This window comes from Rhyacophila brunnea, unplaced genomic scaffold, assembly GCF_057557595.1.
Source record: "Rhyacophila brunnea isolate RB1 unplaced genomic scaffold, BYU_Rbru_1.0 scaffold_21, whole genome shotgun sequence".
In the NCBI taxonomy this organism is placed as follows: domain Eukaryota; kingdom Metazoa; phylum Arthropoda; class Insecta; order Trichoptera; family Rhyacophilidae; genus Rhyacophila; species Rhyacophila brunnea.
The window spans coordinates 23,824,196-24,079,044 of NW_028232871.1; the positions used below are offsets into that span (position 1 = coordinate 23,824,196).

Genomic DNA, 254,849 nt, shown 5'->3' on the forward strand with positions numbered 1-254,849 from the left:
TCGACACTGTTTAAAATGTCCAAATGTCTAGCTCAAGCAGTGTTGCCAACCGTACTATAATTATAATACCTCTATGATAATTATAGTACAATACTATAATTTTGATTCTGCAAAAAATGTAAAATACTATAATTTTACGCCAAATATGCCAAAATACTATAATTTTAAAGGATTTAAGCCGAAAAATGTTCCTGTACTATATTTTTTACAGACATACTATCATTTTTACGCATTTGTACTATAATCAGCATAGAAAAAGATGGCAACCATGAGCTCAAGTAAAACTTTCGCTCATTTAATAAGGCTTCAAAATATTGGGTAAGTATGTATATGCATTATTAGCAAGTATTTTAATAAAAAATCGAGCAAGTATTTTATTAAAAAGGTGGGAACTATTTAATATGAACAGCAAGTAAAAAATGATTATTGGTAAGTATTATAATATAACAATGGAAGTATTTAAATTATGATAGGGAATTATTTAAACAATTTCTGGGAATTATTTAAATAATTAATGGTAAGTATAAATATCAATTTGTCAGTATAAAATCTATTTTGGACAGATTTTTTCTTTTACAGAAATAACTTATTTAGTAGCTTCTTTATTATGTTAAATTTAGTAGGATAGTATTGTTCTTTCTATCTGACTCTCCAGAACAGATTGTACTATTAGAATGGTATTTCTCTATTATTTCATCCCTTACGCCCATTTAGTGTAGCAGCATTTGTGTATCTATAAAATGGCTCAATGATGCAATGCAAGTCTCCTGAGCAAGCTTCTAGTGCCTTTAAGATACTATTTCATTTTAACTATCAGCTGTAGCTTAACTTAACTGCACATTCCGAACCATCAGTTGTAGGTAGCTGTTAGGCATACACTCTTGATCTAAGCGCACTTCAAAGATATATGTAACCTTACCTTATGAGATTCAAACCCTTAATCTCTACTTCATTGCGGAGTTAAATAAATTGTAGTGTCTATTATATACATTTTCAAATTTGCAATAATAACAAGACATACTTCAGACTTGTATAGTGCTTATTACATATTATTTTCAGTATCAGAATTAAATAATAAGACAGACTTCAGTTGTTTACAATAAATGTATTTCTTGTGTTCAAAAATTCACAATAATAATCAATGGTAACAAACATATGACAGAATAAGACGTTTCCTTCAATGACATATCAATTACATACAACCTATTACTAAAGACGACCGATGTCGATCAATGTGAATGATTGAAAATGATAATCTAGAATACACACCCAGTCAAACGATAACATAAAAATCTTTTCCTTCAATTACGTACAACCTATTACTAAAAACGTTTATGAAATTCATAAAAGAAAACATAAAATTTGTGTTGTTTTTACTGTTATATTATTTTATGCAAGTCTACATTTAAATAACACAACATTTTAGGATTATCGGAAAACATTCCGATAATCGCAACTTTTGACAGCTCGATTTTTTTATTCGTTCGTTGATCAGTATCAGAACATAGACAAATCGGACGACTTATTAATTGTCCTCGGACTTTTGGCTCGCCAATGGCAATACGTTTCACGGTCTTGTTTACATTACATACTGTAATAAATTAACAATATTAAATTATTATCTGATTCGGCATTAACACTAATAGTAAAAATAATAATAAGTATACATATTATATAAATAATTAAGATACTTACTTAAATTAGTAATTTTAAAAGACGTTGATAAAAACCTTTTTTGTAGTGATGAGTAAAAAATTAAAAATTTTAATTGAGATAAATTTAATATCATACTATTACTATTAATTATACAATAATAACAATAATAGGTAATAAAAATGTACTTAGTTTAAAAAAATGATTTCTGTAATATTTGTAGTACCTACCTAGAGAACCTATATTTTTGATCAATTATTAATTTAATCTTTGAGGTTATTCGCATTTATTCTGTGAAATGTCCATCTAGCTCTTTTTTCTGCACCTCTGCGACTTCTTATTTGATCTTCTTTTAATAATAATATAATCATAAATAGTTTGTTCTTACCGATATTCATGAATGCATAGACTAATATACTTTATATGCGATAATGGTAACCCTAAAATGCCGTGCGCCTCATTGAATGTTTTTTACTTTTCATACGATCAAAATAATAATGGATATTGATTTTATCTATTGGCACATGTCATTTTAATAAGGCGTGTATTTTTGAAGGAAGTATTAATAGACAATTTTGAAAAGTTTTTAAATCTTAAGTGTCAGAATTTTTAATCATTGGTAAGTATTTATTTCGAAGTGTCAGAATAAGGACGCCAGTTTTAGTGTGGAGGGTAAAATAATATTTGAGGAAGTAATAATATTAAAAAATCGGTTGTAAAACTAAATAATCATTATTTAAATTACGCGTGTCAGTAGTTAAAACATATATCCATTATTATTATCATAATTTGACAAGTAAACAATTTTATATGGGACGCATAGCAATTTAGGGTTACCATCTCGCACGTAAGGGATATTTGTCTATGCTCGCACACCAAATTTATGAATATTCGGTACAAATAACCATTATTGTGATTATTAAAAGAACGCCAACTAAGAAGTAATCGAAGGTGCACCAAAAGAGCGATAATTATATGAGCACATCACACAGATGACAGAAGATAACCTCAATTCCGTAACTTTAAACCCAAATTATAATAATTTAGTGGTATTTGACGGTTTATAAATATTATGGAAATTAAAAATATAACTATTAAACTATTATTATCTAATTGAAATAACCTGTTTCATAAATTAATTCTATTGAAACGATTATGAATAATTTGTCTTCAATTGAAATTACGTGCAAAATAACTAAGTAGCTTAAAGTTAAGTGATAGTTAATGGACTATTTCAACCTATATCTAATATACTTACTTAAATATTTTTAAAGAAAGTAATAATGAAAAATAATACCTCATTTTAAGGTTAAATTTGATTAAAAATGTTATATTGTGAAATATTATTAATTCAACCAAATTTTTCATACATTTTGAATGGAATTAAAATACCTAATATGATTGATCGAACTAATAAATCGATAATCGAATGAGTTTATGTGATATTAGTATTAATTCAAATAAAATAGCTACTTACTTTCTGGTTTGCATGTCGATTATAAAACAATCTATATTAGTATAAATCTTTTAGATAACGAACCTTTTAATGTCGAGACTATTGAAATATACCTATTACTTATTCCATATATCAAAATTATGCATATCGATAAATTATACTAAATAATTTTATTTATAAAATAAAAGGAATGTTCATTGATCAACAATGGCTAGGCATTTTTTGCTGTGGGGAAAATATTGATATATTTTTATAAAATTTACAATAACCTGGTCACACCGTTCACCGTTGACATGACAAACCAAGCGACCCTTCAAGTTGCCATGTATTTTTTTTTGTAAACAACTTGCCTGCCTTATCCTTCATTTTTATGTAAAAAATAAACCTATAATAGACACATCTGGTTTACCTACCTACCTGTCTTCTTATTTTTTTTAAATGTTAAAAATATATTATAATACACACTAGGCATACAACATAATTCTATAAAGGAGCATGTATTTTCAATGGTCATTAGCCCAGTGTAGATACCTACTGAAAACAGTTTTTAATAAACATTAATAATTGATTACAAACTAATTCTGTTGTACCCAGAGCATAGAACCAACAGTTACAGCTGATGGCTAGAACGAATTTCTTAAGGAACCTGCTCAGAAGATCCACATTGAATTGTGAAGCCATTTTTTTAGATACATTCATTATAATAGAAAGAAAAAATACTATTCTGGATTTCTAGTGCTGAGAAGTCAACTGTCATCTGTCAAGGTACAGCATAACCATAGACGATTATGGTATTAGTCTATGATACAACTAACTCGAATATTAGTCTATGTTATAACCCTGGTTGGAATGACAGAGAAGAATACTATCCTAGAAAATTTAAAAAAGCGGCCAATTAAATTATTACTGCCAAAATTTTAATCTATTCTGACACACAAATATCTATACTTGTCATTAAAGATTTTAATAATTCCCTGTGCTTATTTAAATACTTTCTCATATATTATTTGAATACTTACCATTGAGCATTTTATACTTCCTGCTGATTTTAAATTATTCCCAAAGATTAATAAAATACTTTTATTAAGATACTTCCTATTTTTGAATATTTATACTTACCGAATAATTAGAAGCCTTTTAATAATGATTATTTATTTTTACTACTGATTTTTGAATATTATTTCTTGCTGTACCATTATTTTACATTCAACATTAAAACTGGCGGGCTTATACCGATACTTTGAAATAAATACTTACCATTCATTTAAAATTCTGACAGTTGTTATTTAAAAACTTTTCAAATTTGTCTATTAATACTTGCTTCAAAAATGCACGCCATTTAATAATAACTACACCGTAATAAACCAAAAAGGTTTCAAGTTGTTTTATTGAAAGATTCTACAGATTTTCGCAGACCGGTTGAGAATCACCGGCACAAAGTTTAACCACCTACACCTATTTGTAGATAGGTACTATAACTTAATGCATACATCATTATCTATTCACCCCACGAATGTATTTTAGCTTGTTTTGACCTATATTCTTTTCAAGGTGAACCTGTTGCTATACCTACTCTCTCCGGTTCTCCATCGAATGCAATAATTCAATATTGATTCGTAAAATGGATTCACATTTAGAACACGCACTTCAGTATAGAAATATAATATCAAATACAATACACAGGTACAGTGACGTCCCGTGGGGGTAGGCAGATTGAGCGTCGCTTGGGGGCGGCAGTTACCCGAAGGGCGGCAAATTGAGGTGAATCATTATTTATATAGCAATAACTACCTAAACTTAGTAATAACGAAAATATCCTTCCATTAAAAAGTCATTGGTGAACAGCAATAACACGTGCAGATTTGCAAATAATATTTGAATTATAGGTAGGTACATACTTACATAATTTAAAATTTATCCAAATTTAATATGTTTGTTAGTTATTCGCGAGTTTTGGAAGTTGTCAGGCGTATTTTTAAAAGTACCTATCTGAAATCGTGGACATTATCTATTGAAGTAGATATGGCATTTAAATTAGATTTAGTAGTATAGGTATATTATTATGTTAGTACCTAATGTATCCACCATACAACACATTTCTTAGATATTGGAGTCATGAAAGGATGATAAAAAGTACGGTACCTAAGTATAAAAAATGTGGAGGCATTTTGGCACTGCCTAGGGGCGGCATTTTATCTAGGGACGTCACTGCACAGGTAGGTACTTATTACCTCTGCAACTTTTTGCGCCACTTTAGGTAAATTAATGTATTTAAAATATTTATTTTCTATGGGGGGGGGCAATCGGTGTTCGTGCTGTGAGTAGGGTTAAATCCGCTATGGTACGTTGCTGCTCAGAAGATCCACATTGAATTGTGAAGCCATTTTTTTAGATACATTCATTATAATAGAAAGAAAAAATACTATTCTGGATTTCTAGTGCTGAGAAGTCAACTGTCATCTGTCAAGGTACAGCATAACCATAGACGATTATGGTATTAGTCTATGATACAACTAACTCGAATATTAGTCTATGTTATAACCCTGGTTGGAATGACAGAGAAGAATACTATCCTAGAAAATTTAAAAAAGCGGCCAATTAAATTATTACTGCCAAAATTTTAATCTATTCTGACACACAAATATCTATACTTGTCATTAAAGATTTTAATAATTCCCTGTGCTTATTTAAATACTTTCTCATATATTATTTGAATACTTACCATTGAGCATTTTATACTTCCTGCTGATTTTAAATTATTCCCAAAGATTAATAAAATACTTTTATTAAGATACTTCCTATTTTTGAATATTTATACTTACCGAATAATTAGAAGCCTTTTAATAATGATTATTTATTTTTACTACTGATTTTTGAATATTATTTCTTGCTGTACCATTATTTTACATTCAACATTAAAACTGGCGGGCTTATACCGATACTTTGAAATAAATACTTACCATTCATTTAAAATTCTGACAGTTGTTATTTAAAAACTTTTCAAATTTGTCTATTAATACTTGCTTCAAAAATGCACGCCATTTAATAATAACTACACCGTAATAAACCAAAAAGGTTTCAAGTTGTTTTATTGAAAGATTCTACAGATTTTCGCAGACCGGTTGAGAATCACCGGCACAAAGTTTAACCACCTACACCTATTTGTAGATAGGTACTATAACTTAATGCATACATCATTATCTATTCACCCCACGAATGTATTTTAGCTTGTTTTGACCTATATTCTTTTCAAGGTGAACCTGTTGCTATACCTACTCTCTCCGGTTCTCCATCGAATGCAATAATTCAATATTGATTCGTAAAATGGATTCACATTTAGAACACGCACTTCAGTATAGAAATATAATATCAAATACAATACACAGGTACAGTGACGTCCCGTGGGGGTAGGCAGATTGAGCGTCGCTTGGGGGCGGCAGTTACCCGAAGGGCGGCAAATTGAGGTGAATCATTATTTATATAGCAATAACTACCTAAACTTAGTAATAACGAAAATATCCTTCCATTAAAAAGTCATTGGTGAACAGCAATAACACGTGCAGATTTGCAAATAATATTTGAATTATAGGTAGGTACATACTTACATAATTTAAAATTTATCCAAATTTAATATGTTTGTTAGTTATTCGCGAGTTTTGGAAGTTGTCAGGCGTATTTTTAAAAGTACCTATCTGAAATCGTGGACATTATCTATTGAAGTAGATATGGCATTTAAATTAGATTTAGTAGTATAGGTATATTATTATGTTAGTACCTAATGTATCCACCATACAACACATTTCTTAGATATTGGAGTCATGAAAGGATGATAAAAAGTACGGTACCTAAGTATAAAAAATGTGGAGGCATTTTGGCACTGCCTAGGGGCGGCATTTTATCTAGGGACGTCACTGCACAGGTAGGTACTTATTACCTCTGCAACTTTTTGCGCCACTTTAGGTAAATTAATGTATTTAAAATATTTATTTTCTATGGGGGGGGGCAATCGGTGTTCGTGCTGTGAGTAGGGTTAAATCCGCTATGGTACGTAGATACCTACCTAAATACTAGCATTCCTCACATTTAAAATGTCTTCATAATATATTATGTAAGTAAGTATTTTATGTTAGATGTGTACTATCAATTGCTTCAATTTTCCCATTATTTTAGTTTACAATTAGAATCAAATTAAAATACACACTGGTTGTCACAAGTATTTTATTAGAAATTCATCGCAGACTAAAAACACAATAGGTACTAGGTAGGTACCTATTCGAACTTTCAAACAAGTGGGCACACAATTATTTAGATTTTATGTAGCAAACAAGACGTGACCTGTAGGTAGGCAAACGGTAAAATATCGTTATCAGTGGATTAATAAAACATAAGCACGCTTAACCTTTCAAAGGCAACATAAAATAATTCACCAATCACCGTAAACAATTTACTTATCAGCGAAATACGGCTTGGTTTTTAATACCTTTAAGCCGGTATCATGCCAGGTTATAAGGTCGTAAACAATATTATCAAAATATTTCACGCGTACACGGAATAATCAAAGGTCAAAATATTTTATCAATAATGTAAAAACAGAATAATAATCTAGAATGAAATTAAGTACCTAATAGGTGACATGCTATTATAATTGAATAACAATTGTTCAAATAATAATAAATTGACATCAGTCATAAATGACGTAAAATACCTTGGTGTATTGTTTTTTTAATGTAATTAATTGGAATATAGCAAGAAACATAATAAGCTATGTTTCTTGACTTTTGAATTAGAAAACTAAGAACATTCTCTTCTGACCTCTTAAATGTATTTCATCCAAAATATATTGTATCGTTTTTTCATGCCGGGTTTCTATTTATGGATATTTAAGAATAACATGTATGGAAGGTGCAATAATTTGAATTAGCAAAATTTTAATTGATTATAACTTACGTTATTTAGAGACAGTGTTTCACATTATCCGATCATGTTGTTAAAAAATAAATATAAAACACACGCACAAAATTCACACGTTACACCGCACGTCAACCTATCACAACAGACCGACACGAAGTTGGTCACTAGTTGGTGAAGGACGAAAAATGTGAATTTGAATTTATTCTTGCCAGAAAAATTATTTATTTTACCATAAATAAGTAGCCATCTAAAAGTAAATAAATTCCCTATTTTGTGAATTGATTTTAGACTGAATCAATGACTCATAATTTTATTATTCTCTGATGATAACTATTTGGTTTTTAGCAATTTTAGTATAATTTTAGAATAGAAAAATATATTACCTGTCTTCAAAATATAACAACCTTCTATAAAATTAGGTTCTTGGTAAATCAGTATTATTATTTTTTTTTCATTTATCATTGCAGTCGTACCATGGTCGTACCCATGTCGTACCACCGCGAACGTCTCTGAATGCGTGTGTCGCGGCTGGTAAAATTCATGTTTTTATTAATGTATATTATTTCGAAACAGTGCAAGAGCTCAATGATTTATACAAATTTCTTGTTGGACAATTGGGGAGAGAAAAAAGACAACGGAAGGAAGAGGGTGTAACTTCATTTATGGATAACCCCTTACATTCAATGCTGCCTACTCTCGTTAACAAAAACATAATATTGGTAGAGATAAGAACAGAAGTTATTTGGTAAGAAAAAACGCTAGATTTCCAGAAAAAAAAAACAAAACTTCAATACTTTTGTTTGTCGTCGAATAATAATAATATGTAGAGAAAGACAACCCTTTTTTAGGTCCTCAACAAAAAAAAAAAATCATGAAATTAAAAATGTGAGAGCTTTTTTTCTTAGGCTGAATGCTTTTTGCCACAATCAATAATCTTTTTTTTCAATTTACATGAGATTCATCAAAAGAATCCAGCGATTTTATATAAACTGTATAGCTAGTCATATGAGGCGTAGAGTTACAAAATCCGCTTTAAAAAAAAAAATCGGTTAGGTACATGTTCAAACACGCGCGTTAACATCATTTTACTCCCTACTTCAATTATAGTTTGTCAATTTATGGCTACGGCCGTATGTTGTAGCTTAACCACTGGGGAATGCCAAAAGAAATGGCGTATTTCAAAAAAACACTACCTTATTCTTAGGTCAATAATTATTATAAAGCAATCATTATTCGTAGAATGTTTATCACACTAGAATGGTCAAAGACATAGCTTATAATTAGTATCTTTAGAATTATCTTCAAATGTGTTAATCTTGCCCATTTTTTGAATAATAAAATGCCTAATTCTTGTCAAATTTGGGATCACAGAGTTTATCAATATAATTTTTTATCGTAAATATTTGACTATAATAATGTCGACATAAATTATACTGATGGTTTTATAAATGCGTTTAAAAATTAATAAATGTAAAAAATCTTAACACCACTGCACATTTATGTAACTGAAATATGACTATATTCTAAAACATTAGAGCGAGAGGTTTAAAAGAATACTATTTTATCTAATAAAAATACTTTATGCAGTCATCAAATGTTTAAAAGGATAATAAGGCTTCAAAAGTATATAAATAGATTATCTACAACGTTTAAGGTATGTCCAGGATCATGCTTTGAAAATAGAACAAAACCTCCATTTTGACCTACGCTGAGCATGTCCCCCCTTAAGTCAAGAAACGTATTTAAAAATTGACTGTATTTTGCTGTATTGTTATGAATAATGTGGATAACAGTGGTACCATCTCATATTATTTTGTAGTTTCACGTGTTTTTTTGTTGTTGTCATTTATATTATTTAATATTCTGTGTGGTATAAAAAAACTATCGTAAGAATCTCAAGTACTTACCTACACGTTTATAGCATTATTTGGTTTGTGTCAAAAATATAATTAAAGGAAAACTATTTTCTGTCGGGGAGATGCTTTTTGTTTGATAATTTTTACTATACAAATGATAGATTTAGTAGGTAGGTTATGTTACGTTAGGTTATTTTTTTCATCTCCCCTGACAAAAAATGATATTCTTGAAAATGAATGATACTGAATTTTAACTCAATTACCTATGTTTATTAATATATCGTACTTGTAGATTAGCTTAGTTGTAATAACGATACATAGTTAACAATGCTGTGCTATCTTGTGGAAATACCAAAGAGATTGGACTCCAATCCAAAGGACTTCAATCTCTTTGGGAAATACCGTTATTTTTATAATACGTTTTATTTTTAATTATTTATTTTTATAATAAGTTAGGTTAAGGCCCGTAGGTACTTAATTCCGCTGGGTTTTTTCATTTATGCTATTGATAATATTAAATGTGTTATTGTTATTATAAATAAATATTAATGCTTTGTAGCAACAAAAAGAATTTTATTTTCAAGACAAGTACATACCACTATTTAAAAAAAATATTACATACCAATATAATAGATAAGTACCTATGTAGGTGCAATGCGAAAATTATACAGCCGCCAGTAGGTAAGAATGGCTACAAAATATTTTCTAGACAAAGTAAATTCGAAAATATATCACATAATTAAAATAAATACAGTCCGCTACTGAACTATCATCTCCTGTCGACAATGTACCACTGTGCATCAAACACCGCTCTTTTTAAAGATTCCGCGTCGAACGCCGCTCTGTGGCGACTGTCAAAGACCACTCTTGGGATAATTTAAATGCATTTATTTGAATAAATACGGCTTATACATTGGATTTGACATTTTATTATACTTATGTAATGGAAGAAATATATAACATCTAAAATTACACTTAAATCATCATAATATGCCCAAAACAGTTTTTCGTGGTTTACTCATTAACTCAAAAAAGTCTCTAGAGCGGGTTTGGTAACTCTACGCCTCATATGTAAGAATGTTATGTATTCATGATATGTAACAGTACATATCAAATTAGACTTTTGCAAGCCAGATCATTATCAACGACACTACAACCTAACATGGGTCTTGGTGACCTCCAGGAATCGTCTACACCAGTGGTTTCCAAACTTTATGTTACTACGCCTCCCTTTTAAAAAAATCTAATCTTGGCGCCTCCCCCTTTATTTCATTAAACAATACAGACACCTTTTTAACTAGTCAAAAATGTACTACCTAATACAGAAATGAAAAAAAATGGAAAAATACACGGGAGTTATCATTTAAGTATATCAATCATCATATAGGTATCACATCAAATTGCAACGCACAATCACATATTTAAAATATTCAATAGCCCTGAAATAAAGCAGCGCCTTTTTTTTACCATTATTAAATAATGTGAAAAGTGCATTAGCAAACTAACCAAGAACTCAGTAAATATATTTTTATTTGCTTCAATATAATATCTGGCGCAAAAATCATTTAAAAGTGGAAACATGGCGAACTTATTTTTATTGTAATTTTGATTTGCAAAGCTCCAATTTCTTATGAATGCCTTCACTTTGTCTTTTTAAATCAGTGAATGCATTAGTGGTCCTTGCATTGTTTTATTCACTTTTTTTTTTTTTTAAATTTCAACCAAATAGACAAGTTTATCAACAAAATTATCGTTCCTAAACAAATTTGCCTCAAATTTCAACATTATGATTTGACCATTTTATTTCATTTTTTCACGAGATAGCTAGCGCGCTTCACAATAGTATAGAAGTGAGGTATTATAAAATTCGACTCTATATATTCACACAGGTTTGCAAACAACCTTTTATAGGACTGTTTTTTCTAACTAGGGGCCGTTTTATAAACTATGCATTTGCAAACTGCAAACCTGTGGCTGCATTAATTGTGTTAAACTTTTTGCGCCTCCCTTTGCAACACTTCGTGCCTCCCAGTTTGGAAATCGCTGGTCTACACTCTCCCGTCTGCTGCAAGCTCTCCACCGCCATAGCTTCAGGGATGCTGACACTATCAACACAGTCCAACCACAGTAGTCTAGGTCTCCCCCATCTTTTAAGGTCTCTTGAAGAGTAGCCTTTGATGGTTCGGTGTCTTCCATTCTTGAGACATGACCAGCAGGCCAGCTCAACACGAGACTCACCACTTCCATGTGTGAGATGACATGGGGATCATCATTCAACACATATAGTTCATGATTGTACCTTTCTCATAGTGGCGCCACCCATACTATAATTTCGATTCCACGAAAAATAAGTTACACTATATTTCGACTTCAAATATACAAAAAAAACTTTTTATAATATAATAAAAATTTATTTTTGAAGAATTCAATATGAAAAATTTTCCTGTACCAGTTTTTTCAAAAATATTAATAAGAGAAAAATGAGTTATTTCGCAATGTGACAAAAATACTAGATCTGGCAAGAAAGATGGTAAATTCGCAACACTGTTTACGTCCACCAAATGATGTATATTTTTAACCTCTCTTAATGCTTTTTTACGTATATTATTTATGCTTGTACACCCACGGTGGTCGCGCGGCTTGAGCGTTGGACTATCACGCCGTGGGTCTCAGGTTCGAATCCTGGGTCTGGCAAGTACACATATTGTTTTTCAATTTGTGTGTGAAACAAAAGTGAGAACAAAAATAATAAAAATATTATATTATAAGTATAAGGTTTATTAATCAATCAGAATTATTACAATATTACATATATTTTATTTATAAAACTCATGTTCACTCTCATCTTTTTTAATATTATTCTTGTAGCCCTTTTCAAAATCTTTCGGAAGTACGATGTACCTGCAAAATAAAACGAAACATTTCAGTACAGCATAAGAAAAAATGAGAATAATTCTATGGGCCCATTAAATATGACTTAGTTAAAAAGACAGCTTATGCGATAGTCAACCAATTTTTGCAAGCGAGGAAACATTGAAAAAAGAACAACAGCTGTCATATAATTACTTTATATTCTAAACAAATAACTATAATTTTGAATGTTGTTTACATGATTCCGACAAAGACAAATTGTTTTGATTATCTATTATCAATGCAAACGTGAAAGACTAACATTAACCGTTGATTAATTCAAACTGTCAATTTAAAAATTGTTTAATAATAATATACAGGACTTGGAATTTGAAAAATAGCAACACTTTTAATCACATGACCATGTTGATCATTTTGCTATCAGTTATCTACACAGCATTTGTAATATGTTTGATTAATTCATGGTCATTATTAACTGATACAAAATATACAATCTTATTGCTGTGTATACCAGGGCTTCGACCAGAAAAACTGTTATTTTGACGGAACGAAAACCGAAACGAAAAAAAATAACGGTCTGAAGCCCTGACTTATAAAAACAAATTCATGTAAACGGCCCGCGACTTTTGCACAATTCACTATTTCGTACATTTCTTAAAATTTAGATTTCTGTTGATAATGCCAAAACTGTGCGTGTCCATGCAGTCGTTCCTCTCTCCTCCGCTCCCTGTCACTTTCTCAAATACATAAAAGGGTGGTATTCAACTATCTCTTGACAAGTTTATAAAGAAAACACCTGATTGCTAACACGCCTCGTTAACTTTATTACATATACCCATTGATAAATAAATATTTTAAAGCACACTTTTTGATGATTTTTTTCATCCCTCTACTTTCGAACATTCAACATTCGAACACATTTTCAGGTACCAATTACATGCGAAAGTTAAGGGCCACCTGTATATTACAATATTATTCTTCACAAAGATGAGAGAGAAATGAATGTTGCTACATGCTCAACCTATTAGGTCCAAACACACATTAGAAAAATGACATCTGAATTTGCTAAACCTGGGATTCCCACGAAGACATACGACTTCATAAAGGGACATGTTACCTGTTGTCCATCGCGGGGCAACACAAACTCTACATACGTTTAAATATGGGTGAATTTACAGACTTTTGTGTTGACATTTTGTATCAGTGGCAAGGGGTGGAAGTAGGCGGTTAAGATTCAATATAAATAGTGCACACTAAACTTTGTCAGTCACACTTATTTGTTTTCATTGAACTAAGGTGACAACTTGCAGATGGTACTGGTTAGTTTTTCATAAACCCTGCCTAAACCAAACCATAATAGTTTAGGTATGCTATGGACGATCCGATAAAATTGTGCACACTTTTTCGGTCATCCTTATTTATTTTCGTTGAATTAAGAATACATACCACAGATGGTTATGGTTAGTTTTTTAAAATTCATTATGCCCTGCCTATCAAACCATAATCGATAAAAAATATTCTTCCACCTATTAAATATATTTTTGATTATTACCTACTATGGATAGGATTAGGCAGGGTTTAATTGAATTTTAATAACTAACAAACACTATCTACACATTGTAGACATAGTTCAATGAAAACAAAACATTTGACTGATAGTTTAGTATGCACTATTTTTGTCAGATCATAATAGCCTATCTCCACCCTTTGCTACTGTTTTGTATCCCGTGAGCATCAATGATTTAGGATGAGAATTTTTACCTGTTCTCCCTTACGGCATGCATACCCGCCTCCTGGCAGATAGCGTTGATATCAGCTCCGGAAATACGATCAGGACGAGCGACATAATCCTCTAGGTCCACTTCCTCAGACAGATTCATCTTGCCTGTGATGGTTGAGAAAACGAGACGTTTCTGGCGCCTGGAACGAAGGAAAATAATTTTCAAATTGTTACAAATAATAAATATTCTCTATTCGACTGTTCGTAATTAATATTTCTTTCTTTCATTGGTCTTTCAAAGTAGTCGGTTTAAAAAGCATCCAACTTTTGTTTTTTCCCACAGAAATGAATGAATCACGAGAGATCTCCTCTGTTGTGCAGATGGAGGGTATCTTCATGCAGATGCATGAATTTTTTCCCGCCCACAAAAGAGTGTCAGTCAGTTGCAGTGATTGAGGGAGTATACTCAGCACCTGTCATATTTTCATTTCACACGAAATGATGATTTAAACAGAGGTATTCCATTAAATTTTACTCCAAGCTTGGCTATAGCCAAACGGAAACTATTAGGAAGATTCAGTGGGCTTTAGGCACCGATGGCATGTCACATTCAAGAGAAATGAGGGACTTAAATTTGAACATAAATTAACATTAACATTGAACATAAATTAGAAGTCTTTCTGTCAATTTTATATCTCGTTCATATTGATTAGGTCATTAGAGTAAAGAATGACAAAAATCGTCATCTAACGCATTCACCGAGAACACTCTGACTTGTTTCTGACCTCATAGTGTTCATGAAGTACCCTATGACTCACTCCTAACTTCAGAGTGTTCACGAAAGATGTTGGCTGGATGGAAACATAGTCATGGCATCTGAATCAGTCATGATGCTCGTGCATAAAAATTGGTATACAACTATTTCACAGGCAGCCTCGGACTCACGTGCCTCTACTCAGTTGTACATGAACGACGACGCGTGTTTACATAGCATCACACAAATTAAGAAGAGGTATAACCTCTATGAGGAAGAAACATTCTGCAGCGTATAATTTTCTTATTGACAATTTAATGGCCAAAGTATATTTTTTTTTTATATACAATATAAAAAAAAATCATGTCAGCGTTCTGTAATCATCTGATAACAATCATGAAAGTTCTAATCGATAATGTCCAGAATAAATAAATGGCTACCTGTCGGGCAGTGGGAACTCTATTTTCCTGTCAAGTCTGCCAGGTCTCAGAAGGGCAGGATCCAAAGTGTCTGCACGGTTAGTAGCCATTATTACCTGAAATTACAAATTTTTATTAATCACTAGCTGAAGTATCCGGCTTCGCACAGGGTCGCTTCGTGGTTATATTTATCTTAGATATTTGAAAAATAATAAGAGGTAATTATTTTTTTAATATTAAAATATCTGTGTAATACAATATGGCAATATGAAAATAATTCTAATAGGAGTAAAGGTCAAACATAAGAACACTAAATTAAAATCGAATCCAAAATATGCAAACGATATTAATGTCATTAATATGTAGTAAAAAAAAAAAATCAAAATTGGATGGAACAAACAAAAAACAAACTTTGTAATGTATATAATAATAATTTAGAAACCTTCGCAGGTGTGCGCACAACAACTGACAAAAGTTTCATCGCAATCGGATGAATGGTATAGGAACGCATACGAATAGTAGAAGAAGATGATTTTCTAATTCAGAAATCTTCGTTGGCATGCGCATGACAACCCACCAAAGTTTCATTGAAATCGGATTAATGGTATAGGAACGCATACGAATAGAAGAAGAAGAAGATGGTTGTACTAATTCAAAAGCCTTCGCGGGCGTGCGCACAACAACTGGTCAAAATTTCATCACAATCGGATGAATGGCATAAGAACGCATACAAATAGAAGAAGAAAAAGATGGTTGAACTAATTCAGAAACCTTTGCGGGCGTGCGCACAACAACTAGTCAAAATTGCATCACAATCGGATGAATGGCATAAGAACGCATACAAATAGAAGAAGAAAAAGATGATTGTACTAATTCAGAAACCTTTGCGGGCAAGGGCACAACACTTGATCAAAATGTCATTGCAATCGGATGAATGGTATAGGAACGCATACGAATAGAAGTAGAAGATGATTTTCTAATTCAGAAATCTTTGTCAACTCACCAAAGTTTCATTGCAATCGGATGAATGGTGTAGGTACGCATTCGAATATAAGAAGAAGATGATGGTTGTACTAATTCAGAAACCTTCGCAGGCGTGCGGACGACAACTCACCAAAGTTTCATTGCAATCGGATGAATGGTATAGGAACGCATACGAATAGAAGAAGAAGAAGATGGCTGTACTAATTCAGAAACCTTCGCGGGCTTGCGCAAAACAACTGGTCAAAATTTCATCGCAATTGGATGAATGGTATAAGAACGCACACGAATAGAAGAAGATAGAATAGAAGAAAATGGTTGTATCAATTCAGAAACCTTTGCGGGCGTGAACACAACACTTGATCAAATTTTCATTGCAATCGGATTAATGGTATAGAAACGCATACGAATAGAAGAAGATGGTTGTACTAATTCAGAACCCTTCGCGGGCGTGCTCACAACAACTGGTTAAAATTTCATCGCAATCGGATGAATGGTATAAGAACGCATACAAATAGAAGAAGATAGAATAGAAGAAAAAGAAAATAGTTGTATCAATTCAGAAACCTTTGCGGCGTGAGCACAACACTTGATCAAAATTTCATTGCAATCGGATGAATGGTATAGGAACGCATACGAATAGAAGAAGATAGAATAGAAGAAGAAGATGGTTGTACTAATTCAGAAACCTTCGCGGGTGTTGGCACAATTACTGACGAAAATTTTATTGCAATCGGATGAATGGAATAGAAATGCATACGAAAAGAAGAATATAGAATAGAAGAAGAAGAAGATAGTTGTACTAATTCAAAAACCATTGCGGGTGTTACCACAACAACTGACGAAGGTTTCATCGGAATCGGATGAATGGTATAAGGACCATACAAATAAAAGAAGAAGATGGTTGTACTAATTCAGAAACCTTCGCGGGTGTTGGCACAATTACTGACGAAAATTTTATTGCAATCGGATGAATGGAATAGGAACGCATACGAATAGAAGAATATAGAATAGAAGAAGAAGATGGTTGTACTAATTCAAAAACCATTACGGGTGTTACCACAACAACTGACCAAGGTTTCATTGCAATCGGATGAATGGTATAGGGACCATACGAATAAATGAAGATAGAATGAAGAAGAAAAAGAAAATGATGATTTTTCTAATTCAGAAACCTTCATGGGTGTGCATACAACCACTTACTAAAATTTCATCGCAATCGGATGAATGGTATAGGAACGCATACGGGAGAGACACACAGACAGACAGACATACAGACATTCATTTTTATATATTAGTATAGCCTATACTCTTCCCGCAAGTGCAAGCAATAAGTTTACAAAGTTTTATCGCAATCGGATGAACGGTATGGCTGCGCATTAAATACGAACAAACAAACACACAAACACACAAATATTAATTTTTATATATTAAGATTAAGTACAATATTGATCGATAGTATTAAGTTTCTCAATATGTAGATTCATATTGTAGTTTTGTTATTATTTTCGCACTGGGATTGACAAAATCATTACTTCACCTGGATTGACAGTTGTGTTTGATGCTTTGTTTCTATGTGCACCATCGGGAATGCAATTTTCTTCGCTTTTCTGAATCTAGATGAAGTTGGAGTCGTTTTGAATGTCTGTGTACAAAGTCTTAAGAAAAAAATTCATGACTCACTTTAACGCATGTCGTCTGATCGAATCCGTCCATCTGATTGAGTAACTCCAGCAGGATTCTTTGGACTTCCCTGTCGGCACCGGTTTGGGCATCAAATCTGTAACAGATCAATCATGTCAAACTCTGCAACCACTTGAAACAATGCACATACTACCGTAATGGTCACTTGTGGAATTAAACATTCGATGTTATCTCTACAGACATTTACATGATGTGTCTTGCTAACTTAACAGTTCCTACCAACTGTCTGTTCCGATTGAGAAATGTCATTGTCAATCTTTTCATGGAAATGAAAACATTTCGATTACAGCTCGAATTCGAATCCATTCGAATCCAACACTGTGAAAAGCTGTTAGATTAATGTTTCCTTTTGTAATTATAGTCGCCCAACTTTCTGTTATAATTGATAATTCAGACACTATTTTAAAGGTACAGACATTTACATGATGTGTCTTACTAACTCAACAGTTCCTACCAACTGTCTGTTCCGATTGAGAAATGTCATTGTCAATCTTTTCATGGAAATGAAAACATTTCGATTACAGCTCGAATTCGAATCCATTCGAATCCAACACTGAAAAGCTGTTAGATTAATGTTTCCTTTTGTAATTATAGTCGCCCAACTTTCTGTTATAATTGATAATTCAGACACTATTTTAAAGGTAACCTAACATAGGTTACAAAACGAGCGGTGCAGGGTCAGGTCAGGTGTAATTACTAGCCGACATATTTTTCTATATTATGAACAACAGTTTCATGTTATGTAATTAATATGGAATAAGATAAAAAATGTAAATGTTATTTTGAATGTCCAAACCTTTTAGTTGCAATAGCGTCGATCTCATCAATAAAAATAATAGCGGGTGAGTTTTCCTTAGCGAGTCTGAACACATCTCGCACCATCCGAGGCCCTTCACCCAAGTATTTCTGCACAAACTCTGAGCCCACCACTCTTATGAAGGCAGCTGCAAAAGAGAAACAAATTAAAATTATACACTGCGTGATTGGTATTTTCGTCATCCAGGATACCAGAATTAGCTCTAGACAATAACAATATGTAAGGTGTTTAATTACCGGTTGTGTGATGTGCGACTGCCTTGGCCAGCATCGTTTTGCCGCATCCAGGGGGACCGTACATGAGGACACCTCGCGGCGGATCGATACCGATCTGTTTGTACAACTCAAAGTGGGTCAGCGGCAGCTCTACGGCCTCTCGGATCTCCTGTTTCTGCATGTCCATGCCACCAATGTCACAGTATTGGACGTCGGGTTTTTCATCTGGTAATAAAAAGACAATTGACTATTATAGTTTTTAAATATTACAGAAACAGAACCAGTTATATTCATAACGATTGACAAAAGGATGCCCTATAGACATTTGATGTGACACCAACTTAATCTGAATTCTAAAAACCAAATAATATTGAATTCCAATAGTGTACACAGAATTGTTTTATTCCATCAACATAAAACATTAAAATCAACTGTAGAACCGGCTAAATGCCATAAAGAAACATAATATATGTCATCATACGAAGAAGCAGTGATTTTACATTGGCGCTTATGTAAAATAATAAATAAAAACAATTATGTAGTGTATTTTATATTTCTCAAACTCCTGTATGAAAAATATGTTATTACACTAAACGACCATTGACATTGCATAAATAATTTATAGTTGAAAGTGACACACACATCAGGTCATTGCGAATTTAAAGTATTGACAGGTCAATGGCAACAAGCGACAATCCTACTGAATGCATATAATATTTTGAATTAATAATATGAATTGTTTTTCTCTCCACCACCCGCCACAGTCGTTATGCAGGCGTATACCGTGGTGTAACAAATGTTAGGCGCTCTTCAAATTTGTGCCGAAAGTGTCTTAGGAGCAACTTCCCAAGACCTTAGCTGGAGTGCATGAGATAATAATAGTATGACTAAAAATATTATCAGTAAACTAAAAATACTATATTATTTAAGGCTGTACATTAATCACCAAGTGATCTGGCTGTGCTAACGTACGAACTGTAAAAAATATAGAAATTATGTGATGGATATCTTTATTTTTCATTGACTATATAGATTCAAATTCCATCAAGTATTTTCAAAACTATTTTCGCTCAGGGATAAATATTGGATTGATCTATTTTCCAAAGAAAAAAATACAGTTTTCAAGTCGTATTTTAATAATTCTGTGTTTAAAATTACTATCCGGCGATTGGAATCAACATTATGTCACCCATCTGAAACTGACACACGTCCCGCAGAATAATAAATCTGTACTATAATTTGAAGAATATGTTTGGATGTTTGTTTGTACCGTCCTTCGGTTTTTCTTTATACAAATCCACACTCGCAGTCGAATTTCCACAAAATTTGGACAGTAGATGGAGGCCAACGAGTCTCGAATTTTAGATTTAACCTGTTGCACCCCGGTGACAGTTTTACGGTTTTTGCGGGAAAAAAGCCGCCGTGTACAGGGCCTTGAAACGCGGAAGTTAATGCTGCAACCCCCATTTACTGATGTAGCGGTATCAGAGCCGGAGTGCGTGGTCGGGGTCTCGAAATTCAGTTTTAACCTGTTGCACCCCGGGGACGCATCAGAGCCGGAGTGCGTGGTCAGGGTCTCGAATTTCAGTTTTAACCCGTTTCACCCCGGGGACAGTTTTACAATAATAAATTGAATAAATGTATTATTTTTTAAGATATTTAAATGCAATAAATGTATAAAAAAATAAAAATCCCTAATTTTAAATAATTACTTTTTAAATTAAATTTTTTTTACTTTTTAAATTCAATCCTTTGCACTGCCGGGTGATACAGTTAGTGTAGTGTAGTTAATAAATAGCTTTATCAATAGTTAAATAGTATTAAGGCATAGTATGTATGGAAAACCAGACGATTACTGCTTTTGTTTCTTCGATATTTCAATGCAAATTTTTTTTGTTTTGTTTGCATTGGATAAATAAACAAATAGGTAGAGGAAGAACAGAGTTTTCTGACAATGCGGCCACGACAAAATCACTTGAAAGTAATGATACCAACACCTAAATGAGTCGCCTGCGCTGCAACAGAAATCTGACACCATTCTACATACATATTATACAAAAAATTAAATTCACATAAACATGTATATGGCATGGCGATATGCGTATTGATCTTACCGGCTTGCAGCATGGAGATAGAGCTGTCCGCTTCGGGTGGCAGGACATCCACTAAGGCATTGGAGTGCTTATGAAGTGCGACTGATGCCGACGGTTTCAACAACTCACGGTCGATCGTTGACAAAATGCGAACATAGTAATTAGATCCAGTCGTACTGCCCACTGTAAGCAAACAATAATTACAATTTAAACCAAAGAGCTTTATACTCATTCTGTATTAGGAACTTTGAAAGCACATCCGATCTTCTAATTGAACTATTGTACATGTGGTTATATTGGTAACAAGTTCATTGTTTTCTTTTTATATTGACACCTCAAAATCAAAATGACGGATCACATTTTGGTTTGAAGTATGTTGCTTTGACTAGATAAACTATGAAAGCATTTTTCAGTGTTTTACCTGATTATTCATCTTAAAAATAAAGATCAATATATTGCTTTTGGCTGCCCACATAAAATTGACATGGTTCATTCCGTAAGTATTATGTAACAACTAAATTTTATGTTCAAGTATCTACTTTGATACGGCAATATGTGAGATTTGTGAAATTGAAGTTGAATTTAATCAATAAAGCAACCGTATTCTAAGCTTCGAGAACAGGTGCTTGTGGTGGATACGGGGTAAGTGGGTGATATGGCTTTAGGATTAACCAGGAGATAAGAGGCGTACCACGTAGCCTTTTTTGGCATCAAAAGTGAAGAAGCAACGTTGGATCCGGCCCAGCCGTGTGTAACCTGCAGGCTGTTAACCATTCACTTATCGGCCACAGGTTCCCAACCCATGAATTGCGAGACGTTTTCTAAAGTGTCACTAACTAAATGGGTAGTAAGCTAAAAATATTAACCATGATGTACATTTCAATATCAAAATTTATTTATAATCAGTGTCTCGGTATTTCTTATATCTATGGCAGCTGAATATGGATCCACTTCAGACAGAATTTTAGTATACATTTATTCTTTGTGTAATTTTTTTGATGACTATGTGTGAAGTGGTGCTACAAAAGCGATATATGTGCTACAGGATTCACATGGCGGGAGATGCGATATATGGCACAACTCTAGTTGCTTGTTGTTTCAATTACATTTTAATTCGGCACTACGTACAACTACCAATTTGACTTTTCATATGGATACATATTTTATTAACAAACACAGAACTGTTTTTTTATAGCTATTTATGTATTTGAAGGGATCATCATTTGTTGTTATTCTATAATATATAATTGTTTGATGTTATTTAGTTTTACATCACTTTCTGATTGACATGTTATTTTATGACGTTTATGTCAACTGTCTTGTAACGGGTGCTTCACCATTGACCTAGAGTTAGTTCTCTTATGTGTCGATGATAGATGTTACTATACAACCTTGCGCTTGCCCTATGCTCCAAAGCAGGATGTAACAGGGTGAAGTATGTTAGTATGTCTGTAATTTTTATGGCGACTTTCTTCTATAATTTTACTGAGGTTTTCTGTGATATCGCCTCTATAATTAATTTGAATGCGTTGTTTACTCACTATTGCTCGGTTAAGGCTAGATTAAAAGGAGGTTACAACACATTTCTATTTGAGCAAACCGTTGCAATATGCAAATCACCAAATAAGGAAACGGGGATCCTAGCAACTGTTTTATAATTGAATAATTATTTAACCGTAAAATAAATATACATCCACTGTCTAATGTTTTATACTTCGAAAGTCTACAATGTATGAAAAATTGAATGTCATTGTACTAAAAAGACAAAGAAATTTGATGAGTCATTGTGAAAATAAGAAATAAAAGAAAATTCACCCGACAAACAAAAATGTCATAACGCTGATCTAGCTCGACTATTTCTTTATAAAATAACCTAAAATATTTGTAGGGCGTTTCAATTAAGTGTATTTTACATGTATTAATAGGTAACTGAGGCCTGAACAAAAAAAACTAACCATAAGTGCGAATGAGAAAGCATTCAGTACGCAATACGCGTTAGAGTAAGATAAAAGACAAGAATAATCCTAGCCGGTAAATATTGGTCTGACTTAGGTATGTGCTTAGAGCAAAACCGAAAATACATGTTGCCGATATAATATATATTTTTTTGAATGCGATATTGATATATAATTTAGTAGAAATTTTGGTTAACTATGTTGTTTAAATTTGGTAGCCGTACTGAGAAGCAACACGATGGTACAACGTTTTATAGGTAAGTTAATAATAATAAAATTGAAGTTCTACTGTGCGTAATGCGTAAAGTAATGGCTTCATATAACTGGAGCATACCGTCATTCTTTAGTATTATTGCTCTGACAATAACATATTATGGTAATGATATGCAATATGTGTAGTGCTTCATGTAGTCTGTTAATTAATGATAGTTGCCATTGTTGTATTTTTTTTGATTTACGATTTGTAGTGTAATAGAATTTTTAATAGTGTTACATTGCATAAATTCATTTTGACGTACAGATTCAGTACTGAAATACTCGAAAAACAGTATAAATCAAAATGGATGTATGCTACACCTATTTATTAAAAATTATTTTATGGTTTTATCCATAAATGAACTTGCTCCAGTGTCCTAACATAACCTACTGAAGAAACCAGAAATAGCAGTCGATTCATCAGAAGATTTAAAGGGAAACAGTTCAACTCAGTCATGTAAATTATTAAATTAAACCAAATTATTAAATTTGACACTACTCTTTCTTTCTGGATGCTACACAATGCATTACTGATATCTATTTTCTTTTAAAACGTAATATAGTTAGTACAAACCAATGCCAGTATTTTTATCGACAGCTTCCAAGAATTGTCCAATAACTAGCGGGACAGATTGTATTCTTTTAACTTCTTCCTGAGCGTGCAGATATTCCTTTTTGAGATTACGCTGCTCATCTTTGATATATTCTTCCTGTACTTCAATAAACTTCAGCATTCTCTGAAGTTTCTATAAATGAAAATAACAATCAATGACACATGAATGGATTTATATTTTCGCTATTAAATTGACCAAAAATTAGGTACGTAAACAAAGAAAATATATTGTCCTGATCAAAAACAATACTTAAATAGTGATTTAAATCTATAAACATACGAATATGATGCTTTTTAGACTAGTAAAAGGTTATTGCCACTTACCTTAAATTCTCTATAAAGGTCTTCTAAGTCCATGCCAACGTACCCGCAAGCGGGTGTAATAAATCCATCCTGAAAATATTAAATTATTGTAATTAAATGTTGATTTGAATGGTTACATTTTAAAGGAATAGGTTAATATTATACTTTTTCAGATGGAACAACGCAAGGCCCCTCCATATTAGAATAATAGATGACTTGTAATAATGCCGCAAGTAAGCAAGTTTGAAGTATGAAATATCAGTATTGCCAGTTGCCACATTGAATATTATCTATGGTTCTGAGCATGTTCTGAGTTACGTCTAATATTATCTATGATTCTGAGTTCATGACGTTCATGTTAATATTTGGGTGGGAATTAATCGCACAATGCAATAATCAAAATTCACAAAAAAAAAAATAACTTTAACATTTGGAAAGTGGTTTTCACATATATTAAATGATTTCACAAATAAATAGATGAAATCACATAAAATAGTTTGTTTCACAAAACAAAAATCATAAATCACTCATTGTAAATATAAGTTCACTCAATTTTGACAACTGCACACATTTGTAAAATTGTTCATCACAAAGAAAAGGTAGAAATTCACAAATGTCAAACTAATAATTGTAGCAGCAATACAATTTATTGGAAGGCAATCGCAAAAATGATGCTTAGGTGTCAATATAATTAATGTTTAACGCAGTAATATAATTATGTGTATATTCGTGCTGCTATCGTTCATATATTATTTGATGTAAATTTACAACCAAATAACACCACCTAGGTATATCTTTTTCGGTTCATCGATATAAATTTTGGTAAATGTGGCGCAGATGCCGTCATGAGATTGTATAAGTATCATTTTTTAACTAAACCTAACCTAACCTATTCTAACGTAATCTAACCTAATATAACTTAACCTAACCTAACCTAACCCAACTTAACCTAACCTAACCCAACCTAACCTGACCTGACCTAAACTAAACTAACCTAACCTAACCTAACCTAACCTAACCTAACCTAACCTAACCTAACCTAACCTAACCTAACCTAACCTAACCTAACCTAACCTACCCCAACCTAATATTAGGTACTGATACACCCCTGTTACAGGCGGGCTTCTCCCGGTGTAAAATAATCATTTAGTAGCTTAAGTCGAAACGTAACCCTGACCTCTAGAAACGGCTTCATGAAACATCTAATCTGATTCCTTGCTCAACCACGTAAGTATTTCTTTTTAATTTAAAAAGTAAAAATGATGATGGATGAAAGAGATAATTTTAAGACTAAATATAAGGATTTAAATATAATAAATTTTGCCGCGCATTGTGCGTGAAATCCTCGCGCGCCGGCGCCAGGGTCAAGCTCGTGATTCGCCGAATCAAAGATCACGCGATAAAATTTGGCCAATCACGAGAGTCCTTTTTTGCTGGATGGCGTCGGTACGAGGAATTTAAAAAGAAAGAAAAAAGGATGTTAGTAAGCGTCCCCTTTCCGATAGGTACGGACCTGACGACTACAACTGTAAAAATCCCAAATATAATTTGTAAAACTAAGAAAATGTAAAATATAAACAATATCACGTTACGAGCACGAAGGACTGTGTTTTATTTACACTCCAACCGTTTGAATTTTTTTTTTTTTTTGTGAATCCGGGGTTCGATGGACACCTGAGCTAGCCGCTGGAACCCCGGGTATCTCAAATGGCGCTCCAACTAAAAGGGCTAAGTACATTGTATGGATGTACCGCACCCATACCCTCTTCATCATAAAATAATAATAATAATAAAATAAAATAATACTTTAGTGAATACAAAGTATGTGGCGAAATAGTGATAATGCCGAACAATATCGAAGAGTTCGTAGCTACGCCGCCAGAAACTAGTTCGTGCCAGAAAATGTCAGACCTCTAGTGTTTGAAGACAGCTCACGTACGGAGCTGACCGCGCCTAGCGTCGTGCTGGAGACCGTAGCACCAGCACGTCTCCAGTACGACGAACGGCTGCACAAATCCCACCTATGGAGACCAGACACATCATCGACGGTATCCAGCGAGGAGGGCTCGTAGAGGCCACGGCCCACTCACGACGAAAAACGGCGAGCAAAATGCCGATTTTCCTAGGGTATCACTAACATGTGTACCCTAGTCGACCACGGGATGTTCGGTGAGGAGAGAAAAAGGAAACGCGAGGCTAGGGAGCCTCACAAGAGGGCTGAGAAGGCGCGCAAGCTGAGATGAATCGAAGAAGCTGTACGGGCGCAGGCTCGACCACGAGGAGATGAAGCAGGACCAGTCGCCAACCCTCTAGTCAAGGGTGAACGCCGAGTTGCTGTTGGAAGTTTCAGTGTAAACAGTGTAGTTAAAAGTGAAGATAATAATCGTAAATATCCGGAAATTCTTCTAATTACGGATAAAAAGTTAATTAAGGACCCACTTTCTGAGCCCTATAATCTTAAGTTCGTTAGTAAGAAAAATGTACATTCTAGTTTTAAAAATAACGCTCCGCAAAGTGACGCCAATTCTTTCCGTTCAAATAAAGTAAATATGAATGAATTCGAAAACATTAACATTGAAAATCGCAAACAATTTTATAAACGGGAAAGACGATATTCTACAGTAGCGCGAAACCTGTTTCAAAGTTACGCCGTGTTAATAATTTGAATCCAAAGAGAAACGAGGAAAATAGTATACGACCGTCACTATTATTTCTTTACAAATTACCAATCGTAAATTTAACACAGCGAAAACGGAACGGGAATAATAAGGCATCATTCGACGAAGTGTTAGTTGTTATGTTAAATTTTAATAATAAGTTAAAATTAGGTATAAAAGGATGAAAGTAGAGATTGTATGCTTGTGATAAAAAAAAAAAAAAAAAAATGAGTCAATAAGCCGTAAATTTCTCAACGGGGTTTCAATAATAATAAAAAAAAACAATAATAATAAAACGTGAGAGGCACCGCAAATCGGCGCGGCGCGCCTTTGGAACAGGATGTCGGGCGCGTAAAACGAAACAACAATTTTTTTTAAATAAAATGGGTTTCACTAAAAATAAAGTTAATTACACAGTTTTAAGTGTACTGATTCAGAAATAAATATAATGAGAGGGTGGAATATTTCAATTTTTAATATCAATGTGATTTATACAGTCAATACAATGTTGCAAAATAATTATGGGTATTAGGGTAAAATATTAAATGTGATAGTAAGTACCATAAGTACAATGGGAAGATTTTATATAAAATTAGTAGCTATTTAATGTATGGGGTAGGAGTAATTAATAAAGTAAATTCGAATAAATTTTAAGTACAGGAAGTCTAATGAACGAATAAATTACTAAAGAAAGAAAAAGAATAAATACAGATGAAGACAATTTGGAAGCACAAAGGGAGCCACCTCTCGAAGTAAGCGCATCCAAAGGCAGCGTAGCCGAAAATTCATGATACCAAAGCTTGATGGTGTGGAGAGTGCGCACTCTCCTTTCTCGCGCAGGTTCATGGAGAGACTAGGGACGTGACGCCTGAAAGATCGTGAAACAACAAGAGGTACTTCCGAAGTGTAACCATCTATAAAAAAAAAAAGAAAGGGAAAAGGATACTTATTGTAAACATCCATCCTATTACCTGTGGGAGAGCCGTGCCGCCGTCAACGAGCCTGGCCGTTGTACCGCTATACGATGCCTTGCCCGCAGTAATAGGAACAGATGGAGACACAGTACCTGTCCATCTATGAGGTGATACTCCAGAGACCAGCAGATCAGTGGAAAACTTTCCACAGAAAGATATCCGCTGCTCGGAACGAGCCTGGCTCAATAGTAACGCCACTACCACGCCCTGGTTGCAAAGGCAGACGACGCCAAACGAGGTACGCTCCTATTGCACCAGAAGAAGAAAAACGTAACACGAAACTATAATTCCGAACGAGGGCTAAACGTCGACAAATGTAGCCTCTCGGAATACAAAAAACTGGACAGCCCAAGAGTCAAAGACTATAGCTCCGCGACCCCTCCGCTGACTAATAAAAACGAATAAAATAACAAGAAAACCTAATTAAAACAAAGTAACACAAAATAAATGTACTACACTGAAATTAAATCAAACTCTGACCTATTCAAAAGTATCGCGAAAGCATTGCTTTGAGCTGAAAATAATAATCCAAAATAAATATAGAAAATAATAAAAATAGAGCTAAAGTATAGAGTTTTATGTTAGAATAGTTAGATTGTAGTTGAATTCTTTTATAAACTGTTTATCATGCCATGTACTTAACGGATGAACAAGGAATTGGATGGGTGGCTGATGAGATCAGGGCGTACCTTTCGACTTTAATCCAGATGGGGCGAATTGATACACCCCTGTTACAGGCGGGCTTCTCCCGGTGTAAAATAATCATTTAGTAGCTTAAGTCGAAACGTAACCCTGACCTCTAGAAACGGCTTCATGAAACATCTAATCTGATTCCTTGCTCAACCACGTAAGTATTTCTTTTTAATTTAAAAAGTAAAAATGATGATGGATGAAAGAGATAATTTTAAGACTAAATATAAGGATTTAAATATAATAAATTTTGCCGCGCATTGTGCGTGAAATCCTCGCGCGCCGGCGCCAGGGTCAAGCTCGTGATTCGCCGAATCAAAGATCACGCGATAAAATTTGGCCAATCACGAGAGTCCTTTTTTGCTGGATGGCGTCGGTACGAGGAATTTAAAAAGAAAGAAAAAAGGATGTTAGTAAGCGTCCCCTTTCCGATAGGTACGGACCTGACGACTACAACTGTAAAAATCCCAAATATAATTTGTAAAACTAAGAAAATGTAAAATATAAACAATATCACGTTACGAGCACGAAGGACTGTGTTTTATTTACACTCCAACCGTTTGAATTTTTTTTTTTTTTTGTGAATCCGGGGTTCGATGGACACCTGAGCTAGCCGCTGGAACCCCGGGTATCTCAAATGGCGCTCCAACTAAAAGGGCTAAGTACATTGTATGGATGTACCGCACCCATACCCTCTTCATCATAAAATAATAATAATAATAAAATAAAATAATACTTTAGTGAATACAAAGTATGTGGCGAAATAGTGATAATGCCGAACAATATCGAAGAGTTCGTAGCTACGCCGCCAGAAACTAGTTCGTGCCAGAAAATGTCAGACCTCTAGTGTTTGAAGACAGCTCACGTACGGAGCTGACCGCGCCTAGCGTCGTGCTGGAGACCGTAGCACCAGCACGTCTCCAGTACGACGAACGGCTGCACAAATCCCACCTATGGAGACCAGACACATCATCGACGGTATCCAGCGAGGAGGGCTCGTAGAGGCCACGGCCCACTCACGACGAAAAACGGCGAGCAAAATGCCGATTTTCCTAGGGTATCACTAACATGTGTACCCTAGTCGACCACGGGATGTTCGGTGAGGAGAGAAAAAGGAAACGCGAGGCTAGGGAGCCTCACAAGAGGGCTGAGAAGGCGCGCAAGCTGAGATGAATCGAAGAAGCTGTACGGGCGCAGGCTCGACCACGAGGAGATGAAGCAGGACCAGTCGCCAACCCTCTAGTCAAGGGTGAACGCCGAGTTGCTGTTGGAAGTTTCAGTGTAAACAGTGTAGTTAAAAGTGAAGATAATAATCGTAAATATCCGGAAATTCTTCTAATTACGGATAAAAAGTTAATTAAGGACCCACTTTCTGAGCCCTATAATCTTAAGTTCGTTAGTAAGAAAAATGTACATTCTAGTTTTAAAAATAACGCTCCGCAAAGTGACGCCAATTCTTTCCGTTCAAATAAAGTAAATATGAATGAATTCGAAAACATTAACATTGAAAATCGCAAACAATTTTATAAACGGGAAAGACGATATTCTACAGTAGCGCGAAACCTGTTTCAAAGTTACGCCGTGTTAATAATTTGAATCCAAAGAGAAACGAGGAAAATAGTATACGACCGTCACTATTATTTCTTTACAAATTACCAATCGTAAATTTAACACAGCGAAAACGGAACGGGAATAATAAGGCATCATTCGACGAAGTGTTAGTTGTTATGTTAAATTTTAATAATAAGTTAAAATTAGGTATAAAAGGATGAAAGTAGAGATTGTATGCTTGTGATAAAAAAAAAAAAAAAAAAATGAGTCAATAAGCCGTAAATTTCTCAACGGGGTTTCAATAATAATAAAAAAAAACAATAATAATAAAACGTGAGAGGCACCGCAAATCGGCGCGGCGCGCCTTTGGAACAGGATGTCGGGCGCGTAAAACGAAACAACAATTTTTTTTAAATAAAATGGGTTTCACTAAAAATAAAGTTAATTACACAGTTTTAAGTGTACTGATTCAGAAATAAATATAATGAGAGGGTGGAATATTTCAATTTTTAATATCAATGTGATTTATACAGTCAATACAATGTTGCAAAATAATTATGGGTATTAGGGTAAAATATTAAATGTGATAGTAAGTACCATAAGTACAATGGGAAGATTTTATATAAAATTAGTAGCTATTTAATGTATGGGGTAGGAGTAATTAATAAAGTAAATTCGAATAAATTTTAAGTACAGGAAGTCTAATGAACGAATAAATTACTAAAGAAAGAAAAAGAATAAATACAGATGAAGACAATTTGGAAGCACAAAGGGAGCCACCTCTCGAAGTAAGCGCATCCAAAGGCAGCGTAGCCGAAAATTCATGATACCAAAGCTTGATGGTGTGGAGAGTGCGCACTCTCCTTTCTCGCGCAGGTTCATGGAGAGACTAGGGACGTGACGCCTGAAAGATCGTGAAACAACAAGAGGTACTTCCGAAGTGTAACCATCTATAAAAAAAAAAAGAAAGGGAAAAGGATACTTATTGTAAACATCCATCCTATTACCTGTGGGAGAGCCGTGCCGCCGTCAACGAGCCTGGCCGTTGTACCGCTATACGATGCCTTGCCCGCAGTAATAGGAACAGATGGAGACACAGTACCTGTCCATCTATGAGGTGATACTCCAGAGACCAGCAGATCAGTGGAAAACTTTCCACAGAAAGATATCCGCTGCTCGGAACGAGCCTGGCTCAATAGTAACGCCACTACCACGCCCTGGTTGCAAAGGCAGACGACGCCAAACGAGGTACGCTCCTATTGCACCAGAAGAAGAAAAACGTAACACGAAACTATAATTCCGAACGAGGGCTAAACGTCGACAAATGTAGCCTCTCGGAATACAAAAAACTGGACAGCCCAAGAGTCAAAGACTATAGCTCCGCGACCCCTCCGCTGACTAATAAAAACGAATAAAATAACAAGAAAACCTAATTAAAACAAAGTAACACAAAATAAATGTACTACACTGAAATTAAATCAAACTCTGACCTATTCAAAAGTATCGCGAAAGCATTGCTTTGAGCTGAAAATAATAATCCAAAATAAATATAGAAAATAATAAAAATAGAGCTAAAGTATAGAGTTTTATGTTAGAATAGTTAGATTGTAGTTGAATTCTTTTATAAACTGTTTATCATGCCATGTACTTAACGGATGAACAAGGAATTGGATGGGTGGCTGATGAGATCAGGGCGTACCTTTCGACTTTAATCCAGATGGGGCGAATTGATACACCCCTGTTACAGGCGGGCTTCTCCCGGTGTAAAATAATCATTTAGTAGCTTAAGTCGAAACGTAACCCTGACCTCTAGAAACGGCTTCATGAAACATCTAATCTGATTCCTTGCTCAACCACGTAAGTATTTCTTTTTAATTTAAAAAGTAAAAATGATGATGGATGAAAGAGATAATTTTAAGACTAAATATAAGGATTTAAATATAATAAATTTTGCCGCGCATTGTGCGTGAAATCCTCGCGCGCCGGCGCCAGGGTCAAGCTCGTGATTCGCCGAATCAAAGATCACGCGATAAAATTTGGCCAATCACGAGAGTCCTTTTTTTGCTGGATGGCGTCGGTACGAGGAATTTAAAAAGAAAGAAAAAAGGATGTTAGTAAGCGTCCCCTTTCCGATAGGTACGGACCTGACGACTACAACTGTAAAAATCCCAAATATAATTTGTAAAACTAAGAAAATGTAAAATATAAACAATATCACGTTACGAGCACGAAGGACTGTGTTTTATTTACACTCCAACCGTTTGAATTTTTTTTTTTTTTTGTGAATCCGGGGTTCGATGGACACCTGAGCTAGCCGCTGGAACCCCGGGTATCTCAGTACCTAATAATATAATCTTAGATTGTGATAATGAAGTATCAAAATCTATGAGCATTTCAAATTTTAAATTAACAATTATGTGCCGACAGAAAAAGGTATTTATTATAATTGTCTACTGGAATAAACTGTTTTCGTAAAAAAAATCATAAAAGCTCATGAAGGCATCTGCGGCACAATTATCTAACTTTTAATTAACGTCACTTTCTAAATAGGTATTTATAGTATTATTTGAATCTGAAAGTAGGTGCCTAATACATACTTATGTTTTGCCAAAATATTGTTTAAAATCATTAAACCTAATTTTCATAGTGTTTGTATTCTTTTACGATTAATTGGTTACAATAGTATATTGATACGTGAAGACTTCTTTTTCCTTAGTGCAAATCGATCATTTGAGTGTTGTAGTTGATTTGTGAATATCATCCATTTCCGATGTGACGAACATCTTTTTAAATGTTGTCAGCGCTTTGTGAAAACAGTCTATTCAATTGTGCGAATATATATTCCCCTTAATATTTTCCCATACCATAGAGCTTTTATTTTTCTTTTCATTTTAATATAATTAAAATAATGGTACTGTTCGGTTATCAGTAATACAGCGGAAACACATTTTGAAAATAGCCGATAAACTGGATTATTTGTTAAGTTAACCTAACCAAACCTAACCTAAACTAACCTAACCTAACCAAACCTAACCTAAACTAACCCAAACTAACAAATAATCCAGTATATCGGGTATTTTCAAAATGTGTTTTCCGCTGTATTCCTGATAACCGAACAGTACCAAAATAATTTAATAATATTTCTATGAAATAATAGATTAATTCTATGTGGCATAAACTTGCTCAGAAAGATTAATTTGAAATAATAGCGGCCTTTACACACACATTCTTTACCGCATGCTCAGGGGCCTTATGTTATAACTTGCTAGTTGAAGTCGCTCGGTCGACATGACGTCATATGACATCATTGTGACGTACTACCGGAGTGATAATAGCATTCGAGAAATTAACGCTACTCAAACACTGGCGTTATCCATTGTCCCCATACACAAATAGGTGTTTCAGCATAATAATATCTACGGTGAGCCGTGTGCGTTGGGTGGCTTGCCTCGAGCGTGTATTGGCTTACGTCACAATTACGTCATGTCATCGGGTGACACACGAGTCGATAGTTAGGAAATCGCAGGCCATGAGCGTACGCGCCGGAACCCGGTATTGAGCGCGTAATATCACACATGTCAGATGTCTGCTGCTACAATTTACATGTCAACTATATCTTGCGCGACAGCGCAATGTTTTGAGGAACACGCGCCGGGATTGAGCGTCTAAAGGCATATCGCGCGTTCATTACGGCGTGATCGTGGAAGTCGTTGGAGCGTACAACGATTCAACGGTTTAAGAAAGGTTTTAGTAAGAGTGTGTTATTTTGACACACTGCATTTTGACATTTAGCTCAAACGGTTTCGTAAACAAACCATTCTTGAGATAAAACAATTCAATCAAATCCTTCCGCACACAACATAACCAAAATATAACGCGTGAAAATGTTTACCTTTATTTTTATACAAGAAGGCATCAGCTGTACACACTTAATTTGTACATTATAAATGGATACACAAAGAAGAAATATTATACTAGCCTAGCTTGTGCAGGCGCAAGTATAAGTTTAAGTCAAAACAAAATACGAAAAGTCTAGGTTAAAGACTATAGACGGTGTTTTGATCACCTACTCTTAATTCTTGAATTACGTCAAAACTATCCCGATGATTTAAAAAAACTATTTAAGAATGAACAGCAGTTCATCATTTGATTACAGATTCATCCTCAATATCCCCGATCTCCTAATCCATATTTGACATGTTTGCCGTTGGAAGCTCTTGGTCCTTCGTGAAGAGCAGCAGATCGTAATACCACAATGATGGCTCATATACATACTTTATCTCTTCCGCAACCGCCACGTCGACTTTCCTCTACTTTTTTTTAAAACTCTTTCCGAAAAGAACCCCTAAGGCTTTGAATTTTTTTTACTACAAAGTCTCTATTAGCCTCGGGAAATCCTCTCTCTTTGAAGAAATTATTTTTTTTGCATACGCCACATCGCGTAAATTTTTATTTTCATATGCCGCCGATTTCATGATTCTCCACAAACATGGGAATATTTTATACATGTCCATATGGTCTGTAATAAATTGGCGAGAGAAATTGCGAACTTCCATTTGTGATGAACGTAGTAAAACGATTTGACGTACGGCACACGTGAAAGATTGGACGCGACCAACCCCACTCTTTCTGCTGTTCGCTACACGACTTTAGACACTATGATCATTCCCGTGCGACATCGCGCACACGAGGCTTTCACGCAGGCAAGATTGTGTGTGTGCAGGCCGCTAATATGTTGGCTTTTTGGATTTTTGTAAGAAAATATTCGTAGGTATGAAAAAGATTTCGGTTTTAAAAAATTAACGTTTCAATATCGCAATCGGCTGCATCGTCGTTTATTATTTTTTTCATAAAAAATACCATAATGATTTTCGCGGCCATGAATATTGTATAATAAATTATTATATTGGTATATTTTTTGTTGTCTATTTTTTCAGTATTGCAAGGTTAAAACCATGGACAACCTTTAATAATATAGAAATTCTACGTTGGTAAAGTGTCAATATGGCAGCTTGCAAAGCATTTTTCTTTAAAATTTTAATGGCGGTGATAACTCTGTAGTGTAAAATTTCCGTCAATCATCCCACAAAACATTTGCAATTATAGATTGCATTTTAAAACTGTTTTGGACAATAAACTTTTATCCGTGTGGCCTAAAAAGGATCGATCTGACCGAGGAATGAAATGGAAACTTCGAAACGTCGATTGAACAATGATATAATTGGAAAATAGAAACTGTGCACGTTAAGTGGAATTAAAAAAATAAAAAAAAACAATATTAACTTTCAGGAATAATTTTCGCACTGTGGAAAACAGATTCATTTTGACTATTGCTCCGTTTCCGGTTACAGCGTGAATCGAAGCCGTCCAACTTTCGCTTTGGTTTTGGTTAAATTCGTTTTAAACGTATGTGCAATTGAACGGATAGTGCGGATTCACTCGAAAGAATAATGTTAAATGACAATACAGTGGTAGCAGCGCGTATAATAAAAATTTGTGCAAACAAGAAACATTTTCGCTTTCAAGGGTGATTGATACGGGGACAATGTGAACGGTTTTTATCCCGCAATAGACTCGACCGACGAATTCAGTGAACCCTCAGCGAAAGAGACGCTCTCGTAACGAAATCGAAACGTTCGCGATCTCCGCGATTGTGATGGTGGCGTCGGCGCGTCCGGATTCTCCGCCGACACAGATTCGCAAGTACGTCAGCCCCCGCGAAGCCGCCGGTGCACCAGAGGGGGTTTTTAAACTTTTCGAGTTCCGCGAAACTCGGGAAGTTTAAACTTGTTAGATGGAACTATGAACCTGGACCCTCTGTCCTTCAGCCTGTCGCAGATCGACTGCCTGGTCGCGAACCTCACGAAGAAGAACTGCAAGGCGAGCACCCGCGAGCTCGACTGTTTGGTGGGCGCGCACGGCTCGGAGGCGGACAAGCGACTGCTGAGGCGCATAGTCGACGAGGCGTGCCGAGGCGCCGCAGGCGGACCGCAGAGCGCCCAGGCGCAGGCCGGCCAAGGCCCGCTGCTCGCCAGCCAGCCCGCGGCGCTACTCAATCGCCCCGCCCGCGTCTCCGTCCTCTGCCATGCCGTGGACCGGCCCCTGCCCCCGCAGCCCTCCCTCAAGGCCTACAAGTCCGCAGTAGCGCCTTTCGCGCACCTGACGCGCTTTCTCAAGCTCACCACCGTGCAGGAGGTGGCGCTGTGCCTGGCGTTGCAAAATTCGCCAAAGGCGGAGGTGGCCGGCGCGGCCAAGCAGCACCTCAAGAAGCGCCTGCTCGACCTAGTCCAGTGTTACCTGGATACTGACACCGGCCGCCAGGCAGAAGGGGGAGGCCTGCAGGACTGCAGCCCCGAGATCCTTCAGCTCGTCCTCGCCAGTCTGGTCAGGGACGGCTTCGGCCTGGCCCCCGTCACCAGGGAGCTCTTCCTCGAGAGGCTGAGGCGAGACTTCCCCCGGGAGCTGGTGCCCGTCATCCTCGCGCCCCTCCTTTACCCCGACGACACCGAGACCCCCCTCGAGGAGATGACGTCGGCGGACGACGCGGCCAGCGCCGTCATGGACAACTCCATCGCCGACCTCGTCCTCGAGCTGGGTTACTCTTTCACGGCCTCCATTGATGAATGCAAGATGGACCTCGTTAACCTGGGTGGTCGCGAGCCGACGCCTGCTGATGTGGCGAGGATCGCTGCCGCCATGGCCCGTACACCTATTGGCTTGCCTGCTGGCCCCCCCCTACAGACGGCCGGCGATTTCTGGTTGGCTGGCCGCGACCTCAAGAAGGATGGCCCCGCCCGCGCGTCCCCTGACTCATGGGACGTTGAGGTGTTCGTCCAGACTATCAAGGAGCTCGCACCCAACCTTAACTGGAAGGATGCGGTCGCCCAGCTCGACCATCCCGAGTTTGTCATCAAGGACCGCCAAGGCCTTCTAGTTCTGTTCTCCATCCTGCGGCTGGGCCTACAGACTGTATCGGGCTACCCCGCATACGTGTTCCCAGTCGAGTTTATCTATAGGCATTGGATTAACGCAGAGGGCCAGATGAGCCTCGTCACCCACATCCTTAATAACCCTGACATATTCTGCTTCGCCGACCACGTGTGCCACCCCGTGTCAGTGGATATCTTAAAGTCCCTGCCCGAATCGGACAACAAAGAGATTGCCAATTGGAGGTCGCTTCATCTGGTGGAGCTCTTGTTGCACCTGGGTGAGAGGGGTTTCCGTACCGAGGTGAAAGAGCTTTTCAGGATCGCTGTCCAGCATTGCCCGGACGTGCTCCTGTTAGCGCTGCTTCAAAGCGGGCTCAAGGACTCGGTCATGCGCCACGACCTCATGCTCAATCTCATCCCTGTGTTTCTCGGCAACCATCCCAACTCAGCCATCATCTTACACCATGCGTGGCATAACCAGACGCCTGGTGTGAAGCAGATAATCATGAATGTCATGTCTGAGTGGTACGCACACGGGGAGAACGACCAGTCAAGACTGTCCCGGATCCTGGACGTTGCCCAGGACCTGAAAGCACTGTCCATGCTTCTCAATGTCAAGTCATTTTTGTTCGTCATAGACTTGGCTTGCTTAGCATCTAGGAGGGAGTACCTGAAGCTTGATAAGTGGCTGTCGGACAAAGTAAGGGAACACGGCGAGAATTTCCTGGCCGGCATGGTGAAGTTCCTGCAGCTGCGCTGTCCACAGGTCATCGGAGGCAAACTAGTGGACGAACAGTTGCCCAAGGCGGCACAGTTGCCGCCTGAGACTGTCACCGCTATGCTCGCATGCCTGCAGATGTACATGAATAGTGTAGAGCCACGCCTCTCTGCCATGATCGTGGAGCTGCATAACGCCTGCAATTCTCTCCTCGTTAAGCCCAGACAGGGCCCGGCCAATGTTGCCCGACCCCACCGAGTCATTGAGACGCCGTTCAACCCTTCTGCCGGACAGATGTTTGGTGCGCCCGCTGTCGATGCCGTCTCGTCCCTGGGCCCCAATTTTGCCGGCCTCACCCTTGGCCCACAGTCTAGCGGGGCATTCGCGCTGCCACCCACATTGGGGCCATTGCTCGCTGCCCCTGGTTCCCCCTCCTGCCTTATTGCCGGCCCTTCAGGCAGCCCCTTCACCCTGCTGACGATGCAGCACCCCGCCAACCTGCCTGTCATGAGAATGGGTCTCGCGTCCGCAGACAAGCGTGTCCCTCAAGACAACATGGCGTCTGCCATCCCGGAGATTAACCTGAACGTAGCTAAAGACATCGAGGATGAGGCCAATGGTTACTTCCAGAGGATCTATAACCATCCCCCTCACCCTACTCTCTCCATCGATGAGGTCCTTGACATGCTCAAAAAGTTCCAAGACTCCCCCGTCAAGAGGGAGAGGGAGGTGTATAGCTGCATGCTCCGCAACCTCTTCGAGGAGTACAGGTTCTTCCCTCAGTACCCCGACAAAGAGCTACACATAACAGCGCAACTCTTCGGGGGTCTCATCGAAAGAAGTTTGGTGACAAGCTACAAAGCTCTGGGCCTGGCCTTCAGGTTTGTCTTGGATGCTCTTAAGAAACCGGCCGGAACCAAGATGTACTATTTTGGAATTGCCGCACTGGATAGGTTCAAGTCACGGCTCAAAGATTACCATCAGTACTGCGAGCATATCAAGACGGTGGATCACTTTTACGATTTCCCCGTTCACCTTAGGGAGTATGTAGAGTACGGTCTGCAGAAGCAAGAGCCACCCACCAAGCCCCAAGGGACCGCATATCCTGCCGCTCCGCCTGCCACGGCGGCAGCTGCTCCCACTGCCGGTGCCCCCATGTCTCTTTACAAACCTGAAATGGCCGCTTCTTCATCAGCTGTCTGCTTCATTCCGAAGATGTCGACAGCCCACGCCAACTCGAGGCCCTCGATCGCCAATGCCACCAACATCGATACCCTCCTGGTAGCGACTGACCGTGACGAGAAGATAACGTCCCCGCCTGACTCGGTGCAGGACAAATCGGCTTTCATATTCAACAATCTGAGCCAGCTCAATCTGCAGTCCAAGTGTGACGAGCTGAGGGACATTATTACCGAGGAGTACTGGCCCTGGCTGTCCCAGTATCTTGTCCTGAAGAGGGCTTCCATTGAACTCAACTTTCACACTCTCTACTCGAATTTTCTTGACGTATTAAAGGTGAAGGAGGTGAACGAGATGGTCACGAGGGAGACATTCCGCAATATCAAAGTGCTGCTGCGGTCCGACAAGGGCATCGCCAACTTCTCTGACAGGTCTTTACTCAAGAACCTCGGCCACTGGTTGGGTATGCTCACCCTCGGTAGGAATAGGCCCATCCTTCAGATAGATATTGACCTAAAGAGCCTCATCCTAGAGGCCTATCACAAGGGCCAGCAGGAGCTCCTGTACGTTGTGCCCTTCGTAGCCAAGGTCCTCGAATCATGCGAGAAGAGCAAGGTGTTCAAACCGCCCAACCCCTGGACTATGAGCATCATGAATGTCCTGGCCGAGCTGCACCAGGAGCCAGACCTTAAGCTCAACCTCAAGTTTGAGATAGAAGTCCTATGCAAGAATCTGAACATTGACGTGGCCGAGCTCAAGCCCGCGCACTATCTTAGAGATCCGGAGAGAGCTCACAAAATAGAGTACCAGCTCTCCCATGCGGGAAAGAAGAACGGTACTCCAGCGCCCACGTCACAAAGTACTAGCATTGCAACACCCTCGGCCGCTGTCCCGTCTTCAGTGCCGCCCCCAGAGGAGGCAAGCGGGGCATCTATTACCCCCACAGGTGGAGCCGCACCATCAGAAGCTGGTCCGCCGGCTGTTCCCGGACCTCCGAAGTTTAACTACACGGACGTCAATGTCTCCTCCAATGCTGCGTTTGGTCAAAACATAACCATCAGCCCCAACGTGATCCACACCCTGTTCAATTCGAACCCACACCTGAGCCATTTCATCAAGTCCGCTATTGAGCGCTCAATCCAGGAATGGATCCATCCGGTAGTGGATCGGTCGATAAAGTACGCTCTGACAACCTGCGAGCAGATCGTCAGGAAGGACTTCGCTCTTGACCCCGACGAGATTCGGATGAGGACCTCGGCTCACCACATGATGAGAAATTTGACAGCTGGAATGGCCATGATAACCTGCCGGGAGCAGCTGCTCAACACCATTGCCGCCAATGTCAAGTCCGCCTTCCTCTCGTCTATGATTGGAGCAAATCCTCAGCAGAAAGAGGTGATCGAATCGGCCGCAGGAATTATCGCCGCCGACAACATGGAGTTGGCCTGTACCATCATCCAGAAGAAGGCCGTGGAGAAAGCGCTGCCGGAGCTTGACAAGCGGCTCATGAAAGATTTTGAGATGAGGAAGATCGCCAGGCAAGAGGGGAGGGTATACTATGACCCTGCCGCGCTCAACTACCAGAATGAGAGGATGCACGACCGGGTAAAGCGGAAGGTAGGCGTCATCAGTGAGGCTCAGATCTCTGTCTACGAGGAGTTTGCCCGTAGCATTCCTGGCTTTGCCCCCGTCAAGGAGCGGGACGCGGCACTAATTGCGCCCAAGCCTGTCGTCCAGGATGCGGCACCCCTTGCCGGCTTCAGCGACAGCTTAAATCCCAATCGCCTTGTATACTACGGCAATGATGAACTGGGTCTGCTGATAAATGACACCGAGCAGTTCTTGGGAAATGTCAAGAGCAATCCTGTGTTTCTCGTGCAGGCCGGCCATGCGCACGGCCTCCTGGAGTGCCTACTTCTGATCCGCCGTGCCCAGGACCATAACACCGCCTACAACTTGCTGCAGAAGGCAGTGGAGGGGGTGCTCGACGGGGTGACTGCCATCCCTGCAGGTGATGTCGGTGACCTTGCTGAAGCAATGGACCGGTACAAGGAGATCCACATCAGGGGCCTCAAACTGCTACAAGAGACCCCCGCATATGGCCACATGTGGACCAACAAGCAGGTGGCCAGATGCCTCGCTGAGTGCAGGGAGGATCTCAAGTATAATCTGGAGGCCGTCGACTGCCTGATCCGCTCGGACCTAGTCAATATTCAGCTGTATGATGCGGCCCTCGTTCAGTTCATGGACAATGGGAATAACCATGCAGCTGTCTCTTACGCCATGAGAGTGGTTCAGCTTTACTTGGTGGACGAACGCGATTCCCTTCTGATGACAGACTCAGACCTGTACAACACCGTCGAAGCCCTCGTGCGTATTGTCTCACATTCCCGCCAACCGCCACCCGATGGCCTGGCCTCACTTGTCGAGATCCTACGCATCAATCAGGACCCGTCCAACGTTTTGGGCGATCGGCCTCAGATCGGCCCCACTTCCTATATCCACTCAGGGATTCACCTGGTCAGGGTGCGAGACTTCGATGACGACCCGCCTGGCCTTAGCGGGAAGACCGAGTACCTGCTCCGCGAGTGGGTCACCCTCTACCACAACCCGCCTGCCAGCTCTGAACCCATGAAGAACTTCAATCTTTTCGTGCAGCAGATGAACGTGCAGGGCATCTTGAAGACAGACGATCTCATCACCAGGTTCTTCCGCATCGCCACCCGGATATGTATTAACAACATTTATGCTATCTTTGAGGATGAGAGGATGAACCCTCCGGAGACCATGTCCCGAAACAGGTACTACCACATGACCGACGCCTATGTCAGGTTGGTCGCTCTCCTGATTAAGAATTCAGGCGAAACTGGCAATACATCCCCAAAGATAAATCTGCTCAACAAGGTACTGGGTATAACGGCCGGTTGCCTCCTGCAGGACCACGATGACCATGGCGCCGCATTCCAACAGCTGCCTTACATTAGGATCCTTTTGATCCTATTCCTAGAGCTAAATCAGCCTGAACCGGTCCTGGAATCAATCAATTTCCAGGTGCTGACAGCCTTTTGTCACACCCTCCACATGATCCGGCCAAGCACGGCTCCGGCCTTTACATACGCGTGGATTGATTTTGTGTCTCACCGCGCCTTTATCAGTCGAATGCTGGCCGTCACCCCCCAGCAGAAGGGGTGGAGCATGTATTCTCAACTGTTGGTCGCTCTCTTCAAATACATTGGCCCCTTCCTTCGGAACACTGAGCTAGCCAAGCCGGTGACCCTGACCTATAAAGGCATCCTGAAGGTTCTTCTGGTTTTGCTTCACGATTTCCCTGAATTCTTGTGCGACTACCATTATGCTTTCTGCGACGAGATCCCACCCAACTGCATTCAGATGCGCAATCTCATCCTGTCGGCTTTCCCGCGCAATATGCGCCTACCCGACCCGTTCACTCCCAATCTGAAAGTGGACCTACTGTCGGAGATCACCCACGCTCCCAGGGTGCTCACCAACTACACGGCCGTGATTCAGCCGATCTCTTTCAAGAAAGACCTGGATTCGTATCTAAAAGCTAGAGCTCCGGTGACGTTCTTAGCGGAGTTGAGAACGATAATGCAGATCTCCAACGAACCTGGCAAGAGGTACAACACACAACTGATGAATGCCGTCGTTCTGTACGTCGGGACTCAGGCCATCGTCTACATCAGAGGCAAGGGACTGACCCCCAACATGTCTACCATAGCCCATTCGGCGCACATGGACATCTTCCAGAACTTTGCAGTGGATTTGGATCACGAAGGGAGATATATCTTCCTGAACGCAATCGCCAACCAACTGCGCTATCCCAACAGCCACACCCACTATTTCAGCTGCGCCCTCCTGTATCTCTTCGCCGAAGCGAACACGGAGGCCATCCAAGAGCAGATAACGAGGATGCTACTGGAGAGGCTGATCGTAAACCGCCCCCACCCTTGGGGTCTCCTGATCACCTTCATAGAGCTAATCAAGAACCCCATTTATAAATTCTGGGACCACGAGTTTGTGCACTGCGCTCCCGAGATTGCTAAGCTTTTCGAATCGGTGGCTCGCTCTTGTTTGGTGGAGAAAAACTCGAGTAAACATGAAATTGAGGCGCCCGAATGATATTAGATCGTCGACGGAGTGGCGTGTGAGAGTTATGTCGTGAAATGAATCAGACAAATGGTGAGATTTAATTCAACAGATGCAATTCAAAAGTTTCCTGACTCGGAGTTCAATAATATAAGCATATCGTTGTAGATTCTGCGATACCAGCTATGTGCATGAAACCATATTATTCACAGGGCAGATGTGGCTTATATAGGTTGACTGTTATAAAATTAATTAAACTACTATTGAAATGTTTACAGTTAGAAGTATGAAAGTATGCAATAATTAGTCATATTTTATATTATCTATTTATGCACATTGAAGAAGGTATTGATTGTTATTGACAGATTTAATTTAAAACTATGTAATCTCCCATGAAACAAAACACCTTCATTAAATCAGTAATGCACTGCCAGTAAAATTCAATAAGCAATGCACACTGCTAACTGTTAACTTTCTAAGAATCAACTGATATGTCTTATTGATTACTGAATTTTAATTATAGCATATATAAATAATATATAATATATCTACTTTAGACACTCAAAAGTAAATATATACTAAGTGCTGGACACAATATGTAAATAGATATTATGAGTGTCATGTCATCTTTGACTTATCATTTATACATTATAGTAATGTAGATTTTATATTCTTGAATGTATAAGGTATTTCAGTATTTGTCCTAGGCAATAAACTGTTGAATTGTTATCTGCGTGTTAGGGTTTATCTCACGTATATGTTAAGAATTTTTTTTATTATTCTATGGGTTTTTGTAGTAGAATGTAAGCATTAATTTTGGTTTGTAAATTAGCTTTTAAGTAGACATTTTAATGTGTGATTTAATATTTTTTTTAAATGAAAGGTAAATACGAAGCGATGTTTGCAAATATTAGAGTAAGGTGAATTTTTTTTGTGAATAATGAGTATTGATTTTATGATGATTTTCGTAAAAAAAAATGTTGATTATGTCTATTCCTGAAATGTTTATTGTACGTATGGAAAACATGCCTAATCGGAATTTTGTAATAATAATATGTAAAAATATTAATCATGGTGGTCATCAATTGATTTAATTACTAGAAAATAATGAGATACATGGTAACGTAAGCTGTAAAGTTAATTTATCTTGTTTTTTTTCTCTTCGGTTTTTAGGTTATAAGATTGAAAACGTATTTTGCGTTTTTTTTTTCATACACAATTTTATGTATAAAAAAATAATAATGGAACTTCAATTTTATTTGTGGATTTTGTATCTATGGATACAGATGGATGGAAGAATAATTATCTATTACCATTTTATTCATCGAATACCTGAAATAAAAATAACTACATGCCAAAAAAATTTAACGTATGCACAATCGCGAATACACTTTGAAAAAAATTCCCTGTATCACCTATCCCATACCCCGTAATCGAGGAAGGTTTTTCTTCCTTTATTTTCAAATATAATGTACACTATATCTCAATTTTACATTTTTAGGCAGTTGCTGCTTTATTCATCTCAGGTATTCTATCAATCTTGAAATGGCTTTATAAAATTGTTATAATAAAATAATTAACTTAGGTTGCATTCACAGTATGGTAAAGAAGTGAAAGAAGGTCAAAATTGTGTTTTGGTTGCCGTGGATACAGCCAGAGTTGTTTCCGCTGTAAAAGTTTTTCTCTCACGTTGCAAAATTCAAGAAACTAAATGGGTACAAAAAAAAAACAATTAAATTTGTAAAATATATTTCATTTATCACCATAGTATGCATACAATAATGTGTCTCAAGGCAATGCAAACTTACAATGTTGTTCCTATCATTTGATTTCTGTCCAATATAATATCTCACTGTGGAAACAACACTATATAAAAATGTTATACCCTGTTATATGATACACTTCAATATCGAATTACCTTATCTCCACAGGCATGCAATTTTCTTTGTTGGCTCTAAGCTGAACAAAGAATGCTATCATTTCTTTTGCTCCATTGTGGATGCAACCTGAGTTCTTAGTAAAGCATAATTTGCAACAATGTGAATGAGTAGATTGTTATGTAAATAAAAGATTATTATAATATTGATATTAAAAGATATTGTAAAAATGTCCTGCAAGGCATTTTGAATCGAAGGCTTAACTACCTAAAATTGGCTGCTACGGAATTGTACAACTAATCGGTAATAATTGTGATCCATCCATCCTACTCCATAGGTTACGTAGTAATTTTCTTGGTTTCTTTTTAAATTTTCTTGAATAAACTTTACTGAAATATAAATCTTTGCATTTCTTTTTTGCTACCCAATAATTTACACCAGCGACAGGAGTTTAAAAAAACTGCTTATTAGTTTGTCATAAGGGGTCGTCTATACATGACTCGACGTTCTAGGGGGGGTCTAATATTGAGGTGAAGGGGATAGGGATAAAAAAAACGTATGTGACATCACAAAATCAACAAAATATACTCTTAATCTTTTTTAGAATAAAATATATCAAAATTGATCATTTCAATGATTTTTTTTTTCGCTGTTTAAAACAAACGTCCTATTTTTCCTCGATTTACAATTTTAACGCAATACTGTTTTAGTAAGTGCTCATTTTCAATTTGTTTTTTAACGAATGGGGGGGGTTCTAAAATGTGACATAATTTAGACATGGCAAAAAAAAAAATTGTGGTTATAAGGGAGGAAAAAAATAACAAAAATCGTGGCGTCATTTATGTTCAACCTATGAGTAAATCACCATTTGTTTGGTTAAACTCGCAGACTGCTTATCTCCAAACTACGTGTTGCCAGTAGAACGAGAATAATTTGATCCAAACGTTTTTGAGGTACGGTTAAAATTGTTGTTAAATCTTGAATGTCAAATAAATATTTACATAACGTATGTAAAATTCATTAGAAAATATTGCTCAACACCAAATTTATTCAGTTTTTATGCTCAACTGAACAATTTTAATACTTAGATAAGCAGTTTGCAAGTTAAGTAGACGATTTCCACATCTTAAGGCTTTCTCCTGTATGAGCATAAGGCTTATTGGAAATTGTTGTTGCTGCGTAATTATCTACTATCCATATTATGAATATTTTTATCATTCTATTAATATTCTACTTTTCTTGCTAATTAACATAGATTGCATTGGTACCGATTTTTTTACATGATCCATGATTCTACAATTGGGCCGTTGGATTATTTATTAAAATTTAAGCAATCATAAAAACTTAAAGATTAAATTTTTTAAATAAAAACAATTATAAAAAGATAGTCACAGTACGGGAAATGCCAACAGTCTCAGGTCCGGACCCCCCATATAAATAGTATTTCTTATTCTGTATTGATGGTCCGCAAAATGTTTCTCCTATGTTCAGTGGTCCACAGGTGTAAAAAGGTTGAGAAATACTGCTACCTAGCAGTTAAGTGACTAATGAAAAATGATAGATCTGGCAAGAAAATCAGTTAGTTGGCAGGTAACAGAAAATAACAACACCCATTCATAATAAAAATAAATATGTTTTATTAGTGGTCTTTGTTTACATTATAATAATTAATGTAATATACAATAAATTTACATTTCTTATAATAATTCTATGCTTTCGAATAGCATTGATAAAATTAATGTCCACCTTGCTCTCCGAAGAGTTCGATAATTTTCTGATTGTGTGGATTCTCGTCTCCCAATACTCCGATGTTCTTCAGCGACTCCCACAATTCTGCAGCTATCAACGGTTGCGCCAACTGAAAAAATAAATCAATATATCCATGTCAAGAGTGTGGTTACTGTAAGACAGTTTGCTGATAGATAATCCATGCAACATCAGCCCAATACAAAGTCTCCCACATTAATTTTTTTTACTTTACATATCTATTTAATCAATCTTACAGATGCCCACTTTATGAAACTGAATTTTGATCGTAGTGCTTGTTATTGCTTATACTTTAACCTTTTCTATGCCTCGCGATATTACTATAGCAATATCTGACAGGACGCAGATTTTTAACGACACGTTGAATGTAGAGCGAAGCTAATAATACCGATAATTTGTGGCTTAATATTTCATTTAATTATTATTCAAACAGATGTCACTGTGGTTTATTTTTTTAGATTATGCCAATCGACAGTGGCTAGTAATTTGAGTTTAAAGTCAAACAAGATAACTCGCGAAATTTGTATGTGTGGCCTGTCGATCACGGCCTCATAGAGTGAGAAAACTTGCCGAAGGCATAGAATCGGTTAAATGGAATATGATTGGCAATACATTAAATTAATATGAACAAAATGTGCAGTTGAAAATCTTCATATACTGCAAACATGATACCACACTGCATTAGAAGTTAAGCAATAACTAGCACTACCGTCAGAGCTCACAATTTAGTGCCGCTACCTGACTATAAACGGCCTTGGCCAAATGCCTTCAACTGCATCATAAGTACGATGTCATCTGAGATAACATTTCTCCTCAAAACCACATCAGTCAGAAGATATAAGAATTACACTCGCCTATTATGGTTTACACTTAACAGAGACACTTCAGATTGAGATTCCTCGAGTTTCAACCCCACCTAAAGATTTCTCTAACGATTTGGCGCCACCAATTGGACACAAGGACGAAACGCGCGAAGAAATACACTGATACCGCCTAAACCATGGCATCCTCAGAGGATCCAAGGCCATGAGGCCTGAATCATCATTGGGCTGATTCATGCAAACATGAACAGATCGACTGCGAGGCAAATTTCTAGCCCGTAAGCTTAGATGTATGAAAATTTATAGTTGCCCTTTTGCAAGTTCTACAAAATTTAATGAAATCATTCTAGCCCTTAATGTATGTAAAATCCTGCATTTTCTTTATACCTACATTAATTCTAGAAGCAAGCAAAGTAAAACCTAGCGTCATTATAAATTTTATACTTATTCAATTTTAAACATACAAGCAAGCTGTAATTTAGTGCAGTAATGATAATCCCAGCAAATGCAGTCCCTTTCAAAGCATGTACCTGGAAAAGGTCTGCTTGAATATTTCTGTGGTTAGCAAAAATTCTCAGAAATATGACACCCAATGTACCTACCAGCCCGGCTAGCTCAGTCAGTAGAGCATGACTCATTCATCATCAGGGGGGTCCAGCGCATCATCAATACCTACCCCCCCCCCCCTTTCGGAGGTGACAACACTTATGTTATGACTAAAACCAGCAAGTGGACAAGCAACTCTAAATAGCACATTAGTGGACTATCAACCAATATTAGTGCACAATATCACTGCAGTTCAGTGCAAGATTGAAATGTGAAAGCATACCTTGGACACTTGTCTTTGCAAAAACCATAAACCCTGCTTTATTATTATAGGCAGATGATACATATTAGACTTGCTTGTTTAAGTCATAACGTACAATAATATGTACTGTGCGGTGCCCAGATGCCCGTTGTCCAAGCATCCAGTTGGCAGCGCCGAATTGTTCTAGACGCTATTTTCTACAATCTGGATGTGAAAAATCAAGCAACAAAAAAAATCCTGGTACGAGGGTGGGTCAATAATTCCTTAGAAAAAAGCATTAAAACAGGTTTTATTTTTGTATTTTTTTTTTATTTCTCAACATAATTTCCTTGGAGCTCAATACACTTGGTTAGACGTTTCTCAATTTTTTTTAAACCGTCAGAAAAATAAGTTTTCGGAAGGTCCTCAAAATAAGCATTTGTCCGATCGATGACTTCTTCATTTGAAAAAAAACGTTGTCCACTTAGCCATTTTTTTAAGTTTGGGAAAAGGAAAAAGTCACTGGGGGCTAAATCTGGCGAATACGGTGGGTGGTCGACCAATTCGAACTTCAATTCTTCAATTTTAGCCATTGATCGTAAACATGTGTGAACACGGGCATTGTCCTGATGAAAGAGGATTTTTTTCCTGTTTAAATGAGGCCGTTTTTCTTCAATTTTGTTTTTTAGCTGGTCCAATAAAGATGCATAATAATCCCCTGTTATTGTTTTTCCTTTTTCCAAATAGTCAACGAAAATAATTTCACGTGCATCCCAAAATACAGTAGCCATAACCTTACCAGCTGATTTAACGGTTTTCGCCTTCTTTGGACATGGTTTGCCTTCGCAATCCACTGCTTTGACTGTTCTTTCGTCTCGGGAGTATAGTGGTGTATCCATGTTTCATCTGCAGTCACAAAGCGACGAAAAAATTCATCCGGATTGCGTTGCATGAGCGACAACAGGGCTTTAGAGGCCACCACCCTACTGCGTTTATTGTCGACTGTGAGCAAACGCGGCACCCATCTTGCAAAAATATTTTTCATGCCCAATTTGTCATGTAAAATAGAAATGACGCTACCTTTTGAGATCCCTGTAACCTCAATTATCTCACTCAACTTTAATCTTCGGTCACTTAACACCATATCGTGGATTTTATTGATCATTTCTGGTGTAGTCACCTCTACAGGACGTCCTGAGCGTGGTTCATCCTTTGTTGATGTACGACCACGTTTAAATTCATTTAACCAGTTATAAATAGTTGCAAGTGAAGGAGCAGATATGCCGTGAACTAAATCCAACTCATTTTTTATTTCCTTTGCTGTTAACCCTTTTATATTAAAATGTTTAATAACAACTCTAAGCTCAATTTTCTCCATTTTCCATTTTTCCATTTTCCACAAGCAAATTTTTTTTTTAAATGTACGAGAAACACACAACAACCCGACCAATCTGATTGAAACTTCGCAGCATACTGAATCGGTAGTGCCGCTGCATGAAAACAAACCGCTTGCAGTACTAGTCGCGCCACCTGTCGGCTTTTCTAAGGACTTATTGACCCACCCTCGTAACATACTATATTTTTAACACGCAGTGATAGTAAGGGACCTTTCAAACCTATCGGTGCCTGTTCAAAATCATATATACACAAAAAATGTTCTATGTTGTCCAGGCTAATAATTCCTAGGCTTTTATTAGCCATTCATGGCAGAAAAGATCTTACATTATTTACAAGAGAACAAAACACGCCAATTATTTGAATTATTGTGTTCAATCAGAGATACATAGAAGTAAGTTTTTATCTCCGAGGTTTGCTTACCTGATTTGGATGGAGGCTGTCAATATTGTCGATGAGTTCATACACTTGGCCTCCAGCATCTACCCACGACTTGAGGATGACGTTGAACGGATTCTGCAGGTAATGGACTTTAAACGATTCGAAGGAGCTATTTTTCGCTATATCCTTCAATATTAATGACAGTTCGGCAGCTTTCTGAAATGAAATGGATGCTTGTATCATATTTTAATTCTAGGATGGTTAAAACCACTATTTCAAAAAAGAAAATAATGCATACAGTGTTCATGAAGGAAAAATGAATTCAAGGCTTTATGCTTAGTCATACTCATGTAAATAAGTGGGTTTATATGTTACCAGTGGCGAATGGTGGAGGTAGGCTATTAAGATCAGATATAAATAGTACACACTAAACTTTGTCAGTCACACACAGAATCTTAACAACCTACCCCCATCCTTCGCCACTGTGTTACATGGAATGGGAATTATTTTCCGTAGATGTGTTCCCATTGCAAGTAACACATAAGCCTACTTAACTATACAAATATGACTATGCATAGGGTCATAAGATAATACTGACTGAGCACTGAGTATAGTTTGCAATCCTGGAATTTTCATTGATTTATTGATTTCAAAATTGAGAATCCTGGAATCATGAAATTTATTAGTTAATATTATATGAATTTTGAAAAAATATTACATTCAAAGTAAATAAGTGGGATAATATGGGATCACTGCATCGGAGTTCAGCTGTCTAGTATATACAACAAAAACCAAATAATGGACTTTTAAAATTTTAAATCTCTGCCTGTTGATGTGTTTACATTATTATTATGCAGTTGGCACTAATGTAAATTTAATTACTTACCTGCGTTGTAATATTTCTGAGAGTGGCATTACTGTTCATCCATCCGGTGCATGGTCCTATCTGCATGCAGTTGAACCAGGAGTACATGTCCTCGTATCGAATATTGTTGAGCACAGATCCTGGAATCAAAATATCAACCCTCTGAAATTGTTTCAAAAGCACAAAAACTTCATCAGATTTCGGGGCAATTTTAAGGAAAAAACATGCATATTATAATTATCTATTAACAAATGTCATGTACACAAATAACCATCAATATCAGGGGCGCGACAACCCGGTGTGGGTCCTGGCCTCCTCCAACAGCTCCCTCCACCTGTCCCTATCCAGTGTGGCCGCTTTCCAATATGGTACCCCCAGAATACGGCAGTCACTGGCAGCTCCATCCAACCAGCGAATCTTTGGCCTCCCTCTTCTTCTACGTCCTATTGGATTGCTGGACATCACTCTCTTTGCCGGTTCATTGTTATTCATACGGTGCACATGACCTAGCCATCGCAGTCTCACAATCTTAATTGATTGAACTGCGCTGCAATCTTCGTACAGCCCAGCCCGTAGAGCTCAGCATTATATCTTCTCCTCCAATTGGTGCCATGTGCATGTACACAAATAACCAGAGTATAGAAAATGGTAGAACCACTTGCAACTGGCTATCAAAACTGAATTGTTACGTCACCAACATAGAATAATCAGTACATATTAGTATAATGTTATATTAGTATAACTTACCAAGTGGATGAATCCGATTGGCCATGGCAGGATAAATAAAACTGGCGTCCACCAGAGAAATAAGGACCACATGGCTGTACCGAGGTAACTTCCGATCCAGTGCCCTGAGGACTTCCATCACTTTATCATGGAATGTTTTCGGTGTTGTCATATTATCGATAGTGTCTTTGAAGCTGCAATGAAAAATAAAGTATTTTTGTCTCGTTTCTTTCTAGCATTTCTACTCTCTAAATGGAGCATATAATCACAGCCTCATACATAATATGTATGACAATAATTGAGGCGTCTAATTACAAAAAGCGACAAGTCCACAATTCAATATTTTCGGGAAATGACGTTTTTATGTTTCAAGCTTCAATTATTTGTTTTAACGTGAGATTATTTTTTCTGTTGTATTCTATGTCGAAATTAGAATCAAATGGCAATTTGTTTCAGCCGATAAACTCTTAAATATAATAAATATAGGCAAAATAAAATTGGACGTAGCGCTATTTGTAGTTCACTTTTTAAATTAACTCCGCATAAGGCACATATTTCCGTGGCACTGTCATGAGTTTACCAGATGCTACAGCATGGGAGACACCCTTTTCAATATTAAACGTTCCCTTATTGGTTGACTTAAACAGGCGCGAAATCAACCAAGCTTTAAATAATATGAAACACGGACTTGGCGCTTTTTGTAATAAATCGAGACTTAAAATATTTTTTTTCGTAGGGTTATGTCGCGTTTTGGAATTTACAGATCACATAGATACAAAATTATACAAAGAATATGTGCGTATTTTTTTCTCGATTTTGACCAAATGTAGACTTATCGCTTTTTGGAATTAGACGCCTCAATTATGACATAATCATCACCGTTGGTTCTACAATAAGGCGTGGTGCTTGGCTGCCTTCTAAAGGAGTTTATTAAGAAATAATTCTTAAAAGAGATAATTGTTAGTCAATCGCCTGACTTATCAAGTTCATTTTTGGGATCCAATAAAAAAACAACTTGTGAATTTATCAGAATTGAGATTCGATTCCACGACCTACGGTGTCAGAAGCAAACATTTTGCCATATTATATCCAATACTTAATTATACCTTCGCAGTTAATCTAATAATTGTAATATATATATAATTCTTGTTTTAACACTACTACAAACCATGAGGCCCAGACAGTAGTACAGTAGTATACTTACGTGAAACATTCTAGCTTTGAGAAAATCACATAATCTATTGTGACCTCACTGGGAAACGAAACCTGCAGCCCCCAGATGCTAAGGAAGTGCCTTACACCATTATGACATTAAAACCTGACGCGTAACTGCTAGACCATCGTGGGCATTAAATAGTATTATTGTCTAAGTAAGAATTACTCAATATAGTACAGATAGGCAAATTTTGAATTGTTTCTATAATTTTGACCCATGTTTATCTATTTTTTATTGTTATTACCGATTACAAACGTCGTTTCCCATCATGCCATAGATGAGGATGGCAGGCTTATCGGAGGGGATGCGGGAGATGGCGTTGACCTGTGGCATGGCGCAAGTAGAGTTAGCGCCGTTCTGCGCCATGTTCTGGTAGTCGCGGTGCATGCAGCGATTGTGCTCTCGGAGACGGAGATATATCGAGTCTGTTGTGCCCTGAACCAAAGATATAACATTCCTTAGCTCAAGGCATTTTAAACTATTTTGCATGAAAGATGTCAAGGCAAGTATGTTTTGAATAATATTACGAATATAGACGAAGCCAAAAGCCTAATGTAGATCTACCAATGATGAAGGGTGGAGGTAGGCTGTTAAGATCCGACATAAATAGTGCGCTCTAAACTTTGTCAGTTATACGTTTTTGTTTTCATTGAACTAAGACTACACATTGTGGATGGTGCTGGTTAATTTTTAAAATTCAATTAAACCCTGCCTAATTGACAACAAGGCTATTTTTACTTCTTCTGTCTGTTCATCTGTCATTGACTTCAAAATAATGTTTTTACAATAATTGGAACTTCACAGAAGACTCGTGCCATGCTTTCAATTTTGGAAAATGTAAAATTATATAGGTACAGGCGGTCCTCTACTATTGTACATAATTGGTTGAATTATCAAAAGTAGAGTACCTACATAATGTAAAATATATCTAAAAGTGTACCTATTTAAAAATATTTTGGACAATGAGGAAATAAATTCATTTGCAGTATCTTTATCTGCACCGGCAGTTTCTCCAGTGAATTTAATAAATTGTAAAGAATACATCCGTTTAAGATTGTCGAAACAAGCCGCCTTTATTCGCTTGAAATTCCATGTTAGAATCTTTGAATAATTGAGGGACATGTGTTGATCATATATTCATGATAATAAAGATCTCTCCATTTCATCCATCAGAGTGGGGTGTCTTTTGGAGACAATCTTTGAACGTATTCCTTAATTATACTTTCAAATTTAAACATATCGTAGGCTACAGCCGACTAAAGCAAAGATTCACCGCTTTCAGAACGCCTAATTGTTTTCATCTTTGTCTCGATCGTATGAAGTTTGAGTCCTCAGTTTATTTTTGTCCGTACACTGCCGTTCCTCCATTTCTCACTCAAGTTTATAAATTTAAAAAGGCAAAATGTTTACAAATACATAAACGAATAAACTGGAAAAAAATGAATCGATTAGTGTTATTATACTGAAAATTCATAACTGCCCCTCAGTTCAAGCTCTCTGGCAGGCTCAATCGAAGTTTCAAAGACTACTGGTGATGTCAGAAGATGTGGTTTCAAGTTTTTGATGATTGTAGGAACGCAGAATAATGACATAGATATAATATGATGTTATTTGGTTAGCAGTTACCTGAATCAGATCGGGATGAGTCGAGTTCTCATAGCCACTGACGAAGCCCAGCTCCGGCCAGTCCATGCTGTTCAGTAGAGTATCAAGGATCGTTCCAAAGCTACTCTGAAACAAATCAGTCATAATGAAATGGTACATTAAAAAATTGCTTTCCTAAATGCCTGTTGCGCTATATGTGATGCCGCTTTTTCGTGAAGATAATATTATGTATGTGGCTAAAAAATTAACTCGACTTACATTGTAATAAAGGTGCATATTGCAAATTCGTATTCGACTCTTTATAACGGGTCTAAGACGATTCGGCGCCGGGACAACTGGGCGCCACGCAACCAGATGAAATTCGAAAGTAAATATACGTTTGTGAATTATATGTACTTTTAAAATATATATTTAATATTATGAATTATATTTAAATTATTATTTAATACTTGGTAGGAATTTAAATATGAACAAGTAAATAATGATTTAATTGTGCATATTATTATGTTTAAGTTCCAACGAGAAGAGAGTTGTTTTACTTTTATATAAATCCTCAGGCATGATAATTCTCAACCCGCAATAAAAAACATTATGTCAAAAGCAAAATGAATTAAAACTTCTAAGTAGTAGATATAAACTAATTAAAATTCCTCGTCTACTTTCTGTATAAAATCGTAACGAACATCTATTTATTTCATTCGACAGTGCGGCACCCAATTGTCCTGGCGCCCAGTTGTCCCATTCCCTATATAACATTGATTAATTGTGCTAACATGCTTGCACATGTTCTTTTAAATATTGCAATAAGCAAAATAAATACAATGCACATCATTGCAATAAGACTGCATACCTACCGCGTATGTCTCAATTGTCTTATTTACGTCTCATTTCAGATTTGTATCTAAGGCAGTATCCATAAGTTAGTCAATGATCTGCAAGTACAGCTTACCAACAATCTTACCTTTGACTGTTTATTTGGATTCATCCAGACTTCGGGGAAGTGGAAGTGAGCACCCACTGAGTCACCAATGTAGATGAGGCCTTTGGAGTTAGTTCCTCCGCATAAGATGTCCTCCCAGGGCCGGCCTGTTTCAGCGTCAACTCCGCTGATTCCATTGCAGTCGGCTAAAAAAGAATTCGTAACATTATATTATCACCGGCCTTCTTCGCGCTTAGGCGAAGATGGCAGACTGTGATTGTCATGACATGACCAAAAAAGCGGATGCGGAAGACCTTCATCTGGTATCAATATGTTGACACTGATGAAATGAGCAGATAACCAACCCTCATTTATAACAATGACATATTTACAATGATTATGGGGGGACATGCTCGTCGAAGGTCAAAATTGAGTTTTTATTGTATTTTCAAACCATGATCCTGGACATTCCTTAAACGTTGTAGATAATCTATTTATATAATTTTGAAGCCTTATTATCCTTTATAGTTATTGTAAACATTTGATGACTGCATAAAGTATTTTTGTTACATAAAATAGTATTCTTTTAAACCTCTCGCTCTAATGTTTTAGAATATAGTCATATTTCGGTACATAACTGTGCAGTGGTGTTAAGATTTTTTACATTTATTAATTTTTAAACGCATTTATAAAACCATTAGCATAATTTATTACGAGATAATTTTTGTAAAATATTCACGATAAAAAATTATATTGATAATCTCTGTGATCCCAAATTTGACAAGAATTAGGCATTTTAGTATTCAAAAAATCGGCAAGATTAACACATTTGAAGATGATTCTAAAGGTATTTATTATAAGCTATGTCCTTGACCATTCAAGTGTGATAAACATCTTATGAATAATGATTGCTTTATAATAATTATTGACCTAAGAATAAGGTAGTGTTTTTTTGAAATACGCTATTTCTGTTGTCATTCCCCAGTAGTTAAGCTACAACATACGGCCGTAGCCATAAATTGACAAACTATAATTGAAGTAGGGAGTAAAATGATATTGACGCGCGTGTTTGAACATGTACCGTTTAAAAAAAAATAAAAAAAAATTCGGTTAGGTACATGTTCAAACACGCGCGTCAATATCATTTTACTCCCTACTTCAATTATAGTTTGTCAATTTATGGCTACGGCCGTATGTTGTAGCTTAACCACTGGGGAATGACAAAAGAAATGGCGTATTTCAAAAAAACACTACCTTATTCTTAGGTCAATAATTATTATAAAGCAATCATTATTCATAAGATGTTTATCACACTTGAATGGTCAAGGACATAGCTTATAATAAATATCTTTAAAATCATCTTCAAATGTGTTAATCTTGCCGATTTTTTGAATAATAAAATGCCTAATTCTTGTCAAATTTGGGATCACAGAGATTATCAATATAATTTTTTATCGTGAATATTTTACAAAAATTATCTCGCAATAAATTATGCTAATGGTTTTATAAATGCGTTTAAAAATTAATAAATGTAAAAAATCTTAACACCACTGCACAGTTATGTACCGAAATATGACTATATTCTAAAACATTATAGCGAGAGGTTTAAAAGAATACTATTTTATGTAACAAAAATACTTTATGCAGTCATCAAATGTTTAAAATAACTATAAAGGATAATAAAGCTTCAAAATTATATAAATAGATTATCTACAACGTTTAAGGAGTGTCCAGGATCATGGTTTGAAAATACAATAAAAACTCAATTTTGACCTTCGACGAGCATGTCCCCCCTTATATCGCAGGTATACGTGAATGCCACTTACAGTCCAACTTGGAGTCGAGAAAATGTGTTTGGGCTCCGGGATAAATGTTTGAAACCACATCATTGCAGTCTTTGCCTCGCCAATTTGACCCTCTGCAAACAAAAGTATTTAATACTCATTAAATTATTCCCCAAATAAAGAAATATGTAAATATATTTCATATTTAAGAAATACGGTGCAAAATATAAAATATTATTATTAGCGACTGCTACGAGAGCGATATACACGCTGCAGGTATGACATGGCAGGAGGGGCCAGACCGAAGGAAAAGCCATGAACTTGTGCTTGCCTTATACTCTGACACTAAAGCGTAACAGGGTGTAACTTAAATTCGTTAAGTTGTCACTAGAAAATGGAGCACTTCCACAGAGCAGGGAAATTTTTTCAGGAGGAATGGTAATTAGACAACCGCTTTTTCCATTGGGTCCCTACCCCCGACCATGTCCGATCCTAATATGATCATATGGGCCTCCACAGAGTAGAGGTTTGTATTAACAGATTTTTTTTTTTTACGAGAAATGGATGTCAGCCACTTGCTCAACCTATTAGGCCCATACCCTGACTCACACACATATTGAAAAACAATATGTGTATTTGCCAGACCCAGGATTCGAACCTGGGACCCACGGCATGATAGTCCAACGCTTATGCTGCGCGGCCACATATATTGAAAAAAAACATTTTGTCATATCTAATGAGAAGATTTAATGATTGACCAAATTCAGCAATATGCTACGGATGTGTCAAGAGAGTCTCAACCCAACCTAGTCTGTCTCTTCTTCAAATCAACTGGTTTCCAGTATCTTGAAAGACTGCTAAATATCTTCGACAAGTTGTATATGGTGAAGCTATGGGATGTTAGGGTGACCTGGGAAGACACAAGAAGACTGACAAGTGACATTTTTCAATATGCTTGACTGAAGGATCAGACATTGTAAAAAGGAAGAAAATCTCGTATAAAACACTTATTATAACCACAAAATAAGAGGAGAAAATGATTCTTTTAATAAACATCTTACCGTGCCGAGTTTATAATGCTGAATCCGTCTTTGTCCAAATCAACGGCCGGCAATAGGTCTTCAAAGGTTCCGCTAAAGACATCGCACACTTCTTTAAACAGCGGGAGATCACAATAATCAAAAGATACCCTGTCATCTATCTTATATGGATTTAATTTTTGTCGATAGAATTCCGAATCGACATCATTATTATCAGTACCATCTTTTAATTCATGCTTATTGATTGTTTGAAGCAAATCGTGTATACCGTATTCATTCATCTTATCCTAGAAATAAAAAGTAGAAATCTATTATTACCGTAATTGGATTATGCCAATACGTATGTATGTAATTGGCTTACACATTTGAAGTGAATTTATTCTTATAAATGGCATTCGAGGTATAAAAATAGAATAATTCTGTTTTAACAAAGAACATCTCTCATAGGTCATCATTTTTGCTAAGCCAAAAAGGCGTTAGTGACAACTTGCAACTTAACAAAAGGGCAATAAAATAAGAATTTTGTTGGTTTCACCATACATTATATTAATCTTCATTATGCTGATGACCGATAATGTTTACTGACTGATGTTAACGCCATCAGTAAGACATACGAATCGACTTTATGGTTGTCAGTAAACAAAAATTCTACAGGCCCGTACAGAGGGTGGAGCATGTAAAATACTTTGGTTACCGTCTACACGAGGACTGCAGCCCAGACCATGAGATTACAACCAAGATATACCGGCAATAAATGATTATAGAGAGCAAGAATTATTTTTGAAAAAATGAGACATCTCAGCTGCATTCGAGACATAGCTCTGGGCAATCGGATGCTACACCATAACCGTACTGGATATTGTAGGAACCGACAATAAAATGACTGGATGCTTTTGAGATGGGGATAATCACCAACGAGAAGGTTTTAAGACGAGCCAATAGCTACTATCAAGTGCAAAAAAGCTGCATCCTTCGGATATATTTTTCGGCAATGAGAAGTATGATTAACTCCAACATATATTGCAGTGGAAGGCAGAGGGCAGCAGAAATGTAGGTAGAAAGAGATTTTCTTGGCTACGGAACCTCTGAAAGTGGCTTAATGGCCAAGGTGTTGGTGATCTGATACGACTGGCTGAGGATAGGGAGGTGTACTGCAAGAGTTGGTTGCCAAAGAAGATATATGTTTCACTAACCCTACCAAGTTATTTTGTAACTTCGTCACAAAATAATTCTTGCTGACACACTTTTGGGACACTGAAGATGACAGACACCCACGATGGTCGCGTGGCTTAAACGCCGGCCTATAGAGTCGAGGGTCCGAGGTTCGAATCCTGGGTCTGGCAAGTACACATATTGTTTTTCAATTTGTGTGTGAGTCAGAGTATGGACCTAATAGGTTGAGCAATTGGCTGACATCCATTTCTCGTAAAAAGAAAAAAAATCTGTCAATACAAATCTCCACTCTGTGGAGGCCCATATGATCCTATTAGGATCGGACATGGTCGAAAGAAAAAGAAGATGACATTCTAAATAATCTGACACCATTTTCACATCGCTAACGCCCGTTTGCCATAGCAACCCTTGACATTTTCTTGCATATTATAACCGCGGATATGTTATGTTTTATGACATAGTATTGCAAGATCAGCTTGTGTACCCATGCTAGTGATAGAAATGACTTTGGCGCCCTTCATCCTAAATTAAGCTCAAAATAATTTTTTATACATCCTTGGATGGGCTTTTCACCTAGTGTAAAATAATTTTGTATAAATATATCGGAATGATGTCAAAATATAAATAACTGTCTTTTTCTTTCACCACTCCCTACTATTTTCGTATCAACGAGACGAGGATAGAATGTGGCCATATCTCGGATAAAAGTCATGAAAGAGAAGTCCTTGTACCGTTTTCCGACCACTCGTTATTAATGTTGGTTTCCAAAGGATCATTTTAGGACGGAATGAAAAGAAACTCTGCGTGAAGAAAATATTCTGTTTAATCTTACGTACCGATAGTCGCAGATGAGTCTTCAGAAACGAAGTGTGCGGTAGTGGAAACAGATGACAGAACGACCCACCTTCCGGTATGTGGCACGATCGGGACGCATAGCAAAATGCATCAGGAGTGAAAAGATCCAAAACTTGCCTGAAACATCAATTGACTGATTATACATAATTTGGAATTACCTCAGAAACATACTGACACCAACAAAAAAGGACCCCTTTCAGGAGTTGGGCGAAACCAGCTTCTAGCTATTTGTCTTACAGTCTTATAATTAAAAGTTAGCTGCAAGTTAGTTGAGAATAGTATAAGATTTATATATTTTTACATAATTTAGGTGTAGTTATAAGATTCTTTGAATGTCCATGTTGCTTTCTTTATTGCAATTCAGGCTTTATTGGCTATGGTCCAGAGGCATAGCTGAAAATTGTGCACTTTTGAATAAAAGCATGTTTGGCATAATGAATAAGTAAAGGTTATTTTTAAGATATTGAGTTACTTCAAAATGTACCCTTATATTCCAAAATGGCGGAGAAAATTTCAATATTCTATAATTACCGTCTAATTAGATTGATTTTCAGTTTGAACATGCATTTTATGGTGTTGAATACTAATTTGAAGTTAAATTTGAAATTTTGTGATTGGAAGTCCATAAAATACCAAGATGGCGGCTAAAAAACAACATAGGTTAATTTTTTTCATATTAAATTGAATATTTTATATTTGATTACATTTATTAAGTATGAAGAATATCTCTTCCATTGCCTTTGACACGTAAAGTGTAACCAAAAAAAGACCACATTATCTTTTATGCTTATTTGCTGTCTCGGCCACTAAACTTGAGAGGCACTCACTAGTTGGGCTGGCTAATTAAGTCTTAATTATATTTTTAATACTGAGGGTTCCTATCTTTACATATTAATTGTCATAATAAATATTATATATTTCTATAATACTACAACCACAGAACAGATAATAAATAGAATACCGATAGGCTATATTCAATACGCCGCATGTTGAAGCAGGCTTTTGAATGTGTGAGTGTCCTACGAAAATCAAGCACGCATTATGCACGTGTAATAGTGTCTGTAATACACCAACATTAAATGAGCGTAAATGCATAAACCGAGAGCAGTTTTCAGTATTCGACGTAAAACGTATTCTTGACACGTGTGTAAGTTTAACACGGATTTTCTTTACTCGAGCCGGTTACCTGCTATCGCCTTACCCGTTACGTATTTCAATTCCCTGACTACAACAGGCCTAATGACAGTAGTTAAAAAATAGTGTTATCAGTAATAGAAGTGAAACAAAAACAAACACGTAGGCTTTGAGAAAATCACATAAATATACTGTGACCTACCGGAAGTTCAACCCTGAGTCCCTGGATGAAAGGCCAGCATCTTACAGACTGGACAATGAGAGCCGCCATAGGCCTGCTTACTTAAACCTAGGTAGGTATGTAACTATAAAAGCAATGACAAATACTGTCACAAGTTCTCTCAAGTGCCGTGACTTTAAAAAGTTATAAGAGAAACATTGACTTATATATTACAAAATAATTATTATTGACAAGAATATTATGTCAATAATAATAATTATTAATTGCTTGTTAGTAATATTATTGATATAATCACTAAGATAAGATAGATTATGAAGAAACATTACTAAATCAACAGGATATTGTGTATTATCTTACTTGTCCATTAAGAACGGAGCGAGCTTTTCCACGGTTGCATAGCACGGCTGCTGAATTTTGATCGGCAACTTCTTGCAAAGGTTTCTGGCGGCATTGTAGATGGAGACACCTTTAAGGTAAGCTTCTCCCTGAATCAGCCCAGTTACCACAGTACACACTGAAATAAGAAATACAAAATATTGTTTTACACGCTGCACTGATGATTGGTCAGGTGTTGATGAGTGGAGGCTGACTGTGTAAGTTATTGGGTTAGCTTACGCCAAAGAATTTTGACTATAAATAGAAGGAGTCTTATACGTTATTTCTGTTTGTTCATTTGAAATTATTTTGCAAACGCATAAAGCATGGTTAAATCGGTAAACTCCACAAATATTAAGATCGCTCAGTTGCCATTCCGATTTTCTTACTCAAGCAATGGCAGTCACTTTTTATATTCATTGTGGTTACTTACTGTTGTAAACGGTTTTACACATATTTTACATGATTTCTCAATTAAATACTGTGATGGATTATCTTTTTATACGCCCTGAAAATGAACAAATAAATGTCATGGCAATAGTGTGAAGTGCTCTGCAAATAAACCTGCAATGTAGAGTCACTTGTAGCTAACTTAATCAGTGGACCAGTGGTCTTTTTTTGCTTAAATTTCGTATTTTAGGTTCCATCATAGAAGAAAGATTTATCAACATCTTCTGGGTCTTCGGGTTAGATATTGGTCAGCATACAAGACGGTCAGCATACATAACGGACGGCAGATAATTAGGATATTTACATCCACGAGGTTGCCGTCAAATTCCATCTATTACATTCAGGCATGAACAACATACATACGATATTATTGTTCATGCATAGAAGATTATCAATGGACAATGCATATTTGAAAAATTTACATTTTTTTTTAAATATATTGATTCAACATCTTTCATCTCAATTTTTCAGATATGGACCATCTTCTCTGTCTGTTGTTCATGTCAATCCGATATAGATTTTGGCTGCCTCACAAAGAGGTTTCTTAACAGATTTTTCATAAGAAATTGATGTTAGCCACTTACTCAACCTATTATGTCCAAATACGCATTGAAAAACAAAATGTTAATTTGCCAGACCCGAGACATCATAAGCAAACATATAACAACTCGTCCATTGCAGGCTTCATCTATATCTCTATAAAGAAAGGGGTTTCTTTAAATTCTTTACTTTTCAATTGTTCAATACGTATTTAACTCAGTAAAATTTTATTGTGAGGACGTCAAAGAAAATCATTATTGATAAAATTATTCTGATGTAATACTTATTACAAGAATTTCAAGAACAACATATTATTATTCTTACAGCATAGTAATGTTTTGTAAAAACTCTCTTATCATCAAGTTTGTCTAGCATTATCTTATACTATATGTAATTATGTTGTAGTTTACAATAATTACTTTACGCAATGATTTGGAATTTATTTTTTTATTAAGTTGTCACATTTTAATGACAAATTTTGTATCATTTATGATTGTGTTAAAAATGATATTATAAAAAACAGAATTATACTTAAGAAACTTCAGTGAAACACAAAAACTGCACGGTTTCTTTGGACACTATTTTATGTAAAAATCTTATAAATAAAACAAAATATGATTCTCTTTGAAAGATATATTTCTGTGAATATTAAGTATAATGCTTTTATCTAAACTTCAGACTGTTTATTTATAAGCCATGGCAATTAAATTATTTTGCGATGCTTCTCCCATATTCGTCAGTGACACTTGGATGTCAAAACGATGATGTCAAAGACTCTGACGTCAGAGCCAAAGTTGCGTGTCCTACATTTCCTTTATTATTTTATTTATATGAAAGCCTCAGTAGCGAATGAGTCAATGCATATTTTCGCGTCATAAATTAGAAATACAAACAATGGAGACATAAAAACTGGCTGCGTTAATAAAAAAGCGTCTTGGGGTGGTGTCTCCGTCTGAACGCGCCCATTCATTTATGTGTAAATGCAGCCTCTCGAGACACTGGTGTCTTGTGTGAAACGACTCTAAGACTCCAAACGTTAGTCAGCACATTTTTTCTACCCATTTGATTGGAATAGTAAAGTTACAAAATGAGAATATATACAAGAAAATGAATTTAAATATTGTCATAATTAGATTTCAATAATTTGTCAGATTTACAGATTAAAATAAAGTTGGAGGCAGTACAAAAAATACCATACATAAGTGAATAGCCAAAAATTACATAAAGATATATAAAAAACTAGCAGGAAAATAATATATGCAAATAAAAAAATTTAAACGCCACGAGGTCAAAAAAAAAAAACTGGTTTTATACTCAGAGTAAGTATAAAAATAGAGAGGATAGTCATACAATTGAATTATTATGAACATGACTCAGTAGAATCCCAATTATCTGGACTAAGGTAAAGATACAGAACTTACTCCATATTGTGGTCATGGTCTATTGAGACCTAAAATGTTTTTCAACGTTTTTTATTATTATTGGAAAAGACACGTTATGGTATAATAAATATTTATTTAACTGAACTGATTGGGATGAAGGTACTCCAGAAAACGATAAATATCTATCTTAACTTAGTAAAAAATATATTCGTTAAGCTTTCTATTGGAATTTTCAATTGCTCGGTAAGTTTGTAGAAATTGCAACATTGGAAGGTTTCGTATTTAACATGATATATTATGTTTTTATGATAGTTTAATATAATATTATCTATTTACTTATAAAAATTAAGGTGTACAGCACTTATTTAAAAATAAAAAAGTGCTATAACCATGGACATTTTGGTGAACTGAATATGGGTATATTCTCAAATTTAAAGGATGAATGGGGAAAAAACACTTAGAATAATACCCTTTTATTAAAAACAGGACATACTGACATAAACATCTATCCTACAAAGTCTATAAATTATCCAGAGTTGTCTTACAAAGATACCTTCTTAATTATTTTCGACCTATACAAAACACGTTGGTCCTTAAGTAGGTAAATATTTTATGATTGGCAATTTATTAGCACATAAAAATATTTTATTTTCTTTCTGTCAACAATAAAGATACCTACCTGCATTTGTAGAGATAGCAAATTATTTTTGCAATGTTTATGTATAGAATCATTGATTTGTTTCAACACTGAGTGCACTACACTATCTAACAAATGTCATAGATTCACTCACACATCCTTCTGTAGTTGTATGTTATTTATAATTAAAAATGGAGTCTCATAATATATTATAAGCAAGGCTGACTACTGACAGAGCCACGAGATATTTTATTTAAAACCATCCCATTAGAAAATAAAGATTAATAAAAACAATAATGAAAGAATAATATTTAAGTACCTATATCATTATTACAACTTTATTTTAATGATTATACACGATATGTACAGTTATTGTTAAGGAATAAATTATACGGTAGAGGAAGCATTCGTAATGTTAATAAAAAAAATGGATAAATTCAATGTGGTGAAAGGAAAATAGAAATCTTACCTGCACAACTTAATCCACCATTTACACCTCTGCCATCACAATTTATTATGCATATACTAAAAATTACTACAAATAAAAGTAATTGATTGTTTTTTAGACGCATCTTCGTTGCCAATGTCAAAAGTTTGAGTCGATCTAATGAATATTGATGGATTATGGGATAATAGAATTAGTTTGACACTATTGACAGTAGTTTAAAATTAAGCGTCAAGCCGGGTTGCCAGATAAATGATATTATTCTCCTCAATGACAGAAACAAACCAACAGAAATATTAGGTAATAATATAAACTTTAACCTGAAATTAAAAAAATACTCAAAACGAGTATTTTTTGTTTACTGAATCATTTCTAAATTGACCAGATATATTATAATGTTGACAAATAAAACTATAATTAATTTACATCAAAATATCGTTGTCTATTTATACAACGCACAAGATAATAGCTTTACAAAAAGCGGCCAACAATATTCATTAAATATATTTAATTTGAACAATAAAATGGAATTTTTTTATATTAAATAAGTTTTTTAAGTATATATAGTGAAAATAAATCAAAAAAATGAGTTTTATTATCTTATTGTTCAAATTTTTTATTCATATTGTTGGGCGTTTATTAAATTTTAGTTGTGATGATGTGATATTTATGCTCAGATTAGTTTGTTGGTGATACATTAGGTCGACGGCTAACTTTTGTTATAAAATATTTTTAAGCTAGGCAGCACTGAGCTTGGCGCCATCATTTTAAATATCGTGCTTTCCTAACAAGTGTTTTGTTTTAATTAATATTATGTAAATGTCAATAGATTTTAATATTTACTTTAGTTTCCTTGCATTAAAATTTTAGTTAATGCTAATTTAACTAAACTATTCTGCACACGGCAATGCAAGAGACGTTCTTAGCCGTTTTCTCAACCTATACCTAATCCGAGGGGTGAAATTAATAAGTGAACATATCGGAGAGTGGATAACATCAACATCATACAGACGTCATATTCCTGACTCTAGATATATAATTCAATATACATAATTATTATTAATTTAAATGTAGATGAATTTGGTGAAATTGGTGATATACGTATGATTTGTACCATATTCGTATACGTGTGTGCCAGAGTGAATTTTTTTTTTCACTGGCTCTGCAGTCAATGTGGTAGCCACCGATGTTGGCCAGTTGCTCAACTTGTGATTTTTTCAGATCCAGGATCCCAACCCAAGACTAACGATTTCATGATCCGCCACGACGTTACACTCGTCATCGTAGCTATTTATTAGATTATTACTAGGTCATAATATATTATCTACTCATACAACAGTATCATATTACTATTAGTTAAAAGATAAAGATTTTTTTTATCTCTGTATCTACCTATTGACCATTTCTAAAACAAAGGTGTAAGTTCATTCGGATCAGCTGTAGAATAATGTAATTCTGGAATCTAAATAAGGCTTTTACTTGATTAAGAAGAGTTGACTTGACTTTCTGTGGAATTAATGGAGTATGCCGGAAATCGAATGTATTATTCATTAGATAGATCCACACATTTACAGAATTGTAAATAACATTTTACTTGCCAAGGTAGGCACTATGGTAATAAATTGAATCATACACACTGACATGGGCATATAAGTTTTTTTTAACTGTACCTCAGAGCCAGACTGTTTTAAGTCCAATTTTCCCCCCGGAAATGAGTTATTTGCAAAGTTTGTAAATACATTATTATATGTCAGGCCCATGGCCCCCACAAAGAGGGGGCTGACAGGGCTCTAGCCTGGGGGCCCGGGCTCAGGAAGGGCCCGGCGTGGCGAGTCGACCAGATAAGTGATTTAAACACACATTATAAATTCTCTCGAATAGTAAAAAAAAAGTCGTCTGCGGCGCTATTTATCTTCAATATTATTATTATTTAAAATCATGTCGTTGTACGATACAATTTTTAATTGTGTATCGATACTTGACAACTCCATAATTCAAATAGATGAATTCAAATATACAAAAAACACTAAAACACATTAATTTTACAGTGTACACCACCATTTTACCGTGTTTTTGGAAAAAGCTACTATAGAGCGTCACACTGCCTTTATATTTAGCGATTGGTAGGGGGCCCGTCAAGGATCCTAGCCTGGGGGCCCGCTTCATAACGTGGGAGCCATGGTCAGGCCTAATTCACAATTGAGTATATTCATAATAGAAACCCGTAATTCTTAAAACAGTAGGAATGAAATAATATCTTATATTGCGTATTTTGTTCGTAATCCGGTTCTCATGGGCAGAAACATTTCAAAATAATTCGTAAAAACCTAATTTCATTACAATGATTTTAAAATGTTCAAAATAAAAATATTTATTTTACATAATGAAACATAACAAATTATAAATTACATTTGGTTGTATATTATGAACTACAACAATGCAAAATTATAGTATTTATGTACGTACTATAATTTTATTGTATGCGTAACATTATAGTATGCGTACTATTTGTGTAAAATAAATATTTTTAATTTGAAAATTTCATATGTACTCAGAAAAATAACAAATAAGTTTCTTTGCTTACGTTTTGGAAATTTGTTTTCATACATACGCAGGTACCTAATTATTATTTTTTACGTAAGAAATGATGGATTGTTAATTTTAAAATCACCTAACCCTTATAATGTCTTTGTAGTAACTGATTTTTGATCTCAGTTTTCTGTATTATAAGAGTTTTAAATTTAAGATTTAAAACAATAAAAGACGAATAAAAAATATTTTAAATATGCAAATTTGCGATTCATTTAAAAGGGTTAACCCCTTGATCTAGAGCAGGTTTGAATCCCCATATTAAAAAAAAAAAATGTGAATTTTCCAGATGCGAGAATTTAATCCACAACCCATGACTTCAGAAGTAGACGTTCTGCCATTATGCTGCCGAGGGTATAGTTATACATTATACAGGTAGTTAGTTACTAACAAAATTAGCATAGGTAACGTAGAATTTAATGGAAATATTTTGACCAAGTTTTATTATTAGACACATAGCTTACATAATTCATGTATATGTAGGTACCTACATACATAGTTTAAAATGCACGCAAACTTTGGTGGTCCAGAATAGAACTTTAGCAATAAAGCAGGGCTGGAGTGGCACCAGTAATAATTTATTGCGACTTCTCGAAATTTTGGCAATCAAATCCTATTTTCCGGACAAGGCCACCGATGAAATGGAGACGATAAAACCATTTAATGAGTCATAATAATACACGATATAATCAATAAACTGCGTAGCAACTCACTGACTGTACCTGCCATGTTATAAGAAAATTTAGAAAATTAGTGCGTAGCATTCTTGAATATGGGTGGATTAGCTTATGAGGTTTCCTATAAGCTTATTTTAGAACGCGCCCAGAAGAAATTTCTTCGATGTCTTTATTTTAAGACATTTAACTATTTTCCTTTCAATAATTCGTCGAATGATTATTTTCCGACTGCCTTTCTACAAGGCATGCTAACTTTTCACTCTCTTGAATCTCGTCGTGGTCTCTTCTTCTCTTGAAACACTTTTGCTTGTTAGCGCGAGGGTGGTTTCCAATCCTGGTGTCCTAATAAATTTGAATTTACATGCGCCTGCCAAAATTACCTACGTGGTCGCAGCCATGATTTATTCTGGATCGGAACCGTTTCCTCGTGTCAAGCTTATCAGGCACTATTAGCGAGGGGTGCTAGATTAGTAAATGCGCTCCCTAAAGGCATAGGCATTTTCAATGATGTACTTTGCATTTTATTTTTGAAACTTTATTTAACTGTATAAAATTGTATGTTTTTTGTTTTCAAAATTTTATTTTTCTGTATTAAATTATTGTACTTAATAAGTATGTTTTGATTTAATTTTTTTCTGTTATTATTATTATTATTATATTCTATATTCTCTTCTTCTCTCTTGTGAGAGTAATAATTGTTATAATGTAAATCTCATGTTGTGTACGTCTTGAATTTAGATTTGTTATGTCCACAATGTTTTGTATTCTTAAATAAATAAATAAATAGATGTCGACTTAGTATGGACGTCATGATAGAATCCTGGGGCCTTATGTTAGAACTTGCGAGTTGTAGTCTCCCGGTCGACATGACGTCATATGACATCATTGTGACGTACTACCGGAGTGATAAGAGCATTCGAGAAAATAACGCTACTAAAATAGTGGCGTTATCCATGATTGTCCCCATACACAAATAGGTGTTTCAGCATAATAATATCTATGGTGAGCCGTGTGCGTTGGACGGCTTGCCTCGAGCGTGTATTGGCTGACGTCACAATTACGTCATGTCGTCGGGTGACTTCATATCACCAGTTAGAACATAGGGCTCCTGAACCTCAATCCGGTACCACTATCACATTTTGCGGCAGAAGCAGGGATATTTGAGGCATTACTTAGAGGTTTCAGCTACATGCCAATCACATAACAGATTGATAAGATATAATAAATGTTTTTAGTTTTTCACATTCGCCAGTCGCTATGGACCGAAGTTTTTAAGCAAGGTTCACTTTATTAATTTTGGCCGTAAAACCAAAGGACACAAAGCGCGCCGACTGTCCTCAAATATTGAATACGCGTTTCGTTTACGTGTCAAAGTTTAACGCATAGTATGAGCCAGACGTAACTATTAAAAATATGAATTGTTATTTAAGACGTATCCCATATTTTTCCACATTTAAGCCAGATTTCATTAATTGTATGTTTCCTGCTGCCAATAGACTAGACATGTCGAATTTCAATTTGAACAAACGTATTATATTTGGCTGAAGATACTGATACGATACAAATAAAACATCAACACTTTTTTTTTACTATCGAAAAGAAACCTAAAGAAAGTTAAAATAGTTACATGTGCCTCCAGATGTTTTTTTTTTAAACTAAAATGTTTTATTCCAGCAGTGTGCGAAGGTTAATAAGATAACGTGTATTTTGTGAATAACGATGACGTCACATCGACGTATCGACACGTTGCAGACGAGACTATTTTAATTGTGAGAGCCGGTGTAGGGAGACACTTACACATCAGTTTAAAGCGCAATGATAACATAATATTCCCTTTCTCTCACACCTGCGGCAGGCTTTGGGTGACGCCATGCGAATCAAGTAACGCAATGAGGTTACTGCTCTCTCGTGGTTACTTTGAAAACGACTTTCACGTAAGGCGATTAAGGACATAACAATACGAATATAAAATAAATCTCATAAATGTTGTTTTTAGATATATTTTTATTGTTTCATAGTTATTTGATTGGTTTTCCGATCGGAGTAATGTGAGACGAGAGATTTTCTCTTTGAAAGCTTTTTATTGCGCGATAACAGAGCGACAACACGCTTTATAAAATCTAGCGCCGTGTTTCCAGCGCCGTATATTTATTTATTTAGTCGTTGCCAACAATCTATTTTATTCCATGCCAATATGTAGTAATATGCATTTGCATACTGCATTTTAACCCTCCCGTTACTGTAATGTCACCTTAGGTTACTCAATTTCAGTTAATATATTATACTTCGTCATCTTTATATTTCGGCTACGCCTAGAATCACCAATATAACATCTAATTAAAAATGTATTATATTACAAATGTATAGCATTACTCAGTGAATACATAGAGTCGATAGACATCTGTAAGATTTCATTTACTTGTCATAATTTATAAAAATGTGTTATGACCTGTAGGCTGTAAGAGTGTATAGAAATATTCGTATAATTATAATTAAGTTTCGATGCCTTTTTGATCATTTTATACATAAAACAAAGTAGTAAACAATGATGGTTAAACCTCATTAAACTTATTTATTTTGTCAAAATAGGCAATTATCTTGTACTATATTATACTATAGTATATTGCCAATCTTGTACGGTAATCCAAGGTGACATCACCGAAACGGGCGGAATGTATAGCACCGTAAAGGGAACGTTAAGCTGTATATCAAACAATGAGTCACGGTAAAATCGCAATTACAATACATTTTACCGATAACTTTCATTTTAAATAATCAATACGTATTTAAGAACATTAAAAAAATATTGTTTTTGTTTGAGATCGAGATGACAACTTAAACAATCAATTTCAAAGTCGTTTTTTGAAGTTGTAATCAACATGCACCATTAAAAAATGGGTTAAAAATCTCGGAATCCCGCTTGATATCTTAGTTCTAAAATACCGGAACTTAACCGGAAAATTCGAGATTAGATTGTATTTTTTTAACAAAACATACATGGTTTTATCAACTGAAGAAAGCGGATTTCATAAAAGTATAATTAAATAACTTTCACACTATTAAAAGTATCAAAAAACAGGGCTCGAAATGAACCAGAGCGCCGTTCCTGTTTATGAAATCGGTAAAATTATCGTTCCGTCTTGTGAAAAAAATAATTTGACCGTCTGAGCTAGATAGCCATATAATAGAAAATCTGACCCACTTATTTTTATGAAAAACACATAAAATTTGATAACCACGTAAATATCTTCACAAAACTGTCGAGCGCTACGGTTCGAAAATTTTTCCATTTCGAGCACTGTCGAAAAAAATACATTGTACATAAAACCTAATACTCCATAACACCTAAATCATTAAGTAAGAAATAGATAAGTACTAATTTAACGTTTTGAATATTTCTATGTTTTTGATATAATAGGTAACCCTCGTTCATTCACGATCTCGGCGAGTGCGAATTCGTCATAATCGCGATCGATTTTCAATAAATTTGTTATCCCGCAGTTATTTTGACATGTGCCACGTGTGCGGAATCTTGTGCATACGATCAGATTAGATGATCGTTATCGGAAAATTTTACATAACAATAACTCAAGCAGGGTAAAACTATGTAAATTCTTTCTTGCATCGCGGAGCAAAATTAATATATTTCTTCAGGTCAAAGTTATATTACTTTAATTTTATGTATGACGTTTATTTTGTTATTAATTTTGTTTAGTTTATATTTTAAAAAGCATTTTTACCACGTTTTTATTAGCTCGTATTCTTGTTTGTCCGGTACAGATTTTTTCTTGTGTGTCCAGTATAAATTTTTTCTTGTTTGTCTAAGATTTGTATTGGACGATTGAAGATTTTTAACTAACTTCCCGACTAGCTAGACATTTTAAATTTTAGAATACATCAGAACACGACGACAATGCATTCTTTTAATACTTTTAGCCATTTTTATGCAGAATTGGATTCATTTTCAGTTAATTCTGTTTTGTATGGAAAGTTATTATTGTTGGTTGCTGAGGGGGTCCTAGCAACTAAATTATTAATATATACGTGCGTTACTATGGAAATCAATATGAAATGTCAAAATGACATTTCAGTATTCTGTATTTATTCAGTATTTCTATCAAGTACAATAAAATGTTTTTATTAATACATAGAATTGTCAAGTTTATATGATTCAACAGAAAATTTAAAAACGTGGTGTATAAAAAGTTCTTTTTATCTTGTAATTATTTATATTTAAATTGTTTTGAAATTTATAAATATTAATCCCGCAATCTGAAAATTCTGTCCGGGAAATCTTTAATGACAAATATATTTATGAGAATAATGGTGTCATAAAAGAATAAAAAATAATGTAAATTGATAAGTAGATACGTAAACAACCATATTCGCTCAAAATTGAATATTAATAGTCTTATTTTACGTTGATTAGTTGTCCAACATGTTGTGTCCTCATCCTAGATTTAATACACATTTTAAAAACAATATACACTTTTAATCAACCACGGATTTCGAACCAGCAACCCTCATCTTCGTATTTAAAAAACTAAGATGGCTAGACCAACGCAAGTGCGGTACTTTGAACATATTAATGTAGGTAACTAGGTTCTGAGTAGAATCATTAATTCAATATACCCCAACCAGTCGCATCTGGTTACGCCACTGTGTATATTGGTATTATATAGATATACCAATTCTGAATACTTTTAAAATAATATTATTCGTATGTTTGTTTTTAATTACTAAAATACGAGAGTAAACATATTGTGTAATATTCCAGTGGTTGAAAAATGATAGGGGTGGACGGGTATTCAGAGTTTGACCGATAAATCACAACAAAGGGTACTACCCCATACCACCTCAATTTTACTTCGCTCGCCGGGGTATGAAATATTATATTCCCGTCCCTGGTTCAATGATGTCAAACCTTTTGTAAAAAAAGAATTATTAGGTAAAAGATAATTTTAAAAATTAAAACAAATCACTGTTTCCACTCAAAGACAGAGCATATTGGTCCATTTACTACCTGGGTACTTTTTACCTGGGTCTTTAACCAGTGACGTCCCGTGAGGGTAAGTAGATCATACATTGCTTGGGAGCGGCAAATGAAGGAACGAATACGAATATTATAACGTTTGAGAGCAGTGGCGGATTTCCACGAAGCAGGCGATTTGGTCTATTCGTCAAAAAGTGCTGTCACTTTAGTTAAAAAATAATAAGCATAAAAACTCCTGGATACCTATTATTGTATTCTAATACTCAATGGCGGCTTATCGCACAGAATTTATTTCGTAATAGGGCCTTAGAGTTCCGCGTACTTAAAAATACCGCTGTTGCTTAAAAATGCTTCGTGGAAATCTTATAATCCTCAGTAAATGATAACTAATAAAATAGGTCGGTAGCACAGAATATACCACAGAATAAACAATTAATATAATTCCGATAGGCTATATTCAATACATTATTTTTATGTAGGGTTTTGAATGTGTGAGTATCCTACGAAAATGAAATACGCATTATGCACGTGCAATAGTGTGTGTAATACACCAATATTAAATGAGCGTCAATGCATAAACCGAGAGCAGTTGTCAGTATTCGACGTATGACGTATTCTTGACACGTGTTTAAGTTCATCCCAAATTCTTCCTTACTCGAGATCGGTTACCTGCTACTCCTTACCCGTTAGGTATTTCCCATCAAAATTGAATACAACTTGAGACTAAAAATGAAAGGGGGTGGCATTGTATACCTCCTTTAGGGCGGAACTTAGACTAGGAAGTCTAGGGACGTCACTGCTCTTAACCATTCGTTCGTCATCATATTATGTCTGTAAACTGGTTCCAAATCTACATGATCATCTTCCTCACCATTCATTGTCAAGCACTTATTTCTGCCATGCTTAATTATTATTTCATCAACACACCTTTCTTTACCGTGTCCGGAAACTTGTACGTAAGCAGTTCGCCATATCACACTTCACCGTGAAATATATGTTCGTATATTAAAGACCGTTCATCCTCTTTGGGTCGTATAGTACCGAAATAAAATTCATGTTTAATCGTTACAGCGCGAACGCCACAGCTGTTGTGTCCTGATTAAGGGGCCATTAGATATAATTTTTTCCGACCATGTCCGATCCTGATAGGATCATATGGGCCTCCACAGAGTGGAGGTTTGTATTGACAGATTTTGTTTTTTACGAGAAATGGATGTCAGCCACTTGCTCAACCTATTAGGTCCATACCCTGACACACACAAATTGAAAAACAATATGTGTACTTGCCAGACCCAGGATTCGAACCTGGGACCCACGGCTTTGTAGTCCAACGCTTATGCCGCGCGGCCTCCGTGGGTGTTATAATTATAATTATAAGATATAATTAGCATGTTATTTAAATGCTGTAATTAAAAAGTAATTAAATACTCCACAGTGAATCGGTAAAACACGGTTCTCGTCGATTTAAACTTTATAGGAAGCCAGCAGCAAACAAATTTAAAAAATAACCGATATACCTACTGGGTTATAGATTAGGTTAGGTTTTCATTCTTGAATTCATGAATTTCGCCAAAATCAGCTATAAAAATTGAATTAATGTTCATATTGAATCTAATAAAATTGGAGACCGTATAGCATACGGTCATCTTTTTCCGATAGGATAGCTCACGGCGAACTGTGCCACGGTGAAATGTTTTACGTACAAATTACATGTAACCTTTCTTTACCCGTTTTGGATTTCTACAATGTAGATTCTACATGAATTAATTTGTTCAAAGATGGAGTTCCACAGTTGGTGGTAATAAGATAGCAAAACTCTTATCTCAATTTGTAACAATATTCTGAGATTCCTAACTAATCTTTCTTTTTCAGCAGTTTCAATTCAGCAAATTGCTGAGTGTTACCGACTCCACAGTACACCGACTAGCTTCCGACATTTTTGTTTCAATTTTGAACATGCCGTGGATGAATAATTATGAAATATACGAGTATATAACCATGGAAAACGGTAAGAAAAAATATAATTACATATTATAATATAATTATTAATTTCTACTAGAACAGTATTATAAACATACCTTCCAATACATTAAAACTTATATTGCAAATTGTTGTTATACCTATAATAATTACGCCTCTGGAAATTTATGGGTGAAAAGACTTGAGAAAATTGAATAATATAATAGGGAAAAATTTAATCACAATGTTGCCGATCGCTGCGCCGAGTTGGGACTCCGAGGACTACTAAAGCTTTAAATTGAATTAATTTATCGATAGTGGAAAGATCCCACCGCGGGACAGTGGTAAAAACTATTTTTTTAATAATTTTAAACAGCAATTAACATTAAATTAAAACTAGTGTCATAATTGTTTATTTTTCTTCGAAGAGGTATAAATATGTATCTCCTCATTCGATAAATTTGCAGGCTCCGATGGTCGAGTGGTCCAATGTAACATGGATGGACAGTACCTCCTGGATACCAGACCAGACGATCGGAAGTCGTTTGGCAGGCCTGGACTGCGGTGATTGGACGGTGTCAACGGAGATACTAGAGCGGTCGGCGCAGCATACACCTGGAGGACATTGGCCCAGGATAGGGGAGATACATGCTTTATCGGTGCCTCTCTAGTGATAATGTGATTTTTTTCGGGAGAGAGCGGGGTTAATACAATCTAGCAGTTGCCACTGACTTCCATATTTGCCTCGCCTACTACTTTTTCGAGTACATTCATCATATCCAGACACTAAGCCAGTGATTTCCAAACTAGGAGGCGCGAAAAGTTTAACACAATTAATGTAGCCACATTTATGCAGTTTGCAAATGCATTGTTTATAAAACGGCCGCTAGTTATAAACTACATAAAAACAGTCCTATAAAAGGTTGTTTGCAAACCTGTCTGAAAATATGGATACCAATTTTATAATACCTCACTTCTATACTATTGTGAAGCGCGCTGGCTATCTCGTGAAAAAATGAAATAAAAGGGTCAAATCGAAATGTTGAAATTTGAGACAAATTTCTTTAGGAACGATAATTTTGTTGTTAAACTTGTCTATTTGGTTGAATTAAAAAAAAAATGAGTGAATAAATCAATGCAAGGACCACTAATACATTCACTGATTTAAATAGATAAAGTGAAGACATTCATAAAAAAATTGGAGCTTTGGAAATCAAAATTATAGAAAAATTAAGTTCGCCATGTTTCCACTCTCAAATGATTTCTGCGCCCGATAGGTATATTGGAGCGAACAAAAATCTATTTAGTATGTTCTTGGTTAGTTTGCTAATGCACTTTTCACATTATTTTATATTAAAAAAGTCGCCTGCGGCGCTGCTTTGTTTCAGACCTATTAGACATTTTAAATATGTGGTTGTGCGTTGCAATTTGATGTGATACCTATATGATGATTGATATACTTAAATGATAACTACCGTATATAATTTAGGAAACACTACTTTAGAGCATCACACTGCCTTTAACCTGTAACTATTTGTCAATGAACGATGATGAATTTGAATTGACTACTGTATAAATTGATTGTGCTAATAAGCAAGCACAATCATCGCATGAAAAACAAATTTATTTAAAAATTAATATAATATAAGTAGTAAAGACTTGTTTATTTTTATATATTTTTTTTCATGCGATGAATTACATTGTACATTAAGTACATTGTTGTCTATCTAAAAAAAGTGTCTGTATTATTTTTTAATGAAATAAAGGGGGGGGAGGCGCCAAGATTAGATTTTTTTAAAAGGGAGGCGTAGTAACATAAAATTTGAAAACCACTGCACTAAACAGTAAGGTGCATGGTTGCTACATCAGTCCCGTGCAGCATCGCTTCGGGACAAGAAAGTGTGGCACTAAAATCTTTTCATTCTGACACGTTTATTGCGTCATGGAAGGCGGCCGTGCACAAACCGCGGCTGCATATTATACATGGCGGGTAAAGATGGGGTAACTCAAATCATTACTCCGCACTTAGATTCTAGCGATGAACACTTGGTCTGCAGCTATAATTACGGGTTATAGCGACGTGTTGCATCCACAAGTGGTTATTGAATGCGCGTGGCTTAACAATCATAATTATTAGGATATGTTGTGTCCATTTGTGTCATGCGTACTGTCTTGTCTTGTAGACATGCATCATCAGAATATTAAAGCAAACATTGGATGACTCAGATGATTGCACTAATTCACAAGTATTACAAGTCTACCAATCGCAACCGGCCTTGCGTGTCATAGAATGGTGAAGGAGTGGGACCAACCCGTTCATCTTTAGACTCACAGTGCGGAGTGTCTGGGTATGGGGAATGTACCCGGAAAAGTGCGGGAGTCCACGGTTGATGCGACGAGAAACTATAAATAGTCGGCGGGGTAACTTTGGAAGTCAGTGGCGTCTTCTAGAATTTGTTTACCCCACCCTTTCCTCAGCATTAAAAGTCAATAGTAAATTATTATAGATATTTTTTTTTAAATGGACCCCCCCCTCTAACCATTTTTCTGTACGCGCGCTTGGTTACCGTCACATGATTTTTTTTTTAACTCGTGTGATTTTGTGTTAGTATTTTCACCATAATGTTTATTTTTCTGTAGTCATTGATGAACTTTTACCATATGAATAAAAAATATAGGTTCACATTGACCTCATAAAAATGATCGCTACATTTATATTCTCGGCCCAAAACTGTTCACAATGAGTGATGATGCAAATAATTCATCTCAGTTTCAATTTCAGAGTGGCGACTACACAGCCATCCCCATGCTGGCTGGCCGAGCGGGGGTTGCGCCGTAGATGGGGTGGTACTAATGGCACAGGCGGGGATGCTGCGTGTGCCTCAGTAGGTTGTGGTGCTTCGCGGGTTCGGGAACTCCCGCGCGAAAGCCTCCGGAAATACGAGATAGGCGCGCTATTGTTTGGTAGTTTTACCTATTTTATTTACTAAGTAGTATATATTTTTTTTAAAAAATCGAAAAATTCTTGAATACTTCAACACTGTCATTGAAAATCTTTTCATGCTTTTCACTTTTTTATAATTTTTGACACATTTCTAATATATATTTAATAATATAATTATAATACTTATTAAGAAAAGGTATATTATGCTAGATGTATACATTTTAAAGATATACCTATATCCCTTAATAGGATATATAATAGGATAAGCTGCTATATTAAAATATGTATTATACATATTATATAGCAGTTGCGAAGGGTGGAGGTAGGCTGTTAAGATTCGAAATAGATAGTGCACACTCAAATTTGTCAGTCATACTTATTTGTTTTTATTGAACTAAGAATACAAATTGCAGATGGTGATGGTTAGTTTTTAAAATTCAAGTAAAAACTTCCTAAAGCAAGCCATCCTAGTGGAGGTAGGCTGTGGAAAAATAGTGTATACTTTGTCAGTCATGGTACTTGGGAAGTTGCTCCTGGGACACAAATTTGAAGAGCGCCTAACGTTCGTTACGCCACGGTATATGCCTGCATAATGAGTGTGGAGACGTGGCGGGGGGTGAAGCAAGTCATGGGAATTATTTGTTTTCATCGAATTAATACTCGTAGTAAAAATTACAGATGGTATTGGTGAGTTTTTTTTTTAATTCTTGTTACCCTCCCCTGCGTTACCAAACCATAACAGATAAAAAATATTCTTCTATAAATATCTAAAATTATTTATGATTTAATCGTGTAAATTTAAATGATTTATAGATAGACGAATATTATTTGTCTATTGTCTATTATGGCTTGGTTTACACAGGATTTAATTGAATTTCAAAAACTTACTATCACCATCTGCAATTTGTATTGTTAGTTCAATGAAAACAAATAAGTATGACTGACAAAGTTTGGTGTACACTATTTATGTCGGATCTCAACAGCCTACCTCTACCCTACTACGCCACTGACGTATACTTTTTAATGAACAGTAGAAGTAATATTGTGTGCGAAAGGCATTATCTAAGAATATACCATGATTCAAATATGTGTATCTATTATAGAAGAAAAGGGACTTTTCGATTGAATGCTAAATTATAACCTAAATGTCATTAAAACATAAGAATTCCCAAGTTGTCAGAACTCAATCTTCGTTCGAGTCGAATAAAAAGTAGTGATTTAAAATTGATTTGCAAATGTATAATATAGTTATTTCTTGATAATCTTGTATATAATAAATTCAAATGTGCATCTGTATGGACCTTAGTACTGTTAAACAAGTCAGATTAAATTTATTTCGCCTAATAAACCGTTACTATTCGACTCGATGATGGTTTTATAGTGAAAACGTGTTCCATGGATTGAAAAAAAATCTGTATTTTATTACCAAAACTTTTTATTATATTTATAATGTCTCCAGTCTGTGAATCACGTATCATTATGACTCCTATGATTCAAATTGAAAATCTATACTAATATTGAAATTGCGGTTTCATTTAAACAATAAATATAACTGTGAGTTACAACTATTTTTCTATTGATCAGTGTTTTGACTATTTATTTCCATACGACGTAGGAAAAAGGAAAAGGAAAAAGTGCTTTTTATTAGATATTAACAATGTATACAGCTAAATACACGTTCTATAAAAAGGAAGTAAGTCGCAAATGCCGGATTATTATCTAAATTCAGGTTTTAATTGAGATTAATTAATTTTTAATTTATGCAAAAAAAGCATTTATCCGCAATTTTAATGATTTTTCTGTAATAACTTCTTTAATTATTATTAGATCAAAAATATATTACACCAAATCATCAATCATCATGCACCCAATGTCTGTGCATATTTAAAAAAAAATATTAAACTAAAAACTCTCAAAAAACGTTTTTTGCCTCTCCTGTAAAATTTGTTCAGTGAGGGTTATGTCCTTTTTCCTAAACACGGTCGAATATTAATATGTTTTAAAAAATGTGCGTTTGTTCAGCTATAACTCAAAAAATACAGAACCAATATTTATGAAATTTGCACATTTTTTAGGGTATTTTGTTGGTACCAATTTGCTATCGTTTTATGCCGATCGATACTCACGCACTTGCAACAATTCATAGCGGGCAGGTAAAGCGGTCAGATAGCAGCGGCGGAGTGGTGAGGCACAGGTAAAGGGGCGTACGCCAGATGCAACTGTTGATTGAAAATTTTTGACTGTTTCTTCATTCTAAATATCTGTATATGTCCGTATTTCAAGTGGGCGTAATATTATGTAGAATTAATTCGTTTCATGTAATAATAAAATTAATACATACGTCATGCATTCATCTTGATGTACATAATATTTGCGGTTATAATATAACTCTATCTGGGTATATGTCAAAAATTAAACAAAAGACTGTCTAACAATGCCAAAGATATCAATCATTTTGACTTGCTTTTATAATAAATATCATGAGTCACGGTAAAGCAACTTGGATTAAATTGATTATCGCCATGCATGAGCTCCTGTCAGTCTCTGTCACTCTCCGCCTTGATGAAGGTTTCCTCAACCCTCTTTTATTTCCAACAGTCATTTATCAGGCCCATAGCTGGAGTGAAGGTATTTTCTCTAATTTATAATTATCACTATATTCTAGAAGTGAAGAGAATTTAATGGCTTTAAATGTGAGTAAGTCGGGTATCCAATAATATATTTGAGTAACCGACGATCCAAAGGGTAGTTTCTCATCGCAAATTTTGCTTGAAAAAGGGTTACTAAACCAAGCCATGTTGCACTAATTTGTATGAAAAAAGGTACTAGTAAAGTGTACTTACGTAAAAACTGCTCCAAACATAACAAAAAATTTTCTTTAAAGCATTATTGGAAATAAGTGTAGATATATTATGTTATATTTTCTGCAAATCGTACCTATTTAATATTCACCAGACGCGCTAAAAAAGGGGGGAGGGGTTCGTGTCCGGACCCCCCTAAATAAAATCTATTTAAGTTAATGGAATATTACTCCTTATTCTTCTCATGACTGAGGATCGTGTGCTGGATGATTTTGTTATCGCTTGGCATTCTACGACACGCATGGCTCGTGTCACTCATGAATTGGTGCAATCATCTGAGGCATTCAATGTTTGATATATTATTTCGACGCAACAAACTATAATACAAGACAGCGCGGATAACACAACGGGACATCAATGATTGATAATCACTTTTGGATGCGACACGCTATAGCTCGTATGTGAGCGCATGAAGTTATAGCCGCTGGTCAATGTTTTTATCGGTAGAATTAAAAAATCGGAGTATCTGGGTATGATGAATGTAGGGAAAATTAACAAAAAAAAATATACATAGTAGGCGGGGTAAATTCCGCCACAATAAAAAATAAAAATATAATTATTATTTATTTAATGAACGTCCGTATATATGGAATAAAGAAATGGACTGGTTCGATTTGATTTACCCCCCCCCCCCCCGCCTCAAATCAATGAGATAGACAATGGTTGGATCTAGGCGCGTACCTCACCTCACCACTACGCTGATACTATCTGAACACTTTACCTACTCATAGTGAATTGTTGTAAGTGAGTTATTTGCGAGAAGTTTTTATCTTAATTTCGGATATTGAGAAGAACCCACTTAACTGGTATGTACCTATCAACGCTGTAGGTGTAGACTACAAGCTGTGAAAGTTTCATTAATATTGATCCAGTAGATTTTGAGTCAAGCTATCAAACGAAAACTGACAGACAGACAGACAAGCATTTAAATTTTGTTAATAATTAGTACAGATACAAATTTAAATAATTTTATTCGAACATACTATGTAATATAATGTGAAATATTTCAGCGATTTTTTAAACAAAGACTGTACGTCCCATTGAACTTAAAAACAAATGAAATAAAATAAATCTGTGAAACTATATAAATATTATCCAGTGGGTGCTTGGGTATATTGCATTATTCAGTGTGAAGCTTTAACGTCAAAGGCAGTGGCATGAAAGCCTTCGCTGAGACCGGAAAGCTGTCGTGACTTGGACAAATGGGAGGGTAAGTGCCGACGGATATGAAGAAAGAACTTTCAAAGGATATCCCATTGACTCTGGTGCTTTCGAGAGCTTTCGAGAGCTTTCGATTATTATTATAACGTTCCACCGTCCATTCAATAAAAACAATGGTATATAAGTAATAAAATAATTTTATTTAACGAAATAAAAATGAAATTAGAATATTTATTGAGTATATTTTTATTCAATAAGTACCTACTGAATATAAACAAACTCTATGAATGTAGCATTCTTTGTATTGAAAATAATATATGACTTGGAACCACCTAGTAAACATATTTATTAGCAAAAGCCGATAAAAAATCTTGAACCGAGCAAATTATGTCTAAGCTGGGTCGCACATTTAAACTTGTCCGACTGCAACACGTCGAATATGTGAATGTGATATTGTTGGTATTCACAAAACAGATGTAATGTTATTTAACACCGTTGCACACGGTTTGAATGCGATATTTTAGTTTGTAAAAAAACAGTTGGTGTCGCAAGCAACAAATTTCACATGTGCAGACCTGCTATTTCATCCGTTTCGGCTAGCCGCCGTGACGTCACTGTCCTGGCATGACCTCGCCTATGTACATGGATGAAGGTTGGAACATTGTGTCCAGATTTATGACTCTCCCATTCCTAATGTGCGACTGGACTAACAGAACATTCGCTTGACGAGCAAGTGTTTTAGCCATTAAGCTTCCGAGCCATTTGGCTTTCAGAACCTGTTTCAGATTATATATTATTCAGTAATTTTATAAATTTTTATTACTTTTAGCGTACCTTTATTAAAACAAAACAAACTATATTATTCACGAAATTTAATAAAATCTGACGTGGTTTAGTCTCTTTGGAGGGACACTGTTATTTGATGTCTGTTTCTGACGTCCTTTCTATGTGTACGAAACCAGTATTAATTGTTAAATGTATGTAAAAAGCATTAGGTATATATTTCGTTGTATAATATAAAATAATATTCTATTCTACGCTTTAACGGCCCACACGCTCAACGTTTTATTATTCAAAAAATGGGCAAGATTTACACATTTTAAGATAATTCTAAAGATAGTAAACGTAAGCTATTTCTTTGAACATTCAAATGTGTTTGCTTTTTAATATTTATTGACCTAAGAATAAGGTAGTATTTTTTTGAAATACGCCATTTCTATTGGCATCCCCCAGTGGTTAATCTACAACATACGGCCGTAGCACGTAAATTGACAAACGATAAATGAATTAGAGAGTAAGATCATGTTAACGCGCGTGTTTGAACATGTACCTAACCGAAAAAAAATATTTTTTTAAACACAGACGTACTGAAATATGACTATATTCTAAAACATTAGAGCGAGAGGTTTAAAAGAATACTACTTTATGCAATAAAAATACTTTATGCAGTCATCAAATGTTGAAAATAAATATAAAGGATAATAAGGCTTCAGAATTATATAAATAGTTTATCTACAACGTTTAAGGAATGTCCAGGGATATGCTCTGAAAATAGCATAAAATCTTCATTTTAACGTACGCTGAGCATGTACCCCCTTAATGCATAGTAATATGTCATTATTATAGGGAAGTTAAATAATAAGTACAATAAATACATAGTTAAGTATATCATTATAAATACAGACCACTAAATATCGCAATTTTTACAAAGTCACGTGTAAGTTGTAAAAGTCTAATAGAAAGTTTTCCGAATATATTTCACTATAATGTTAAATATCAATAAAATCAAGGGTATAAATGCACGCAAAAGTAATAATTTTATTTATTTTATTTTATATCATTTTATTTATTTAATATTATTATGTGCTATATAACCTCGAACATCTGATGTGTCAAAGTACGGTTTAAGTATTTTCAATTTCAAACTAAGATGTTTACAATAAACCCCTTTTATAGTAGCCATTAATATATTTTATATGATCATAAAATGTTGATTTCTAAATGATAAAATATAGGAAATAATATTTGCCACAAAGCCTAGGTAGGGATTCTGTAAACTAAGTTTCTAAAGACACCCCAAATAAATTCTTAATTTTTGACCTTCACATGGCATATGGGTCCTTAACTCTGGGATGTCATACAAGAACAAATATATACGTAGATAATGTTACTCACTAGACTCAGTAATAGTATGTCCATAAAACAAAAATGTCATTCCCACCAAAGAGCAGACGTCAAACGAACCCTGAACCCAGCCGAAAACTTTGACATCTTAATGTATAACTTGGCTTTGTTTTTTTTGAGTTTTTCCAATATTGCACTTTCGTGAGGAATTTGCTTATATGCTTTTCCAAGACCGAATCTTGCGAGTGAAACGAAAATAGATGTGGCAAAAATAAACATTATTTCAATTCGTAATAATGCAATGCGTAGAAAATATGTTTACGATAGATTTACATAATTTTACCACGTTTTTATTAGCTCTTAGTCTTGTTTGTCCGGTACAGATGTTTTCTGGTGCAGTACAATTTTTTTCTTGTTTGTCCAAGATTTTTAACTAACTTCCCGACTAGCTAGACATTTGAAACTTTTAGAATATACCAGAACACAACGACAATGCATTCTTTTGATACTTTTGACCATCGTTAAGCAGAATTGAATTCATTTTCAGTTAATTCTGTTTTGAATGTTTCGGAAAAAAATCGTTAAAAGCAATATTTACTACGCACTATTATTGGTTGCTAAGGGGGTCCTAGCAACTAAATTATTAATATATACGTGCGTTACTATGGAAATCAATATGAAATGTCAAAATGACATTTCTGTATTCTATATTTATTCAGTATTTCTATCAAGTACAATAAAAAGTTTTTATTAATACATAGAATTGTCAATTTTGTATGATTCAACAGAAAATTTAAAAACGTGGTATATAAAAATTTCTTTTTATCTTGTAATTATTTTGTTATAAAATCATTGTTCCAATTATATATAATGTAAATACTACTTCCATTGTAAGATGCTACACAATATATTATTATTTTCTTCACAGAATATAGGTTATCTTATCAAAACTTTTCCACGTCAGTTCAAACATCCAAAATAGGTACAAACACACATTGATCAAATAACATGTGAATTGGATCTTTACGTGGAATGAGAACCCACAGAATTGAAAATTGACATTTTTTCCCTTGCATGTGGAAGTAAGTAGTCATACGTGCTAATCCTTTCCAGCCTAAGTAAAATAAAAGAAAATTAAAAACGGTTTCACGTATCCATGTGAGGTTTAGAAATTTTATTTTGGATATATACAAGACACTTGTAAAACCAGTGCTCACCTACGCATTGGAAACCTGGACATTAACTCTGCGAAATGAACGAGCCCTGAACATCTTTGAAAGAAATTCTCCGCCGTATATATGGACCGATCAGGGTTGGCACCAATTGGAGGAGAAGATAATATAATGCTGAGCTCTACAGGCTGTACGAATATTGCAGCGCAGTTCAATCAATTAAGATTGGGAGACTGCGATGACTATGTCATGTGCACCGTATGAATGACAATGAACCGGCAAAGAGAGTGATGTCCAGCAATCCAATAGGACGTAGAAGAAGAGGGAGGCCATGGATACGTTGGTTGGATGGAGCTGCTAGTGACTGCCGTATTCTGGGGGTACCGAATTGGAAAGCGGCCACACTGGATAGGGACAGGTGGAGGGAGCTGTTGGAGGAGGCCAGGACCCTCACCGGGTTGTTGCGCCCCTGATGATGATGATTTTGGATATATAGGTGGTTCCATTTTTTATCACAATAAACAGATTCGCTACTCAAAACGATATGGGAAGATCAGCACGAAAATAATAAAAGATGGTTTCACAAATAAACCACTGTGTGACATTTATATCTAAATGCGTGTGAAGATAAATCGTGTTTTACAAATCATTTATATAGTAGAATTAAAGTCTCTTATTATAAAAAAAAACTGATTTGCGTCATTCACAGCATGCCGCAGGAGTGAGAGAAAGAAAATTTATGAATACCAGTGGCTTAAATATAAGTGTAGTTTCTTCTTATAATCGCGCAGTAGGCTCTTTACTGAGTGATAGAATAGTTTGACGATGAGTACCTACATTGAGTGCTCAAAAAACAAAAACATTAATAATTGAGTAGGTATTGAGTGTAGTCGATCACTGCTTACTTGAAGTGCGACACACTTGGTCCGAATGAACTGAATGAGAGACAAAAAATCGTCACGAAATATCATACAGTATCAGAGTATTATGATACGCGAGGAGGTATTTAATTCTGACGTAAACGAGTCTCAATATTTTAAATATAGAACATTCGAAATAAATTAAGTAGGTGAATTTTAATATTCAATGGTTAATATTACGTTTTATTTTTACATTGCGTAGAAGTCAGAAACGTTTGTTTCTGTGCACCCTTTGGGTCTAAAGCCATGAGGCGACTTCTCTTGCACCTATTGGATACCATGAAATACTCATGTCTCCCTAATGAAATAACAAAACGTAATAGAGAACGTCCATAGCCAATTTAATAAATGCATATTTCCTGCTCTGTTCATATTCTACTTAGTGCACAATTACTATCAGTGTAGGCACATAACAAAAATGATGTCATATAATTCTTATGAATCCAACATTTTCAGAATATGGTTATTATTCTAACTATATTCCACAATGCTATTGTGAATCTGAAAACCAACATGGAAAACCTGTTTAAAAAGTGAGTGTATGCCAGTGTTGCCATCTTTTCAAAGTGGAATTATAGTACTGAACCTCCAAAATTATAGTATTTGGGGAAAAAAATATAGTACGCGTTGTCATTTTGTTGAAAATGTATGGGTTTTTTTGTTTCTCAGTAAAAAAAAAAAATGACGGAGAATTTGAGAAACTCCGAGACCCCTTTTTATTTAGGTACCTCTTCCGATCAAAAATGCTTACCGAAGAATTCAAGAAATTTCATTTTAAACTAAAGTCAAGGGATTCTTTTATGGTTTTGGAGCATTTTTTCCAAGTTCTCCAAATCTTATATAGGGAAATTATAGTAGGTACTTTGCACCAATTTATCGAACGGAAATACCGAAATTTTAGTACTTTTTACATACTTTTTCCGATATATCATAGTATTTTGGGCGTACTATACCTGTTTTATATCGTATATAGTATGTGGACCAAAATTATAGTACATATACTATAATTATAGTACGGTTGGCAACACTGGTGTATGTGAAGAGAAACTGTTTGATTTTCTCTACATTCTAGAATATGTATATTATAAGTACCAGTTGTAGTAACTTGAATACATTATTTTTACGTGTTTTAATGTAATTGGTATTTTTAGTTGAAATAAAATACATGAAAATGGCCTCTGCAACGGGCCCGAAGCGTCGTGGACAGAATGAAGAAGAACACGCGGTGATAACCCTAAAATTGATCTCGATAAATTGGCGTATGTTTCAAATCAAAAACATAAAATTTTATAAAAAAATATTATGAATTATATATTTTATTCAACGAATAATTCACAAGATTTACACATACATAATTTGTCCCGTTGGGTGTCGTATTTTTTTTTTGAAATATTTTTCAAATGGGCAGTTTTCAAATTATGTATATTATAAAATTCTAAAATAATTTTTCGAATAGTTTTTTTATGTATTTTTTTTCTTATTTAAAACTAAACTAAAATAACTGGAATATATTATAACTCTATTATAATGTTTGTTTGGAAGTAGAGTTTTTGTAGATTCTATGATAATTAAATTATTTATGTTGTAAATATAATAAATTGGTCGCCTAAAAACTTAAACATATCGATGGCTCAGTTCCATAGAAGGACAAGTCCAAAATTTGATCTTTTGAGTTATAATAATATGTTGTGAGTATCGTATTAGCACATTTAAAAAATGTCGTATATAACTTTCTATTAAACAAATTTGCGTCGCAGGCGACTTTTCTCTGTACACGGAATAAATTTATAAGAATATTTTAATACAAGAATTAAGGGAAATACCATGACATCTTAAGAAGATTTAACCATATGTTGTAGCATTGAACAACTGTGTTACTCGCACGATGAAATGGTTCATTTGAGATGTTGAAAGGTATAGTATTTTAGGCGTATATACCCTTTTTATATTGTACATAGTATGTGGACCAAAATTATAGTACAGAATATAGCTACTACAATTATATTACGGTTGGCAATACTGAATGTAGGACAGCGTATGAGTTTTTGTTTTTCGTATTAAAATATTTGATTCAAGTTTACAGTGTCAGCTATAAATTTAATATATAATATTGTTTAAATAAGTATTCATAATCTATGTCAGCAATTAATTTAATATTGTGCAAATATTGAAGATTATAATAATTTATAATGCTTACAAAGCCCACAGACAAAGGATTTTATTAACATGACAAATATAAAATTTCCTTTCTCAAATGTAAACAGAAATTAATGCACAATTATTCTAAATCAAATTGATTTCCCGACAAGAAAAATTCCAACGATTTTAAAAATAAGCAATATTTTATAAAACATGATTTATGCGATAATAATTATGTAATAACACTTTTTATATTGTAAGCGAAAAATTTCAATCTACATTAATAATAATGAAATGCTTATAATGAGTATCTTTAGAATTATCTTCAAATGGGTTAATCTTGCCCATTTTTTGAATAATAAAATGCCTAATTCTTGTCAAATTTGGGATCACAGAGATTATCAATATTATTTTTTTTCGTAAATATTTCACTATAATAATATCAATATAAATTATACTGATGGTTTTATAAATGCGTTTAAAAATTAATAAATGTAAAAAATCTTAACACCACTGCACAGTTATGTACTGAAATATGACTATATTCTAAAACATTAGAGCGAGAGGTTTAAAAGAATACTATTTTATGTAATAAAAAAACTTTATGCAGTCATTAAATGTTTAAAATAAATATAAAGGGTAATAAGGCTTCAAAATTATATAAATAGATTATCTACAACGTTTAAGGTATGTCCAGGATCATGCTTTGAAAATAGAACAAAAGCTTCATTTTGACCTACGCTGAGCATGTCCCCCCTTAACGAAAATTGCACAGTTTATATTGATTCAATAAAGTTTAAATCTTAAAACATTCCGAAGTTACAACAGCAAACTTCTCAAAAATAACGCACTTGCAACAATTCGTCACGAAAAGGTAAACTGGTCAAAAAGTAGCGGTGTAGTGGTGAGATGAGGTGCGGGTAGAAATATTCGAGGCTAAATCCAATAGTCGTCAATCGCATGGGCTTTCTCGACGGTTAAAACAAAAACATTTAAATTGTATGGGTATAATTTTTATGCAGATCCAGATAAAATCCTTTACAAAGCAGTTACATATTTGAATGCAGCAATTGTCCAATTAAGCAATGTGAAAACTGCAATTAACTCATTTTTTTTTAAATTAGGTATTAAGTACCTATACAATTATATGAATTATCGGGGATGCGCCAATGGTGTCTGCCACCCGGTGCCAGCCTAAAATTGGCGCCCCATATTACAAATTATTTATTTAGTTCAAATATGGTAAAAGTCAAATAAAAGTTGAAAAAATATTTTACCGACGACAAAAAACAGAAATTATGACATATGTTACCTATAAAATAATATAATACTCTGAATTATAAGGCAAAGCGACTTGGAACGAACGATATTGTATCGATGAAGCACGGATGTTCAAATTTATAAAATAATCTTTAATGATATCGAAGATAATTGCGCCACAGGCGACTTTCTTACTATCCGTGAAACAAGGTTGTTTTTGTTATTGAAATTTTTTTTCTTGGAATATTGTGCATTTATTGTTTTATCATGGTTAGGAGTTTAGCACACCTAACACTCCCGCTTGGCGCGACCCTCAGCCAGCATCCCAATTATGACATGGATGTCTACTGACACTTAGTACAGGAATAAAATGTCTACTACATTTTTAATTTTCCACGTTAACCTACTGATGAAAGTTATAATATTCGCTTTTATCCTTTAGTTGCTGCCTCTATATTGTAAACTTTTTTACTGACTGTTTATATGAGTAGTATCTTAAAAAACATTTTTTTAGTAGACATACAATAGCACAGGCGTGTCCAATTTAAAGCAGATTGTTATATTTATACTATCCAATTTTAAAAATTAAAATCCCAATGAAATCATTACAAATGAATGTAGAAGCTTTTTATATCAGCTCCACAACCCAATTCCGACCAAAATCTATCCCGCAACCGACCCGTCCGGCATAATACGAGTATCATAATGAACGTATCCATAGCATGGGCATCTGTGATATTTTCTCCTTCCATTTCTCGGCCTGATACAGCAATAAAATAAATATTTCTGTAATTTCTTCAAATTAACATTTTCCAAAGTGTGTGTTGGAATTAGTTGCATATTTGCTGCATTATTAAGAAGCCAGACAATGCACAATTAGTAGTTGGATAATATGCAGGGCCATACAAATGATACAACACGTTCCAGTAAACACGTATACATAAAGAGTGTTCTTCTAACTAAACTAAGGCTTGTACACTGTGGTAAAAAATGGAACCAAAACAAGCGACGTTGTCACGTTTTTTATTGTTTTGCTAATCTGTCTAATATGCATTTTGTACATAATAGTTAGTTTTTCATTACGTCGATATCTTTGCATTTGGTCCATAGTTTCGTATAAATATATATAACTTATTTTGAATACTGTGTGCTAACGTTTTGTATCACATTAAAAACAAATATATTATACCATTATTGTATCGTGACTTTGCTTGTAGAGATCATATTGTTGAAAACACATAAGTACTAAATATTTCCTATTTGTCATACCATAATTTAGTATAAACCTATAACTTATTTTGCATACTGTATGATCATTGATCACGTGTAGTATAACATTAAAAAACACATATATACCAGTGGTATAAGTGACTTTGCTTGTAGAGATCATGTTGAAAAACACAATAATAATATTATTGTGTTTTTTACTATTTGCTATTTCCGTTATATTATCTAGTTAGAGTTTTTCTTGATAGGCGGCCGACGAAGTTTGGTACGTAGTGTTGCAGCCTGGGCCTTGGAAGCTTTGATACATTTTTAAAGTAATACTCGCGTAATATTAATAATATAAAACATTTAGAAGTAAATTACCGTATTATTTGCATTGCATACCACTAAATCAATTATTATTGGGGATGCGGTGCATCTATAGCACAGCGTTGCCAATTTAACGGTTATCTTGCCAGATCTAGCATTTTTTGATAGGCATCTAGCTTGCAAAAAACGCATCTGGCTTGTGGCGTTTTTACTAGCGTTTTTAATGCCTCCGACAGCTTTAAATGATTCTTCGCTCGAAATAGAGTTTACGAACCGGAACGCTCGACATTTTTCTGAAGATATTTACATATTTATCAATTTTTGATGTATTTCAGAAAAATAAGTGTGTTTGATTTTCTATTTATATAGATTATCTAATTCAGACGGTCAAATTATTTTGTCCACGAGACGGAGCGAACGAACGAACGAACAGGAACGGCGCTCCGGTGTGCTCCGGTCCATTTCGAGCCCTGAAAAGATTTAAAAAAACGCTAGATATTTAGTTGACGTATTGCCATCGCATCCAATTTCTGACCACGTTTAAAGCGTCATAGAAAGCGGCCGTGCATATCCACGGTTGTGCATATATGACAGGTGGTGGTGGGCACTTTAACGTATCGGATACTTAATGCAGGTAGGTCAGTACCTATTTCAATGAGAAATAAAACACGATGAAACAATTTCATGTATTATTTAATGTTTTTGTATATTATTCCGAATCTCCGCGTATATAAAAGAACAATTTAACAATTATTCATATTAAAGTTATGTTCTTTAATTCTCTATGTCTATCCTATACAAAAGAATCTCTCGTCTTCAAACGTGCAACAAAACTTGAACGTCGTTGATACAAAGTATTAGGTAGGTATTTCTTCTCAATTTTGAAATATATCTCTGTTTAACTGTGTGGGTTTTACACGCTTCGATACGAGAAAGCAAATGTATTTACTTTGTTCTTTGTAGTTTGTAGAATAAGTAAATTTACTTGCAATTTTATTTTTACAAAGTCTAGCATTTTTTCCTGCCTAATAGCTTGTTGTCATACCCCGTCTGGCACGTTTTTGTCAACTTCTAAAATTGGCAACACTTCTACAGAATCTATGGACCGCACGCCACTGATAGGTATGTAACATAAGCCATAGTGTGTGCAAATTGAAAAATTTATTAAGTATTTATGATTGAGTTAAAAGATTGTTTATAATGCAATAATAAACATTAACCACTATTGTTTAGTCATATTGATTGTTAATTATCGGGAATTGTGTTTGATTTTCAATAAACATGTTCACTGCAAAAGTGCAGACGTCAGTATGTCGGATATATTACGTATAGTTAGTGATACACGCGTGCGAGGGGAATATATATGTTGAACTAAAAATAATCCAATGTTAATCTAGTAGTTCCGAGTGAATGTCGTAACGGGATCATCCATATACGAAAACGCAGTGTGCTGACTGGCAAAAAGTGGAATACAGGTAAATAATGAGTATTTACTAAACTAATCAATACATATTTTGTGACATTAATTAATGTTCTTATTTTAAAATTAACGTTATAATAATATATTATCTGGTAATTAATCTAAGGAAAGAAATGATTTCAATAGTGTTTGTTATCTGTCAAGTTGTTTATGTTTTCATGAGACATCCACACGGTTTATTTTTCAAATACTTTTTATGGATTATCACGATTTTTTTAAGTAGTTTGACATGAAAACTACTCTACTCGATGATAATTAAAATAAAGATAAGCCGGTTGATAACAATGCCTTATTGGAAAACATTTGTCCATCCACAAAGGGTATTACAGATTTGAATTTGGTCTGGGCCGATGATACTGCTTTGCATTTTCGAGGGCTTTTAACCAGGAAAATACTTTATATTACCTCAAGACGGTGATTTTTCTGGTGAAATTTTTGTCGTATGCATTGGGAAATGCAAATTGTTTTCTCCAAACTGAAATTCATATATTTTCGGTTTGTTCATAGTTTTCCCATCATGTAAACAGGATGTAAACCACATTCTCTGGGAATATCCTAAACCAAAACTATGAACGGAAAGGGAAGAACTGCTCAAGTCAGTTCAATCAGTTGTTGGGCCGATTGGACCATCCAACCTGGTCGCTACAAAGGCAAATATTATTGCATTTACGGCGTCATACTGTCAAAGTGACGTGTTCTTCATTTAAATTTATCGACAGTTTTGGATTAACTTTTGTTACTTGCTACAATGTAGTTGCACTATTCCTAAAACATTCTTAATCATAAAAAAATGATGCTTCACACCAAACGTAGGGTCCCGTGATTCTCTCGATTAAAACCGGGTGTTGTGCGGGGCGTGTGGTTGTCACTAACTTCAATGTAGTTTTCTCGTGAAAGAAGTATCACGTCATGTAAACTAAACTCTTTAGCATATGATCCTGCAAGATTAAGATTATAATGTGATATATCCACAAGACAGATTAATAAGTAGGGGGCGGATTTATATGCAACAAAAAACATGATTATATGCATGCACGTATGCACTTAAAATCAATAAAATATGCACTAGAACCGAAGAAATATGCAGTTAAAAATTTAGATTTTTTATGGGAAAAATTGTAAATACCCACTTTACCCAATATTACTGACAAAAAAATCGAACAAGTAGTTTAACAAATATTTTTTCAACATAGTACGATAGCCGAACAAAAAAACACAAATAATGAATATAAAATTAATCAATTATTACAATTTTCAAAATAGCTTTTTCACAAGTACAAATAATTGAATAATAAATGCTATGTAAACCAAACATAACTTAAAAAACAAAAACGACACACTTAACTATTCCTAAATACTATTTTCTGTTTTTTGCCGAAAAAAAAATTACCAACAATGTTTTTTTCAGTATTATGCTCTGGCATTAAATTTTTCCTATTTGTATTTTGTTTATATGCGGGAAACGACCTCTCAATGTCCACAGAGGTGATTGGGCAAACTTTGAAAATAAAAATGTCCTTCTGATAAAAATGCAAGTGCATCTAAACTATCTACCTTCCTAACCTTCCTAACTAAAATAATTTTAGATTCAAAAGCTCTAAAATATGCATTTATTTATGAAATATGCAATAATATCTCAAATATGCTCTGACGTCTCAAATATGCATTTATATGCACAATAAAGTTTTATTTTTGGATTCTGTGTCTTTCAAAACAGATTTCTGTGCAACTCTCATAGCTAGAATCAGTTGCCATAGACCATTACTTTGACACTAGTTTTGGTTTACAACGTAATGCTGCGCAAGCCATTAAATACAAGAATTAGAAAACCCCCAAATATCCTCAAATAATACTAATTTTGAATGCGCGTTTTGTTTACTTAACAATCTTTAATGTATATTATTATAATACAGGCCCAATATTGAAAATAATATATTTTTTAATACGTGTTTAAGTTTACCCCTATATATCTTCTTATTCAAGAATATTACTTACCTACACCCACACCCATAAAGTAAAGTACATACTTCCATTATTATCTTCTCCGGCCTTGTCCTATCGTATATTATTATCTGCAATCGCTAGATCTGAAAAGTATGAATCATTTTCATTTGTATTTTTTTTTAAATCTTTATTATATTAATACATAAATCAAAAACCATATCTCTTCCGGGTTGGTTTATTTGCCATGGCTCTCGGAAGGTTTTAGTCGTTATAAAAAGTTCTAACAATTGGACAATCGAGGAGTGAATGGAGATCATCCTGGTCACTTAGATCTTCACACAGGCACTTGCCGTCAGATGTTATTTTAAACCGGCGAGGGAATGCTCGCATGACTCTGTATAGATCGGAGTTATCTCGAAACAACCCCCTGTACACCCTGGCATCTCGTGCTGCTTGAATGAACGATAGGGAGTAGAACCCTGTCGGCGATCTGACGAGTCCTCACATGTTAAGATGCTCCACCCTTTTCAGGTTCATCATGCATCTAGTGACACCGACTCTCCATACCTTACCAGCAACAGTTTGTGTCATGCTAAACGTTCATATTATGTAGGTGTCTGGGTGAATAGGTCGGTGATAGACTATCTATCAAAGGAAACACACTGAAAATAATTATAAAATAAAATTCTACGCGTGAATTATCATTTAAGTTGTATATCAATCATTTATATCACACTAAATTGCGTCTCACAACCACACATTTTCAAATGCGAAGTTAATAAATCGGGAATGGGACAACTGGACACCAGGACAATTGGACGCCGCACTGTCGTAGACACGTAAACGTAAACATAACGCAGACCATGAATTTTAATCAGTTTCTATCTACTACTTAGTAGTTTTAATTAATTTCACTCTTAACATAATGTTTTTTTATTGCGGATTAAGAATTACCATGCCTCAGGCTTTATATAAAAATAAAAAAACTTTTTTTTCGTTGGAACTTAAACATATGCACGATTAAACCATTATTTAAATGTGCATATTTAAATTCTCACTAACTATTAAATCATAATATAATAATTTAAATATAAATAATAATATTAAATATTTTTTTTTAAATTACCTATAAGTACATAACGTCTATTTAATTTCGAATTGCGTGGCGTCCAGTTGTCCCGGCGCCAAATCGTCCTAGACCCAATAAATCGCCACAAGCAATTTTTTTTTTACTATTATAGCAAATTTATAATCTTTTTCTCTCAATAATTAGTTAGTAGATCCGCCACGTCGCCCCCCCTAAGCCCGGGGCCCCAAGCTAAGGGGCCCTGTCAGCCTTATAGGGGCATAATATATACTTTTAATCTGAAAAAGAAGAGATCTTTGATATTCTAATAACGACCTTAATGAGTTTCTGTTGCCATTGTTGAGTGCAACAGTCTTCTAGGAAGAAATCCAAATCTATTACGGATTTTTTCCTGGACTTATAGATCCGACACTGTGTATAACGCAGTTGTAGCAGTGAAACTATGAAATTTTATCTAAAAAATATGCAAAAAAAGATACAGACAATGATTTGCGATAAATTTAAATCTAAAAACAGAATTGAAGGTTAAAAAAATGCTTTGATAAGGTGATTAATAATATTTCACCAAACTACGTATTATAGTGTTTTTCATAATTTTCATTTTGATTTTTCCTAGTGATACCTACGTACTTTCAAGAGCATGCGAATTTAACATTTTTAGATAGCACTTTGTACATACTAATATATTATCATGGTCACTGATAGCTTCAATATTATGATTCACCAATACATCATTATATAAGATGAATTAATTGACATCGCATTTACTTAGTAGAATTTCATTTTTACAATTAGTAAAATATTATAGAAAAAACAAAATTTTGATAAACCTCAGAAACATATATTTATTTGAAAAAATATTCGACCGAGTGAAACTCAATCTCACGTCTTTCAATTTCTGGGCTCGTCTCTAAGCCATCGATCCGTTTATTATACATGCGAATTATTTATAATATTTACCTTTAACCTGGGGCAGGTACCTACTTCAAATCTGATTTATGATCAATTACGGTAAAATGATTTGAGTTGCCCCATCTCATGTAAGTATATGCAGCCGCGGTTTGTACACGGCCGCCTTCCATAATTCCCTGTAAACGTGTCAGAATGAAAAGATTTTAGTGCCACACTTCCTTGTTCCGAAGCGATGCTGCACGGGACTGATGTATCAACCATGCACCTTAGTGCAGAAAGAGTTTTAGAAAATAAAAAAGAATCTTGACTTGCTCTGCCGTCATTTATCTTTAATGACACGAAGTGTCCTCTGTACTCGTGTACTGAAACTCTGCAGAAACAGACGAGTCAGGAGTAGAAAGTGATGAATCTAAGGAGGGATCGGAATTATTCCGTCCTCCATATGACCCCGTGTGTGGGTGGACCCTGGCAAACAGCTCCACTCGGTCGGATCCCATCAAGGGACAGTTCCAGAGGACGTGTTCAGCGTCTTGATTTACGGTAAATGAAATTATTAACTTAATCTAGCTAGTTAAATTTGAATATCAGCGTTCTTGTACTTATGAATATTTTTTTTCTAAAATATATCTGGACTAGCGCCACCCATTGCATTGCTAAATGAAGCTGCGTGTCATGCGTTTGGTTTGTGGGTGAGCGAACGCATTCGTATCGAATATATATTCATATCGCTCACCCAAAGTGCTCGCAGTAGACGCTCAGAATTAAAATATAATTTTCTATTTTTTTTACGTTGTACAAAATTTTTAAGCGGTAAAAAATGCAACCACTAGGTAAAGATATCTATAATTTAAGTTATTTCAAAGAAACACTAGGTCGCTTGATATTAAAATATATAATAATACTACCTCACCCGGCAAACGTTGTTCTGCCAAATAAATTATTTCTAGTGAATATTTTGGTTGTTAAATAAAAAATAACGAATGTATCGTAAGTGTGTGGGGATAGGATCTATGACAGAAAGAGAAATAGAGCGCTGTAGACGATGACCGCCGATAAAAACAAAAAAAACATCAACCATTCATTTTCTAAATTCAAAATGACTAATGATGTTCATAATGAATGAATTACCTGTGACATGATCTCGTTGTTTAATGTTTATGCAATATCCGTCTTGTCCCTTCCAGAAAATTAGCGGATATTGGAGAGCGTCGTATGAACGGTGTGTGTCAGCGATGAACTCCAGATTATTGTTTCTTCTTCGAATCACGATATCTCGCGTCGATGTGCGGTCGCCAACCATGATTCCAGCAATGTCGTCAACAACAGGTGCATTGAATCGACGCACGTGCTCTCCAGCTGGTGTTTTATCAGGATTGATGACAATAGCGTGATTGTCACTTTGCAATTCGTGCATGTGTGCTTTGAAGAATTTCAATAATTCATTATGCTCATTCAACAGGGCGTCCAGTTCGCCGACGATGCGCCTGGAAATAGGCTAATTGATGCCATTGTAGCCGCAACGTGCATCCACATGATTGATGTCCTCACCGCCCACGAAATAGATTTGTAAAAATTTATGTGGTTCGTTTGGCATTGGCAGCAATGAGCCTACTTTGTGGTATACGTGGCCTTTGATTTTGAACGTAGAATGGAATTGTTGACCATTTGCCGCAGTATTGTGAACTGTTTCTGTTGCTCCGAACGAAGTCATTTGGAAGCATGAATTGAATGTGCGAATGGACTTCAGGAACAGGTTTGAATCTGGAACCGTGCCGATGAGCAAGCCGTTCAATGGTTCTGGTGGTATCTCAATTTCTGGTAGTTGCACTTTTCCTGATGCGCAACACATCCCGGCTGACTCATGTTTGAATTTGAGCGCATGACAATGGGGACATTCTTTGTCCATACACCAATCAGCACTTTTGGATGAGCGGAATATTCAATATCTGGCTCCTACTCGAATGCGAGACGAAGGAACGAAGCGGATGTAAATGTTCGATGTACTTGTTGGCGTTGTCGGTCATTTGCTCTGCGTGTGTTAACTACGAACCGGCGCGCTTGGCTCCGTTCCAATTGTCGTTGTTGATTTCATTCAGCTCGTGCCTCTTATGATTGAGATGCACATAATTGCGACATGCTTATACGCACGTTTTTGTTCTATTGTTGGATTTGTTCGTCTGTTCTTTCTGCTCTACTATTTCGCATGTTTATTGCTTTATTCGTTCGACGGCCTAAATGCCCCCTCTTGCGTCTTGCTGGCATTGTGCACTGTAATACACGCACATAAAAATAGATAAATTAAAATAAATCGTACAAAATTTAGCACGCACTGCGTTGTGATATGCCGAATGAAATGTCAAAATGACGCGACGCTTCTCTTGAATTCTTCTCGGACGTAGCACCATCTGTCATTCAACAACATAAATACGAGGGTGGGTCAATAAGTCCTTAGAAAAGCCGACAAGTGGCGCGACTAGTACTGTAAGCGGTTTGTTTTCATGCAGCGGCACTACCGATTCAGTATGCTGCGAAGTTTCAATCAGATTGGTCAGGTTGTTGTGTGTTTCTCGTACATTTAAAAAAAAAATTGCTTGTGGAAAATGGAAAAATGGAAAATGGAGAAAATTGAGTTTAGAGCTGTCATTAAACATTTTAATATAAAAGGGTTAACAGCAAAGGAAATAAAAAATGAGTTGGATTTAGTTCACGGCATATCTGCTCCTTCACTTGCAACTATTTATAACTGGTTAAATGAATTTAAACGTGGTCGTACATCAACAAAGGATGAACCACGCTCAGGACGTCCTGTAGAGGTGATTACACCAGAAATGATCAATAAAATCCACGATATGGTGTTAAGTGACCGAAGATTAAAGTTGAGTGAGATAATTGACGTTACAAGGATCTCAAAAGGTAGCGTCATTTCTATTTTACATGACAAATTGGGCATGAAAAATATTTCTGCAAGATGGGTGCCGCGTTTGCTCACAGTTGACAATAAACGCAATAGAGTGGTGGCCTCTAAAGCCCTGTTGTCGCTCATGCAACGCAATCCGGATAAATTTTTTCGTCGCTTTGTGACTGTAAATGAAACATGGATACACCACTATACTCCCGAGACGAAAGAACAGTCAAAGCAGTGGATTGCGAAGGCAAACCATGTCCAAAGAAGGCGAAAACCGTAAAATCAGCTGGTAAGGTTATGGCTACTGTATTTTGGGATGCACGTTAAATTATTTTCGTTGACTATTTGGAAAAAGGAAAAACAATAACAGGGGATTATTATGCATCTTTATTGGACCAGCTAAAAAACAAAATTGAAGAAAAACGGCCTCATTTAAACAGGAAAAAATCCTCTTTCATCAGGACAATGCCCGTGTTCACACATGTTTACGATCAATGGCTAAAATTGAAGAATTGAAGTTCGAATTGGTCGACCATCCACCGTATTCGCCAGATTTAGCCCCCAGTGACTTTTTCCTTTTCCCAAACTTAAAATAATGGCTAAGTGGACAACGTTTTTTTTCAAATGAAGAAGTCATCGATCGGACAAATGCTTATTTTGAGGACCTTCCGAAAACTTATTTTTCTGACGGTTTAAAAATAATTGAGAAACGTCTAACCAAGTGTATTGAGCTCCAAGGAGATTATGTTGAGAAATAAAAAAAAAATACAAAAATCAAAACTGTTTTAATGCTTTTTTCTAAGGAATTATTGACCCACCCTCGTAATTTCGTTCTGTTTGAAATACGAACGACGGTTAAATTTGTTCATACAAAAATAATAAAATCGCGATTAAAAAATGGGAGGGTGAGGGTAGGAGAGTTAAAATTTGGGGTTATAGGTATTTTTTTATGACAAATAATAAAAAAAATACAAAAAAAAAATTGTCAAAAAAATAAAAGAAAATTTTTCTGGATAGAGATACCCTAATCACCTAGCGGTATGAAATATACTTGTTGACCTATTCTCATACCTAACAAATATACATAAAAAAAATCATAAAAATCGGTTAAGCCATTTCGGAGGAGTTCGACCACAAACATCGTGACACGAGATTTTTATATATATAGAGATACAAATAAATTATCACGAACATGTATTAACTTACCTATGAAACGTAATACCATCTTCTTGCTTATCAGTACGGCTACAACATTTTAACACAATACACAGAACCATCTTTTCTACTTAATTAACTAAAAATATTTACCACTGACTTTATGTTTAACACAAAAAATATCAATTTTAGCAACACGCGCTCACAGGTTATCGACACTTAGCTATGCAACAAACTAATATTTGGTGGCGACACCATAGCAAATCATCTCACACATCTGTAAACCTTTATCTTACTCTAGCGCGTGTCGCAGAGATTATAAGGGTGCCGAATACTTTCTCACTCGCACTTATGCATAGTTTTTGTTCAGATCTTGGATTGGCGAGACGGTTAGCACCTAGGGGCGGCAGGTTATATGTATGATGAAGCAGGCAAGTATGGGGGAAAAGTATGCTGAGGCAGGCTAGTAATCAATTTGCGGCAAGACTTCCACATTAACATTATATCATATGATTACGTTATAATGACCAAAGTAAATCCTCCGTGATGCCCTGCATTTTTTTATCGGGTCGCTATTTCTCGTAAGTTGTCGGCTATTGTTGGCCTGCTTCATTCAGTTGTATGAGAAAGCCGATTCCTTGCCCCTCTTTATATTTAATACCTCTATGGTTAGCACTATTACGTGTAAACCACAGAACAGATAAAAAATATAATACCAATAGGCTATATTGAATACGCCGCATGGTGAAGCAGGCTTTTGAATGTGTGAGTATCCTACGAAAATGAAGCACGCATTATGCACGTGCAATAGTGTGTGTAACACACCAACATTAAAGGAGCGTAAATGCATAAACCGAGAGCAGTTTTAAGTAGTCGACGTTAAACGTATTCTAGACACGTGTGTAAGTTTAACCCGGATTCATCCTTACTCGAGTCGGTTACCTGCTATCGCCTTACCCGTTGTGTATTTCAGTTCCCATTATTTCTGAATTCCCTGGTGTAAACAGTTATTATCACGATAGTCTAACTTACACACTATTGGTGCCAGTAAATTCATACACGTGTATAGGCTCTATTTTAGTATGTAACTGTTTGTTTGCAATAATAAAATACTATCAGCTTAAAACAACAATAATAATATAATGGATGTTGATTATAATATAATATTATGTAGAGCATCTATTTTCAATAATAAATTTATATAGACCTTGATATACCGCGGAAAATCTCTTATCAATCGCAGTCAAGCAATATTTAGATAACGTAATTAGAAAATTTATTACTTGCCTACATATATACCAGTAAAATTTAGTAGAATTATTTCAGTAAGTGAAGTGAAAATATAGCGTATGGTATAATACCACCAATATAGAATAAAAGTTTGTTTTCTTTTTCGCTGACTGTATAATAATAATTATTAGTGTTTCATAAGTAAAATATATTAAAATTGAAACAGTCAAACGTTTACTAACAATAATTGGTGAGTTATATGAAAGCTTTTTTGGTACAGGTCTGTTTACTGGAAGCCAGACAGGAATAACAGCATTTTTCATCAATTCAAGAATGATAACCTATCCTAAACTAACCTAACAAATAATCCATTATATCGGCTATTTTAAAAATTTATTTGCCGCTGGCTTCCACTAAATAGACAAGAACCGATTTTTTTAATATTAATAAAATTATATTCTGAGTGTTTTTGTTTTTATTTATTATGTCTAGAAAATATGAAATAAAATAAACATGCGATAAAATACCTTTAAATTCAATTCTTTAATATTGCTTTATTAATTAAACTGACATTTACATTAATACGTTATATAACTCTATAATTATGATCCTTCAAAATGCGAATGCGGCCTCGAGGATACATATTATTGTATAATGTCCACTCAATCGAACCAGCTACATGTCATCTGCCAATGACGCGGCAATCACGGTGACCAAATCATGGTTGGGAAGAGTCTAGACCAGTGGTTGTTATGTGCGACCCTGGTGGCCGCATGTGACCACAATAGGATTTTGCTGCGGCCACCAACATACTTTTCAATATTTAATTTAATTAACTGGGCTAACGTTAAATATGCGTTATTGGAAATGAGTCATGACCAAGTACTTAAAAACAATTTTAATAATACCACGGTTGAAAAAATTTGGTCGAAGTTATACCTACGTTGACCAAGAATTAAGTCAATTCAAAGAATTGGTAACAATTGCTTTATTATCAATTGTCGATTTTTGCTACTACTGTATACTGTGTAATGCACTTCATAAAACATAAATATCGAAGCCCGTTGATAGATGTAAACTTAGAAGCAGCAATGCGGCTCGCATTGGAAAAAAGGGGTATTGAAGAAATTCCATTTGCATTATTTTTAAATAAATAGATATGTACTAAAATGTTCAAGTCAGAATCACCTCCGCCTTGCGCTACTAAGAATTTTCCAGGGTTTTTGCAAGGCGGTTTCATAGGCCCTGGCCGAATTCAAATTAGCAATACCCGATGCGGGTAGAAGAACAGTTTTCAATAAGGCATATTCTCTCAGCCGGCACAATTTTCATTTGACTAGCATCAAGTAGAGTATTTTGCGTGCCAAAGTGGACTTCTCTATAAATAAATTGATCCCTTTTTTTAGTAAATGTCAATGTCAATTGTGCGGCCACAGTTAAATTTCACGTGAGAACCACTGGTCTAGACTCTAGACCCAGACGTATCTCTCGTACGGAGACGACAGAAGAAGATTATGAATTTTAAAACAAACTATTCTGTTAATTTATTCTATGATATTTGAGTTATTTATATTGACAATCAATTCGGAATATATATCTTTCTTATGAAAGATTCTAAGATAACAAAAACTCTACGTTATCTTTGTAAGGCTTGCCTAAAATTAATGATTATCTCCTATATATTATTATCCTAAGAGATTTTGGAAAATTCACTAACGGCTCATTTAAGCGACATTTTATTGTTATTTTTACATCTTCACTTCAAAATGTGCGCTACCGATTCATCTACCGTTTGAATTGACCACATTTCACAAATTTTCAATGATTTCACAGGTACTTGACGTTTATAACAGATATTTTCTCATACAGCGTATACAATTCGCCATACTTCTTTTAACATACAGCAGAATGACGTCTTCGTCGCTTAAGACCTCCTAATCCTTTATTTGACAAACGGATTCGATTATTTTTATTCAAATATCGTAATGTAGGCATTGGCGCACTTTTTTCCGGTGAAAAAACCATAATCTTGCTACAATTTACTGCGTAAATAAAAATCTGACAGGTGTGTCCGCCACTGTCCGTCATATCATAGATAACGTGACATTCCAAATTTGATTTTTTTAAATACTTCTTTGTGGCTGTTCACCCACTATTTTTGTTATTGAATAATTACCTAGGCTACTAATTTCCATACTAAAAAAGTTGCCATTGCAAACAATGAAAGAAATTAATACGAATTGTTATAGTTATCAAAATGTGTGATATTGTATAATATCTACCTATTTTTTTCGTCCCTTTCATCATCAATCTTGACCTATACACTGCTGGATGAAGGCCTCCTCAGCCTTATTCTACTCCTTACTTACACATGAATTGTTATATTTATCAAAATCAGTGATATAATATTATTATCTACCTATCTATATATAATGCCATTATTATCACGAGCCTCAATAAATCCACTGCTGGATGAAGGCCTCTCTACGTTGATTGTATTCTTGACAGTATTGAATTTCTAATGTTATTTATCTACATATTCATATCGTCATCATAATCATCATCATCATCATCATCAACTAGGATCAATCCACTACTGGATGAAGGGTTCCGCAACCTGATTCTACTACTATCGGTTTAATGAATTTGTGATATTATACCTATTTCTATCATTCTTATATCATCGACCTGAACCAATCCACTGCTGGATAATGGCCTCCCTAGCCCGGTTCTACTCCTTTCTGTCATATGAATTGCAATATTTATCAAAATCGGTGATATTATATTTAAAAACATATTTATATCGTCATCATCATCATCAACCAGGATCCATCCACTGCTTAATAAAGACCTCCCTAACCTGATTCTACTCCTTTTGTCATATGAATGTATGTATTTATCAAAATCTGTGATATTATATGTATCTACACATTCATATCGTCATCATCATCATCATCATTATCATATACCTGAACCAATCCATTGCTTAATAAAGACCCCCTTAGCCTAATTCTCCTCCTTTCTGTCATATGAATTTCTGTATTTATCAAAATCGGTGATATTATATTTATCTACATATTCATATCGTCATCATCATCATCATCATCGACCTAAACCAATCCACTGCTTAATAAAGACCTCCCTAGCCAGATTCTACTCCTTTCTGTCATATGAATTTCTGTATTTATCAAAATCAGTGATATTATATTTATCTACATATTCATATCGTCATCATCATCATCATCGACCTAAACCAATCCACTGCTTAATAACGACCTCCCTAGCTTGATTCTACTCCTTTCTGTCATATGAATTGCTGTATTTATCAAAATCTGTGATATTATATGTATCTACACATTCATATCGTCATCATCATTATCATATACCTGAACCAATCCACTGCTTAATAAAGATCCCCTTAGCCTAATTCTCCTCCTTTCTGTCATATGAATTTCTGTATTTATCAAAATCGGTGATATTATATTTATCTACATATTCATATCGTCATCATCATCATCATCATCGACCTAAACCAATCCACTGCTTAATAAAGACCTCCCTAGCCAGATTCTACTCCTTTCTGTCATATGAATTTCTGTATTTATCAAAATCAGTGATATTATATTTATCTACATATTCATATCGTCATCATCATCATCATCGACCTAAACCAATCCACTGCTTAATAACGACCTCCCTAGCTTGATTCTACTCCTTTCTGTCATATGAATGGATGTATTTATCAAAATCTGTGATATTATATGTATCTACACATTCATATCGTCATCATCATTATCATATACCTGAACCAATCCACTGCTTAATAAAGACCCCCTTAGCCTAATTCTCCTCCTTTCTGTCATATGAATTTCTGTATTTATCAAAATCGGTGATATTATATTTATCTACATATTCATATCGTCATCATCATCATCATCATCGACTTGAACCAATCCACTGCTTAATAAAGACCTCCCTAGCCAGATTCTACTCCTTTCTGTCATATGAATTTCTGTATTTATCAAAATCGGTGATATTATATTTATTTAAATATTTATATCGTCATCATCATCATCAACCAGGATCCATCCACTGCTTAATAAAGACCTCCCTAGCTTGATTATACTCCTTTTGTCATATGAATGTATGTATTTATCAAAATCTGTGATATTATATGTATCTACACATTCATATCGTCATCATCATCATCATCATTATCATATACCTGAACCAATCCACTGCTTAATAAAGACCCCCTTAGCCTAATTCTCCTCCTTTCTGTCATATGAATTTCTGTATTTATCAAAATCGGTGATATTATATTTATCTACATATTCATATCGTCATCATCATCATCATTGACCTGAACCAATCCACTACTTAAAGACCTCCTTAGCCTGATTCTACTCCTTTCTGTCATATGCATTGCTGTATTTATCAAAATCGGTGATATTATATTTATCTACATATTCATATGGTCATTATCATTATCATCATCATTGACCTGAACCAATCCACTGCTTAATAAAGACCTCCCTAGCCAGATTCTACTCCTTTCTGTCATATGAATTTCTGTATTTATCAAAATCGGTGATATTATATTTATTTACATATTCATATCGTCATCATCATCATCATCGAACTAAACTAATCCACTGCTTAATAACGACCTCCCTAGCTTGATTCTACTCCTTTCTGTCATATGAATTGCTGTATTTATCAAAATCGGTGATATTATATTTATTTACATATTCATATCGTCATTATCATCATTATCATCATCATCATCATCGACCTGAAACAATCCACTGCTTAATAAAGACCTCGCTAGCCTGATTCTACTCTTTTCTGTCATATGAATTTCTGTATTTATCAAAATCGGTGATATTATATTTATTTACATATTCATATCGTCATCATCATCATCATCGACCTAAACCAATCCACTACTTAAAGACCTCCTTAGCCTGATTCTACTCCTTTCTGTGATATGAATTTCTGTATTTATCAAAATCGGTGATATTACATTAATCTACATAATATTCATATCGTCATCATCATCAACCAGGATCAATTCACTGCTGGATGAAGAGTTCCGCAACCTGATTCTACTACTATATTATACCTATTTCTATCGTCCTTATCATCATTGACCTGAACTCATCTATTGCTGGATAAAGGCCTCCCATGCCTGATTCTACTCCTTTCTGTCATTTGAATTGCTGTATTTATCAAAATTGGTGATAATATATTATATCTATTTATATTTCCATTATCATTATGAACCTGAATCAATCCACCGGTGGATGAAGGCCTCTCTAAGTTGTTTGAATTTCTGTCGGTCGTATGAATTACTATATTTATCAAAATTGCTGATATTATATTTTCCCATTCATAATATCGTCATTATCATCATCAACCAAGATTAATCCACTGCTGGATGAAGGTTATCCCAACCTAATTCTACTCTTCTTGGTCATATAAACTGCAATATTTTTTTAAATTTGTGATTTTATATACCTACCCATTTATATCGTTATTATTGTCATCAACCTGTATCAATCCACTGCTGGATGAAGGCCTTTTTAAGCTGATTCCATATCTTTAGGTCTTATAAATTCCTATTCTTATCAGATATAATATGTATTACTTCATTATTTATCAACATTTGTCTCGATATGAAACAATATGAAACTATATTGTTTAAGGTTAATTTTTAAAACAAAATATGATTTTTAAAATATTATTCTGTGGCTCCAAGCATTTATTTTTTATAGACAATGAAACAAAATAATGTTTAAATTTATTTTTTATGCTGCTAACCGTTTTCTATTATGTAAATGGGACCCGAAAGAGATTAATATTCGCGTTATATTGGATCGCTATTTATGATAATCACGATTGAGATGTATAACTATTTATCATATTTAAATGCACATACCTACACATATATTGTATTAAAATTAAAAAGACAGTGGTAGCAATCGGCGATTGCCAGCTGTTTTGCTAGGCTTAGCAGCCTGAAATGGTGTCAGATGATATTGAGAAGGCCAGACTCCAGAATAGACTACGCACATGACTCCAAATTTGTATTTGCAGTGACGACATGCATATCGTAAAACTGACAAATCAGATAAATTTTCAATTGTCTGACGTGAATGAAAATCCATCCCGAAGGGAAAACTATGGCGCCGTCTATACACATTTTACAATTATTATATTAAAATCCAACACCAAGTCACTATGATGAAAAGCTGTCTGCAAGACCTAGCGAGACAGACTGGCGAGAGCCAGCTGGCTCAGCTAGTATACAATAATTAGCCAAATAAACAAATGAATGTATGAATCAATACTGCTCTTTTAAAACCAATAACGCAACCTCAATATTAGATAACTAGGAAATAAATGAATCCTGAGTTTTAGTCGTAAAAATATTAATATTTCTACAAATACATTAATAACATTATGTATTACGATATTATTATAATAATTATACTATCACTTACATAATACTATTAACTAATACAGTGGTATTAAAACTGTACGTAGTATTGAAAAAAATGATAGTTTCTAACAATCAGAATACATTTCCTGATGCACGATCTGTTACGTCCCCAAAAAGCGGAGTAGTTTAAGTAAAATAGATTATCACTTTCACTAGTTCTTTTAGGTTTCGTAATTACGAATGTAAATAGTCTTTATACGTGTAAATGTATTATTTGCTATTTTATTATTATACAGAGGACTATGGAAATAGGACTCTGTCAGGAATAGCGAAAAGACAGCGGAAAACTTCACAGGAGATATCAAATTGAAAGAGAAGAACTTTTGATAGATGTTTGGTTTATTAAACGGAGAAGAATTACAGTAATACAGATATTACAACTGACAGAAAGCCAGCTTACAATACAAGAGGTACAATGGTTGACAGAGAACTAACAAATTAATTACGTGTGCTATGGTTCATATATGGGAAGAAATAATATTCTAGAAACTTCCAATTATCAACACAAATAACATTATTATTGTTTGTGGTTTTCTGGAATTATTTAAAATAATTGAATCAATATTTAAATAACAATGTTATCGATATCAGAGAGGATGCTGTTGTTATCAGAGGAAATTGCGGTTTCTCTAATTAGAATCTGTTATCTACTTATTGATTTTATGCATAACAGATCGATTATAATGACAATTTGTGATATCCAATGCTTTCTCTCTCGATATAAATTTATTTTTGAAAAGCGCTTTTCTCATCTATCAAGTAACTTGTTTCAAGAATATTTTTAGGAAAATAATATGGAAGATATGCATATGCGTAACTGCATTGATAGGCGACCATACGTTGCTTGGGCATGACAAATTACGTAAGGAATGCAAATACAACCTTATTTTATTGTAGATTCCGTAGATTTAAGTAGCAAACAAATTTTCCACCTGTATCACTAACGTTATGTATAACATAACAGCATGTATCAGAATTTAAATAAATCTTTGCTTATATTTTCCATTTTAAATATTGTAGTAGGTTATGACTTTACATCAAATTTGAGATTAAAAATAATATGCCGTGTCATGTTTCCAGGATTTGAGAAACTACATGTATAACAGCTAGTGAGCCCTTCTTACTAATCACTAATCAGTATGTTTAAGGGCGCCCTGAAAAAAAAAGTATATTTAAAAAGTTCGGCGTCGCGAAACGACAAAGTTTGAAAACCACTAAATTAATATAATATTATGTAGGAAGTAGGTACTTAACTGGAATAACTTAATAATGACCAGTGAGTCTATTCTATACTTATCGACCGCTAAAGTGATAGATATTATCAAACTTAGGGTAGGTTTGTATCAAAGTATTAGCACTTATTGTAACAATTACAATAAGTTGGTTATAATTGTTGCAATAAGTGCTATATTTTAACAGCACCTCTCTTGCTAATGTTAAAATATAGCAGTTATTGCAACAATTAGAAGCGACTTATTGTAATTGTTACAATAAGTGCCAATACTTGAATACAAACCTACCCTAAGTTTGATAATATCTATCACTTTATCACTTTAGCGGTCGATAAGTATAGAATATACCCCCAGGACTGGATTCATCATCTTCACATTGAAAATTGTCAGATATTATTAATATTTTTTATAAGCAGTACATATTAATAATATGAATTAGAATTATTCATTTTATGGCGACAGTAAAATAATAATGAATGCCTGTTAGACGAACGTAAACGTAAGTCGCTTCGGCACTACGCAACATTTATGTACCCGTCCAAACTTCATATATTTAAACTTGGCATATTATAAAATTTAGTTTATGTAATATAATTTAATATATTTTTTAAACTACATAATATATTGCCGCCCTTTGAATCCCGTCCCCCGGGTGTTGAGCACCCTCAACACCCCCGCTTGGTGCGGGCCTGATCAAATAATAATATGAAAAGTGATGATAGGTGTTATTACCAAACTTAACTATCCGCTAACTAAAGTGTTAACTGCTAAAATATAAATAGGTACCAAAATAAATAGTAGTGTGAATTAAAAATATATATTTAAAATAATAAATGTTCATAGGTGTTCGTGTCACTATGCTATCATAATTTTGGCGAAAGGAATCTATGTGATAACATTTTAATTTCACCAGTTTAACACATGTTTAGTATTTATTTGTATTACATCTAAAGACAATACAATAACTGGGACATAAAAAACAGATTAGCAATTGCGAACCTTTTATAATGACTTGCTAAAAAAGTATTTGGAATATAGAAACAAAGAAATATAAAACAGCATTACATAAAAAAAGAGATAGATCAGTATAGAGATAGATAGTATGTTATTAAACAGTAGAAATATGTACATACAAAAAATATAAATTGAATAGGTACAAGGAAGTACACCGGATGAGTTAAGCAGACCCTATTTTAAGAATTTATAAAACAACGTCCACCTATACTCATCCTCACGTAGGTGGAATATATCAACACCCGCAGCAATTTCGTTGAACATAGTTATCGCCCTCCCAATTGGCATTACCAGTGGCAGGTTGGTTCTAAGAAACTAGGACACACTAAACATCTAGGACCACTAACTTTCATATACCTAAACTATGAAATGGAAAAGTATTTCTGGTATGTATCTACTCCTTTTTTTTGCATACAAAAATGGCACTTACGTTAAACTGAAACATATCTCAGTGTTTTTATAGTAAAAGAGAATGGTCCACCGGAAAATGATTCAATATCTTTTAGTCGAGAGCTTATTTTACGGGTAAATATTATTTATTGTCCAGGGGATTAATAATACAACCTTCACGATGTGGACGTCCACATGATATTCCTAGGACTGAACATGGTTTACTGTAAAATTTCGGGGCATCTTTCGTCCCAGTCGTGGTTCCAGTGACGTCCCGTGGTGGTAGGCAAGTCATGCGTTGCATAAGGGCGGAAAATTAATGGGTGGTTTTCCGTGAAGCAGACGATCCGGTCGTTTCGTTAGAAAGCGCCGACACCTTAGTTAAAGAAATAATGAAAGCATAATAAGTCCCGGCAACCATACTCAATGGCGGTTCATCGCATAGGTAAAATTTTCACAAGAGGGCCTCCAAGCCAGTCAGCGCCTCAGACCGTTAGTAGATGATGTCTAAGTCAGTTTTTAAAAGGTATTTGCTGCACTTATCTATTCAAGATAGCCGAAACAGCCATGATAGACAAAACAGCTACGTAGGTGGCTAACAAGTTTGCATATTATTTGAGATTAAAAACGAAAGGGGCGGCATTCTAAGTCTGCTTAAGGGCGGCACTTTGTCTAGGGACGCCACTGCGTGGTTCTGCCGGTATCCGGGACTAGGTCTTGTTTTCTAGGATAATCCAACTTATGTGGAATTTTTAATAAACCATTTCTATTATTCAATGAATAATTCACAAGATTTTGAGAATATTACATTCCATATATTGAACATACATAAGTTGAAAATACACCGATAGTCAATGATAACCTAATTTAATAAGCATTTATGTATGACCTACTAGTTTAAATTGTTGTAATTATATACGAGGCTCGTAGCACAATTGGTTAATTCACTGATTCGCTTCGTATTTTTTTTCGAATATGATTTTTTCTAGTGGGTATATAATATATCCGAGGTTTTTTCAAGTTATGTATGTTCATTATGTGGAATTATTTCGCTTGCCAGCAAAATTTCCGCGCGTCTCACATGTTCACCATCGCTGTTATATTTACTACCAAACACAGCTTATGACAAAACGTAAACATGGCCTAGATTTATTTTTAACAAGAATATCTCTGGCAAAATGTTAATGACCTCGTTTTTGCGAAATAAAATTAAAGATAAGAAAGTATGTATATTATCAATTATCATAATTCATAATAATCATAATAATACTATAACGTATTTTTTTAATTCAACATAATAATTATCTATACGACATCTTATTATGTCCGTTGTTTGCTTTCCGGCGGACTAGCCACTGCGATAGGCAGGCCCAATCTTAGGACGATTGGTCCGATTCATCATTGCCAATTTAACGTTTTTCTTGCCAGATCTAGCATTTGTCAGCACCTTACTTGCAACAAAACGCACCTGGCTTGTGGCGTCTATACTAGTGTTTTTTGGTGCCTCTAACAGCTTTAAATGTGTTGAAAAACGCTAGATATTTAGTTTATTTATTTTCATACACATCAAATGTCTGACTATCAATGACGTCCTGTGGGGGTAGGCAGATTGAGTGTCGCTTGGGGGCAGCAGTTACTTGAAGGGCGGCAAATCGAGGAGAATCATTCGGTATATATAGAAATAGGTACCAAAACTTAGTAATAACGGAAATATCTTTCCATTAAGAAATTAAGCTCACTGCTTGGAAATAAAATGTATTATTAATTGACATAGAAGGTTTAACAAGATTGCATTTTTTTGTTGGGTTCGAGATGTCTAGTTTACTTCCGTTGTCCTTGGACGTCACGTCCTTGATGACCTGCAATGATATGTGCAGATTTGCGAATTGTATTTGAATTATAAGTAGGCATATACATACTTATTAATTAATTTATCCAAATATTTTTGCCGGTCAATCACGAGTTTTGAAAGTTGTTAGGCATATTTTTAAATGTATATGACACCGTGGACTTGCAATACTGTCTATTGAAGTATAGATGGCATTTAAATTAGATTTAGTGGTATTATATTTTGTGAGTAATGTTTGTATACAACACATTTCTTAGATATTGGAGTCATGAAAGGATGATAAAAAATACTTTATAAAAAATGTAGCGGCATTTTGGCGCTGCCTAGGGGCGGCATTTTGTCTAGGGACGTCACTGCTGACTATCGGATACTTAATGCAGATAGGTCAGTACCTATTTTAGTGAGAAATAAAACACGATGAAACAATTTCATCCATTATTTAGGTAATGTTTTTTATCTTATTCTCCGTGTATATAAAATATTAATTTAACAATAACTGTTCATCTAAAATTATAAATGCTATGTTCTTTAATTCTCTACTGTCTACACTACAAGAAAGAAGCTCTCGTATTCAAACATGAAACGAAACTAGAACGCCGTTGACACAATATAGGTATTCTTTGTCAATTTTGAAATATATTTCTCTTGAAATGTGTGGTTTTTGAAAGCAAAGGTATTGACTTCGTTCTTAGGAGAATAAGTAAATTTACTTACAATTTTATTTTCACAAAATCTAGCGTTTTTTCCAGCCAAATATATAGCTTGTTTTCATACCCCGTCTCGCATGTTTTTGTCAACGACAGTTGGCAACACTGGTCCGATTGGGCCCAAGTAGGCCCCGCACACTGAGGGCCCCATGGCCTATGTGACTTCAAGCATCACAATATAAAAAAAACAAAGGAACGATATTATTTAGATATATAAGTAGACGCTATTAGAGAGATATTTCATAAGGGAAAAATATATATATAAGTGAAAAATAATGCGTAACAAAGAAGGCTAAGAGACCCAATGACAGTAGTGTATTTAGTAATATAAGTGAAACAATCATAAACACTCAGGCTTTGAGAAAATCCCATAAATATATTGTGACTTCACCGGGTCGAAACTGGAACTCCCGGATGAAAGGTCAGCGTCTTACACACTGCACCACGAGAGCTTTCTCGCATGCACCGTAATTATACGCATGCGCCTTGACAGATTTCCATCACACTTACCTACTACATATTTTACAGTACACTTTATCCAAATTACTCATAAAAATGGCTGCAAAGATGTTTTATACAGATAAAAATCATGTTAATTTGGAGTGTGCTAAATTTTCTCGCGATTTCAGGGCGTAGTCTTGTCAGTGCGATATAACGTTGCAAGGCTGTCATTTATGACGTCCGCAATTTGTCGCTCTTTCAACGTTATTGACATAAGGACAAGGTTAAGGATAAGTCGTAAAGTAAAAACAAACATTCATCTGCAATAAAATATTATTATTGTATACTGCACCGCGATTAATTCTTTGTGGCTTAATGAACAGTCGTAGTAGTTACCAATAAAATAATATTCTACTGGCAAATTATTATTCTAAAAATTGTGATAAGCAATAAAATATTGCTTCGGTCTAACGAATGTGAACCGACACTTACAATGCATCTTGTACAAAACACTAATAATGGCTATTGTCATCTACGGCCCGGAAATTTGATGACCAAAAATATAGGACAAGTACTGGGCTCATTTTAACGGACCGTGCAGCGCGGTATTTTCGGAGCCATCGATGATACACGGTCAGAGTGAAGAAAATTACACAATAATGAACTGTACGCTGTGAACACTAGACAGTCCATCAAATTGGGCCATCTTAAATGGCTGTGTCATGAACACAGAATGGACGAGTAGAGAATGATAAAAAGCTGACATTCAGGAACCTGGAGGGAAACAATGAGTGCAGTGACGTCCCGTGGGTGTAGGCTGATTGAGCGTCGCTTGGGGGCGGCAGTCACTTGAAGGGCGGCAAATCCTGGAGAATCATTTGGTATATATAGACATAGGCACCTAAACTTATACAATAACGAAAATATCTTTCCACTAAAAAAATCAGCTCAGTGGTTGGCAACAAAATGTATTAATTAACATAAAAGGTTTAACAGCTGTCGGGTGTATCTTTTAAGGATCTCAGACTCATTAGAGATTTGTGTGTCTAACTTAGTTATAATATTTATTTATGCACTTTTTATATCTACATTTAATTTTGTATGTTTTGGTGGTATTATTTTGTTAGTAATGTATACATACATCACATTTTTTAGATTTTATAGTCATGACAGTATGGTAAAAAATACTGCATAAAAATGGGGCGGAATTTTGGCGCTGCTTATGGCGGCATCTTGTCTAGGGACGTTACTGAATAAGTGTATTAATAATTGTATGTAAAATAGTAATAGTATATATTTTACGCCGAATGTGCGAAATTGAATATTACATGATATGGGCAAAATTTTGCCTAAATCATGAAAAATGCAAGCCCGTTGCCTTATTCATGAATTAGACAAAATATCTGGAGAGTGCGTGAATTCGGCAGTAATTTTTCTGCCTAGTTCATGTATTGGACAAATTAGATAGTAGCGCTACGGTGGTATTTTTTGCAACTAAACTAAATGTATCAAAATGCTCATGCATTGGTCAAAATGTACATATATTTTCTATGGTCAAAATAGATGATCGCGCTCCGGTGGTGTTTTTGCAACTAATCAAACTAAACAAATGTGTCAAATGTCATTGATTATAATATAAAAATATACCAATCAATAACTACCTACAATGACGTTCATATCCATTTACTATGCGCAAAAAAAAATTAGAACTATAATATGATAACGGAAGAATTTTTTTGAAGTATTTTCGCGATTTGATTCGTGCTTGGGTATCAATCGTGCAATGGTCGATTGAATGTTTGTGATAGTTTGTTGACACTTGATAGCTAACCTCAAAATGCACATTCAGTTGAATAATTTAATTCAGAATTACAAAACCTAACCTAACCTAATAATAATAATATTATATTATGTCCAATTATAACTAATAAAACCAACCGTATTAAATTTACTTTTTCTTCTGCCATGTTGACAGTTCAAGAATTCCATACCCTGGCGAATTCATGTACTCAGCAGAAAAGTTACCTAATTCATGAATAAGGCAACAGGCTTGACTATTACATCAATTAGCCAAAATTTTGCCAATTTCATGTAATAGTCAATTTCGCACATTCGGTGTAACATATAATATTACCTGTTCACAAGTTTATTCATTTTTTGCTTACTTCTTCAAGCCGTCCTGATGCCTTGTCGCGTCTTTTAACAACGCTGGCATCAAAAAATACAAATCAATAATAGTGATTTCATCTTAAGTAATATCTACTATGTACACGAGATTGTATCATGACATAAACACCAAACATAACGTAACATTTTTGTTAGGAGGTACATAATACGAGATCACGGGTTACTGCCAAAAGTTGGTAAGTCTCGAAATAATGTTATGGAGCAATTGCAATTAGAAAGTTTGACATGCCCTCTAAAATTAGACATACCTAATGCTAATTTATTTGTGATTTATGTGCATGTTCTATATTATATCGGATGACCTTATTTTTTTTTCTACCATACATATTTATTTTTTATGTAGACACATACTCCGTTGTTAACTCTAAATACCTAAATTATCGACTTGCCCAGAAAAATAAAAGAATTTATTGTGTAGAAGTTAAAACTCGGGCCCCTTGCTAATTGGGAGGGTATATATCTATATCTATACAGTGGCAAGTTAATTTTTTGAATTGTGTGCCGTAATAAAGTGCCGCAATTGACAAAAAAATTCGATGTGTGTACTTATGTACGCGCATTAGAAGTTATATTTCTTTGGTGTAACAAAATAAAAACAAAACTTGTGATAAACTAGATTCTTTGACTAGCTCTTAATTATTTTGTTAAATTACACACTCGAGAAAAAGGACAGCTTATTGGAACGCCGTTTGTTTATTTCTATACACTTTAACTTATATTACTAAATTATATAATGGTTTTTCGTTGTTTTTATTTTTAAAGTACCAACTGTCTATCTGACGTTTAATCGTTTGTTTACGTAAGGAATTGCAAATGGCCGACAATAATAAATTCGCTGCCTAGGCAACGGAACAATTCTAAACTATAATATTATACTGTAGAATCGTCACGATTGCAGTATCTTACTGTGAGGTAAAGGTAATGCGTTCGGCTGATAACCGAACAATCGGTGGTTCGAATCCAATCGAGTGCGTTTTTTTTCGTGTGAAAAAATAAATTATATGTTACATGTCACACGCCAAAAATACACTCTGATCTGATTTCCCAAACGCTCCAAAAGAAGTACAACTTCAAAAAGTACGTGAAAAGGATATGTTTACCTAACAACAACAAAACTTTATATAAAAATGTTTGAAACATCTTACACCACCGTTTTCGTCAGAAGTTACAATAGTCAGAATCATATTAATATTATGATTTCATTTTATTTCACATTTTCGTATTTCGCAACAAGCAAATCCTGATTGCAATAAAATACACCATAAGGACACTAACGATTGTCATAGAAATAAAAATAAAGTAACTTATTTTGTAAACGGAATTTGCTAACGGAGTGATTCAATGGACAAGGCTGTTCGAAAAGTGAGTGAATAAAAATGAGTTTGAAGCTTATTTAGATAGTGTAATATCATAGTAGTAAAGCTCCTTGTTTAATTCGTTTGTATATTTTCATTTACCATTCATTACGCGTATTTAGTTGTTCGAGAATTTTATGAACAGACAAGTAAATTAAAGATCGTATTAAAGATAAAGCTTTTAAGGTAACTCGCCTACTAGATCCTCAATCATATTTAATTATTATAAAAACTGCATACCTTTAATTACACAAAGACATTATTTATGCAGGTGCTAATTTATTTAATGTAATTATCTACCAAAGTAATAAATGAATTACATTTATTGCGTGATAAATAATTCATTATTATCAATCATAACGATGCTGTGGGTTTATTTGAATATGTATAGTTTCAGCTATTCATAATCCTTCTTCTTAACCTTTAATTACACAGTGATGCTTTTCAGCAACAAACGTGTGAATGAAATTTTATTTAAAACTTGTAAAATAGTTATAGTTTTTTATTCACAGATGCCACTGCTAATTTATAATAATATAAAACATTAAATATTTGATCGATTAGAAAAGTAATTATGCATTTAACGGTTAAATACACTCTTTTTTAGGTTATCCGCGTAAATTATTGTTCTGAATATTTTGTGAGAGTCATAAGAAAAAGATATAGACTTTTAATATTAATAAAATCCTAGTCACATAGTAAAGTGGTAAAGGGTGGAAGTCGGCTGTGCAGATCCGATGAAGAGTGCACAATAAACTTTGTAAATCATAATTATTTGTTTTGTTGGCCGCGTAAGAACATACTTCAGTGAAACGGCAAATAATTTTCAACTATAGGTGCGACGAAATTTCGGACTCGCTGGCAATCGGATAGCGAAAGTCGAGCTGTGAACACGTCAATTTGTTTTGTGATGGTGACGGGGGAATTAATTCTTAAATCATGACTAAAAAACGTTACCCATTTACTTGAAAAAGAAAACATGTCAATGAATATGTTATTATTATTACTAATGGAACAATAAACATAACATTAAATGGACGCTTGTTGACTTTTTATGACAAATTATGTTTTGTTCTGCACGCATCGGTTGCACAATCTTTGGGTCGCGTAGTCACGATCGCTTTAGACCGTGCCCCAGCTGAAGTATAGCCTTAAGCATCGGCCTATAGCGTTGTGGGTCCCAGGTTCGAATCCTGGGTCTGACAAGTACACATATTGTTTTTCAGTCTGTGTATGATTCAGAGTATGTATTTACCTAATAGGTTGAGCAAGTGGCTGACATCCATTTCTCGTAAAAACAAAATATGTTAATACAAACCTCCACTTTGTGAAGGCCCAAATGATCCTATCAGGGTCGGACATGGTTGAAGAAGAAGAAGAAGAATTCAAATTGCAGATGGTGTTGGATAGTTTTTTTTTTAAATTCAATTAAACCCTGCAGAAATCAGACCATTCGATATCGATATTCCAGAATATTCGTCTATCTATATCTAATATCAATTTTTAAAAAAACTAACAAAAACTATATGTATTGTGTACTTTTAATTCAATGAAAACAATGAAGTATAACTGACAAACTTTAGTCTGCACTATTTATTTCGGATCTTAACAGCCTACTTTCACCCTTCGCCACAGCCTACTTGAAGTTGGACATACCTGATGTATTCCAACCGGGCAATAACTCAGATAGTTGTAAACATATCAACAGTACAATAATGCAAGTAATACAATAAAACAATAAATTCATTGGCTGTATAATTTAATAGCATTCACTTATCTAGTAAGTGGTTACCTACCGTATTGTAATATCAATATCATTGATTTCTTTATGATATTCTAATTATTATGTAGGTACACAATCTTATTATATGGGTAGTGGGTACTTCTTATTATTAACTAAACGCATTTATGATTTTTAAGACTACTTTTAAACAGTTCCTGTTTGAGTTCAAATATATTGTTTCAAGTACATGTGTTTCTTAAACTAATAAAATCTACCGGAATAATTGTTGAGCGAATTCAAATTAACCGTGAAGATTAATTTAATCAAGAACAGTCACAATATAATATTACTTTATTCTTTATTTAGTACACAACGCAGTGGTGAAGAGTGTTAATTGGAGAAATATGAGCGATGTGTAACACAAAAGGGGAGTTAACCCTTAATTGTATGGTTATTGCTTTTCAGTTATTTTTGTGTGTGAATGAAATCTTATTTTAAAACTTGCAATTATCTGCGGTGAACAAAATAGTTAAAGTGTTTATTCATAGATGCCCCTGCTAATTTATAATAATATTAAACATTAAATATGTGATCGATTAGAAAAATATTATACACATTAAGGGTTGACATCATGCATTATTTGAGGATTAATACAGTTGTACGTAGTATTTGTAGTTGAATTTTATTATTTTGGGTCCGAAGCTCCCCAGAAACAAAAAAAAATACAATAATTAAATTGAATATTACTTCTTCTTATTCTTCGTCAAGACTTCATGGCTAAGGATCGTGAGCGGGTTGATTTGGCTGCCGAACAGTTTTAGTCCAGTCAATCTGTACTTTTTGGTTGCAAAACGTCGGGTAGAAGATTTTTTTTAATTTGTGTATATGGTAATGAGTGACAAGAAAACAAATTTTGCCAATTCGGATGACTTCGGCACAACTTTTGGCGGGCAAAAAACCGCAAAATTTTGGGTATTTTTTTGGTTTTTCGCTTATATCTCAAAAACGGTTGGTTGTAGAAAAATATTGTTTTACACAGAATTAAAGCTTATTAAATTTCCTAAAAATATTTATATAACACGTTTTTTTCTATCTTTCACAGTTTATGAGATATTTGCTGTTGAAAACACGCGTTTTAGTAAAAATCAAACTTTAACGAGAGAAATACTAATCTAAACTTAAGATCTTACAAATAAAGTATATTCATAGTTTTAGTAATGATTGCGAAACGACACGTCGGAATCATTATCCTACAAAATTATATATATCCCATTAATTTGAAAAGAATGGAGAGATATTATATATATATATATATATATATTAATTTCATATCATCCATTACCTTACTGGGAAGTTCTCCTTGAGTATAAAAGCCATCTTTTTCAGCGTCCTCTTCCTCCAATCCAGAAATATCTGCTACATTTTCACAATTTACTCCACTGCAGTTCTTGCAAATTGACGAACAGTTCATCCCTGATTTTCGACAGGTACATGCTTTACTGCACCCCTTCTTGCATGCACAAGAAAGTACATTCTGTATTTTTTCAGGCGCTGGATCTTTAATGATCTCCACGGCTATTAGGCCATTGCTGGTTCGCTGCCACCCCCAATCTTCTGGTTTTTTAACATTACCAAGCCATGTTTGTATTTGGTAGTAGGATCTCAGCGAATGGTGTCGCGCTGCGTCTCGAGTTGGTGGTAGTCTTGATAGATTAAATTTAATCTGTTTGTCCGATTTCATGAATAGCCGATAACGCAGTGTCCAGTGTTTCCTCAGGTCTACAGGCATCACTGTACAACCTCATAAGTACCTGTTCTCCTGCTATAGCTATTTCATCAGTGCTGGCATCTGGATTGTTGAATACTGTGACCACTTCCTTCAACTGAATATTCTTCTCCAAAATACCACACAATTTAATCTTTCCATGGCCAAATAGAGAGGATGTTGTATCACACCCTCTGAACGCGTGTGTAAAAAGAATGGTAGGTGCGTCATATTTAAACGATTTTGTCGAGAACAACACATCTGGTTTACTTCCCTTTCCAGGTTTTCTAAAGAATAAGTTGTCCAAGAATTGTCCTCTTGCAGACATCAGTACAGGAAGGTCAATATCTTCACCTATTATTACTATCACAGAACAGATAATAAATAGAATACCAATAGGCTATATTCAATACGCTACATGGTGAAGCAGGCTTTTGAATGTGTGAGTGACCTACGAAAATGAAGCACGCATTATGTACGTGCAATAGTGTGTGTAATACACCAAATTTAAATGAGCGTAAATGCATAAACCGAGAGCAGTTTTCAGTATTCGACGTTAAACGTATTCTAGACACATGTGTAAGTTTAACCCGGATTCATCCTTACTCGAGTCGGTTACCTGCTATCGCCTTACCCGTTGTGTATTTCAGTTCCCATTATTTCTGAGTTCCCTGATTACTATGCTTTCAAATTCATTTGTTTTTGAAATGGCAGTAGTTACAATTAAAACACCGGCATCCTCTTCTGCCTGGTTCACTTATATGCCAACCCGTGAGAAATGTGTTTTAAGTAGTGTTATCAAGCGATTTTTATTACTTCCGTTGCTCAAAAAAAGTTCCTGGTCCACCTGATTGACAGTGTTTCGTTAAAACATAATTTCAGGGCATGGTTTTAAATTTATACGGCGTAATCTTTCCATAAACTTTGTCCCAATGAATGCAGCATTGGATGGATATCCGTCAAATACAACTTCAATTTGTAACTTATAATGTTTTGTCAAATAATCCGAATACATCTTCGCAATGTCATCAAAGCATGAATTTCGGGGCCAAACTACTTTATGTAGGAGTTGTCCTCCGTCAACCACAATAAACAGATTGTTAATGTTGGTGCTGTGAGTCTCAATGCTGGTGAAAGTAGAAATTACAATGTGGCCCTTTCTACCACTCCCACTCACCCTTCCCCCCACCCCCACGCACCATCTGGAACATTGCGCCCATTGAAAATAAAGACTAGTTTGTAAACCCAAACTAATTAACTAATTAATAAACCCCAAATATTTTTTAATAGGTAACTAATCTTTTATTATTATATAAGTAGGTACCCTAATAATTTCAATTCTTAATAATTTTAATATTACTGACCATATTTTGAATCAGAAAGATATTCTTAAACCAATAAAAGGTAATTATAGGATAATTTCAAATAAGAATAACAAAATATTTAATATCAATAGCATATTAACTGAAAAACCCCAGCGAAATTAATGGACTTTATCTAACTAGTCACTCCATTACATGTGGTCCAAATTCCATGAATGTAATAAGCCCACCATTACCTACCCAACCTATTTATTAAATGTAAAAATAAAATAATAATATTGAAATATAAGGTAATGCACTTTGTTTTTCGTCTCCTGAACATTTCACATATTGTCGCTTTGGACAATATAATCCTAGAGCGACGATATACTATTTTCAACAGCAAGTATCTCATAAACGGTCAGAGATAGAAAAAAATGTAGTATATAAACATTTTATAAAATCTAATAAGCTTAAATTTTGTATATAACAATATTTTTGCTACGACCAACCATTTTTGAGATATAACCGAAAAACCAAAAAAAACCCAAAATTTTTCGGTTTTTTGCCCGCCAAAAGTTGTGCCGAAGTCATCCGAATTGGCAAAACTCATTTTCTTGTCACATATTACCATATATACAAATTAAAAAAAAAATCTTCTACCCGACCTTTTGCAACCATAACGTATTTTTCGGTCTAATTTGACTGGACTATTTATGAACGAGTTGTCTCCACTTCTCTCGGCATTCTATGATACGCAAGACCTGTGGCAACTGGAAATTAGTACAACTATCTGGGACATATAGTGCTTGCTGTAATATTCCGATGCTGCATATCTAAAAAACAAGTACGACACGAACGGACACTAGCGATCCTAATAATTATGACCGTTAAGCCACGCACACTCGATAACTAATTGTGAATACGACAAGTCGCACTAACTCGTAAGTGAACACTCTTAGTTATACCTGCAAGCCAGGTGTTTATTACTAGGCTCAAAATGTGGAGTCTTTGGGTATGGGGAATGTGTCTAGAAAAGTGCGGTACTTTACAGTCGAGGCGACGACAAGCTATAAATAAAGGCACATTAAAAGGCAATAAAAAATATTACTTATTATATTAGATATTTTAGAAAATGGATTCCCTCCAAACCATTTTTCTGTGTGCGCGCCTGCCGGTGATTATAAATATGATATTATGCTGTTTTTTAATTGAGTGAGTTTTATGTACAAAATAATATGTAAACGGAAGCAGTTTAAGAAACATTTGTTTTTATTGCTCGGTATGTAAACAATTGCAAAAAGCTGGTCACGATGTGTCTACCTACAATATAATAATTTGACAATATTTAAATTCCGATCGACTATTTCCTGTATTCTAATAATAGGCATCTAAATACGTGTTTAACTATTTGGTTGGAATTTCAGAGAGAAAGCTGGTTATCTATTGTCGAATCTGTTGTATATTATTTTATGATACAAATAACACCGGTCAAATGAGTGTAATATACTATGTAAAGTACCTACCACTGATCAAAATTTAACAGCAAAGCGCTACAAAAATAAATGTTGAGCTTCATCTTACGTACATACGTACCGGATCTTTTCGGATGTTATGGTATTAAAATCATTTAATATTTAACTTAGAAGCCAGCTTGAGAATGTGGCGATTGTTTGGGCCCCGCATCAGTTGAAATACGACCATAATATGGTGGAGCAAGTTCAAGAGAAATTTTCAAGACTCTTTTACTTGAGCTTGTATGTATACTATCTGTGTCTTTATCCAACTGGTTTTCTCTAAGTATGCTTACATACTTTAGTTTTAAACACAAGAATATAATATTATATATTTGGCCACATATTTTTTCCGACTTATACGCGGTGTAAATGAGAACTCTGCCACCCTTGGTAGTATCGTAGCAATTGGGAGCATCAGTTGTTTGTTCTACAAAGGTGCAGAACTAACCTGCCATTAGTGATGCTAATTGGAAGGGCAATAACACTGTTCAACCAAATCGCCTGGGATGTTCATTCAAATATTTTTCTGGAATGAAATGCCAATAGAAATGGCGTATTTCAAAAAAATACTACCTTATTCTTAAGTCAATAATTATTAAAAAAAACAATCATTATTCGAAGGATGTTTTATCACATGTGAATGGTCAAAAACATAGCTTAAAATCAGTATCTTTAGAATTATCTTTAAATGTGTTAATCGTGCCAATTTTTTGAAAAATAAAATGCCTAATTCTTGTCAAATTTGGGATCACAGAGATTATAAATATAATTATTTATCGTAAATATTTCACTATATAGTGTTAACAACAATTTTACTAATGGTTTAATAAATGCGTTTAAAAATTAATACATCTAAAAAATCTCAACACCACTGCACATGGATGTACTGAAATATGACTATAATATTCTAAAACATTAGATCGAGAGATTTAAAAGAATACTATTTTATGTAATAAAAATACTTTATGCAGTGATCAATGTTTAAAATAAATATAAAGGATAATAAAGCTTCAAAATTATATAAATAGGTAATCTACAACGTTTAAGGAATGTTCAGGTTTATACTCTGAAAATACCATAAAATCTCCATTTTGACCTACGTAGCGCATGTGGGCCCTTATAGTTTAGTGTGCACTATTTATATCAAATCTTAACTGCCTACCTCCACAAAGTGACGTCCCTAGACAAAATGCCGCCCCTGGACAGCGCCAAAATGCCGCCATATTTTTGTATACCTACAGTATTTTTTATCATCCGTGCATGTGTCGTTTCATATGAATATATGTTGGTCACCAAGGACGTCGAAGGGCAACGGAAGTAAACTAGACATCGAGAACTCGACAAAAAATTACAGTCCTGTTAAACATTTTATGTCAATTACACTTGGTTTTCAACCAGTGAGCTGATTTTTTTTAATGGAAAGATATTTTCGTTATTAATAAGTTTAGGTTGCTATTTCTATATTATATACCAAACGATTCTCATCGGTTTGCCGCCCTTCGAGTAACTGCCGCCCCAAGTGACGCTCAATCTGCCTACCCCCATGGGATGTCACTGCCTCTACCCTTCGCCACTATTACATATTATACTATATTTCTATTATATTGGATACATTACCTATGTAATTACCTGTGTATTTACGTTTATTAAATATATTGAGAATAATGAATCAATTGATAGGTTATCTTACAATCATTCCAATGCCGTTTGAAGTGTAAATTCCGAACAAAGAAGCAATATATTGTTGTCAATAGTAACTTATGAGTATTGCAGCAGTGATTTACGATGAAGGTCCTCCGAAGCGTAATACTTAATGTCAGAAGGTATACTATTGTTCGAAGGGAAACATCTTTATTACGTTTGTAACTAAGTAATATGTAAAAAATATAATAAGTAATGGCCTGTGTGTATCGTTAATTTTATTATTGTTTGTTAAGTAATCAACAAGCCTTCGATATATTTAAGATTGATTATAGTGCCGTTTTTTTACGTTATCATTACGAAGCGGATTTATATGCAACAAAAAACATGATTATATGCATGCACATATGCAATTATATTCATTGAAATATGCACTAAAACCAAATAAATATGCAGTTATAAATTCACATTTGTATGGAAAAATATTGTAAATATCCACTTCACCCAATATTACCGATAAAAATTGAATAACAAATTAAACAAAAAAACACAAATAATTAATATAAAGTTAATGGATTACAATTTTCAAAATAGTTTATTTACAAGTAGGTACAAATAATTGAACAAAAAATGCAAAATGTAAATGTAGACTATGGAAACTAAACACAACTTAAAAAAAACAAAAACGACACACTTAACTATTCCTAAATACTATTTGCTGTTTTTGTCCGAGAAAATAAGTTACAATATTTTTTTCAATATTCTCTGGCATAAAATTTTCCGCATATCTGTCAGTATTTTGTTTATATGCGGAAAATGATCTCTCAACGTCCACAGAGGTGATAGCGCAACATTTAAATAAAGGTGTCCGAGTTGACTTCACTTTTTCTGATAAATTAATGAAATGCTCGGGGATGCCATTAAAATGCAAGTGCATCTACCTGATATAGTTATGTTTCGATAAAATTATAAATGCAAAAGCCCTAATATATGCATTTATTAATGAAATATGCACTAATGTCTCAAATATGCTCTAACGTCTCAAATATGCATTTATATGCACAATAAAATTTTATTTTTGGATTCTGCGTCTTTTGAAACGGATTTCTGTGCAACTCCCATAGCTGTGCATACACCCTAACAAAACATGCACTAGCATATAAATCCGGGCCCTACTGATCATTTTACTGAGAGTGTTTTCTATATTTATCATATACATATTATATGTAGACTTTAATTTAATCGGTACTGTAAACTTATGTGTTTTATCGCCAGTGACGTCCCAAGACAAAATGCCGCCCCTAGGCAGCGCTAAAATGCCTCCACATTTTTTATTCAGTATTTTTTATCATCCTTTCATGACTCCAATATCTAAGAAATGTGCTGTATGGATACATTACTTACAACTTCTGCTTCAATATACAATATTGCGAGTCCACGGTTTCAGATACATTAAAAAATACACCTGAAAACTTCCAAAACTCGCGAGTGAGTCGCAAACATTTTACGTGAAATTAACCAAGTAGGTATGTATCTACCTATAATTCAAATGTAATTCGCAAATCTGCACGTGTCATTGCTATTCAACAAAGACGCTACGTCCAAAGAGACATCGCAAACCAGACAAAAAATTATAGTCCTATTAAAACTTGTATAGTAATTGATTATTTTGTTTCCTACCAGTGAGCAGAACTTTTTAATGGAAAGATATTTCCTTTATTCTAAATGCCTAAATATTCTCCTCGATTTGCCGCCCTTCATGTAACTGCCGCCCCCAAGCGACGCTCAATCTGCCTACCCCCACGGGACGTCACTGTTTATCGCCTACTAGCGCTACTAGATGACAGAAAGAAATCTATATTTTCTCAAAATTAAAAAAAATGTGTAGAATAAAAAAAAACGATTAAGTATCAACGTTGTTTTCAGGAGACCAATATTATTTTCAAGAACAATTTATTGTTTTATAACTAATAAGTATCAACATCATATAGGTAACTAAAAAGTAATGCAAGTAAAACATTTTAAAATTATTTTATATTAAATATTTTGTTGATTTTAAAGTCAATCTGATATAATATTCTAGCTTTTTTGTAAGAAGGATTAAGTTCAAGCTGTTATACGCCAGGGGGTAGTCGGGTTAGGTATAAAATTATGTTGTTTTCATAGAACAGATTAATAAATAGAAATGTAAAAGCCATCGAAAAAAAGCCTTATCCAACTGACTTTCTCTTAGGCATGCTTACATACTGTAGTTTAAGTGCTAGAAGGTATCAATATTTGGCCACGTATTTTTTTCGACTTATATATTGTGGTGTGAATGAGAACTCTGCCATTCTTGGTAGTATTGACTTGTGTGTCCCTGATAACTATCTTAGAAATCGGGAGCATCAGTTGTTTGTTCTCTAGAGGAGCAGAACTAACCTGCCATTGGTGATGCCAATTGGGAGGGCAATAACTATGTTCAACCAAATCGCTTCGGATGTTGATAGATTCCATCTACGTGAGGATGAGTATAGGTGGACGTTATTTTATAAATTCTTAAAATATGGTCTGCTTAACTCATCCGGTGTACTTCCTTGTACCTATATACTTTATATTTTTTGTATTTACACATTTATACTGTAGAATAACTTAATACTGAGCTATCTCTTTTGTTATGTATATAATACTGTTTTAATAATATTTCTTTGTTTATAAATGTCATGTTGTGAACGTCTTTAACTTATAATTTGTAATGTCCACAATATGTAAAATAAATAAATTGAATTGAATCGCCATGGACTGATATTATGAAACAGGGTACTTTATGACGGTCATGCCGTAAAATACATATATAACAAAGCGTGCCGACGGCACTCAATATTGGATGCACGTTTCATTTACGCACCTGTTTAAGTTTATCCCATATTTTTCTACATTCGATATCCGTTACTTGTTATATCACACCCAGTAGAGTTAGCCAGTTCCTTGGATTGTATTTCTGTATTTCTACCCGGTAGATGCAGGGGCGGTGAATCAATTTAAGTCAGAATAGATTGTTATGGTTTTATATTATAAAATATACATGTTTCTATTATTTAGATATCCGATGGAGAATTAGGGTATTATATCATCATCATCATCATCATCAGCCGGGGTCAATCCACTGCTGGATGAAGGCCTCCCCAAGCTTTCTCCAACTCTCTCGGTCCTGTGTCGTTCGCTGCCACGTATTTCCGCTGAACTTTACCAGTTCGTCAATCCAGCGGCTTTTAGGGCGACCCTGTGGCCGTTTCGTACCCCTCGGGTACCATTGGATGACGGCATTTGTCCAGCGGCCGTCCTTTCAGCGAGCAATGTGCCTCGCCCATCTTCATTTCAGCTGTTTGACATCGTCTATTACATCGCGTACTCTTGTCTGCTTCCTAACCCATTCGTTTCTCTTACGGTCCTTTCGCGTGATGCCCAACATGCACCTCTCCATGCCTCGCTGTGTGACTCTTAGCCTTTGGACATCTCTCGTGTTGAGGGTCCACGTCTCACAGCCATACGTGAGCACGGGTAGCACACATTGGTTGAACACCCTACGCTTAAGACATAATGGTAGGTCACTCTTGAAGATACTATTCAGACGTCCGAAAGCATTCCATCTCAGCTTTGTTCTTCGAGCAATTTCATCGTGCATGCTTCCGTCTATGGACACCTGCTGTCCGAGATAGACGAAGCTGCTGACTTGCTCGAGTTGGGTGCCAGAAATACAGATAATCGCAGGGTCTGAAAAACAGTTCCTCATCACTTTTTTCTTTGAGACATTTATCTTTAGACCGACCGTTTGACTGACATCCGCGAGTTCTTGCATTCTACCTTGGAAGTCTTTCGGGTCTTGTGAGAGTATTATATAAGGAAAGGTATTAATGCCTACTCAAAAATACAAAAATAGTAGATCTGGCAAGAAAAACGATATGTTGGTAACGCTGCTTACTTGAAAAAAAACCATTATAATTTGCATATGAAATGTTATAATTATACAACAACGTGCATTTGACGATCTTTTAAATGTGCATTGCATTTACTTTGCGCGTATGCAATAATTAAATGCAAAACTATAGCGTCAATTATTTCTTAAATATCAGTCATAAACGTGATAAAGTTGTTATTGCAACGATTTTTTATTTCAATAGTATGAATTCATTAAACTTATGGGTCAGTTCATGGAAAATCTTGGACAGCGATAGCAGATAACTATCTCCATAGACAACGCAAAACTATAAATATGTCTGAATATTAAAAACACTGAATAACTGCTTGATTATATTATTATGTTATGTAAATACATAATGTAAAACTTTATATCTACAAATAATAACATTGTGCAAGATAAATGATGCATTAAAAATAAATGAAAGACGTTTGCAATACCATTTATATTAATGCTAAATAAACAAATCTCCGTACCGTCAAAGAAATACTTGCACTGCACTAACCCACTTTTAAAATATAAAGCTTAAAATTAACATAATACATCACATTAATTTAATTAAATAAACTTCAAAAGACTCTTAAAGAGCAATTACACACACAAATTCGGATACCAATCCGATAGTGTCGATGCTTGTGTTAATTATTTCATACCGTTGTGTTATTACAACGTTTTTCATAGGTCGAATTCTTATTTTTCCTGTGGTTTTTTGTCCGGTACAAATCTTGCAATCAATTTTTAACTAACTTCCCGACTAGCTAGACATTTTAAACTTTTAGAATATATCAGAACACGATGCCAATGCTTTCTTTAATACTTTTAGCCATATTTAAGTAGAATTGCGCACACACTGCACATTTATGTACTGAAATATGACTATATTCTAAAACATTAGAGCGAGAGGTTTAAAAGAATACTATTTTATGTAATAAAAATACTTTATGCAGTCATCAAATGTTTAAAATAAATATAACGGATAATAAGGCTTCAAACTTATATAAATAGATTATCTACAACGTTTAAGGTGTGTCCAGGATCATGCTTTGAAAATAGAAAAAAAGCTCCACTTTGACCCACGCTGAGCACGTCCGCCCTTAAGTAGAATTGAATTCATTTTCAGTTAATTCTGTTTTGTATGAAAAGTTAGTTCGACACCATTATTGGTTGTTAGGGAGGGGTCTGGGGTCATAGCAATTAAATTATTAATGTATACGTGCGTTACTATGGAAATCAATATGACATGTCAAGTACAAATTTTTTTGATCGTTTAAGCTAGTCAAGTCAAGTTTATATGGTTCAACAGAATTTAAAAACGTTGTATATAAAAAAATCTTTTTATCTTGTAATTATTTTTGGTAAGCTTAGGAAAATCTCTCTCAAATTAAACGTTTTTTGGTTGTACATCAACGTTGGATCAATAGTAAAGTTATAAAATAATTGGAAATATTTGCTACGAATGTTTTCTTTTTCGAAATATATCCCGACAATTCTATAAGTATATTTGAGGGATTTCGTTTTATTGTTATTTAACTTTTGTCGGTTTCAGTCAATATGTTTGTGTTTTGGCTGCATTAATCTTATACACTAAATTTAATATACAATATACAAGTAAGTAATGAAAAAATTAACATTTAATTCATTTTTAAAAAACATAAACGTGTATACTTTGTTAATACCGAAAATACAGCTATTTCGGATTTTTGAAACCGGTATTTCGGTATCGATAAATAGATGAATACCGGTTTTGAAATATCGGTATTGAAATCCCTAGTAAGAATCAACTAATTACTTGAAGTGTCGTTTACGTGGTAGATTATTATTAACGGATTACTTGTAGTGGAAACTATAATTTTATGTAAATAAAATTTCTATTATACGACTACATATACTATAAAACGATAAATGAATGTGGTTATAACTAACCATAAATAGTAATCGCTTTATTCTTACGATTAAAAAATAGAAACCTTTTATCACATCGGAATAATAATTATAAATAACCCTTGCCATAAAATAGGTTGGACTGAAATATAACACAAGTTTCCGATTGGATTTACATGTTGTTTCATAAACTCAATAGGGAAATAGGTTTGGTTGATTGTTTATCTCAAAGGTCTCTGCTGAAACGGCATTGTCATAGTGTAATGAATATTAATAAAGTCGTGCCTAGTTTAAATTATTAAAAAATCCCATAGATTTGTACTCTGATTATAACTGGGCTCAGTGTTTACAACAGCATGGAAACCAGTATTCAATGAATAAAATGACAAGCCTTTGTTGTATGGTGTAAATGAAATGGAAAATAAAACTTCGAGTTAACTCTATGTAGATACTTAAAGTTTCTACAGAGCTATATTCAAAATGAAATACAACCTAGTATTTTTATTACCATATCTAGATACTTAAATGTATATATCAAGCTTGCAAAACATGCATCTGACACATGGCGTTAAATCTAGTGTTTTCCGACATCACAAACAGCTGAAATGTTTCACAAAAACTTATGTGACAGCAATTTGTTTGAAAATCAACATACTGGTGTTTTGTACATATTTTGCATTAACAATAATTTAAGTGGAGACCAAATTTTGTAACTGATTAGTTGCGAAACAATTAATTCTCTTTCAATATATTTTGTTCACGCAAAACAATGTTCAAAATTAAGACTTATGCTGGATTCTAGATATTTTTGTTGACTTGTAACAGGTTAACCTTAAAAGATATCTAGTGTTTTTTTCTTTACCCTAAATGGCATATATTTGTCAATTTTGAAATATTATGTAGGTACGGTCCAATAAGACTATTAAATGATCTAAACGTCTTCCGATACCCGAAAAAAGCATGCAAAAAATGTTTAAAAACTTATTGACTTAAATATAGATATCGATTAATTAAAATATTTATTTTTGGTACTGTTCGGTTATACGGAATACAGCGGAAAACGCATTTTTGTTAGTTTGGGTTAGTTTAGATTAGGTTAGGTTGGGTTAGGTTAGGTTAGGTTTGGTTAGGTTAACCTAACAAATAATCCAGTTTATCGGCTATTTTCAAAATGCGTTTTCCGCTATATTCCGTATAACCGAACGGTACCTTTATTTTTACTTTGCTTATATTTATTACAATAAAGAATTTATTGGCTAACAAAATTATTAGCATATTGCTTTATTTTAAAATACAACACAATAGAAAAACAAACTGCCCACATGCTCGTCGTAGGTCAAAATTGAGTTTTTATTGTATTTTCAAACCATTATCCTGGACACTCCTTAAACGTTGTAGATAATCTATTTATATTATTTTGAAGCCTTATTATCCTTTATATTTATTTCAAACATTTCAAACACGCGCGTTAACATAATTTTACTCCCTACTTTAATTATAGTTTGTCAATTTATGGCTACGGCCGTATGTTGTAGCTTAACCACTGGGGAATGCCAAAAGAAATGGCGTATTTCAAAAAAACACTACCTTATTCTTAGGTCAATAATTATTATAAAGCAATTAATATTCGTAGAATATTTATCAAACTTGAATGTTCAAAGACATAGCTTATAAATAATATCTTTAGAATCATCTTCAAATGTGTTAATCTTTCCGATTTTTTGAATAATAAAATGCCTAATTCTTGTCAAATTTGGGACCACAGAGATTATGAATATATTTTTTTATCGTGAATATTTTACTAAAATTATCTCGTCATAAATTATACTAATGGTTTTATAAATGCGTTTAAAAATTAATAAATGTAAAAAATCTTAACACCACTGCACATTCATGTACCGAAATATGACTATATTCTAAAACAATAGAGCGAGAGGTTTAAAATAATACTATTTTATGTAACAAAAATACTTTATGCAGTCATCAAATGCTTAAAATAAATATAAAGGATAATAAGGCTTCAAAATTATATAAATAGATTATCTACAACGTTTAAGGAGTGTTCAGGATCATGGTTTGAAAATACAATAAAAACTCAATTTTGACCTACGACGAGCATGTCCCCCCTTAACCACTTACTATTCAAATCTAGAAACGTCGTTTACATTTTTACAATTTTACCGGTTTCATCCGCCTCAGAGGGACATTTTCAACGGGAAATTTTCAACTGTTGAAAATGTCCCTCTGAGGCGGACGAAACCGGTCCTAATTTAATAATTAAAAGTGGAATAAGTACCACAAAGAAAATTGTGTTTTATTAAATTAAAACAACAATACAATGCAGTTCCACCACGAATTGACAGTTAACAAAATAAAAGAAATATCGTTGATATTTTGAAAAGGATTCATTCATTAGATAATAATTAATAATATGACGACAAGTTGTAAATGATAACCAAATAATTTCTATCTATATCTTTATTTTATATTCACGCGTTTCTTAAAATGTCAAAATAAAATCGTATCCAATTGTACACTAGGCAATCCTATGAATTTAAGTATTTGAAGCTTATTTTGGTAATATTTACACATATAATCATGTATTTTTAACTAATTTCGTGAATCTGAAATTATATAAGTGTAATTTTTTCTTTAAATAAACCTCTAATCTCTAATGCAAATTCACTTGTAGCTAAATAAACTATTTTTAGAACTATTTTTTTAATTTAATACGTTTAGCTCACACTCTCTATGCTTTATAGTAACGAGGTGTTTTGAACATATTTGATGACAAATTATAAAGTCACACAGCAACAATGCAAAAGGCAAAAATACAAAATCGTATTGTAATAGATGTTTGTTGTATCTATACAAAACTAATAAAAGCTAATTATTATTTATCAGAAACGATATTTTATTGATTACAATATTGGCTATTAATAGGTTTCCATATACGTGATTCATTTATTCATTGAAACGAACACTCGTGTAGTGATATTACAATATCGTAATGCATTTTCCAATAAGTATTGAATAATCGTATCTCATTGCAATAAATCTAAAAACGGATACTGTGGACTGTCATGGTGGACGTATTTTCACGATTTGTATAGAAAACACGAGACAATTTATTAAATAAATCCATTACCTGAATAGCCGTACAGGTAAGACAATTACAATGCTGAAGTACAAATTTAATACAATATCAACTTGGAGGCAGTGGCGACTCGTGAGTCTTGAAAGTGGTAGTTCATATTACTGAATATTTCAATATTTTAAAGTTATATCGTAAGCATTAAAGCTATCAAGTCCGTGTACTTTTGTCCTTTCTTAATTTCATTGTATCCCAATAAAACACAAAACATGTACATATTTATGGCAATCATTATCATTATTAGAAGGAATTTCTATTTTTTAAACAACTCTTAAACTAATACTCCATTTTCATTTTTCATTTGATTTTCATTTCATGATTTTCATCAACAATTATTATTGACACCGATCAACGCTGAATCCTATGTGAGGATGCCTTGGATCTCATTTATCTTGCAATTAGAATGGAATAAGGCACCTTGCAGGAGGAGCGTCTATTTTGCCGTGTGATTAGAGGGTGCAAATTTCTAAAAAATGCTGACGGCTTCGACAAAAAATTACTGTTAGATACCAAGATTTTTTTTGAACGGAATAAACGCGGAGAGAAACGACTTGTCATTGCATGAAGTCAGAATACATTACGATTTGGTTTTCTAGGTATTATAAATTTGTTTCGGATTAAGTTAAGGCTTCCAACAGAATCGTGGCATTAATTATAGGGTGAAGATTTAGTACCACCAATAATTATTATTTTAAGGTTGCAAGCTATAACAAAAATAATATTTTTCAACAGTAACAAGTCTTCCTAGAAAATCTGTCTGGCAAAATAACCCAAAAGTGCAATAGGGATTTACGACACGTCATACATATAATTACGAGTATTTTTTAACATTCGTCCGTAAAAAAGTTCTGCATAACATTTAAAGACAAATATATAAAATAAATGAATTTAATTTGTTTCTTAATAATAATTCACGAAGTGTAACGCTATTTTTAATTTTTCCATATTACACGAAACAGAGCTGAGCTCCGGTGCTCTCCACTTTACTTCGAGCCCTGGTTAACTTTTAAGTAAATTAGTGTAATTATAAAAATCTTTGAAGAATTTGGGTATTGAATATTTGGTTGGGGGTTCCGTGTCCGGAAACGTATACGTATGTAGTTCGCCGTATCACACTTCACCATGAAATGCTGTATCGGAAATATATGACAGTATATTAAAGACCGTCCAACCTCTTTTGGTCGTATAGTACTAACATAAAATTCACGTCTAAATAAAATACGGTTTTATCGGTTTACACTTTACAGGAAGCCAACAGCAAACAAATTTTGAAAATAGCCGATATACTGGATTATTTGTTATGTTAGGTTAGGTTAGGTTTTCATTATTGAATCTATGAATTTTGCCAAAATCAGCTATGAAAATTGAATTAATGTTCATATTGAATCTAATAAAATTGGAGACCGTGTAGTATAGTGTCATCTCTTTCCGATAAGAAAGTTCACGGTGAAATGTTTTACGTACAACATACATGTAACTTGGGGGTTCACGTGCTCATGCACTCCAATGGATTAACCGTCAATAGTTGAAGATATTGTCTCTGATACTCTGGTACTAGTATACATACATATCTATCTTTCCAAGATTTACTACGATTGCTTATCATTAGATTGAAATGTCCGACAGTACAAGTTAAAAGGGACTGATGATTTATTAAATATGGGCGTAATTAAACAATATTGCACACATACAGTAGAGAAGAGGTTAAAAATTTGAATGTTATTGCGTGGATTGCGGGCTCGAATCTCACGACTAGTTAAAAGTCACATAATAAGACGTCTTCTAAATATTTTTTTCATACCCACTGTGTGGTCGGTCAGATAATAAAATAAGCTTTTCTCAGTTCCCTATGTGTAGTTCCATATGGAAATGCTAAAGTTAGTCGCCATGGACCAATACTTAGAAGGTGGTTTTGGTTTATTCACGTCTCATGTAAAAAAAATATTTTGTGAACAGTATTTCTAGAGATGTAATGAAATTAAAAATAGGTACTTACCTAATAGTTAGAGATAGGAAGAAAGTACGTAATCTTATTACGTATTGTTAAATAATATGAATTTAGATGTCACGTTTAAATCATGTTAAAATCAGTGACATCCCGTGGGACTAAGCATGCCATGCGCTGCTTGAGGACAGAAAATTAAGGCAGATGGTTCCAAAATTATACATACTATTTGATAGTAGATTCCTTGGACATGAATATTTTTTTATATAAAATAGATTAACATGAAGTATATAAAATATACTTAAATTAAACATTTTGATTAAAGGTTGTATAATTTATATAAAATAAATACCGTTTGAACGCATTAAAATTTGTTTGTCCGTTTTTATTGTAGGGGGCCTCAAAATCAGTCATTACGTTGGGCCTCTACGTCACTAAACGCACCACTGCTGCCATAATATATGTCAAGCTAAGTAAGGGTTCCGAGGGAATTTAAAAAATGTCTCAAGGGTTCCGCCAAACAAAAAAAAACCTCTGAGAATCACTGCACTAAATCTAGTGATTTTTGTATAAATATTGATAAACAATATGGGATAGTTTCCATCTCATTCAAAATAGCAAATATTTTGTTACGGAGCGTAGTAGTCTCGGTGATCGATATCACCCAATGCTATATTATTTAAAAAGATTATAAACATGATAGAAACCATCAAGTCGTGATTTGCATTCATAACTGTTAATATATTCAAATAAAATTAATGTTAGCAACAATTAATTGGAATTGTAGACAATACACCATTTAATACTATCTGATATTACCACGTAGTCAATCCAGCCTTGACATCACAAAAATGATAGTGCAACACTGTGTACTTACGTGCAATGTGCAATTTATCAACAGCGATCTTCATAGTCGAATGCAACTCGCAAGGCACTAGCTTCCCATACGGGTTCGATTCCGGGTGGGGCAACAATCCACTAGAATTTTAATTCGAATTCCATCAAGTACCTACCTTCGCTCGATAGTATTAATACTTCATATTATATTTTTGTTCACGGCTGATGATCGTGACTATCCTGAAATGCTGTCATCTTCATAGCAAAAATTTTACACCATTCACGCTCCTCTGCTTTTCTCGAGGCTCGTCTTTCTAACTTCTTTGGTGCCCCATACATACGGCATATTTTATGCCACATCTGTGTATGAATTAGGATGTTTACCTTACTATGACGAACGAGAAGCTCCCTACAAATGTGCACGTCGCAGCCTCACAGAAAGTTTCAGAAAGAAACCAATCTCTCTCGCCGCATAACGCCGGAAGTTAACTAAAAACTAACTTCACCTTGGTGGATGCCGTGAGGCCAGGGAATACAAAAATAATGGAAAGTGCATTAACTTCTGAGTGTGGTTGTAAGAAGGTACGTTTCTCAAGTGCGGACAAAATGAGAATATGTTGAACATAAGTAATTTTAAAATACCTCAGCTATATACATATTAGAAAAATACGAATTCAACCTATAACCACTGAATTCGCACCAACGATTCGCTTTACTAATTAAGCTCGGGCATCCAATCAAATTCCGACGAAATTAATTACTTAGTAGTTTTTAAGTAGCCTTAATAATTATTCATCGATGTCTGGATCTTTCCAAATTTTAATTATAACGTACTTTTTCCTGCAAATAATTCAATAAACTATCGTTTTATTCTAAAAATAACTCACGAGATTTGAGAATGTAACATTTTTTATATTGTTCAATATAAATTACGTGTGAGCATTAAAGTTTGTCACATAACGAAATGCTCATTCAATATTAGTCATACTTGAGGACATTCAGGGGCTCTATATTTATTGTGTTTAATGGCTTGGATATTATTAAGTCATAAACCAAAACTGTCGTTAAATCTCTTGGTCTATAGCGACCAACATTCGCATTCCTATATTATTAATCTCTTCTGTGCATGCGGCAATTAACATCTCAACTGCATATTATTATCGTGTGATTAATAGATACAGAAAAAAGGCTTTACTACGATTTGAGATGTGTAGGTGATTACATATTTAGATCTGTTACAATATACGAAATATGTGTTGTCTGGCACAGATGGTATTGATTTCATATATCTACCCAAAAATGCACAACAAATCACGCGTGTACGGGCTAGTGACGGCAAACTTAAACGACACAGCACAGTGCACACAATGTCATACATTTATATTATGTGTTGTACGTGTTAGAATTCAGAATACGCGATACACTCTACATTAATTTTAAAAGATACAATGTGCTTATTAACCTTAGAGTTAATCTTTTTCAATATAATATATAATATAGATATATAATCTCACTTGGTGAACACGCTGATTAAGTAGTTTAAATTATTAAGTAGTAGTAAATGACACAAGTTAAGCGATTTTACAACGTTTTTATTAGCTCGTATTCTTGTTTGTCCAGTACAAATCTTGTAATCAATTTTTAACTAACTTCCCCACTAGCTAGACATTTGAAACTTTTAGAATATATCAGAACACGATGCCAATGCATTCTTTTAATACTTTTGGATATCTTTAAGCAGAATTGAATTCATTTTCAGTTAATTCTCTTTCGTATGGAAAGTTATTTCAGAAAAATCCGTAAAAAGTAAAAGACTATTATTGGTTGGTAAGGGGGTGGTCCTAGCAACTAAATTATTAACATATACGTGCGTCAAAATGACATTTCAGCGTTCTATATTTGTTTGTTTTTTATTTACTTCATATCAAGTACAAGTTTGAGCATATTGAGCATAATAATTCAACAGAAAATTTAAAAACGTTGTATATAAAAAGTTCTTTTTATCTTGTAATCATTTTAAAAGTTAATACCCTATTTTTAAGAAAACAAAATTTCAACGTCCACGATAACCGAGCGCTAAGGAGTCGATTTATAGTGTTGTAGATTCTGGATTCGAATCCCGGGTATGACAAAATTCACATGTTGAGCCATAGTATAGACCAGACGTGGGTAAATGCGGCTCTTCGTTGGGTTTAGTGCGGCTCCCAATATCTCTTGATAAAAATATACGTATTTTCATCCACCATTTTTTCGAGTTTTCTTTTAAATTAATTAATTAATAACTAGTAATTTTCCTTTAATTTCATTACATTTGAATTTTTGTATTTAATACTACGTGAGAACGTGACTATGATATGGCTCTTTATATATGTGTAGAATGTGGCTCCCGTTGACCTCATGTATGTCCATCCCTGGATAGACCTAATAGGTTGAACAAGTGGCTAAAATCCATTTCTCGTAAAAACAGAAATCTGTTGATACAACCTCCACTCTGTGGAGGCCAATATAATCCTCTTATGATCGAACTTTTTCAATGACGAATTTCACACATTATAGAATTGTACGGAAAGGGAAGAGTTACTCAAGTCAGTTCAACCACCTGTTGGACCCATCGGTATAGCTTTTGTTACTAACTACAATTATCAATTTTGCCTATATGTCCCCTAATATTTAATTACCAAATTTAAATAACATGCTTATTATATCTAATGGCCACCTGATGGGGAACACACCAGTTGCGTTGGACGCAGCGAATGGGTTTTGATACTTAAATTCAATTAGAGTACACTTGAGTGCATAGCGACCTCAGTCTTGAATAACTGATCTTGAGACATGTTCAGTCATAAACTGGTGCTTCACACTAAACGTAGGGTCCCGTGATACGCCTTATTAATAACGGGTATGGTGCGGGGTGATGTGGTTTGGTGGGACCATTAACTTCAATGATAGTGACTGTCATCGGGCTATTCGATCTGGTCGCCACAAAGGCCAGTCTTATTGCTTTAATAAAATTACGGTGTTTGACTGCGGACGTGAATATCTATCTCTTCATATAGAATATTCGACATTTTTTAATTAGCTTTGTTTTGTATTACTTTTTATTATAGTTATATCAGCAGGTCATTTGTTTATCGCTAAACTCAAAGTGTAGAGTGTCTGGGTATGAGAAATGTGGATGGAAAAGTGCGGGGATCCACGGTTGAAGCGACGACAAGGTAGCATAAGTAGTAGATGGGATAAAAACCGTCTTAAAAATCAATAATAAATTTTACTCCGGAGTTCATAACAGTCCAGTGCGTAAGGCACTGGCCTTTCATCTGAGGGCTCCCGGTTCGATTCTCAGTGAAGTCACAGTTCATAGTATATTTATGCGATTTTTTCATTACTTTTATTACTAAACTACTGTAATTGGACGTCATTGCCTGTTGTACTGCTAAAAAATAAATATTGTGTATACATTATATTTTTGTATTTATTGATTATTACAATAGTTATTGTTCGCGGCGAACAATTGTTCAGGAGTGCACACTGTCGTATGATATTATAAAACATCGAATGAGCATTCGCCGTCTGTATATTATGTTCCATGCGTAAATTCTCGTTGAATTGATTGCGTGCCGTTTCCATGGCAACCGGTATTGGAGCAGTTTCAATATCAACGCGAGAGGACAGTTGCGTTTTTCGCTACACGCCATGGGGTGTCTGGTGGCAGGGGTCGCTAAAATCGGAAATCGAGCGGCAATCTATATTCTCTATCAATGAATAATGTCTTCAAAAGTGACCTTCCACTGTGCCTAAAGCGCAAAGTGTTCAACCAGTGTGTGCTTCCCGTGATGACATATGCGTGTGAAACATGGGCCCTTAGTAAAAGAGAGATCCAGAAACTTAGAGTAGCACAACGTGGTATGGAGAGGTGCATGCTGGGCATAACGCGAAAGGACAAAAAGAGGAATGAGTGGATAAGGAAGCAGACAAGGGTTTGCGATGTAATAAAGTTTATTAAAAGCCTTAAATGGAGATGGGCTGGACACATAGCTCGAAGAAGAGACAATCGTTGGACAAATCTAGTCATCCAGTGGTATCCAAGAAGTACAAAACGTCCACAAGGTAGACCTAGAGGCCGCTGGATCGATGAAATGATAAAGTTCTGCGGAAGTACGTGGCAACGCAATGCACAGGACCGAGAGAAGTGGAAGCAACTTGAAGAGGCCTTCATCCAGCAGTGGATGGATTCAGGCTGATGATGATATATATCGAAGGATTAGTAATATATGTTTTATGTCCGGTTTTTACCGATGTTGGGTTTATTTTATTTATTTATCAAAAGAAAAAAAAACAGTTTCAAGATAACATAACAGTGATTGGCCAATGCGCCATAATTTCAATTTCAATTAATTTATTTTTAACATATTGTGGACACTGCAAATTATAAGTATAAGACGTTCACAACACGACATTTAGAAACAAAGAAATATAAAACAGTATTACATAAAAAAGAGATGGATAGTATGTTATTAAACAGTAGAAATGTGTAAATACAAAAAATATAAATTAGATAGGTACAAGGAAGTACACCGGATGACTTAAACAGATCCTATTATAAGAATTTATAAAACAACGTCCACCTATACTCATCCTCACGTAGGTGGAATATATCAACACCCAAAGTAATTTCGTTGAACATAGTTATCGCCCTCCCAATTGGCATTACCAGTGGCAGGTTGGTTCTGCACCTTGGGAGAATAAACAACTGATGGTCTCTATTCCTAAGATAGTTTTCAGGGACACACAGGTCAACACTGCCCAGAATGGCAGAGTTCTCATTTATACCTCGTGTAAGTCGAAAAAAATACGTAGCTAAATAAAGATTTCTTCTAAATTGCAGACTGCAGTGTGTAAGCATGCCTAAGAGAAAGTCAGTTGGATAAAGCCACGTATAGTATCCATACAACCTCAAATAAAGGAGTCTCAAGAATTTCTTCTGAACCCTCTCCACCATAAGGCAATACTTCAACTGATGCGGTACCCAAACAATAGACCAACTCTCAAGTCTGCTAATAATACACAGTAAAAGTACAAAGTATACAGTGATTATGAAAGTACTTATTATACGAAATATTATACAGAAATATTGCATTACACGTCATGGTATTATCCTTCCTAAGTACAATTCGGTTGTTTTTCATCGGTCAAATATTCCCCACAATCACTCTATGGAAAAATCGTTTCCATTTTTTTCATGAGTGTTTTTTACACATAGGTACTTACGGAAATTTCGATAAATACATATAACTCATATATAAATAAAGGCTATAATTCATTGAAATCAATTATTATTATTGCTGTGGTAAGCTTCTGAGCCCTGGTTAAGGGTTAAACTGTAAAAATATTGTTCATATTAATAGGATATTCAAACGATACGAACCTTTTAAATATATTTTAAACGTACCAAACTCGACATATAACACACATACTAATATTGCATGCACCACCTAACCAACTTTCTCACAGTATGTGTTCTTATACTCAACTGGAGCTTTCATATATGAAAATGAAGATACTCCGAAGAATGATTACATCAGTAGTAAGCCATGGGATACAATGGGGTCCCAGAAAATAACAACTCATTAAAATAGAATTTGACTTCGTATTGACTTTGTATTTTAAATATCAGAGTTTTTCTGTATCGACCCTAAGTGCACGGCCGTAGTGATTTGGCGGACGGCGGCGTCTTGCGAAACTGAAACGTATAACCGTGTGTATTATGCCCCAAAAAATACACTATCTACAAACATTTCACACACGGTTATAAGTTTGAGTTTCGTAAGACGCCGCCGCGCCGCCCCCGCGCGACCACTACGTTCTTGCACTAAATAGTTTCCATTTGGGTAATGTGTGGAAGTCAGCGAAAATCCCGCCCCCTTCCACCATCTTAAAATTTAATAAAAAATAACATGGATTTTTTTTCAAAATTGAACTCCCTACTAAAACCATTTTTCTGCTTGCGCGTCTGCTAATAAGTAAGTATCAAGGTATATGAAAATGCTATATTAATGATGGTTGATAGAACCTGTAGTGGATTTACTATTTGTTATTAAAGCTCTCTGCTGCTGAAACATAATACCGTCCTTTGAAGCCAATCAATAGGAGATGTATAATACTGTTTACTCATGGACTTTTGTCAATGGTGTCGTCATCATTCAATTAGTACTGTTTGCTATTCGAGTAACTTTACCGGAAAACGTGATACTTGATATATCAATACTTCAAATTGGTAATATAATGATATAATTGTGTCGCTTTCTACTGTATTATATTCATATATAACAATTAGCGAAGTATTTTGACATTACCTATTGATGAAAGTAGCCTGGTGTAAGGAATCCAATCCCGGGATCCCGGAAAATTTTCGATACCTATAAATCCCGAAATTAGTAAACATAATCCCGAAACCTTCTGGATAAACCGGCATTGATTTTTTTATCAATCACAATCAATTATTATGTGTACAAAATTATGTTAGTGAAGTGTATGTACCTGCACATGTCACAGGGAGAATTGTCGGATGCTCACGGATAATAAATAACCGTTTTTTGTTGTCATACGCAATCGTAAGAACATAATAAAAATAATAAACTCGTTTATTTAACCGGCTAGACGCCACTGGCGTTCTGGCACGCGAACGGCATCTAACCGCCAGTGCCACGGACGTGCAGGCAGGCACTTGTTTCTACGCCGAATTTTATGAATGTTATCTATTCTTAAATAAATAAAAAAAAACTGTCTTACTTTCACATTATTATCTATATTACAATATTATTTACACCAGTAAACCCATGTATTTCCAAGATTGAACGTACACAATATTTACATTAAATGTCTTAAATAGTATAAATTATAGGAGACATTTTTGAATAGTTTTATCAATGTTATTTGTATAAATAAAAATAAAAAATATTAACTACCGGGATCGTCAAATTGTAATGCCGAAATCCCGGGATCAAAATTATGCAGTGACGTCCCGTGGGGGTAGGCAGATTGAGCGTCGCTTGGGGGCGGTAGTTACCCAAAGGGCATCAAATAAAGGAGAATCAGTAGGTATACATAGAAAGCTACCTAAACTTAGTAATAACGGAAATATCTTTCAATTAAAAAATACAGCTCACTGGTTGGTTGGAAACAGTTTTAATAAATAAGTTTTAACAGGACTTTATTTTTTGGTTGGGTTCGTAATGTTTAGTGTACTTCCGTTGTCATTGGACGTCACGTTCTTGATGAAGAGTAATGATAAGTGCATACCTAATTTAAAACTTATCCAAATATGTTTGCCAGTCACTCGCGAGTTTTTGAAGTTGTCAGGTGTATTTTTAAATGTATCTACCTATCTGAAACCGAATACTCGCAATATTGTCTATTGAAGCAGAGATGGCATTTAAATTAGATTTAATCGTATACCTATATCTTGTTAGTAATGTATCCATACAACACATTTCTTAAATATTTGAGTCATGAAAGGATGATGAAAAGTACTGTATAAAATAATTTGGCGGCATTTTGGCACTGCCTAGGGGCGGCATCTTGTCTAGGGACGTCACTGAAATTATGGCTCGGGATTGGATTCCCTAGTCGTGTACACCCAAAGAGTTTGATAAATATTGCCTAGATAGAGCCGTCTGTCGTTTCCCTATCGAAATAGCTGAAGTTTCATTTCTAAAGAAGACGCGGTGACAGATTTGAAGGTATACAGTGGTTTTTACAATACAACAATAATTATAATAGTTATGTTGCATTTTGTTTATGTCGATTATTTTATAAACTAAGATCTCGATACTTTCAAATGACCTATACATAATTGATATATGCATACGTATTTTACTCATCCTCGTCCTTAACTCAGATATCCACCGTGGTTTTATATCAATTTACCAAAGTGTTTAATAACGAAATCAAGGTGGTTGCGAGCTTTTGAGAGCAGATGAATATATTCCGACTATTCAGTAAATCCAGATTCAACAAGATAAGATTAATTGGTAAATGAAATAAAATATAATGCTATACAATGAGTATTACAATACAACAATAGTTATGTTGTCAGAATTTTCTGTGCACCGATTTAAAAAAAAAAGATGTCAATACTTTCTAATGAAGCAAAATTGTAATACATTGTAGCGCCACTGCTCTCAAAATTTGTAATATTTGTAGTCGTTCCTTCATTCGCCGCCCTTTATAATATGCCGCCTCTATGCAACGCACGATCCACCTTGCCCCTACCGGATATTACTGCGGTGGATTAATCACTGATATATATCCAAAATGTATCTTAATTTTATATTGAAATTTTACATATTGATTCAAAAAGTTAGCGTAGAAAGCTTTTGAATATTTTGTAAACTTTTATTTTGTATAACACAAGATTAGTCGCGATATTAAGTAAACGAATTAAATACAATTTTTATTATAATATGCTACGGCAACTATACTTTTAATAATATTCAAAATATAGAATTCAACACATAAAGTTCTCAAATTACTAGTTATTCGTATCAAATTTTCAGTTAAAACCTGTTTCTTCGTGTAATAATAATATGTTTACATGATAATTTATTTTCTAGTTTCAGATAAGAGAGCCGGGAACAAGTTGACCGTCAAAGAAGCTTTTGAAGGTAATTTAAACTTTATTTTTTTATAAATAAAAGTTTAATCAACAGGCAATGGCAATTTTCTTCTTTCTATGCAATACATTCGAAGTGACGTCTCTAAGCATACCTACTTAGAATATCACCCCTGCATGTTTAGTCTCAAATTGTATACGAAATTTTTAGGTGCATATTTATTATCTTAAGGGCGGACGTGCTCAGCGTGGGTCAAAATGGAGCTTTTATTCTATTTTCAAAGCATGATCCTGGACATTCCTTATACGTTGTAGATAATCTATTTATATAATTTTGAAGCCTTATTATCCTTTATATTTATTTTAAATATTTGATGACTGCATAAAGTATTTTATAGTGAAATATTTGCAATAAAAAATTATATTGATAATCTCTGTGATCCCAAATTTGACAAGAACATGTACCGTTTAAAAAAAAGATCTTTTTTTCGGTTAGGTATATGTTCAAACACGCGCGTTAACATGTTTTACTCCCTACTTCAGTTTTAGTTTGTCAATTTATGGCTACGGCCGTATTTTGTAGCTTAACCACGGGGGAATGCCAAAAGAAATGGCGTATTTAAAAAAAACACTACCTTATTCTTAGGTCAATAATTATTATAAAGCAATCATTCTTCGCAGGATGTTTATCACACTTGAATGGTCAAAGACATAGCTTATAATAAGTATCTTTAGAATTATTTTCAAATGTGTTAATCTTGCCCATTTTTAGAATAATAAAATGCCTAATTCTTGTCAAATTTGGGATCACAGAGATTATCAATATAATTTTTATCGTAAATATTTCACTATAATTATGTCAACATAAATTATACTGATGGTTTTATAAATGCATTTAAAAATTAATAAATGTAAAAAATCTTAACACCACTGCACATTTATGTACTGAAATATGACTATATTCTAAAACATTAGAGCGAGAGGTTTAAAAGAATACTATTTGATGTAATAAAAATACTTTACGCAGTCATTTAATGTTTAAAATAAAAATAAAGGATAACAAGGCTTCAAAATTATATAAATAGATTATCTACAACGTTTAAGAAATGTCCAGGATCGTGCTTTGAAAATAGAACAAAAGCTACATTTGACCTACGCTGAGCATGTCCCTCCTTAAACAGACAAATCCAAGAAAAATATTGAAAAAAAAATGACACACAAATCATCAACTGAGGCATTTGCGCGACTACGTAATATTATCATGTACTCTCAAGCAGTGGTGGTTTCGGGTACGGGAAAGCTTGAGGTGCTGACGAGTTTACTGTATTCATTGTGATTTTTTAATACTAAGATGTCGGTACTTTATAACAAAGTAACCGCATCGTTCACTTCATTAAAAACCGCCACTGATTATTAAGATCGAATTTGTTCCTTCATTTGCCGCCCTTAAGCAACACATGACTTGCCTACCCCGCTGGATGTGACTGTATATTCGTTATCGGACGTCGGCGACGATTATGACCATATTTTTACTGTCTGTCGCTTCTTTAAACAGATATGAAGTGCTATGTTGAAATCAGTCACTCATATTCTTGAGTCAGGGTGTTCTTCTTCTACCAGATCCAGCATTCGCATTCAGGAAATTTTCCCTTGAATGATAAGATGCAAAAGTGGACATCTCTTGGAATGCCGCACGATATGGTCTAAGTATGCCAACTATCTAGATTTCACTTCGATTATTTATTTGGATTTTTTCAGACTCGAAATTCGTAACTTTATCATTCCAGCTGGTATTAATATTAGAAAATTTCATGGCAGTTCCTATTTTAAATTGAATGATTGTATGTGTGGTTTTATTGGTAACAAATTCATTATTTTCTTATTCTATTGGTAGCACCAAAAACAAAATGTCGATCAACGGTCTGGTTTAAAGTCTGATGCTTTATGTAGGTACATAACCTACGTACGCTTTTCATATATTATTCATCTCATTCTTTTGGCTGCCAATAATCTTTCCACAGGTTAATAGCACTTTTTTTTAAATTCGAATGTATAAGTATATAGATAGGTACAACAATATGTAAAATGTATGAAAAGTCTAACTGAAGTCGAATTTAATTACATAATTATAGACTATATATAATAATATAATTTCATTAATTAAAATATGTATTTATTTATCTAGAAAAAAGAGTATAATATGTATTACAGAGATTAAGCCAATGCTCCATAATACATAATAAATACAAAATATAAAAATGATTTAATTACAAACATCAACCAATATAACAATAAAGTAGAAAAGAAAGTGTGTTGTAAATATTAAAGTAAAATGATCAAAACAAAAAAACAAATTTAACCTATTATTTAACACATCCACGAATATTATACAGTTCAATAAACATAATTCAACGTTTATGGTGTCATCAAACAGGTTAATCGCACGATACCCAGCATCATACATTAAATCGAAGCATATACTTATGTAATATGTAGTTAACTAATTGGGTGAATTTTAAATTACATATGGTAGAATGTCACAGTGGTAGACGTGAAGTTCTCTTCAAATTAACCTTCAAACTACGAAGTCACTCGTAATCTTAGCTAATCAGTAGACCATGTCCCTTTTTTGCTTACATTCCATACATTTAGGTTTCATCTCCATAAAAGATATTTTTAAAAGGCTTGCAACAGGATTTATGCACAATCTGTATTGACACCTTCAATTATATTATGCAAAACAATCGAGGTGTACGTAACAATATGAAAATATAATTTATATGCAATTAGACGAGTGCACCTCAAGTTGAATTAATTGCTGCAATTAAAACCTTATTGCAACGATAATGGATTATTAAAACCACCCTTTATATAGTTTTATCACCTATAATTATTATCGCTTTATGATCTCAACAACTTATACAAACCTCAAGTATTTAAATTATTATTTATTTTATTAATATAAAACATGCCAAGTAAAATTATACTGATTTACGTGTGATTCAGAATTGTTAAGTATTATCTGTTATCAAAAGCTTGTATCTCAACGTAATAATTATTGTTTTAAACGATTTTATTAAAATATATTCTAATAATTATTTCAAACGGCATACATAATTGATAAATGCGTACGTATTTTACTCACCCTCGTCATTGACTTAGATATCTACCGTAGTCTTATTCCGATTTATCAATAATCGCGTCTAATAACGAAATCAAGACAGTTGCGAGCTTTTGAGAGCAGATCAATATCCCAGCTATTGATAGTAAATCCAGATTCAACCAGATAAGATTTGATAAATGAAATAAAATATAAATTATCCCTCTCCCAGAGTTGTGGAAACGTACCTACCAGGGTAACACAACGAATGGGATCTGGCTTACCTTATCAGCGGGGCTATTCTATATTTATCGACCGCTAAAGTGATAATGTGATAGATATTATCAAACTTAGGGTAGGTTTGTATCAAAGTATTATCACTTATTGTAACAGTTACAATAAGTCGGTTCTAATTGTTGCAATAAATGCTATATTTTAACAGTAGCAAGAGAGGTGCTGTTAAAATATAGCACGTATTGCAACAATTAGAACCAACTTATTGTTATTGTTACAATAAGTTTTAATACTTTGATACAAACCTACCCTAAGTTTGATAATACCTATCACTTTATCACTATAGCGGTCGATAAGTATAGAATAGACCCACAGGTGTGGTATAACAGGCTTCAGAACTCGAGTGTGTGGAAGTATGAGATAAACTTGTTAAAACGTGTTAAATAAAATGCTATTTTGAATAGTCACGTCCGTATCATAATAATATGCATTAAAGTTTGTCACGTAAACAAAACGCGCAACTAATATGGCTTCCAGATACAGTGCCACCCAAATGGCACTAAACGTCAACACAGAAGACCCGGACACCCGCTGAATAGACGAACTCATGAAGTTCGACGGAGGTACGTGGCAGTGAAGAACTTGAGACCACGAAGAATAGAGGAAGCTAGGGGAGGCCTTCACATCTAGCAGGGGATTGACCCGGGCTGATGACGATGATTATGATATTTCTGTTGTTATTTAATTCTTGAATTTTGCCGAAACTATTACAATAGATATTACATATCAGTATATATTATATATTACATTTTTTTAAAAATAAGATATCAATACTTTGGAATGAAACATATTTTGCGCTACTGCTTTCAAAATTTGTAAGATTTGTAGGTAGTTTTTTCTTCATTCACCGCCCTTTATAATGTGCCACCCCTATGCAACGCATAACTGTCTACCCCCACGGGATGCCACTGGACGGAAAGAATCAAAAATTATACTGGTTTTCTGGAAGGATGACTGACGGACCAATCATCCAGGCCATGATCCAAGTCATGGACTCCTTATTATTTATTATCAATATTCAATAATATACTACATAAATATGTAAGTGACCGGAATCTTTAAATGAATCCATTTCTCGCAAACTTGAATCAAATGCCTCTATCGACCTTGTCGTATTCACGAGGCATGCAGATCATACAGTATGACAGGCATGTCCAACTTCAAGACGCGGTCTACGATATTATACTACCCAGTATAAAAACACGATAGGGATTTTCTCCACTCTCATATTGCCAGCCTTCAACTTAACAGTAAGAGTAAACAGCAACGCTTTTCTTTCATCATAAATAAATAAACAATCAATTTCCAATTCGTCGTGAAATTGATAAGTTTTGATTTTCTTTTGGGCATTTATGAGCGTACTTCAGTGAAACGGCAAATAACTTTCAACAGTGGGTACGACGAAATTTCTCACTCGCCAATCGGAGGCCGATAGTCGAAGTATGCGCACGTCGATTTGTTTTGTCATGGCGTCAGATGAAAATATTCTTAAATCGTGTAAAGATGACTAAAAAACGTTTACTTTATTACTAATAATAATAGTATATTCATTGATATGTTTTCTGTTTTAAGTACATACGTAAAGTTTTTTAGTCATCTTTACACGATTTAAAAATATTTTCATACGACGCCATGACAAAACAGATCGACGTGCGCACACCTCTACTTCTGTCTCCGATTGGCGACGAGTGAGAAATTTCGTCGCACCGACTGTTGAAAATTATTTGCCGTTTCACTGAAGTACGCTCTTAAGAACTATTTACTGATATTATTTTCAGATACCTGAAAAAGGTATTCATCTTTGAGCAAGCATTTCATTTAAAATATAACTTCCCATGGCTTGTTTTTCTTGAGATGTGTAATCTCAAACCTCTTTCAATAAGTAAAAAAAACATAACCGTGTAGGTATATTATATAATTATCATATAAATGTGCTTTGTCGAAGATGTAGTTAATTGCTATCAAAATAAATTTGTTTGTTTCAAAGTGAAGTGTCAGTTATCAATTACTTATCACTCGATTTGAGACTGTATCCAGTTTCCTACCATATAACGTAAAGTACATGAGCCCTAGTATGACGGTAGGTATAGGTACGCCTTTTTATATTTTCACGACTCAATTTATATGGACCTAAATCCATCCCGCGACCGTCGTATTGGAAATGCCTGTAGTGCAAGTGACACAATGAAATTAATACGAAATTTATGACCCATTATTAACTAGCAAGCTGCGAAGACATTTTAATATACACCTATACTGCAAAATAATTTATTCAAATTGCAATGTCACAGTTATTCGTATCCATCTACTCGTGTAAAATATCATGTACAATGCGAAAAAAATTAAATATATTCCGCAATCGTGAAGATTGTTATAATTATTATAATTGAACATACATAATTTGAAAACATCTCATGCATAATACTACTTCACCGTTTTCGATCCTTAGAAAGTCATGTCTACATAGAGTGGAGGTTGTATTAACAGATTTTTTGTTTATACGAGAAATGGATGTTAGCCACTACTTGCTCAACCTATTAGGTCCATACTCAAATTGAAAAACAATATGTGTATTTGACAAGACTGCGATGGTCTAACATTGACACCTCGTATCTAACATTAAATATTTTTGATAGGGGATAATTAAAATGTTATACATAAACTATTAAATGATAATAAAAAAAAACTATAGTTATATTAAAAATAAACAAAATTATTTTTGCACTAAGCGTATTTTTGTTTTTATTTAATATCATTTAATAGTTTTTGTATAACATTTTAACTACCCCCTCCCCTGGTCAAAAATATTGAATGAAAGATACGAGGTGTCAATGTTTGACCATCAAGAGGCTATCTTGGGCGTACGCACACATCCACTAGATAAAATCTTTTTTAGAAAAAAAGATACGACACCCAACGGGACTGGAACCTATAACCGCTGGATTCTCTTCAGTGTATTTTTCCAATTAAGCTACGGGCATCCTACTTAAGAACCACTAGGAGTTCTTACATGAAAATGCTTATCAAAAAAAGTTTTTTTTAGTGGATATATCCATGAGATGTTTTCAAATTATGTACATGCAATATAAAGAATGTTTAGCCGGGTACCCATCAGCGAACCGTAACTGTTACCGTTGCAGATACAGTAACTAGTATAGACGCTAAATAATCAGTTCGCAAGCCTAATAAATAATGATTTCGCATCTAGAATTGGTTACAGTATCAGCGGGTCTATTCTATACACAAGGCGGCTATTGACCGCTAAAGTGATAAAGTGATAGTATTTATTACATATTTGTATTGAGGTATTATAATTGTTACAATATGTTATCCGTCTAAACAGTCAAAACTGTCTATCTCGCTCTAAATTTTATCACAGCCAAGAGAAGTGCTGTTAAAATATAGCACTTATTGCAAGAATTACCACCAATTTATTGTAATTGTTACATACATAAGTGCTAATACTTTGATACAAACCTATCCTAAGTTTGATAATATTTATCACTTTATCACTTTTTAGCGGTCGATAAGTATAGAATAGACCCTCTGGAACGGTTACAGTTACGACTCGCTAATGAGTACCCGGCTTTACATTTTCAAATCTTGTAAATTATTTGTCGAATAAAAGAAATAGCCTTTTAAAATAATTATAATTCATTAATTTATGGTTTGTAATCAAATGCATTTTCCGACATGTTTTCTTCTGGGTATGCTATGCAATTCCTGTCAATAGTGAGTATTCTTTTTTTTAACCATTTTGTTTTACTTCTTCGTGGGTTCATTTACAATCCACCTATACTGGCAAGTATTAATTTTCATGTTCCCACTAATACATATCACTCGTAACTCTAAGGTCTTCATGCTACCCCTTCGCAAGATGGATGCGATGTTTTGTGATGCTGTGTATCATACGATTAACCTATTTGATGAGGTTTACAAGTAAGTATATCATTATATATGTATAAAAAGCAGTGGCGAAGACTCCACACTAGGCAATTATTTAAAGCCTATCTTCTTAAGATTGTTATAAATTGAATATTAATGTATTTAAATAAAAACTTGATTATTTTGTATTTTAAACAAATAATTTAATTTTTCAACGACATCTGTAGTATATGTATGAATGTATTACAAATATATACAGAACCATCTGCCAAAGGTTAAACAAAATATGCCCGGTGCCATTTCTCTTCAACCTATATATGTATGTATCCGATTGTGCAAAGAATATCAGTTTTTTTTTGTATGGAGTTACCTCACGGATCTCAGCCCCGTCTACCGTAATGTATGCAATATGGTAGGCTCGAAAGGCGAAGTCTTAAACATTTGCGCATAATATTATTGTCTATGACTGCACCTTTGTCGAAAATAATTAATAATGAGAAAATATTTTAAAAAAAAAGCTATGTCATTAAATTACATAATATAAATAAATATACTTAGATATATAAAAAATACATCATTTAAAATTATCGCTCAAATTAATATCGTCAGTGAGCTATTGAAATTTCATCGAATTAGTGTGTCACTGTCATTAGTCATCCATCAGTAATAATATCGTATTATTTTCTTATGTCCCGTAAATATACCAAACTAGTGTGCTCTTTTTCTCTAATCTCCACAGTCTACCTCCTTCCAAAAGTCACCTTTCGCCACTGATGACTAGTATACCATTATTATACTTTTTGTTAATTTGTCGTTTACCTCTGTTCTACTGGCAGTTATTATTTTTACCACCGGTAGGCGGTTGAAGAGTTAATAATACGTATGAAAAAATAATGGAAAAAGTAAAATAATAATATAACCACGACCAAACCTGATTATCGTTTACTGGTCGCCAATAACTGAGGACATTGACTGCGTATAATCTGTCTTCACTATTCTCAAGATAGAAAACCAAAAAGAACACAACATAAACTCATATCTATATTGTTACGTGTTCAACTACAGATCACCTTGATTTCTTGGAGACATTGACCGTGTATATTATATTGTATTTATCAGAGTCGAAGTTTTGCAATAAAGTCAATAGTATATAAACCATTTTGAAGTATATATATAGCCTTGGTGCAATATTAAAAGATAATATACATTATAATATAAGTTATAATGCTACACAGACTACCTAAGTAATGTATAAGTAATTAGCTAAGTATTTAATTTAAAAAATGCACGAATGATTAAAATTGAGTGTCTTTATGTATGTCTGTTTGTTCGGTTGTGTAGGTATTACTCAATATTTAAAACAATCACAGTTTATATTATTATGGTGTACCTGTGACTCTCTGAGCCAGACATGTTTAAGTCTAATGTTGCTAAAATTAAATATGCTCAGTTTTTTAAAAGTAAATTATCATAGCTACCAAACTTAATTCACACTTTGAGTCTATTTATAATAGAAACCAAAAATTCTTAAAACAATCTTAAATTGCGTTTTCCCGAAAGGGACCGTATTCTTAGGTCAATAACTATTATAAAACAATCATTATTCGTAGGATGTATGGACGTAGGACGAGTCACATTTGAATGGTCAAAGACATAGCCTATAATTAGTATCTTTAGAATTATCGCTAATTGTGCCGCAGAGGTGGACACGAGCTTTTATATTCTTTTTTTACGAAAACAGTTTATTCCATGTAGAAAATTATAATAAAAACCCTTTTCTGTCAGCGCATCGGCTTTTCGATCCAATAATCGTTAATTGAAAATGGAAAATTTTCATACATTTTGATACACCATTATCACAAACTAAGATTATATGAGGTAATATTAGGTTGGGGTAGGTTATATTAGGTTAGGTTAGGTTTGGTTTGGTCTAAAAAGAAAGTTGTAAAATCTCATATCCACCTCTGCGGCACATTTACCGAATTATCTTCAAATGTGTTAATCGTGCCCATTTTTTTTAATAATAAGATGCCTAATTCTTGTCGAATTTCACAAAAGATCACAGAGATTATAAATATAATTTTTTATCGTAAATATTTCACTATAATGTTAACAACAATTCTACGTGTCAATGGTTTCATAAATGCGTTTAAAAGAATATTATTTTATGTAATAAAAATACTTTATGCAGTCATAAAATGTTTAAAATAAATATAAAGGATAATAAGGCTTCAAAATTATATAAATAGTTTATCTACAACGTTTAAGGAATGTTAAATCTATAATCATAGTTAGTGCTTTGTTGCATAGCAAAAATATATATCCTCATTTTTTATAGAATACGGCGCGCAGTTCATTGTCCCTTTGCTGTGGACGCAACGGCTTGAAGGAAAAGACAACATCCAATTTTTTTTTTTAAAAAAATGGAATAAATTTACATAATATATTTTATAGAAAATATTCTCAAGCTAACTTATACAAAGTCAAATTGGCCGACACCATCAGTACCATTTAAAAAAACACACAACCATTTAATGGTATTAAACCTATGGGTCAAAGCACACTAGAAGCGCCACCCACATCACGAGTGTCGCTTCCAGTGTGCTTTAGCCCCAAATAAATGATTAATAATCGGAAGTAACTAGGTATTTATCTGAATTATTTAACAAAATTGTTAAAATATAGTCGTAATTCCAACCTAACAGACAACGTCACAAAATTACTGGCTACATCTTGAATGGATATTAAAAAACAAAACACAGCTTCCAACAGAAAATTAATTAAATCATGTTTTTTTTAAGCCGCGCATAATAATATTACTTACAAATACCATGCCTTTGCCTAATGTGTGTTATCAGATATATATTATAAAAATCTCTTATTTAAAAAAAAATATTGATTTTATGAGATAAGAAATTGAATCTAACAAAAAAAATAATCCGTGATAGGAATACAATTCATGTTATTATTTTTTTGCGTAGAAATGATACAAAAACAATAACAAAAAAAAATAACATATTACTTTGCAATGTTGCTTGAAATTTCCTATATGTAATCGAATATCTACAGTAGATTTTTGTTTTATGAGAGCTTTGATATTATCGTCCCGGGAAATATCATGTTATACCATAAATTATAAAATATCACTAGTCATTTAATATATAAACAACATAATATTATATAATATATGTGCAAGATATTTCGTGTTACACTTGAAGTTATTAATAACGTCTGAAATCTTACTCGTTTGAATCGATGATTTGTCGTCCGTTCGATTTGCATAAAAATGTAAAGCAGTGCAGGAAAATATTGTGCAGTATACATTGTAGTACCGCCTTGATGGTGAATAACTATCCACAAGGAAGCGGACAGTACGTCGCATGACGCTGGATGTGGCATTGAAGAGCTGGCAGTGAAAGTGGGATGCATCAAACAAGAGCAGATAGCCACAGTTAACTGTTTTTCCCTAATGTTAAATGGAGAATGGAGATAACCACACGGACTCCTGACCGCTACATCAGACATTTTTTTGACTGGACATTGTGGATTTGCTGTCAAGCTCTATGTGCTTGGACTCATTACCCAATCAATACATGTGTTGGAGAAATAGGTGCAGTATGCAAACAACATTCTCTGGAAACTTCCGTGTGTACGAAAAGGGAAATGATGCTTTACTCCGACCCGTTGCGTCGTCCTTGGAGGATACGAGGCAGGCACGCACACAAGGGGTGGAGGCTCAGATTCGGTATTCTTAGGTACTCAAGGCCGACTATATACAGATCGTCATGGCCCCCACAAGGGGGGGGGGGGGGCTGACAGGGCTCTAGCCTAGGGGTCCGGGCTCAGGATGGGCCCGGCGTGATGAGTCGACAGATAAGTGAGATAAACACAGACTACAAATTTGCTCTAATAGTAAAAAAAGTAGAAAAAAAACTATTGTAGTTAAATAATTATTATTAATTAAAATATTTGATTGTACGATGCAATTTTTAACTGTGTGCCGATACTCCACAACTCCATAATTCAAATGGATGTACATATTAAAAATACAAAAAATCGCTAAAAATACACCTAAATTTTACCGCGTATACCATGGAAAACGCTACTGTAGTGCGTTACACTGCCTTTACCTTTAACGATAGGAAGGGGGGCCCGCCAAACATCCTAGCTTGGGGGCCCGGTTCCACCATATTGCATTCTAAGTATAAGCAATAAATCGCACTACGATCGAAGTTTAAAATTTTTTGTTTCGGCCTAACTATAGTGGGCCTTATCATCATCATCATGATGATGATGATAATGATGATGATGATGATGGTGATGATGATGATGATAGTGGGCCTTATAATGCCGGCTCCACACTGGCAACAAGTCGCCGGAAACCTCGTTAAATTTTACGATAATTAGCATACTTATAGTAAAATTTAATGAGGTTGAAGGCGAATTGTTGCCAGTGTGGACCCGGCATTTAGGTATACTATATAATATGTCGTTATAATAATAATATTGTGTCTGTAAAACTATTTTGTTTTTTGATTAATTGAGAAATTAGATCGCTGATAGTTACATTATTATTATAATCTGTTTGTGTTTTCCTTTCCTTTTCGCGATTATTTTTTAATATTATTGTACCGATGAAAAAATCGATTTAATTCATTGTGATGCTAATTTTATAATTTAATTATTCAATGAATTTCTAAAATTATTATCTTCAATCTATATAAAACTCCTTTAAAAACACATAAATCATATTGTCTGCCTGCAGCTACTATGTTATTATCGGCAATAATAGCACTTGCGTTAGCTACCGCGTTAATGAATTGTCTGCAGCGTTTCTCAATTAAATTAAGCTAGGAATACCTTTTTATAATAATATATTGTAGGCACAACATATTGCAACCCACTAACCTTCCCTTTACGTTGCTAATAAATTCCGTCCGTTCCAATGATGTTACCTTAGGTTATTGTACGATATTGACAATATTACAGTAGATAAAAGGGAAATAAGGTTTATCATAATTATTTGTTTTGTCTATAAATTAATCAAAATAGCATCAAAACATTCTTGCAGGATACAAATAATAATACTACTTGATCTTACCCATACTTTCATATCCCTTTCTCACAATTGAATATGTCTCTCTTTGTCGCATATGAAATCTGACGTATATCTACCAATTATATGTATTTACTGGATAATGCTATCGATTTTTAAAATAATAATACGAGTATTTTAATTAGATGTAATATTAATGATTCTAGAAATAATCGAAATATGAACGTGACGAAGTGCATATTAATTGAAATATTTTTAATTTAATGGGCTAGGTAACCCTAGATGAAATTACATTAACAGGAGTGTCGAATTCCATTTTAGAAAATGACAATATAAATTATATTCAATTTTACAGATTGTTTTCTCGTAAGTCAATAAATAAAAATAAACTGCTTGTTTACGTTTAAGTAAACCTCATGTCCATCTTCATACAGGCATAGGACAGAGCGGGTAGTATAGCATAGTAATCAGAGTTGAGGAACATTTATTATGGCGGCTCTCGTGGTGCAGTGGGTAAGGCGCTGGCCTTCCACCCGAGAGTTCTTGGTTCGATTCCCGGTCATGACAAAAACATTGTATGTGTTTTTTTCAAAGCTTGGGTGTTTGTGATTGTTCAAAATTACTAACAACCACCTTGTACGAAAAAGCAAGGATATGGTTATTAATAATTCTAAAAAAAAAAAAAACATTTATTATGAGATAAAAAACGGGAAAACCGATTCTCAGTTTGCTCAGTATCTGTTTGAAAATCCACACAACAGGCTTTACGAGTGTTTTGTAAAGTATGTGTTTATTTAGGCGAGAGATTAACTTGAAGTAGGATTTGCTTGCTGACATGATTATCTTACCCAACTTTTTTGGTTCGACATTTATATAAATTCTTTCCGTACATATCAAATTGTATTATATTAATAGATAAATTGAATAAAAATTACATCTACACATCCACTAAAATTTGTTGCGGGCAGTAGTCGCCAGCACCGCCTGCAAAAGAAATCGTCTTCGTAGAATATATTCTTCACATGCCTTTATTAATTTTTCGCCCTTTATGATTTGCTATCCCTACACAACGCATAATCTGCCTACCACACGGGACACCTCTGTGATATCATTATGTCGGTTCACTAGAAACCAAAAGTCGACAAAACTGTCGACTATGTCAAATTTGTATGTATCTATGGCCAATATAAGTGTAAACTATCATCGTGTGGCAAAAATATCCGTATAGGTTTTAGCCTCGTTCATCTGTAAGTTTACCTACTCAGTAAAATCCTCATTCCCATTCTCATTTGATATAAATGTTGAATGAAATATTATATTTTTACTGCCCAAACGAATGACGAAACTCTTAATTTTACCTCGCGGAACCCCCTATGGGAAACGCTGGTCTGTGAAATTTCTCAAGGCAGTTAAAAAATATAACTGATAGCCAGTGATTAAAAAACAATGCCTTTGGCAAATGTGAATTTTTAATTTAGTAGTTAAACTGTCTACTAGACACAACGCATAACAAGCTTGGCATAATACGGACTCACTCTTTGCGGCGGCAAACTTTCACGAAACGTCTGCGTATAATGGGAAAGGGGAGGGTTACTAAGTATTATATTGTTTTATTCAAAGCAGTGACGTCCCGTGGAGGTAGGCAGGTTATATATTGCTTAGGGGAGGGAAACGAATGAACGAATATGATCATTCTTCTTCTTATTGTGCCAACCCCTAGCGGAGGTCGGCCACCATCAAGGCGATCTTATCTTTGTCGTTTGCTACCCGGAACAGTTCAGTGGAGCTGCACTCGTACCAATCACGGAGGTTCTTAAGCCACGAAATGCGGCGCCGTCCTCTGCTACGCTTACCGTTGATCTTTTCTTGAATGACAAGATGGGGAATGCTGTACTTTTGTGCTCTCATAATTTGGCCGAGGTACTGTAGTTTCCTGGTTTTGATACTACGTAGAAATTCTCGGTCCTTCCTGATTTGATTGAGAACTTCAACATTGTCACCCGGTTAGTCCAAGAAATTTTGAGGATACGTCTATACAGCCACATCTCGAAATCTTCATGTCTCCGTGACATGATCATTACAACTTTTGAAAGCAGACTCCTTAGAAAGTACCGACATCTCCACATTTGTCAGCGACTCAGACCTTCACGTACCTATGGCTACTGCTGTCTGAATGAAGGTTTCGTAGAAGTGCTCTAATCTACAGTAAAAGATAATTATTATATAATATTTTTTTTGTATTTTTCTTTTTAACATATTATAGCAGGTGGGTATGTATCAGTTATTTTGTGTACAATTTGAGACTATATAATTACAAGATAAAAAGAACTTTTTATGTACAACGTTTTTAAATTTTCTGTTGAATCATATAAACTTGACTTGACTTGACTAGCTTAAACGATCAAAAAAATTTGTATTTGATAGAAATAATACTAAAGTGTCATTTTATTTCATTTTGATTTCCATAGTAACGCACGTATATATTAATAATTTAGTTGCTAGGACCCCAGACCCCTAGCAACCAATAATAGTGGATTGGATTACGGATTTCTTCCGAAATAACTTTTCATACAAAACAGAATTGACTGAAAATGAAATCAATTCTGCTTAAAGATAGCTAAAAGTATCAAAAGAATGCGTTGGCATCGTGTTCTGATATATTCTAAAAGTTTCAAATGTCTAGCCAGTCGGGAAGTTAGTTAAAAATCGATTGCAAGATTTGTACTGGACAAACAACCACTGGACAAAAAATAATACCAGCTAATAAAAACGTTGTAAAATGATATTATGTGATGGCATTGACGGCGGCATTTTACCTAGGGACGTCACTGACTCAAATAAGTTCAAGAAGAGCTTTATTCTAAGCAGGTGGAGCTTTCGGGTATTATGAAGATGAAACAGAAAAATCTTTTAGGTACTGTTCGGTTAAAGCGGATACAGCGGAAAACGCATTTTGAAAATAGCCGATAAACTGGATTATTTGTTAGTTTGGGTTAGTTTAGGTTAGGTTAGGTTGGGTTAGGTTAGGTTAGGTTAGGTTAGGTTAGGTTTGGTTAGGTTAACCAAGTATATTAGTCTATGGGTTAACCTAACAAATAATCAAGTTTATCGGCTATTTTCAAAATGCGTTTTCCGCTGTATCCGCTTTAACCGAACAGTACCATCTTTTATTTTTAATTATTTACAAGTCATTTTACATTGTTAGAAAATCTGGGCCCTCTCTTTTTCATAATATAAAACTATTTATAGTATTATATAGTATTTTCAACAGTTTTTTGCCACCTGAAAGCTTAATAATTGTAAAATATGTGACAAGTGCCCACTGTGCAAGCAGATCACAAAGATGACGATCGCATTTCTCCCAAACTAAATGTAAAATATTACCCAAAGAAAATCATAATCTCTGCTACCAACATCAAAGAGGAATATACTCGTAATTCGTGATAGGTAGATACTTGTACACAAAAAATCCAACAATATTAGTATGTGTCATCAGTCATCACTGTCATGGTCAATTATAATTATTTTTAAATATAGAATGTACTTGCTCCTCAAAGATTATCAACAAAATTATCGCAGCATACCCAGAAAATCAATGAAAATAATTAGAAGATAAAAATATCTTTTAATATACTTACAACGTTTTTAAATTTTCTGTTGAATCATATAAACTTGACTTGACTAGCTTAAACGACCAAAAAAAATGCACTTGATGGAAATAATACTGAAATTTCATTTTGACATTTCATATTGATTTCCATAGTAACGCACGTATATATTAATAACTTAGTTGCTAGGACCACAGACCCCTAGCAACCAATAATAGTGGATTGGATTACGGATTTCTTCCGAAATAACTTTTCATACAAAACAGAATTAACTGAAAATGAATTCAATTCTACTTAAAGATGGCTAAAAGTATTAAAAGAATGCATTGGCATCGTGTTATGATATATTCTAAAAGTTTCAAATGTCTAGCTAGTCGGGAAGATAGTAGTTAAAAATCAATTGCAAGATTTGTACTGGATAAACAACCACCGGGCAAACCAGAATACGAGCTAAGAAAAACGTGGTAAAATACCAATAGTCGGTATCAGTATTGTATCCAAAGACAGTGACGATGTCAGTTTATTGACATCCGACGATAATAATATAATCTTGCATTTCCTTAGTCCGTCGTATAGACCCTGTGGACACACCTTAGCGACCATTTTTTGATGTTTTATAGTTTGACGTACATTGAAAAGACGCCGCCATCTTGGAAAAATGGCGCACAAAACCGGTTTTTAACAATATTTCACCAGTAGGTACAACAATAAAAATATGTATTATTACAGTTCATGACTTTTTTCATTTCTCGCGATTAGCGTTTTCTGATAATTTCTTGATAATTCTCGAGTAGAGTGAGATTCCTCGATTACAATCTCAAGTTATTATTAATTTTGTACGAAACATATTTTATAAATTTCATATATCTATAGCACACTTCAGTACTATAAAGTGGAGATTTTTTTTACTAATTATGAATAAACATATTATGTATGTATTTATTTCACATATAATAATACTAGGACCAGTTTCGTATGCCTCAATGTAACATTCTCAACTGATACAATATAATATACAACCTTACAAATTCGATTGCCTTGACGAAAAGCCATTGATGGTCTTCATGCATCCGCAGCACGTGGCCGAACCAGACTACTGTCTAATCACTTATTTCCTCAAATCTACGTCAGCTGGCGATAACCATGGGGTATGTCCAGTGAATTACTGAGCGTACTAAATTGTTTTAATTCATCGGGCTTCCTAAGCCATAAATTCATCATGAATCGATTATAGAATCAATATAATTAAACACAGAGGACAATTTTTCTTACTATAAAAGGTTATTCATAAAAACATCAAGGATTACTTGCGCTCCAGGCAATGTTTTTTATTGTCAGCTATAGCCGTTTAAATTTAAATATTTTAAAAAGCAGTGACTATTACATAAAATTTTATATGCATAAAGTGACAGAACATATTAGTCAGCCAGACGATATTTGCATTTCCCTGTAATCCATTTAATTAGATTATTAATTATTATACAGTTAGCCCAAACAACTTTCATGGAATAATATGGTTTTTTCTTCCATTTCTTGTTTATTTTAATTAATTTGGATAATTTTTGCGTGCTCTTTATTTAGTTGCTATGAACAAAATATTATAATGCAATATTATGTACACATATGTGGATATATCTTATATTAATAATTACAACGATGACTCATAATCATCCAAGAATATTCTCTTAAAAAATATTATAGGAATCCTGAATCTAGAAGTATCTTAGCTACAGACGGAAAGATCTAATTGTATGAATTTGAAGCAAAAAATATCCCTGGTATACTGATTAAGTTAGCTACAATTAAAAAAAATGATTCAGTGGCTATATTATAAAAGAATTGTATGTTTGAAAGTTATACTTACATTTTTTTATAAATATTCGATAAAAACTATTATCCGAAGTACATTGTACCTACTCTAGTGTAGATTATACTAGAGTATATGTATTAAACTCTACTCTCATTGATGAGCTCTTGCGTAGTGTATCCACTCCAGAAACCATGCAACACTCTATAGATGCTCCGAATGTTATTTTTTAAATTTATTAAGAAGATTCTGACAAATTATGAACCTTCCTCAATATCAAGCAACACACAAATAATTGCGGTTGCCTCCTGAGTGTGGAAAAATGTGAAAGAAACTTAAACACTTGTTAATATGTTATTTTAATCATTACGCAAAAAATCGTCTTCAAAACAAAACTCGTAATCAACATTGGTAATATTTCAGGAAATTCCGGAGGCTTTGTGTATCTTTTGTTTTGTGGTGACTTCTATAAACCAAAACTGCATTGAAAGTCTTCATTTCTATCGTATTTATCTAGTCTGTAATGTTTAACAATACTCTATCCTTGCATGCCATGCAACATTCTACGAGTGTGCCAAATTTTATCTTTTTAATTGGTTAACAGTATTTTGATCAATTATGAACCATCCTCAATAAAATGAAATTGAAATGAGCGGCGGTGCAATGGATGCGTTTATAATTTTAATGGCGGAAGTGATTCATTTATAATATTATTTTATCGAGCTCTAGAGTCCCTATAATAAGGTCTAGTTGAAGGCTTTTTGTAAATTCAAAGAAAAGCCAAGTTGAAGGTAAATAGAGTATTTTGCAATGACCCTGAGAGTAATTGGTGCGCAACAAATTGTACTTACCTATGCACAGTAAGGAGAATGTCTTTGTCTAAATTAAATCAGTGGTATTTAGTGACAGTGTAGTCAAACTAGTATGTCTTGCCATTTTGGATTTGCTTATTTTTTTACGAATATATTGTCAGCATAAAAAACATAACTGACGTTTTTGTTATGGTTTTAATTTTTATGATATTTGAATCATTTATGTTTACCTTTTTTTTGCTATAAGCCCTTGGAACAGAGCGACGGTTAGGTAACTGGTAACTCAAACTGTACTTCTTGATTACGACAGAGTATATTGTATCAATATACAATCTTCTTTCCTTCACACAGCAGTAGCGTAGTTTTATTTCTACTACTGTCGAAGGTCTATAAGATTACAAAGGACTGATTTTAATTACCCCATCTCCGCCTGTTATGTATATGCAGCCACTTTTTGTGCACGACCGCCTTCCATGACGCTATAAACGTGAATGAAATGATTTTTGTGCCACACTTTCTTGTCACAAAACAACGCTGCACGGGACTGATGTAGCAACCATACACATTGGTGCTTAAAAAAAGAGTTTAGAAGATTAAAAAGAATCTTGATTTTCTATGCCGTCATTTATCTTTAACGACGTAAATTAGTGTCCTTTGTACCCGTGTACTAAAACTCTGCCGAAAAAGCGGATTCAGGAGTTGAAAATGATGAATCTATGGAGAGATATAAATAACAAATAATATTATCACATAAATTCCAATTTATGACCATGATATACAAAATATCTTTCATAAAATCCCTACAGATTGTAAGACTAAAATCATTGAAGGGAAATTCCCGATAAAGACAAAGTTTTCCTGATCTGGTTTAAGTTATGCGAAAACTTAGCTCAACACTTTATAAGCCATATGCCATATGGAGAAAATTACCATTTATTTACCTGATTCTTAGTAAATATCATATTCTTATAGTCATAATAGCTGATATCACATTTAATTATCGATTTATTATACAAATTAATAAAACAAAAGCACATAAAACAAACTCGTAGGTACCAAAAATGGACTATTTAAGTATAAAAACCCGCGGAGAATACTCGATACTTAGCGATCATTGAATATTTTCCTTGTTACATTAAAAAAATATAAATATGAGATTTTTCGAAAACGACCTGCAAGGCATAAATCATGAACAGCGCGAATTAATTAAGTGATATTTAATATATAATCAATGAAAGTACCTATACCGACAGAAACTAACGACACTTTGGAATATTATGAAATTATTAGGGATGTAATCGTAACTACTATATTATTGTGTATTAACAAAGGTAATTAGCTTACCATTTTACGCAGGTGACGCAATCGATTCGTCAGAAGGTTTATAAGGGGGCCTTGAAACGGTTCACACCAGTAATACGATGATTAAATTATACCAGAATCTTAAAAATATGCGCTATACAAAAAACTATACCGTGACCATTAATAAACTATCAATAGGTATTATTAAGTATATTGCGTCGCCCTGTCACTAGGGAAGAGATACATTGCTATGTTTACTAGATACATTGGTAGTTAGAATTTACGCATGGTTTTTATTTAATTTTATCGTAAATCATTCAGTGCCTTCTAATTTTCTAAACCCGCCACAGCTAATATATGTATATATTTATAATTAAAATAAAATATATTAGGTATGATAAAAAAAGTTATTTTATAGTTAAGCCTATTGGTGTCAATTAGGGGTAGGCAGGTCATGTATCGCTTAAGGCCGGAAAATAATGAAAAGAATGAGAATACAAATTTTAAGATTACGTATTATTATAATGTTCCGTAGAAAAGAATTTTTTTTCGCCTGCGGCGCTGGAAATATTTTCCTTCTATATTTAATGTTTATTTTAGAATTTTTATTATATCTATTGCATTCGGTTTGTGTTATAGTCAGTGACGTCCCTAGACAAAATGCCGCCCCTAGGCAGTGCAAAATGCCGTCACATTTTTTTATACAGTACTTTTTATCATCCTTTCTGGAATATCTAAGAATTGTGTTGTATGGATACATTACTAACAAGATATAGGTACCTATACTACTAAATCTAATTTAAATGCCATCTCTGCTTCAATAGACAAATATTGCGAGTCCACGGTTTCAGATAGGTACATTTTAAAATACACGCAATAACTTCCAAAACTCGCGACTGACAGGCAAAAATATTTGGATACATTTAAAATTAGGCAAGTATGTACCTACCTATAATTCAAATGTAATTTGCAAATCTGCGCATGTCATCGCTGATCACCAAGGACAATGGAAGTAAACTAGATATTGTGAATCCGACAAAAAAATTACAGTCCTGTTAAATATTTTATACACTTTGTTTTCAACCAGTGAGCTAATTTTTTAATGGAAAGACATTTCCTTTATTACTAAGTTTAGTTAGCTATTTCTATATATACCTAATGATTCTCCTCGATTTGCCACCCTTCGGGTAACTGCCGCCCCCAAACGACGCTCAATCTGCCTACCCCCACGGGACGTCACTGCCCTAAAGGCAGTATTCGCCATTGGCAAAACAAAATATAATGCGACTGACTATTGCATCGTTTTCTCTCAATCGGCGTCGCTCTAACTACGTCATATTTTCTATCAAAACTATAAAATTTCACGTTTATGTGATATGTTTACAATAACGGTTTTATATTGTCATAATTTTGCTATTTTAAAGTTGTAATAAACAAATTTTAACCATACGAAACTCATTCAAAACACCCAACAAGCAACATTGTTAAAAGTTTAATTAATTTTCTGACTTCAGGATAGTGTAGAAAAAAATCATTACAACAATCAGAAATATATCGATTATATTATATAAGTGTTTGTAGGTATTAAAACATTTGTCCAACTTTGACTGCTACATTGACAATCAAATATATTTTAAGTGACATATTTTTTTTTAAATATGCATATATGACATAATCAACTTTTGATTTATTTGAATAGTAATTAGTAAATATTATAATATAGTGTTGTATTAACATTTATTATACTTTGTTGTCAAGGCTGAAGACATCATAGCAGTAATATAATTCATATACAGTGCAAAAAATAATAAACCAACAAACAAAAGCATTACCTACTTACCACGACACGAAGAATATATTTGTAGACAACTTAGTTTTTTTCTTGATTATTAAATATTTTGTTCCAATGACTAAATCAATTTCAGTGATTGAATTAATTTTTAAAATTAAATAATTAATTTCAGAAATACCTAGTGAGTTCGACCCTATTGTAGAGGACGATTTTGTTGATTAAGCAGAGTTCATCACAAATGTGCACAAGATTGGCATAAACAGTCGCGCACTCGGGGCGCTTTCGTGTTCGGAAACGAAAAAAAATACAAATTATTCAGGTGAATAGAATATCACTTTTTCTTCCTCTTCAGTAGGACAATCGTGACTCGGGTGATTTGTCAGTCGAACAGCCTTTTCAACGAGTTTTTCACACTCCTCATCATTTTCTATAACACGCAATGACTGTTGCCGCTGAAAGACCCGCGGTACTCATGAATTGATGCAACCAAATGTTTGGTTTAATAATTATTATGATGCGGCATATCTGAAAGACAGCGCGGACGATACAAATGGATACAAACGACCCTAATGATTATGACCGTTAGATCACGTGCATTCGATAACCACTTATGAATGCGACAGCTCACAATAACTCGTAAGTGAACACACTTAGTTATATCTGCAGGTGATTATTAATTAGACTCAAATAGTGAAGTATCTTGATATGAGGAATGTATTTGGAAGAGTGCAGGGGTCCACGGTTGAAGGGGCGAGGCGCCCGAAACCCGAAAACATCCCAGTCCCGTGCGCTCGCCTGCGCAATAATATTATTACCAATGAGCTTTTCATTTTAAGGTTATTCTAACAATAGCATTTACTAGTAAATCGTTATTTATCACGTATTTAACAGTGGATGCATAGAATAAGTCCGCTAATTTGGCACACTAGAATGAATGTCTAGCTAATTTTATCAAATTTACATTTATTTGTTTTACATAAATACGATAAATTGCAAATTCAAAGCCTTCGCAACAAGACATAAAAAAACAATTAGTGTTAAGGGGGGACATGCTCATCGTAGGTAAAATGGAACTTTTATTGCATTTTCAAAGCATGATCCTGGACATTCCTTTAACGTTGTAAATAATCTATGTATATAATTTTGAAGCCTTATTATCCTTTATATTTATTTTAAATTTAAAAAAAAATCGGTTAGGTACATGTTCAAACACGCGCGTTAACATAATCTTACTCCCTAGTTCATTTATCGTTTGACAATTTTTGGCTACGGCCGTATGTTGTAGCTTAACCACTGGGTAATGCCAAAAGAAATGGCGTATTTCAAAAAAACACTACTTTATTCTTAGGTCAATAATTATTATAAAGCAATCATTATTCGTAGAATGTTTATCACACTTAAATGGTCAAAAACATAGCTTATAATAAGTATCTTTAGAATTATCTTCAAATGTGTTAATCTTGCCCATTTTTTGAATAATAAAATGCCTAATTATTGTCAAATTTGGGATCACAGAGATTATCAATATATTTTTTTATCGTAAATATTTCACTATAATAATGTCAATATTCATTATACTAATGGTTTTATAAATGCGTTTAAAAATTAATAAATGTAAAAAAACTTAACACCACTGCACAGTTATGTACTGAAATATGACTATATTCTAAAACATTAGAGCGAGAGGTTTAAAAAAATACTATTTTATGTAATAAAAATACTTTATGCAGTCATCAAATGTTTAAAATAAATATAAAGGATAATAAGGCTTAAAAACTATATAAATAGTTTATCTACAACGTATTAACGTTAATACTATTAGTATTAACGTTGTTCATATCAGCTTGTGCCTCATTACAACTTGCTGAAGTAATATAAATTGTTCTTCTTCTTGGCGCTACATGGGTCTTGGTCTTCTCCAGCATAAGACGCCCGAGATCTTCAAATATAACACGACACTATCATGGTGTACGAAGTTTTTGTTTGTCTTCCGACTTCCCAAATGACAGTTTCTTTTTCACAAAATAAATCATTTTCATTTTTCAATATTGATTTTCTCTGGCATTTTTGTGCTTTTTTTAAATGAATATAAGAGCAGTCAAAAACGCCTTTCATTTCAAGCCCCCTTTTAAAAAAAACAAGTCCGATAAATACGGGTAATTATTTTATAAATTAAAAAAGTTCAGTGTATAATTTAGAATATATATAGATAAGTATCAACACCACAAAGGCTTCATACATTATTCATAACCAACAAAAACTTCAAAAATGTCGTCAATATTATTTATTTTTTACTGATTAAAACCTTAAAAAAATGATACGCTAGAAACTACATACATTTATATAAGACAAGCTGAAGTACCCGGCTTCGCACAGGGTCGCTTCCTGGATACATCTATCTTAGATATTTAAAAAAATATTAATAAGTAATTATCTTTTTAATATTAAAATATCTGTGTAATAAATACAATATGGCAATATGAAAATAATTCTAATAGGAGTAAAGGTCAAACAAAAGAACACTAAATTAAAATCTAATCCAAAATAATATGCAAACGTTATTAATAGTATTAATATGTAGTAAAAAATTCAAAATTGGATGGAACAAACAAACAACAAACTTTGTATTTTATTTAATACTAATTTAGAAACCTTCCCGGGTGTGCGCACAACAACTGACAAAAGTTTCATCGCAATCGGGTGAATGGTATAGGAACGCATTCGAATAGAAGAAGAAGATGGTTTTTCTAATTCAAAAACCTTCGCGGGCGTGCACACAAACACTCACCAAAGTTTCATCACAATCGGATGAATGGTATAGGAACAATACGAATAAAAGAAGATAGAATGAAGAAGAAGTAGAAGAAGAAGAAGATAGTTGTAATAATTCAAAAACCTTCGCGGGTATTGGCACAACAGCTGACTAAAGTTTTATCGAAATCGGATGAATGGTATAGGACCCATATGAATAAAAGAAGATATAATGCAGAAGAGGAAGATGGTTATACTAATTTAGAAACCTTTGCGGGTGTGCACACAACAACTCACCAAAGTTTCATCGCAATCAGATGAATGGTATAGGAACGCATACGGGACAGACAGACAGACAGACAGACAAACAGACAGACAAATATTCATTTTTATATATAAGATATAGCCTATACTCTTCGCGCAAGTGCAAGCAATAAGTTCACAAAGTTTTATCACAATCGGATGAACGGTATGGCAGCGCATAAAATACGAACAAGCAAACAAACAAATATTGATTTTTATATTAGTAGATTACAAAACTAATATAAGGGCAGGATATATTATATTTTATTTTTGGAGTGTAGACTAAAATGTAACAGCCCAATAATAAAATATCAAGTAGCTGAGAGGACCTGTCAACATTTTCATACGTCTTCTTCTTGTCTACCTATCTCCCTCGAATATATATTGTGTATATTCGATTTTACCATTTTTAAATTATTTGTTTGGGAGCTGCTGCATCAGCCTGGCGGAGTCTTTGTAAAGTCTCCTGACTTTGCTTAACTCATTCATTTGCCAAGTGGCGACGCTTCGCTGATGGTTCTTCTTCATCTTTCTATTTTTGGATTGATTATGTATGTTGCCTAAGGTTACAGTAGGTTTCTGCACCCTATTCGTATTATATCACACTTAATATGACAAACTGCAACTTGTTTCAACGATTTTGCTAGGGAAATCACAGAACAAAATCTTTGGTAAATAAATCACTATGAAGAAGTGTCCTAACGGCCCACGTGCTCGTCGTAGGTCAAAATTGAGTTTTTATTGTATTTTCAAACAATGATCCTGGACACTCCTTACACGTTGAAGATAATCTATTTATATAATTTTGAATCCTTATTATCCTTTATAGTTATTTTAAACATTTAATGACTGCATAAAGTATTTTTGTTACATAAAATAGTATTCTTTTAAACCTCTCGCTCTAATGTTTTAGAATATAGTCATTTTTCGGTACATAACTGTGCAGTGGTGTTAAGATTTTTTACATTTATTATTTTTTAAACGCATTTATAAAACCATTAGTATAATTTATTACGAGATAATTTTTGTAAAATATTCACGATAAAAAATTATATTGATAATCTCTGTGATCCCAAATTTGACAAGAATTAGGCATTTTATTATTCAAAAAATCGGCAAGATTAACACATTTGAAGATGATTCTTAAGATATTTATTATAAGCTATGTTTTTTACCATTCAAGTGTGATAAACATCTTATGAATAATGATTGCTTTATAATAATTATTGACCTAAGAATAAGGTAGTGTTTTTTTGAAATACGCCATTTCTTTTGTCATTCCCCAGTGGTTAAGCTACAACATACGGCCGTAACCATAAATTGAAAAACTATAATTGAAGTAGGGAGTAAAATGACATTGACGCGCGTGTTTGAACATGTACCGTTTAAAAAAAATAAAAAAAAATTCGGCTAGGTACATGTTCAAACACGCGCGTTAACATAATTTTACTCCCTACCTTAATTATAGTTTGTCAATTTATGGCTATGGCCGTATGTTGTAGCTTAACCACTAGGGAATGACAAAAGAAATGGCGTATTTCAAAAAAACACTACCTTATTCTTAAGTCAATAATTATTATAAAGCAATCATTATTCATAAGATGTTTATCACACTTGAATGGTCAAAGACATAGCTTATAATAAATATCTTTAGAATCATCTTCAAATGTGTTAATCTTGCCGATTTTTTGAATAATAAAATGCCTAATTCTTGTCAAATTTGGGATCACAGAGATTATCAATATAATTTTTTATCGTGAATATTTTACAAAAATTATCTCGTAATAAATTATACTAATGGTTTCATAAATGCGTTTAAAAATTAATAAATGTAAAAAATTTTAACACCACTGCACAGTTATGTACCGAAATATGACTATTTTCTAAAACATTAGAGCGAGAGGTTTAAAAGAATACTATTTTATGTAACAAAAATACTTTATGCAGTCATCAAATGTTTAAAATAACTATAAAGGATAATAAGGCTTCAAAATTATATAAATAGATTATCTACAACGTGTAAGGAGTGTCCAGGATCATGGTTTGAAAATACAATAAAAACTCAATTTTGACGTTCGACGAGCATGTCCCCCCGCTTTGCGAGTATTTACTGCGAGCCTTTTACTTAATCCTTTGAATCGATTGCCCAGACCATTGCCGACTCAAGTAGAAAGCCGATACATTCACAACGACTGGTCCTACTTTTTCCGCCCATCCCGTTGTTGTCTATGTATAAACTGTCATTGCCTGTCATTGTTCTATAGAGTGCTCATACTGACGCGTCTGTCGTGGTTCACACAGGGAATGGTTTGATTTGAATAGATAAGTTACATGATAAATAATACACTAGCAAATGTTACATATTTTTTGGAAATCGATATTACCACCGGTTTTTGTGTGAAGAACTAGTCTGACTTTGACAGCTGATGAATAACAGGAATGTATATTATTTATAATTAATTAATATATTTAATTTGAGATTTTTTTATAATTCAATTTGAAACGAGAAAGGGTGAATCAATATGTCAAGCAATCAGGGATCTGATTTTGACAGCTGAAAAGTGGACCACTCGTTGCTTGTGCAAAAAGTTATGCTCATGTTTTATTAATCTAAAGATGGCGGTGCCCAGACACACATATTGATAGATAAACAACATGGTCCTCAGATTGTTAGGGTAATACGCCAACTAATGCTCCATGATAGTTTTAGTCTTTAGTAAATATGAATGATTGTAAAGTTATGATTATATAGAGATGCACGTCGCGTACTATCACGGCGACAAATTTAGTCTATGGTTTCATCATTTTGCAGAATATTTTGAATGAACACATCTCTCTACATTCAATGCTGGAGTAACCTAGTAACGAGTCTTTCTAAATAATATTTTGAACATAACCCAACCTGCAAGACCATAGATAATAGATAACATTCTTGTAGAAAATAAATAGTGCCAAACGCTAAAAACAAAAAACACGTGATTTTGACATGAGTCGAAAATGTGTAGACATGTAGAAAATGATAAAAAAAGTTCATTGAGTGATCATCTTGTGATTTCGGCAGATTTTGCTAACTGACAATATTCGTTTAAAGGTTCAAAACGTGCTACGGGATGGGAGCATCAGTCTGATAACATTTTAAACACCAAGAAAAATTACATTACACACTTTTTCCTGTAGCAGCAGCTTACTGTGACGTCACGTGATAGTACTAGACGTGCAGCATAATATTATAATCACAACTTAAGTCGTATTAAAAAATATGTTTTTATTAAATTAAGCTATAAGCACCTACTTACTAGATTGTTTTACATAATAATTAAACATAACAAAAAATATCAATACTTACTTGGGTAAAACCACTGGCCATTTTTCGCAGTTTACCTTTGGCAGATATTAAAAAATGTCATTTATCTGACTGACAATCGTAGATTTTTTTAATAGATTACGGAGTTTTTTTCAAACGCCTTTGGAAAGCACATCTTAAGAGTGGGTAAGTATTTTATTGAAGGTCAAGAACCTGTCGATCAAGTTAATTTATTCTAACAAAAATTAATGTGTGATTGGTACACCAATAAAGTGTCTAAAACTGTCTTTATGCCTGCTCCTTTGATGGAGCATGTGGACACCACGCAACGCTTCCAACCAGTGACATTATGCTCGTGGTTCATGCACTACTTAGGACTGGCACAACGAAGGAAATAGAATAAAACAACTGTTGATAGTATGTTTCGTCGAAAGGAAATTTGTTTTCCTGCGGCGCTAATAACGCCAGTTGATATGCTTGTTAGAAGTTTATTTTTTTATTTGACTACTTATAATAAGCGAAAAGAATTAACGAAAATTTACAATAAGTACTTTTAGATGTTGAATTTATAAAAATCTAATACAATTACGTATTTTAGAGAGGTCGTGTAATATAAAGGTCTGATTTTTTTACTTTCTATGGGAGCTAAGCATGAACAATCTATATTTTATAATAATTATGTCATAATAAAGATCTGTCTAATATCATTCTGAATTTCGTGCTTACATAAAATATATTGATATCTTAAAAATATGGTTGCAGGACAATTTACCCCCTGAATTTTTTTAGAAACTCCCCCGGGAATAGAATAAATTGTTGTATTCATTGTTTGTTGTGTCAAGCTTTATTTTATCTAAACAGTTTTTATTAAAATACTTATTTCTTTTATTCAAAGACTTAAGAATGTAACATTTTATTCTGTTCATTCATTCTATTCGAATATAATATACCCTTTACAATATAAAAAATCGAGTATGTGTGTTTAAAGAGTATTTATTTTGATACGGGAGGTAAAATATATGTTCGTGGGATTCCAATGGGCATTTGTCCTGTTTCCCTTCAAATTGTTATTTTAATAAAAATCGTCGGTATAAAACATCGAATAAAGCCATAATTTTTGTCGATGAATTAATGTGTTTTTCTTAATCATGTAATGTTGATTGTTCATGCTTAGCTTCTAAAGATACACTATTTTTTTAATTTTTGATCTTAGCACTGCACCTCAACCCTTAAATCCAGCTTATTATTTATATTAAATAATTGTGATAACCGTTAATCTTTTGCTATAATTTACTTTCATCAACTATTTCGGTGATTTTTTTTAGAATTTATTTTTAAATCAAGGCTGATTTTGGATTAATAACCCGGTTTTTATTTAAAAATAAAATCTATGAGAGAAGTTGTAGTATTATTATCTTGGTAATTTATTCATTACTTCATTCATTTCCCACTGCTTTTATATAAATGCTTTTGTTTGTTATTCAATAAATGGCATACCTATTAAATTACATAATATGTAATGCCATTTTTTATTATCAATCGATTAAACAAAATTTCAATACACATAGACTAGTTATCCAAAACACTTGCACAGATTAATTTGCATTTCTTTTGCACACCTAAAGTCCGGTTTAAAACTAATTATTTTTTATAAATCATTTATTTATCAGTGGTGGGTTTTGCTGAAATGCATTCTTAACAATTTTAATCATTTCGATATTGTCTACTTTATTATTAACACCGATTTCGACTACAAAATCTGTTAGAGTCTTCTTCCAGTTGAGTATGAATATTACAAGATAAAAAGAACTTTTTATATATAACGTTTTTTAATTTTCTGTTTAATCATATACACTTGACTTGACTAGCTTAAATAATCAAAAAAAAATGTACTTGTTAGAAATAATACTGAAATGACATTTTGACATGTCATATTGATTTCCATAGTAACGCACGTATATATTAATAATTTAGTTGCTAGGACCCCAGACCCCTAGCAACCAATAATGGTGTCGAAATAACTTTTCATACATAACAGGATTAACTGAAAATGAACTCTATTCTACTTAAAGATGGCTAAAAATATTTAAAAAATGCATTGGCATCGTGTTCTGATGTATTCTAAAAGTTTCAAATGTCTAGCTAGTCAGGAAGTTAGTTAAAAATCGATTGCAAGATTTGAACCGGACAAATAACCACCGGATAAATAAGAATACGAGCGAAGAAAAACGTTGTAAAATTGCCATGGTTATGTTATAAGTTATGAAATTATTTACGTGTTTCGTATTTCAATGACGCATTATTATGTATTACGTAGCGTTACGAATGATTGAGTACACCTTTGCTATGTAACACAAGGTAGACATTTAAAAAATATAATATTTCGATATTCGTTAATAATAATTATTGTTAGGAAGTGATCTTGCGAGTTTTTACTTATTTTTCTTTCTGCCCATATCAGATTACCTTTAAATCGATAAGAGTTGTGAGATTAATATTTTTAACACTTGAATAGTTAAATGGCATGTTATAAAAAAATTCAAACATCAACTTACGTCAATTCTTGCATTTAGAGCGAACATTAATATATATTTTAGTTTATATGTGGGGTAGCTCTTTCAAGCTTCGACCCAGTCATGAAAATGTTACATTCTCGAAAGCCCTCACTTAATTTCACAACGATATCAATCATATTACAACGTTTTTATTAGCTCGTATTCTTATTTGTCCGGTGGTTGTTTGTCCAGTACAAATCTTGCAATCAATTTTTAACTAACTTCCCGACTAGCTAGACGTTTGAAACTTTTAGAATATATCAGAACACGATGCCAATGCATTCATTTAATACTTTTAGCCATCTTTAAGCAGAATTGTATTCATTTTCAGTTAACTCTGTTTTGTATGAAAAGTTATTTCGGAAGAAATCCGTAATACAATCCACTATTATTGGTTGCTAGGGGGTGGTTATAGCAACTAAATTATACATATATACGTGCGTTACTATGGAAATCAAAATGAAATGTCAAAATGACATTTCAGTATTCTATATTTCAGTATTCTATATTTGTTTGTTTGTTTGTTTTTTATTTACATCATTAAATAAAAAGTTCTTTTTATCTTGTAATTATTTTTAAAATATACAGGTATTAATTATATAATATATTATATTAGAGTGAATCGAAAACCTCTTATTTACGTTCACGATATTTTCTTTCTGAAATAACCGAAGAACAACTAACTAATAAACTATCTCGTTCTAAAAGTTAACACAGCCAAGAGAGAGGCTGTTAAAGTATAGTACTATTTGTCAGTTAAGACGATTAACTTAGTGTAACAATTAACCGTCTCAATACATAAATATGATTAACTACCGTCGATAGCTTTCCCGGTATGTAGTGTATTGTCTAAATTGGCATGCGTAGTTTAGAAATTTACAGTTCAAAATTAATGTACTTTGTACTTTTTGTGTCCCCAAAAAAATCAACGAATCCTGAGAAGTTTTTCCTTTTAGCAATTGGAGCAACTGTTGGCATGCTTACGTCACACATTTGTACAGTTATATAAACCTGTTTTTCAAGGTAAACCTTCTCATCAAAACAATAATATATATCACATCCGACAAGATTGCGATTTAAATTTCGTTTTCGTATATTCATGTTTATCTCACCAAATCTGTGCAGTCATCTGTGAAGACATTACCAGTTTTCAGCAGGTAATATGACTTTAAAACAATAATTGACGTCGGCATTTTTACTTACAAAAGCAGGCGTGCACACAATTTTTGGATCCGGATAATTGAATATTACTTATTCTTCATCAGGTTCTCATGACTGAGGATCGTGAGTGGATAATTTGGCTATCGAACAGTTTTCTCCACAGGTTGTCCTCACTCCTCTCGCCATTGTACAACACGTAAGACCTGTGGCCGCTGGAAGACCCACGACACTCATAAATCTGTGCAACTATCTGAGCCGTGGCCCCCATATCCTGAAGCCATGATGTTTGGCGGACCCCCCTACATATCGCTAATGTTAAAGACAGGGTGCTGTTATACAGCAATGTTCACAAAATGGTATTCCGCGGTAAATCTAAGGATACCTATTAAGTATATTTTAAATGATTTTTGTATTTTTAAATATATTTAATTTGAATTATTGAATTGTTGGCACTAATAATCATATTATGGACCACTAATCGCGACAATTTTGTGGTAAACATGCGACGCTGCGCCATATTGGATAAATAGCCACTTTTATTAGACAGGAAACAACACACTAAACATAATTATAAAATAAAAATTATAAATTAAACCATTATTAATTAAATCAATCATCATACATGTACTATTATGGTAAATTTGTAGACTGTGTTTTTCTAACGTAATTGGTTGACTCACCACGCCGGGCCCCTCGTAAACCCGGGCCCTCGTGCTGGAGCCTTGTCAGCACCTGCTCTTGTGGAGGCCATGATCTGAGCCATTCAATGCTTGCTTTAATATTCCAATGAGGCGTGTCTAAAAGACAAGACATTGCGGATGAAACAAACGGACACTAACGATACTAATAATTGTGTCAGTTAAGCCACGTGCAATCGATAACCACTTGTAGATGCGAGAGCTCGAAATAACTCTTAGCCCAGTCGCACATTGAAAATCGTCTAGACTGGGAAAATAGTCATACAATCAAAACTGAGCCCAACATGCAACTTTCTTATGTGCGTGTAGCAAAGCCGTGCGAGGACAATGACGTCACTCGGCAAGCCAAAATAAATGATGAAATCCAACATTTCGCTGCATGTCGAGTGAAAATAGTTGCATGTGTCTACAGACGTTTTTTTCAAACAAAAATGTTTTCTTCCAACAGTGTGCAAAGGTACATAAGATAACGTGTGGTTTGTTTATAACGATGACGTCATTATCGACGTATTCGACACGTTGCGGGCGAGACGAGTTTAGATGTGAGAGCCGGCTTAGGTGAGCAACCTTTATGTATCGTATCTATCGCTTCACTCAAAGTTCGGAGTGTCTGGGTATGATAAATATACCCAGAAATAGGCGTTAAATATCAGTGGCAATTAGAAGATTTTGTTAATCCCGCGCCATTACGCCAAAATAAAAATAAAAAATAAATTAGTATTTTTTTTTCCAAAATGGACCGCTTCAACCTTTTTCTGTGTGCACGCCTGTGCAAAAGATTTCATAAACAATCATTACTTGAAGCATATACAATATGACCTTAAAGCTATTTTCATGTAGATAATATTAATAAAGTTAAATGTTATCATGGTATCGATATAATTAGTAAAAAAAAATATTGGCGCCAATTATTCCCAGCGCGTGTCTGAAGCTTTGTTTTCACGGCTTGATTTTGATTGATGAGGTAAAAATGTTTTGGTAACGCATTGTTATTTTTTACTTACTTCTCTTAGAATTCTTTTCATTCTCTATTTTCTCAGATATTTCCTGACAGTAGGTCAAAGTTAATATGCTGCATATGTGTCCATATATTATGTCACACGATTTTGGCTATTTTTAACCCCCCCCCCCCCCCCATCGTCACGTAACCGTTTACCAGCCTGCCTATATTATGTCTCATTTGGACCCTAAACGTTCAAAACCGGAAAAATGTTTTTTTATTTTATATTTATCCTTAATCCCCGAACGATGATATACATATTGTTTACTTTTTGACGTCACATTTTCTTTGACGCCCCCTCACTCCTATTTTAACATATTATTCTGGATAGAATTAATGAAAGAAATATTTTTTTTTGTGTATTGAATGAATGAAGTGTTTACAAAGTACAATATAAATGTCCGGATCGGTTAAGATCTCACTTTACGAATAAAATGGCCACCGGAACGCAGTTATCGAGCCCTATTGTTCCCACCATTTTCATCTACATCACTGGTTCTCAAACTTATTTCGACCACCATCCACTTTAAAATTTAAAAAAATCTAGTGCCCCCCCATATTTTTTAACTTACCTTTTTACATTACCATCTGTTGCGTATCTCAAAAACAGTTATTGCAAATTTTTAAACATGCATTATTATATGGATAGGATATATAGGATGTGACTCATATCCTATTTATGAGATCAAAAAACGTTTCAATGAGAGGAAATAAAACTCATACTTAATCATATTTAGAAGTATTTTTATTAACATTAAAAGAAGACTTTCAATTTAAAACTTATCTAATGTGATGGATGAATCTGATGCATTTCGACGAATTTGTTAATATCAAGCTCGAATTCACTTAAAAACAGCCGTAAGTCGATGAATATAAAGCTGCATCTACATTATTACATGCGTAAGCGACTCTAATTTAACCGTCTATCTGGGACTGCAAGCATTCGAGTAGTAAATTGCATCTCAAGTGGTGTCGTATCTAGATTCCGTCGGATTTTTATAGATAAAATTTGTCTGCCGTCGCCCCTCTAGATTTCCTTAATGCCCCCTAATTTTCTTTGAGCTTTCTACTGCCCCCTGAAAGCCTCCAGCGCCCACAAGGGGGCGCTATCGCCCACTTTGAGAAAGACATCTACATTGAGAGTTCGAGTTGCTTGAACCTGATATTTACCACCAGGGGACTTTTTTGCTTGGAAAGTTGTAAGCGGTTCTAATGTTTCTAATAAACACTTTTGGGGCATAATTACTCATTAACTGACGACCCACGCTGGATACTAAGACATAGCTCTACGTTAAAACCATGGACCAAATGGAACTCGAACAAGCGTCTCTCAGACCGTCTTATTGGCTAGCCTGCCGACGGAAAGACCCGCGTTCGAATCACACCAGATTCAATGTTAGTCTCTAGAAAAAATTCTAGGATTTTCCTAGTTATGTATTTCAAAATAAAAATAAATACATTCCAAAAATCTTGAATACAACACCTGAATAGTTCGACTACATGTTATTAAGAAAACTAATACAGTATTAATCATCATGATCACCATCAGCAAAGGTCAATCCACTGCTGGATGAAGGCCTCCATAACTCTTTCTACTCTTCCGGTTCCTAGTTTTTTGCTGTCACGTACATCCATCGAACTTTATGAATTTGTCTATTCGGCGGATTTAAAGGCATCCTTGTGGTCATTTTTTAAAGTTAATTTTACATTTATAATGAACATGGCAAATTATAAACTTAAAGCATTCACTACATAACATAAATCAAGTGTTAACTATTTTAAAATAAAAATAGGGGTAATATGAGTAAATAATACAATAATAACAATAAAAGTACATGGAAGCACACAGAGTGAACTAGGTTGAAAGACCCTATCTTAAAAACTTCCACCTAAATTCATTCTAACGTAAGTGGTATATATCCATATCCGAAGCGATTTGATTAAACATAGGCATGGAGAACAATCCCCCTATTTCTGAGATAATTATTACAGACAAGCCAATACTACCAGGAATGGCAGAGTTTCCGGCTAGACTATTATAATATTTGGGTTGACATAATATTTTTTCACGACTACTCTTCGCTGGTTCGAATTGTGTCTGTTGGAATTGGTAGTAAAAAGCATTCGTAAAAACCATTTTATGCTGTTACCTAATGTACTTTGTTATAATTAATATATTTTTTTACCATTTTCCCATTTATTTTCATTCTCTGTTAGGGTGACCTTTTCAATTTTTTTTATGTTCTGCCACGTGACGTAAATTTATCATGTTTTTACCGTCAAATTTTCGTAACAGATCTTCAGATTGCACCAGAGTTGAAAGCTTTTCATTATCAGTATTCGTGCAAATAATTGAAAATTAGGAAATTTCAAAAAAGTTTTTCCTACGAAATCTTTCTAGATATTTTTAAATCTAAAATTGAAATTTTATCTCCCATGTCTTTTAATTAAATTTTAAGTGACAATAATCAGTACCCACCTGTGCATTATGATACTCTTTGCCCAGGGTTTCCTTAACTTTTCCTGTAATGGTACACTTCGAAAATTCTGATATTTTAACGGAACCTTGTTTATTTTGTAGAGTAGGTAAACAGTCAATAGATTTTTTTAAAAATAGAAAAAGACAATAATTATTTATATAGCAATTGTTTTTAAAACATAACACATAACAATATGAGTGAATTAAGTTCGTAATGTCTTCGATGATTTAGGGTCCTTAAATTGCAAATCTTCTTGATATCAGGCACGATATTAGAAAGTTTAATTCTTGTATCCTGCTTCGCATATGTCATATCTAGAAAATGAAAGTAAATTCTAATTATGCACAAAACTCTTTTATTCGACGCTCTTGTTTAAATTACAATATATATTTCTCCACCGTTGATCCTTTAAAACGCGCTGTCTCCAAAATGTTGTATAATTGACATTAAATGAACTTTAAATATATGTTTTCCCCCTTTTTTTTAGTTTCTTTTTTAATTTTTTGTTCCATCTTAGATTACTTATAATACGTATTACTTATACTTGTATGTATATTTAAATAAATGTATTTTTTTGTATTCAATATTCTTCCTCACTTATCTTATCTAATTTCTCTATATTCTATGTTCTTCCTACTCTCTTACTTTCTAACTTGTTGGTTTAACTATATTAAAATGTATTATATATGGAAACTTTCCAGATTGCAATATCTTTTTTTCAATATACATATTTGTAATCTACTGTTTGTTTTCCTTAATAAATAAAAATAAAACAACAATAGCTTGTTTCGACGCACTGGTGTACTCTTCTGATGAATTCGCGGAACATACATTCACGCGACCCGGAACATAGTTTGAGAAACCCTGCGGCGTAGCCTACCAACCAACCTCCAAAAATCACTCTTCGCCACTGCTCACGTGGAAACTTAGGTTACCTGACCTTGTAGGTAACGTGATCGCGAGTAACACTATTTCTATGAATTAATTAATTATAACTCATGTATACAATGCATGATTGTTTTAATAATTAAATAAAACGTAACTAAGTGTGATTATTTGATTAAAAATATAAACAAAATATATTATATGAAACGGATTGCCGCATTTTTTAAATGTCAATAGTAGATAATATCAACTCATCATCAGCTGCGAATAGATAATTGCCTCTTTATCAGTGATATCCCGTAGGTATAGACAGGTCATGCGTTGCATAGGGGTGGCACATTTTAAAAGGCGGCAAATGAAGGAATGAACACGGATATTACAACTTAGAGAGAGTAGTGGCGGTTTTCCATAAACCAGACGATGCGGTCGAATCGTTAGAAAATGCCGATATCTTGGTTTAAAAAATAACGGAAACATTAAAAATCCTGGTAACCTATTCTATTATTCCTATTTCGTATTGTAATACCCAATGGCGGTTTATTGCATAGGGAAAAAATCAGGAGGAAGCCTCCAAACCTGACAACGCCTCAGACTTGCTCGTTCCTAAAAACACCACTGATCGAGAATGTGGTTCTTAGAAATGCTCCAATCCTCAGTGGCTAATTACTAATAAAATAATTCGGTACCTACCCAACAAATTTACCTACAATTGGAGACTAAAAATGAAAGGGGTGCTATTCTAAGTCTGTCTAAGGGCGGCACTTTGCTTAGGGACGTCATTGCTCCTTATACGGGTTCGATTGGGTTCTTTCAAAACGTATACAGGGTTTTAAATCAACCCTATATACGTCTTGTGCTATTTATTACCAATATTCCAGTTTATTACGTCTATATCAATCCATATAATAATATTATCTTCAATAGGTTTACCTAACTACCTACTAAATAAATACCGTTTTTATTAATTTCGATTTTTATCTATGGTCTTTCATGGCATAAATAATAATTTAAAAAAACTAATTTTCCGTAAATTCAAAGGCCTATCGTCTGTCATTATGCGTCTTTCAAAACGCAATAATTAATTCAAGGTGTTTTAGAGTAAGTGAACTAGGTATATTTGTTTTCGACGGCAATACACAAATTAATTTTATATTCTGTGCAAATATGTGACGTTTTACTACATACATATGTTTACCAAAGTCTGTTTGCATTGATATTATTATCAACATTTGTGTATTATGTTAATTTTAGGTGAATGAATGGAAATTGAAACACTAAAACGAAATTACAATCATCTGACAGCGAAACTTTACAAAAAAAATATGCTAACTATACTAACTAAGGCGGCTCTCGTGGTGCAGTGCGTAAGGCGCTTGCCTTCCACCCGAGAGTTCCTGGGTTCGATTCCCGGTCGGACACACAATATTTATGTATTTTTCTCAAAGCCTGGGTGTTTGTGATTGTTCAAATTACTAACAACCACCTTGTACGAAAAAGCAAGGACATGGTTATTAATAATTCTATAAAAAAATATGTATTCATTTTATTTACACGATCTCTATTCTCTCTTGCTACCACGGCCTTCACAAGGGAGGGCTGACAGGGCTCTAGACTGGGGGCCCGGGCTCACGAAGGAAGGCGTCACACATCACAAATTTACTCAAATATTAAAAAAGTTGTCTGCGAATTTTACTTCACGAATATTAAATAAATGAAAAAGCCTTTTTATTTCTTACAAATAAAAGTAAATGACAGTTAATTCTAATAATGATTGTATTATCTACTTATTTTCTGGTTTATATCATATTAATTTTTTTTTAAATATTTTTGTGTAATACATATATATATATTAAGATTTTTTTATTTTGTATATAATACTATTAGATAATGTTTATAGGCCTTCACCCGAAGAGGGGTTCTTACTCCACGAATATTAACCTTTTAAAATAGGTATGTGGTTGTGCGTTTCAATTTTTGATTACTGTGTGTCGATACTCGACAACTCCATCATTGAAGTTGATATTGTACTCAAACTGTACAAAAAATCTCCTTACCCTTAATTTTATCTCGAACAGCATTTGAAAAATGCTTCTGTATAGAGTCACATTGCGTATCACTATACTGTACCTAACTAATTATAATTATGTTGTTAAATGCCATAAATAAATAAATATATAGGTATAGCCTTCAGCAGATTTTTACCAACCTCGTTAATCATATTATGTGAAAGGATGTGTTTTCTGAGGAGTAAATGGCGATTTTTAAATTTGCGACTGTTACCTTTCCTCTTGTATTACTATGCGACGTGTAATATTAGCTCAAAAAACTACGCTTTCGATTTTTGTTTTAATGATCGATAATTCTGCCGCATTTTAAGGATACGCTATTACGACCACGTCACGGTTGTCTTAATTCATAAATTGATATTCAAATCCTTAGCAGATATAAACACAAAAAGAAACTTCACGTCGCTGTGACATGTATTCCGAATATTGCCTGAGAGTGCATCTTCGTGGAAAAACCTTTTTTACCCGACATATGAGGTGGATTGGTCCGGTAGAATACGAAATCCTATCGCATGTATAAGTATATTATTATAAAATGTATAATAACATCTTCATATCACATATTTTTTAAACTGTCGGATGAGGTCATATACAATAATTATTAGTGTGACCTTTATTATATTGGTATCGCCCTCCGAGCCGTTCAATATTTGACACAGTGATTTGTTCATTGTCATGTAAAGTTGACCTGCCTTGCAGCGATGCAAGAGCGATCTATGTCTTACAGTATTCACATGAGATGAGGCCTTGTGTTTTTCCTATTTCCTGAGCCTAAAACAGGATAAAATTACACAACTAGTAAATAAGTAGACGGATTTGTCTTCTAAACCAAAGATGTTGCATTATACCTATAATATGGAGCCGTTTTGTAGTTTACGTTATCAAACTCGCTGAAGCATGTTCCAGTATGTTACAAGTGGCATTTTTAAATGTAACAAACAATGAATTTTTATGAAAATTAGTAGACCTGCGAGGCTTTTCTAACTTTTTAGAGCGAGATAGAGTACACCAATAACAATATATTGAAAATTGAGATGCGAGATGCGAATATTTTAGAAAATAATCTACATCACGGGTCACGGCCGCCGCCTTAATTTATAGTTTATAATTTTATCTATAATTTATAGTAAAATGACATGACTAATAAGATTGTAGGTTATGTTGATATGTTCAATTCATATTTGACGTTTCAATACAAAAATTCGAGCATTTCGAGGTGTGGGTGGAAAAACCACAACTACGCCAGTACGAACATACCCGATTTTGACCGAGGTTCGAAAATCAGAGACGTAGTTCACACGACATGTCTATCAATAATTTATTGTAGATAACCGCTGTCTAATCGCCGATATTATAATATATTGAATTGCTTCCGTGTTAATTTGGATCAACAAAAATAACGGAACCGTGTTATAGATTTAACTGATACAGTACGAATAGCTGTGAAGGGATCTTTATTTGCTTCACGTTCTTAAATCATGTCTAGGCTCCATCTCTATACAGTATAGAAGAAGGTGTTATTTAAATTAATTGGTTTAAATGGACGATACCTGACGTAACCATTATAAAATTATATGGATACATAGGCATTGTTTTAATTTATTAAATCTAATTTATTCATACATATCGGCAAACATGAGCACAGTGGACGATTCATTTAATTAATTCAATTATATTATCTAATATCTGCAACAATCAATGCCAGCATTAATTTTGTCGTGTGCAGTGCAATTTTATTAGTGGTGCTATAATTATTAAGTTTCGCCTTGGCCGCTAAACTCACCATAGACTATTGTCGGGAAATTATAGACTCGAAAACCTTCGTGTAATAATGCACGTAGCGTAATAATAAAATCTGAAAAATACACATATTATTTTTCAATTTGTGTTTAGAGTCAGAGTACGAACTTAATATGTTGAGCAAGTGGCTAACATCCATTTCTCGTAAAAACAAAAATATGTTAATACAAACCTCCACTCTCTCTGTGAATGCCCATTTAATGAGGCTATGAGGATTGGAAAGATCAAAAAGATTAAAATATATACGAACTGCAGAATAATATTATATGTTATGACTATAAATCAGTGGCAAAGACTCCATACTAGGCCATTATTTAAAGCCTACCTTCTTAATAAAAACGTATTTAAATAATAACTTCATTATTTTATATCATACAAAAAATATAGTTAGCTAAAGACATCTGTCTTTAGATATGTACTATAAATTTATTGTCGACTTGGTCAAGCAGACGACACGTAGCAATTCCACGGATACGTAACAAGCTATAAAAACGAACACAAATTTGGTACATTTAAAGGATACAACACCTACAAACGATTACAAGCGTATCGTAAAAAAACAGGCACACAATGTCAAAACCTGAGGCTATATGTAATAAAATAAGCCTAACATGTTTTGTATATATTATATTCATTATTTTTTTCGTGTGCTGAATCCGATCTAAAACGGTCACTTCGATAAAACGGTGAACTAGCGAGACAGTAGAATTTCCAGCCCAAGTAAGCTATTTTTTGTTCAGTAAAATACTGAAGATAAGCAAAATTCAAATTGAAGTTCTGTAAATATGGCTGTACTATGACGTTCTTTCAATTACCTACCACAGCCTAGCTACCTTCACCAGGCACCCTTGGCAACTGCTATGAATAGGATAATACATTAATTTTCTACATCAAATTTCGACTATTGTAAAAAATAAACAGTGGAATTAATAGAATTTAAAAAAATTCAATGATATATGGTGTAGCACGAATGTCCAATGCGTCGATCGGGGGATGGATTACTTCAATAAACATGTATTCTAAGATATTATTTACAAATAACTGATTGTCATTTTTTTATGTGCAATAAATCGACGTCACAATATGAATTACAATCGATATTGCAATACAATAATAGTTATTATGGGAAATTTTATAAGTACTTCCATTATTTTTAAACTAAGATGTCAATTCTTTTCTTTCTAATGAAACGACCGCATCGTCTGCTTCATAGAAAAACACCACTGCTCTCAAAGGTTGTAATATTCGTGACCGTTCCATCATTCGCTGCCCCTATGCAATGATTTGCCTACCCCCACGGGACCTCACTGCATACTAAAGTAAAGACCTTGAAGTTGACACAATGAAATCGACTTGACACCACGAAACAAAATAAAGAACAAATTTTCAATTTCAATTTCATTTTTTTTTAAACATATTGTGGACATTACAAATTATAAGTTTAAGACGTTCACAACATGACATTTAGAAACAAAGATATATAAATATAACAGTATTACATACAAAAAGAGATAGATCAGTAGATAAATTAGATAGGTACAAGGAAGTACACCGGATGAGTTAAGCAGACCCTATTTTAAGAATTTATTAAACAGCGTCCACCTAAACTCATTCTCACGTAGGTGGAATATATCAACACCCGAAGCAATTTCGTTGAACATAGTTATCGCCCTCTCAGTTGGCATTACCAGTGGCAGGTTGGTTCTGCACCTTGGGAGAATAAACAACTGATGGTGTCTATATCTAAGATAGTTATCAGGGACACATAGGTCAACATTACCCAGAATGGTAGAGTTCTCATTTATACCTCGTATAAGTCGAAAAAAATACGTAGCTAAATAAAGATTTCTTCTAAATTGCAGACTGCAGTATGTATGCATGCCTAAGAAAAAGTCAGTTGGATAAAGCCACGAATAGTATCCATACAACCTCAAGTAAAGGAGTCTCAAGAATTTCTTATGTACCCTCTCCACCATAAGGCCATACTTCAACTGATGCGGTGCCCAAACAATAGACCCACTCTCAAGTCTGCTTCGAACTAAAGAATTAAATAAAAGTTTAATATCGTAACATCTCCGGGAAGTACGCATGACGAAGCCTAACATTTTAACCGTTTTGTTACAAATGGTAACTATATGGCTAATAAATGTCAGTTTACTCTCAAACGTAATGCCAAGATCCCTTACAGATGATATTCGTGACAGAACTCTGCCATGCATCGAATATTGGAAAAACAACACTTTTGAGGCTCTGGTAAACGATAAAAGATTGCATTTATCAATATTGAATTCTAGTTTGTTACGCCTGTTCCAATTTAATATATTATCTATATCAAGCTGGAGCTGACGACAATCGTCCAAGGTGACAACTTCCAAAAAGAGTTTCAAGTCATCAGCGAACAACAAAAACATAGCATTTTTTATTACCAATGCTATGTCATTTATAAAAATTGTGAACAGCAACGGCCCTAAGTTTGAGCCCTGGGGGACACCAGAAAATGTGTAAAAGGTCCGTACGGTACGTATTGTTGACGGTTCCTAAAACAACTCCCGAATAGCTTCAAAAATCGATCCGACAATCCAATAAGTTGGATTTTTTCCATCAGGATGTCATGATCGACTTTGTCATATGCTTTTGAGAAGTCATTGTAAGAACAGTCAACCTGGTGGCCTCTATCCAGTGCCGATGACACATAATCGGTAAATACCATCAGGTTAGTTTCCGTTGATCGGCCTGCTCTAAATCCATGCTGTTCATGTATTATAAATGACTCAATTTTTGGAGAAATCATGTTGTGCATGATCATCTCAAGAACTTTTGCTGGTGCAGAGAGAACAGCTACCGGGCTGTAATTCTCCACTGATGACTCTGTACCACTCTTATGGATTGGAGTAACCTTCGACATCTTCCACGTTTCCGGAAAGATACCTGTCTCCATTGCGAGATTGCTTATTACAACTACCCATTAAAACAATTTAATAATGTATGAGGTTGTCAACTTTTCTTTATATATATACGACTTAGGACAACAGGATTTGTTGTGCATGGATTTTTTAGAAGTTACTAAACTTACCCTTACTAAGGGACTACTGAGATTCTCCTGAACAAAGTTTATATATTACCAAAATATTTATATGATTATGAATAATTTGTCACCAGAAATGGTTAGAAATATTTAAATCGTTTTTTTTCATAAATAAAATAAAAATATTATTTTAATTAATTTCACAAATTAGATTAGTGAACCTAATGACCTATTCACGATAAAAATGATAATATAATTAATACAATGTATATAAATTGCGATAACTATAAAATTTATTATGTTTTAAGACAAGAGTTTATTCCTTTTATCAGTGTAGAAGTCAAAGTACGCTATATAAATAATGTGGGTACATCATTTTTACAATAATCTTTCCTAAGAAGGGAAAATAATCAATTTCAATGATTAAAATAATTAATTGTTTTCTCATTAAATCACGTTGTCCTGTTTCATCAAATCGATACGTGTTGCCAGTAGTTTAAATCAAACAAGTCAAAATTATTAAATACTTACGTACAATTATTAATCAGCTAAGATGGGTGATGTTGAAAAAGAAGAAACAAAATGGTTATTACCAGGCCCGGTCTTAGGACGATTGAACCCAATCGGGCATCGGGGCCCTCGCGGTTTATGCGAATCTGAGCGTAACACAAAAAGAAAGAATGACTTCTTATTTAATTTTAATGAAATGTTCATTTCTAAAACAAATGGGACACTACATAATATTATACAATACAATAATATTTTCGAAGTATTTATAATATATACATTGAGGACCAGGGGCGATTTTCTTTTGATTTTAAAAGGGGCCTCGAAATAGTTCAAACCAGTCATATAGTTATTAAATTGTACCAACATCTTAAATTGTATTTTAACGTTACCAGTCGGCGCATCGTGCATTGACGTCACGAAACGGGCTACTGTTCAGGACCACCACCGTAGAAAGTAGGTTTATTCAGAATGAACAATGGAAGATGCAATACATAACGTTGGACGAGTAAAAGCAATCAATTTTATTGTTTTTGTGGTATCCTTGATTGTACGACTTAAAATAACAATTAGGAATAAATGTCAGTACCTATGAATGAATTCAAATTTCCAATTCTTGTCAGTACCGAAGAAAAATTGGCTCCCTTTTAATTTACTATACCCACTCCCACTCCTCGGTCTGAGCATATAGGCACTATATGGTGTCTTCAAGAATCCCTATCGGTCACCAGTCTTCTTATCTCCGTCGCGGTCTTGCCAGCATCATGTAGGTCTATCGTACACACCCTGTAGAGGCCTTCCAGGATGCAAGCCTGGTTAAAGCAACCACAGCACATGGTTGAGCAAGGTCCAAAGTCGCCTCTTCACTCTGCTACAAACATAATGTTCTATAAGCTCAAGTATGCGGTTGCTCCTAGCCTTCGTAAGGTGTCATATAAGTCACTACCGTAAATCACCATATTATATTATAGTTTTAACTGAGTACAGTCGTGAATCCCAGACATTCCGCATCGAGTTGAACTCTACTCCAGCCATTCCCATTCGGATAACCACCTATAATTTGTACAATGTAGTTGAAAATGTACTCAAAATATTTGTAAACATAAATAATATCTGAGGTTAAGAGCGTACATAAGTGAAACGGCAAATAATTTTCAACTATATGTAAGAACGAGATTACGGCCGCGTTGTCATTCGGAGAGCAATAGTCGAGGCGTCTGCAAGTCGATTCGTTTTGTCACGGCGTCGGATGAAAATATTCTTAAATCGTGTAAAGATGACTAAAAAACTTTACGTATGCACTGAAAAAAGAAAACATGTCAATGAATATACAATTATTATTACGAATATAATAATAAACATAACATAAAAAGGACGCATGTTGAACTTTTATGACAAATTATATTTCGTTCGGCTTCTGTCATTTGCACCCGCGACCCGCATTCCGTGCGTTGCCTAGTCACGATCTTTTTAGACCATGCCTCAGCTGAGGTATAGCCTTAAGACTACCCACTTACATTTTATTTATTTTCGGCCATTTTAAATTATTGTCAAGTTATTGTTCAGCGCGGAACGGATAACGTGGAATGACTGGTGGTTTTAGATGGCCTATATGGATGGATTTTAGATAGAGAGGGAAGGCGATGCAGAGGAAAAACGTCGGCGCGCTGAAGCGACCAAGTGAAGAAGCTGACTTAGAGTAGCATTCACGCTGCCCTGAGAGACCTAGATGATTGAGAGGGGTGGAAAGTCTTGGTCGTGCAAAATATTATAAAATTCAAAGGTGGTCACGATCCTCAGCCACGAGGGAACGATCAAAAAGTAGAAATATACAAATACATTAAATATATTCAAACTATTCACACCATATACTTACTGAGCATAGATCATTTCCACGAAATCTCACATGAAAGTCTGTAGCGATGAAATATTTGGAGGCACCTTTGTGGAATTTTTGCCTTTGCGATAAACCACCATTACGTTATTTATTATAATGGACATTATAATACAACAATACTTATATTGTCAGATTTTTTAATAACCGCATCGCCTGGTATTTAGAAGAAAAAAATACCACTGCCCTTAAAAGTTATAATATTAACATTCGTTCCTTTATTCGCCGCCATTTATAATTCACTGCCTCTATGCAACGCATGACCTGCCTACCTCCACAGGACGTCGCTGTTGCTTCATACAACCAGGCACCATTACAAGATAATATTAGGCCCCTCGCACATGCTTCAATTATTAGGCCTCGCACTTGCTATAACCGGCCCTGGTGAATTAATATCGGAATCTTCTGAAAAGGAAAAATAAGATTAAATTATTCCCAGTATCTATGACTAGTACAATTTCTTTTGTTACCATGTTGAGAAAACCCGATGCAAGCAAGTCATAATAAGATAACTGACCTTAACTGGACGTATTTACCTCATACAGGTAAGTACATACGATTAGTCGAGTCTCAGAGGTAATTGTCTGATTATTTAGTGTCTAGTTATTCAACAGAATAAGAATAGTTAATTGATAGCACTGACCTATCGATTATATTATAGTAATTCTAATAAAGCAGTTATAAACGATGTAGTTTTTCAGGTGAAGCAGTAAACCTGCTACCAAAATAAACTAAATATTTTTAACAAAATAAATGGCATACAATTAAATATTGAATTAGAATGTTTTGGCGTAGTGCAACAGTGTAGTTATGTTGAGTGCTGTAATTGAGAGATGAAGAACTAAGTAGGTACGCGATATTCTCAGTTAATGTTCAATTCAATGCCACAGGATACAGGTCATGTCCAATGAACACCTTGCCACCTGAACCAACGCCGTATATTGTAAGTCGGCAGCACGAAACTGTGAATTTCTATCGTAGTGCTAGTTTTTGCTCATACTTCAAATGCAATATGGTAAACTGTTTCATATTGAAAAAAATGGCAATACGTTAATTATTAATATGAACAAAAATCTTTATTTGTATTCATTGTATTCGAAGTAAAACAATAACTGGCACTACGGTCGGAACTCGCAATTTAGTGCTGCGGCTGTAGATAAAATAATACAAGTCAGTAGGTATATTTCGCAGTAATGAGTTTTTATCGAGACTTTACATGTTCTGAATGTCAGTAGATTTAAAATTAGATTTACAAAAGACTAATTATTGCATTCGTCCGTCCAATGTACTTACTTCTACTTATAAGGCTTGTGATTTATGGATTTTTTAATTTTTCGAGATTTAATTTAATTAACCAGGAAATTGAAATAATCCGTTCAGAATGAAAATCGAGACGGGTTTTTTCTCTCTTCTCTTCCGTCCATTTTTTTGACCGTTAAGCATCAAAGTTGACAATTTTTTTTTACCGAGCAATCAAATTTTCTTCAGAAGTTCCATTCGATTTTTTAAAAGTTCTTGGTTTCTCGAGAATCTTATTGATGATTTCTCGAGATTGGAGACTGGCATTTTATAATTATTTCTGGAGAATTCTCGAGACAAGATTTCCCAATTACAACCTCTATGTACATACTTACTTATATAACAAAAAATCAAACACACTTTAGTATTTTTGGAAAAATTGTCAAGTTGTCCGGTTCATACAATTTCCTATTTCGAGTGCTGATATCTATAATGTTGCATAAAAGATCAAACTCTCGGCGTTTGATTGGCATTAAAACTTTATGCGATCTTTGATATTACGAATACCCCCATCATAATAAATAATATTACGAATTTTATGACTGGCAATAATTTTAAGTCCCTAGGCCTAGCAACAGTAGGTAATATAATAAAATGGTGTTGCCATTGTCTCGCTAACGACTGCCGCCTCAAATCGTTAACATTGTGAACAATATTCATGATTCACTCGATTACCTATGCAATTATAAAACATACCTACTTACATAAATATGTATATTTATAATCGAAGAAAAACTACTCAACTGACTCAAAAGCGATGTCGTCAATGGTACGTAAAGCGAGCGTAACAAAAATGAATGTCTATAGTCTGAGATAGGGGAGAATTGGTGGAATTGAAAAATTGGTAACATAAAAAATTAAATTTACATACTCGTAACATAAAACATTTATTGGGCTTATTTTTTTTTTATACAAGTTTCAGTGGACCCTTTTATGTTATTTTCAGGGATTTTGTTATGCTTTGGGTAATACTTTATACTCAATCTGTGTAAAATATCATTTTATAATTGTTGATTGTGAATTGTGAATCAGATTGTGGGATATTTCATAATAATTGTATGACTGGTTTTAACTGTTTCGAGGCCCCCTTTTAAATTTTCTGAAGAATTGGTTGCATCACCTATCACCATTAATAAGCAAATAAACAAACAAAGCTATATGCGAGAACCGACCGCCATTTTCTGTATTTAATTACGAACAACGCAGAAAATATTGTTTGTTTATATATATACATAGTTGGTTACTACCTCAATCATGCTAAAATCGTTCTAAAATTGCTATCAATTTTTTTAACACTACAGCATGCGGCCCTATGACAATAATGTAGTTAAATAGTAGTGTATTATTTAGTAATATTAGAGAAAAAATCGCATACACCCAGGCTTTGAGAAAATCAAATATATTGTGACCTCATCGAGAATCGGACTCGGGACCCCCGGACGAAAGCCCAGCGCCTTGCTCACTGGGTTACAAAGGCCGCCATCATCAAATGAAGAGATCAAACTGTAAGAGGTTGTTTATTTTTATTCTTGATATTGATGTATGTATGGCACTACCATTCAGAGCCATAGTCGATTGCACAATCATCTTCCAGGTATCTATACCACGAGTTCTCTCTCTCCTATCTGTCACACTGAACATCTCTGCGTTCCTCTTGAGGTTATCCGCCCAACTCATCTATGAGTCAAGTGCCTACAGGTGGTTGTTCATAAACTTTAGACCCATCGCATCTACAAAGTCACCGACCCATCTGAATCTTCGTGCCCCCAAGACATTCGCTAAGTATATATTGGGTTCAAATTATTATCAGAGCTCAGCGGATGCGACACCTTTGGTTTTATTTTACCGGCCCAAGTATTCTTCGAAAATTTTTCTTTTCGATTACTTGGCTAGCCTTCTATTGCTTCTCCGTTAAGCTTAATATTGTTGTAAAAGCAAAAATAACCATAATATACTGAAAACACATTTATTTACGGATTCAACGCAGTTATTAAATTATGTAAACAATAAATTAGTAAAGTATAGCGTTGACTGAATCATGCTTTATGCTAAATGCCACGTGGTGTACCCGTGGTATGAAACTACTATATAAAATATTTCCAATATTGAAGGAAAAGTTATGCGATGTAATAATTTATATTTGTATGTAGATAGTTACCTTTAGTAATAGTTGTATTGGTTTTTCCTTATAATTAAATATAATATGTACGATTTATATACGAGATACTAGTTTAGGGACGTTAAAGAAGTATTGATAGTAACATTGATACATTTTAACCAACCGGTACTTTTATATTTCGATATCAATATTTTTTTGTTAATATCGCATCATAATAAATGATACCTTTACCATATTAGAATTTTTAAATGCTGATTAGGACAGATTAGGAGAATGCACTCGAATATTTGAGGCAATTAGTTTCAATTTCGGTTACCTACATACATGCATATAGGTTGTAATTGAGAAATAATTTCGTCTCAAGAATTCTCGAGAAATAATCAGAAAACGCTCATCACAAATCTCGAGAAATCATCAACAAGATCGTCGAGAAATTGTCAGTTAAAATAATGGAATTTCTCAGGAAATTTTCTTGGTAAAATAATGGCCTCAACTTTGATTCTAAGCGGAAAAAAGGTTCTCGACTTTTATTCTGGACGAAACTTACTATTTTTTTAATCGAAAGATCTAAGAAATGAATAAAAATGCAAGAAGACATAATTAGATATTGAAATATTTGTAGTTTAAAAATGTGCTTGACATTTTTTTTGCAAGTGTCTCAAAATGACGGCATAACATTATTTATCTTGTGATTTGTCGCCTTTCTTCATTTCTCGACGATTTTCGCTCTTAGATTTATAACAAAATTAATATGTAGGTACCTACAATGACATGGGGATTGAGATTAGACCAATACAATAATTTTCAAACTTTTTCCACTTAATTATCATTTTAAGCATTAAATTTCGTTAAATAACCATTCCGCATTACTATATAATATTGTATCTTCTTCTTGGTCGTGCACTCATGGCTGAGGATCGTGACCACATTTAAATTTCGCCATCCTTTGAGCGACCAAGACTTTCCATCCTTCTCGATCTTCCACTTCTCTCAGGGCAGAATGGATGGTCAGCTCTTTCACTTGGTCGCTCCATCGCGCAGACGCTCTTCCTCTGCTTCGCCTTCCCTTGAGGCTACCCAAAACTACCAGTCTCTCCAGGTTGTCCGGTTTGCGCCTGACAATATGTCCAAAAAACTGCAGAATTCTACTCAGACATATCGTCGAGAGCCGTTCCTTTATCTCCAGTCTCTGGATGATTGACTGGTTCGTCCTGTGTTCCGTCAAAAAAATGCGAAGCATTCGGCGCCAACACCACATCTCAAAGGCATCAATTGCCTTCCGTTCTCTTGCCTTCAGGGTCCACGACTCGACTCCTTATAGAAATATCGAGAACACTAATGTTTGCACAAGCAACACAAAAAAAATACTGCATCTGTCGTAATACTTGAAAAGAATCAATACAATACCAATCATCCTTACTTCACAATGATGTGTAATGAATGATAATACATCGCGTATTATAAATATTTAATGCATTTAGTATGATTATATAATAATTACTGTACACAATATTGAATTCGTATAATTCCGGTTGATTTTCCAATATTAAAGGAAACTCGGCTAAACTATATATTGTTCGATACAATTGTTTTGATTTCATTCACTGTAATATCATTTTACTAAATGGAACCTACTATTATATTGTACGAAGTCTAACTTAGGTATTCATTTACTCTGATATAAATAATAAATTTGCAACGTTTGTAAATAAAATTTAACAGACTCGATCATTTTCACGTCATAGTCATGTGTTTTTAGAGTGGTATTTTGAGTAAAATAAACGTGAATTTGAATCATTATTATTATACATTATTCTGTATATAAGTGAAATATTTATATTATAGTGCAAACTGTGTGTTTTAACTTTAAAAAACTGTTTGTTAAGTGAAAGTGTTCGGAAGTTTTAAGAATCGATTCTACAATGTACGCACGCATCAACAGCATGGTGACTACATATTCCTTTAACTAAAGCATACAGTGTCCAACTTCAAGTATTCTGTGATATGGTATCCAGAATCAAAATTGACAATGATCTAAGTACCACATTCTCATTCTAAGTACCATTGTCATTCTTTAAGTTGAACAAACGTATTATATTTGGCTGTGAACACTGAACTCAATTTCCCAATCGTCGTGAAAATTTTAAATTTTAGGATTTCTTTTGAGCACTCATTGCACTCATAGTCAAACTATTCTACTACTGTACAAAGACCCTACTGCGCGACAGTAATAGTAAATTACACATCAGTTTAATGCGTGGGGTTTCACATCTTCTCATTCTCTTCATCCTGCGGCAGGCCGTTAGTGATGCAATACGATGAGGTCACGTGGGATTCCTCGCCTTTTGGACAATTTGAAAACGACTTTCACGTAAGCTGATTAAGGAAATTAAAATATTTTCACCCCATTCAAAAACGAGCTTTTTACATTTTCAAGACTCAATTGACTGCGATTGACCGAAATCCATAGCGTAATCGACGCTTTGGATATGCCTATAATAAAGCATAGGCATCCGACCTTTTGACTTCGCTGGGCATCGGTTCATTGAGTGAAGGGGAATTCTCTTTTGCATCACAAAAGTCAAAAGCTTTTTTTAACTATTATTGCCAAAAAAATTGTCCATCCAATTTTCCAACGAAAATAAAAAAAAATCCTCAATAAGTAAGTGGTTGAGAGCTTTTTATTAGCTCTTCCTTTCGTTAAAATAATCTTCAATTACGATTAGCTTTTCCGGCCAAAACAAAATCTGCTCAGAATTAAATTTATTTCATATTCTCTTCTTCGCTTCAACCATTCTCTAAGTTGTCGAATATTTTCTCGGGTAGGGTAAAAGTAAAGTAAGATTTTCAAATTATAAAAGATAATTGACTGAGTAAACTAAAACTGCCTACGTTTGAAACTATCAACGGGTCAAGCTCATAACGGTGTTAACAGTTGTCACAAGAAGAGTAAGTACAAAAATCTAGCTAATTCAGCGCTCGAAATGGAAAATTTTACGAACCGGAGCGCTTGATAATTTTACGAAAATATTAACACTGTTACTTATCTAATTCTATACTATCACTTCCCTCCATTTTGGTAAGAGATTTACTCAACTGTCACTTTGTGTTTTGTTTTCTTTTTTATCGTCTGTATTTGGAATGAAGGTGGATAATTAAGACACCGGAATTATGATGGAAGACGGCGAGGTTTATTTAACGTTAATATTATACTATATGGTTACATTTTGAATAATTTATTTTTTCCGTACGAAATCGGCGTGCTCGCGATTTTTCTGTTTGTCGCGATCTGCGTGCCATCTTGTGATTTTTTCCAACGAAACCGTCGTCGAAAAGAAAGCGACGTTGCAAATCTCTAACGGTTAACAAAATTTACGGCATTGCCGGCTGGGCTCTTTTATTATTATTTATTTTCGTAATCAGCGCTTTATTATTTGTTGGCTTTGATACCGATTCGGGCGTCTCCAGATACACAAAGACATCCCCAAATGGGGACCATACGGGGGTGTCACAATACATACCTATATGTATTTAAAAAAACCATTTTCTTAGATTTTTTTTATAATATGACATATCTCGCTCAGACGGTCAAATTAATATTTACACGAGACGGAGCGATAATTTTGGGGATTGTATGAACCGAAACGTCGCTCTGGTGCATTCAGGTCCATTTCGAGCCTAATTAGATCCTATTTTAATAAATTATGAAACAATGTCCACCTAAACTCACCTTAGTTCTGCATATTAGGAGAACAAACAACTAATACTCCTGATTTCTAAAATAGTCATAGTACAATATTATCAAGAATGGCATAGACCAAAATAATGATGTCTTCTCACTTTCAGACTAAAGTATGTCAGCATACTTAAGATGGAGTACATCTTATATTACCAAAGATAGCATCCATACAACTTCGGGTAAAGAATTCTTTAAAATTTATTTTGAATCATCTTTACCATAAGGCTGTACTTGAACGGATGCGGGACCAAACAATAGACCCACATGCAAGCCTGCGATGAACTATTGAATTATAAAGTGTCACTGTTAGTTACCGTATATTTTCATTGCAACACAAGTACTGCAATTATCAGTAGTTGGCACTAATTATTATGATGAGATATGTTCAATATAATCTGATTTATTATTATATGTTGACAGATTAACTACAAAACTATTCTTTTGTGCTACTAATAGATGCATTTTAAAATAGTGTAAAGCACAACATACATCTGTCTATGTCTTGCACGGCCGTGTCGTATCGCATTTTGTATTGTTATACAAACCAGTTGTCAACAAATCGGCGACAATATTATTATAATATAATATACCGCGCTGCAAACGTTTTCTTACGGATATCAAGTATCAATAATACTCACTACCTACGACTGGCTGCAAAAAGTATAGCAATCGCCGTTCGAGAGAAGAAAAAAAATATACGTTCCCGGGTGTTCTTTATTCGAAACCTCATTTGAAAGTCGCGCGCGTATAAAGCCGCGCTGGAAAATCGCGAAGGGTTCATTCGGGTACTAGACATCGCGGAGGGAGCTTGCATAATACCGTTGCTCTATATTAAGACAAATAACATCGCGATTGGAAAATATTATTTTCTAGAATCGTTTGTAAATATTTAAACAGTTGTAGCTTATTCGTTCCTGTGTTTGTTGTGGTAATATAAGAAGTGTGCGCGGAAACGGATATCAGTTGTAATAACTGAAAATAATAATTTAGTTTTTCACGTGAAAATTTATAAAACAAATAATCAACTATGGCTCTACACGATGCTTCGCGGATCATCGGCTCAAAGAATGTCCACTATGACGAAAATGAGCGGTTTCTTCAATATACGGTATGACTTTTAATATATCCATTTAATATTTTAAATATTTACTAAAATTTGATATCTAACAATTTTACCCTAAACGTATGGAGTATATAATATACAAGAATGTTCTATGATCTCAATAGATATTATATTACCGCTACTAGATGTAGACCTTTCTCATTATTTTAAATACAATCTCCGATCCTAAGACAATATTATTATGGTCCTCCATGAAGGTTGTATTAACAGTTTTTTTTTACGAAAAATTAATCAACCTTTAAGATCCATACTTTCCATACAGTCCAAAAACATTAAAAAACAACATGTGATTTTGTTTTTCCAAGCCCGGAGTCAGAACCCGTGATCCTCGTCATTATAGGCTGACACGTTACCCTCTCGGCTATCGACGGCTCGTATATTATAGCACTACACGATGCCACTTGCATCAAGTTTAACATGCTATAATATATTATCTACTATGTTTAACGAAAAAATACCTTAACTTTTACATACCGGTATGTTGCTGGTAACGTATCGGCTTTTAATGTCGTGGGTTCCAATTTCGAATCACGAGTCTGGCAAGAAAAAATCATATGTTGTTTTACAAAGTGTGTTTCAAGACCATGTGACTAAGGTACATATTATATTTCTCGTAAAAACCTAAAAAAAAGTTTTAGTAATGTAATATATTACGGAATATTTAACAAGATAATTTATTATTTGCTATTTCTTGGTGGGATGACATGATTATTAAAAGAAACTAACTAGGTGGGGCCATTCCAATCCGGATGGTGAGATTTATCGATATATCACAAGCTATATTTGTTCAATAAAGAATGTGCATTCATTAAATATATATTTTTAATAACTTTCCATATTTACTAAAAGATTTCTTACTAACACGAATTATCAATTGGTTTTTTTCGAAAATAATTTATAACATGTAATCTGTAACCGACCGTAAAATATACAACTTGAAAATTTTAGTGTCAAATGATTGAATTTTAACTGGTTCTTTTACTAAATCTTCACGTATAACAACATGCTTTGAAATGTTATTGAAGTTGATTAAAAATGAGTTAGTTAATTATTTAAATTAACCAAAGATTGGTTCGAGAGAAATTTGTTATTTCAGCCAGTCAATTATTTTAGAAGAATTTGCACTAAGTGCACTAATTATTAACAAACAAACTTTTCGGGGGTAGATTATTGTAGTACGAGTACCTACCCCATATATTTATCCCATAGTCTCAAATATGTTGTGACACTATTTAATTAATTACTTGCTAGAAGTATACGAAAGTAAACTTCCATTGAGTAGCTATGCGTTTTAACTTATACCAATTTAGTATGGGACAAAAGCTCCCAGAGATCCGAAAAAGCTCGCAGACTAATAAGTAATTTAAGTTCTTTGTCGATATTTTTGAAAGACATTGTAGATCATTAATATTACACACTATAAAATGATAGCTTGAATGCCGTTGAGTCTGATCTCATTGTATTAATATTTTAATATTTTATTCTTATTACAAACTGGTGTAATATTTATTATCTTAGACATAATTTGAATCCATTGTCATTTTGTCTTATAATTCTAAATTTAAAACATTATATAATGTGAATCGATTCTATCTTTATTTTTACCACGTTTTCATTAGCTCGTATTCTTGTTTGTCCAGTACAATTTTTTCATTGTGTGTCCAGTACAATTTTTTTCTTGTTTGTCCAAGATTTGTATTAACGATTGAAGATTTTTCACTAACTTCCCGACTATCTAGATATTTGAAACATTTAGAATATATCAGAAAACGATGCCAATGCATTCTTTTAATACTTTTAGCCATCTTTAAGTAGAATTGAATTCATTTTCTGTTAATTCTGTTTTGTACGAAAAGTTATTTCGGAAGAAATCCGTAATCCAATCCACTATTATTGGTTGCTAGGGGTCTGGGGTCCTAGCAACTAAATTATTAATATATACGTGCGTTACTGTGGAAATCAATATGAAATCTCAAAATGACATTTCGGTATTAGGTACAATTAAGTAAAAAAATTTTTGATCGTTTAAGCTAGTCAAATCGAGTTTATATGATTCAACAGAAAATTTAAAAACGTTGTATATAAAAAGTTCTTTTTATCTTATTTGGGTTAATTTTATATAATTTAATAAAAGCATAGAGATGCATTTTTTAAATATTTTTTGTATATGCAACCTACATACTTATTGATACGACAACATCTTCTTGACTACGCTTCTAGGCGCTGTTGTCTACTAAATGGGAGGAGCTTGTTAGTTTATAATGGAATTGCTGGTAAAAATGGGTGGAGCATGTTAGTTCACAGTTTTAACACGTAGCCAAAAAGATGTTGTCGTACAATACATATAAATATTTCCGTTTATAGACTTATTCGTGTGATAATAATTAAGTTCATTTAAATATATTTTTATTATTTATATATTAAATAGACCCCCTACCTATCTCTAAGGATAAATGCAGTGTGATGCTCTACAGTAGCGTTTCCCAAATGGTGTAATTAATGTGCATATTTAGTATTTTTTATGTGTATTTTAATATTATATCCATTTGAATTAAGGAGTTGTCGAGTGTCGATACACAATTAAAAAATTTATCGTACAACCATATAATTTTATATAATAACATTATTGAAGGGAAACAGCGCCGTAGGCGACTTTTTTTTACTATTAAAGCAAATTTGTGTTGTGTGTTTATCTCACTTATCTTGTCGACTGGCCTCGCCGGGCCCCCAGGCTAGAGCCCTGCCACCCCCCCCCCTTGTGGGGGCCATGGACAGCATCGTCTGCTGTAAAAAAGTTGTAATAATTGTATTAGTTCTCACATACGCCGCCCATATGCAACACATGACCTGCCTATCCCCTCGGGACGTCGCTGCATATTAGATTTGTTTCTAATATGCAATGACGTCCTGATAATGTGTTTCCGAATTATGTATGTTCAATTAAGAAATAATTATTGTGAATAATTCCCCAAATTAAAAAAAAATCTTTAAAATATCCATAAAATAAATGATCCGAACGTTTATTGAAACATGATCTTCCATTATTTTCTAGTGGTTACCCACCACTAGCAATTCGAAATTCAGTTATTTGAAACAATATACAATCAAGATCTAATTTTTTGTTGAAACAGGATCTTCAATTATTTACTATAAGCATATTACAATTTGAAATGAGCTTATATACCTAAAAATGTAAGAATGAACTACGTTGAATATAACCTTGCAATTAGTAATCTATAAAATATCTAAAACAATAAATGTCCGTAAAATAAATGATCCATAAGTTTTTTGAAACAGGACTTCCATTATTTATATTAGGCAAATTACAATTTCAAATGAGCTTGTATACTAACTAATAATAATTTCAGTTCAACCTGTATTAATAACCTTGCCATTGGTAATCTATAAAATATCTGATCAGTTATTAGAAACCAATGACATTATTAATGGGCAGCGAACTCAATACAGTACCTAGCAAGTAAATTCGCGCATAACGACATTCGCACATGCATAGGTAGACGTCACGCAATTTCCATTATGAGATATCACGCATCGGGAATTTATAGCAATATCATCTTTATTGTAATGGCGTTAGAACAGTGTTTCTAGTGTCAATGTTCATTTGAGCGAACCCGTTCGAACCGAACCATTCGGCAGACCCGACAAAAAGGATCGGGAATTTATAGCAATATCACCTTTATTGTAATGGCGTTAGAACAGATTATGCCATTCGGCAGACCCGACAAAAAAGTGAGTGTCATTTTTTTCCAGATGCTTCGTCCATATTAATGTCATTGTTAGAATCAATAAAAAACCGCAACAAATAGTACTAATAGTAATGAATGAGTGTATTGTAAAATTAGTTTGATACTACAATCAATCGATACGCAGTGATAAAAACAATAATTATAGTCACTACACGAGTACTTACTGTATCAAAGTATTTTATTATCTTAATATGCATAAAAAATGTGACTTAATAGATAATATCGCCAAAATCCGCATACTTGTTTTTTTTTTACATTGCAATAATTATTGTTATCATTGGATTGCGGTTTTTCAAATTATAATATATTAGAATGACTACCTATTAAATAAACACACACGGAAATAGTTTCAGTTTGCGTAGGTACCTACGTTGGGGCGACGAATTTTATTGAATAATAGCATTGTAGGTAACTGTGTCAAATGAAATAAAAAATCATGATATATTTAAAAATATCGAATTGTCTGTTAATTTTCGATGTGTAATTTGGATTATTCTCTATGACATTTCGAACTCCTTCAAATTTTAAATCCTATACGTATTGATAACAGGCTTTCAAATATCCATAAACAATATCATATTTTAAAGAGTAAATTTAACAATAAATACCTATCTAAAACGAAAACAACATTCACAACTACCCCGATTATTTTTTTTGAGAACAAGACTTACCAACCTAATAATATTTCGACGTTTTTACACAATGACAAAAGTCTCACTATATTCAGGCCGCGCTATAAAAAAATGAATTTATACCTTAGTGCTAGTTATTGCTTATACAAAAATATGACAATTCTTTAATTAATGTGAACGAAATATGCAATCATCGTTTACTGCAAACTGGATACCGCATTGCATTCGAAATTAAGTAATAATTAGCACTACCATCGGCACTCGTGCTTAAGTGCCGCGGCCTGACTATATACAGCTTTGACAATGACATTGTAATAAAATAAGGCATAATAAGGCATATTATCATTGATTAAGCATGAAAAAAAAAACAACGTCCCAAACACACTACCATCACGTCACGACCACGTGATATCACCTACTGTCACGCTGAGATAGAAATAAATACAGAAACATGATAAAAAGAGTGATTCACTTTTTTAAAATTTATTTTTTAATTTGCCGAAGCCACACTGAATGATAAAATCGCTTTGCATTATTCTATAGATATAGTATAGGCAGTTCAACCATATTTTAGTCGTTATAAAAATGCGTGTTGCAATACAAAAAGTTTGTATGTATGTCTTCACGCCATATGGAGCGGGGGTGGGGGAAGTGATGTGATGAGTTGTAACGGAAATGTGAAGTTACAAAACCAACATAATATAAACTCATTTTTTGACAGAATCAAATATCCAGCAAGAACATTAAAATTATATAGGTACTGAAATCGATAATGTTCAATAAATTTGTTATTTTTAACAAATGGAGGGGTGAGTATAAAAACGGGGGGGGGGGTAAAAGACATTGGCATGACGTTATTTATGAACGATCGTTTACATTATTATATTTCAGCTGGAAGTACTATTGCAGGAAATTACACTTGAGAGAGAATTAAATTAAGCGTCGCTACACTGTTTCTATATTCAAGAAAATACCTCACAATTCAATTAGGTACCTACATCAATTTCGTCAAAGCGTCGCCTAATCTATAAATGCGTGAATAACGCGCCAAAATGAAGTAATATTGCTTGCTGATTTTCGTACTTTATTTTAAAAAAAAATCATTATGCAGTGCTCGAAAAAGTAAAATTTTTACCAATCCGAAATAAATTTTCTCTCGCAATTCTGCTCGCTTATTTGTTGATTGTGAATCGGCATATCTAATCGACTAAGAATGAGAGACATCGTTTGTTCAGTCCACTGAACCATTTCATTGCTAACTAAATGTTTTTTTTTTCCAGAAAAATGAAAATTTACCTTGGAAATTTCATTTAGCGAATTACTAAATCAATTGGGCAATTTTTATTAATCATTTTATGGTTTTTATAAGTAAATAATTTATAATTTTTTGTTCGAAATTTGATATACTTAATAAAAATTAAAAAAAAAAAAACATTATGATTGACTAGTCATACAATGTTTGCGGAAATATTTAGAGTGTTTTTTTGTCACCTGTTAGAAGTACCCACTTACAAACGTTTTTGCATGAATTAACTGTATTCAGTAACGAGGTGTATAATAATTATTTTATCAGAGAAATATTAATAGGCAATTTGTAAAATCATTTAATATTGAGTAAAAAAAGACAAGCTAGTGATTTTTACATTAACTTTTCCACGCAAACCCGGTGCCTTAATCACAGAACATTTCTTTTATTAACATAGGTACATAATTTTAAAACACCTCATATTATATGTACAACTATTTAAAAAAAAATATATATATATATATATATGACTCCCAGCGGGATACGATCCCGCATAGGTACACTGAATTTAAGCCAATGTGCTTCACCCTTTGAGCAAAGTGCATCCTATCTATGCACCCTACCTATGACGTTAAGAACTAGGAGTTTTAAGCGCTTCACAAATTGATGAATGAATAAAATAGTTTATTACTTACTTAAATCCCTGGACTTTTTTTCAGTAAATGCTTACAAATTTAACATTATTGCAATTAATTTCATTATATTTGACGAAATGGATAGAGATGGGGGGGGGGGGGGTTGTAGATGGTGTGACGTCACAACGGCAACACAATATAAACTTATTTTTTCTGAGAATAAAAACATTATTTAGAAATCGATAATTTTCAACGAACTTATTTTTTAACTAATGGGATTTAAAAAAATAACGAAATAGCTTAATACATTTCGTGAATAAGTATAACAACGGGGGGGGGTCAACATACCGAAAATCATTTATGGATGATATGTATTTACTATTTACCAATTATTATCAATTTGCATTATATTAAGCCGTGTAGACACAGAAAATTGGTTGACTCCTCGACAATAATTACCGGCAATACTTTCTACGAGCTCCTTTGAAGTATTTCATACTGTTGAAGATAAATTAATAAACAGGAATCGTCATATTAAGACATGCTTAGTGTATCTCTTCGAAAGACTTGGAGACATCCATGCAGTGATGCCAACCGTACTATAATTTTAATTTCGCGAAAAATGTAAAATACTATAGTTTTACGCCAAATGTGCCACAACACTATACTTTTAAAGGATTCAAGACGTAAAATGTTTCTGTACTATGTATTTTTCAGAATTACTATTAGAATATCAGAATTACACCTTTGTACTATAATCAGCATAGAAAAAGATGGCAACACTGCATCCATGTCAAATCAAATTCTCTCTCTCTCGATTCTGGATCAGTATAACTCAACTGTCAATGACAAATGTTTGCCAAAGAGAGTAATTTTATGAACCTGATTGGTAGAAAACTGATGTAACATTTAAAATGTATTTATTAAACCGGCTAACACTAAATTTAACGCACTACGTCAGATGCGTTTTTCTCAAGCTAGATGTTTACAGTGGGGATTTTTCATCCTCCTTATCTGAGGTCGCTTTATCAGAAAATACAAAAATCTTTAAAATATGGGTAGGTATCTCACACAATATGACTGTATTAAAAAACCGGGTTATATATTATTGTTTAACACCCAATAGCGGTTCATCACTCGGATTATTCTTCGCAAATGGACCGTTACAAACCTGTAATGTTTGTAATGGTCCATTAAAATTTAAAGTGATAAATATAGATCTGGCAAAAACGCTAATTTGGCAACGGTGATCGGATATTGTGCAGTTGAATATAATAAATTAAACGATACATATTAATTAAAGCAACGTCATTGTGGTGGTAAAAAAATGCTTTTGCAATAAGTTATTGTCAAAAAATATAATATTTCAAACAAAACCGTGTCGTTGGAATAAATTATTTCTTATAAAACAGTCGTGACACTTCGTCAATGTCATGAAGGCGTTAATGTAATCATTTCTTGATAGGTATTGCCATTATTCGTATGGCATATAAATTAAATGAAATTAAAGATTTGCATTCCATGCAACCAGCTATATAATGTTACTATTAGATCCATAGACATTAACTATTATTTTCGTGTCGTATCTATGCATGTTTTTTTGTCAATCATGGAAAAAATTATAATAATAAAACACAAGCTGCACAAACAAGTTTTATGCAGTCGGCCAAAAATTATAATATCTCACTTTCTATCGGTTTGTTTATGAAACGGGCCACATTTTATTGTGTTGAAATAGGCGTCAGATAAATCATTTCGTTCTGGTTTAAATAACTTAACAACAATAAAAAATAATCAACGAATACCAATAATTAATACAAGTTATTAAATGTATACTATCTACTGACGGTGAATACATACGGCATACGCAATGTAAATTGATTATACATAAATACTATAGATAATAATATAGATAATATATAAATGGATCTTTATTTACGATATTATATTTATGTTGTGTTATCTACGATTGAGTCGTTGGTAAAGTTCCCGTCAATGAAGCCGTGGGTGCGGGCTCGGTTCCCCGCTTTCCAGCAAAAATTACATGTTGTTTTTGATCCAGAGCAACAAGCAGTTTTCGTAACAAAAAAATATGTTATCACCTACCTACTATGGCAGCCCATATGTACCGCTTAAGAGCGAAGGTCTTACTTACTTTTTTTTTAAATAAGTGAGCACGGATGTTATGGATTCCGCTTTTTACATTGCGCGCGGAAAGTTAGTTTCGTTATAATTCAGGCTATACAGCGTGCCGTTGACTCTGCAAGAGGATAGCGACCTTTTCCAATGCATGCGTTCACATGAGGGTTTGTAAATACAGCTTTGTGAAGGACAATGAAAAGCCACTGCATTAAAATATCCTAGTACTTATAATTATTGTTATCTACGTCTGAAATTGGATGTTCGTCAACTTCTGCTAGAAAAAAGCATTAGAGGAAAAGGATTAATATACCAGTACCTACCTAACATATTATTATTATAATATATTGTATTTTGATCTAGTCTAGACCACTTACATTTTGTAATGTTTTCTTTCCATCATAACTGTTCAGCCAATCTGTCAATCAAGTTTTCTAACAACAATAAAAGCAATAATGACAACGATAAACCAAAGCTACGAGTACCAAAGGTATATGGACATTTTAAAAAATAAATTCAATATTTAAAAAATACGGCAAACTAAAAAATCTCTCTTAATATTTAGGTTTATTACAGATCAATTTCGATCAATTAGAGGTTACAAGATTACATTATTTTGTTATGTATATATTATTATTTTGACAAACAGTGACAGAAGAAGAAACAATCGATAACTTACTATTTATGAAAAATTGAAAAAAGAAACAAAAGAGCATCACATCTTTAGAGTAGTATTGCCAACTTTAACCTATAACTGTCATAGACACAATGTCAATGTTTTTTCATAAACACTATCACTTTTTAAATACCGATGCAAGAAACTAATAATAATGAAGAAGTAAAAACGTGTTACGTCAAAGATAATATCAATAAGTACGAAGACGGAAGCCTTTTAGAGTCAACAAACTTACTCGTGCAGAAATTCACTCGATATTTTACAGGAGGGCAAAAAGTCATAAAACAATAATTTAAAAAAAAATAATTATATCTAGGTCACATACCCATATTTTTATTTAAAATTTCTGCACGATAAAAACAACACATTAGGAAACATTTCGAATTTTTGTTACTAGAATAGCGCAAAATAATTTTGATGCAGTATTATTTAAATTATTTTAAATGAACCAATGAACGGATTTTCTAAGTAGTTCTCCACAATGCAAAAGTATCAGAATCTTTGAAGACGTGGATGATAGTTTGAATTACACAAATGTCAAAAATCCATCGACCTGTTTTATTTGTCAAAGAGTGTTTCATCCATCGTAAAAAAAAACTGTTAAAACGACCTCCACTCTGTGGAGCACTTGTGTCCTTGATAACTATCTTAGAAATCGAGAACATCAGCTGTTGTTTGTTCTTCTAATGTGCTGAACTAACATACCATTGATAATGCCAATTGGGCAGATTATAACTCAATCAAATCGCCTTAGATATTGTGAGAATGATTTTTTGATGGTATTGAAACAAATATATTTTTATTCATTTAACTTTAGTTGAAACCATTATAATGGAGTTCTACCACGTAAACGCCAGAAATGATTTTTACTTACTCTTCTGACTAAGTTGTTTTTTTTTAATATTGCTAATAATTTTAGGTATTTTTTTATGTCATGTTATAAACGTCTTGAAAAGTTCACTATATGTAAAATAAATAAATAAATATGAATTTGAATTTATTATAATTATTTTAGATATCCGCCCAAGCCACGGGGCCATTGCCATGTATCAAGCACATCTTGAACAATGAACTAATTTTTGCTAGACGTGGAATTCGAACCAGCTCCGACGGAATCAGAGGCAGGCACTATCCCAACTACATAATATACACATAGTATATAATTGTTGTTTTATTATGTCTCATTCCTACTCTTTTCAATATACACAGCAACGTTCAAATGAAATTGTTTGGATACCAAAGAAGTTGAAGAAACCTTTTTATATGGGTACAAAGCCTAAGTACACGAAATCGAAGCTAAAAATATGGTTAATGATTGAATTAGTTGCAAATCATTTGTAACAAACTATACAAACGTATCATCTGCATCTGTCAAAAACCGCAAATTATAGACTCACTCATACTGTAAATTCCTCAAATAATTAATTGTGGTGATATTGTCCAGATAAACAGTATTTTTTTTTTGTTATGAATCCATTATTATTTTGATGAAAAATCACAAATAATGTAAACAACATTATAGAATACGTTTTATAACTTTTGCACTTTTTACTATACTGATACGCCTCTTTGCCTGAATACATCGGAAAAAATTAGATAACATGATATCGTCTGTATTCATATGTATCTAGTAATAAATAAATATATAGATACTTAATATATTTAAAAAATATATTTTAGAATATATTAAGTACTTACATCATTTTTATCCTAGAGACGGGGTGCAAAGTTATGAAGCATATACTCTACCACACGCACAGTATAACAAATAACGTACGAATGAACCTATATCTGCCTACCACATTAAAAACTTTGTGGAATCAACAAGAAGTTTTATAATACAAACAGTTCATAATAATATGACTCCATCTCAATAGTAAAGTTATATTAATTCACTTTTACCATATTATTGAATATACACCGAAATTATTATATAAAATTATGAAGGCGTATACTTAAATGTCAATTGTGTAAAAAAACAGCGATCAACTTTCGATTTTTCTTTTTTGTTACAGACAATGCAAAAAAAACACGCATTTATTTTGAAAACTTCCGACATGGCTGTACACAAACTAGACGTGATCGTAATTTGAGATTCACGTTTTGAACAGTAAAAAAATATAATTCACGGGTTGATTGACAGCAGTCGAGTGAAACCTGTCTGCAAAAAAATGCAACAGCAAAAAACTTGATATAACAGATATTATTTTAATCGAGAGCCTTGACCGCCAATAACAGTTTAGCTCGTTATGTATGCAAGTGGTGGTTATTATCTAATTGATTATCAATCAATTATCAGGGGCGGACTTACCGGGTTTTAGGTCAATTATTATCCCCTGGGCGAAAACCCCCGGTAACAACCCCCCATATAAAACAAAAACTCTTTACATAAAATTTCCTTGGCACAAAAAATAGATACAACAATTTATTTGACACAATAAAATATGGATACAAATTTAAATTGAAAATGAATGAGTACCTTTTTAAGAAATGGATATTTATGACATCAATATAAAATTTGAAATGCTATTCAACTGCCATAACTAGTTAAAACGGTAACCGGACAAAACAGAACATGACAAAACAGAACATAACAAAACAGAAAATGACAAAAAAGAACATGACAAAACAGAACAGTGACAAAACAGAACAGCCAGGGGAAAAATGAAACATTAATTTTTGTGGAATCTATTTAGGTTAGGTTAGGTTAGGTCATTATTTCATTGTACCTAGTCATCCAATCTTTTTGAACATATTATATTGATTAAGATGAGATATCCAAAGCTTGCCGGCAACACCAAGTTAAGTCCCGATTATTTGAGGCTTTCTAGCGATTAGGAATGCAGAAATTAGGTATATAAATTGATTTATTATAGCGTATTGAAAATCAGTGCTATTAAAAATCTATCAACATAATAGAGATAGGACAATTTCAATATTAAATTTATATTTTTCCTGAAAGGTCATAGTTATATTTATCGTTGTTCTGTTTTGTCACTGCTCTGTTTTGTCATGGAACCGTTTCTGCTAAGTTGTTTAGCTATTTTATCTCACTCGTTGACTTCAAAATGAGTCTGGAGAATTATCCACGTGATCATATCAGAAAACATGGTATCGACTGCATATATGACCATTTTTATAAAGCAGTAACTATGCTAGCATCTTTCCGTAGATGACAGCATGCAATCTACTAGGAAAACTTAGTACATAGTTACACTTACCCAAGGTTACACTTACCCTGATTCATCTTACATTATTATTATCAAGCACCGGACATAAAATATCTCTAAATCAAATTAATTATAAATCAATATTCAACACATATCGTATAGCAACACCACAAGAGTACTTGAAGTAGGTGATTATTTAAAACGGGTATTCACGACATGACATAATCTGCAAAAAGTTACATTGCGTTTTTGTCATTGGTTTTTATGTGACATTATTATGTATCTACTTGTACAAAGTGACTTTGAACTTGCCAGTTAATAATGAAGTGAAACCGAACCACGTTTTATAGACGTGTCGAGGTTTTTTATGCAACCGCACATATTATATACAAATAATAATTATGAAGTGTATATACTTGCGGTATATTCAAGAAGTATCTATCGATAATGCTGTTGAAGTAAGTTATGCATAAGCAATAATCTCTCGACAAGCGCGCACACAAGGGGTTCGAACCCGGACTCTTCCCGGAATGAAAAAATACACATTATTTATAATATTAATACTACCGAGCGATGGTACTTATTAGAATACAAATTATTTAGATAAATGGAATATTATTATTCTTCGTCGGGACCCTATGACTCAGGATTGTTTCAAGCTAATGAATTGGTACAAGTAAAGGCATCCAATATCTAAAGGACAAGATAATGCGGATGACACAAACGGATTTGACACAGACACATGACACAGACGGAAACGTAACACAATTTTTTTCTATAGTACTTATTCCACTTTAATTAATATATTAGGACCGGTTTCAACTGAAAATGTCCCACTGAGGCGGACGAAACCGGTCCTAATATATTAATTAAAGTGGAATAAGTACTATAGAAAAAATTGCGTTTTATTAAATAAAAACAACAAGTGAATTAATATTCATTTTCTTTTTTTTTATAGATTGCCGACACATTACCGTCAAAGTTGGGCTCCCTCACACTCCATCTCCCCTCGAAGAGTATGTCTACCCCACCAGCCCTCGTGACTCCATCTCCGCGCATCATCACAGCGGACCCATTCACGAAAGCGTCGCTCACCCAAAAGACCAAGGGTTTCTCGTTGAGGGGCATGCAGAATTCGGACCGACCACAAGTCCTAGACTTCCTCAAGAGAACGTTCTTCGTGGACGAGCCTCTCAATATCGCCGTGAAACTCATCGACGGCGCTCGCGACTCGTGCGTCCAGCTTGAGGCGTTCTGCGAGGATTCCATGAACGAAAATATGTCTGCGGTGGCTGTTAGTGATGATGGAGAGATTATTGGATGCTTCTTGGCGGGATTAGAAAAGGTTGAGAAAAATGAGGTAAGATTGTCAAATTGCATCATAATCTACAAAGGGTTGGCTCGGTTTGCATTAGTTTCATCCCTCACGCAGTACTAATAATTATTGTTGCAGTGATAGTTCGGTATAATGCGAGGCATGCTTTAAAAAATCGGTGTGTGTACTTATGTACGCGCATTATAAGATATACTTCTTTGGCGCAACAAAACAAAAAAAAACAAAATATTGCAGAATGTACCTACTTTGAAAGAAAAAAAATCTCAAAACCTGTGTTTGAAAAATTTAGCAAACCGCTATTTCGACCATCTTTGCTTAAACAGATGACTGTACAACTATTTTCGTTAACAATAATAATTTATTACAAATCAAAAGTAAAACATAGCCTATTTAATGGTTTAACTGAAACGTGATATTGCTTTTGTGATGAAACATAATAATTATTATTGTCTTCAATTATTATGAACCGCTAATAAATAAATTGACAAATATTATCCTAAACTGTAAAAATATGTATTTATACGTCTAAATATTGTAAACCCATACCATTGTTTGAATTATTTACCAACTCAACGTTCACAAAATTAATTTATTTATTGATATATAATTTTACTCATAAATAAAAGTTGCAACATTCAGTCTTTACCCAAACGGCCCAATCCACAGCCCTCAATATCACAGCTGAAAATTATAAACCTCCAGCATTTAGAACACCCGAACGTCGCTAAAATAAATTAATAAATTATGTTGCATCGGCCGGCAAAACATCCGTCCCACGCCAAATTAATGCGTTACATTTGCGCGCGCAACTTCGTCACACGCCAAAAATACACTCTGATTTGTTTTCCAAAACGCGCCTTAAGAAGTATAACTTCAAAAATAGGTTTTTTAGATACATCGAATTATCGTGGCTGTGGTGTCATATCGCTGTATGTCAAAGCCAGGCCGAATACAAAAATAATGAAAAGTGGATTGCCTTCTGTGTGAGGATGTAACAAGGTTTAACTTTCTAATGTGGAGAAATATGGGATAAACTTAAACACGCGTTAAAGAATACCGATTTTATTTTCATCACGTAAACGAAAGCGCATTAAATATTGGTTATATTTGAGGACGTTCCGAAGACTTTTATATACCAAATCTCTCTTAAAAGTCTTGATCTATGGTGACTGGCTTCACACTTTTTTGCACTCTTTACTATACTGACTGATACGCCTCTTTGCCTGATTAATCGCATACAATTATTAGATTAATTGATATTTAGTTGTATTAATATATGTGGGTAGTAATATAATAAATAAACAGATAATATATGTATAAAAAATATTTTTAGAATATATTAGGTACCTACATCATTTTTATCCTAGAGCCGGAATGCAAAGTTATGGAGCATATTATACTCTACTTGCATGACCAAATTCTTGGAGAATTTTTATAAGGCATTTTAAAATAATGCTGTGATATAATTGACCTGTTTTCATTGAGCGCTTTTAAAGCTAGAAAACGCATTGCGTATAGTAAAATTGTTCATTATTATTATTTTCATTTGAACTGACCTGAAAGTAGGACAAAGTAAACAGCCTATATTCTGAAATCTAAGCCGAGAGCATTAAAAGCATATTTTGCATAGACATCCCAGTATAATTAAGAAATTTTGAATAAATAATAATGTTGTTGAATTTAAATATGGAACAAAAGTTTATATGAAAATATAATATGTACCTACTTATGTATTTCATAGAAAAATTGGCTTTATCCAACTGACTTTCTCTTATGCCGGGTCCACACTGGCAATATGTCGCCGGCAACCTCGTTAAATTTTACGATAGTTATCATACTTGCCGGCGACAGGTTGCCAGTGTGGACCCGGCATTAGACATTCTTACATACTGCAGTCTGCAATTTAGAAGAAATCTTTATTTAGCTACGTAGTTTTTTTCGACTTATACGAGGTATAAATGAGAACTCTGTCATTCTGGGCAGTGTTGATCTGTGTGTACCTGATAACTATCTTAGAAATAGAGAGCATCAGTTGTTTATCTTCCCAAGGTGCATAACCAACCTGCCACTGGTAATGCCAATTGGGAGGGCAATAACTATGTTCAACGAAATTGCTTCGGGTGTTAATATAATATTCCACCTACGTGAGAATGAGTATAGGTGGACGTTGTTTTATAAATTCTTAAAATAGGGTCTGCTTAACTCATTCGGTGTACTTCCTTGTACCTATCTAATTTATATTTTTTTGTATTTACACATTTCTACTGTTTAATAATTTAGTATCTATCTCTTTTTTTATGTAGTACTGTTTTATATTTCTTTGTTTCTAAATCTCATGTTGTGAACGTCTTAAACTTATTATTTGTAATGTCCACAATATGTTCAAAATAAATAAATTGAATTGAATTGAATAAACATGATTGAAAAAACAAACTTACAAATTTACTATGAATATCAATTAGTCAAATAGAATTAGGTACTTATATAAGAGTGGTAAATTAACATAATTTAAATTTAAATACTTAAATATAAAAGTAAAATTCCTAAAACTTAAACCAGAAAGTCCATAGGAATCAAGCAGCAAGTGGTAGCGGCAATTTTCTTTTGCGCAAATGTCGCGATCGAGTCGCCATAAGATTTAAAAGGGGGCCTTGAAACAGTAAAAACTAGTCATTCAATAATTATCAAATTATACAAAAATCTTAAATCATAACAAAATCCTTGTAACTGACATCAAACAGGTATATAATTATAACCACTCAAACTGATATGTCTTTTCTTTTATCCATGTCTGTTCCCAATAGGATCATATGGGCCTCGACAGGATGGAGGTTTGTATTAACAGATTTTTATTTTTGCGACAAAATGAATGTTAGCCACTTGCTCAACTTATTAAGTCCACCATACTCTGACTCCAAACACAAATTGAAAAACAATACGTGTATTTGCCAGATCCAGGATTTGAACCTAGGACCCACGACATTATAAGCCGAAGCGTATGCCGCTCGGCTATTATGGGCAATACATACGTACGTGTACGCTAATATTATGAGATCGCTGTCATCTTCAATAAAAAAAAATGTATATGTTAAAAGACACATTGTTATTGTTATTGGTACGTTGGTAGTTTATGAATGAATGAATTTATGGTTTTTATTTTCTTTTTATCGTGTCAATATCAGTCAGTGCCTCGGGCCGCCAAATCACTAAGCCCGCCACTGGATTTTATAATATTATGGAAAACATTAAATAATAAAATAGTGATTTGACTAAATTAAGTCAATAATAAAATGATTTTTTGCATTACAGAAAAAGCTTGTAAATATTGATTTTGCACAAGAAAACTCGTGTTATTTTCCACTTGAATAGTTATCTAGTAAATGTACATTTTCATTTTGCCATAAGGCTTTCGCGCTTTTTCCCCCATTGTAAAAAGGTTAGAGTTTTTTTTCCGTTCAAGGTTGCCCGTCTCAACAATAAGCCCATATAAATCATCGGGGATTGCTCTTGAAGCTATGACTCCCTCAGGTGGCGTTACTAGCATCGTGTGAATATCATAATTAATATTATCTCATATTAAATTGGAAACTGATAATATGCTTTTCGCGAATTTATAACAGTTTTTTTGTTGTAATAATATTTCTATGAAAAATGAAGTGATTAATTAATTACCTACCTCATGGCCCCCACTAGGGGGGGCTGACAGGGCTCTAGCCTAGGGGCCCGGGCTCTGGAAGGGCCCGGCGAGACGAGTCGACCAGATAAGTGAGATAAACACAGACCACAACTTTACTCTAATAGTAAAAAAAGTCGCCTGCGGTGCTATTTTGCTTCAATACTTATTAATAATTAAAATATTTGATTGTACGATGCAATTTTTAACTGTTTTAACTGTGTGCCGATACTTTACAACTCCATAATTCAAATGGATAGGAAAATACAAAAAATCGCTAAAAATACATCTTAATTTTATCGCGTACGCCCGTACACCATGGAAAACGCTAATGTAGCGCGTCACACTACCTTTACCCTTAGTGATAGGAGGGCCCGCCAAACTTCCTAGCCTGCGGGCCCGCTTCAGGATGTGGGGGCCATGACCTACCTATTTACTATTTTTTAGTGTCTAACAATGTAGTAATTGAGTGGTCCACAAGCATAGTGAACCAAATCCATTCTGCTTTTTTTGAGTAAGCTAGGTTCAAACATAATATTCGAGTATTTCTAATTCTGTAAGGGTATGATTACAATTCTTAAATGTTATTTTGAGTAAATTTAAGTTATTATCTAATGGAAATCATACCCTTACAGAATTAGAAATACTTAAATATTATGTTTGAACCTAGCTTACTCAAAAATAACCAGAATGGACTTGGTTCACTATGCTTGTGAACGACTCAATTGTAGAGTGACCGTGACATCTACATGTGGGTTCGATCCCTGCTTTTGCCATAGATCACATTTTTTTTAAATTTGCGTTTGATCTAAACCATGGGTGGCCAACCTTTTTAGCAGCCGGGCCAGATTCTAAAAATGAGATTTCCTACCGGGCCGCACAACCGATTTTTTTTTATTTTACAAAACAGAAAAAAATATATTAATAAAATAAAACATAAATGAGAATCAAACATATTTATTACATTAGACTTTTTTTAAATAATAAAAAATAAACAAAATAATATAAAAATAATAAATTTTAGTGAGAAGTTTGATTTTGTGTGGCAGAACTAAGTGCATCAATATCGATATCGAGTGAGGATGTTCCTACATGCAAACAGTTTTCCAAATACACATCAGTGATTCGTGTTCTCACTCGGGATTTGATATGCTTCATCCGACTAAAAAGCTGTTCACACGTGTAAGTGTTTCCAAATAGCGAAGTCATCATTAGAGCATGTTTGTAAAATGCAGGATATTTCTCCTTTAACTGTTCATCGCAACATATTTCACAATGTTCCATTTTGTAAATTTCCCGGTAATAAATTCACGTCTACGGAGAATGGCGTTGCAAATGCAGCAAAAAGCACACGGTGCTTTATAAAATCTTGAGCCAATATTGAATCTCAATTTGCGAAATTAGCACATCTAGCAGTACTATTTTGATATTGTTTTTATTTTCTCACTGCTTCACGGGCCACAAGTTGACACCCAGTGAGTCGCATGCCGCCCGCGGGTATTGATTTGTAAATCGACGATATTTTCAATACAGTAAGCCATAAATAGATAAAACTTTGTACAGCAGTATGCAGACGATACTCATCTCCTTCTTACGATTCAATGATGTCAGCCGAACGGACGTAGGTGTTCACAATCCACTTTATAGATAGAGCCTAAATATATGAAAACGAAGCTGAAAACAACTTATTAAAGCTAGTAATTTAATTTTCTGCAGCTAATTTCACATTTAAGACTATATGTGGCAAGCTTCATACTTGTGCAAGATTCATTTGGCCAAGCCGCATTGGGTCTAATTTGAATCTTTTGACCTGACTAATTCTCATTAAAATATTGAAATCATTATGTAAACATAGAAATATATAAGTATTTTTTTTATTTTTAAAATAGTAACAATGGATCACCGTATTTATAGAATGTTGACAGCTATTGTATAGGTGTAGAGTTTACGATAGCTTAATAAAATTTGAAGTTGATTTACTCAACTTGATGAGTGATGAGACTGATGACAGCTACAGTTGATGCATGTTTTGAGTTAAGTATCATATTTATTGGTGTCACACAATGACATTATTAATGTCATTGGTGTCACACATGCTCTATGTCGTACATAACATATCCGTTTACAAGATATAGTTGAGTAAAGTGTTCTTTATTTAATGAATTTCATAGTAGAAAAATCTTTATTTGCGTTTATTTCAAAACTGTATTATTGTGGATAGGCCTTTGTGATGCTTAAACTCCAACTGTTCATTCAATCTTCAGATTCTCACAATATACCCTTAGTTACGTCGCTGTTTCTTTCGTTCTCCCGCGTTGCCATGGCAACTAAGTGTTTCACCACTCAGTAATAATTCTCAGAGAATTTTTGAAAAGGATCAAATGAAAGTAATATATATATTGCTTCGCTGTGTAAAAGGGCATTTCTACTAACTTTATTTTAAAAGCCAATGACCTACTAAGCCTCTGTAATACGATTAATTTGTTCTTTAAAGAAAATCAGTCTACATAAGCAATTCGAAGCCGTACTGGCATAACCCATAATTAGAAAATCAATATATGAGAGATTTACTATTCGTTTTAGATTTAGACACATAATCACCACTGCTGGATTAATGCCAACCCTAGCTCCTTCCAATCTTACTGGTCCCTAATTCTTCGTTATCGCATACATAAACAGTGTGAACTTGATGTGAGTGAGGCAATCAGGAGAGTTTTAGAGCTGTCCTGTGGACGTTTAGTCCTACTCCTTGGGTATCACTGTATGACTGCATTTTCCAGTCAACCCCTATCACATCGCGTACATAATATTATATACCTCCTTTCTATCCCATGTTGCGATATGTATGTCTCTATGCCCATGTGTCACAGGTATAAGTGCACACATATTTTGTTGATGGTGCTTTTTAAATAATCAGGCCAAAAGTTAAACTAGGCTTTTTAAAATATTGTACACGTTTTAAGCTTCAATGTTATCATCAAATAGTTTATTAGTCGCAATCCATTTTATATAGGTCTATGTGATGTGATTTAATAATAACACAAAAAATCTGATCAAATTATTTATCTTCAATCAAAATTAGATAAACTATTGAGAATATAACATTATTTATTAAACACACATAATTTATTTGAAAACACATATATGTTCAATAAAAAATGTTACATTCTCAATCTTATTAATGATTATTCTTTAAATAAAAAATAGTTTATATTATTAACAAGTGCAACTAAATTTTTGAGAAATCCTGACACCGGTTAGAAATTAAGGTAGCTAATAATTTGATACTTTGATTTAAAACACTTTAAAAATGTCAATTACGTCGTAATTAGATAGGACGCACAAGGTTTAATTGGTAATAAAGCACATCGGCGCGAATCCAGTGGGTGTAAGTATCCAGCTGGGCGTCTTTTTTTTTCAAAAGATTTTTTTCTGTTGTAGGTATATATTGTCTGAGTTGTTTTCAAACTATGTATTCAAAATTAGTTCGATTTTGAGGTAGGACCACAGAGTTTTGGCGCGAAACTTTGTACTCGGCCCGTAAACTAGAGTGTATAATTAAGTATGAATAAGTATTAAGTATGTAATTAATGCTTATGCGTAATTACTATAATAATTGATATTGTATGTAATATGACGTATACTTGAAAACGCCTTGAATACGTCATATTGAGTGCCTTTGTTGCATATCCTGGGAGATGACCAATTCATGCACCAATTCGCAATGAGTTGGACTGTTGCATATTACAGCGAAATCTCTGTTCACTTGAAAGTTGGTCAATAAAGAATAAATTAGAATTTAATACTGACAAATGTTTTTGTATTACTCTTTCTATCGAGAACCCCGATTAAATATAATTATATTATGTCAAAAAGTTCATTAAAGCGTCAATCTGAGGCGAAAGATCTTGGGATAATTTTTGATTCTTCATTATCTTCTAGGATTCATCATGCGACGACCCAAACTATTCAAGAATCCAAATGTATTACGTACACTATACGTCTCATTAGTGCGTAGCATTCTTGAATATTGGTCGATTATCTGGTGTCCTTATGAGGTTTTCTATAAGCTTATTTTAGAACGCGTCCAGAACAAATTTCTTCGATGTCATCAAATGATTATTTTCCAACTGCCTTTTTGCAAGGCATGCTTACTTTTCACTCTCTTGAATCTCGTCGGTCTCTTCTTCTCTTGAAACACTTTTGCTTGTTAGCGCGAGGGATGGTTTCCAATCCTGGTGTCCTAATAAATTTGAATTTACATGCGCCTACCAATTACCTACGTGGTCGCAGCCATGATTTATTCTGGATCGGAACCGTTTCCTCGTGTCAGGCCTATCAGGCATCATTAGCGAGGGGTGCAAGATTAGTAAATGCGCTCTCTAAAGACATAGACATTTTCAGTGATGTACCTACTTTGCATTTTGTTTTTAAAACATTATTTTTCTGTGTAAAATTGTCTATTTTTGTTTTCAAAATTTTATTTTTCTGTATTAAATTGTAGGTACTTAAGTATGTTTTGATTTAATTTGTTTTTCTGTTATTATTATTATTATATTCTATATTGTAATATTTGTTATAATGTAAATCTCATGTTGTGTACGTCTTGAATTTAGATTTGTTATGTCCACAATGTTTTGTATTCTTAAATAAATAAATAAATGACTGGTTTCTATTACGCCGAATGTCCTTTTTCCTTAAAACTAATCTTTTGTTACTTTGCAGGATGACGAGTTCGACGATAGCTCGTTCCAAGGAAACCCTCGCTTCTCAAAGATCACCACCTTCCTCGGAGATATGGACAAACGGATCGACCTGAAGAAATTGTTCCCCGAGGCCAAGACTTACTGTGACATCAGAATAATAAGCGTCGATGGAACGTGGAGGGGGCAAGGGCTGGCGGCTAAGTTGACCGTATTGGGAATGTAAGTACCGATTGACTATTGCAAGATTCATTATAAATTTGTGAAAATTCCATATGCGGACGACACAAAGGGACACTAGCGATGCTAATAATTATATCCATTAGGCCACGCGCATTAGATAACCAATTGTGGATACTAGACTAAAAGTGCGGAGCGTCTGGGTATTGGGAATGTACACGGTAACGTGCTATGGTACATACGAAAGTCAGTGACATCTGCTAGATTTTATTAATCCCGCCGCATTAAAATATCTAACAATAATACATCATTATAGATTATTTTTCGAAATGTACCCACATACCATTTGTATGTGTGCGCGCCTAAGCTAAATAGATAATCATTTATAAAGAAATATCTAGCGGACAAGGATCATTAATTTGATACTGAAATTTGCTAGTATACAGCGACGGGATTCTTTGAAGCAGATGACGCAATCGATAAATCGTAACATTTAAAAGGGGGCCTCGAAACAGTATACACCGGTCAGAAAATTATTAAATTATTCATACAAAAATATTCACTAATCGAATAGGTACCTATAAAATATTAACCAAAGCACAACAAAATCTCAAATGCAACTAACATAACCATTCAAACATAATAGCGCCTGTATACGTGCATGGATTTATTTGCAGCAATAGTGAGTATTTTTAACTATCGTGACAATAAACGTTTAGTAAAAGTGCTGACTGTCTCTCCAATCTCATTCTTCAAGTGTAAGCGAGACGCGATGTTGTAACTTTATGGTGCTATTTGACAGATCGCAAAAATCGGTTAACCTCAAAATGAGTCTCTACGCGGTGTACTTTTTTGCCGGCAGGTTCGCCACTCTACTCTCGTTCTACTGCACAGGCGTAGATCGAAAAAATCCCAACTGTCGCATGAAGATTCAGAACTTTCCGATTTTTTTTTTATTCATGAATGCAATATTGCAACTTGCATGATAATATGTGTTTACATCAGGGCTCGAAATGGAACGGAACGCACCGGAGCGCCGTTCCGACTCGTGAAATTTGTAAAATTATCGCTCCGTCTCGTGGAAAAAATATGTTGACCGCCTGAGCTAGATAGGCCATAGAATACAAAATCTGACACACGTGTTTTTATAAAATACACATACGATTTGATAATTATGTAAATATCTTCAGAAAATTTGTCGAGCGCTCCGGTTCGTAAACTTTTCCATTTCGAGCGCTGGTTTACATGTGCATTTTCTTGTTATGGCCGCGATAATACGTACTGGCAGCAGTAAATCCATACACGTGTAAAGGGGGTAATATACCTGTACAAAATAAATTAACCACTTATGTCTTATATTGTTATGAAAATCACTGTCATCTTAAATAATAATTATTTTTAGAATTATGGTTTTTATTTTATTTTATTTCTCATCCCTTAACCCGCTACTGCAAGTATCGACTTTTTCTTTCAATATGACATTCCTTCCTACATCACAATACCTTGACGTGATTAATCATTCATGACTCATCTCTTACCTAATTCGTATAAGATTTCCTTTTCTAATTTTCCATGAAATTGCATGGAGAATGAACACCTGCCAATAAATTTATATTGAACGGAAATTAGGCGGCCATTTATCAATTAATATTAATGTGGCGCAGCATTATTAATTATATAATGAATGACGGTTGTACTTATTATTATTAAAAAAATAATGAATCCATGCGGAAGATTCAAATAAAATAATTATTTAATCAAATAGGTTCAACACTAGACTATGCCTACTTCTTACGTGTGACTAGTGACATCTATTTACCAATGTAGAAAGTTAAGCATATTATTACGAATCTCTCTTGTATAGAATAAAATTATATTTTTCACAATAGACAAATAGTAAATTACTGATACTTTGAATTTAAAAAATAATGTCACATACGGGAAATGTGGTAATTATTTATAATACGTAGGTAACTATAGTCAAGTTAAGTGTGCAACAAGCATCATTCTTTGCATGGGGCATTTCTATTATAAAAATAGAAACCACATTGATCCATGTTTTATTCTTTTAACCGTGGGAGACTTATTTTATTTTAAATGCTTTAAATGTTTTCATTTGTCAGGTTGGCATTACATATTTTTCAATGTTGAGAAGTTAGCTGCACACTTGTCTTATTATTTAAAAAAGTACCTACCTACAGACATACAAACTTATCTGAAGAATGGAATGAGGGAGCCACTGTCGATAACTACCCAATCAAGACTCGTAACTGGACAAAATCTGACATTCAAATGAAATTTTCAAAATGGCGTCCTCTGGTAGTTCGTAGTTCCATTTTTGTCCATTCTACAGATAAGTTTGTAGGTCTGTACTTAATATGTTTGAAATTTGAATGTTTTTTTTTAAATAAGTACACTACATCATATATATTTATATAATATGTCTGTTATCTATGACTATACATCACTACACAGCTGCTTGTTATACGGTTTTTCGATCTATATAACTTTTTAAATTGTAACTCAATTATTTTGATTTATGACCCATTTAGGATAAGTATAAGAAGTTTTTTAACCTGTCACCATCAGTGACTTAATAACCCAGGGCGAGCCCTACCCTTCTCAGAGGATTTCCTCCATCGCCCCATATCCTAGGTCAGTTTCCTAGTTGATACCGTCCAACCACACAAGTTTATGCATTCAAGTTGACATGCGATTCAGAATGCCCCTCAGCTGGTGGGCACTGTCTATTCTTGCTACAAATATCTGAGTCAACTAATATTAACGTATGTGGAAATACATTCTTCTTGGAGGAGGTTGTAGAACTCAAGTTTACACTGTATACATTAATATGTAATACCTTGCTTTTTAATACATCGAAGTTCATCGGTCTCGGTGAGAGTCCAACACTAACCCGTACCTATGTAAATAAATATTGGTCGAATCAACATCTTGTACATCAGGATTTTTGTAAAACGGAAATGTGTACTAGACATTAGATGGTTTTGTCAATTAAAGAAGCACCAGTTTGCCGCAATGACTCGGTTTTATTTCCAACTTATAGGTAGATTTTTCTTTTTTAAATATCACAATGAAACCTACACTGTAATAAGATTAAATCAATGTTTCTATAATGCTAAGTCTTGATTATTGTTTGCTTATATTATAAACTCACCCAAAACTAGTACATATGTCTGATTATTATTTTATTGTTACAGGGAATTAGCTTCGAAGTACAACGTTGACTTCTACAAAGTTGGCTGCAGCAGTATTTTCTCAGCAAAGGTGATGAGGAAACTGGGCTATTACGACGGTTTCAAAATCAAATACGCCGACTACAAAGTGGATGGCCAGCAAGTCTTCTACCCTGACCATCCCCACACGGAATACACCATCTGCGTCAAATCAAAGTGAACTCTTCAATCTGATATTAGTCATAAGATAGAGTAGTCACTCGGTGGAAAAAAATGTCCTGTTCAAAGGGGTAATGTTGACGACATAAAGATTTGGAATTCATTTGGAAAATTAACCCATTCGCTGCGTCCAACGCAACTGGTGCGTTGCCCATTAGGTGGCCATTAGATATAATTAACATGTTATTTAAATGTGGTAATTAAATATTAATTAAAAGTTCCGCAGTGCATGGGTTAATAACAAAAAATGCTTAGTGTTTTTTTTGTTTTTATTGTTTATAGTCATGTGTAATTGATATCATGTATGTATAAGACTAATTAAAAAATCAATTGAATATGCCAATTTAACCATGATGTACATAATGCATGATGTCCTTCAGATGAAAAAATATCCGTTACGATTACTCTCAATGTGAGGACAGCGTCAATGATGTGAATGAGAAATACATTTTTGGTGCCATCTGGTATATATTGACAAAAGTTTTTTTAATGAGACTCATTTATTAATTACACAAAAAGTAGATGTCTCTATTTTTTTATTTTGCTATTTTTACCTCGGAAGCATTCACCTTAACGTAATAATTAAAAATGTATATAATTGATATTATGAAATTACTAACTAGCTTGTATAACGAGCTATGCTTTAAATTTAATACGAATAGTATCGACTTGTGATGTTAATTGCTAAGTATCTGGAGAACAGATTGAAATAAAATGTATAAGAACTTGAAATGTAAATATAAATGATTGAGGATGCCATGTAAAACATAATCCCAATTTAAAACACTCCTATATTAGTGATAAGAGTAAATGTATTTGTATTATAATAATTATTATGAAACATATTTATTAGAAATTGTAGCAATATACGGGTTAACTAATTGTGTATTGCAATTACTTTAAAAGTACACACTAAGAAAAACATTCGCTCATGGTATTTGATCCAATTACCGATCTACACTAAGCGTCGTTCACCTATACAATAATTTTGAATATTGTTTATGATATTATCAGTGTATTCAGTCAGATTTTGAAGTTTTGAGTAGTCATGAATAATTGTGGGATTTCTATACAGTCCGACTGATGTTAAAGCCTAAATATACCTACTCGTTTATAAAAATCGTTTGCTATCGAGTCTGCCATTCGTATTTAGGTAAGCCCTAAATAGTCGTAACATGTGTTATCGATTGGTACACAGCATATCTAAAGGTAAATGATAGTTGAGCAAGTCAAAAAGTTTTTTTTTTTTCTATACTTGTTAAGCACCACAGTGCATGGTTGTTACATCAATCCTATGCGGCTTCATCTCAAGACAAGAAAATGTAGCACTAAAATTTTTTCATTGGAAAGCGATGGGCTATCTCAAATCATTGAACATTTATTTCCACAACTCACCATTATAATATCAAGTGTACTATTAAAATGGTCGCAATGTATGCCTAGTTCATTTATAATATCACATAACTACTTTTTGTAACGATGAATCAACCTAAACGTTATTTCTTATGTACCTTATCTCATTTTATAGATGTACTAACACACTGTTAAACTCAAATATTACTGCATTCTATGTGACGTTAACAAATTATGTATTAAATCTGTATAAAAATACTGGCCGATTCCGTCACAATGCCTGATCCTATGCTCTACTTCTCAATTCAATAACTTCTACAGTTCGCAAGTCTGTACGACATCTGCTAATCTGTTTTCGGTCTGAACCACTAAATGTGAGGTGCTTTATCGATGTATGATCCATGTCGCATGGCTGGCCCATCGCAGGCGTTGGATTTTGATAAATATGTCGACGTAAGGCTCATCACATTCTGATTGGAGTGATATCACAGATGGATTGGGTTAAAATTCTTTCACAAGTAGAATCACAGTCTCCCCAGATAATAATGAGTTTAATTACAATTACTGCTAACAAAACACAATGAAATAAATGTATAAAAGAAAAAGGAAATTGTTAAATTCGGTACAATTATTTAAATTATAAATGTTGATAGTGTTATTAATTATTTTTCCATTTCCATGCATAGTCTGAACTGCAATTTTGAAATGTAACAATGTGCTAAAATTGATTTAAAATAATGAAATTCTATCTTATCCAATCGTTACTATGTCAATAACTAACTATTATAACAATGTCTGCAAGAATCAAGTAAAACATGATAATTAATAATATGGAAGAACTCTATTTTACTTACGATAAAGTGCAGTGGTGTCACACCTGTCGTGAAACAAGGTTGACACATGACAGTAAAACACGTCTCTGAGCTTCCAAAATATGGAATATAAACAAAAAAAAATGTATGAAAATAAATGTCTGTTGACAATGATATGTCTGTCTAAATCATTTGTAATAATATAATCGTACGAACGAAATTCAACGATTATAAAAATATGTTTCATAGATAATAAATTATAATGATAATTTTATAAGAATATTAATGTTTATAAGTATATAGTAACATATATTATTGTTATTCCTAAACAATCAAAACAGTCACAAATATTTTTATTTTATAGGTAAATAAGTATATGTTTGATACATATTATATTAATAATTATTATATATTTATAGAAAATGAAAATATATGACTTCTAAACATATGGCATGGTGTTTTTATTTGTGTCCGGAAATTTGTACGTATGCAGTTCGCCGTATCACACTTCACCGTGAAATGTTGTATGGGAAATATAATATGGTCGTATATTAAAGACCGTCCAACCTCTTTGGGTCGTATAGTACTGAGATAAAATTCTTATTAATTAGCCGAAACACTGGATTGTTTGTTAGGTATTCTTGAATTCATGAATGTTGCCAAAATCGGCTATGAAAATTAGCATAGTTCCCGCCTGGCTTCCTGTAAACCGACTTGTACCTAAAACACTTACAAAATACGTAATAAAAACTACCAAAATACAAAGGAAAGACAGTAGAAAATTGGTATGTAATTAAATTAGAAATACAGAACGTGTATTTTTTTCATCTTGGTACTATAAATAGAGATGACCATATAATATAATATAGTCATCTCTTTCTGATAAGAATGCTCACGGCGAACTCTGTTACGGTGAAATGTAATACGTACAATTTACATGTAACCATTTTTATTAAATTTGTACACTTCATTTCATACTTTTTTCGCAATCACTGCTGACTAAAATCACTACCTTAATAACATGCTAATTATATCTGATGGCCAAGTACCCCAAACGCGCCAGTCGCGATGTTAGCACTAAATCAGTTAAATAACTGAATAAAATATCTTCGAAGGATCCTCGTGGCCCAATTCTAGCAGTCACATTTTCATGTCTACTGTTAACACAAGATTGACACATGCACATGTAAAATATTTCCATAGAAATAAATACTTTTTATAGTGGAACAATTCTGTATGCGAAAGGAAAAGGACAATTAATAAGTCTATTTTTTTTTTAATTATATAATAATACCAAATGAACCTATAACATGTAGGTATATAAATAAATTAGAAAAATGAAATACTAAATTTCACACAGAAATATAGGGAGGTTCCATAGAAAGTGGTTGAAAAATCAGTCTTCTTTTCATTCCTGTGAAAAGTAGTGATTTTAGGCTTATCATCTTTTTTCTTTCGCATGCAGAATTTCACCTTGAACATACGGAGATGTAATTTCTTATACAAACATACCACAGTAACGTCAGGTTTGATAGTTTTGACAGAAAACAAGACATGGGCCCCGAGTGAAAAATGATGCAATATTATTGATCTCAAAGAATGATGTTGAATCAAAGAGATTAAATACACTCAACGATAGCAACCATAACAATAATCAAATTAGCTCTGTCTAATTCCTGTAGACTAAAAAATCTAAGGTAATTGTGCCGCAGAGGTTGACACGAGCTTTTATATTTTTTTTTTTACGAAAACAGTTTATTCGATGTAGACAATTATAATAAATACCTCTTTCTGTCGGCGCATCGGCTTTTCGATCCAATAATCGTTAATTGAAAATTTGAAATTTTCATACATTTTGATGCACCATTATCACAAACTAAGATTATATGAGGTATTATTATGTTGGGGTAGGTTTGGTTAGGTTAGGTTTGGTTTGGTCTAAAAAGAAAGTTGTAAAATCTCATGTCCACCTCTGTGGCACATTTGCCAAATGTAATATTGAGAAAAAATAAAAAAGTTCAAAGAACCATTTTACCTCAAGTGATAAGAACTTCTTATAAGACTCAGATTCTGTACGGAAACTTTCTTTTGGGACAAAATCCATTTGGTCTCAACTTTGAATCTTATAGTTTGTTTTATATTTATATACTTAAGTACTTATATTATGTGCAGTGTGAAAAAATTTGAATTTTGATAGTGTATCACTTACCATGATGCGAAAAAGGTTAGAAAGCACTGTCATACAAGTCCCTGATTATAATAATGCGAGTAGGCACTTGTATCGGAAAATGAAATGAATAAAACTATTACCAAGATATTAAATCGTTAGTTTTATGCAGGACAGATTAACATCAAAATGTCAAAAAAAGTATCACAAACTCATTATCTGCTAAGTACTTTTTGATATTAAATTACTCATATTGTCTACTATGTATAGATGTCACTCGAAATACTTGAAGAATATCTACAATAAATTTTCTACAATGGATGACAATAAAATTGCTGTAATCATGACATTAATGTAGACAGCTTAATAGACAATCATTCAAAAAGATATATTTGCAAAAAATATCCTATTGCCCCATTAAAAACATTAATGAACACATGATTATTAAAAGTGTGTGTGTGTGTATGTATAAGATGTCTATTTCTACTACTACACAATTCAATATTCATCAAAAAAAAATTTTTGTGTTTCAATCATAAATGTTTGGTTTTAATATTAAGTAGTTACCTACTTTTTCCATCAATCAGAGATTCCTGGAGGACGGTTGTGCAGTCGGCCACGGAGCAAGCTCAAAGTGTAAGTATTGTATTCAAAAATTAAAGCAAGATACCAATTTTTATTAGCCGTTGAAATAAATATAAAGAAAATAAAATTGCACAAAATATTATGGTTTTCACCAAAACCTCCTTCTGTGTAGGAAATGGAAGCAAAAACAGGAACCTCAGATCTACCGATTAAGTTAGTTACAAGTAACTTCACATTGCGGATTCATTTGCAGAGAACTTCACACTTCTATATTTTACAATAATTTCAGATTCACCTGCGGGTCTATTCTATACACAAGGATGCTTTCGGTCCGCTACGGCAACTAAATAGGGTAGGAAAGTATCGAATAATTAACTAACAACGAACTATCAAAACTGTCTATCTCGGTCTAAAATGTATCACAGCCAAGAGAGGTGCTGGTACTTATTGTAACAATTATAACTAAATTATTGTAATTGTCACAATAAATGTTATAATTCAAAACTTTCCTACCCTATATAGCTGCCGTAGCGGACCGAAAGCAGCCTTGTGTATAGAATAGATCCGCTGATTAGTTAATTACACAAAATGATTATATGTACAGATATTGTCAAAATAAGTCTTGAATACCTAAATATAATATAATTTTATTATATTATAATAAAATTCGACTTCAATTTGACATTTCGTTCATCTCACATACAGTGGAAGCCCGATTTACCGTTCTCGCATAAATCGTTTTCCCCCACGGATCATTAATTTTTGAAAGTCCGCCAAACACCCATAAGAACAATATTAAATAATCCCACATTAACCATTCCACGAGTTATCCGAGTTATCGTTTTCCTCGATCTATCGTCTAAATATTATGGTCCCATCACAAATATTATCCCGATTGACCGTTTTTGTTTAATATTTATCATTTCGTTTTCGTAGAATTGTTTATGATATATACAGACCTTTCAGTCACATTGATTTGTTTGCACAGGTCGGTTGGCGCTCAGTCTCGCCAGACCTTTCAGTCGTGTCGTTTTGTTGCACAGGTCGTTTGGCACTCAGGCTTGCCTCGCATCTCGTATCACAAATTTTTATAAGTTGCAACTAAAATGCCCCCCATGAAGAAAACTAGAATTCTAGCTGAGAAACTGAAAATAATTCAAGACATCGAGAAAAACGAGTTTTTTTTAAATTTATTTTTATATATCCTGCATTTATCGTTTTTTAGGGTCCCTTGAAAATCGTAGAATCAGGGTTTCACTGTATTGCTGAACCTCAAAACAGACATTTGAATATAAAATTTAGCTGAAAGATACTCCTTCATCAATTTTCAAAAGCAGCCAAAAGCAACACACTTACCATTATTTTTTTAGATGAATAATCACATAAACCCTAAGAAATGTGTGTGTAAGTTATGCAAACAAAGCAACAGACTTGAAACTTTGTTTTTGCCCACAGTTTGGAAATCGCTGACCTACTGTGTGAAATTATACAGAATACATACATAATTTCTTTCGACAGATTTTTACCATATAATATGGACTTATTGGTTTTTGCTCGAACATAGCTTGAAAGGATAATCGTTGGACAAATTTAGTCATCCAGTGGTACAAAACGTCCGCAAGGTAGACCTAGAGGCCGCTGGATCGATGAAATGATAAAGTTCTGAGGAAGTATGTGGCAACGCAACGCACAGGACCGAGAGAAGTGGAATCAGCTTGGAGAGGCCTTCATCCAGCAGTGTATAGATTCAGGCTGATGATGATTGGTTTTTGTAACTAGATGCCTCATAATATCGAGGGCTTAGTGTCAAACAACACTATCTACAAAAGTGCAACTTTACAGCAGAGCCAAAAATCGTTATTTTAGATTCTTGTAACTCAACAAGGGAAATGTTTATTTAAAACCTAATGTTAATATTTTATAATTTATTGTGTATTGTACATTTATCTTGCTTATGATGATGTTAAAATTTATAGGGATAGTTTTAAAAAAAATATGAAAACAAGGGTAACTTATGTAGTTAGCGTTAAACTTTACTGACGATTTAATAAGAAATTAGAAAAGATTGACATAACGTTGTTTGACTATCATGTAGTCGTAAATGTAAAATAACGTTATCTCAAAAAAAAAGAACACTTTTTTGTAGATAATGCTGTCTGACTTTAAGCACTCGATATGTAGTAATACTAACATAAATTGTCCGCTATTCGAATTCGGTACTAAGCGTATCACAGTATAAAAAATGCTCAATGATATGCCAAATATTCACATATAGCACCCTCTTTCTTTGGACAATTTATACTGATCTATAATTTTATATGAAATATGTCATACTTACATATTAGTTTATGAGCTAGAATGATAACAACCGATCTTTATAAAATTCTGTTAGGATATCTCAATATTGTGTAGGTTCAAATTCATCCTCTTTAAAATACGAGTTATTCTTCTGTTTTCTTATCAAATTTGCCACAACCACAACTGAAATTGATGCAATGAGTAAAAAACAAACCTCATCTATGACAATGACGCATTAACATTGATTTCTTGATTGATTGAACAAAAATTTCTATAGGTAAGTATGCCATATTTTTATCAGACATAATAATATTATATTAGTATATTTTATAAGGTGGCATTTTAACATGTTTCAATCCTATTACTGACATCTATTGGTTCAGTGAAAGATCACCTTTATAGATATTATATTAAAAATGGTCTGTACATATCCTATAAAATCATGAATTCTTTTTTGTAAATGATAAAAAAATTAGATTATAAAAGTAATACATTTTATAGTATATTAATTTTTATTTTTTTGCCTATAGGAAATACTGAATTAATATTTTGATTTTAAATAGTTCCTACATCATTCAGGACACCTCAGAAACATACCTATTAAAAAAAACATTGGAACTCGAACCAGCATCGATAAGATTCTGACTAATGTGCTTTACCAATTTAATCACCTGCACTTAATAAATGTAATCACGATAAAATTTACCAATAACTTTGCATCCGAGGTGGTGTAGGAATTAAAGTAGTACTAAAGATCGTCATCGATATTAACGAAATTTAATAACAACTCAAATATAATATCATTATCGATTAATTTTGTCATGATTAGGTATGGTGCAGATGGTTAAAATGTTACAGCACATTTTCCAGAATCTGATGGATGTGGGTTTGAGTCCCACTTCTTCTTCTTCGACCATGTCCGATAATAGCATCATGTGGGCCTCCACAGAGTGGAGGTTTGTATTAACAGATTTTGTTTTTACGAGAAATGGGTGTCAGCCATTTGCTCAACCTATTAGGTCGATACTCTGACTCATACACAAATTGAAAAACAATATGTGTATTTGCCAGACCCAGGATTCGAACCTGGGACCCACGACGCTATAGGCCGACGCTTAAGCCGCACGACCATCGTGGGTGTACAAGAGTCCCACCCAGCACCAATATTTTTTCCAATAGGTATGTTTTTAACAATTAAATAGTTCCAACCTGCCGCCCCTAGGTTTTGTTTATTTTGTTTTAAATAATTTTCCCGAGTAATAAGTAAGAAACCCCAAAACCCAACAAGGTGTATTGGTATTTTATTTTATTTTTAATTACCTGTGATTGTATCTTATTTTCCTCAAATGAAGAGCCCGGAACAAAACAGTGTTCACCGTAATATTCTTAGTTTCTAAAAAATCAAGTGTGTTCAAATCTGTAAATCAAAACACATTAAATTTGATTAGACCTCTCAATAACTTCTTAAATCAAAATTTGCACTATTTGACATTTCACCTGCCGCCAATAATTTGTGTCATTATGAGAATGAAATATGTATGGATAACAGGACACCAAAGTTCAAAAACACCCAAATCAGATAAATTTGAAATATTTTTTTTTGCAAGTAGCTTGAAAGCATTCTCTTAGTGTGAGGCCTCAGTGCCAGCGTTGAGCGTTTTGCGCAACTCAAACGTATAACCGTATAAATGTATAACCAAAAAAAGACATTGTCTACGAACATTTTCACACACGGTTATACGTTTGAGTTGCGCAAAACGCTCAGCGCTGCGCCGAACGCTGTCACTCAGGACGTACACTGAGATGGCATTCTCAACAGTGGCAAAGGGTGGTGGTAGGCTGTGGAGATCTGAAATATTTCACAAAAAATTTTGAAAGTCAGTCAAAACAAATATGTTTTTATTGAACTATGACCACAGATTGCGGATGGTATTGGTTAGTTTTTAAAATTCAATCAAATCAAACATGACTGACAAGATTTAGTGTGCACTAGTTACGCCGAATCTCCACCCTTCGTAACTGATACTCGACATAATTTAAACTAAAATGAGGGTTGACTACTGTATCCCAGGCCTTCCTGTTGAGTTGTATGAAATCAAAAGTAGAACTCTCCATGATTAAATGTTTATGACTATTTATGAGAAATGTTTAATGTAATTAATTGAGGTACCTACTGAGGATTCAATGGCGACGGCGACCGAGTTGAGTAAATCAACTTCGAAACTAAATATCCGAATCCTTCTAACACTCCTAATGCTAATGAGCTTTTTGTTTCCAAAAATATTAATATATAATGTAATATATGTATGCATATTAATGTTTGAAAGACAACACAACGTTGCTGTAGGATTGGTTTGTCGAATAGACCAAATGTCAAATGTTCAGGAGACGAAAAACAAATTTGATTATCCTATATTTAAATACATGAAGGTATTTAAATTGTTGTTTTTAGAGCATATTATTATTATGAATGCTGTTTTCATTACAAAGCAATTTAAAGAAAAGTATGGTTTTGGTCCATTTAGATACAAAAAATCATTCTGCATTAAAAGGTCGATTTCGACAAAAACGGATATTCGACAAACTAATCCTACAGTGACGACAAGCTAATGCATTGCTATGAAAATAATATAAATATTTTGCACACCAACATTGGGAATAAAATGTTTATATGAGTAGTTACATATTTGAATCTTATTTCACGAATAAATAGGGAAATATGTGGTGATGCACCTATGGCATTTTTTAGCTACGACACTACTCGTTCGTGATAATCTGAATTATTTATACATTAAATGGTTAATGAGTATGTAGAAAATATATTTTACGCTGCATATATTTACATAGCTACAACTATTTTAAATTGGATAATTAGACTTTTAATTCTATAAGTCTATGACAAAATTATCGTTATTTTCAGTATGGTAATATTCATATATCAGGAATAATGGAAGCATAGAGTTTATGAAAAGAAACAACAGAATAGATTCATGTAATAAACATTTTATTTTCATTTTCGGTCAACTTTGCATTTGCCATTTTCATGGAATAAAAGAAACATCCTTTAGAGTATTTCTAAAAAATCTTTACAGTTGAGTGTCAAACTCGGTACAAATAGGTGATTATGAATTTAGTACGCGGCCGAGCCGACCGCTTAAATAGAACGATGCTTTTTTTAGTATTTTGCAAAAATTATTTTAAACAGGGTTAAAAAAGGTAAAAATAAATTTTACAATAACCGAAACAACGGCCGACGGGACCTGCGAGGGAATCAACATCACATTATGTACATCAATTTCATCGTCGCGCCGTCATAAGCGACGCTGTGCCTGCAACGGGGCCCAAAGAAAATCTACAATATTCAAAAAAATATAACATTCAAGATAATAATAATATTAATAATAATACACAGTTCGTATTTTTCTGTAAATATTTCATCACAACGAAAACAATTTCCGCACGCATCCGGCGCAGGAGCCTACCTCGCGCCGCGCCGGCCGGTCCGGGTGGATGATGGCGCGAAACTGACAAAGCCCCCGCGCGCACGCCAGCCCTCTCACCGCAGGGTCCGCCGCACCGCTTTCTTGATCTTCCTCTGCGTTCCATTGGGATTCACGCCCGGGTTGAAGCCAGTCGCCGACGCACCCATCGTGAAGTTGAACTGCGAGCCGGAGGGCGGTGGAGCTGGCTGGGAACCGAAGGAGTAGACGGGTGGCGGCGCAGCCGACTGACCGAATCCCATGGTGGGCGGCATCGCGGGGCCGGCCGAGCCAAAGTTGAACGCGACATTTGAAGCAGGAGGTGCCCGGGCCGCCTCACCGAAGGGAATCGCCGCACCGAAAACTGGGGCGGATGCAGAGGTGGCAGCACCAAACAACCCTCCGGTAGAAGGTGTCGGCGCCGCTGAGGAAGTTCCAAACAGGTTTCCGGAGGGGCTCGACCTGGCGCTATTCGCGAAGGGACCTCCAGATTCTGGCGGCGCCGGTTTTCCGAGGGCCTGTGCACCGAAAGGACTGGCTGCGACGGTATTCGTCCGAGACGCAGAACCAAAAATGTTTCCGCTGCCAAAAGCGGGCAGAGCGGGCGCAGCACCGGGGAAGAGGGACGGCTGGGATGCGGCCGCGATGCCGAACATGCCAGTGGCAGGTTTGCTGGCGGCCTGGCCGAGTGGGCTCGCCCCGAACGCTGGCTGCGCAGCAGCAGAGGGAGCCGACCCAAACAGATTAGCTGAAGAGGCGAACGGCGACGGGGCAACAGCAGATTTGAACGTGGCCGTCGAAGGCGATCCAGCTTTGTTTTCTGTCTGCGGTTTAGCTCCGAACAGAGAGACGGCAGGCACAGTAGATGATGCTCCGAACACTGCCACACTTCCACTATCGGATTTAGCTGCATTTGATCCAAATGAAAAAACAGGAGCCGCAGCAGCAGGCGCCTTGAAAGGGCCCGAGACGGGGACGGAAGCGTCGGGGGCAGGGGAGCCAAAGCCAAAGAAAGCTGGTACTGCCTCCTTGGGTTTTTCTAGGGCGGGTTGAACAGCAGAGGGAAATTGTAGCGGTGAGGTGACATTACTCACGATTCTGTCCTTCAGGCTGTCCTGATTTGCAGGAGCGGAGGACGAGGGCGTGGAGAAGAGCGAACCCGATTTGGTCGGAGGAATTCGAAAGAGTGCTTCAGCGCCGGAGACGGCTGATTCTGTTGACTTCATCGTCGTCAATGCATCAGCGGTGGAATTCTTTGTTCCGAAGGTAAAAGTGGAAGAAACCGCCGGCGGCTTGAAGGAGGGAACTGTCGCATCCGATGATGGAACCGCGGCTCCGAATTGAAAGCCAGTGCTCCCACCGAATCCCCCACTCGGTTTGGCACTCTGGGATGCTCCGAATGAAAAAGTGGCTGCAACCGGTTTAGAGGCACTCGCTTCACTAGTGGATATCGACGACAGAGTCGTGCTGAGAGGTTTCGCTGTAACAAGTGATGATGATCCACTCAATGGAGAACCAAAACTGCTTTCAACCTTCTCATGCTCATTTTTAAGAGGCGGGACAGATCCAACTGTAGGTTTAGGGGTGGAAAACGTAAATGTGTTCGTTTTGAAATCTGAAGAGGATGACGAGACGATCGCGTCGTTTGATCCTGTCTCTGGCTTTTTGAGACCGAAAGTGAAGGGGGGCAGGGAAGGTGTCGCCGAAGCGACCGGTCGTGGCTGGCCTGCCTCTTTCTTCTCTCCGAAAATATTTCCAGCACTTGGGACTGCAGGTTCCTTGGTGATGGTGGTGCCACCATTAGCAATGCCAAACGTGAAACCGCCGACTTTGGGGACGTCGACCTTCGTTTCTGCGGCGTTTCCAAATACGAATCCCGCATCAGGCACATTCGTCTTCTTGTCGCTCTCTGAAGCGAGTTTGGTGTCGGTGGCGAGAGATTTTCCCCCGTCGGCCTGATCTATGCCGAACTTAAAAGCATTGACGGTCTGCGGTGAGCCGAAATTGAAATTGGCGGATGTCTTTTGTGGTTCAGTTCCTGGTTTGGTAGCTTCGCAACAGACACATTTTATTCGGTCATCATTGTTTCTGGTCATGCAGCTGGAGCACTCCCACTGGGCGCTCTGCTTCTTCATAAAGGTGGCCATCCCTGGATACACGGACAGAGCATCGGTGGGCGGAGGTTTGGCGGCGCCACCCGGCTTGATAGCTTCGCAGCAGACGCATTTCAATTTATCATTATCATTCCTTGTCATGCAAGAAGAACACTCCCACTGAGAACTTTGTTTCTTAATAAAATCAGCCAAGCCAGATATTGCGGCGGGTTTCGTGGTATCAGGCGACTTACCTCTGCTTCCTCCGGGTTTTGCCGCCTCGCAACAAACACATTTTAACTTATCATCATTATTTCTCGTCATACATGTGGAGCATTCCCACGATTGTGATTTTTGACTCTTAATGAAATCAGCTAAATCCATACTCCCTACAGATTCAGCTTTGTCAGTTTTAGGGTTGACCGACAATAAATCCTCATCATTATTATTGAAATGAGTTTTACCTTTAATCGGGGAGTCATAATTTTGCACGGCATCCTTTCTTACGTCTCCATTAACAAGAGCAGGGGATCTTTCAACCGTTTTATCGTTTCCGTTCCATGTTTCGGTGGGCCTTTTACTAAGATGCCTCAGGGAGAGCTCGTCATTCCCCCGGCTTTCGTCTTTGTCCGTGTCCTCACGGACCCTTTTATTTTTGGCAATTGAAATAAAACTGTTGGAACTGACTGATTCATTGGACGTCGTGAAAGGAGAGACGTCTTCAGCCGCACTCGTCACTCCGTATTTGGAACTGAGGATATCAAGAGGATCCCGGAAAAAGAATTTTCTGGTAGCCCTCGCGGGCTCCGCCGTTCCGCGGTGCACAGGCGAGCTGAATTTGAAGTCTCTGGTGGTTCCGACTACAGCAGATTCGGGTATTTTGCTAGGCGAATATTGTTTGGGATTTGTGTACGGCGTGTTGAAAGACTGCAACATGAATTTGGGGAAATCCACTACGGGCGTGTTGAGAGATATATTTGGCAGATATACAGGCTCTGGGAGTTCTTCATCACAAAACCTGTCGGCACCCCGCCTGCTTATTTTTGTTCTGATCTTGTTTTTATGGTTTCCGGCGTCAGCGCTCGTCTTTATTGAGTAACTGTCAGGTCTGTAGGCCAGCGAGCTGCTGAGCGAAGCGGTGATAGACGTCTGAGGGCTACTAACAGTGCAATTGTTCCGTTTCATCTTCATCAATGTGGCCATGCTCGGTATTTGCAACTCGCGAAAGCGATTCGGTCTACTCCCGCTCGGCGTGGAACTGTCCTCCGGCGATGACCTCACTGTGCAATCCAGAAACGATCGATGAGCGAACGGTTTCTTCGTGCTGTGGCTCAAGGGCGGTTTGTTTATCGGAACCCTCTTCGCGTCAGATATCGGCGAAGAATACTGTTCCAGAAGGTCTAAAATGCGCCTCGACGTTTGACTCATCGAGTTGTCGGGTGCGCTAGGAGTTACCTTGATATCTGTTTTCTTCCGATCGTAGAATTTTGACTTCGCGTATTGATTATACGGCGAAGAATTGCTGGCTCCCGCTCCCCCGTACATCGTGGGGCCAGAATAGAAGGCGGACGACAGCAATGCAGGGTTGAAAGCTGGTTTTTTAGCTCTCGGAGTGGAAATATTACGTTCGACATTCTGCCGAGGCGAGTGTTCCCGTTTGTCGTCACTGTCCCTGCGGGGCCTCTTCGACGCCGTCTTCTCGAATAATCTTTTGGGAGAAGACATCACGGTCGTTTGCACGCGTTGTCGCGCGGCGATAACGTTTTAGACGGCGCAATTATAGAATTTATCCTCAATATGCCCCAAGTTTCAAACTATGTCCCACGCTCTAACCGCTGTCAAAATAGCTTGTTCGGAAATACACTGGAATTTTTTCCTGATATTGGTTACAATGACGGTCCGCCATTACGCGGCAAAAACAATTGAAGGCAGTGTACCTATCATAGTAAATTTAAATTTTAAAACATAAAAAACTTTCACTATAAAAAATCTCTCAAATTATAAATGCAATATCGGTATTATTACGAAGAATTGCGACATTTACGATCACTATGGAATGACGCATCAACATTATATAGGTATTTTATTTATCTAAGTACCTACCTACCTATTTATTAGGTCAAGGTCAACATCAATTGGAACTAGCCAAATAATGGCAAATACAGCGAATAATTACCTGTTTATGTCATTTGTGTTAACTTTTTGAATCATTAAAAATACAAAAGTATTTTTATACTATAGAGGAAAAACAATAAATTTTCAGGGTATTCATGAACAATCAAAATAGTATATTGTTGTCTGTGGTTTAAACTACGTATATTATCTATGGCTTATACTTTATGGTTGTTCACCACAAAGCCACCAAGCAGATAAAACGCAAAATAATAAAATTAAAGTTTGGAATTGATGACAAATCAAATAGGTATTTCATTGTCTCTACTACGATTGAATGTATAATGCTATCATTTTTACAAATTTTTGTATGATTCGTTAAAAAATTGCAAACTGGCGAGGTAAGAATATTCCACCAGTTGTTACCATTATCTACCATTTCTACTAGGTAGGTCCGGTAGGTTCAAGATCGGTACCTATGTAATACGTCAATGACATTTAGCTACTTTACAAGCTGTTTGTTGGCGAATTTAAAAGCGGGCGATTCAGCTACTGCGATTGTGATGATGACACACAAAACTTTCGTTTTTTTACCGGGAGGTCGCTACTACGCTCTACTGCACAGACGCAGTAGGCCCACACGCCGGCGTGTAGCGTGTAAAGTTGACCGGCTTTCAACTTTTCTCGGTAGATTGTTTACAATCTGCTTGTTAGCTTGTTCGATGATGACACTGGGCGACTTTCCAGGCAGATTGTAAATTCGCCAACAAGCAGCTCGTAAAGTAGCTCAATTTCATTGACGCTTTATAAAGATAGTAGGTAGGTACGTACAGACCTCCAAACTTATCTAAAGAATGGCCAAAAATGGAACTACGAACTACCATAGGACGCCATTTTGAAAATGTCATTCGAATGTCAGATCTTCTCCAGTTACGAGTCTTGATTTGATTGGGTACCTAGTTTTCGACAGTGGTTCGGTGATGCCAACCGTACTATAATTATAGTATTTGTACTATAATTTTGGCCCGCGGACTATGTACGATATAAAACAGGTATAGTACGTCCAAAATACTATAATTTTAAAAATTCGGAAAAATAGAAAAAATAGCGCTCTAACAGTTCGGGAGAACACGTATCTTTTGTCTAAAAAACGAGACGTTAATCACCTTCTATTTCAATTTTTGTATAAAAAAACGAGACATTAATCACCTTGCAGTTGAATTTTTGTCTAAAAAAGGTGACGTTAATTACTTTACTCGTAATTTTTGGAAAATGCAGAAAAGTATTCGTCATTCAACACGTACTATATTTTTTGCCGAAATACTATAATTTTGGAGGCTCGGTACCAATGTTCCCCATAAGGTGTGCACGTGTGCGCACGCACACATGTTTTCATCCTCCACACAGTCCTCACAAAAATATTGTAAAAGAAAGTATCCTTTGCCAGATTTTAGTTTTGCTCTAATGCACGAAACCATCACATGCACAACTTTTCTACTCATTTCTCGGAAGGCGAAGGTCAAGTGCGACTAATGCGAGCACACAAGTGAAATTTTATATCGAGCAGGATCACTACATCCGTGCCGTTCTATCGCGTGCCAAAGTATACGAAAAGAAGATACCTATTTTAGTGTTTATCAATGACCACCTATGTGGATGTTTCAACTTGCAAGAAACATTGTCAGTACAGTCTCATAGTACTCTTTATTGTGAAAACATCACAGTTCTTACTCGGTAAAAGTGTTGTTAAAAATATAAAATGAAAAATTGTTTACGTGTTTGTGGGGGTGGGGGGTACCTTAATTTACCACACCGGGTGACACCAAACCTAGTTACGCCACTGCTCAGATGCATTGATGTTCCGCACACGCAATAGAAAAATTAGAGGGAACGTTGCTCGGTACTATAATTACACTTTGAAAATATGGCAACACTGCATTGGCTCCCACATCCCATTCCTCAGATAAGTTTGTAGGTCTGTAGGTATTTTCCATACGGGTCTATTCTATACACTAGCCTGCTTTCGGTCTGCTACGGCAGCTTAATAGGGTAGGAAAGTATCGAATTATTAACACTTATTGTAACCATTACAATAAGTTAACCGTCTGAACTGTCAAAACTGTCTATCTCTATCTAAAATTTATCACAAGGAAGAGAGGTGCTGTTAAAATATAGCACTTATTGTAACAATTGTAACCAAATTATTGTAATTGTTACATTAAGTGTTAATAATTTTATACTTTCCTACCCTAGTTAGCTGCCGTAGCGGGCCGAAAGCAGCCTTGCGTATAGAATAGACCCGCTGGGCATTCTAAAAAAAATCTCTTTGCCTAGGTACCTACCTACTTATAAATTTCCAAAAAATAATATAAATTTCCAATAAAATAATAATTTGCATTTTTTTTCAAATATACCTACCGACTAACATACTTTTTACAACGGTTTTCTTAGCTCTTATTCTTATTTGTCCGGTACAAATCTTGCAATCTATTTTTAACTAACTTCCCGACTAGCTAGACATTTGAAACTTTTAGAATATATCAGAACACGATGCCAATGCATTTTTTTAATACATTTAGCGATCTTTAAGTAGAATTGATTTCATTTTCAGTTTATTCTGTTTTGTATGAAAAGTTATTTCGGAAGAAATCCGTAAAAAGTAAAACTCTTATTGGGTGCTAAGTGGGTCCTAGCAACTAAATTATTAATCTCCTATATATTATTATCCTAAGAGATTTTGGAAAATACGTCAACTTTTTTATTTAAATACCACTTTGTTGATTATTAAAGGAATTCACTTCAATTTTTGGAGTCCCGAATCTACTTCCATTTGAATCGGGCACAATCTGATAAAACTCGACACAATCACAGATAAAATCATTTTTAAATCGCGTTTTACATCCGTCACCATACATTTTCGCTACTTTACTGTATATCTACCGCAAATTGATTATAATGTCGCTTAATACTTTCTGTTTAATCGAAATTTCAGAAATCAGAATTAATATTCCACAAATCTATTCAAATCTGTAAGTAGCACATTGGCGCATTATTGAGTTTTAACTAGAAATAAATACATCTTTCCTCACTAATTACTACGAAAATATAATCTAAAACCATGTCACTGCTTTTTATCTGTCAAACTTATAGACTAATGATTGTCATTTGTTTTCTTTCGCAAAACAAGTTCATTTGATGTGTCAGAATTCAAATTTAGAATTTGCAGAATTAATCGAAAAATGTGACATTTCTATTAGCATGTTAAATAATCAATATCAATCAAGATGAGTTTTCTATTAATTAATAACAAATTTGATTTTTTTTAAAATACTTCTTTGTGGCTCTTTATAATGTCATTGCTCTTTACGCACTATTTTTTATTGAATAATTACCTAGGCTACTAATTTCCATAGATATAGTCATATTAAGTTGCCATTGCAAACAATGAAATAAATTAATACGAATTGTTATAGTTGACAAAATTTGTGATATTGTATAATATCTACCTATTTTTACCATCCTTATCATCATCAATCTGGACCTATCCACTGCTGGATGAAAGCCTCCTCAGCCTTATTCTACTCCTTACTTACACATGAAAATCAGTGATATTATACTATCTATATTTATAATGCCAATTTTATCACGAGCCTTAATAAATCCACTGCTGGATGATAGTCTTGAATTTCATCATCATCATCAATCCACTGCTTGACGAAGGGTTCCGCAACGTGATTCTACGACTATCGGTTTAACGAATTTGTGATATTATACCTATTTCTATCATCCTTATCATCATCGACCTGAACCAATCCACTGCTGGATAAAGGCCTCCCTAGCCTGATTCTACTCCTTTATGTCATTTGAATTGCAGTATGTATCAAAATTGGTGATATTATATTATATCTATTTATATTGCCATTAGCATCATGAGCCTGAATCAATCCACTGATGGATGAAGGCCTTTCTAATTTGTTTGTATTTCTGTCGATCATATGAATTGCTATATTTATCAAAATTGCTGATATTATATTTACCCATTCATAATATCGTCATTATCATCATCAACCAAGATCAATCCACTGCTGGATGAAGGTTATCCCAACCTAATTCTACTCTTCTTAGTCACATAAACTGCCATACTTTTTTTTAAATTTGTGATTTTATATACCTACCTATTTATATCGTCATCAACCTGTATCAATCCACTACTGAATGAAGGCCCCATGAATGATTCCCCATTTTTAGCTTTTATAAATTCCTGTTTTTATCAGAATTGGTCTATTCCTCTCAGATATAATATGTATTGCTTTATTATTTATTAACATTTGTCTCAATATGAATGTCCCGCACCGGGAAACTATATTGGCTAAAGTTAATTTTGAATTCAAAATTTGATTTGTAAATATTATTCTATTTTTTACATACATTTATTTTTTATAGACAATGAAACAAAACAATGTTTAAATTTGTTTTTTATGCTGCTAACCTTTTTCTATTATGTAAATAGGAGCCGAAAGAGATTAATATTTGGATATAATGGGTCGCTTTTTATGATAATCACATAATATTGCTGTATATTCGAATAAATGAGATGTATAGTTATTTATCATATTTAAATGCACATACCTACACATATATTGTATTAAAATTAATATGTCATTGGTAGCAATCGGCGATTGTCAGCTGTTCTGCTAGGCCTAGCAGCCTGAAGTGGTGTCAGGTGATATTGTGAAGGCCTGACTCCAGAATAGACTACGCATATGACTCCAAATTTGTATTGGCAGTGACGAGATGCAAATCGTAAAACTGACAAATCAGCGAAATGTCAAAATGTCTGACGTAAATGAAAATCCATCCCGAAGGGAAAACTATGGCGCCGTTTATGCATACTACACAATTATATTAATATACAATACCGCCAAGCCGTCTGCAAGACCTAGCGAAACAGACTGGCGACCGCCAGCTGGCTCAGCTAGTATCAATATAATATACGTGCGTTACTATGGAAATCAATATGACATTTCAGTATTATTTCTATCAAGTACAAATTTTTTTGATCGTTTAAGCTAGTCAAGTCAAGTTTATATGATTCAACAGAAAATTTAAAAACGTTGTATATAAAAAGTTCTTTTTATCTTGTAATTTATCTAGATATATTATCTGAAAACTATGTTATTACTTTCATTTTTAATCTTTAGACTAATTCCGCTTGTGACCGCCATCATTTCTGTGGAAATAAACTTGTGAAACTGTTTAAAAACGTACTTATCTGTTTATTAACCTTTGTTTTCCCACAATTAATAATTTTCTCTAACACCCTGAATTACCGACTAATAAAAAATTAACTAGTTAACCTGAATGAATACTAAAATAATTAAAAGATAAAGAGAACTTTTTATATAGGTACCACGTTTTTAAATTTTCTGTTGAATCATAATATAAACTTGACATTCTATGTATTAATAAATACTTTTTTTTGTACTTGATAGAAATACTGAATAAATATAGAATACTGAAATGTCATTTTGACATTTCATATTGATTTCCATAGTAACGCATGTATTTAGTTGCTAGGACCCTCTTAGCAACCAATAATAGTGTTTTACCTTTTAAGATTTTTTTCTGAAATAACTTTCCATACAAAACAGAATTAACTGAAAACAATTCAATTCTGCTTCAAGATGGCTAAAAGTAGGTATTAAAAGAATGCATTGTCGTCGTGTTCTGATATATTCTAAAAGTTTATAATATAAATGTCTAGCTAGTCGGGAAGTTAATTAAAAATCTTCAATCCTCCAATACAAATCTTGGACAAACAAGGAAAAATTTGTACTGGAAATACAAGAAAAAATTCGTACTGGACAAACAAGAATACGAGCCAATAAAAACGTGGTAAAATAGCTTCATTCAAGCTTGCAGAACATATAAATTGGCAAGTCATAGGTGTCTGAATATCTTTAGCATTTCTACAGGTTTCATTCGCTTTCTTACCTTAGCTGATGTCACTAACTTCTTCAAACAACCCAGTTGGCACAAAAGACTTCATAGCATTTTTTCGCTTCATCAAACTGCCACTTTTCTTTTATAAACTGTCCTACCATATTCTGTTAATTAATTACTATAATGTTTTCTATCACTTGTGGAGCTATTGACCTTTTAATCTTTAATGCATGATAGCACTTGGTGCCTATTACATGCAAAATGTTTTTTTTGGGAATTTAGCACCTTTATACTCAACGATATTCAATTGTGCCAAGCAACAAATTTAATATTGCTTCTGTCTAATAAAGGTACTACATTCCAAGTTATTGCGTCCTGCTCGGTATCTTCGTGTAAAGTCGGTATGAAGACAAAGATACAATAACGAGCCGTGCGCTTTCTACAGGAGCCTGCATATCGTATACTCTTGTCACTGGATGGATGAGTAACACATGACAAAGAAGCTGACATTCGGGAAACCGAAAGGCAAACAAAAACCTGGCCAACTTCGGATAGTGTCGAGTTGGATTGAAAGACCTTGAGCATCCTAAACTAGAGGGAAGCAGCTATGGATGGAGGCAGATACTACCAGATATTGCCTACATAAAAACAAGCCAGCAAAGTAACGTTTTTTGTGATTAAAAATTCGGTCTTGCGGTGACACCTACAATTTTTTGCTTGAAAAATCAACAATTATTATGTAAATTTTACCCAGTCGATCACTTCAAATTCTGGATCTTAATTAATATCTTAGAAACAATTTTTATTTTATTCTTCATTGCTTAAAACAGTGTCTGCCAAACTGTGTGCCGTATAATTTATAATCTACAGGGTGCAAGTATTTTCCATCACTCGATTACCAATGTATGAGTGGGTCATTAATCCTTTTGTAAAATTTAACAAACTTAAAAATAGATCACGTGAATAAAGCCTCATTTTATGAGCCATAGTTGTTGTCATTTTGGATTTTGGTTCGTACTCAAATATCCTCGATTAGCTTCTACAGCCGTTAAATCTCTGTTGCCATTTGGATTATCATATCTTTGTGAACACCCACAATGGGTAACGATTAAGCGTCAGCCTATAACGTCGTGGGTCCCAGGTTCGAATCCTGGGTCTGGCAAGTACACATATTGTTTTTTAAGTTGTGTATGAGTCAGAGTATGGACCTAATAGGTTGAGCAAGTGGCTAACATCCGTTTCTTGTAAAAACAAAATCTGTTGATACAAACCTCCACTCTGTAGAGGCCCATATGATCTTATTAGGATCGGACATGGTCGAGGAGATCTTTGTGAATTACGTTTATCAGCGCTCATGGAAATGAAATTTAAAAAAAACAGGAATGATCACAGGTGGTAGATAAGGAGTTCGGTGTTTGATTATCTAATTTATAGTCGCGTTTTGACATAATTCTTTATCAAAATCAATTGTATCCTTCCCACAAATAAAATTACTGTCTATTTACCTATCTACTTATTAAGTTGATAAAACATCATTACTTTATCTTTACCATTATTAAGATTTTATTTTTTTATTCATACCATTGAAGACAGATTAAAATGAGAAAAACTTTGGACCAACAGCCATATTTAATTTTGTAGTAAATTTTACAAGAGTTTACTAAAACAGTTACAACTTTTATATTATATGATTAATTTTAATATTTAATCAAAACTTGTGAAAGTTTAAATATGTAGGTAAATTTGTAAGGTTTCAAGAGATATCTAAATGTAAAAAACAAAGATTGACGCCGATTGTCCAGAATCACTTGGTCAACAGCGGCACCAAATTGGCACTGATTGTCTCCAATGGGTTAATAAAATATATTTAATTCTTTAGGGATTTTTATTTGATGTGCCACAAAACAAATTCCTCTTCTCCAGTGTGTCATCCAAGGACCACTGAATTTGCTCAAGGTAGGTAACGTTTTCATAAAAAGAAGAGAATTAAAACAGTGCTAGTTTTATTTTTCTAATAAATAATTTATAATACAATTTTTTAAAGTACTCTGTAGAAAAATATACTTTACAACATCTATTTACATTATTATGTACAAAAGAATGACAAACAATCTCAAACCAGTTTGTGATTTACACTAGCGGGTCTATTCTATATACAAGGCTGCTTTCGATCCGCTACGGCAACTACATAGGGTAGGAAAGTATCGAATTATTAACACTTATTGTAACAATTAAAATAATTTTGTTATAATCGTTACAATAAGTGCTATGTTTTAACAGTACCTCTCTTGGCTTTGATAAATTTTAGACCGAGATAGACAGTTCAGCAGTGGGTCTATTCTATACATATCGAACACTAAATTGATAAATAGTATCAAACTTAGGGTAGGTTTGTATCAAAATATTAGCACTTATTGTAACAATTACACGAAGTTGGATTTTATTGTTGCAATAAGTGCTATATTTTAACAGCACCTATCTTGCTGCTGTTAAAATATTGCACTTATTGCAACAATAAAAACCAGCTTCGTGTAATTGTTACAATAAGTGCTAATATTTTGATACAAACCTACCCTAAGTTTGATAATATTTATCACTTTATCACTTTAGCGGTCGATAAGCATAGAATAGACCCACAGACGGTTAACTTATTGTAATTGTTACAATAAGTGTTAATTATTCGATACTTTCCTACCCTATTTAGCTGCCGTAGCGGACCGAAAGCAGGCTTGTGTATAGAATAGACCGGCAGGAACAAATCTATTATACTATTAATAATAACTACACTAGATGTGAGTATGTATTTCATTTTACCTAAATTGAAAATAAATAATTAATTACAACATTATATTTTCCTGTTCAATGAAATCAAATAATAAAATTTTATTAATTATAGAATGACTATTTTTACATGAGCAAAGATTCATTCAAAATAGTTTATATTACATTTAAATAATAGATAAAATCACAATTGTCTTGAAAATAAAATGACAATAAAAACAGGTTAATCTAAACTTCAAAAATATATCCACAACATTATTTAAGCATAGCAGTGTCAACAATTTAAATAAATTCTCTAAAAATTCATCATCTAATTTAAATGTTGCCGTGTTAGTTTAAATGTCGAATCACTTTAATCCAGTGGGTCGACTACATGAGATGTGCGCGAAGGTCTATTGTTATCTTTATTCATCTTGTCAGCCAAGAGTTGCAATTGTAACTTATTTCCGTTTGCCGTAGCTCTGGCTCTGACTTCCGCCAAGGCTTCCCCGATTGCCATTGATTTACTCTTCAGTTTTTCATTCCCGTAGTTGTAAGATCCCCTGCAACATATTGTTCTTTGAGGACAACAGAGTTATTTGCACACAATAATATATTATGCATATAGTTATATGAATTGAGCCCATATCCGGAAAACGAGCGTTATCCTGAAAACGGCATTCAGAGATATTGGCAGTTAAACATTTCAGTTGGTTGTTGTGGAGATACCCGATATCGAAAATATTTAATTCTGATGAATAAAAGTAGTTAGTAATTGAGAACACGGTTTATTAAATAAAAATACTTTGTTGGATAAACCACCATATTTATAATGAAATATATGGTAACAAATTTAACGCTGTTTTTCCGTATAACATAAAATAATCGTATAACTCTGATTTTGATGGTAACATCCTTTAACCTAAGTTTTTAAGTGAGTCACTTGAAGTGATGTCTTCATCAGGAAGTTCACTGGGAAATGCCAATAGAAATGGTGTATTTCAAAAAAATACTACCTTATTCTTAGGTCAATAATTATTATAAAGCAAACATTATTTGTAGAATGTTTATCACATTTGAATGGTCAAAGACATAGCTTATAATCAGTAACTTTAAATGTGTAAATCTTGCCCATTTTAGAATAATAAAATGCCTAATTCTTGTCAAATTTGGGATCACAGAGATTATCAATATAATTTTTTATTGTAAAAATTTCACTATAATAATGTTGACATAAATTTCACTAATAGTTTTATAAATGCTTTTAAAAATTAATAAAAAAAATCTTAACACCACTTCACATGGACGTACTGAAATATGACTATATTCTAAAACATTAGAGCGAGAGGTTTAAAAGAATAATATTTTATGTAATAAAAATACATTATGCAGTCATCAAATGTTTAAAATAAATATAAAGAATAATAAGGCTTCAAAATTATGTAAATAGATTATCTACAACGTTTAAGGAATGTCCAGGATCATGCTTTGAAAATAGCATAAAAGTTCCATTTTGATGTACGCTGAGCATGTACCCCCGTAACGGCTGAAAAAAATGTATTGCACAACTTCTGGCAGCACTTACCCACATACATCAAAGTATATTTTCTTTCATTCTTTCATTTCTTTCTTTCCTATAAAAGTTTTATAATTTTGACCACTGTTTGTTTTTGACATAATAATTAGTTTCATCAATGCCTTTTTTAGATTCAGATTTTGTTACAAAGAGTAAAATATACAAAGAGTATCGCAATAACAAATGGAAATGCTGCGAACGTCCGTAAGCACGAATTGTGTGTACAGTGCCACAAACTTATCTGAAGAATTGATGGGGGAACCACAGTCGAAAACTACCCAATCAAGAGTCGCAACTGGACAGAATCTGACATTGGAATGGCGTATTCAATATGGCGTCCATATGGGTTCTAGTAGTCCCATTTTTGACCATTATTCAGATAAGTTGTTTGGACTGTATGTCGTGTATGCCATAGATATTATGGTATACGGATAAACAGCGTGCAACGCGTGGTCAGTTTGGACTGTTTACTGCCTCCTATTATTGTTAGAATATCAAAGTAATATTTAGTGAGTGCATGCATAGGTGTATGCCGTGTAATTCAAACTGATTTACCAAAAAACAAGCTCGTTTTCCGGATATGGGCTCAATTGATAAATCAAAAGTAATACAAAACAAACTTAATTATTCAAATCTTTCATCACTCATATTGCACCAAAAAAATCAGACTGCAGATCTTTTATAAACTAAGTAACTCCATAACACCCAATAATACCATTTCATCATATTTCTGAGATCGGAGATAACCCCAATGTGTCACGGATGTATTCTGTATGCAAAACAGTTACTAAAAGGTGAATCTTTGAGTTGGTACCCGTGTTTAACCGTCCATCCAAACTCATGCGTAATTTGTGTTTTCTTCAGGCAAGGTCATGGGATATAGCAATGGGTGCAGTGCGCTATCCACAAACGTCGCAATAAATGACACCTCAGGGGTTGTCTAATTACCACGAAAGTGTTATTTTCTACATTTCATACTAAACGCATAGTATTTTTATCACAATTACATGTTATGTTGGAATAGACGTGCTGATTACTGACGACAGAAATTAATAGCGTACAATTCTAAAAATCCCTTGATATTTTCTGTATTCAGTTATCATTCAGTATTAAAAGCTAGCTATAGACAGGTATTAAATGTTCAATCGATCGTGGACAGTGACGTCCCGTGGGGGTAGACAGGTTATGCGTTGCATATGGGCGGCAGGATCAGTGAAGGAATGAATACAAATATCACTTCTTTGACAGCAGTAGAGATTTTCCATGAAGCAGACGATGTTGTCAATTCATTAGAAAGTATCAACATCATAATCAAAGCATAAAAAATCCTGACAACATAACTATTGTAATACGTATTGTATTGGAGGTTTATCGGACGGGAAAAAATTTCACAATAGTGCCTCCAAACCCATCAGTGCCACACACCTTCATAGACCTAACACCGCCACTGTTTGAGAGTAGGTTTAGTGGAAATGCTCAAATTCTCTTTCATTCATTTTAAAGATTTTTGGTTTATTTGTCTTCTAAGACAGCCGAAAATTAATAATAAAATAGTTAAGTACGTAACAAATCTGAAGCAAAAAATGAAATGGGACATTATAAGACTGCTTAAGGGCGGCATTTTGCTGAGGGACGTCACTGATCATCGATGACGAAAATCAAAGCGATTCAGTTCATCAATCTGGTCATTGTTTAATTTAGATCGCGATCATGTTTTAAATTGACTTGATCGCGATCCAGATTGAACATCTAATACCTGCCTTATAGGTATGCACACTTGACAATCGAAAATACAAACAAACTTTAGAGTTTATCGGTATATCACAAAAATAAATAGAACCAACAGTACTTTCTGTGGTAGATGTAAAATAGCGTTGTTTTTCTTTCGCATAAACATAAACTAACAAATAGTATAGATTTAAATCTGTAAGATAATAAAAACTTAAGAGTATAATTCTTAACCGGTTCTATGCCTTAAGTGAGTTTTCTCACTCTGTGAAGCCGTGATCGACAGGCCTCACAATCAAATTTCGCGAGTTATCCTGTCTGACTTTAAACTTAAATTACTAGCCACTGTCAATTGATTTAGATAATCTAAAAAAATAAACACACAGTGACATCTGTTTGAATAATTTTGAAATACTAAGCCACAAATTATCGATATTACAGCGATTTTAATGAGAGCTTCGTTCTATATTCAATGTGTGTCATTAAAAATCTGCGGCCTGTCAGATACTGCCATAGTAATAGCGTGAGGCATAGAAAAGGTTGATGATACAAGTGATTTAATAGAGGAGCTTAATAAAACTATTGGGATACATACAGTATAGCTATTGTTTGAAGAAGAGCTCCGATTGTAACAAATCCAATACAAAGAACAACAATGACTGTGTTCGATTTTTTATCGACTCCTTTGACGCCATAGAAAGGTTTTCTTTCATTGTAGGCATCTCTCGTTTTGTCTCTGTTTTCATAGAACGAGGAATCACTCCACGGCCTAAAAAAATTACATAAACTAAAATTATAAAAATTTGGTAGGTAACATACATTTAATTTATAAAGGCAATATTTTAGTCACAGTGGCACATTGGAACTATTTTTATGGTTTATGGAAAACATGATGTCTGACAACAATTTATCACATATCAGTTTTGGACAGTTAGACATTTTCTACATGGATGAGTCAAATCAATACAGTTTGCTGATATTTAAAATTTAATTAAAGTACTGCAAAATATTTTTAACACGTCATACTTGATTCTAATCGGATGTATTTGGAATCAAGTATGTCGCAGTATCATGTGTCGACAATTATTGTAGATAACCGCCTTGTTTATGGAATTGCTCCGAGTGATATCTGTGTTATTTTGGAACAATAAAAATAACAGAAACGTGTTATCGTGTTAACTATTTAGAATAGCCCTGCTGGTGTTTTACAC

General features: G+C 34.2%; 6 protein-coding genes across 8 annotated transcripts in view; 2 read left to right on the forward strand and 4 right to left on the reverse strand.

The window, feature by feature from the left end:
- Positions 1 to 12,633: 12,633 nt before the first annotated feature.
- Rpt3 (26S proteasome regulatory subunit Rpt3) lies at positions 12,634 to 24,828 on the reverse strand. The gene is made up of 10 exons (XM_085948817.1): positions 24,742 to 24,828; positions 24,598 to 24,666; positions 24,235 to 24,406; positions 21,472 to 21,633; positions 19,379 to 19,582; positions 19,122 to 19,269; positions 18,305 to 18,401; positions 15,662 to 15,756; positions 14,509 to 14,667; positions 12,634 to 12,777 (listed from the first exon to the last, which is right to left on the reverse strand). The coding sequence occupies exons 1-10, from the start codon at positions 24,772 to 24,774 to the stop codon at positions 12,693 to 12,695; spliced, it is 1,224 nt and encodes a 407-aa protein (XP_085804943.1). The 5' UTR covers positions 24,775 to 24,828; the 3' UTR covers positions 12,634 to 12,692.
- Positions 24,829 to 35,434: 10,606 nt separating this feature from the next.
- Not1 (CCR4-NOT transcription complex subunit 1) lies at positions 35,435 to 45,659 on the forward strand. The gene has a single exon (XM_085948880.1). It carries the CDS (start codon positions 36,251 to 36,253, stop codon positions 43,412 to 43,414), a length of 7,164 nt encoding a protein of 2,387 aa, XP_085805006.1. The 5' UTR covers positions 35,435 to 36,250; the 3' UTR covers positions 43,415 to 45,659.
- A 1,250-nt stretch (positions 45,660 to 46,909) lies between these two features.
- Positions 46,910 to 65,951, reverse strand: LOC147070874 (acyloxyacyl hydrolase-like). The gene is made up of 12 exons (XM_085948999.1): positions 65,761 to 65,951; positions 62,265 to 62,421; positions 60,574 to 60,709; positions 58,586 to 58,851; positions 57,567 to 57,658; positions 55,783 to 55,946; positions 54,843 to 54,947; positions 53,461 to 53,651; positions 52,022 to 52,194; positions 51,296 to 51,414; positions 50,452 to 50,625; positions 46,910 to 47,116 (listed from the first exon to the last, which is right to left on the reverse strand). Exons 1-12 carry the CDS (start codon positions 65,861 to 65,863, stop codon positions 46,994 to 46,996), a joined length of 1,803 nt encoding a protein of 600 aa, XP_085805125.1. The 5' UTR covers positions 65,864 to 65,951; the 3' UTR covers positions 46,910 to 46,993.
- A 27,504-nt stretch (positions 65,952 to 93,455) lies between these two features.
- LOC147070875 (arylalkylamine N-acetyltransferase 1-like) lies at positions 93,456 to 228,680 on the forward strand. 2 transcript variants are annotated; one of them, XM_085948805.1, is made up of 5 exons: positions 93,456 to 93,546; positions 146,799 to 146,849; positions 214,386 to 214,787; positions 223,162 to 223,361; positions 226,538 to 228,680. In XM_085948805.1, the coding sequence occupies exons 3-5, from the start codon at positions 214,446 to 214,448 to the stop codon at positions 226,731 to 226,733; spliced, it is 738 nt and encodes a 245-aa protein (XP_085804931.1). In that variant the 5' UTR covers positions 93,456 to 93,546; positions 146,799 to 146,849; positions 214,386 to 214,445; the 3' UTR covers positions 226,734 to 228,680. The 2 variants fall into 2 exon arrangements, with proteins under 2 accessions (XP_085804931.1, XP_085804930.1); XM_085948804.1 differs by lacking the exons at positions 93,456 to 93,546; positions 146,799 to 146,849 and adding an exon at positions 200,813 to 201,147.
- Positions 228,681 to 236,930: 8,250 nt separating this feature from the next.
- Positions 236,931 to 241,458, reverse strand: Nup153 (nucleoporin 153). Its single transcript, XM_085948970.1, has 2 exons — positions 237,430 to 241,458; positions 236,931 to 237,299 (listed from the first exon to the last, which is right to left on the reverse strand). Exon 1 carries the CDS (start codon positions 241,242 to 241,244, stop codon positions 237,504 to 237,506), a length of 3,741 nt encoding a protein of 1,246 aa, XP_085805096.1. The 5' UTR covers positions 241,245 to 241,458; the 3' UTR covers positions 236,931 to 237,299; positions 237,430 to 237,503.
- Positions 241,459 to 249,560: 8,102 nt separating this feature from the next.
- Positions 249,561 to 254,849, reverse strand: part of LOC147070877 (dnaJ-like protein 60) — a 7,799-nt gene continuing 2,510 nt past the window's right edge. Inside the window, exons 4-6 of one of the 2 annotated variants that reach the window (XM_085948791.1) lie at positions 254,234 to 254,407; positions 250,321 to 250,897; positions 249,561 to 249,758 (exon numbers count right to left, since the gene is read on the reverse strand). In XM_085948791.1, coding sequence (XP_085804917.1) covers positions 250,708 to 250,897; positions 254,234 to 254,407 — 364 coding nt within the window. In that variant the 3' untranslated portion in view covers positions 249,561 to 249,758; positions 250,321 to 250,707. Of the gene's footprint in view, positions 249,759 to 250,303; positions 250,898 to 254,233; positions 254,408 to 254,849 lie in introns of both variants that reach the window. The other variant, XM_085948790.1, reaches the window with a different exon arrangement.

Bases quoted from the DNA above. Each gene is read 5' to 3' on its own strand.
- Rpt3 (XM_085948817.1), bottom strand. From the start codon at position 24,774: ATGGAGGGGCCTTGCGTTGTTCCATCTGAAAAA. The intron at 24,667-24,741 runs GTATAATATTAA...TAATATTTTCAG, and splicing joins GCGTTGTTCCATCTGAAAAA to GATGGATTTATTACACCCGC. The intron at 19,270-19,378 runs GTAATTAAACAC...TCTCTTTTGCAG, and splicing joins AGTCGCACATCACACAACCG to CTGCCTTCATAAGAGTGGTG.
- Nup153 (XM_085948970.1), bottom strand. From the start codon at position 241,244: ATGTCTTCTCCCAAAAGATTATTCGAGAAGACGGCGTCGAAGAGGCCC.
- LOC147070874 (XM_085948999.1), bottom strand. From the start codon at position 65,863: ATGCGTCTAAAAAACAATCAATTACTTTTATTTGTAGTAATTTTTAGT. The intron at 62,422-65,760 runs GTAAGATTTCTA...TTCTTATTTCAG, and splicing joins TGGTGGATTAAGTTGTGCAG to TGTGTACTGTGGTAACTGGG. The intron at 57,659-58,585 runs GTAAGATGTTTA...TTTTGTTTGCAG, and splicing joins AGCATTATAAACTCGGCACG to AGGGTCAAATTGGCGAGGCA.
- Not1 (XM_085948880.1), top strand. From the start codon at position 36,251: ATGAACCTGGACCCTCTGTCCTTCAGCCTGTCGCAGATCGACTGCCTG.
- LOC147070875 (XM_085948804.1), top strand. From the start codon at position 201,067: ATGGCTCTACACGATGCTTCGCGGATCATCGGCTCAAAGAATGTCCAC. The intron at 214,788-223,161 runs GTAAGATTGTCA...GTTACTTTGCAG, and splicing joins AAAAGGTTGAGAAAAATGAG to GATGACGAGTTCGACGATAG. The intron at 223,362-226,537 runs GTAAGTACCGAT...TTATTGTTACAG, and splicing joins AAGTTGACCGTATTGGGAAT to GGAATTAGCTTCGAAGTACA.